At 29.7% G+C, this 288,358-nt stretch overlaps 2 protein-coding genes and 2 long non-coding RNA genes across 9 annotated transcripts; 1 reads left to right on the top strand and 3 right to left on the bottom strand.

Annotated features, from left to right (window-relative positions):
* Window positions 1–44,774: 44,774 nt before the first annotated feature.
* Window positions 44,775–96,815, bottom strand: mirr (iroquois-class homeodomain protein mirror). 5 transcript variants are annotated; one of them, XM_089175343.1, is made up of 6 exons: window positions 93,938–96,815; window positions 92,965–93,838; window positions 73,124–73,648; window positions 70,957–71,069; window positions 47,661–47,965; window positions 44,775–47,185 (listed from the first exon to the last, which is right to left on the bottom strand). In XM_089175343.1, the coding sequence occupies exons 2-6, from the start codon at window positions 93,001–93,003 to the stop codon at window positions 46,215–46,217; spliced, it is 1,953 nt and encodes a 650-aa protein (XP_089031469.1). In that variant the 5' UTR covers window positions 93,004–93,838; window positions 93,938–96,815; the 3' UTR covers window positions 44,775–46,214. The 5 variants fall into 5 exon arrangements, with proteins under 5 accessions (XP_089031469.1, XP_089031470.1, XP_089031473.1 ...); XM_089175344.1 differs by having other exon boundaries at window positions 94,873–96,815; XM_089175347.1 differs by having other exon boundaries at window positions 96,086–96,815.
* Window positions 96,816–140,665: 43,850 nt separating this feature from the next.
* Window positions 140,666–141,558, bottom strand: LOC149033550 (uncharacterized). Its single transcript, XR_016178002.1, has 3 exons — window positions 141,382–141,558; window positions 141,037–141,179; window positions 140,666–140,886 (listed from the first exon to the last, which is right to left on the bottom strand). It is a non-coding gene; the product is annotated as an uncharacterized LOC149033550 (long non-coding RNA).
* A 5,413-nt stretch (window positions 141,559–146,971) lies between these two features.
* On the top strand, window positions 146,972–253,468 carry LOC149033549 (uncharacterized). The gene is made up of 2 exons (XR_016177542.1): window positions 146,972–147,067; window positions 253,105–253,468. It is a non-coding gene; the product is annotated as an uncharacterized LOC149033549 (long non-coding RNA).
* LOC107069813 (homeobox protein araucan) lies at window positions 157,409–279,200 on the bottom strand. Of its 2 annotated transcripts, none has more exons than XM_015327421.2 (7): window positions 278,722–279,200; window positions 210,515–210,913; window positions 193,711–193,844; window positions 181,347–181,705; window positions 174,214–175,225; window positions 174,038–174,122; window positions 157,409–161,832 (listed from the first exon to the last, which is right to left on the bottom strand). In XM_015327421.2, the coding sequence occupies exons 1-6, from the start codon at window positions 278,830–278,832 to the stop codon at window positions 174,083–174,085; spliced, it is 2,055 nt and encodes a 684-aa protein (XP_015182907.1). In that variant the 5' UTR covers window positions 278,833–279,200; the 3' UTR covers window positions 157,409–161,832; window positions 174,038–174,082. The 2 variants fall into 2 exon arrangements, with proteins under 2 accessions (XP_015182907.1, XP_015182908.1); XM_015327422.2 differs by lacking the exon at window positions 278,722–279,200 and adding an exon at window positions 237,098–238,154.
* Window positions 279,201–288,358: the final 9,158 nt, after the last annotated feature.

Below are 288,358 nucleotides of genomic sequence, written 5' to 3'. Positions count from 1 at the left end.
TTTCTATTTTGTGTCTTAATAATTAAATCTGTAATTGAATTAGAAGAATTTTGTTGATAATCTTAGTACATAACCTAGCTTCACAGTGTCGGACATGTTTTTTTTTTATCGTTAGTTTCAAATTAGATATAGTATAATGATTTAATAGTAATTAATTTTAGGATTTTGGTTTAACGAATTGATCAATAAGTAATTTAGGAATTTTTATTTTGGATTTTAATAAATAAATCTGTAGTTGCATCAGAATAATTTGTAACCCTAGTACGTGACTAAGCTTCACAGTGTCGGACATGTTTCTATCGTCAGTTCTAAATTAGAAATGTTATAACGATTTAATAGTGATTACTTTTAGAATTATAGGATTGATCAATAAGTAATTTTAAGAATTTTTATTATTTTATGATATAATAAATAACACTAGTTGCATCAATAATATTTATATCAACTATTAACTGTAGTATTGTATTAAAACTACGTAGTTTCAAAATTTAAAATATTAACTTGATATTACAGTAATTATTTATAGACTGGATTGTAAATGATTGATCAATTAGTGTAGCCGAATTTTTAAATATTTATTAAGAAACTTTACTTGTAATAAATGAGATTGAACTAATTACTAAGAGTAGTTTGTGCTAATAGTTGTGTAATTAATAATAATTAGTTGTGTAACATCTTGTACTTCCTTCTTAGAAATATCCGACTAATATATAATAATGATTATTTTAGATACATTAGTCATCATTATAATAAAGTACCTATTAATAAATCAAATAATAGTTTTAACTTAATTATGTCTGTTAACAGCAAGAAAATCATTTAGTCTAAACAGAAATCTCAATATGTACCGGAAACGGTCTCGAACGTCATCAGGGCAGTCGCCATCATTTGTCAAACATCCGTTCACACATTCGAACACACCTCCCACACATTTCATCTGCACACATATATTCAACATATAATTCTTCTAAATGAGTTAAAAGTTTCCATAACCCACCATAAATGTTCAAATCGGTGATCACCTAAATACCCTAATCACGATTACCCCAATCTAATTACGATTAAAATCAATATTTATCGTGAAAATTAAGAGAAGCACTAATCCAATAGAGTCACTAAATATAAATCCGCACTATTATCCAAAGAACTGGTCGAGAATAGAAGCTCGTTTAACCGAGAAGAGAACGAACGATAATTTCGACAATTAGATCTCATGGCTATACGTTAGGCGTTATTTCCTTCTTTCTTTTTGTTTTTCTTTTTTTTTTTGTTTTTAGTAAGCGGGCAAGGGTGGGATAGCTAGGGTCCGTAGTGGAGACTAAGAAGAGGTGGGGGAGGGTGTCAGTAGCAGGGGGATGAGGAACATGGCCGCACAGCCTCGGCGTCTCCACCTTTTTATTGTGCGAGCGCCAGAGGCAGAAGGTTGCATTACTTGTGTGTACACCTATGTATATGTATGTGTGTATGTGAGTAAACGGGAGAGACGTATGTGCATCGGACGAAGAAAGGAGACTAAGAAAGAGTGAAAAAGAGAAAATGAGAAGAGAGAGAGAGAGAAAGGGAGAAAAGACTTCGTGAAGCAGGCTTCTGCCACGCCGCCAGCAGCAACAGCATTTCCTGCGGCACCACTACCAGTAACACTCCTCCTCCTTCTCCTCCTCCACCTCCTCAGTCTCCTTCTGAACCTCTTCCTCAACCTCTTCCTCCTCGTTCACCTCCTCTCTACCCTCATGGATCCTCCCGTGCACACTTATTCGCCTCGTCGTGGCGGTAGTCGAGTTTATTTATCGGCGGTTGCCGTTGAGTGGCGCTAGCGCGGCATTTTAATTGCGCTCTTATACCAGCACCGAGACCGGCGAAACCCTCCACGTAGAAAGAGAAGGAATAAGGGAAGAAAAGGGAATGGGAAGGTGAACTGAGTTTCTCTCTTTCTCTTTCTCTATTTTTCTCTTTCTTTCTTTCTTTCTGTCACCTCCATCCTTTCTCTTTTGCAGGTTTTCTTTTTCTTATTCTTCTTCTTATTCTTATTCTTATTCTTCTTCTGTTTTTCTCTCCCCTTCTCTTTCATTTCTATTCTTCTTTTTCTTCTCTTCTTTTCTTTATGTCACCCACACGCCAACCCTCTCATTCTTTGTTTTGTTTTTTTTTTGTTTTTTATTTTTCTTCTTTTAAGAGAAGAAAGGAATCAGACTTTTTGTCGAAGTTTTCTGTAATGGATGTGTGGGACCATTGCTTGAACATTTAATAGAAATTTTTCTATGATTATTATTAAGATCTTTTTGTTTTCTGGCACATTTTTAATTGCTACTTGGTATGTGATTTATGTATGTTTGATTTTTTGTTTGTTGGATTTGTAATTGTTTGTTAAATTTTGGCGCAATATTTGAAATAAAATACTTTTGATGATATTATTTGTATACTCGCTATTGTGATTATTGTTTAGGTTATGTTGGAATATTTTAAAACACTAAATACTTTTGCAATTTAATTTATGTTCTAATCATGTTTGGATCTTTAATTGTTTAGATTTTTCTCGATTATTTTTAATATAACACTTTGGTTGCAATTGTACATAATTTATGAAGTTTCATAATCGTCATTTGAAATAATATCGAGTTGTCCGGAAAGTACGTGTTGATTTTCGATAGATGGCATTAAGGAAGTTCTTTTGCTAAAAAAAACCTGAAAAGTTCTGGAAGCACGAAATTTTTAAGTTATTATATTATTATATTTGTTATGTAATAAATAAATAACAAAAAAAAACTTAAATGGGTTGCATTTCAATCTTCTGTCAAAATCGGCACGAACTTTCAGGACAACCCAATATATTCATCACAAATTAATTACTGAACCCTTATTCATACTTAAACAGCTAAGCAAATGAACTCAGTTAAAAACTTGCTTTAAAAAAACCTTATACATAACTTATAAATTATGCTACAGTACTTGTTACTGATAATGAGTTCGACTTGATTTTGATAGATACATGATTTCATTAACAGAATAAATTAGGTACATTAACAAGCATTGAAGTTAGCAATAAGATAATAACAAAGTATTTCTTATTATTTTTAAAAATTGAACTATTGTATCTAAACATTCATAAGAAAATAAATAATCTTAATAAGAATGATTAATTTAATATTATTTAACTAAACATATTTAAACAGTTTAGAAAATAAGTGCACAAAAAAAACAGAAAGATAGTATTGTTTAAAGATAAAAGGTAATTAGTTACTTTTTTAATGTTAAATAATTGTTTCAAAACCATAATAATAATAAAAACCAATCATATTACAATTATATTCCTTAATTACAATAATTTAAAACATTGCTTATATACAAATTTGTAAGAAAGAGAACATAAACAAATTAAAGTTACTTACTTGGTTAATAAAAAATAAATGAAATTTAATTTATGATAAAAAAAATACAAAATTTTATTAACAGAATAAATTATGTAAGATAATAAGCATGTATGTTAACAATAAAATAATGATAACGTATCTCTTATTATCTTAAAACGTTACGTCGTTGTTACTTAAAAACATACACACGCTACACAGGCACGTACACACATACAAATGAGAGAAAGAGAAAGAGAAAGAGAAATAGAAAGAGGTTTCCCCGAAGGTCTGTGTCCGGCGTATTTCAGGCGAGTTATCATCGCCAGATCTACAGGGACTACGCGAGAAATTATTTATTAGCACGGGACACCTCCTCCTTCGTCACCCCTCGCTTACTCAGGCGTGCGCTCGCGCGAATACGCGAATAGGGGGAGAGGCCATGGGCGAAGTTCTTCCACGGTTCTACGTCGTAAAAAAGATTAACGAGCGTCCAACCAACCCCGGGTGACGATGACTACGCGGTTGAAAGAATGCTCGGCATCTAACCGGAAGTGAATAAGACTCGAAGAAAATGAACGACCCATATACTACGCTTAATTTCCTAATTATTACTTTACCCCATTTCTTTTTGTTTAACCTCACATCGAATTTTTTTAAATAATTTTATTGGAATTTTTTTATTACTATTAATTAGTTAATACTATGACGTCCGGTGGCTCCACGTTGGTGCCATGCAAAGACTATTGGGTTAGTGCTGGTGGCTTCACATTGGTGCCATGCGAAAACTATCGGGTAAGTGTTGATGGTTCTACGTTGGTGCCATTCAGAAATTATCGTGCAATATTAAATTTAGACGATGCAAATACGTTGAATGCTATTGGGAGTCACCAGTGACCCCCTCCAATTAAAGTTAAATAGTTGCAGGTGGTTTACTTTAATTCGTCTGTTGTAAATACTATTTTTAACGTAACGTGTAAGGTATTGTTATACATGAGTTATGTCAAATTGGTATGTGTAAATATTTTTCAATATCCTAAATAAACTCTTTAGCAAATAATTTGCTAGAAAACTCTTCTTTGGTATGTAAATTTAAATGGTTTTACCCTTGCAATCTAGAAATAAGATTTTCTTCAATAATAATATGAATATACTGTAATGGTATATTTTAGTTTACACTTATCTTTGTAACATTATTTGAAAGAATTCATGTCAATGTATCACGTCAGCAAATATTACATAGAATTCTCGACTGAAAATTGACTGTATATTCTTCTATTAATAAAGAAAAATATCCTAACCAAATGGTATAAGCAAAGATTATTTGAAAAAAGTTTTGATTCGATTAAACAAAATATATATATTTTATGTATATTTATATTAAAAAAATCAATTTGGATGAAATTTACAGGGAAAAATTCGATTAATACAATTTCAATATTATAACAAGTTAACAAAATATTACAAATATTATTTCAATCCATTTGTAATAATATCCCAAATAAATAGATGGAAGAAAAAATGTTGGAAGAAAGATGGAGACGGAGAAATATTAAAAAAAAAAAAAAAAAAATAATACGAAATGTGTGAAGTTAAAAGAAATTCAAAAAAGGATCGTTTAACAATTGACAATCTAAAAAAAATATAATAGAGTATGGATCGAAAAGCAAATGATCTTTCACGTTTATGCGTATTCCGTATAATCCCGGTTGATGCGCATTATCTTTGACCCAGGCTCGTTTCTATCCCCGTCGGAAGAATTTCGCGAAGGAAAATATTTGTCGGGCGTGTCTGGCCTCGTGTATAAACAGATCGACTAGGGTGACTCGATGGAAATGCGATTGTGGATATAGGTATAAAAGGTACAGGTAGAACGAAATTTGTTCAATGTTAAAATCACTTTTTCTAAATTCTTTCAGATATTTCCAATGTGTGTTCCCTATCTTGTCATTTGAGTTTAAACTTTTTAAATTGTATATTTAAAATGTCTACCTGTCAATAGACGACACGAACAATGTACTAAACAAACTTTCGACTAAATAAATAATAATCGAGATAAAAGATAGAAGAATGTTAAATAATATGAGAGAAAAAAGTCAACTTAAATAGAATGCAGGTGCTAGTAAAAGAAAATTTACAAAATGAAAATGCATATAACATATCGTTTAAATTTTATCTAGTTATCATACACATTTTTATCTTTTTGATAAAAAAAATTTTTTTTTTTTTTTTTATAATAGTTTACGAAAGAATTAACAAAATATGGTTATACTTTTAATAAACCTGATTTAACCCCTCCCAAATTAACATTAATGTTAATCTCTATTTTCTTTCACCTGATGCTGTCGCCATAACTCTGACGAAACCCTGACGAAACCCTGACGAAACCCTGACGGTTGCTGTGTGCAAACAACAAGATTGCTCTTTATTAGCGCATTAGCGGAATTTTTATTGCGGTGGCGTTAATAGTACACAAGTACCTAATTATTTGATAAACTATTACTAGATTTAGTATTATTTAATATATAAATTATTTATATTTAATTAAACGCATATTAATTTAACTCAAAACGATTAAAATCATTAAATAAAACCACAAGACAAAAAACAACAACAACAACAACAAGATATTTAATACGAAACGATACGTGTAGTAAGTAACAAGAGACGATACGTATAATAGCAATCCTAATCTTTTAATAACGGAAACATCAGACGATATCTTTTACCCTTGAAATTAGAAATCCGATAGTGCGAATAAGTCAGCATATATATATATATATATATATATATATATATATATATACATACATACACACATATGTAATATAGTATACCATAGATAAGTGTGTCTCAACTGATTGTGAGATCCAAGATTCTTCACTATCTTTCTATCTTTATCTTTCTCTCTTACTTTTCTTCCAATAAGCGAACGGTGCACTCGGTCGCGGCTACAAATCCAGCAAAACTCTCGCGAACGACAGCCGTTGAATTATTCAGCGAAGGCGGACGTGCTCGCTTCTACGAGAGGTAGCTCTTGATTGCCTACGAAGACCGTTCGTTTCTTGGTGATAAAGCCGAAGAGGAAATAAATAGGAGATTCTGGTAGGAGGAGAAGAAGAGAAGGGAGAAGGAAGTGTTAGGAAATTCCTTTTCGATTCTTATCTTCATCTTTCTCTGTCTGTCTCTTTCTTTTTTTATCTTTTTTTCTCTTATTTTGGCTTCTTCATACTATTACACCAAATACTAGAAAATACTTAACTCTATTATAACTAAATAGAAAATTAAATATTTTATTTATTAAACCTTTGCACTCGAGCAGTGCCAAATTAAGTGGCAACTCGAATGGCGCTGATACGGCGCCCGGCTGATTTGAAGTCTTTTGTTACTCTATCTGCTCATTTATAATGTAAGATAAGATATTTTTTTAAAGATATATTTAAAGATAATACTTAAAGGGCCGAAAAAGAACTGTAAGGTTTGCTCTAATCGTAATACACCTGGAGGTAAGCTAGAAGTAACATATTATTCTTTTATTTATAATAATAAAACTGCAATCATATCAAATAAACAATATATTAATCTTATTATAATTGTACAATAACTATTATTAACACGTTCCGTGCCAAGCCTTTTTTACCTGACTTGTCATTCAGGCCATTTCATTTTGCTTTAATAAAATCAACCATTACATGTAATTATTAATTATTGTAAATATAACAATTATAAACAAACATATGTGCTTTGTTCTTTACTGCATTTTGTATAATGCATCAATAGTTTAATAGAAATATTTTGTTACAAAATTAAATTTGTTATAAGCATATATTTTCAAAACATTAAATAAGTAAGTCTAATGTTAAGTGTACCATCGGTGGTACACGTGGCCTGAAGAACAAGTTTAACGTGTACCACCGGTAGTACACGTAGCATGGAACGTGTTAATCTAATCCAATAAACATTAATTTCATATAATCAAAATGATAACTTAATTTTATCTTAATAATCAAGATATTTAACTTTATCTTCACACTTAACAATAATATCTCATATATATAATTAAACTATTATATATATATATATATATATATATTTAATTTATATCTATTCGTCATTGTTTCTAAACATATGACAGAAAGGGGATCGAGATTTCGATTAGAATGCAATGAGCACGAAAATGGTTCGTACTGTTTAACGTAGATACGATTGTCTTACCAAAGGGATTAACTCAATGTGAAGAGGGAACGGTTATAGGATAGAGAAAGAGATAGAAATAGATAGAGAAAGAGAAAGAGAGAGAGAGAGAGAGAGATATACAGCGAAATATGTAAGACCTAACAAGCGAGTAGTATCGTTCTAAGTCACCGACAGTGCAACAGTTTCAAGCTTTCGAATCCGATTTACGCGTTAACCTAACTCACAACGTTACTCGCGTTACGCTCCATCGTTTCTTGGTTAGCATTCGTTGCAATTATATCGTATAATGAGCATGCAAATGCAAGATCTATCTGTCTCTCTCTCTTTCTCTTTCTATTTCTATTTCTATCCTTGTCTTTCTAACACGTTTTACGAGAATTTCAGATAAGTTAGTATAATGAACGACAGTTGATTCCCTCATACGCACGTTTTATTATTCCACATTTTCTATGATTTTATGATAATTTATTAAGATTTACGTATTTAGAGTAATTATAAATAAATGTTTTAAATAATTTGTAAAATTTGATATTTTAAACCCCTGTATAAGCATAACGTAGTATTATAAGGCCCTAATTTGTCTGGTAATTATTTTCATTAAATATTCTTCATTTACAATGAAATAATTTCAAATTAAATCACGGAAATTATTTAAATAGAAAATTTGAAATTTTGTTTAATGAAATGTATGATTTAATCACTAAATCGTACTGTATATGAGCATAATTTGTTTGATCGTAATTTCATTGGAAATTATCCTAATGAATATTTCTCATTTAGCGAATTTCGTGTTTAACGCGAAACGTGAAACCTATTTGGAATAAATACCATTACTTAAAGCTGACCAACACCTACGCGGTAACATGTTACAAGAGTAAAAGCATCGAAATACGTTCCAGAAGGTTTCGTTGGGCACTTAAGCGCGAATCATTTACATATTTTTCATCCGGCGTTACGCACTGGACTCCTGAATCATCGAATCTGCATAAATATTCGTGATCCATGAAGTGGGTGGACCGGTAAGGATACCATGAGATTCTATTCTTTTTCAACACGCTTGTTTTCTCAAATTTAATATCCAATTAACGAACTATTCATTATTTTATTAATAATTCATCCTTCATTATAAACAACATAATAATTCAGTCAAAAAAGCTTAGTACAAAGGGGGTTATGTTCTATTTATCTATCATTAAAATATAAATTGATATTAAATTAACTGAATATTTATAAAAAAAAAAAAAAAAAAACAGATGTGTGCAGATCACACACGGTAGAAGTGAAACCTTCAAAGAAAATCAAGCTTTAAAATAATTGAATTGTAAAACAGCGACATCTATTGAAAGAACCTTACAGAACCTAGATAACCTCTAAATAAAAATCTTTAAATTATAGCGATATTATGGCGATAAAAATTGTGCTATGTGCTAAGTTGGAAAAAATCACGTGTGAAATAAAATAAACTTCATTAGGATAAGTTGAGTAGTTTTGCAATTATTAGTAGACAAACATATTGTGACACTGAATTTTTATATATAGAATTTTATTAATTAATTAATTAATATATAGAATGAAATAATATAGAAATAAATATATAGAATTAAATTATATATTGAATTTTATTAATTTATTAATTAATTATTCTTGTTTCATCAGTTTCACGTTCTTCCGTTTCACGATTTTCAAATCACCCTGATTCTAAAGAAATTTTCACTTTGAAAAAAAAAAAATAATTAACAATACTAAAACAATTAAATCAGATGAAGTAAGTTGAAAAGAAATATTCATTAAGTGATAAACAGACTTATCATGATTTTACGGTTCACCGAGGCGTCGATAGGATCCATTCTCGAATAAACGACTCGATTGTTCAAAAGAAAACAATTAATCATAATAACGGTAATAATAATAAGAAAGAAAAAAAAAAGTACGCGTTACGGCTTCTACTATATTCTTTGAAGCACAAAAAGACTTGGAACATCATTGATATTTCCGATTCACCTAGATAAGCCTTCCTCAAAGTGGAACACTGGTATCCATTATGACGTCACACTCTGATATTCCATATAATAAATGTTCACACGATTATCGCAAAATCGTTTCACTTCTTTTTTTTCTTCTTCTTCTTCTTCTTCTTTTTCTCTTCGTACAACAAGACTGACGTCCTGTCATTAAAAGAAGACATTTTTCAGTTCTCTTATCGTCCAAGTACTTCAGATTTGATGTACACATAAAAAAAGAGGTTAGGAAATAAATGTGCATTGGAAAGATTTATGTCACATTTCATAGAACATGTTTCTCTAATTTTTTTTAATATCAAACTGATGATCGAGACAGAAAACAAATGTCTGTCTTTAAGATTAACCAATAAATTCCGTATGGATTTATAGGTTAACTTAAAGGTGTGATAATCGTCCACCATTTTGTCAAGAACAAAAATAAATTTAATGAATCGTATTAAAGAAGTCCAAGATGTACTTAGTACAATCATTATCTTTCATTTTGTTTAAAAGAAATAAAAAACTCATAAGAAAAAAGTAAATCACATGAAAACCGTATCGTATAAATAAAACTCCAGGTGGTACTTACTTTTTGAGGTTATGTTTCTCCATTTTGTCAAAAATAAAAAAAAGAGACAAAAATGGAAGAAAACAAAAATGAATGGAATAAAAACAGAGTCGTGTGTAAAAAAAAAAAAAAGGATCCCAGGTGTATTGCGTGTGGTCATCGTTCACTTTCATTTGTTTTATTTTTATTTCGTAAAGAACAAAAACAGAAACAGAAAGCGAGAGAGAGCGAGAGAGAGAGAGTGTGTGTGTGTGTGAGAGAGAGAGATGTTAAATAAAAGTATAAGAATAAAGAAAAAAATAAGAAAGAAGGGGTAGGAGAAGAAGAAGAGTAAGGGGTGTGAGAGTAAAGTTCAAGGAGGACTCGCAGGGAGGGCAGATTTTACATGGCGAACGTTTCTCTACGCTCGTTTAGTTGGTTCGCGCGAACGAGGGTGATGTCACCGTGCCTGTTCGATCCGCTATCGCGAATTTTAATGATGGTGCAAATGTCTCGGACGACCGGCGCTATATTATCTCTGGAGTTTAGGCCGGATGCAGGGCCGCCCACGCTTTTACCAACGAGCCACCATTCCTCTCTTTCTTTCTTTCTTTTTCTTTTTATGGTTTTTTTTTTGTTTTTTTTTTTCTTTTACTTTTACTTATATTAAATATTTTTTTTTGAAGTGCAAACTTCTTTAGAATTAGGGTGATTTGAAAATCGTGAAACGGAAGAACGTGAAACGGAAGAAACCGTGAAACCGATGAAACAAAAATTATTAATTAATTAATTAATAAAATACAATGTATAATTTATTTCCATATATTTATTTCTATATTATTTCATTTTATATATTAATTAATTAATTAATAAAATTCGATATATAAAAATTCAGTGTCACAATATGTTTGTCTACTAATAGTTGCAAAACTACTCAACTTATGTTAATGAAATTAATTTTATTTCACACGTGATTTTTTCCAATTTAGCACATGGCACAATTTTTATCGTGATTTTTTTTTATTTTATTATCTTTTATTATTAATTTAAAGATTTTTATTTAGGGGTTATATAGGTTGTGTAAGGTTCTTTTAATAAATGGCGCTGTATTACAATTCAATTATTTTAAAGCTTGATTTTCTTTGAAGGTTTCACTTCTACCGTGTGTGTTTGTTAATATTTATTGAAATGTGAAATAATTATTATTTATTATAATTTTGTTTTTCCGATCAATTTTTGTTCATTGATTTTTATTATTCATTGATAAATTCATAGAATGAAATTCAATAGAATGATTAAAATGTAAAAATGGGATATTTGATTACTTTAAAAAATGATATTACTATCAAACAGATTTAATCAGTTTAATAATTAAATTAATTGAAACAATATAATGAAGAAAGAAATAAAGACGAAAAGAATGAGACGAAAAAATATATAGAAAGAGTATCGATCTACCTGAAACAAATTAAATTGCATTGCAGTTGAAATAATTCTTGGTTACGTAGTGCGACATTCACGTACGAGAAAGAAAGATTAGTTACAAAAGAACAAAAAAACCACAAGCAAAAAAAAACGTACAGAAAGAATATAAATAAATGAAGAACTTAAAGGTAAAAAAAAAAAAAAAAAAAAATACGAAGAGAAACCAAAATGCAAATGGCGAATAAAATTTACGTTTTCCAAGTACGTAAATTACAATTGAAAGTCATGATCTCGTACGAACAAATAATTTGTTTCCTAGCGTTGACAGTTTCCCGTCAAAATGGTTAAAATATTAGAAGATTAAAATGAGAAAAGAAAGAAAGAAAGAGAAAAGAGGGTAGAAGGGAAGGTGAAGTGAAGAAAGGAGGAGGAAGGTTGAAGAAGAAGAAGAAGAGGAAGAAGAAGAAGAAGACGGGATATACGAGTTCGTGAATGAAAAAGGGGAGAAACGAAAAGGTACCCACCAATACGAGATTCTTTCAGTTGATCTCGTAGCTTTTCAGATGAGGTGAGGCGAGAAGAAAGGGGAAAGAAAGTGGAGAATGAGAGAGGAAGGTAGACCTCTATCACGCGATTCTACCGACAACTTCGTAAATTTCAATTTATACGCGTGTCCGGCCATTTCGTTCGGCCGTTTAAGTGCCACGCGAACGACGCTACTAAGCCACATATGTGCAAACTCGAAGAACTCGCAGGTGATTTCTCCTAATTCTTCTTATTTTTTTTTTTTTATTATATTTCTTCTTCTTCTTCTTCTTCTTCTTCTTCTTCTTCTTCTTCTTCTTCTTCTTCTTCTTCTTCTTCTTCTTCTTCTTCTTCTTCTTCTTCTTCCAATCAGGATTAAGATTAATGTAAAAATTTTCTAAATGATGCATACTGAATTGGTTTAGAGTCACTAGATTACTTAAATATTACTAAATAATTTCAAAAATAAAATTAATTATTTTTACGAATTTTTTTGTAGGTTAGATTTTTTTATAGGATTGTAAAAGTATTTGTAAAGAAAAATTTATGAGACAGGAAAATGTAATTGGAAGTTATTGAAATTAGAAAAATTTGCAAATGATTTTCTTCTTCTTGTATTCAAAATGGGGTTACATATTTCTCTATCTAATTATAATCTTAAAAATCAATTAAGTTTTCTCTAAATTAAATGTTATTTTAAAACAACAAAAACAATTGCAAATTTATCGAATTATCAAAATTCATAATTCGATTCAATTCCATGGATTTGTTCAAATTACGAGTAAGTTGTTGGTTAACCTAAAAATTTGTGTATATTATTTAGTACAATTTAACATAATTTATAAATGTGCAAACTCGAAGGCACAATTATTCATCATTTTCATCCATTATGATCATTCAGTAAACAAATTAACGAATAAAACGTTCAATATATTTTTACCATAATCAAAAATAATAATAATAATAAATGTTAACGTGTCTTCAACGTTCATCGTAGCATCCCAAATATATTTTCACGAATCGAATGATGCTCTCAATTATTTTTTTTTTTTTTAAATACTATTCATTTCTTTTTAATGAATGCAATAACTGATTGTCAAAATTGAAAAATCAAAGTTTCAAAAAAAAAAAAAAAATAATAATAGGACATTTTTTATAATTCGTTTGATTGAAAAATTTTGGTTATTTTCTTTTTGATTTCCAAATAGATAAAAAAAAAAAATCAAATGTTACAATTAACGTTTTTGACTTTTTTAAAATATACTTTTAAATTTAATCTTTCCAGATTAACTTTCAGTTCACCTAAACAAGTTTGTCGTCGTCGTCGTCGTCGTCGTCATCGTCATGGTGTAGAGTGAACCGATAAAAATGGTTTGCTACTTCGACGCTTTCTTTCTTTAATCGGATCCACGTAATTAGAGTTGCACGAGAGAAACGTTCTCTCTCGACTGTCACTCAATCAGGAATTAATACCGAAGCGTATAATTAGTTAGGCGTTTTCCGTCGACGACATTAAACGACGACGAAGTTTCAATTAATTTAATATCACCAGCTTCGAAAACATTTTTCACAGTTCATTCTCTTTTTCTGTTCCTTCTATATTCGATCCCATTTTTACATTTTTATCATTCTATTGAATTTCATTCTATGATCTTATCAATGAATAATAAAAATTAGTTAACAAAAATTGATCAGAAAAACACAATTATAATAAATATTAATTATTTCACATTTAAATAAATATTAACAAACACACACGATAGAAGTGAAACCTTCAAAGAAAATTAAGCTTTAAAATAATTGAATTGTAATACAGCGCCATCTATTAAAAGAACCTTACACAACCTATATAACCCCTAAATAAAAATCTTTAAATTAATAATAAAAGATAATAAAATTAAAAAAAATCACGATAAAAATTGTGCCATGTGCTAAATTGGAAAAAATCACGTGTGAAATAAAATTAATTTCATTAACATAAGTTGAGTAGTTTTGCAATTATTAGTAGACAAACATATTGTGACACTGAATTTTTATATATAGAATTTTATTAATTAATTAATTAATATATAAAATGAAATATTATAGAAATAAATATATGGAATTAAATTATACATTGTATTTTATTAATTAATTAATTAATAATTTTCGTTTCATCGGTTTCACGGTTTCTTCCGTTTCACGTTCTTCCGTATCACGATTTTCAAATCACTCTGATTCTAAAGAAATTTTCACTTTAATAAAAATACGTGATACTTGATAAAAATTTTATTAAAAAAAAAACAAATGAAAGAATATAATGAATCGAATCATTGATAATAACGAACGTATGAATTTTATAATGAATAATTTATCAATCATTACGCATTAGTTAGAAAAAATAAATAATAATAATAAGAAGAAGAAGAAGAAAAATAGAAATGTTGGAAAATTGTGTTTCAGTGGAGAAACAGAAGCAAATGTTGTTTTCAACTGTCTCTTTCTCGCGTTCTCTTAGCTTCTCGTTTAATCAAGGCCGAATGTTTTACGCTCTATCATTAAAAGCGAAATGGCTTGTGTTATACTCGAATGCATAAACTCGAACGGTAATATCGAGGTTTTACGTCGGTTTTATTTAAATAAAGCTTCACCATTCTCTTTACTTTCCTTTCCCATTTCTTCTTCTTTTTCTTTTTCTTCATCTTCATCTTCATCTTCTTCCTTTTTGTTTGTTTGTTTTAATAGATTTATCATTTCTATTTCTTACATTTAAAATGCATTGTTTCAAAATAATTAGTTAATTTTATAATTAAATATATTTTAGATAAATTAAATAAAATTGTTGTAATTATAACAAATATTTAAAAATTATAAATATATATAATTTGATTTTTTTTTTTATAGAAAGGATTAGTTAAGGTCACTTTAGGGTAAGTTGAGTCAAAAGTTATTGAGTGATTTTTAAGATGAATTATTTTTTTAGTTTTATTAATCAAATTGTAATTGTAGATTTAATAAATATTTATTTAAATATATATGTTTAAATTTTAAATAATATTATTTATTTATTGTTTATACAAAGAATTAGTAAAGCTCACTTTAGGGTAAGTTGAGTCAAAAGTTATTGGGTGATTTTAAAAATTAATTTATTAATCAAATTGTAATTGTAGTTTTAGCAAATATTTATTTAAATATATATATTTAAATTTTTAATAATATTATTTATTTATTGTTTATACAAAGAATTAGTAAAGCTCACTTTAGGGTAAGTTGAGTCAAAAGTTATTGGGTGATCTTAAAAATTAATTTATTAATCAAATTGTAATTGTAGTTTTAGCAAATATTTATTTAAATATATAAATTTAAATTTTTACTTAATTATTAATTATATTTATTAGTATTATTACTTTAATAAAGCTTACATGTATAATTACTTTCTATAAAGCTTACATGTGTGTGTGTGTGTGTGTGTGTGAGATTATGTTACTTTATCATCGTGAATTAAAAAATACAAAAAATTGTATTATTTTCTATAATAAATAATAAATATAATTAAAGATGAAATCCTTGTAACATTTATAGCCCTATATATATATATTCTACTTACATTAGTAACATAATTGGACTATTCGACACGTCACATAAAAGTCTCAGGATTATTTACGATGGGCGTGTCCTATATGAAGTTATGTTACCTGTGGTATCATCGATGTTGTTAGTAAGATCAATCGATTCAACGATTTTACTACGAATTGACCAACCCCTTAAAAAAAAAAAAAAACCTAAATAATATTTTATTTTGCTTATTAATATGTAAAATACTATACATATAAAACTATGGTATTATTTTAATATCATTGATTATCTGAGATCAATTGATTTGACAATTTTATTACTAACTGAAAATTAGTATTTTAATGGATCAATCTTATGTAAAAAAAATTATCAACCCTTATTAATCTAAAATGATATAGGTTTTTTTTATTTTGAAGATTTTCATTGAAGAAAAATAACAAATCTTATGCTACAAGATATTTGATTAGGTTTTATTCCTTCTTGTTGTTTGTTCTTATATTTTTACAATAATTATTATTTAGATTAATATTATTTAGATGTTTTAGTATTATTTGTAATTAATATTATTTAGATGTTTCTAAACATTACAAAACCGAATTGATATTAAGATTTGATTTTTATAATAATTTTAAGATTTAAATAGTTTTAATAAATATTTTACAATATTGTCTATACATATAAAACAATAAATAACAAAACTATAAAATCTGCATTACATTCAAATGTTCAATAATTTATTAAGATATTATATGATATCATACTACTTCAAAAATACTTTTTCAAACATAATTATAAAATAATAATTAAATTACACACATGAAAACATTTTGAAAAACATTTCATTTCAGAAACCTTCTGCGACCCCCGAAGGGGGTTGGTGAGGGTAGAAATTGGTCAAAGTCAGACAGACGGATTCTCGTGCAACTCATCTTCTTTTACTTCCTAAGATTCTTTTTTCTTGCTAACGCAACTTACATTGAAAGAGAAAGAGAAAGATGATAGGGTTTGTAAAAAAAAAAAAAAAAGAAAAAGAAAAAAAAGAATGAGTGTGAGAGAGAAAGCAATATAACTCGCGTGAACCGCGTAGGTTGGCTAACGAGCTCCTTGGAGGAGTAGTCGAAGGATGTGTACGTCGTATCCTGGCATGCTCTCGTTATCCTCGAACCTGAACCACGAGTTGGAAGAACGACTAAGACGAGAATGAGGATGAGGACGACAAGGATGAAGAGGAAGAGGATGAAGAAGGTCGAGGAGAAGGACGAGGAAGAAGATGAGGACGACTGGGATACAGTCGTGTGTTCCTGTAAGATGCGCGGCCCACGAATGGGGGGTACCAGTTAAAGGGTGACTTAATCACCCTGTCGCATCTTGAGATCGCGCAAAAATCGGCTATTAAACTGTAACGTCCAATCGGAACTCTCACATTCGTTGAGATTCTTTCAACGAGTATGAGAAAGAGAAAGAGAGAGAGAGAGAGAGAGAGAGAGAGAGAAAGAGTGAATACTTCGACGATACTTCGTCTTTTGATACTCTTGGCTAATTGCGTTCACGCGGATATCTTTCTACATGTTTTTCTCACTTTTTCTGCCATGCCTCTTCTTCTTCTTCTTCTTCTTCTTATTCTTTTTCTTTTTCTCTTTATACGAAAGATTTCTGTATTTTTTTGTTTGTTTCTTTTTTTCTCTGTCTCATTTGAAACAAGTCAGATTTTTTAATATTCATTTATATGTTTATTTATATTTAATATATTGAATTTTATTTGTGTTCATTATGATAAAGTGTTACTTTAATTGTGTCTTCATTTCATGTGGGTTTTAATCTTCTTTTGTTTTTTGTTGTTGTTTTAAACTAATGCAAGTCGTAATTTTTGTTTTCAATGTCTTCATTTCTTGGATTCATTTCTTTTTCCTTTTGGTGTAAATTAAAATTAGATTTTTTGATTGTGGATGTTTTGAGTGAAACTTTCTTCTTTAAATTTTAACTTCAATTTTTGATTTGCTCTTCTTTTTTTTTTTTAAGAAGGGATGTGTATACTTTACTTTGTATACAAATTCATATGCAACTTTGATGCAATTTTGAATATTCGAATTAACATAATTCATTTATTCCACTTAATATCAAAGTTGCATAAAACAATTTACTGAAGAATCCAAACCCACGCATCAACTTAAACACCCACAAGCATAATCAAAGTAGATTTTCTTTCATTTTCTGTTACTTCAAACTAAACTTCCATGTTTTCTTATCAAACTAGTACCTTAACCTCAAATTCAATTATGTAACAAAGATAAAAAAAAATCCAATTACAACATCACATGGAAGTATCATAAAAAGCAATTAATTGAAGAACCCAAACCCACACATCAACATTCAAACCCACAAAATGCAAAGAAAAATAGATTTTCCTTAATTTTCTATTACTTCAAACTAAACTTCCATGTTTTCTTATCAAACTAGTACCTTAACCTCAAATTCAATTATCTAACAAAGATAAAAAAAAATCTTATTACTACATCACATCGAAGTATCATAAAAAGCAATTAATTGAAGAACCCAAACCCACACATCAACATTTAAACCCACAAAATGTAATGAAAAATAGATTTTCCTTAATTTTCTATTACTTCAAACGACACACACACACACACACAAACACATACTTCTATTCTTTAAACAATTCTTTAAAAGACCCTTGATAAATTGATTCGAATGGAAATAAAAAAAGATAAAAAAAAAAAGTCAAAAGAAAGGAGAAAGAGAAAGACAGTGTCTTGGGATGTCGTTCGAGCTAGCAAGTAACGATAGCGGTCGGTCATTGTCTTCGGTATTATCGAGACGGGCATCTTTCAACGCCTCTTCTCGTTTGCGGAGGCGGACGAAAGAAAAAGACACCTCTTCCTCTTCTAACACCTTTATTTTTTATCTCCTATACCTTTCTTTCTTTTCCTTCCTTCTTTCCTTCCTTCCTTCCTTCCTTCCTTCTTCATCCATACCACATTTTTTATTTTTATTTTTTTATATTTTTCTTATTTTTATTTTCTTTCCCTTCACTTCCCCTCACTTCCCATCACTCTCCCACTTTCTCTTCCATTTTCTAACGGGTCTCATCGCAGTATGGAGAAAAGCAGAAGACCAAGTGAAAAAGAAGAAAAAAAAGAAATGCTGACGAGACGATTACGATTAAATACTACGATACTCTACGTTTCCTCCACCTCCTCCTTCTCCTCCTCCTCCACCGTTGTACCTCAGAACCCAAACGGATGGATGCACCCAACGGCAAAAGAAAAAGAACTCCGAAGCTTCACCTTATCCATTCTTTCAAGCCTTAGAATTACAAGAGTAACGTGACGATAACGTTTAACCACCCCCCCTTCTCCGTCCCCGTCCCCTTCCCGCCCCCCTTTCAACCTCTCGTCACTTTACCCTCAACCACCTCTCTCTCTCTCTCTCTCCTTTCCTCCCCCTCCCTACCACCAACCCTCTCGTCTAGTACGACGAAGCGGAAAATTATAAATAATGACGAGCCTTTAGATTCGAGTTTTCTTTTCTGATTCCTGGCTTCAACTTCAACTCACACCCTAGGTTCGTTCATCTTCACCAAACCTTCCTCGGTTCCCGTTCCCTTGAAACCCCCTCCCCTCCCCCTGCGCCCCCCCCCACCTTTGCGAGACGTTCGTCACTACGACAACAACAACGACGTTTCTGATGACCAAGAAAAAGGGTCGACGTTGAGAAAAGACTCGGTTGGTGGTTCCAAATGTAAAAAAAACCTTTTTCTTTCATACCATCTCTCAGTTTATTTCTTCCTTTTTTTCTTTAACGGGATTTAGGGATATCGTTAGAAAAAAAAAGAAAGGAGAAAAAAGATAAACAAATATCGCAACACAGTGACCGATATTATTATTTTTTTTTTTTTTTTTTTTTTTTTTTATCGTATCGATAACCCCTCGTAACGACGTAGTTCGTCCCGTTTTTCTACTTTTAAACGTAGATAATCCCCTACGGGGAGAAATTTTTACTCAATCACAAGTATTTCCGTTCTCATTTTGTCAGTATTGGTTTAGATGTGAGATTGTTGACTAAGATTTTGGGGGGGGATAATGATGATGTCGTTTCATCGAATGTAATTAAAACGAAAATGGGAGTGTGTTCTATAGTTTGATATTAATTTATCGTATTGTTTATATATAAATAAGATTTTTGTTTATACATTTTAATTGTTCTTCTTTTTGTATTTCCAATGAAATGTATTTTATCGTTCGAAGTATTTATGATACTGACTGTGAATGAAATGAATACATGAAGTTGTTCAATTAATTTTATTTTTTAATTATTGTTGACGTTGTTAAGTTTATAAAAAAATATTTAAATTATTTAATAAGATTCGCGGTATATTATAAAAATTTTTGAGAGTGAATAAATTAAGTTAATAATTAATTATGTTAATTTGATAAATGAAATTTAGGTTGCTTTTCCAATGTGGCATCCTGTAACAAGGTTCTACTATAATTACTATACTATATATATATATATATATATATATATATATATATATATATATATATATATATATAATTCCACTAAGAATTACCTGTATTTTTTATATAATTTCTAAAAATTACGATAAAAAAATAACCCAATATTTAAGATCTTCGAATCGATTAGTAGCAAAATCGAAGAGATCGGAAGATCGTTGTGTTTTTTTTTTTTGAATCATCTTTTAACATGGCGCTTGTGCGCGCGTGCACACGCACACGATAAGTTGAATGGCTTAAAGGAGTTACCTCGACGGTGAGATAACGAGACTGAGAACCCACTCTTCTCTATCTTTCTATCTTTTTCTCTCATTTCTCTCATTCTCTCCCTTTCTCTCTTGTGAAGACTCAACAGACCGGATGCGACGATTATCCCTAGCGATACACAACGAGGAGCCGATCGTTAAGGTGATGTCGGTTGTGCTGGACCGTTCGTGGAAACTTCTGCAGCACATGAATCCTTCTCTACATGCTGACGCGTCTACGCTTTAACGAACATTGTTCTCCATAACCACCCCCATTCCCCATCCCCCTCATCCTGCCCTCTACTCTTGCCATTTTAACCCATCCACCGTTGGAGCCCCCTTTCGACTCTCACTTCATTTCCTTTCTTAAGAGAACTTCACTACTATTATTCTTACATTGTTCGTCTTTCGCGCGAAGATTGACGCTAATAAAGGATTATAGTTGTAGTTTACTTGCCAAGTCACGGAAATCTATCGTGAGTTCAAATTTAACTTGTTTTAAGGTTAGGATGATATTACAATACTTTACCGTAACGTTAATGACAATATTTTTTCTTATTGAAATATTATTAAAAACTAATAAGTTTTAATTAGTGCAATATTACTAGGGGTTTAGGGGTTAGCTCATAAAGTTGAAATGCATTTCTTTATTTTGGTTCGATTAACAAAATGGCGAGATAATCATAGTAAGAATTAACTCTACTTTTAGTCAACCTTATGATTAAACCAACAAATCGATATTGAGTTCTATCAAAGCCCAATTTGGTCATACTATTTTTAAACTTATGTAGCATAATCTGACCTTAAACTAAAATAAAACAATTATTATTATTTTTAAAAAATAAATCTCAATCAATTTTATTGATTCGAAAATCAATTGTTTCATATCTACTTTAAACCAAAACAGCATACTTTAACTTTAACAAATAAACTTGCTATTATTCCACAAAAATTCAACATTGAAACTAAACCAATTGAATATAAAGAATTATATCAAAATTCAATTCTTAAAGATTGTTCATAAATAACCACAACATACTCCAACTTCAACCAACAATAACCAACAATAAAAAGAACATTAACAGACCCACATTTACGAAACAAAAGAAAAAAAAAACAATAGGTCTAACAAAAAATCTACCAAAAGAATATGATAAGGTTAAAAAGAATCGAAATAAAAGATTTGGAGAAAATAGTAGGAATCCGTAAAGTGTTGAGACAGGGAAGGAAGGGAGGGGAAGGGGGTGGAGGGGTAAAGGAGAGTGTTCAAAGGAGAACGCAAGAGCGCCTCCTCCTTTTTCTGGCACTCGCGGTGATCGGACACCAGGAGTATCCATCGAGGTATTCGAGACTCTTGTAGCCTGTCCTCAGTGGATGGACCACGGGGACCACGGCGGTGGGTGAGCACCAAGGTGAAGGTGGAGAGAAGTGCGGTAGATCAAAAGGTGCCGCCACTGGGACTTCTCTGAGGCCCCGTCCAAGGTATAGGATTACCGACTCGCCACAGGCCAGGTTATTCCTCCTAATAGCCTGTATTGAGTTAGGATGCTTGTATATAGTAGTTTCGAACTTGGCCTCTACTCCTTCTTCTTCTTCTTCTTCTTCTTCTTCTTCTTCTTCCACCTCCTCCTCTTCTTCTTCCATTCCTCTTCTTCCTCTTCTTCTTCATCTTCTTCTTCTTCTTCTTCTATTTCTTCTTCTCTTAATACCCAAACGAATGGTATATACCTCCGTTTCTCTTCCATCTCATCGCGGAGGTCTCATGCAATGGTTATACTAACGCGTACACGAGAAAAGAAAATGAGATAGAGATAAAGAGAGAAGAAAGAGAGAAAGGTAAGGACTCCCCATTCGTAGTCGACGAAGCGTAAGCTGTAGACACGACGTGTCGTCAAGTTCACAATAGACCTTTAGGAAAGCATACACCTACTCGAAACACTGCGCGGATTCTCTTCTGGATAAAGTACACCTACTCAAGAATCGACTGACTCTTTTTTCAATCTGTCCTTAGATTGCTAAGACATTGAACAAGATTGCATCTTTAAGAGGGACAGGTGTTGAATCCTCCCCTATTCTTTCATTCCTTTTTTTTTTTTTTTTAGAAGCTCATACAAAGACGTAACCATAGAGGTCAAGTATCTCGGTATCTTTTGAATCTTTGATTTAATAACAGTGTCTATATTTTTATCATCCAACTTGAACAATCTTAACGTCTCGGTAATAATATGATCTATCATATATTCTCAACAGTATTTTACTTTATAATTTATATATTATACTATAATAGTATTTATTTTTTATTATACAATAAAAGTATATTGAACATTCATTTACAAAAGGAATGCACGAAAATTCCATTAGAAGATAACAAACAGTACCGCTGCAAGTTCCTCAGCTGAATGTTCTCATGTTCGAGCTATCGAGTGACTTACTACCGTGATACGATCGGACCTAATACACCTAATGAGCTTAAGCCTATTTTTGTCGATCGTGTAAGGCTACGGGCGACAAGACGCGACGCAGTCCTCGGTCAATCAATCAGAGGCTTCTGCGGTACGCCATTATATACGACCGATAAATAACACCGACCGGTCACCCGTTCACCATTCCGTGTTGTTCAAGCTTTCTTCTGACCTAATGGATTCAACGTGACCGTTCTTGCTAAGGCTATTGCAACGCCGATGCAATATCAATGTGCTATCCCATACTCCAACTAGTTACTAATTTTCAACATGTTTTAACTTTCAATCTGTTTCTTTTTTATTCGTTCAACTGTTCTCATCAGGATGGATAATTGGAATTCGGTAAAAACTATTGATTACTATCTGTTGTTAAACCTTTTATTTTTAATGATCTCCATTTTAGAAGCATGCGCGATGTTGAAGAAAAACATTGATGCTATCTTTATGTAGTAGTCATATTATTTATGCAACAAATAAAACTAAATGTGAGGTTAGGTAGAAGTGTCTGAAAACAAAAGTTGAAAGGAAAAAAACAAGTGCATACAATCGAGTGCAAATATTTTTCTTATAAGCTTAAACAAATATTAAATTATTAGGACAATTCATTGAAATTTGTATTTTTGTTTGAATAAACATAGATAAATGAATTACCAATTTGACAAATTTTAATTGAATGACAGAAATTAAGTGTAGAGAGTCTGACGGTGGTCCCTAAACTAGAAATAAACGAAAAGATTGAACCCTCTTCACGCTTATTCGGCATCAAGACGGATAAATTAGAAACGAGTCGCAGAATAGAAAAAAGATTTTGCCCAACCGATTGTGCGACTATTCGTGCAACTTTCAGTGTGTTAGAATGACGGATCCCTTTAGAGGGCCATTTAGCCGATAGATACCGATCTCGATAGGGGTAACGAATTCGTTCCTTTTTTTTTTCTCTGGAATCTCTGACAACGACTAAAACCTTAACGTTGGCCTTTCGATACGTAACCACGAGTGTCAGGTGTTTCGAGCCAGGTATTTCTTATTTTAAGAAAAAACAAAAAAAATTCAGAGACCAAATTTTAATGTATTGAATGTCATTTAAATTCTCAACTTTCCAAAACCTTACTATTTTTTTTTATTTAAATAAAATAACATTATTTTAATGTTTCAAGAATGTAAAGCTAATGTTCGGATTGTGTAAAAATTAATGGGATTCGAATTGATTTTAATATTTCTAAAAAATAAAATTAACTTTGTTAATTTTAATAATCAATTATTTTCTAAAAGAAGATTGACTAATAATAAGCTTCAATATTTTCAATAAATGATAAGTAAGATCACACAAAAAATTCGACTAACTTTTAGGTTATGTTTATAACCATTCCTGAAAAAAGAAAGATTAAGAAAAAAATTCTAACACAATATTTAAAATATCTAGTAAAATATTAGATAAAATATATAAATTAACAAACGAATGTAAAAAAATAAAAAACAAAAATCTCTCAAAATATAATAGTTATCTTTTACGACAAAAAAAGTAAAATTCAATTCAACTGAAAAGTGTGGTCAACAAAAAATGCTAACAAACAAACAAACAAACAAACAAAATTGATCTAAAAATATAGTTTAAATCTTTTATCATTACTTAACTCATAGCATGCTAAAGAAGGTAAGGAAAGTCATAGTATGGCGGCAGGGTTGCTGTACCATGTTCGCGTAGGTGCTTACACACGTTCGAAGCTAGGAGGGTAGGAAAGGATCAGAGAAAGAGAGAGTAAGAGAAACAAGGTAACCAGAAAGTGCAAGAGAAAGTGAGAAACCAAGACAAAACTAAAGACAGAGAGAGAGAGAGAGAGATTAAGGAAGAAGAAGGAAGAAGGTAAGCTTTGTTGCCTTAGGTGGAAACGTAGAGACGAGATGAGGGTTTCAGTAAAGTAGGAGTAGGAAGAATAGGTGTAAGTGGTGGTAAAGGTTTGCGAGGAGGGATAGGGTGGTGATCGTGGTGGTGGTAGTTGGGTGGTTGAGGGGGACGAGGTGGAGATATTAGCGAGACAAATAGCTGGGCTGGTTTGGCCTGAGCGTACGCTTCTATTTCCCATGTTTGCGCGAATACGTGAGAAGGGGTTGTGCGCAAAGACTACCTTAGGTATAATGCGCAAGCGTATAAATATATATACGTATGTGTATGTGTGTGTATATCTATATATGTATAAAGGTACATAGTAAGGGCTAGTAGAAACCTTCGTGTACTATAACTCGAGTAACCGATGCTTGTACGCGGCTCATGCCAGCTACTACGAGAATAAGCGGAGCTTAGTCCCACGTATTAGCATATGAGCGCTGCCTAATTAACGCTACGACCACCGCACTGTGCGCTAAGGGGCATTAAATAATGTAAACCTCCAAGCTCCGCCATTGTCTTACCAAAAGCCCTTCGTAAAACTAGAGTTAAGTCGTGGAATCGTCCGAGATTTCCCTCGTGCCAAAACCCACCACCACCCAAACCCCTTCTCTTTACTCCTTGACTATTCCTTGACGCTTTTCACTCTAAACTTCATTTTCATCTTCTTCCAACTAATATGATTCGTATCGTTTTATTCATTTTAATGAAATTATTTAAGATTATTGATTGAACGTTTTTGGCTTCTTATGGTTAATTGATGTTAGTGTTTTTTGGTTATAAAATTAAAAAAGTGAAGTTATATACTTAATTTATTACTATTACTATTTTTGAATTATTAGATACAACAATACGATTAATAGCATTGATATTTTGAAATATCATATATTATTTCAAGTAATATTAAAACTTAGCTGGCAGAAGCTAACTGTGTGGGGATAAATTTATGAATGTTGAAATTCTCATCTGGCTGCATTCCACACGAACGAACGAACGAACGAACGAACTGTTCACGACACACTGAATTGTTGCTCTCATTAGCTGACTCTCACTATTTCAATCTTATTTCTTCTTTTTTTCTCAACACAGTTTAATATACGATTGATTATGCAATTGCAATGAGTCTTTTAAATATATTTTCAGAAGTATAACAAATAGTACACAAACTTTGATAAATTTTCATCGTAAAACAAGGAAAGTTATTTCGTCAGACGATTGGTTGCTTCGTGTTCGAATACTGTGCTAAACCAAAAGGTGATTACAATTCTACGATGCAAGAGAGGCGACTTTGAGCATGTTAATTCGGATCTCGTGGTCTCACGAGGAATTAGGTGGGCGTAGTATCACGATGTTGATACTACCTATGTGATCGTAAATGTCGTACGAATTCGAAAGATACATGTTACATTACGAGAAAGATAGAAATGTAAATGAGGATCTTTTTTTATCTCTCTCTGATGAATTCATCATTATTAATGCAAATCAATTTGACATTTTTATTATACGTGTTATTTTATATTTGTATTAGAATTAGAACATTTTTATACGTAGGATTAAAACATCAGTTTCTGTTTCTATTGTTTATAATATTTTTATAGTTATACATATAACATTTGTATTAGAATTTAAAATATTAAATATTTTGTAAAATTGCTATATTTAGATATTTAAATTATAAGTAATTTCAACATTATTTATATTATAATAAATAATCTAATATTTAGATGAATTTTTAATCTACTAATCAAGTTTGTAACTTAAATTTTAAACAATAAGTTATTAACATAACAAAATTTTTCAATAAACTGTAATACAATAAATTCACATATATGTAATTTTTGTTTTCAAATAATATAATTTATTATCAATAATCTTAAATGGGTTTATCTTCATTTAAAATTGAAAATAAGTATTCCATCTGACAACTTAATACGTGAAAGTGAGTTAAGAGACGTTAGCAGAAGATAAAATAAAAAAAAAAAAAAACCTAATAAAAATCATACTCTAACAAACACTAATAAAAATTTCGAACAAGTTAATATTAACTTAAGAAAATCTCAAAAAAAAAAAAAAAAAAAAAAAAACAAGGAAAAAATATAATAAATACAATATATAAATTCACGTATACGTAATTTTTGTTTTCCAATAATATAATTTATAACCAATAATCCTAAACGGGTTTATCTTCATAAAAAATTGAAAGAAAAAAATAAAAAAATAAAATGAAAGAGTACCTACTCTATCTGACAACTTAATACGAGAAAGTGAGTAAAGAGACATTAGTGAGGTGAAAGAGGATGGGGAGTTGGAGGGGGGGGGGTGGAGGGGTACTAGAGTAAAAGAGAAAAACTTAATAGAAACCATACACATACTCATACACTTACACACACACTCAAACACATATCCGCATGATTTTGTATGCAAGAGTACTATCCAGAACGGGTAGATAAAGCGTTCGTTCGATAAGTCGCAGCTCGGTAAGCGGTTACGTATTCGACGACTCATCGAATAAATACCAAGACTCGGATACGTGTGTATATATCAACGAGCGGCTTAACAGAGCTTTAATAAATATCCCTTGAAAGTCTAACGTATATCCCGACTTGGACGATACTGCGAGAAGGCATTAAAACGATATTTCGTAGTCGAGAATGTGAAATGTTTTTCCCATGTGTATGTGTCTATCTTTGTATATTTGTAGATACGTGTTTAGAAACATATAAATCTGTGAGAAAAAAAGAAGATTTAGAGAAAGAAAGAGAGAGAGAGAGAGGATGTTGATAATCGTTGATGATGATGATGATGATGATGATGATGATGATGATGAGTGAAACGAATAGAAACGTCAGAAGGCAGGTAGATATAAACAGATATTGTCGTGTGAGACTGTTTAACACAACACTACAGTGAAATCGAAATTAAAGATTGAATAAAAGGATCTTTGCCATTTGATCGTTGTTTATTTTATAATAATAATAATTATTATTATTATTATATTAATAATAATAATAATAATAATAATGGAAATATAAAAATTATGCTTACGTGTAACAAAAGCTGAATATCTTTGAGGGTAGAAATGAAAGACAGAGAGAGAGAGAGAGAGAGAGAGAGAGAGAGAGAGAGAAAGAAAGAAGTCTTTTAAACGAAGAAATTCCTTTCATTCTTGTCTATGTATGTATATATGTATGTGTATGATTGTGTATTTGTGTGTATGTGTGACGAACGTCAAAAGGAAAGGTGATTCAAGTGGAAAGAGGACTATGACACAATGAAGACGTTTCTCTCGCTCAATCAAGATCACTATGCTCGTGTTCAAAGGGACCTGTTTCTATCTCTTTCTTTCTATCTTTTTTTTTTTTTTTTTATTTTATTTTATTTTCTTCTTCTTCTTCTTCTTCTTCTTTTTTCTTCCTGTCTTTTTCTAGATTTCATCGTCAGCATGATTATTCCTATCTAATGGATATAACACGTAACGTTAGAGTAATGTTTGTTTCTTTATTATAATAGAATCATTCACATAGCCTTCCTTAGAATTCAATGGTAATACAAAAGGCTAACACTTATGTTGGTACAATTAATAATCTTTTGTTAAAAGACACTATACTCTTCACGTTAATTCGATAATTATCTATTCTAATTGCTAATGCTCGTTTAGATTTGGTAGATGAATGAAATGGGAGAGGTTGAATTAGGTCAAATTAGATTTATCTTATTAAATGAAATAATAATGTATGTGTTGAACAATGTCATGAGAAAAAAAGAAATAAAATTATAGAAGTATTGTTCCATTTTAGGCTTTTAAATGAAATCGCAATTTTAGATTATAATTATATTATTCATTATTAATTATTATTGTTGAATAATATATGAATCCTTGATATAAGAAAACATTTATTGAAGTTTCACTTTTAAATTGTCAATTAAAGGCTACTTAATATTATGCAATTTTTTTATAAATATTCTAAAACAAATACAAAATGTAAAATTCAATAGAAATAAGACGTTTCTAAATCACATAATTAAAAAACTACATTTTATTAATTTCATTGAAGATTATATTAGTTTAAGATAACATGTAAATTGATATTTGCTATTAAGGAATGGTTACTATAAAAAAAAAATGTTATATTACATAAAATAAGAATAATATGTTTCTTAAACTATTCAAAATCATTGCCATAACGTTCCTTAGAATTCAATGTAATATAAAAGGATAAAACTCATGTAGATACAATTTATATTCTTTTGTTAGAAGACACTATACTCTTCACGTTAATTCGATAATTATCTATTCTAATTGCTAATGCTCATTTTAAATGTGAAAGCAGTATGAAAAGGTAGAGGTTGAATTAGGCCAAGTTAGATCAATCTTTGAAATGAAAGAAATTATGTTAAACAGTGTCATAATTTGTAATCTTGATTTGAAAACAAATTAACAGGATATAGTTCTATTTTAGGATTCTAAATTAAACTTCAGATAATATCTAATTATACTCTTTGTATTATTGAGAAATATTATTAAACAATTTTAACTTTAAAAATGAAGATAAGTTGAACAGTGTCATCAAAAGATGATCACTTTACTTACTGTATTATATTTTAAGTTTTTAAGCTAAAAAAAAAATTGTATCATTTATTTACATCTACTTACTATTAAATAAATAGTCCTAAATAGCAATGCAACTAAATTAAATTAAACAAAATAAAACCTTTATCTATTAAAATTGTCAAACTACATTAAATAAATTTCATTAAGGATTGATAACTTTCAACATAAGTTAAGTCAATTAACATTTATTACACACCGAACTGATTACCATAAAAAAAAATACTATATTATATAATATTACAATAATATTTGCATCTGATAATATTTAAAATAATTCCCCCATAACTTTCCTTTAAATTTACTTGAATATACCAAACTAACATTGTAACTCAACTAATCATTTTAGAATTAACACAGAACCTTTAATTAATTAAAAGAAAAAAGGTTCTAAGTTTTTCTTGAAAAAAGAAAAAACAATTTTTGTATTTGGAACCAAAATCTTAGTCCTTTAATAAATGACATTGAACAAATAAAAAAATAAATATAATCATGTCAGTATAAGTGCGTTCTCTAAGTACTTACTTACTTACTTAGTTCTTCAGAGGTGCCAGCACACACGTTAATGACGCGTGTATTAAAAACGTGGCTGTCTTAAAATAAACGAGCCTGGGTATACTTGATGATTGATGAGGGCTGCCTCTTTGGCCTTTCCCCCTTCTTCTTCTTCTTCTTCGACGTTCTACGACAGTGACACTCTTCTTCTTCTTCTTCTTCTTCTTTCTTCTCATCCTATTCCTCCCTAGCTAGAAAACAAACTGAATATTCGTGGAGTTGTATGTTTATATGAACAAATATACAGGGTGTCCAACAAATATAGGATATCAAATAAGTCAAATGATTTCTGTTAGAACAGGATTATTTAAAAAAATTATTCACCATTCATAACTACATTGAATTGAATTCTTCATTGGTTGTAGGAAGCTTGATATTTTGTAATATGTAAATAAATAAGATATGTTAATTGAGTATTAAAAAAAAAGCGAACACAATAAATAATAATAATAATAATAATAATTCTTGTATTTCGTTATACTAATCGAGTATTAATGTTCAGTGAATGTAAATCAGTGTACAAATGTTTTCCAAGTCAGAAAAAGGAAAAAAAATGATTTCGTTAGTAAGAATATTTCTAAGGCGCCACCACGTGACTTCCGGTGATGTCAGAAAGCAAAGATCCGTCAACATAACGATCTTGCCGACGCGTTGCTTCCTTCCCTTGCGAAGACGAACGAAAAGAAAATTGTAAGAGATCAGTAAGGGTGGTGGAAGAAGGATGAAGGGACCCTGCAAAAGGACCGTTTCGTTTCGGTCACGAACGATCGTTAAGTCTTGTCGTCCTGAATTATTCTGGATATTTTAACGAATCATGTCTAATTATTTATAATTAATCACCGGCTTTGTCACTGACTACTAAGTTCCTTGCTTATGTCAATCGCAAAAGGAAAAAAAAAAAAAAAATAAGAAACATAAGGAAGGAAAAAAAACAAAAGTAAAAATTTGTCACACTTTTTTCATAATTTCTTGTAAATTAATTGTTATCTAATTTTATATTTATTATATAATTTATACTTGTGTTATATGCTTAATATATATATATATATATATATCACATTTAGTTTTAAATTTTTAATACAAAGAACAAAGAGTAGCATTTTTGTTGGCATCCTAACCTATAAATTCTTAAGTTATTGGTCCACATAATATATATATATATATATATATTAAATATTTATAATATTATTTAATTATTATACTTAAAATAAAATATGTTTTTAACTACGTTTTATATTACAAAACAAAACACAAAAATAACCAAATAAATAGAAACCAATTATAATAATAAATTCCCAAATTTAAGAAAAAAACTCAATAAACAATCTAATCTAAATTTTAAATAAATAAAAGAGAAGAATAAATAAATTTATATAAGTAAAAAGAAAAAAAAACAAAAAAAAAAAACGATCAATCATTCAACAAACATCAGACCCGTCAATTTCCAGTATTTTAAAGACGATCAAAAGCAACTGACGATTTGTTTAAAACCTAACAACGAATCCCCAACCGAATGAAACGGTGATGCATCATACTGATGCTTCTGCATCAAAAAAGAGAACACAAGTAGAAAAAGAAGAAGAAGAAGAAGAAGAAGAAGAAGAAGAAGAAGAAGCAGAAGAAGTAGCGCCTCTAAACATCAAAGCAAAACGTGCCGCGTTTCTCCTAATTTTCTTTTTTATATTTTGTTTTTTCTTACTATTTTTCTTTTCTTTTTTTTTTTTTTTTTGTTATTTCTAAACAAGAAGAAACCACATCCAGCGAGAAGAGAAGTTTAAGAGAAGAGAAGAGAAGAACGGTGTGGGAAAACATCATAAATCCACTTTGACGGTTCGCGCCTCGACGGTGTTGTGACGTTCTCCCCCCTTACTTCTACCCAACCCCTTCAATTCCCCACAAACCTCTCGAAACTTGTACCACTCCAGCTAAGAGAATCTCTCCTCCCATCCCCACCCTCACCTCATCCCCTGCACAGTCATCCTTTTTTCCTCATTCTCACACTCTTTTCCATCATTTCGTTAACTCGATTTTCTCTCTCATAATAAACGTCATTTATTTATACGCTACTTCGCACGAATGAACGTAAACTTTCCATCTCTCTCTCTCTTCCTCTCTTTCTCGTACTTTCGATAGGATTCTGTTTCATACGACACACTTGGTGTGAACGACAGTAAAAGAGAGAGAGAGTGTGTGTATTTGTGTGTGTGTGTGTGTGTGTGTGTGTGTGTGTTTGGAGAAAGATCGACGGTTACATGAGAAAAGTACGATACGATCGTAAATCGCAAACCGGATGAAATATACCACGTGCGTGTACGCGTATGCTTGCATGTGAAAAACAAAGAGAGACAGTTAGTAGGACGGCCGTTAGTCAACCCTTGAAAGAAGGAGAGAGAGAGAGAGAGAGAGAGAGAAAGAAAGTAAGGGAGAAAGAAAAAAGGTAGATACACCACCATCATCCCTTATTGCTAACGACCACTATCGTTTTACTAAAAAGAATGAGACTGATTACGCTACGATTAGAATGAATTATTATGTCATTTTGTTAATGTAATTATTGAATTGGTTTGTTTGTATATTTTTAGAATGAAAAGTATTAAATGATTGTATTACGATTATTAACAGGATCATTTTTGTTTGAAGATATTTGTTGAAAGGATTATTGGGATCTCTGGCAGGGACATGAGGTAGCAATTTGACCTATCTACTCTAATTTTGAATTTAGTCACCAGATAGCGTATTCAAGTGCTAGAGATCCCAATATGATTTACGATTGAAAAAAGTTAGGTTATGTTTGTATGCAGTTGTTAGATCGGTTTATTAGTGTATAGATTTTGATAAAGTATGCTAGTTATCAGGTTTTTGGTATTGAAAAGAGGTAGGATGTGAATATTTGTTGGAATTGTTAGTAGGTTAATAAATATTAGTTATTAGGATGGGATTAGACAAAGGGTTGGTATGCAAATTATTAATTGATTGGTTGGTTGGTTAGTACATTTTAGAAATGAGTGTTTTATTATTAGAAAAAGGAATCATATTTTTAGGTAAATAATTGTTTAATTTTTCGAAAGTTATTAGTATTATTATGATATTATTTATTATTATTATTAATATGTAATTAATATATTAATATTGCTACTAGGACTACTATTACTACTACCATTTATTATTATTATTAATAATATTACTGTTTTTTTTTATTATATAACAATATAATTATATATTTTATGAAGTTTGAAAAAATATATCACAAAAATCCGTAAATCTTTTTTTTTTTTTACGAAAAGAAAAAAAGGAAAACGCGTCCTTTTTTTGTCAGAATTTTAAATTCCTGTCCCACACATAAAACCGAACATAGAAGGCCACTTTTCTCCCAAGTATTTTTCGATCAAACGACCAAACAAGAGATAACAGATCGCAAAGCTAACGATCGCGTAAACCGTACCGTTCCAATCAACGTTTCAAGTTTCACAGAATCTTTCCCAAGTTCTTCAGATTTTAGTTAAATTCGTCGACCTCTCGTTTTAACTTTAAATCGTCCAATTTTTCGATAATCTCTTATTCGATCTAACAAGGGACAACCTTTTTCAAGACACATAAACGAATCCAATCCGATCCTATTTTTTTTTCTTTTCTTTTTTCGAAACCAATAACAAACCAGACCAGTATAAAAATCTTGTCGACGAGTTATTTCTTATTTCGATGTCGCTCATCCTGAAGATAAGCAAAAAGGCAACAAAAAAAAAAAAAAAACAAAGAAAACGAATAAAATCTGAAGATTGAAAAATAAAGATAAATGAATGATCAAACAGAAAGAAAATGACATGAGGTTTACCCCTTTTCTCTGTGCTAGTAGCACGCTCCAGGAGCCATAATCGTCTTCGAAACGACGACCATTGGCGAGATTCGAACGAGAACTTTTTCACCTGGGCTCGTCCAACTGAGAAAAAAGAGAAAAAAAAGGATAGAAAGTCAAGACGAAAGAGAGAGAGAGAGAGAGAGAGAAGATGTGGAAACCCCGCAGGCGTAATTAACATTCGGCACGTTTAGCCGGCTCTTCGAGTAGCTTCTTGCCACCATCCACTGAAAGAGACAGAAATGTATACCCCCCACCCTTCCCCCACAATTCCCTCTACCCTCTCAACTCACCAGAATATCCCCCCCTCCCGATGACACCCCGCGGTCTTTATTATCTTGCTCCTTTTAGTGTTCATCTCATTCCCGTTTTCGTCCTTCGATTCCTCGACTCGTTGATTGAGACGTGATCGCAAAATGACGTTCCTTGACCAGATATCCAAGCGATCTTTTCTATTCTATCATCGTTTTGCTTGTTTTAATAAGAACTGCTTTTTGATAGGGGTCCTCATTTGGGATTGAAGTTTTGATGTTTAATTGTAAGGGAGTTATCACAATGTTTGAGTTTATGCTTTTGAATATTGTATTTGTTTCAATTATTCATGAATTTATTTGGATTATTTAATTGATAAGTTTGGGTTTTGATTCATTAAAAACAATTTTTAACGAACACTTTTTCTTTTGGTTTTAAATTCGACTTGTAACTTTTGTGTCTCTTAATAATTTTATATTTATATTTCGATCAAATTTATAGACTAATATAACAATAATATATTAAAACACATAATTTATTAATTTTATGAACCATTCTAATATTCCAAATTATAACTGTGTTTCCAAAAAAAATAATTATTAAAAATATTTAATAATAATTAAAATACGATAATTACAGATATAATAATTAAAAAAATAACATAAATTTGTTATGGGCTTAATAACCTCTTCTAATGAACCCATTGTTTCATTTTATAATTCAACGATACGAAAAAATAACTTTCCTAACCTCAAAAATTATTTACCTATCCAACACTCATACCTAATAATTTCATTCATAAAAAAATATATTAACATTCACTTATTACATTAGAATATTAAACATTTTACTGATTATATTTTAACCTACAAATATGAAATTAATAACAAAACACAAATCAGATCAACTAAGAATGTTTTATAATACGAAGGTAACAAATGTGAACGAAGCTTAAATTCCAAAAAGACCAGACATAGGCAGATTGAGGATTGATTCGTCATCCATCCATCCATCCATCCATCCATCCATCGAGTTTCCTTCCTGACTGCGGTACCGCACGAACAAGAAGGAGACATATATCGGTTCGTAGCCGATGCAGCTTTTTGTCCGCGATCCCTCGACTAGTCCACGTCGTTCTTCGTCATTCTCCTTTGCTATAGCAACAGAGAACTCTTAGCATCGATACAGAATCATTCCTCGCTCCTTTAGTCGACTTTAATTAAATACACTTTTTCATTCAGGTGGATCCAAATCCTTCCATCCTAACGTTCACCATCTCATCACGTCAACTTCACCTTCATTAGAACAATCCTAACCTAATCTTTAGGTTAACCTCATCACCCCTCATCTTTGTCACCTTTTATGTCTTCTTAAAAATCACCCTATCAACCCTTATTTACACCCCCATAATCAGTCCCAGTATCCCCTGTTTAGAGTACAGAAAGTTCAGTTTTAAACGTAGAAGTAGTAAAATACAAAGAAATCAATGAAAATGACGTACTAATCTTTTACCACGATATCCGAACAGAAAGAAAGAAAGAGAAGATGGAGGGGGGGGGATTAGGTAAAGAAAAAGAGGAGGTGGAACGCGTTGTTTCAACCAAGCACGTCGCCTTCCTGGAAGGCAAACACGAGTCGCTGATATAATTAGTAGCACGCGTGTCGACGCTGCCGAAATATGTTTTGCTTTCAGTTTTTGCGGAAATAAAGAACTAAACTTACTTACTTACTATAATACTTCTTGAAAAGTTAACCAAAATTATTTTCTGTTTAAATGAAACATCGAAAAATTATAACAAACAAATTTATCGACAAAGGAAATGAAATTCTTTCATATTTTATGTTTAATCATAAATTTTCAATGTACTTCATATTATTCTTTGTTAGTGTGTTTTGTTATTATTATTATTATTAAAAATTAAAATAACATAGAAGTGTCAATTTTGTATTATTGTTTTAAATGAGTGTTTCGAAATGTAATCTTATTTGGTGTCTGATTTTGAAAATATTTTTCATTTAATTAAAAAATGGGGATAAATTAAAAATCAAAGGACATGGTCGAAAGAAATGTAAAAAAGATCCGATTACAGGATGATCGTAATTAAAAGAAAATAAACAAGAATCTAACACGCGAGGAATAACGCTCATTTCAGAATACCACATCTTCAGAGTAATTTGTATTTCTTTTTTTTTTTCTATTCAACCAATGGAAAGAACAAAGTACTCTATTAAAAAATACAAGAGATGGAAAAGTAAGCAGAGGACACATTGTAACTCACGATATTTCATTCACCATACGATTCCGCGAAATTCTTCTGTTCAAAGACATCAAAGGAAACTAAACCGGATGTCCGCCTGAGTACAAGAAATCTTATAAGAAAGTAAAACAGAAGGACAAACTTGGAATACAAAAAAAAAAAAAAAATAAGAGAAAGTTAAAGAGAATGAAGAAAAAAAACAAGAAAAGAAAAGAAAAGAAAACAGAGAGATAGCTAAGTAGAAGTAACGAAGGACGTTTAAGTGGAAGAAAAAAGAGGATAGAAAAAAAATAAAATAAAAAATAAAACAAAAACGTAAAAAAAAAAAAAAAACAGGAGCATAAAAATTCAGCCGAGTTACTCGAATTCATCCAGGACTTGTCCGCCGGCAAGTACGACATAAGTCACCTACTAAATTAGTGGGTAAAGGGTGGTGCATAATTCAGCTCGAGTTAATTGGCGAGCGTTTTCACGCCAGCCGGCAGTCTGTCAAAGAGGCTACAGTTTACAGTCTGTGAGTCGACAAACGAAGAAGAAGAAGAATAAGAAGAGTGGAGAGTAAAGCTGAGAAATCTCATCGTTGCTGAAGTTCTATGACTATGCTGAGAGAGAAGAGTAGAAGAAGAAGAAGAAGAAGAAGAAGAAGAAGAGGAAGAAGTTCCAAAAGCACAGAACCCATGCACACTTATAAATACTGCAGAAAAGAGAGTGAGTGTATGAAAGATGGAAACAGAAATAAGAAAAAGACCCCCAAAAAAAAATGAAAGATTAGAAAAAGAGATATGGTAGAAAGAAACAAACAAAAACAAAAGAGAATCAAGATGGTGACGATTGCTAAACCGAGGACGTTAAGACGCTTCATTAGGAACCACAGAAGTATGACTTACTTTAATCGACTAAGTCGAATTTTGGCATACTATAACGAGCATGATAAAAACGTAAATATTATAATTATACAGGAAATATTATATCCTAAAGCTAATAATAGGGATAGTGTAAAATTAAACTTAATATAAATGGAAGGTGTATCCAAAAAAGGAGAATGATTCTAAACTGTATCATCAATGTTTCATATTTCGTGACTAGAAAATTACTTAACATTATTTTAAATTATTTACTAATTTGTATATATACTGTATTTCATTTATTTTACATGTTAAGTGTGGTATATAGATGAACTTTATGATACATAACCTTTTTTGTGTGTGTGGTTATTACAATTTTGTTAAATAGTATTAACATAATATTAACTGTATTTAATTTATTTTACATGTTAAGTGGAACATGACTGAAGTTTATGATACATAACCTTTTTTGGTTATTAGATTTTTGTTAAATAGTATTTGTATTTAATTTATCTGACATGTTAAGTAAAACCTGGATGAAGTTTATGATACATAACCTCTTTTGATTAAATAGTATTAAAATAATATTACTGTAATAATAATTATTGCAAACATTAAAAGCTCTTAAATCTGTTTAGAAAATGAATTATAAAATGTTAAACGTTGAATAACGTTTGAATCATTTTTCATTGTTATTTTTTATTGAAGAATTGTTGAAATTAGATGGATCATAGATCGATAAGATCAAGATGATCTAAATCGGTAGAGAACGTTAGTAGTATCCATGACGATCATAAAATATCGTCGACGTCTGCCTTTCCGATTTGTGGCTCTGGTATCGAATGTTTGATGCAGCCGCGTCTTCTTCGCCGTAGGTCCGGATGCTGCGGGCTATCTATTGTTCCTGAATAAACCATTGCATGGCCGAATACGAAGGGCAGGTTGTAACTCTTCGACTTCCCTCGCGATTACTCGAAAAAGTCGTTTATATGTTCCCTCCGTCTTCTTTAAACGATATTCTTTTGAATCCACACACAATTCGATTCAAAATAAACCTTTTTTTTTATATGAAGTAGTAGTCATAACTTACAATTAGATACTTGAACAATAGACTCCAAAGTGGGATCATCAAATCAAATTTTTTTCTATGATTAAAATCAATTAGAATCAATAGATTTAATTTTTACAGTTAAATAAATGTCAAGGAAATAGACAAGAAATTAATTAACATAACCTCACTTATCAATTAAATTAAATTACATGAAACTGGATTAATAATTGATAATACCTAATAAATAAATTAAAATAAAATATAAAGGGATTGAAACAAATAGTCTGATTCCAAAAAAAAAGAAACTGCTGAACCTACATAACCTCAATTACAAATTAAATAGAAATAAATAAAATATATAGAATAAATGTAATAAAGTAAGTGAAATTCTGAAAGGAAGAAAAAAGAAAACAGTAAAAAAGAAATACGTGTCGTAACGTTTTCTGCTTTAGTTTCTAAGCAAACGTCCTTGCTTCGAAGCAAACGATCTATCATCGGAGAGCAACGAAAAGTTTGACGCAACGTCAAAGGCCCCGGAGGAGCCCGTTAATTTTTCACGTCGTTTCACTAGTAGAAGAAGAAGAAGAAGAAGAAGAAGTAGAAGAAGAAGAAGTAGAAGGGACAACGTTCATCGTTGGTTCTCCCTTCTTTTCTTGGGGTCTTCTCTTTTCTCGTCATCGTCATCGTAGTTCGTTGTGTAGTCGTCGGTCGTCGGCTGGTATATACACGCCATCTTTCTGATCCGCGTCGTCGACGCGGCTGGTCCAGCAAGTTGTCTCGACTTTGCCATTCATTATTCACCTCCTACACGTATACGCTACCTTTCGACATACGGGATACGCGTTATCCTGACTTGGAGAAGCAACGCATGCGTTGCTGAGAGATACCGCGTGCGTTCTTTTTTTTTCTTTTTTTTTTTCTTTTTTCTTGTCTTTTTTTTTTTTCTTATATAAAACTACATTGCGGTGTGAGCAAGTAACAGTGACAAGCAATTTCTTTTCTTTCGCAGCATTTTCATTTCATCTTTGTTTCTTTTACACTTTTTTCTTTTTGTTTTTTTTTTGTTTTTTTTTTTTTTGTAATAAAAAGAAGAAAATATTTTCCTTTGAAATTTCTTTTTTTAATTGACATTCGATGTACAAAGTAGAGAATATTATTAAATTGTTCAAATAATTATGATTTAACATTATTTAATCAAATGCTATTGTATAATTCTAAAGTTTAACAGTACGTTATTGTAATAACAGTGATAAGCAGTTTCTTTTCTTTATAAATTTCTTCTTTTTTTGGTTTTGTTTTAGTAGAAGGAAGTTCAATTATTTTGCTATTTTTTTGGTTGTTATTGTATGTATGTATTTTATTAAATTTAAGATTATCGTGATTAGGCCCTGACATACTAATAAAATTGGATTTTCAATGTGTCCCAAAAATATTATTTAATTTAGCTCAACCAAAACAGTTCTGTAAGCCAAAAAACAGAACGAATTATTTATTTACATTGCTCGATATCGATTAATGGGGTTGACTTATAATAATAGACACACAATAATTATTATTATTAATGAAATAATAAATTATTAGTTTTGTATAGTATAAGAAAAGTAATATCTACCAGGTGTCATTAAATTGAGTACTATTGCTCAATCTTAAAGTTAACCTTAAAATTTATTACAAGAATATAAATCAATTATTAAATAGTACATAAAAAATAATTATAATTAATTTCTTTCCATATTTTGGCAGGCCTGACTCGCGATTAGAATTTTGTTTGAAAAAACATTGTTTTTTGTTGTGAAAAATAGCAAAAATTAATTTAATCACCTTACAATACTTCGACTCATATTTTTGATTGCAACTTTGGCTCGAATTTTTCTGAATTAAATCTTACAAAATAAAAAATTCATCTAATCCTGAAAAAATAACATATTCAAAATAATACTGTACATCAATATAAAACTATAATGTAATAATACAATCAAATAACTCTCATAACCTCAATTTATTATCTTTTTTGTGTTATTAAATTATCAATAGAAAAAAACAACTGTTAAATTATTAATATATATAATAATAATAATAATATATTAATTATATAATAAAGCAATAAATTATTATTATTTTTTTGGTAAATATATTTAAATCTATAGAATATGATTAATGATATTAAATCAAATAATACAATCCCCAAAGTTACAAAATATTCCGACAATAGGTAACTAGCTTGGTAATATCAACGAAATAATTATTAACGAGCTTTATATACGAAGCGGAAAATGAAAAAAAAAAAAAAAAAAAAAATTCTATTATCCGTTAATATCTTTGCCTACGACCCAGTTAATTACCATACGTTAATTATCATGGCATTAAAACACTGCTGGCAGCTTATATACCGGGTTACCTTTCAAAGTACTTGAAAGTAAAACAGAAAGAGAGAGAAAGAGAATGTTTCATACACAAAGTATATAAACTTATATCTATCGGTATATACATATATATACAATAAGTATATTGAATATATATCACACTAAGAAAATTACCATCCCCTAACACACACATACACCCTCTCTCTCTCTCTGTCTCTTTTCCTATACATCTTTCTCTTTCTATCCTTCGTTACTTCACCGTCCACCCCTTCGCGTATTTACGAGGCGAACTTTGCTTTAACTTCGCCGATGTTTTAACTTTATCGCGACCAAAGTATGATTTTACGAGAGGCCGCGGGCTAAATATGCCCGCGTCGTAAAATTAACGGCGTTTCCATAAAGGAATCCGGTGCTTGCGTTGAAACTCGATAAAGGCCAATAAAGCATCACCGCGCGTACCACGTTTAACCAAGTTTTATCGTCCCTCTTCCACTTCTTCCTCCTCTTCTTCTCCTTCTTCTTCTTCTTCTTCTTCGTCCTCTTCTGCTTAAAAGTCAACCAAGGTGTCCGAAGTATCGTCAGATTATTATTATTATTTTTTTTTTTTACTTCTTTTATGGTTAATAAGCTTAACGCGATATTGAAATAATGTTTCAAAGTTTAGAATGTGTGATATATGTTGTGTTTTGTGAACTTATTTTTCATCGATCGATTATATTGAAATTTGAAAATTCATTTCGAAGAAGTAAATGACTAGGATATATTATATTATTGATATTATTAAATAAATAATAATTATATTAATTAATACTCATGAATATATAGAATCATTTTAATATAATTGCAAAATAAGTTTGAAGTTTAATTAGTCAAGATCAACGACCGCGTATCTGAATCTTCCAAGAATCTTCAAACATTCCTCATTTTATTTCTGATAAGATTACCATAATTCCAAAACCACATAATTCCCTTCAGTTTAACACCCAACCAACAATATTTGAACAAAATCCCTTTCTTCCATCCTTCTTAAAAAAGAAAAAAGCATTTAACTTCTGATGCAGAAAATAAACTTCTCATTTGAAGAAGAAAAAAAAAGCTACAAACTCCTATTAAATAGTCCATGAAAGATTGTAGCAAATGACGATGTTGATTGCTACTTCTAATGGGTGCTATTTTGAATGAATTAAAATGAAAACAAAAAATGATGGTAAAATAATGTTTTTAAGATTGCGATAACGTATGCTGTGATGTTAAAATGTACCTAATGATTACCATAGACATTTTTTTGTTCTTTCTAAACGTAAATTAAGGTAGCTATGAAACTAACATTCTCCCATACCGATTGCAAGTAAGATAATCTTGTCTTCGTAAGTGCCGTTGAACATGATCGTTTTACAACTGGACTACCAACAACATCGGCCCGTTTACTGAATCGTTTATATGCTTCGCACTTCTATACAGAACACAAAGTGAAAATAAGGTATTTCTATGTACTTCTACGTTTAGGTATATATCTAAAACCTTTTCTTTTTTTTTCTTTTTTATTTCATTTCTTCCTCCCTCTCAACCATTGTGGTATCTTTACGGTCACGTAAAACGACTTTAACGTGCGATTGCAGTAGCATTTGAGTATGCTAACGACGTTCCGACGTTCAAATGGTATTTGTTATACTTCATTATTATTTGCCATAGATAGGTACTTCATTTGTGAAGTATGGAATTGTTTGTGTGTGTATGTGTGTGCAGATTTATTAATACTTTTATTAAATTATATACAATATTTTTGGAAAATTTATTTGGTTTTTTTTTTGGGTAAGTTTTTATCAATGCTAAGATTGATTTCATCAGAATGAATCATTTTTAATAATGTTCTTTGTATTTGTTGTTAAATCAAAAATATAGTTATTAATTGATAAAACATTTATTAAAAAATTTGATTTTGAAGAAAATCCAAATTTTATTATTCGCCTAACTTTTGGATAAGTTTGTGTAACTGTAAAATATTTTAGTTTTTTATCAGCAACAGAATAAAGTTACGTTTCATTTACCTTTTTCATGGTTTTATAAATTCCCATCAAATTTATTTTAGAATATTGCACCAAATAATAAGTGAAAATTTTGTAATTAAAATTCTTACACATTTGGTGACAAGCAATGATCATCAAACGTAAATTAATCAAATAACTGATACACAGTATTCCAACAAAATTGTACTAAACCAACCAACTAAATTCCTACCATTCAATCAATTCCTTCTTCCCCCTTTTTTATTTTACTTCAACAATCACAAATATTGTTCTTTTAAAAATATCCAAATAATTAGACATTTACTTGAATCCAAACTGATCATCTAAACATTAATCAAACAACATGTACACAGTATCCCAACAAAATTGTACCATACCAACCAACTAAATTCCTACCATTCAATCAATTCCTTCTTCCCCTCTTTTTTTTTTTTAACTTCAACAATCGAATACAATAATCACAAAAATTCATTGACAAAAAATATATACATTTACTCAAGTTAGAAACGAGGAAAAGGAAACATTCAAGAGATGTATCGAATAAGTTAGAAAGATCTAGGTTGGACGGATATAAAAGGGATATAATACGATGAAGTGGGGAGGAGGGGACAGAAGCAAAGCAAGTAGAAAGAAAGAGAGAGAGAGGGCGAGTTCTACAACCCTTTGAAAGTTTATGCCGATTCAGGAACGAGTTGATTCATGAAGACGGGATGGACCTCCTTGGGATCCGCGGCTCGGTGCCCCCAAGGTCTTGGCGGGTGGTCTCCAAGCTTGATTTCTTGTTTCCTCCACTGCGACCGATCGGTTCGCAACCTACGTTCCTCTGCTATCTTTCTCTCTTTCTTATTCACTTTCTATCTATCTTTATCTTTTTCTTTTATTTCTTTATTTCTCCTACGCTGCTTGGGGCTACTTCCTTCGTTCTGAATCGATGAGAATAAGAAAGATATAGAATGAGATGAAACGAGACCAAGCATTCCCTCTCCTCCACCCCACCCCCCCTCCCTCCCTCCTCCCTCACCCAGTTTTCTCTCTGTCCAATGTGTATACCTATAGAGATTGTCGATTTAAATGTTTACTAATAACCAGGCTTGTCCCGCAACCACCCAGAAGTCGGTCGCGCTTTGCATTTTTATAAGTACATCTAGAGGCCGGTTCCAAGAACGAGAGAACGTTTCATATTCATCCAGACTCTACGTTGGACGAATCTGAGAGAGAAAGAGAGAGAGAGCGAGAGAGAGAGAGAGAGAGATCATGGGGCCCCGTAAAACGTAAAACGGAGACTTCTTTCCTTTCCTATCCCTTTCCTTTTCTTTTCCTTTCTTATTTTCTCTTCCTCTTTCTCTCTTTCTCTCTTTCTATGTATTGTGTGGTTTTTTTTCTTCCTACGATACTCTGGCGCCTTGTATCTTCTCAACAGTATAATTTTATCGTAATGATATCTTTGTATTTTATTGTTATTCAAATATTATTTCATTTGTAACAAATGTTTTTTGGGTATTTTTTTTTTTTATGTGTGTTTTTAATTGAATTGTATTTTTTGTTTTTTTGTTTTTTTTTAATCATTGTGTAGTACCTTTTATTCTAGTAAGTTTCTAATATTATAAATAATATATTAATTATAATATTTATATATAAATAATATTTTATTTTTATTTGTTGATTTAATAATGTTTTTTTTTTTCATTTCTTATTAGAATTTTTTCAATTACTTAGAAATAATCTTTATTTAATATAATATTTAAAATATAATAATTAAATTATACTTACTCTTCTTAAAATTTGTATTATTTAAAAAAAAATTAACTTTTCATTATTTTTCTATATAATAATTTGTTCAATTTAGAATACAATTTTGTCAAATGTTTCAATTATTTTATCCATATTACCAATTTTTATTTTCATTTTTTTTTTTTTGTATCATCCTACTTAATTCAATATTATTTCCATTACTATTTAATTTATTTGTTAATTTAATAAAATTATTCGTATAAAATATTTCATCTCCTACAAATATTTGTCTATTTTTATATTTTCATCGAAAATTTTGTTGTAAAATTAATTAAATAATTTGTTTAAAAAATAATATTCACACAACTTACCCTCGTATCTCTTGATAGAATTTTTATTAATAAAAAGGTTATAGGGGAAAAAAAAAAAAAGAAAAAATATCGGAGGATGTGGAATTATGATGAATTGTTCATGAGTTAGAAATATTGAGTGAATAAATCTCTCTCAAAATTTGTTTTTTTTTTTTTTTTTTTTTTACTTTTTTTCGTAATGATTCATTTATTGCGAAAAGACACAGTCTGCGCTCGTTGGCTGCCAATGTGGCACCGGGTTTATGAGCCGCGTGAAATTTTGTTGACACGAATGACTAAAAGGTGATGGCAATCGTTCGCTCTCGACATGACACGATATGTTTTCTTTTTTTATTTTTTATATTTTCTTTTTTTGTGTTTTTTTCATTTTTATTATTTTTAACAACCATTAAGCCCTTTTTATTACGATCCATCGTAATTTGAATTTTTTCTTTTTATTTTCTTTGCCACTTCTTTTGTTTTTTGTTTTTTTTCTCATTTCGAAATATTAATTTTCTTTTTCTTTTTTATTTATTTGTTTTTTTTTTTTTTTTTTCATCATACACGTAATAAAAAGGGCGTAATGGTGATCTCAATGTTGAGGGGGAAAAAAAATCGCGAACGGAATCCATACCTCGTCACGATCGACCGAGCCGACGCGAATAGATGATATAAACATTGCGATAACAATAATAATTAATCATAATAATAATATTAATAATTCATAATAATAATAATAATAATAATTCATAATAATCAATGACGATGCACGATGACGATTGTGATGACGGTGAGGATGATTTTAATGATGAGGATGATCATCGGTACGAATAATATGATCTCCGCTGTGATATAATAATAATAATAATAATAATAATAATAATAATAATAATAATAATAATAATACGCAATAATATTAAAAATAATAATATTAATAATAATAATATTAATATGAAATAATAATAATAATAATAATAATAATAATAATAATTGTGTGTACCTACTCTACATACAATACATACACTGGCCGGACGCTCTCTAATAGGCCATCTCTACTATTTACAAACGCATAAATAATAATATTATCGTCATATGTTTATGTATATTTATATTTATATTTATATATATATATATATAATATTTATATATAATGTTTTACTATCAAGTCAGTACTAGGATAGTTTTACCATGATATCCGTAAATATCTTTACGGATATATCAGGACTACTATTTTTCTCGTTGATCAAACACAACCGAATTTGAACAGGTCAAGGATTTAGGATCGGGAATGAGGAATTAGGGATTAGGACTGTTCAAAGCGGGATAAAAAGGGTTGCCAAATGTGAAGAGTTATACTCCAATGTCGTTCACTGTACACTAATTACAAGATTGTAGTCTGTCATTATTGTCGGACACACCAGAGCACAGCACACGTTCGTCGCTAAAGGACAAAATTTTAGCGACTCTATTTAATAGTCTTAAACGTTTTTTTTTCTTTTGTTTTTTTTTTCTTTATGTTCTTTCATTCATTATAATATTTGTAATCGTTATTATTTCGTTCGTTAAATCAAAGAGTTGACACACCTATTTAGACGTCGAATCACACACGTCCAGGAGATTTGAGCTCTTGACTTGGTGGTAAGGGACCTGATGGATGAGGTGAATGATCCGAGCCACCCGATGATGCCGTCGATGATGACGAAGGTGAGAGACCGGATGATGCCGTTGTAAGCATAACTGTTGGTCCTGTAATAACACCGGTAGCTTCTCCATTGATGGAAAAAGGTTTGGCGTTACCAGCGCCAGTTATTGACGATGAGGATGACGTTAATATACTTGGAGCTGTTGATGGTGGCATAACACCTCCTAAACCACCAAGAGTTCTCGAGTAACTCTCCAGCAAAGACATGTCTCCAGAACCAAGATGAGATGCCCCGTAGAAGTTTCGATAGAAGTCCGGATGAGGCCTTACGAATTGAGTACCTGGATGCATCACTGGGTGCAACGGATGATGATGAGGTCGTAAACGGTTTGCCAATGGACTCACTAATTTTCCAGGTACACCCCCAGAACCACCACCACCACCACCTCCGCCACCCCCGCCACCTCCACCTCCAATGCCACCACCCGTTCCACCATAAGGTGACGTCAAACCCGTCATCGTCGTTGGATTTGGACTCTGCTGTTCACCATCCTTACTTGCCATGTCTGCCAACGACCAAATCCTTGGTTTTGTCGTAACTGGATTACCCGTCGACGGTGCACTCGTACTTGGTGGTAAATGGTGATGTGCACTAGGTGACGTACTTTCAGGTGATGGGTGACGAAGCAATCGATTATGACTTGATGCTAAATACGCTGGATGCTGAAGTTGTAAAGGATGCCTTGGTTCTCGTTGATCGTACAGACATTCCGGACTATCCGGACCACTATCCGCACGGGACTCACTCCATTCACTCTCCGTTCTACCCTGTGCACCAGCTGGACCACCACTTGTACCATGCAATAAGTCCAATCTGTGAGCTGGCCGTTCACCATCCTCGCTTGAACCCGTACCCGAATCTTTAGAATCTGTAATTTAACGAACAAGCCTTCCTTTACGACAATGTTTTCCTAGTTTGTTTTCTTTATTGTTGGGTTCATTGGAATGGAGTTAAATATACCGAAAAGTTCTGATAACTTTGCGAGTTCTTTAAGTTAACATTTTTAAATATATTTTTATACTTCATGACAGAAAATAAAATTACTTTAATATCCAAATATTAGAAATTTTTAGGTTAGGTAAGTTAAATTTACTATTTATAATATGATGAATAATTGCATTTATCAAGAAAATATTTTATTTGGTTAATAATTAGTTTATCAATGAAATAAAATTATTGAACAATTAATTAAGTTATGATATCATTGTGTGTTAAAAAGTTAATAAATTTGAAGTTTTTTATATGGAACCTGTCATGACATGTTCTTGAAAGTTATGAAAGCTCATGCAATGCAGAACTTTTTGATAGACTTTAATAAAATTCGTAACATAAGTATAACTCACCGAGACGATCCTTTTCATCGACACTCTTCCTACCGCTATCGTCATCCTCATTATTGTTATCCTCATCTTCTACTCTGTTACGTGGTTCCCACGTCATTTTATTTTCCTTTTTCAATCTCCTTCGTGCATTCGCAAACCACGTTGATACTTGCGTTAACGTCATCTTCGTGATTATAGCTAACATAATCTTCTCACCCTTAGTTGGGTAAGGATTTTTCTTATGTTCGTTAAGCCAAGCTTTCAACGTACTCGTAGTTTCTCTCGTTGCATTTTTCCGCCTTTGACCATTCAAATCAACTGCATAACTGTAACAATTAAAACAGAACACAGTGTTCCCATTAAATCTTCTGATTTCGATTTATTTTTTTATACGAGGAGGTTTATATCAATAGATTATTGTTGAGTACATTTTATTTTGATAATTTACAGTGGTACTAGGATTCATTTTTTTTATGTGTTATTGAGATATATTTTTAATATTACACGTATAAATAATATTTTCAATTAAATAATTTAATTTGGAATTGGGTGATAAATAATTTAACATATTTTCAGATCTTCTAAAATATGTTATACAGGTATGAAACATTAAAAGTTATAGCCTATGATAATTTGGGTAATGCAATTATAATTTATAAAATTAATAAAAAATTAATTATTTTTTTAGGTATGTTTCCAAGTATTCCAAATACTCAACAGATCAGATATACTTTTGTTATAACAAAATATACAGATACCAAAATACTGAGACTACCCAAATTATTATTTGCAATAACAAATGCCATTCAAATTTACAAAAGATATATTTTAAATCTAGCATTTTATATTTTAATTTCTAACACCTTAAATAATAGATAGAATTCAAATGATATCCTAAAATAATTCAATAAACTACTTAAACTACTTCAAGTAACTCAAAAATAATCATCAATCATCCTTTTAATACCAACAAAGATCTAACAATAATCTAACCACCCTATATAAACCAAATCACACCCGATCTAATAAAATCCTAAGCCCATTAGAAATTCTAACAAATAACTCAACTAATTATCCACATAAGTACTTATAAAATCAACCAAAAGTTACGAAGAGGCTAAACTAAATCAGATTGAAATTATATATATATATATATATATATATATATATATATATATATATATATATATATATATATATATATATCGTAAATAAAAAACAAAACTCCTTTCTTCCTTAAACACCCCCACCTTATCCTCCTCCACCTCCTCTTTCCTCCCTTCTCCTATAAGTTCCTTAATTGGAACGTGGTTACGATCGTACGAGTTATCCGTTTATTAAGCTATCCGATCGTTAAGAGTCTTCATCGTCAGAATGATACGCGTGACCCGGATACAACCAGTGTCTGGAATACAACCACAAGGTTGAGAAAAAAGGAGATAAAGACTCTCTTTTGCAGTTGTAGGAGAAGATGAATAAAAAAAAAAAAAAGAAAAAGAAAAATAGGAAGAGTAGTTCTGGAATCACCGCGGAAGCTTCGTGTCGGGAAAACTTATCCAATCGTGAGGCTCGTTACGCCTTCGCGAGTAGCGTTATAAAAGTCTGAGTCCTGCTGTGGTCCTTGGTTAGAAAGGGAACGGGTGAATAAGTGAAAGAAAAAGATAAAGATAGAGATAGAGATAGAGATAGAGATAGAGATAGATAGAGCTATAAGCGGGAAGGTACTACTTTCATCCAAAGAGCAGATCTCTATCTAACGGTTTAAGCTCTTTCCTTTCCATCCTAAAAAAAGGAGAAGAGGTGTCCTCTGTCCTTTTCCCTTTTTCTCTCTTCTTCTTCTTCTTCTTCTTCTTCTTTTTGTTCACTCTTTCTCTTTCTATATATCTGTCTCTTTCTATGGGGTTTTCTTTTTTTTTTTTTTGGGTCTCTTTTGCTTTAGTCGTCTGCCTCACCCAGTCCATCCGGAGAGACCGACCCTCTAGGATCCCATTACTAAAAGACTAACCCTTATCAAAGATTAAACTTTGGTATAACTGCTGAATCGACGGGATCGAAATTAAATTTTCCAGCGTCGGGGAGACCTTCCCAACCTCTTCAGATGCTTCTTCCTCGATCTTTCTTTCTTTCTTTCTTTCTTTCATTCTTTCTTTCTTTCTCTTTTTATCCTCGAGAAAACGTTTTTCTTTTTCCAACCGATAAGAGCACCACCCAAGGGAGATCAGACGCGACGACGACGACTTCCAACTTGAAAACTCTAAGTACTCTAACGGGTTTTTCAACGAAGATCTTTTACTACTCGTGTGATCTTTGTTTCTTTATCTTTCTTTCGTTTAGTTTTTTTTTCTTTTATTTTTCTATTTTTTCTTTTTTTTTTCATCGTTGTAAATCTGATGAGGTTATATATCATTGATAGCATTTTCATGTTTTTTCTGATAAATGATTTTATTTCGTTATTATTTCAAGAAGTTTATTTTTTTTTATTAATTTGGACATTTAATTTCAATCATATAAGAAAGTTATTGTATTTTAACTTATGAAATTTATTAGAGAGACTACTGTAAAAGTTTTCATTTATTTTTTAAACTTCTATTCTCTCTTTATTTAATTAGAAATAAAATTGAAGATAATTGTATCGTGGTTGATCAAATTTTGAAAAAATTGACAAGAAATTATTGATTTGTTTCAAAAAATATTCTGTAAGATTGTAAAACGAATTTTTACAAATTTCCAAATCTCCATTTTCTTTTATTTTATCTCGAAAAAAATAATATATATAATTACCATTATTTATTATTAAATAAAATAAAAGCAATTACCCATTTTTTCTTATTATTACTTAAACTCAGCCATAATTAATTTGATATGAAATAATTTAATAGAAGATTTTAACAGAAATAAAAGAAATAAACTAAAACAATAAACTTTCATCAATTATATTTATAAAAAAAGGGTATTAAAATATTTTCATATATCCAACAATAATAATAATACTTTATCGAGAACAAACAGCTATTTCTTTCTCTTTTACAATTGACCATTTTATTTATCTATATTTTTTATATTTTATTTTAGATGGTTTTGTTTGAAAGTACGAAAAGTACCGAGACGGAAAAAAAAGATAGAAAGAAAAAAACGACCGAGGATTTATTCCATTTCAGAGACATCGAAAAAGGTAGCCAACCAACCAACCAACCAACCAACCAGCAAGCCAGCCAGCTACGTCACGGCGCGTCGCCATTATTGAGCTTTATTTTCACCCTGCGGAACGACGACGTGTGGGTACAGAAAGAACCAAAAAAAAAGTAGGAAAAGTAAAAGGAAAAAAAAATAGAAAGAGAATTCGAATGTGAACGCCAAGCGTGCCCGATGTTGCACGATTCGGTGACTAAAAAGAAACGAAGAAGAGGAAAAGAAGAGTAGAAAATAAATGGAAAGGGGGAGGATATGCAAGGTCGGAGTTGGGAAACTTTGAGCAACAAAACTATGCAACACCAACCCTGGGGTAGATGAAAAATTAATCAAAACTGTCACTCATCAAACTCTTCTTTCTTACAAAAATATAAAAAAAAAGAAAACTGAATAATCCCATAAACAAATCTATCTACCAATTTCTATCTTTCACCAGGTTTTAGGTTAAGTTAGATAGAAGCAATCGTAGGCAGATAAAAAGATGGTAGAAAAGGGTAGGATTCAGAACGGATTCTAAATACGAGTTCTCTAAACATTTCAATTTGACAAACACCAGCACCAGCACCAGCACTGGAAGCACCATTGGCCATTTTTATATCCGATACACATCTCTTTCTTTTCAACCTATACTGGAAAAAAATCTACCCAAACATTGAAAACGTCACGTATACTTGAATCACCCTATTCTCAATCCAAGTGTGTTATATCTATCCGTGCAGTAACTAGGGTTACCGTAAAAAGGTAGGAAAACGCACACGCGTGTGTCGTGACTGATACGTTTCCTACATTGAGAGACTAGACAGAGACGGTGATGAAGAATGGAAAGAGAGGAATACAGTAGTTAGCTAGCCCAGCTAGCTACGAAACGAACAGCCTGGGATCGTTGAAACCAAGAGAAAAAGAAACAAAGATAGAGAGAGTGGGGAGGAAAAAAAATGAGAAAAAGAGATCAAAAAAAAAAAAAAAAGAGGAAGAAAAGAGTAAAAGAGAAAGAAGGTGGAAGGACCGAGAGGAACGAATAGGAGGTGTAGGGTGGGTGAGCAGGTTGGTAGGATTGTAGGAGGAGGGTTGGGGGAGGGATGGCTTAACCCCAGTCTGTTTGCGAGGAGCAAATGGCGTTCTGCAGTTATTTTAAAATTCAGTCGGGGTGGCACGGGGTGCGGATCGGATTAAAAAATCAGAGTGGAAGCTTGTTTCTCATGATAACAGCCAGCCAGCCGCCCCCGAGAGCGGCAACTGCTGCTTTCTCCCGATTTCTCCTCCTCCACCTCCTCCTCCTACTCTTCTTTCTCTTGCTCATCCACCTCCTCTAACTCCGACAATTCTCTATATCTCTACCTCTGCCATTCGCTTTTGCTCTCTTTCTCATTTTGTCTCTTCTTCCTTTTCCATACCCCGTTCACTTCACCTAACTCACCCTCTCTCTCTCTCTCTCTCTCTCTCTCACTCTTTCAATGCACATTGTTCCTGTCGCTTCTATATCTACCTTTCTCTGTTTCCTTCTTTCTCACCCTGAACCCTCAATCCTCAGTCCTCACAACCGCTCACTCTCAGTCGTTTTCGGCACGGTTCCCTCAATCTATCTTTCACCCAACCATTGCCATTCTCGATATCACCAACGTCACCACCAATACTAACCCACTCATCGTCATCGTACTCTGTTTTAAATACAACGAATATATATATTTGTCTTTATATGTGTGTATGTGTATATGAGGGTTTGTTGGTATATGTCAAACGACTAAAATGCAGCCACGTTGTATTGAGTTATATACAAATGGGGATTGTACACGTTTACCCACTAATGTCTTTGTACATCTCTCTATACTCTCTACAGATCACTTTAGTATATGTTTATGTATCACTATAGTTATTCTCCCTTCTCGTTCACTATCTTCCTCTTCGTTTGTGTATATGGGTGTGTATGTAGGTAGATATACATTTATATATGCGTATCTTGCGCAACCCCTTTTCTTCTCATGCGCGAAGTGATCGCATCAACTGCTTGCTTGTTTCCATGGCGATTGCTAATCGGGCCGTACTCAAAGTTCCCTCCTCCTCGTACAACTCAGTTTCCAGACTCGTCTACCCGTTTATTCCGTCCCTCCTATTCTATACTCAAACACCATTTACTGTCCCCGACGATTTTCCTTTCCTTCCTTTGCCTTTTCCTCTCGTTGAATTCCCTTACTGAAGGGAAGATTGTTTATGGAAGTAATGTAATTGTAAGTTATTGGGATGTAACGATAAATGATATATGATGGAATTGATAAATTTATTTGCATTTGGTATAGAAAATTGTTAATTGTTTATACTAAATTTTTTAGGGTAATATATCTAATTTCAAAGTAATCGTGAGTTATTGAGTTTCAATGATTGGTTGTTTATGTAGTAAATTGTATTTTAAATATAAATTAAATTAATTTAGTTTCTTATCATTGCAACATAATTTTAGATTAATTTAATACAACAATTTTGTATAGTAAATATTTATTCTAAATTATCGAGTCATAATTTTAGCTTATGTATATGAAAGAATTCAAAATACATTTAATATAAATTTGATCAATGTTTTGTATATACAAATTTCAATCGTAATTATTAGTTAACCACAAACATATACAAAACTTTCCAGTCCTTTAGCAAAATCGTCAATTTAAATGATAAAAACCACTAAAAATAATAACCGAACATTAAAACTACAATTTTAAGTGGTAATACAAATAAAAAAACAAAAGATAATAACGGTTGTCAAATTAACATAATTTAAAGTCACAATTACCTTATGTACATTTTGACCAATAAACAACATAATACTGCATTAAAAAACTACAAATTGCAGCATTATTTCTGCATATCGCAATGAGTATACGATATTTATGATAACAAACAAGTTTTGAACAACGTTTGAAGATTTAATCTCCTAAACAATGGTAGCATTAATGACATAGCATTCTAATAAATAATAAATAAATAACACCTAATTTACTTATATCTACATATACACATTGATACCAAAGAAATAACAAAACAACAACAAACAGCTCGTTTATCGCTTTAAGGTGCGATTTCATGCTGACGCTTGACGCTAGCTTTGAGCGTCAAATTTGACCACATTATATAATTTCGATTGAAGTGCCATCTAGATAAGAAGCAGCGTCAAATCCAATATCCAATTATTCGAAATGTCCGTGACAAATATGAAACTTTTAGTTCATAATGTACTTATACGTAACATTCATCACTATGTATTATAGTATAGCATGGATAAAAAATGGGGGTACGTTTAAAGAGGGGTAGAAACGGGTGTCACCTATCTGGAACAGTTAACGGGCAGGTGTGCGACACGTACGAGGACTCCGCCCCTCGTTACCAGTCGTAGCGAAGGGTGATACCTAAATGTTCCTATATCTATATCTATCTTTCTCTCACTCTCTCTCTCTCTCTCTCTCTCTCTCTCTCTCTCTCTCTCTCTCTTTCTCACTCTTTCATTCACTATCTTATTCTCTTTCTCCTACCATTTTTTTTTCAACGTATTCTCTGACCCTCCTTTACTTTTTTTTTACCTAGGGTCATGGGTTTTATCAGCACGAAAGTGTAGCCATTTCGGTTTAGGCGCCATCTTCTTTCGATATACTTGCTCGCGCGCGCGCGCGCACACATTTGTGTGTGTACAAATGGGTGTGGGTTTAGGCATAGAATAATGGGAAACCATGCTTATTTTTTCTACTTTTTTATTTTTTTTATTGTCTTTTTCATTATCTCTATCTTCTTTCTTTCCATTTACTTTTCTCATGCTTCGTTTGGAGTTTAATCAACCGCGAAGACATGCCAGGCCCTTTTTTTCTATGGTTTCTTTTTTCATCCATCGTACCGCCTTCTTTTGGTACACACCGCTCGATACGATTGTCGGTAAATCCTTTGTGGAATTTAATGCCAATTAATCGGGTTATTATAGGCCTTACTTAGTAATATTTGATTGATTGATTGATTGATTGATATATAATCAGGTGTTAAAATTATTTGTATTATTTTTTTAATCGATAATTAAGGGCCCTTATAAATTTTCCCATATTAAAAATACCAATCTCGCATTTTGTCAAACCTTTAACACTCATAAATCAGTTAGGTATTACAAGAAAGAAAAAAATGTGGAATAAATAAATAAGAAAAGAAAGTAATTGTGAACACAAATGTGAACAGGGTTGCTAAGAGTAGAAATATTGCATCGAAATAAAAATACTTGGAAAAAAAGAAATGAAAACTGAAATAAAAAAAACTAAACGTGATAATCATTAAAGCAGAAAGAAAGAAAGAAAGAAAGAAAGATAAATGGAGGAGAAGTTCCTTCGATTACCATAGCGTCGTGTTACGATCATGCGACAAAGAGTAAAGTAGAGTAGAGTAGAGAGAGTAGAAAACGCGGTTTGTGCTCTTACAGTTTACACGACGCGACGTGGATATATCCAGTGACTGTAGAGACGTTTATATATGTGAACCTATGTCGTCACACTTAGAAACCCATGGAAATGCTTTAGACGCACTTTAGTGAGAAGATTGAAAGAGACAAAGAGAGAAAGAGTAAAGAGTTAGTTTTGTCACCATGCTGAATGTTGCTTGTGTTTCACATTTGAATCATTTTATTACCAGTTGTTTGCAAACTGACTAATCGATCGATCGTAAACCTCTTCTCATATACAAAGAATTTTCTTTATGTATATATATATATTTGATGATTGATATATGTGTTCGTATATGGTTTGTGTGGTGTGTATGTAGGTTATGTTTGGTATTTGTTGGTTATGTTTGGCGTGTAATGTATATGGGCATATATACATGGTAATCTATTTGATGTATAAGTGATGTACACGTTTGTGTAATATGCTATGTGTATATGTATGTATGGGATTGTTAGTAGTATGTGGTTTGTAGGTTATATATATATGTAAATGAGTATAGATTTGTGTATGTATTGGGTGTGTGAAACATATGAGATTGATACTTTGAATCTTTCTCTATCACTCTTGAAGAAATGCATGTACATCTTTCTCTGTTTCGATTACGTGTGGTCCTGCTGTAAATGTCGACGCTCATGTATCAATAAAAAGAAAGAATGAAAGAAATAAAGAAATGTATATATAATACAAGTAATCTCTCTCTCTCTCTCTCTCTCTTTCTCTCTTGGATCAAGAGTCTCCAAACGAGTTTATATAAAACGTAACACACAGTGTGCTACTTTGTCATACGATCGTTTAAAATTCATCTTAGTTAGTATTACGCTTTAACCAACATTGCGTTCCAAGATTACAGTCAGAGTTGAGTTATCGCTAATCGAGATTAACTCGAGCCAGTGTTGTGCCTAGATTACGAAATTTACAACGCTCGTAATATAGTTCTCGTAATCTCCGAAAACGATCTTGACTATATCACCACTATTACTGTTATAACTATGATGGTAGTGTATGGGACTCGAGTGATTACGATTCACAAGAAAAGCATCATTTTCTATCAGATCTTTACAAAGAGACGTACAATAACATCGTATTAAACTTTAATACCATTTCACCTTATCGAACTTGTATACTTTCCTTTTTTTAAAGTCAATTCTAAAGCCGCCATATTGTATTTCGTTACGACCGCCATTATCGATCGAACGACAAATTTGATATTCGTTTATAACCGTGATAATAAATTGTATAATACAATGTAAAAATTATTTATTTAATTTTCATTTTTATTTGTCAATAATTTTAAGGTTAAGTATACACAAAGCAAAAGTTAAACAAAATTAGTTCAACATATGTCCAAAACTATACAGTCAATCGTAAAAACATGTTTATTCAATTAATAACTCAGAAAAACAATGTAGCAAGACATCAAATAAAATATTAATATTTTTTAAATTGATATTGTTAGAGTATGCGAAAAATAGCAAAATGTTTTCAGATAAGCATAATTTTCTAGGAATTAATATAGTTAAATGAGAAAGGTAAGAAAGGGAGAGAGAGAGAGAGAGAGGTGGGTTTTAAGGTAAAGTTCCGATAGCTGAAGAAAGATCGTCCATAAGAACGTTACTTTCACTCGTTCAGGCTGTTGGAACTGAGTAGTATAAGTTGGTATCGGTATCGAGGGGTGCGGCCAAGTCATTAAATCCTGCCGTACGACGGCGTCTACCAGGAGGACTAATCTACGTCCATTAAGGCTAATGGGAAAAGCGCGAGCGAGCCACGAGACACGTTGGGGCCTGAGAGAGGCCTGTCTGTCGTGTACTTCGACGAACCGCTGTCATCTGCATGTCCTCCATGTAAGGGAGACAGAAAAATAAAAAAAACAAACGTGAATTCAGAGGGAAGGGAAAAGAAGAGAGGTTAGAAACAGAAATCGTTGCAATGTTACCGCCTCTTTTTAGACCTAACCTAAAAAAAAAAAAAAGAAATGAAAAACGAATCTTTAACGTTGACAACGTTAGAGTAACCCTTTTGATGATTTTCTGTGGTGTTCCTGTGATCTTACTGCAGTTAGTGGTACTATCCTTTTAACGACAAAAAAAATTCAGCAACCCTCTAGGGTTTAAATCAAGTCATTAAATGGTCATACATCATCCGATTTAGACGTGAATTCTACTGGAAAATACGTTAAAGGGTAGTATAGGTTATTAAGGGATTTTTAATTAGTTATTGGGGTTTTTTTTATTAGGGTTTTATTGTTAGTTGTTTGGTTGTTGGATTGAGTGTTTTTTAATATTTGTTGAAAGAAAAATTGAATATTTTGTTGATTTATCGAAAAATGCTATTGGTGGGTTTGTGAAGACTGAATGAGTTTTTGAATTTTTGTAATTTAAAGTTGGTGGAATTGAATTATTTAAGATGATATTATATTTGTTTCTAAATTACTTATTATTTTGTTTAGGTTCATATTGCTTTGTATTTGATTTGTAAAGATTTTTCAGTTACTATATTTTGAGGTTAGAAGTATTCAGTATGATATTTATTCATATATTTACTAAAATTAATTAAACTATTGATCAATTCAAAAGAAGAATTTTATTATTGACTATAATATTAATGTAATTTATTTTTATTTAATAGAAATGAGTATGTAAGTGAATATTAAGATAATTTTATTATTTAATTTTGAAGTCTATCCAATATTGAATATTTTTCCAAGAATTAATAAATTGATTATGAATTTAAAAATAACCTGTTTTACTTTGTTATATAAATATTGATTACCAGAAAGATAATTGATAATATTATTAAGATTTCATTCAATATGATTTCATTCGAAGTTGATAAACTGAAAAGGGGTCCATGTTACTTCAAAGAATCTATAGTTGAAGTAAATATATCTTAAAAGATGTAACCGATCATTCCAATGAAAGATGATGAATTAATTGCAATATACGATGCGAAGAATCAAATAACATTTTCATTATATTTACTATGTACATTCGTATACTTAGTAGTCTTGTTACACTTGTGCAATCTTCCAAGAAGTTTGAAGTTTAACACTGAACCTATCGATTGATTACGTATACCTATTTATACTGCAACCGGTCAAACGATCATATATTTATATATAACAAGACTTACATTCTCAAAATTAAATATTAATAATCCTAAATCTGATGTAAACCCTTAAATCATAAAATTGTATAAATAAAATGAAGATAAACAAGAATATTTCATGCAAAATTTTAACACTAAACTTAAAGCTCTTAAAAAAAAATATATTTTGTACAATTAATTATTGTGAATGATAATAAACTTGATATACGTGTCACGTTGTTTGTTGGCAATGGACTCCTAAACTACTAAACCGATTTTAATAAAATTTTGCACAGTGTGTGCAGTTTAATCTAACTTGAAAAATAGGATAGTTTATATCTTAATTTATAATCGCAATATTATTTTATTGCGAATTCGGTCAGCGGTATTCGATCGGAGTGATTGTGAGCCACAGCAATTCGTGGCGGGGAACCCCTGTAAATTATAAATAAAATAATTTAAAAATAAAAAAGAAACAAAAAAAGGAGTAAAGATTTACGTGACATAAAATAATAAAAATAAAACAATATTATAAAATAATATTAGAAAAATATTTATCAATAAATTGATATAATGGAATAAAAAGAAAAGTAATGATATCGAATGGTAAATTTTAATTTAAAATTGTTAACCGATAATGTAAGCGACCATGGTGTACGTTTAGTGTTAAGTATTACGAACGAGTAGAATTTGAGTTGTTCGTTTAAAACTACGATCGAGGTCTCTCACGCAAATGGGGAATGCATTAGCCTCGGTTTTGCATTAACTCGCGAAATATATCAATGTACTTCTGATATCAGCCGCGCGAAAGCATACAGCAGGTAGAAACATTATTCTCACCGAATGTATGTATATACACTCGATTATAATACACCGTCGGCTCTTTACGATCAAGTATATACTTTTCTTGATTTACGTAACAAACCTCTGATATTCAGAAGAGTTTGCAAGAAAACTTTCATTTATCATCCATGAAAAAGGACTCTCGTAGACAATTTTTTGTTTTTTTTTCTATCAAATTAAATCTTATTTAAGAGAGTTACCATTTGAATATTATTTATTAAATATAAATTACGTGTCACGTTGTTTGTCCGCAATGGACACCTAAACTACTGAACCGATTTTAATCAAATTTTACACACTGTGTGCAGTTTTATCCAACTTGAAAGATAGGATAGTTTATATCTCAATTTATAATCGCAATATTATTTTGTTTATTAATAAAGAGTCATGATTATCTCTGTTAGTTCGATAAGATTCTAACAGATGGCAGTATAAAGTAATTCGTTGACTTAAAGACGTGTGTTTTGGACTGATTGTGAACTACTGCAACGCGTGGCGGGGCACCCCTAGTTTATTATATAATTTTCTCATTATGTCATTTCTATTTTTATTATTGAATATTCTTTAAAAAGAAATATTTAATTTGTATAATAAAACATCATTAATAATTATTTTCATCTATGTTGGAAATTTGTAAGAGATACGTATCGAATTTAATTTCATAGTAAATTCACAAATGTAAAAAAAGGTTCTAATTATGCATGTAATCAAATATTATTTATCTTACTGAAGATTGATATCTTATTACACGAACATGTATATATATTAAGATTAGTTAATGATTATAAATTCTAAAAAAATATTTTTCTTGGACCCAATAATTAAATATAATTAAATATTCGTATTATTAATCTCACCAATGATAGAAATCTCATTTGTAAAACATATTATTACACTTAATTATTAATAATAAATATTTTTACAAAAATTATCAAATTAGATAAACATTCGTACAATTTATTCACGATCTGATTAAAATTACAAATTAAATTTAATTGCTGTTAATATGAATACTAAACAAAAAAAATAAAACAATCGTATTATTTATTTTACACGTTTATATTTACTACATTTAATATCTGATAATTACCGTTCAATAAAAACATCAAAAATTCTTTAACCAATGAATTATATGAACCACATTTCATTTCATTTCCAATAACAAGAAAAATTACATAATAAAACATTCGTAAATACGAGTTAGGTTAGGTTATACCTTACGATACAGATCTCATAACAAATATTAAATATTATGATAACAAATATTTCATTAATAAGAATTAATTCCTTCTCATATGTCAAAATTAAATTCCTGATAATATAATGTTCAAAAGAAAAAAAAAAAGAAAACAAATTTAAATTCATTAACCTACAAATTATGTAATCAAATATTTCCACAACTTTAACATCCGCGTTTAAATTTGAGATAACAAAACGTTTTTGGGGGAAAATAATAATAATTAAAAAAAGGGAAGTTAAAGCGAAAAATATTTCGAAATTAACGAATTACATAACGAAACATTCGTATAGTATATATCATACCAGAGTACCGGGTATCTCGTTAGGAATACATATTGCGTATAATCGAAGAACGTTATGCGAGGTATATGCCTACTTACTTGTGCCGACGACACTCAATTTAAACACATTCCGCATGCGGCACGTAGTCGGACGTCCTTAAACGACGCCGATGACTCGTCGCTCGTGCTTTCGATTCGCGTGCCGACACATCGGTGGTGTCGTTGTACGGACACACTTTTAAATAAAATACGTGTTGTGCACGGGACTCTATGTTTTTTAAAAGTATTTTCTTTTTTTTTTTTTAAGGTACCGTAATTTTTAAACAGTACCCCACAAATGAAGATTTCTTTTCTAACCTAACTTTTTTTTCCTAACCTTTCTCATCTACCAGAACAAGAAGAGAATATCGAACAAATGTAGAATAAAATATGACGAGTTGTATTATAGTAAAAGAAGAAGAAGAAGAAATGTATGAACAAGAAACAATAGAATGATGAAGTTGAATAAAATTAGATAACGAAATAGAAGAAGAAGAAGAAGAAATGAAAAGTTGAATAAAGAAGGACGTATGTCGTAAACGAATGAAGTGGCCCGGCTGTTGGTTTCTTATTGTCTACCCTATATGTCTCCGGAAGCAGGGCCAATCCGCCGGAAAGACGAGACCGTTAACCCGTTCGATCCCAAGACCTCGCGGCCATGCATGCCAACGCTGCATTATTGGCTTTTTGTATGCTTATGTTAAGTGGCCCCAAGCACACGTTCTCGCATAATCGCCAACCTTTCTCTCTTTCCCCTCACCCTTCTATCCCCATAATATTATACCTTTTTTCTCTCTTTATCTAAAACTATATATCAATCTTTTTCTTTCTTATTCCTGACTGCTCTTTATAGTCCTCGAAAATTCATTAGACTATTAATTATTGTTAGTATTCTTTTTCTTCTTCCGTATTCTTTTTTTTAATTCAATTTGAACATTTACTTCCGTGTTTTTAGGTTAGGATTCTGATGAAAAATTGGTATTAGTTTTTGAATTGATTTTATTCATGATATTTAGTCACTCATTTGGATTTTTGTTGCATCCCCCTTTCAGCAATATCTGAATTACCAAAGATGTGTGATTAAAAGTTTCTATTGAAAACTTGCCATCATCATTGGAAATGGCACCTTTCTAAATATTGTGAACAAGCAGGAACAAATTTTACTATCCAATATTTATATAATAAGCCTTCTATAATATTACTCAACAAGGATACGGTCAGGTTGATTATAACACAGGCCTCATAGAATCAGATTTTTTTTCAACCTTTACAACATATGTAGGGAACACCATGAAAACTATTATACAAAGTTGCATCTAGGAATAAACCTAACTAGAGAGTCAATAATTTGTCGATCAAATCAATGAAAAAAATTCTTACCCCCATCGGGAATCGATCCGGTAACATCGTAGATACAAAATCGCACTGCTATCCATTACGCTATCGATTGCACTAACAAAGTATTGATTTAAAAGGAATTAAATGTATATAAGAACGTTTGCAAAACTTCAACATTTAATTTTTTATTTATTTTTTTGTTGGTTTAGTTTTATTTGAAGGTGAAATGTATAGTTTTCATTGATCGCTACAAGTATGCAAAATTGAAAAAACAAATCTAAACTATGAGCCTAATCTACCTGAGGTTATCCTTGTCAGATTAATTTAACTTTGAAATTACATTTCATACTTAATAACATAATAAATAATAATTATTATTTTTTTATTTTTAAACAATTACTTCTCGTCAATTCAAGAATAATATGAAATTATTTTCTGATTTCTTAAAATATACAAAGTTTGATATCAATTATCTAAACAATGTTTTCAACATTTCTCATGTCTTAAAAATAAGATGACATATACAATAATAATAATTATCCGATAAACGTGTTTGTCCCTTTTGCTAATAATAAAAGTTTGTTTAAAAAAAATAAACTGCGATCTATGCAAGAGTTTAATATATTTAGATTAAATTAATTGTAACAGAGTTTGATGTCAATTATCTCGAATATGTGTAAAACTTCTTACGTATAAACGAAAAAGAGAATGAAAAAGATAAGATGTATAATAGAATAAAGAAAATGAAATGAAACATTTGGTATACCTATAGCATCGTGAAACTTATATCCCATGACGAGACGTTTGCTTGAGCTAATTGCATCGCACTTGCGAGTCGTGCCGAATGTGAAGAAAGGAAAAAGGAAGAACTGGGGGCCGACGATGATGACATTACGTAATCACTTAAAACAGTCCCTATCTCGGTGAGATAAATGAACGATATAAAAAAATTTTTTCAAATTAAAAATATGAAGATAATCATTCGGGACTGTTATCCGTACGTCAAGTAAACCGAAACGGCCGTTTTTAAATTGTGCTATTTTTTTTTTTTTTTAATTTATTTTTTATTTTGTTTTTTTCATATAAAATTAAGCAGATGACCGATGATCATGTGGACAACTTAAAATTCTACCCGTCTTACTTTTTTCTTACTTTCGTACCTTTTTTTTCGTAAAATTAAGCAAAGTGTTCTTTTTTTTTTTGTTAAGAGTCTAAACATTTAAACATTTTTATTTAAATTATTTTAATAATTTAATAAATATAATATATGTAAAATAAAAATATAAAATTTGGTATTTTCTATAAGTTTGTTTACTTTGAACTAAAAATCTTTATTGATTTTAACTATTTGTGTCCATTAGAAATGTTGCGCACTCTGTCCGAAAAAATATATTTAATACCATTTACGTTATTTCAATATTGAGAAATATTAATTAAATATGAGCCATTCTCGTGTACATACACATGTACAATTTGTCAATAAGACCGTCTCTCACTGGTTTATTTTATTAGCACAACGGAATATCACGTCGGAGATAACCTCAATGTGCAAATGATTAATATTTAATTAACAATGTAATTATCATTAATATTAATATCTTCTTTCAACTATTTTAGGATGAACATTTTGTAAAAACTTATTAACAGAAATTTTTGTCGGTAAACCTAATATTTAAAATGCAAATATTGTTCTCTTGTTTTAAAAGAATTTTTCGATTTGAAAATATGAAGAAATTATAAATAGAAAAATAATTAAACAATTCTAATGATTTTATCTAATTAACAATGTAATTATTCATTAATATAAAATGAACAAAATTAGTAAGAATTAATTATTTTATCAGATTGTAATATTCTGTATATTTGAAAATTCCACTGTTAATTTAGAAGTTATCTTTCGTTTGTTTTAGTATACAGACATTTTTTTTATAGTCACGAAAAATAATTCAGAGTAATTAACTGTATACTTTAAACCTAACCAAACCCATCTTAAATATATTTTAGGTAACATTCAAGTTACCCTACATTACCCTCTTTTACCATTTTGATACCCTTAATAAAAATAGTGGAATACTAAAGATATGCATCTAAACTCCTGTTTAACATGAAAACATCGCATAAGAAACAAATTAAATCCAGTTCGTATCAAAAGAAACAAAAAATACGTGGTTTGTTTAACTAGTGAACAACAAACTTTAAATATTTAAAATAATAATTAAACTTATCTGGACACACGGAATCTAACAGTGGATTATATCAGTTAAAAGTTACAAAAATTTACAACTTAACAAAAATCAATGATAATTCATTATACTTATAAATTAAAAGTGTTTAAAATTAACTCTTTAACAAAAGAAACACAGCACACATGTGTGAAAACAAATCAAGACATGACAATCATCCTAGTAACCCTGTTAAACAGCTGTACGTAGAAGATAACCCCAGACTACTGAACAGGAAGTACTCCAACAACCTGATACCTCAACAACTTTTATTTTAACACACTACAAATGGTTCCCTAATGATGAAACTTTAAATGATAAAAACTAACATTGTTGACAAAAATCTACCTAATTATTTTTAAAACCTTAAATATAAAACCTTAGATATAAATATGAAAAAGCACATATATGTTAAAACAATCATCTTAATAACCCTGTTAAACAACTATACAGAGTAGATTACAACTAGACACTCAGATTTGCTGAGCTGTCCTTACACTGCACAGGAAACATTCTAGCAACTTGATACCTCAACAACTTGTATTTTAACATACTACAAATGATACCTAATGAGAAATATGTAGATATTAAAAAGAAATTTAACTAACTATTCTTTAAAACATTGGATACAAAAATTTGAATACAAAAATTACATACAAAAATTGATTGTTTAAATTGAATATAAAAGTTGAATACAAAGATTTGATACAAAGAATTGGATATTAAAGTTGAATACAAAAATTGAATGTAAAAATTGAATATAAAAGTTGAATATTTAAGTTGGATACAAAAATTGAATATAAAAGTTGGATACAAAAATTGAATATAGAAAAGTTGAATGTAAAAATTGGATAAAAAAATTGGACACCTATGTTGGATTAAAAAATAGGATATAAAAGTTGATTGTAAAAATTGTACGTAAAAATTAAATATAAGACATAAGAATAAAGATAACGGTTTGTTTACGTGATGAATTGATAAGGGAGAAGAGAAAGTGTGTTGAGAGGAGAAGGAGGAGGAGGAGGGGTGATAGGGTTTGAAAAAATCGTGTTCAGTGAGAAGGTGCAGGTGCAGGTCCGATCACCTTCCGGCAATTCTTATCACACTTTGGCCGAGTGCGTGTTGCGGTTCCGGTGAGGAGCGGCGGTAGGTCCCCATAAAAGAAAGGCTCGGTGTGCTAAGCGACTAGACCGAATGGATGCTAAGCAAGCTGTAGTACCCGATCGCTTCCTTGCATACGAAGCAGTTTCAGAGCACCGACCGGAAGTGCGTCACGTCGCAATATAGTATCTAGATGCCCATGAGTTGAACGCAGTTGTCAAGCCGCGTATAGCCTTGCCTTTACCGGGGGAGAATTCGACTGATAGATACGTGACTGAGAACTCATACTCGACTTACTTACTTAGTTGCCTTATCAAGTTTCAATATCGTTTGAAATCTATCCTCATATATATATATATATATATATATATTTTTTTTTTCTTTATTTTTTTTTTTCTTTATTTCTTGTACTATGTTTCATTGAAGTGATCTAATTTTGTGTTTGTAGTTTATAATATCAAACGAGATGATTTATTATTTTAATCTTGTTTCGTCGTACTCTAAGAGTTTGGTGTTTTATTTCTTTTTGTTTGTTTTGTAAACGATAATTAGTTTGAATTGTTTATTAAAATTTTTCGTTACTTTGTTACGATGTTTTAAAAAGGGTTTTTTTTTATTTTATTCGGGTGATCAAATTTCTTGTTAGTCTTTTCTATTTGAATTTGTAGTAAATATTTTATTTCTAATTTTTTTTTTTGTAATCTAATCATAATCATTGTATTTTTATATTAATTAATGGTATTAAGGTTAGGTTTTTGTTTTTATTGCAATCTTTTAAGGTTTTTTTTTTGTTTTATTAGAATAACGACAATTAATTACTCCTTTTCAATTATACCTATTGAAATTTGATTATCTAATCTTTCGTACTAAATTTACATAACTTATCTTTTCAATTTCTAATCAACTAATTACAGATTCTTATCCTGAATTCATATTTTTGTGTTTTCTAATATTTTTTTGAAATGAATTAAAATGAAGTAACTTTTTTGTGATATTTTTAATAATCTAATCTTCTAATTTTTTTTTTTTTTTTTTTTTTAATAAGATTGTTAAACAATTTTTCTGTTCTTTCATAATATTCCTTTTTGTGACATTTCAAATATTAATGATGAAACATATAAATTCTTGAAAAATGTTTTCTATTCATGATAGAAAACATTTCTCAATCTTATCTTCCAAGCCTTACATCGTTTTTGCAATAAGATTCTAATCGATCGATCGTATAAATCGATTTATCTTGGAAATCGATACTAAATTCTTACATTCTTTAGTTTATTTTTACGTCAAATTCAACCGACGAATGTTTCAAATTCGTAGTTTCGTCAGAGACTTTTATCTATCAAAGATATCCGATATTTTACGATCCAATCTTGAAATAAGATTTCAGTTACTAGATCTTACAAATACAATCTTTAAAACATTTTATACAAATCATAAATAAATATATTTAGATTATATACAATTTATATTATATATTTATATTATATTAAAGAAAAAAAAATATTTGATATATTTCAATTTTAAATATTCCAATTTAAATTAAAAACAATTCTATGAAATAAATTAATAATGTTATAATTTAATATGTTAATTTAAAAGAAAGAAAATTTCAAATTATTCATATCACATACAGTATTTCAAATTTCTATTACACTTAACATTATTATTAATTATTTTAAATTAAAAATAATAATTCAATATTCAAATTTATAATTTACATAGTACATATAATTTTTAATAATCAATTTGATCTATCACATCTATAATAAAACCTTAATTTATAAACTATAGTTTAATAATCTAATTTTCTAATACCCTTTACATATTAACTTCGTGATATTCAATTTCAAATTCTTCATCTTCTTAATATATATAAATTACGTGGTGTCACGTTGTTTGTCCGCAATGGACTCCTAAATTACTAAACCGATTTTAATCAAATTTTTCACACTGTGTGCAGTTTTATTTAACTTAAAAGATACGATAGTTTATATCTCAATTTATAATCGCAGTATTATTTTATTGCGAATTATGACTTAAAGACGTGTGTATCGGACTGATTGTGAGCCATAGAAAAATAATAATTCAATTTTTGAATTTATCAAATATTATCAATTTGATCTATCACATCAATAAAAAAAAATAAAACCTTTAATTTATAAACTCTATAGTTTAATGATTTAAATTTCTAATAACCTTCACATATATAAACTTCGTAAAATACGATTGATACCAAAATGAAATGAAGGAAATAAATAATTGTATTCATATATTCTTTCGTAACTTATTTACGTCAATAAAAATTAACAAACTACGCAATTCTATTATTACAAGTAAAATAAAAATTACAAGTGAGATAAACTATATGCAACGATTTAATAAATAATCGTGTAAACAACACAACACATTCGAAAAATTTATTCAAATCAATAGCGATCGAATGTGACTAAATGTGTTTTCAAAAATTTCATTATACTTTAAGTGAATAAATTTTAATGTGATCTAAATGAATAATGAATCTACGTAATAGAAAAATTAATGACTAGAAGAATCGTATGAATAATTTATTGGATAGACACGTGTACAAAAAAAAAAAATAAAAATAAAAAAAAAATCAAATAGAAAATATTCGTCTACGATTATTATTTATATAAATGAAATAAGAACGAAATTGAATGAATCTAATTGACCTATCTAATTATATATACATTTTTTTTTGTCTTTTTTTTTGTTTTATTATAAAAGGTTAAATAGTTTCAAATGATTTTCAAATTCGAAATCGTACATTTCATACTTAATCACCTACTGTATGCAAAATGTCTCATAATTTATTGATTAAACTACAAAAACGTATACTACAACTAAAAATATGAATAAAAAAAAAAAAAATAATGTTATTTAAAATTCGATTAGAAATATTTTATTACGAATTGATTAATAAATAAAATTGATACGAGTAATAGTATTTATATTTATTGTGAATTTATTTATAAAACCTTTGATAAGAAAATATTATTCATAAATTCAATTGGTTTGTAATAAATTATTGGAATTAATTCTGAAACAGTTAAACAAAAATGATAAACAAATCATTGATAGGGTTGGTTCGTAAATGTTTCATAGAATGTTTTACTTAAAAATATTATTAACAAAGATTAACAATTTGTTTATAAACGTTCATTGTTTTTCAAAATGAAAATATTCGCATATAAATCAAAATCAATTGAAATTATGTAATTGAAAATAAGTTGAATATTATGGACGCATATATGCGTTTGTAGATTTGATTACAAGTAATGTAATATTGGTTAAAATAAAAAAAAAAACAACTTTCTTGTGTTGTTTTATTCGGAATAATTTCAATGATAATTTATTATTAATTGTGTTTAATATAATTAATCAACATAACTAATACGAGTGCTCTACGAACTACTTCAATCAAATGTAAAATATATTCAACATTCAAAATAGTTAATAAATACAAAGTTACGTGATCGACAAGGAAAAATCTATTTTTAGTTTTCTTTTAATTTTATTTATTTAAAGCATTTGAAATGAAACATTTCACGAAACATTTCCTTCCTATTTTAACTTGTAGAATATTGTTCTCCAATTTTTACCAGTCAATCTTGAAATATTTTAATAAATTGAAACAATTCATTTATTATATTCATTTTAAACAATCAATTAAATCAATGAAACTATTTCAATTGTGTCATACAGTTATTCAATTAAATATTGTATTAAATATTGTTATTTGTTCCTATATTTTTATCAGTCAATCTTGAAACATTTTAATGAATTGAAATAATTCATTTATTATATTCATTTTAAATAATAAATTAAATCAATGAAATTATGTCAATTGTGTCATACAGTCATTCGATTAAAAATTGTATTAAATATTGTTATTTGTTCCTATATTTTTATCAGTTAATTGTAAAACATTTTAATGAATTGAAACAATTCATTTATCATATTAATTTTCAACAATAAATTAAATCAATGAAACTATAACAATTGTGTTATATATTTATTCGATTAAAATAAAATAAAAATATATTTCAGTATAAAACACGAACACAATATTCTAATCAAATATAAAATAAATCCAACGATTATCTAATTTCTCCTATTAAAAAAAAAATATATATATATATATATATATATATATAAATATGTTTATTTAATTTATTTATTTAGAAAAAAAAAAAAGAAAAAACAAGAAAAGAGAAAAAACAAGTGGAGATAAAAATGTGAATGTAAAGAAATATTTGAAATTTCTTAGAAAAAGAAAGAAAAAAAGGGGGGGGAAAGAGAGAGAGAGAGAGAAAGAGAGAGGGGAAAAAACCAAAGCATTCAAATTAAATCACGTTAATCCATAGTGCGTGAATTCGATCAGAAATTATTATCAACAAACGAAGACCTTTCACCGGTCTAAAGCGTAGTGTTGTGACACTCGACCGATTCGAGAACGAAGGCGTCGAGGAAAAGACGGTTAAAGCGACAGTCTCGGGTCAACTCGTGGCTAATTTATTAGAATGTTTATGTGTTTCACTCGAAGCAACCTTATCTTACTCATACGTTTTTATAAATTCTCTCTTTCTCTCTCTCTCTCTCTTTCTTTCTCCTTTTCAACAAGTGAAGAACTCGGAATAGAAATGAAACACGAGAGAAATGAAATAAAGAAATAAAAAAAAACATCATCAAATCGTTTTACTTTTTTAATATCACTAATATTACTTCTTCTTCTTCTTATTATTATTATTATTCTTTGTATATTTTATCACATATTTTAATTGTGAATAAAAAATACTAAAATAAATATGAAACATTTTAATTATGAATTATAAATAATAATTAATATAATACATTGTAATTGTGAATAAAATATAATAATATAAATATAACACATTCCAATTGTGACTAAAAAAAATAATAATAATAAAATATAACACCTTCCAATTGTAAATAAAAAATAATAATAAATATAACACGTTTTAATTATGAATAATAAATGATAATAAAATAAATATAACACATTCTAATTGTGAATGAAAAATAATAATAATAATAAAATATAACACGTTCTAATTGTGACTAAAAAATAATAATAATAAAATATAACACCTTCCAATTGTAAATAAAAAATAATAATAAAATACAACACCTTACAATTGTGGCTAAAAAAAATAATAATAAAATATAACACCTTCCAATTGTAAATAAAAAATAATAATAAAATATAATACCTTACAATTGTAACTAAAAAAAAATAATAATAAAATATAACACGTTCTAATTGTGAGTAAAAAAAAATAATAAAATATAACACCTTCCAATTGTGAATAATAAATAATAATAAATATATATAACACATTATAATTGTGAATAAGAAATAATAATAAATGTAACGTTTACTAGAAGATAAAATTATATTAAAAAAAAATATCATATCGATTAATTGAATAATAATAAATATAACACATTTAAATTAGATTGTTTATTGATAACTTACCCGTTGAAAGGATAACTCGCAAATGCTGCATCGTAAGGATGATACACAGAAGGATAGGGCCATGCTGCTGCTGCACTAGCACTTAGATTTTCTTTCAATTCTAATCCAGCAGCCTGAAATATAAATGAATAATAATTCAATCATTATGTTTTGTATTATTATTATTATTATTACATTTAACGAGTCTTATTATTATTCTCATGTTAACAATTATTATTTCATTGTTTTATTATTTTCGAATATTTTAATTAAATCACGAAGTTAGATATATAAGTTTTTTGTTTTTTTTTTAACTTTGCAATTAAGATAATTGATTTATTATTATTTTCTTATATAATTATAGTACGTTTTTGCGTTTTGTTCGTTTTTTTTTTTTATCTGATGTTTATAAGACGATAAGAAAATTTCAGTCGTGTAGATAATTACATTTTTTTGTTCCTTTCTTTCTTTTTCTTTTTTTTTTTTTTGCTTCTGATATTTATGAAAAATGTAATTACATGTTTTTGCAAATACTCGAGTAAAATTCGTGTAAACAATTTTTTAATTTGTAATATTACAATCAGAACAACTAAATATGCTTAAAAAAAAAAAAATAAGACATTCTTAAATCATTTATATTTATCAGATTATTCAATAATCAATTTGCAATAAATTTATCTATAAAAAAAAAATAAATACGAATCTAGAAAAATATTAAATCGACAATTAAATCTAATTTTTATTTAAACAAAAATAAAAGGCATTAGAGACTTTCTAATTATATTCATATAAGAAAATCATTCATTTACGTAGAAAATATTTGTCTCTAATTTTCCATTCCCGTATCAGGATTTATTAAATAAATAAATAAAAACACACAAAAACAAACTTTCAATAATCCAACTAGACGTTTACGTTCACCGATTGAAATACCATTAAAACTGAGAGAAACATGTTTATAGGTAAGATAAATATGTAATAAAATAGAAATCAACCGTTAAGATCTTAATAGAAAATAGATGAAAACTTTAATCGACACGATCTAGAATTAGATCTAAACTGTGAATTTTACAGCATCAATGGTGCGTATATAAAATGAATTTTTATTTCAAACAGACTTATAAATATATCGTTAGATAGTAACATGTAACTGTGGTAATATAAACGAGAGAAAAAGAGAGAGAGAGAGAGAGAGACGTTATTATCGTCAATCTAGGATCAAGTAATGACATTTAATACGAGCACAAAACGTATAACAGGTAGAACAAAAAAAAATTAAGTATAATAATAAATAGTTTTAAGTATAAATAAAGAAGAGATCGAAGTTTCGTACATGCATGCATGAATGCATGGTGCATACGACACATAAGTGTCGTAGTTTGCCGACTATGGGGTTATCAGACCACACACAGAGCCACCTCTACTTTTGTTTTCATTATTTTGTTTTATATTATATTTTATTTTACTTATGTTTGTCTTGTTTCTTTTTTTTTTTTTTTTATTCTATTTCTTTTTAGCTAGAATGAAGAGAATACTTAACAACAAGAATAACAACAACAACAACAACAAGCGTCAATTTATGAATTCGAGTTGTCCACTATAGTGGAAACACTGTGTCGTGTTTCTAACCGTCGGCTTGAGAATACTGCTCGCCTTTATCGTTCTTCTTTATGATCGAGCTTAAAGGACATTATACGATATAGTATTTTACTCACATACTATTTTATTATATCGTAACGCGTCACGCTGGATATTACTAGGAACTTGCTGAATTCAATATAACGTTTAACATGGTACCGAGATATAAAATGATTGGATTAACGATTTTTTCTTTTTTTTTTCTTTCCCTACTCCTCTTTTCTTTTCTTGTTGTCAAGGATTTATTAAATTTGTATTTTTCTTCTTCCTTTTTTTCTTTTAGCAAATTAGTTTTCTTTTTATGACGATATTCTTAGAATGGATTTTAATTGAGATTAATATTTTGTTCTATTTGCTATTCATACTTAGATTTTTCATTAATAAATAAAATTAAAATAAAACCATTTAATTCTGCCAATTAAATCTAATTAAAAAATGAATACACAACAAGTAGTTAGTTGAGATGCATATCACCCTGTTTGGTATTCATCTTTATATTTGTAATAAATAAAATAAAACACAAAGTGTATAAAAAAAAAAAGGTACTTACAGTAGGTGTATAGAAAGGTGCTTGTTCAGCACCAAGGCTCGGAAAATAAGCAGCCATGCCTTCAGAAGCGACAGCAGCTGCTGCAGCAGCATAGGGTGCGCTGTACATCGAAAGGGCTGCAGTTGGTAATCCACCGAGTCTTTGATAACCACCAAGAAGATCGTACTGACATGAACAGACAGTTTGTCCGGTGATTGGATCCGTGAAGATAGGTCTGCCGGTGTCACAGCACCTAGCGGCTGTCGGACCTGCCGTTGTTGGCGGTGGATGACCTTGAGATGGACTCACCGAGGCTGTTGGACTCCCCGGTGGTCTAACCACCGCGTTCGTCACCGCCATCCTTGCGTTTGACAAACCACCGGCCCCCCCGCCACTGGGTACAACACCCACCACACCAAGAGGATGATTCGTCGTCCCTACGCCGGACGCCGCATTCACCAAAGATGAACTTCCTGCGCTCAGGTGAACTCCTGACGACGGTGAGCCCGACGAAGACGCTAACGACGAATTTACTGTCACAGGACACTGCAACATTAACGATTCATTTGTTTAACTTGATTTATCTTTAATAACAACATTTACTTGTTACGAAATACAAGATTATTTTACATATTTGTTTTAAGTCTTTACGTTTTTTTTTTATTATTTATTAAAAACTATTGATTATTAATCGAATAATTTGTAGTCACAGGATTCTAAAACGTGTCAAATAATTGTTTTATTCTGATTTTGTTTTTAATCATAGGATTTTAGAACGTGTCACAAAATTGTTGTCTTTTTACTTTTGTTCTTTTCACAATCATATAAGACAAATGAATAATTTAGAATTGATTCAGAAATATTCCCTTTTCTATTTTTTTTCTTTTTTCTAATCTCTGTGTCGTAGTGAAGAGAGAAATAAGAGAAGAAATTTACCAGACTGTTACAAGACACTGTAATTAAATATGACTCTACTACTCTTGTTTCTTATAAACTGAAACATTTTACATTTAAAACATTCCCAACTTTGTATCAATCGTATTTATTAATATTTATTATTATTTGATTATTTAAAAATGATTGTTTTAATTATTTACGTGTAATTATATCAATGAGCGTATATATGCGCTCATAGTTCATTCTTTAAACTTTTACTGAACCCATATGTACGTTCATAGCCAATGTTTGATAATTTTTAACCGAACTTGATCTGTACACTAATTGTCCAAACTAAATAGCTTCTAGTCCAACGCATATAAGCGCTCAAAAATTTAATACAAATCTTGAATTTTTATAAACGTATTTTTCAATATTATAAATTATTATCGGTAAATTAATGATAATTATTTCTAATATCAAATGAAACAACGTTTTATGTCAAATAAGAATTAGTTAAATATTTAAACATAAATAATTTAAATAAAAATAAATAATTTTAAATTAAATTAAATGTAATAATAAATTGAATTAATAATCTTTGCTTTATACGAAAAAAAAAAAACCATAATTAACAACAATAATACAAAGAACAACGATAAAACTTATAAAACAGTTCCAATGATATATTTCCAATAAAAATTTGAATTTATTTATACTAAACAATTAATAAAAAAAAATAATTATTAATCAAATCAACGATTAAAAATTGTCAACCCCCTGTTAGATGAGATAGGCTTTGCCAAGGGCTTAATTATTCTAACGAAAAGAGCAAGAAACAGACGGGATTTAAAAGTTGAGGAAAGAAATGTTCTCTCTTGGTGACGCTTCTAAGCTTGACGTCACAACAAAGTACATAACAGAAATAAAGAAAGAAATAGCAAGAAGAACAAGAGCAAAAGAGAGAGAGAGAGAAAGAGAGAGAGAGAGAGAAGATGATACTCGTAAGCGTCAACTTATTCAAAGTTTACTCTCAAGAGAAAACTACCGTACTCCGTCGCCACGGGATTTCGCTGACAGTGTCGCATTCTGATGCGCTATTTCGCGGCACGTCTCTTTCCCCTTCTATCTCAAAAAAAAAAAAAAAATAAATAAATAATAAAAACAGAAAATAAGTGTACACCAGAATAAGAAAGATGAAAAGGAAAACAAGGAAAAGTAACGTAATAAAAAAAAAAATAATAATAATAATAACAATAGTGCAATAAAACGATAAGGAAAATGAATTGCGACACTAGGGGGATGATAAGAAGAAAGGGTAGATGAGAGGGGGGTTGTCACTTGACCGTGTATACCCAATGCAACATCTTAGCACCTCAAAATCCATCTCTCAAACAATATCCATCTTTCAAAAGCATTTGAAAATATATAATGACTCCCCAAACACAAACACCCTAAAATATCTTTCATCGAATAGGAAGAAAGAGAGTGAAGAATATAAACCCCCCCTCGACAGCTGCGTTTACACCATATCCTCTCTAATACCATTTTCACAGTTCGAGAAAGAAAAAGAAACAATGGTTAGACTAGACGATTCTCTCAAACAACACAAAACGTTAGAACGAAAAGACTATAAACCTATCTTTCCCTTTCCTTTTTTTTTTTTTTACTGAACCCCTCTCTTCCCCGTTTTGGTAACTTCTAAAGGTAAACCGAAAATCTGTTTAGGGTAGGTAATACCGCGGAAAGGGGAAGTTTGGTTTAAGGATAGTGGGGGTCTCATTAATTCCATATCAAACAGTACGGCTAAATAGATTAGCGGCTTGAGTGCCTTTCGCGCCCTGGGCCTAAACAAACTCCGCCCTATGAACGTACCTTTCTTCTCTCTCACGCACTTGGCCTAATGCAGGCGTTTTGAGCAACGTATCAGAACCCCCCCACCCCACTCTCACATATATATATATATATATATATATATATATATATAGATAGAGATAGTTAGAGTGCAGTAAGCGAGTTATAGCAACCCTCACGATCGATTCATCCATCCGTTGTGTTGTCCGTTGTTCATCCATCCGTTGCCTCGTTTTGCTATGGCCCCAAAACATATTGTCGAAACTTCGCTCGGCTATTGTATCGAAGAGCAAAGAGGGGTTCTAGGGGGGTTCTGGATGGGCTGGGGTTTCCGGGGAGGAGGCTGAGGGGCTGAGGGTTTTAAGTGGGGGCTATGAGAGAGAGAGGGAAATTGGATGGTTAGGTGAGAAAGGGGTAGAGTAGGGACTCGAAAAACGTGAGCCATCGTGCTCAACGCATTATGGCCATCGAGAGTGGTAGTATAGCGTTAATGCGTGTCGTTCATGCCACGTAGCACGATGTTTCCTCCTGCTTGCCCAACTGTCGCACGTTCCTCGATTTATGCACGTGCATGTTACGTCGTCTCTTGTATTGGCTTACCAATCCCCTCCTCACTTAACCCAAGCCCCCGTGATCGAGATAATCATACCTCGATTAGATTTGTGCTTTTTCTTTACTTTTTATACACATTCTTACAACTTTCTTATTTTAGATTGATCATTTTGCAGGATGTTGGTAAGATGTTTTATTTTTGGTTTGATTATTTTCTTTGGAAAATATGTTGTTTGATTGGGTTAAAATTTCGTGGGATTCATTTGTGTTCATTTTGTTTGATTTTATTGTGTTATGGTTTTGTTATTCGATTTTATTTATTTTTATTTTGATATTGAATCAGGATTGAGTCAGGGTTGCGTCAAGGTTTATAATATTTATATTAATTTAGTTTAACTATAATTTTTTTAGTTAAATATTGTAATTACGTTTGTGAAGTTTTTTCAAAGTAATTATATACCTGTTTCCAGAAACATATTTTATATAAAAAAAAAAAATAATAAAAACTTATAACTGTGTGAACAAACGAAGCAACTAAAACTAATGATTTTCCCAAAAAAAGAAGTAAAACAAACTACGTAAGATACATAAAATTACTAAAAAGATGTTTCAATCAATGTCATATGTTAACACATATATTAAACTCAAATATACATTCACTTACACAAACATACATACATGCATAGACCTCCTTTTACAAAGGAAATAGCCGCTTAATCTTAAGATAATCCGTATAATTATACCGGCGCGTTCCTGTAACGAATCGAGGCACGAAACCGCGCTTGTAGTTTCGTTGATCGTAAATCCCAAGGTGACTGGAACGAAGAGATAAAGCGTGAACGGACAAAACGGGAAGAAAGGAAATCCATCGATGCATACAAAAAAAAAAAAAACCCAAAAACAAAAATAAATTTGAAAACCAAAAAAAAAACAAAACAAAAAAAGATAAAACAAATGCAAATAAAATGAAAGTAAAATTTTATGTACGGTTAAGAAAAAGATACGAAAAAAAAAGATAGATAGATAAAGAGAAAGAGAAAGAGAAAGAGAGTAGGGGAGAGAGAGAGAGAGAGAGAGAGAGATGAAAGAATCAGAGAATTCCACATCTTCTGGCGGAGAAAACTCAACGATGGGAAGAATGTGCTACAGGGCTGGGACCCTGAGCTTGGGGTTAAACGACGAAGCGTGTTGGCGAGTGTCCGGTGTTCACCGACAATAATTCAGTCCTACTAGGACTCTCTTTAAAAGAAAAAGAAAAGAAAAAACAAGTGAAAGAGAGAAAAAGGAGGAAGAAGAGGGAAAAGGTGACCGGTTCCCAGTTACTCGACGCGATCGCATCGAGTGGGCAACCGTTGCAGGTCGTGCCGCAACTATATCACCGTTGCTGTTGCAGTTTCTTCTTCTTCTTCTTCTTCTTCTTCTTCTTCTTCTTCTTCTACTTCTACTTCTTCTTTTCGATGCCGCAATTGCTGACTTTGGTGTCGCCTTTAAAGTAGCACTCAAGGTAGGCTCGTGCGCGTGCATTCAAGTTTGCTACTTCTTCTTCTTCTTCTTCTTCTTCTTGTACGTTTGTTTTTTTCTCCTTCTTCTTATTCTTCTTCTTCTTCTTCTTCTTCTTTAGTTTGACTACAGTAGGCTGGAGAACAGCCGATAATTATTCTCAAGACCGTGAGTATATCGATGCATTAGCTCGACCGACTAGCTCGTTTGTTCCTCGAGCATGCTAATTGCCACTGCCAGCATCGCTACCATCTTCCACCTTATTCTCTTTCTCTCTACCTGTGTTTCATTCTCTACTTCCTCTTACTTTGAAACAACACTTTGGATACTTAGTTTTTTTTTTTTTTCGTTGTTACTATTGCCATTTTGGTTAAGGGGATTTTTATTTAATTTTGTAAAGTAATAAGAGGATATAATTTAATTTGTTTCATTCATTTACAAATAGATGTTGTGTTTTCGTTCAGTTCATATTGTAAAAGTATCAGATGTATGATAATGATTTAATTATTTTAGGTTAGGTATTGTTTGTAATTGTTATATGGATTTTATGAAATTTGAGAGATAATTATAGGTTTAATTATCCGATTTGTATTATTTGCTTATGAAGATTTATTCATATTTTTCTTCAATTTAATTATGTATGAGTTTAATTATTAAATGTATCATGTAGTGTTTTAATTATTTCAGGTTATGTATTATTTGAAATTGTTATCTGATATATTTCTATTGTATTGTTTTTCTAATTTAAAAAAAAAAAAACATTATAGGAAATCCGAAATTTTACAATTAGTTTAAATAATTTAAAAAAATATAAATTATTATTTTTCTAATTTTTTATTTTATTTAATCAAACAAACTTCATTATTCAGGATATTTATCTGAAATAAATTTGTTATTATTATTATGATATATTTTTGTAATAGCATTTATACACAATTTACTATTATTAGATATTATTATTATTATTATTATACAATTAGTATAATATATTATATAATACATTATATTAGATTGAAGAGAAAAAGTTTCTTTATATTTTCTTGACAAATGGCTTTAGAATCACGAATAACTCTGATATTATTAAAACTCTCACAAAACTTGCATACGATTGAAACTTGACATATCGTAAAATCATTAAAATAAAAGTTTGAAAAACCATTTGAAAGAAGCTTTAATGGAAAACCTTGAACAGAAAACTTGTCATCACTTTTCCATTAAAATAACAAACAAACTTTTTACTCGATCTAATATAATTTATCGAATAATCAAACAAAAGATTCTAATTACATAAAATATTATAAACAATCTTACACCCTATTTCATTATAATATTATTATAATACACTTTCTAAACGAATTGTCATGTAACTCAAGATAATGTTTTAATTACCCAAAAACGAGTTTTTCAAAGATTCCTTTTAACAAAGAAATAAAATAGAAAGAACAAAACAAAGAAGAAGAAGAAGAAGAAGAAGATAAAGATCAGTGAATCCTAGTACATCTCCTTTGCACGAGGAAAGCCGATGTCGAGTGGAATAATATGAAGAACAAAGCTCAGACGTGCTATTTATCGCTCGTTTCGAGGAGTCTAAACCGGTTGGGCGTAAAAGGTGGCGACGCCTCGTTGTCGTCGTCGTCGTCGTCGTCGTCGTTGTCATAGTCTCTTACCCAAGAAGAAGAAAAAGAAGAAAAAAAAAAGAAAAAAACAAGAAAAAAAAGAAGAAGCTACCTGCCTTCTGCTCGGATGCGAATCCGTCGAACATAAAAATGCAAGAAGTCGAGATGTGGGAAGTTGTAAGGAAGAGAGAAGGTTGAGGGCAGAGGGGGCCCAGTTTGGAATGGAACCAACAAGTTAAAGAAAGATAGAAAGATGGTTAAGGTGGTTAAGGGGTAAACGGGGAGGGTTTTACAAGGGGAAACTTAGGGTAGGACGTTAAAAATGTGTCTATAGTTTCGGATGACACCTTGTTGTTAAGTTCGATGGGCAAAAATTATCATGGATTCTGGTCACGGTATAAAAGGTCTAAAGGCATAAATGAAGATCGGAGTTAGCTGGCATACCTGAGAGAAGACTAAGAGAAGATGAAAAAGTTTTCAACCGATATCGTACGTACGAAGCTATCGTGTTTGTCGACAACGTCCTCAGTCGACGGATGGATGATCGATGGCCGTCGATCTTATAGTCTCTTTCTCTTTCTCTCTCTCTCTCTCTGGATGGAAAAAAGTGGAAGGCCTCGGTTAAAACGGTCGTAAACGATCTGGTGCAGAACCCAGACCAACTAGAAAACCAGTATATGAGCTTGTCTGCTGGGGGAGGTCGTCTCACAACCCCAACCTTCTCTTCAAAGCATATACAACAACGAATTCTACTCTACTCTTCTTCTTCTTCTTCTTCTTCGATCTGAGATGGTACATGCATTTTATGACACGATTTATATGCACAATGTAATAGTCACTGTCTCCAACCTGGGTAAACATGTCCCTGTCATTTTCTATATATCTTTTGTTTCTTTTTGTCATCTCTTATTCTGTTTCTGTTTTTTTTGTTTGTTTGTTTGTTTGTTTTTTACTTCGTCTTCTTCCCTTTTTTTCCCCCCCTTCGTTTCTTTATTTGGTCACGAATGATTTCTGTTCATTCTTATTCGTGTGTTGTTGTGGGGTTTTTCTTTTTTTTTTTTTTTTTTTGTCAACATAAGAACTGTTGTACGTTATCCTTGAGTGGAAATAGACCAGAAGATTACTAGTTCTGATCGGTGCGATATCTCGAACGTTTTTCTAAAACTTTTACTACCTGAGATGAAAACTAAGTTACTTGAGAAAAGATAGATCTGATTTCAATTGGTCTACTCGTTGCGGATATTGAATGAGATCTATTCAAGATATGTAAAATAGTTTTTATACGTGTGTATTGTTTCTTTGTTGTTTTATTCAAATTTTCATCATCACAATTTGATAAATTATATAGAAAGTTATTGAACAATTGTTAAACTCGAAAAAACTGATACCGATTTTAAACTCAAATACTAAAAATGCATGACAATAAATTGACACTAACTATATAATTTAAATATTTAAATTAAATAATTTTTTTTAAACAAATTAATAACAAATTTATAAAATAAAATAAACAAATTCATTGAACATTGTCTTATCCTGTAAACTGATTTTTAACTCTCCTAACCTATAAAAAGCATTAAAACTAAAGAAAAAGAAGAAAGGAACCTTTAATTCAAGTCAAAACACGAGTTAACATAAGTCTAACAAAAGGTAAAAGTTAAAGATCTATAATAGATAAAATAGAAAGTGATAAATATACATAGAAATAGTAAGTATAGACCACCAAAGAGTATTTGAAAGACACACCATAAGGATTTATAGGTGATTCGGCTTTGAAAGAAAAGAAGGAATCGGTTATCCTGTAGACACAGATGCGCCACTGTTTGCACACGAAGCATTTGTCACGCGTGTCCTGCCAACGAAAAGGGACCGGTCCCTCTTTATACGTGCCGAGAGATGATGCCCTCTTTGCAACGAGGCCCGACCAAGTCAATATTGACTTCAGTCCAGATTGATGGACCTTCCTTGCATGTATACTTAGGCTTCGCGGTACTCACTTATGTTTCCCACACAGCTCAGTTCTCTCTTTCTCTCTCATTCTCTCTTCCTCCATTCTTTTTCGTAACTTTTGCTAAACTATCGCAGGGAAAAATGTCTGTATATATTGTGGAATATATATTATAGATTTTACCTATTGTCGAACGAAAAATAAATACCATTTACAATCATAATCGATGAACAATACATTTTTTTTTCTTATTTTCTTGTTTTGAACAATGTTCAATTCGTTTAACATGATTTTAAAGTTAAATATGGTCAAGGTAAATCATTTTTATTCATACGTGGCAGTAAATTTGGTTTCATTATTTGTGAAGGTAATTAAGTGATGTTTGAATTTGTTTTTTAGGTTAGGTTAGAATGAGTTTGTGCTTCTAGTCAGTATGATGATGACTAGTATACAATAAACAATCTTAGTTGATTAAGAATTGAACAACGTCTAATTGATTTAACGTCATTTTACAACAAATTTTAGTCAAGGTAAATCATTTTTATTTATACATGGCAGCAAATTTGGTTTTATTGTTTGTGAAGGTAATTAAGTGATGTTTGAATTTGTTTTTTAGGTTAGGTTAGAATGAGTTTGTGCTTCTAGTCAGTATGATGATGACTAGTATACAATAAACAATCATAGTTGACTAAAAATACATTTCTTTTACTTTGAACAATGTCAAATTCGATTCAAATTGTTGTAAACAAATTTTACTGTAATTAAATTATTTTTAAATAATAATTAGAACAATATTGAGAACAAAATGAAGATCTTATGTTGTATAATAGTTCCTATAGTTATAAATTTTATTTTTGAATATCATTAAGTAAGAATAGACATTTAGAATAAGTTAATGCTACTAATCATGTATAATAAAAATCACTGTAAAATTATAACAATTAAATATATATAAAAATTATAACATTAAAATAACTTACATCGACTATAATTTGATTTGAAATCATGTATCTCACACATAACCTAAAAATCGAATAAATAAATTAAAAGTTACAATTATTTACATACTCAACAACTGTATAATGTGAAAATTTCACTATAAACGAAGCTACAAAATTTAGCGACGGTAATCGACATGATATACAAATCTACAAATGCTCAAAATAAAAACTTCTTTCTGTAAATAATTGTATAAAACTGTAAAAATTGAAAGTATGTATATTATTTAAAAAAAAAAAATAATAATAATAATTTAAAACGTAATTAAACATGTTTTTATGTTCAAATGAATTCGTCATTTGACACGTAACATTCCAGTTAAAATGATTATCGGTTTCATGCAGAAATGGTTATCGGAAATGAACACCTCGACGACAATATGTCGCTGTAGCATCCGGCGGGTCTAAAGATACAGTAGAACACAACAACGATACCTTACCTTCTTTCTTTTGATAATCATGTCTTTGTGTTATCACTTAATACGAAGATATTATTCTATATACTTACAATGAAGCTAAGGATTGTAATTTAAAACCGAATAAACTGATTAATATAACAGTGTCGAGTTTTTTTTTTATTTTTTTTTTTTTTTTTTTTCAAATATTTCGTCGCAGATATATACGTTACATTATAAAACGACGATCTATTTTTATTTTACATCCGTTTAATTAAGACAAGTGAGCTTCAAAAACTTCATGAAGTTCTTCTTATCTTAAAATTTCATTTCATTTATTTTTATTGATAATAATCAAAAGTATTCATTACTAAAACTTATTGATTAACCTTATTAAATGTAACCATTAATTTGATTCGAATGATACGCCATTTTCTAACCTCCAAATAATGTAGATTATATCGAATAATAATATACGTATAATTACTTTATAAATCAATAATGAATTCGGTGACTTGATATCGAAATTATTTCTGACTACGATTTTAAATGATTCGCCATTTTCTAACCTCCAAATAATGAAGACTATAATATTATCGAATACTATAATTTATAAAATAATTGCTACGTCAAATAATTTATTCGTAATAAAACCATTTGTTAGAAGAAAAAATACAAATACATTAACACACTTTTTTCTTCTAAATTACATTTTACGTAAAAAAAAAAAAAAAAAAAAAAACAAAAAAACAATAACGTTTAGGATGAATATCGAAAGATTCGCGTGATTTTTAAAAGGAGCGGAAACAAACAAACAAACAGACAAACAAAAAATCAAAAAGAGCAGAAAAGAGAAAGAGATAAAACGTTGAAGGGTAATGGGGGTGGGAGTGAGGGTAAGGATAGGGTGGGAGGGAGGGAGGGAGGGAGGGGGGATGAGTTAACCAGGGCCCCATGATATATGCATGAAAATAGAATATACATTCGCGGTGGCTATTGAATTCGTAATACTTCGGGGCTCACGAACTTTCGTCGTTCAAAGATTTATCGTGCTCGTCGTCCGTCGACGGACGGACTGGAATACTCACCGTGGGATGATTTATTTCGTTAGAAGTGTTGAACGTTCACCGCAAAGTCAACCGTATGTATTTATATCATTCGTACACGTACGTACGTATATCGTCGTATCGTATAGTATCGTACGAATTCGTAGATTCGTTCGTTCATTTAAGAGAGAGAGAGAGAGAGAGAGAGTAACGTGTAGGTATTTGTATCAAACTGTTAGTTAATTAATGAGATTTTCAGGAAAATTGGCCCGTCCAATTGTTAGTCGTATTTCTAACGATAAATTGAGTCCGATCGTTTAAACTTACGAGATTAACTTTAAAAGATTTTCTAAGTAATAGCATCGAATAAGAGAGAAAGAGAGAGAGAGAGAGAGAAAGAGGTATTTAAATAATCAAAAATAATGGTTAACCGAAAGAGTGACGCAAATAAAACGATTTTTTCTTTAAAATATGTCCTATCGGCTACTGTGTGTGTAAAAAAAAAATATATCAAATGTAATTAAATAAAACAAGAAGAAAATGAGAGAGGATAATATATATATATATATATATATATATATAAAAAGGCTTCTCTCTGTCGAAAAATTCCAAAGATAGAAATACCACTTTTAATTATTTCTTGTTTTTTTTTTCTTTTTTGTTTCCCCCCCCCCATCTCTAAAGTTCAAATGTGTTTCTGTATTTTTGAATACTTGGATGATGTAACGATTATATTTAAAATTAAATCGAAAAGAAAGAATAAAAGTATATGGAAAATTGGGATTGATAGATAAAGACTCATATAATTTGTTGTTAACATATTTAGGTTAATCAACGTTTTGGTCAATTATTTATTTAAAAAAAAAAAGAACCAAAATAAGAAATCTAATAGGATAGTTTTATTGATTAATCTACGAATATTATGAGAAATATTTATACTAACTTAATAATTTATTTGTTATATATTTTATATATAATTTAATTTATTATTTTGTATTTATTAAAAATATTATTATTATGATTATTATTAATTGGTATTAGGAACTCGAAAGTGCATTACTGCAAATACCAAATCAATTTATTAAAAATATATATTATATATATTTCTACACATGATAAATGAGTGGGATATATAGGGTGTACATGTAAAAATAAGTCGAGAAAAAGTAATAAAATTTTATCGTGATTGATCTTAAAGATAGCAGTAAATGTAAGTGCTTATACGGATCATTTAACAACAGGTCAACGCGTTCATAATCAAACAATAGCCTACATGCTTTTAATCTTATATTAATTAATGGATTTGATAAAAATTGCAGGATGTATCTAACTTGCGAAATCTAACATAAAAATTTATATATATATATATATATATATATTAAATTATTTCGACAGAATGTAAACGTTAAATCTTTGGTGATTTAAATATTTATTAATAAATAAAACAAAATATTTGTATTACCTTTTTGTGTCCAATTTAATGAGAACTTAAAAAACCATTGTCTTTAGTATTCAACAAATGACGTTGCATTTTTATTATGAACAACTAACATTGTTACAGTATTCCCGTAATACCGGTTGTTTTGAGCAATCGTTGTCATAGCTAGACTGATAAAACCAAACTAAACGTATGAAAAATAAGTCAGACGGTTAAAAAAAAAAACAAACAAACAAACAAAGAGAGAAAACATTATGGAGAACGATGAATACTAAAATATTAAAGATAAGTTATCGATAAGTAATTAGAAAGACACAGTTCGCTTTACGAAATTTTTCTAACATGATTTTACCGATATAAATGTGATACATTTTTATTTGTTTTATCGTTAATAATTTATCGTAAAATATTTCATACCAAGTACAATTTTATTACGAATTTTTCTTTTTTTTTTACAACAACAATTTATTGTTAAAAATTGATACAAAATATAAAAAGAATAATATTGAATGAATAAATGGAACAATTAATAAATCAATTCACGAATAAAGAAACAACTATGATCCTTATAAACTTAGAATACCACGAGGTGAAGAAGAAGGAGGAGAAGGAGGAGGAGGAGGAGGAGGGAGAGGAGGAGAGAAGGTAGAGAAAGGTAACACGAGTGCCGGAAGTCGCAACGTTCCTCGAGCAACAATGTTTCCGCCGTGGTACACAAGGGCTCAATACAACACAACACAACACAACACATCACCTCAAGGCACGTAGCTTACATTTTGCGTTGGTATGCGTTTACTGCGCCCATCATCGCGTTAAAAAGTGTTTTTTGAGCATATGACGTGTGCATGTGTACGTTTACGTATGATATACATATAAAAAAAATAATAAAGAAGAAGAAATGAGAAGAAAAATTATAAGAGGGTGGTGAGAACAAAGATAAAAAAAAATAAAAAAAAATACAAATGAAAGAAGTAGAAGGAACACAGGTATATATCGGTGAATTCGAGTTAACTTGAATGTAGGGAATGAAAGAGGAAAATTGAGATTGTGTATATGAGAAAGAGAGAGACAGATAGATAAAGAGAATGATGGTGAGAGGGTGAGGGAGGATCTGAGTCAGCTAGCTAGCTTGCTTTCTTGCTTGCTTGCTTTCTTGCTTTCTTGCTTGCTTGCTTGCTTGCTTGCTTGCTTGCTTTCTTGCTTGCTTGCTTGCTTGCTTGCTTGCTTGCTTGTTCGTTTGGATCGAGTAGCGTCGAGTCAGCGAGAGAAACAGTGCTAACTGCTGCCCTGCAAAACTACTACCCAAGAGATCCTATCTGTATCTGTAAAGCGCAATGCAACCTGCAACCGTGTAACTGTTGCCGACTTGCAATAATGTCGCCATTCATAATTTTTACACAGTGATATACTTCTCTTCGTCAATGAAGAGAGAGAGAGAGAGAGAGAGAGAGAGAGAGAGGGAGAGAGGTTATGTTACGTTACTGTTATAGTTTTCTTTTTTTCTTCTTTGATTATTTTTTTATCAACGTGTGCAAAATTTTGATCAAATCACATTTCTTGTTTTTTTTTTTTTTTTTTTTTTGTTAATCGTTGCAATTATTGTCTTTTGATCATTTTTTAATTTTATTTTCATTTAATTTGATTTAGTTTTGGTTTGAGAAAGAGAGAGAATGATATTAATTAAATTGTTTTTTGTGTTTTTTTTTATTGATGGTTTATATTTTGAGGTTGGAAAATATTTGAAATTATTATATCATTGTGTTTTATTATATACGAGTTTAAGGATGATATTTTGGTTTTGTATTTTATTTAATTTAATTAATTTTTTTGTTTGTTTGAAAGAGAGGGATATTGTTTTTGTTTTCTTTTTTTCTAATTGGTAGTTTATGTTTCGAAGTTAAAAAAATATTTGAAATTATTCTATCATTTATTATCGACTTAAATACTTTAATTACTATTATTATTTTATATCGGAAAATAAATAAACAAAATATTATGTTATATTTAATAAATAAAATTAACTTATTAGTAAAATATAATAATTACTGTATAATAAATATTATAAATAATATATCAAACACACAATTATATTACTGTTATTAATTATATCGATAAAACTAAAAAATTGTTAAATAATTTATTTATTACAAAATAAATTTATCTTCGTGAGAATAATTTATGATTACAATAATAATATTACCAACTTTGTATAATAAAATATTATTTCAAATATTTTTTATTTCTACAATAAAATAAAAAACAATACTCGAAACATGGTTTATCAATTTCGAATGGAAGATGAGTTAAGAAATTATTATTTAAGAAAAGTAAACAAAAGAAAAAATAAATAACAATGGTTAAAAAAAAAAAAAAAACTTGCGTTCATTAAATTTCGTGACCAAGCGAATTTGTATTTTTGTTCCACCATTTTGTGTATACTTTTTAATTACGTGTCATTAAGACACGAAGAGTCAAAGTATCTTGTTTAAAGATAAATGGTATAATTTAATGGTTAATGTTATGATGACCTTGGGGTAACTAACAAGAAGAAGAAAAATTAAAAAAAAACAAAAAAAAAAACAAAAAAGATACGTAAATCTAAAATTATTTATTTCAATTGAGAAACCACTGTGTTTCATTATTTTCGACACGTATATCCAAGTTGTTTTGTTTCATTTGACAATAATTACAATCTTTTGTTCCAATTAAATTATTTCATATCAATTTGTACGTGTGTTTTCATTGAATTAACAAAATTATTTCTCTAATTTTATTTTCCTCATTGTTCAATGTATGTTTTTACAATAAAAAAATAATTGTAAAAATTAATAATTATATGTAATAAAAAAATGATATCGTTGATACATCTTTTAAAATTGAAATGATTTAAGTGACACGTCAACGTTGATGTAGATCCAACTTGATAACGTTAATTAACGGTCAAATAACGTTCAGAACGTAACAAACGTTCCAACCATATTACCATATCGACGGTAGATAAATGCCCAATAACCAAAATATGAATCGATTAAGGATCAAACCTGCTAAAAACGATGTCAGCCATACATATGTATCCATGAGTAAACTTGAACGTGGCCATTCAAGCTGTCAATACGATTTTCAATACGTACATTTGGTACGATACAAAATTTAGAAGCAGATAAGTGTTAGATGTTATATTTTTAATAATTATAAGATCGTTATATATATATATATATAAAATATAATAATAATATATTATATAATTTTTAAATAGATATTATATAATAAAAAGAAATGTAAATAATATATAATATAATATTGATATATATAAATATAATAAATTAATTTTATTTTAATAATATAATTTTATTTTAAATTAAATATATTATAATAAAATTAAATAATATTTAATTATATCATTTAATTTTATTTCATATAATTAAATGTTATATTTTATATATATATTTATTATATTAATATAAATTATTTAATATAATTTAATAATATATAATATAATTTTAAATTAAATATAATAATATTTAATAATATATAATATTATTAATATATTTAGCGATACTTTCATGATAAATAAAAGATAATAAATTTAAAACAAATATTTAACTTTTCATTAAATATCAAATGTATTATAATTACGTAATATGATATTATTTTGATTAGATTAATAATTGTAAAAATTCTTTGTCACAAAGTCGTACAATTTACAAACAATGTTGATTCGAATCGCGCTTTGCTGTAATCTCAACGGGATCATAAATATAAGCGACAAGCGAGTGGCCATAACTCCACTCAAAAGAGAGAGGAGAGAAGAGAGTAAAAGAAGAAGAAGAAGAAGAAGAAGACGCTTTTCTCCAGGAACGTGTTGTTCAAAGTAATTCTCCGATACGTCAAGCTCAAACTCAACGAGGAAACCAACTTAGACATTTGGTAGATCGTAGAAACTGTATTCCAAAAATATGCATATCGTATTAAGAGAACTACGAACGTATAGTAAAAAATAAAAAGAATATTCTAACCATTATTTCAATTAAATTCACCAAACTTCATATTAATTCGATTTAAACTTTATTTATAATACATTTATAAATTTAATTAAAAAAAAATATCTTCTCCCAATTAAATCAAATTAATTCAACAAATAAAATTCATCGTATAATTTCGCTTAAAATATTATTATTATTATTATTATAATTTGTTTCATTCTAAGAAACATTAAAAGAAAAATATTTTCATATCAAAACGAAAACTGTCAGAATATTCAAGTATGTATTTGTATAAAATATCTCTCGAAAATTAATTGACACATGTATACTGAGAAATAATAATGCAATTGTAGAAAAGCTACCATCATCTTCATCATCATCATCATCATTATCATCATCATCGTCTAAACTCGATTGTAAAACGTTATCGTCAATATTATCATTCTCACAGTAAGTACAATTTGTCTCAACAAATCTCATCGTAAAAGTCGTCGGTGCGAGACTAGTGTGTTAGAGTGTTGGGTGTGTTGTTGTTACAACCGAGTGAATCGTTCACGTTCGGATAACAAATCGTTATAAATCGTACGTTATATTAACACGAGTTAGAAATCATTTCAACCATTTTCGAAACAAATCAAAAAATTGTCTACAATATATATATGATACTTGATTATTATTTACGAACAATTTATGACGATAGTATCGAATAGAAACGAATAAAGTACTTTTTTGTTTGTTTGATGTATAAAAAATTTCTTACTTTTCTATTATCGCATCATCTTATCGTACAGATATTTTATTACTAATACAACGTATGATCAATAAAAGCACTTCTTTATCTATCATTTTAGATCATTGATAAACACTATTATACAAAAATATATTCATTGGATTAAATCATTTAAATTTGAATGATAAGATTTATGAAATTATTCAATTATTGAAATATTTCATTGTTTCTATGATAACATTTAACCCTTTCGCTACTATAGACCACTATAATGGCCCTCCATAAGATGCCACTGAGATACTACGGACTACTGTAGTGGCCCTCCATAAAAAACCGCGTATTTTACATGCGACGAATATATGCAGTTATAGCACGTTAAATATCCCACATTTTACATGTAATTTTAGTGTTTTGTTTCTTTTGATTAAAAATCGTTAATATTAACAACAAAATTGGTTAAAAATAAAGTGCAATTTTGATGCTGCACGTATTAGCAGCCCGTACAGTAGAAGTAGCACCACGGAAAATACTCCCGTAGCGAAAGGGTTAAGTTTTATATATTTCAGAATTCAATTTAATATGAAAAATGTCTGAACTTATATGTAAAATTACAAATAATTTATTATTGTTCTTTTTTGAATGTAAAAAGGTACATTGATTTGTTGTTTAATTGTATTTTAGGATAATAAATAATGTTTCAATTGAACTGGAAACAATTTGAATTTTTCATTTAAATTGAAAAGAGTTAAAATGCGTAGCATTAATCTTGTAAATGCAATATTTCTGTTTTACGATCATCGTACGTCCATTTTGAAATAAGTTTGCTATTAATAATGCTCTAAGTTTAGATTTTTCTTATTGAAAGTATATTTAATACTTAGATTTGATGTTACAAGCTTGAAATGTCAAAAATAAGCAAACAAGTTAGCACAAAAAATTCGAATTTTATTGGGGTATGTAAAATACTAAAAAGTTAACATAATTTTAGGTTAATTTCATTAAAATATTATAAACTATCCTAATGGGAATCCAAAAAATACTTGTTTTCACATAACCAAAATGAATTCAAGTGCATAGCATCATTTTTTTCCCGTGCAATAAATAGTGCAACCTTGTTCGTACTGCATTCTTATTAAAACAAGTTTGTATATCATCTAAATATCTGAATTTTACATTTTAATTTATGTATGTAATATTAAATTTACACAAAATATATGAATTTGATATTAGAAACAAAAAATATCCAAAAACTTTTGCATAACAGTGAACAAACTGATTACCCCAAATAACCCAATGTTTCTGATGATGCACAAAATATCAAAAAAAAAAAACTCTGACACAACTTTAGCTGATTATTATTTTAGAGATAACAAATTATCTTAATAGAGATGAACAAAAATCCTTTATTCGTATTTTTGCATAATTGATAACAAGATGAATTCAAATACAACAGTCTCATTCTTATAAATTCATTCATTTGTATTTTCTCATAATTAATAATAAGATGAATTTAGATACAACAGTCTCATTCTTATGAATTCAATATTCCTAACTTTATCCATTCATTGAATCATCATCATAAGAACAAGTTATTAACTATCATAAATAATATCAAAAATGTTGCTGGATTCGATTAGAAAACTTGCCGTAAAACGACTAGAACTATCTTCTGTTAAATGAAATGAAATAAATATAAGTATAAGAAAAAAAAGTGAATGGTAAACTAGTAGTCATTGGTTCAAGACGAGATAATTATTCGTAGGACGAGCTAAAGCTCCTCGATCATTTCGCGAGCATTGCTTTAGGCGTGGCAACACATGTTCTCAGCTCCGGCGTTAGGTGCACGTCGAGTCGGAGTATGTGCTGAGAGTAAGTGTGAGAGAGAGTAAGAGAGAGAGTAAGAGAGAGAATGAGAGGGGTGAGTATACCTATATGCAACGTGTCAGGACACGTGGTACCCGAACCTCTCAGGCTTGCCAACGGCTATTCATTTTACACTACGAACAAGACCCTACGCTACAAATTACCCGATGCGGCTACAAAACCGAAATTAACGGCACACCTCTACCAAACTTTCTCTCTCACTCTAACGCCATTACATTTTCTCTCTTTCTCTTTAGTATCTTAGTTATGTGCACGCGTTACGACAAACGTTACAGTCCAAGCTTCCGCCAAGAAAATCATTCTAACTTCATTTCATCTCCAATGAGATTTCTTGGAACTTCTTAGAGACACAGAACTCGTTTCTACGATTATGTGTATCTTTGGATATTTCACGATAAACTTTACATCCGCCGGCATTTCACTTTGGATTTACTCTTCGTGGGAATGAGAAACTTTCAAACGATTGATCGTTTTACTTACGTTTTTTCTTATATATTTTTTTTTTTTTTTAAACGACAACAATTTTTCTTTTTTTATTACATTTTTATACTTGTTTATCATGGGTGAGTTTTTCTAGTTTCCTTTTTTCATTGGTTATACGTGTCGTTTATTTTGCACGATTAAATATAATAAGTTCTTGTCTTTTTTGTTTTTTTTATTCGTTTGTTATTAAACGATACGGTTCGGCAATCTCTTTTCTAACGCTACGAAAATGATTGATCGATTACGTCATTAAATTACCCGGCACATCGATCACGTTCGTTGAACTTTAACCCGTCGCAAATCGTACGTTACGAAGATTTACAAGTAAACGTTGACGACTAAACTGAAGTAAGCAAACCTTAGTTATTACTAATCATTAAATACGGATCTAATTTTAGATGATTATATTTATAATAGTCACGATTATGAATTTAACGTGGAAAAAGAAACAATAGTGTTGACAGAAATAAAACTAGCTGTTGTATTTTTGTAAAAACAATTGAATAAATTTTGCTGAGATAGAATATACGAAATGATATTTCTAATAACGAGGACTCACCTGTAGATTTGGCGATCCTCGGAAGGAGAACTGTGACATGATGTGTCGGCCGCTCAGGGCCGTGATAATCGGGTGCCGCTACGCGATCATCATTTTTAAACTCAGGGACACACTACTTTCATTCGGTTCTTTATTTTTCACGAGCTTTTTATTTGTCACTTTTTTGAAATCCTCAAAAACACTTTTTTATTTCTATTCTTCTTCTTTTTCTCTTTCTTGAAATATCACAAAAAACTAATGTCACTGTTTTTCGTCGAACTGTTTCTTAATTATCTTCTTTCGATGATATCAAATCGAAATAATGAATATTACGAATGATATATATATATATATATTTAGTTGATTACACACACGTTTTAGTTAGGATTATAGTGCACACGAGGATGATGACTATATACTCGGCCCTGGAGGCGCCCTCCCGGCAGATGCACTCTCACTGTCACACGCAGAGACACACCGGAGGATCCAGACCGTAGGATCGAGCGTGTTAAAGAGGGGGGAGTAAGATAGATAAAAAAGAAAAAAGAGAGAGAAAGATATTACAATATTTTTCTTCTTCTCTTTTCTTAATCTTCTTTCATCTCAGCACACCAGCAACAGCAGCAGCAGCAACAACAATCCAACAAGTCTTCTCGGTTTCAATTTCCTCCTATCTCGTCACTCAACTTCTTATTCAGTTTTTTTTTTTTACTTCTTTAATTTGATCAGCTCACCAAAGTGAAATATAAAACAAAACAAAAATCCAATGTGAACTGCCGATGACATAGACGAACACTTATCAAAACTAACGAATCCGTCGGACGTCGTACAGTACTTTTCTTCGTTCACCACTTGTACACAACAAAACTCGATTCTCTCGTTGACTTTTGAAATACTGAAGAATACAAAAACCCAATCAGATAGATCGATGAGGGATTAGTATAAGGATTGAAAAAACTTTGAACTATGATTTAAAGTTAAATCCTTCGATCACAATGTTGAAAAACGTCAATTCCAATAGAGTCCAAAAACGAAGTGACGATCGGTCGGTGTTAAACGCGCGGGGGCACGCGCGCGCGCACACACACGCACAGTAGTTTTAAACCCACGAAGGATAGTCGAAGCGCGCGAGGTTTGGTATAGAGTTGTATAGTGCGTTGCGAAGTATATTAAGATATAACAACAACAACAATAACAACAATAATAATAATAATAATAACAGATGAAACAGTAGTAGCACACGAGATGATAGCCTGGAACTTTTAGGGATTGACGATGAAGAGACAACGATAAAGTTGTCATTGACAATGATGACGACGACTATTATGACGATTACGATCAAGTTTAAGTAAGGAGAATAAAAAATAATGTTCCCGATGAAGGGGGGAAACAAGCTAGGAAGGCAAGCAAGCAAGCAAGCAAGCTATCAAGCGAGCAAGCAAGCAAGCAAGCAATTCTCGCGCGCGGGCTGGTGCTAGCAACGAGGCTGCTGCCCAGCGCACGTCGTTGATCCGATCGACGCGCCAGCTATGATCGGTCGCGACTATCCTCCGAATCGTCGTTTCTTTTCGACGGAATCCAGTCCTCCGCTTGGTGGATAGGAAGGCGGTGGGTATACGTGAGAGAGAGAAAGAAAAGAGAAAGAGAGAGAGAACACGGTGGCAGCAGTGGCAACGGCGGCGGTGGTGGAGGCGGTAGTACCGTCACCGGTACACTAGTAGTCTCCTCAGAGGAACGAAGAAAGCAAGCTTTTGAAAGAGAGAAAGAGTGAGAGAACAAGTACGGGACGGCTGGTTGCCCTCTGGGAGGAGGGGCGAGGCGCGGAGGGGGAGGAGCAAGAGCGAGAGGGACGGCTCGCGATACTTGGTAGGGAGAAAAGGTTCGAGAGAGAGGGAAAACGAATCGCGCGCGCACCAATTCTTTTACCACCTTTCCTCAAATCCTTCTTGTCCTGCGCGTCTCTACTTGTGCTTGCTCCTCTACACCTCTTCCTTCCTTCCTTCCTATCTTTCTTTTTCTTTCTCGTACTAAATATTTTTTCTTCCCCTCTTTTGTTCTTCTTCTTATTCTAACACCTTGCTAATGATAATCTTCTTTTATATAATACAAAATTTTTTTTTGTTATTACTCTATTCCCTTTTTTGTTTTTATTATTAAACTTTAGTTTCGTACTTGTTTTGTTAACGAATAGTACAGTTGAACAAATTTGTTTCGAGGAACTGTCGAATTTTAGTTAAAAAGTCGTACGTGTAAATAGAGTACGTATGACACACGACACAACACAACACGTGGGCCCTCGGCGGTGCGCGCTCGCTCGCGTACGAGCACGATGTGAGAAAGAGAGAACGTAGTAACTGGTGGTGGGTGCCGGCGCTCTGCCTGCCTGCCTGCCTGCCTGCCGGCTGTGGGATTCCTTTCCCCTTACTCTATAGCTCTCTCACTCGCTCATTCTCTCTTTCTCTCTCTTTCCCTGTTATTCTCTTTCTCTTTTCATCTTCCCTTTCCGCGTTCGTCGACACGTCTGACGACCCTGCTGCTTGTGAAAAGTTACTCCCTTTTCGTTCCTGACACGCGTACAAGGGTTGGCTAAAAGGGTGACTTCATGGTGGGGAAGCTAAATGTCACTTGGATTTCTTCGATCTTCGATTAAATCACTGTTTTAAATGATTCCAGGCTTGTCACGATGATTCCTTGATTGAGGAATTAGATGAAGTGAACCATACACTCGCACACACACGCACGCACCCACATGTACACATGCACGATTAATGACGATCAATCCTTTGGTTCGATATCTCTTCTCTTTTCCTTCCTTCTGCATTGGTTTTGAAAAAAAGAAAGGGTTAAAATTTAAGCTGGGAGTCGGCTTAACTTCGTACTCGAGTTGGGTGGGTGGGTCCAGGGCAGGGTCAGGGCATGGCAGGGCAGGACAGGGCAGGCCCTGCTAGTGCGCTATGGTGGGGGACAGGTGCCACCTCCGTTGGTGGTAGCCACGCGAATCTTTGTATCTAGTTAGACTGGAAGTCGTGCGTGTAGTTCTTCCTTCTCTCTTCTCTCCTCTTCTCCAACATACTACTACTACCACGACTACTACTATTAGTAATAATAATACTACTACTATTACTACTGCTAGTATTAATACTATTAGTAGGATTTTAGTTCTCCTTCTCTCCTTTCTTAGGGTTGATCGAACGTTCTTCCTTTTGGTCGCGTCGCGAATATGAATTACGAATTTGTTGCCGGTTAACAGGAATATCAAGGGCAATGACAACTGCAGCAGCAACACCACCACCACCACCACTACCAACAACAACAACAACAACAACAGCAGCAGCGGCAACAGCAGCAGTAGCAGCAGCAGCAGGAGCGTTGGCAAACGCGACAATAAAATATGCTGAGTCTGGCCAGCAACGTACACTCTCTCCCTGTTTCCTCTATCCCCCACTCCAACTAGGTCTGGTGCTACAGCCGAGCCTCCTTCTCGATCTCTTTCTCTCTTCTTCATCTATCTTTCTCGCGCCTCGTGACGTTTTCGCCCCACCGTATAGTCTCTCACACTTTCTTCCCCTCTTCGTTCAACTAAATGTGCCGACTCCTACTAAAAGTAGTGGGGATGCTGGTTGCTTGTCGCAAGGGGACGCGACGATAGGGGATTTACCAGGCTAGAGCCCCAGACCTGGGGAATGAGTGAGAGAAAGAGAAAGAGAAAGAGAGAGAGCTACTACTACACGACAATTTTAGTTCGATAGATCCGAAAGTTTAGCCTCGGCGGCGCTGCTTTACTTGCCGCTGACTTCTTCCCGGTAGTTTGTTCTCTACCCCCACCATTCCTTCTACGATCCATTCCCCCACCAATACTTCCATTCTTCCTCCACTATTCACTCAGTTTCCCTCCCCTCTTTCCTTCTTGCTGCACTTCACTTGCTCACACTCCTTCCAGTTCGCTCTTTCCTTTTCAAAGAGATCGTCACTACTTTGTAACCCCCACCCAAAACTTCATCGGCTCACCCACTCCCCAAACGCGCGTTCACGCACAACGCGCGACACTCGACTCTACACAATCTTTCTCTCTCACACTGCCTGTTTCAACTCTTTTGGTCTCACTCGTACTACAGCGTTCAACGAACCTTTTTTATTTTTTTTCTTCAATGGGCCCAAATCTTTTTACTTGTCTTTTCTTTTCACAGCACACTCAGTCCTTTAACATAAAATACATTTAACAGTAACTTAAATGATGTTATCATTAAAAATGTATTTCCAAAATTATGTGAATATTAAAAAGATGTTAAAAAAGCAAGTTTGTAAAATCTGTGAACTTTAGTCTCATAACCCATCGCGTTCAGAGGAGACCGACGGTTATCCTCGTGGACGTAGTGAAAGAGAACGAGGAAAGAAGAAACTTGGGTTCGCGCGCGTCGAGTAGCGAAAGTGCGTTTTGCGCAGTTCTTTCAGCTAAAAGTTGGTTGGAGGAAAAGAGGCGGGAAAAGGGGCGGCAGCCTGTAGGAGAGAACAAGGGGGAGGACGTATCGTTTGGGAGTGTACGATAGTGGGGTAGGGGAAAGAGATCGGAGTCCTCTCACTCACTTCTTTTTTATACCGCGCTTGGACTTATCCTACGTTAACGAAATACATACAGAGTTACATATAGACCCATAGACACACATATATATACATATGTACACAAGTGTGTACGGAATAAGAGTATGAGCAAATATGAAAGATAAAAAGCGTAGTTGAAAGAGATAGGAAGTTATCGAGCTAGCTCTAGCAAGCTAGTCAGAGGAGAAGAGGATGATATTTCTCGTTGACTAGCACCATGTCCAACAGTACAGCATCCCCAAAAGGAGGGGTAAAGAGAGTAAAAGCATAGTAGAACGGATAAATCGTCTCCCCTACCACACTTCTTTCGAATCCCCACTCTTCCTCATTTGGTAGGTGCGGAGCTCGGGTTTTTTCCCCTCCGTGGGCGCGGACACTCGTCGCCACGCCCCCACCTCCTTCGTTCCTATCCCCTCCACTTACTCTTGTTCTCCTCGCAGCCGACTCCGCGAACCACTCTGACTAACTATCTCTCTCTTTCTCTTTCTCTCTCCCCTTCTCCATTTCTACCTCCACCTCCTCCTCCTCCACCTTCTCTTCCTCCCACACCTCCCTCCCCCACCCTCCTCTGCCTCTTTACTCGCTACGCTCCGTTCTCTCCTCACGCGCGCTCTACACTCGTCCTTCCTTCCTTTCCCAGGGCGCGTGCTGTGCGCTACCCTCTTGTCGTCCTTCTCGTCAACGTCGGCTATACGCTACTTTGCTTCTTATTTCGTTTTCGTGCTGCTACAACCAAGAAGATCGTACTTTCCTATCATTGGATCAACCACAATCTTCCCAAGAAGAGGACTAATGTGAAACTTCAGTGAATTCCGTTTTGTCTACGATTTTATTACCTCTTCTAAATCATCTTTTAACTTCCTCTTTCTCTTTCTTTCTCTGTCTTGCTTTTAGTCTTCTTCTCACCCCTGTTTACACGCACGTCGATTGCTCTCTCTCCCTTTCTCCCCCTTTTATCCTTCACCCTTGTCTTCGAGAGGGCGCTCTACGCTCGCTTATGCGTGTGCTTTGTGTATGCGTGTGCGTGTGCGTGTGTTTAACATGGGATGCGTGCGAATTGTGTTACACTAATTGTGCCCCTTTCGTATTTCCATCATTTTTTCCATCTCTCTCTCTCCCTCTCAATTTTTCCATTTGATTTTTTTTCGGAGTTTTGCGGATTCTTCTCCGAGGATTTTAATTGTGCTGGCGCAAAAGTTCAGTGCTCGTACGAATCAATGTTATCGTATTAAATAAGATCTTCGTTGTTAGATTTTTAAATTATTGATTTAACATAATATTTGACATTCTTTTTTAAGGAAAATAATTGGAAAATGTTTTTTTTTTTTTTGGAAATAAATCGAGTGTTTTGGTGACCCTTTTGACGACGATTTGCTGTGATTTTAAAATATACAATTTGTAGAATGGTGTATATAATTTTGTAATCGAATGAAGTGTACGATTAAGATTAGAGTGTACAAATTACAACAATTTGTTAATCTAATGGTTTTTAATAACGCGACGTTAATAATGTTCGAAAACGGTGTTCGAATTTGAATTTTATTCGATATTTATATCGAATTTGTACCTTTCATAATTTCAGTGTACACGTTTGATGTAAAAGAACGTAAAACAAATTTAGAAAAAGAAAAACAAATGAATAAAGATATCGAAAGTTGGTCGGTGATAAAAGACAACGTAAAAACAAAGAAAAGAAAAAACAAAAAAAGAAGAAAAAAAAGGTCACGCGAGTTTACTCAATAGGAGAGAAACTTGTGTTCGTTACTTGCACAATGTTTGATCCCGTGTGCGATACTTGAATTATTCACAAAGAAAATCGTTAACAACGAAAACCACACCAATGTGCTTCGAAATTTTTTTCAATACTTGAAAAATATAAAAAATAATAAAATCGTCAAATATAAGCGGCTAAAGAAAAAAAAACAAAAAGGGAAGAAGATGTTCGATGCGTTCAAGAAATTGTTGACACATTATCGTTGATTAATTATTACTTAATAACACATAACAAATAGTAATCGAATTTATATTTAATGTAAATCGTTTCGTTTTACGAACAAGACGAGTTGTGTCATTCGTTAATTATAATAATATTAAGTATATAAGTATATATACTAAGCTTATAAGGTTTGAGCTTTTATGGATAATATTACAAGTTAAAAAACCGTAAGTATGTATCAATATATGTATATATGTATGTATGTATAAATTTATAAGACATAAAAAAAGAAAAAGAAATAAGTTAGATATAATCAAACTTACGTAACGAAAGTATCGGGATTTCAAGTGTGAAATAATTCTAATGAAATTTAACACAAAAATTCTTTATTACACAGGTAGTGTATACTTAAGTATTAAAACTACGAAACGAATTTTTCTATTAGCTTTTAAAGTGATATTTAACATACCACATATGTATTCTTGTCTCGCATGAATTAACACCCATGTTTAATACATCAAACGTATATACACGTAAGTATTACTTATTTATTTATTTATTTATTTCAATTACAACGATTTTCTAACGTCATAGAAGCAGATATTTATTTTAATTCATTTTCTTCATATATAGTCGGGAACAACATTACAGCACATGTGCTAAGTTTTTCATAGTCATCGTGTTAAAGATGAGACATGTATATTCATCCAACGTTACGATAATAATCAACATTGGTACACGTAAATACGTCATTGCTATGAGTGGAAGTTTTCTCATTATCTAACGACAGTATATGTTTTTTGAATAATAATAATTATTATTATTCATTGATGAGAGTAAAGTGCAAATTATAACAAATTATTTTATTATATTTTAATTTATTAGATAATTTGATTGAAATATTTCATATTTTATACATGATTGAATTTCAATGACATATTTGATATTTAGAATTAAATATTTTAATTAATTGAAATTTTTGTAAATATAAAATCAAAATATTACTTTTCCAATCAAAAAAATTAAATTTACAAAATTTTTACTAGTATCCTTAATATTCAATAAGAAATATTTAATTGAAAAATTATTTATCACATATTTCAAACATGAATGCTATATTTTCTTACTTTAATATTCGAATTTGTTTCTTTATTTACATTTTAAAGATTAATAAAAATAATAATTCATAGTCATAAAAGCACGTTCAAATTACGTCAATTTTGATTTGATAACATATCATTATAGAACAGGATTGATAATGAAACAGGTAAATTATTAATGCGAATTAGATTTAAATATTTTATTTTACTGTAAAGATTTTTGAAAAATATTATAAGTACAATTAATTCGTACTAACCTAAAAAATTATATTTAATGAACTAAAAGTATCTTTATACAACTAAAATTAAACTACAATCGAACATTTCCTCAAATATAACCTCAAATTTAAGATCCTAACAAAATCAGAAAACAAAATTACCTTACATCGATTATAAAAAAAAAATATTCCATCGAACAAGTTTGAAAATATCATTTTACAATCAAAAATCAAATTAAAATGAAACGTTTCGTTTAAATCAAAAATTTTATAACCTAACAAAACCAAAAAAAAACAAAAAGATTAGCGAATACCGATTTAAAAAAGGATTCCATTAAAACAAGTTTAGAAGTGTCACTTTGATACAGGTGGCAGCACAACTCGATAAAATGGTTACAAATATTCCCATATTCCAGTGTCCCTACCTTTTTCTCCCTCTCTAATTCGATTCTAACGAAACGTGACAGTGGGGAGAGAATCAAGCAAGAAAGTGAGGGGGGGGATAAAATCTTGGGGAAGAACCCTCCCAGAAAATAGAAGAGGACCACCCTTCTTCTCTGATCTGAGAAGAAGAGACTCGTTCAAGGGGATAGGAATCAACGGTAAGATTTCAATCGTTTTGAGTGAGACGTTTCTAACTGACTGTCCTACTCGATGCAACGAGGAAAGAATTGCAGTTGAGTTCGGACTGCATTCGACAGAGTGCGCCCTGCTTGCGCTTTTGCACTCTCCTTCACAAATATTTCCTTCTCTTTTCATTCACCATTCTCCCCACTCCTGTTTAAACCTATAGAGAGGGGAAAAGAGAGAGAGAGAGAGAGAGAGAGAGAGTGTATGTTATTTATTTCATCGTCAGGTTTGCTTCCCGTCGGCTCACCCAGCACCACAAACCATTTTCTTTTTCTTTCTTTCTTCTTATACCCATCTCACACACAATCCTGTTGTACGAATTTTGAAAAATGAATTTCTGCTAAAAAGAATCTTTTTTTTTCAAATTTTTCCCTTCTTTTTTTTCTTCAAGTAAAAAAAACAAAAACAAAAAACACACTTTGTGACCTAGTACAACAATGGCGTACAACGTTCGTTGTGATTCATTCGGAGTGTACGCGTGGAAAGAAAAATCAATGACCATAGAGGTCTGTTGGTTGTGTATGAACTCGTTTTGAGAATAAAAAGTAAATCACGTTAAACCCGTATTAAACTTAAACAACCATCTTAACTGATTTTAATAATAATACACAAAATGTGTGAAATATAAATCACTCGAGTTAGGTTGTTAATGTTAAACTTTGTCAAATGTCGACGACGAGTTGTGCTTTTATTCTCATTCTTATATTTATTTCTTTCTTTTGATTCGTGTCGATGAAAACAGTGTTATGTGTTAGCAAGAAGACGTTTCGTTTAGTTGTATAGCAACACCTTATGGAACATAAGCTTGCTAGTATTTTCTCATAAATCAAGATCGGGTTTGATGACTGGGAGACACGGGAAGCCGTAGGAGCAAGTATAGCTGCACTACTTATGGAGTAAAGTGGATATGAGTGAGTGTATTTGTACACGTATGTGTATATTTGTGTAGATGTATGTGTGTGCAAGAGAGAGAGAGAGAGAGAGAGAGAGAGAGAGGCTGGGTATAAACTTGAGTGATTAATCTCACTGGATTGATAACGTTCCCCTTTCGTCGTCCCCTTTTCCTACTCCCATAAATTACGTTATAAGGAGCCTGGGGATAATTAATACGCTGTTCACACATAAGCCCACCCGTTGTGTCGTAGTAATACTTACTTACTTACTTACCTTAAGGGTATATTACTAACTTAAGATCTACAACTACTATTTCACTTTTTTTGTTCTTCTTCTATATTTTTATTTATTTCTATCGAATTGTTAACAATGTTTTTACTTAGTCGATTTTTATTTTTCATTTGCACAGAGTTTTGTTTATTATCGGCACGAATTATTCCCGTTTATCAACAAAATTTGTACTGATTTAGAAAATATTTGTTCAATTGTATAATTCGTGATAAAATAATTGATTTCTAAATGGGTTAATTCGTCGAATTAATTTAATTCACAATTTAAATTTTTATTTGACATATATAATTGCTATAAATATTTTAAATGTTTAATTACTTTAATTATTTAATTAAAATTTATTCATATTTATTAGAAAAGAATATAATTTTTTTTTTAATGAAATGTCAAAAGCGTTAACGAAGTGATCAGCCATGTTTAAATTTGCAAACATATTTTATGGTTAGGTTTATTTTTTCAGCTTGTTTGAATATTAATATCATTTAGGATTATTTCGAAATTTTTCAAGCTTTCATTTAATCTTTTTTCTTTGTTGATAAATTTCTTTTTCAGCGTATTTTTTTTCCTGATTCTCCTTCTCTTATAATTCCACGAATCAAATCACGAGTAGCTACTCGATAAGATTAAAAACGTTTTGTACTCGTGTAGAGAGGCATGGCTACGTCACATTGATCTTAACTACACTCGATACATTATCAAAGTACGAGTTTTAATTGGACGAACGATTGGAGCATATAAAATGGAGATAGATATTCAATGATATCAAGATATGCATATACACAGTGTAACTGAAATACGTAGAATAACTTTGAAAATGAATTGGTCATAATATGTAGAGAGAACAAAAAATGTAGGTTACGTCAATATTGTTTCTAAAAATATTTCATTCTTCAATTTGAAGACTCTCAACTATAATTAGATTTAATCTTAAGTATAATCTTTAATAGTCCACTTCAATTATGTTTATTTGTTTTTTTAGAAATCAAAGCATAGTTATTAAGTAAATCTAAGTTAATAAAGAGTACTTAGGTATTAACGCTACTGCAGCAAAAATTTCACTAATACGCCAATAAATAGCAATCTTGTTGTTCGCATACAAAAACCTTGTTGTTTGCACACAGCAACCGTCAGGGTTGCGTCAGGGTTTCACCGAAATCCGATTGACTACTTTTTATAAATAAAATGTTTTGAATTTTCAAAGTGTTTTGATTTTAAATAAAATTTTTTTTATTCTATGATTTGTCGCAACAATTTTAAGGTGTAGAATGGCGCATTAGCAGAATTTTGCTGCGCTGGCGTTAATACGTAAGTACCTAATAAAGTTAATTATACTTCTATTTAATAATTATTTAATTGTACTTTTAACAAAAATTAAAGTAAAGTTGAGTAATAGGTACAAATTTAAAACATTGTATTTAAATAAATGTCAACAAAGTGACTCTTAATTTCGATAAATAAATTTATTTACAATAAATTAATCATAGAATCATAATGAAAAATTGTATAACTCAAAAAATGAAATATTTTTTAATCATCGTCGACATAACCTATATTTTTGCTTCTACAGATAAAAGAATCGTTCTACAAAATTATCGGTAACTTTATTGAATGTTAGGATTAAAAAATTTGGCTCTACTTGGAGATATAAGTAAACTTTACTTATGTTAGATTTTCTTCTTCTTCTTCTTCTTCATTTTTTTTTCTTTTTTTTTTTTTTAGCGTGAATAATACAAACGTTAAGAAGACATACATATATCGATAACCCACCTTTAGTTTGTTAAGAACAAGCCGACGTTCTTCGTGATCGGTCAGAACCATCACCGATCGTTGACGTTATCAATGACAGACGAAGTGCCTGCCCATGTTTCGAAGCAAATCAAACAACGAATCGGCTGATATGGGATATCATCAAAGGATTTTGGCCGACTCTTTGTCAACCCATCCGTGATAATGCTGAAATCTCGTGCGGACAAACATGTCGGCTCCAATATCTTACCGAACGTTATGTACTTACTTACGTACATACTTTTACACATACATTCATGTTAAGATTCTTAAAATACGTATTACTTTTCATATATATATATATACTTACATATGTATGTACTAGCAAGGTGATCAAATCAATTTTAAACTCGATATTTTATTTGGAACAATTTTTTTGTTTCACTTTTATTTTTAGATTAATTTAGACGTGAAATCGAACTATATAAACAAAGTTAATACATGTTAATAATATTTTGAAATTAAAATAATTAATAACTGTAACGAAAAAAAAATATAAATCAAAGAAAACAATTTATAAAAAATGATTGAAATAATAAAATATATAACAATAAAAATATTTTTATTTTAATAAATAATATTTATGTATCAAATTAATGTATTTAATTTATATTATCTAATATATTAATTTAATTATATTTTATATATTATTTATGTTTAATTTATTATTATTATTTATAATTATTTATTATTATTATTTAATATTACATATAATTAATATATATTAATTTAATATATACACATAGAAATAAGATTTATTTATTAAGTTTCAAGTATATAGGAATAATGATGAGGACTCTTTTATACCATTCTATAACCCATTTAGTGCCCATGATCGATGCACATCGAAGACGTAATAGGATGTTTAGCTAAAGTTCCCAACTATTTTCCCCTTTTTCTATCTCTTTCTATCTTAAGCGGCAACATGAAAGATTCTATATACTTTACGTGGCCACGTTAGAAAACGTTGTCCTTAGAATTGTGCTCGAGCGCACTTCGCGTTTCCTTTCCCCATCCTTAAGAATACCCATAAACATAGAAGAAATTCTATGTGGATATTCGAGTATGGTTGTATATATATATATAACTATGTGTGTATACGTACAACTGTGTTTGATTCGTGTGTTTGAGTTAGTTAGATGCGGCTAACCATGAGTGGATCTAAAGAAAGACAGAGATAGACAGTCTGACAGACAGACAGACAGACAGACATAAAGAAAAGAAAAAGACACTGAGTGAGTGAATCAGTGTGTGTGTATATGTGTGTGTGTATATGTGAAAGATAGAAGATGCATAGATCGAAGTCGGCTTGAGGGTTCCCAAAGAGAAGAGTGAAACAGTGCCGACGTTCATTAATTAAACGAAGCGTGAGATTTCCAACCCTCTCTCTCCCCCAACCATCTCTCCCCATCTCCCATTGGCCGTGTCCCTTTCTTCAGTGTTCGTCCAGTCTCCTCCTTTGTTCCAAACAAGTCAACCCCCATGAATGATCTAAAGAAGCCGACGTTCTTTGCTTGATGGTCTCGATTCTCTCTTCTCTCTCTCATTGGAAAGTCGATCGAGTCACCATAACTATTGCAAGATGGAAAAAGAGAGACTTGGTTTAACTTCTTTATCTTCTTCTTCTTCTTCTCTCTTTCTCTCTCTCTCTTTATTTTTCTTTTTATTTTTGTTTATTTTTATTGTCTCTCTTTTTATATTTCTTTGTGGAATTCGTCGAGATGAAAGACGATAGGTTGGAAATATTTCTTCAATCTTTTTTTTTTGGGGGGGGGGGTTTGGTTTTCTCTTTTCAGGTGTATATTTTTTTTATGGTTTATGGTTGATACATTGGGTTGTTTGATATTTAAGATATTATCGATCGATCAGGTATACTCTTGTTTGTAATTTATGATAGTTAATTTTCTAATTGTTTAAGTATATAATTGTTCAGGTTATTGTTTGTTTGTGTACTTACGTATTAACGCCATCGCAGCAAAATTCCGCTAATACGAAAATCTACACCTTAAATTGTTGCGACAAGCAAAATTGTTCAAAACACTTTGAAAATTCAAAACATTTGATTTATAGAAAGTAGTTACAATCGGATTTCGATGGAAAATGAGCCGATATAGAATTTAACATAGATTCAAAACAGTCTGTATTTTCTTTCACCTGATGCTGTCGCCATAACCCTGACTAAACCCTGACGAAACCCTGACGCAACCCTAACGTTTGCTGTGTGCAAACAACAAGGTTGTTGTGCGCGAACAACAAGATTGCTCTTTATTGGCGCATCAGCGGAATTTTTGCTGCGGTGGCGTTAATACGTAAGTACCTTTGTTTTTATTTTAGCAAATTTGATAAAATAATGATGATATTTTTGAAAAAAGCCTTTTCAATAATTATTTTTGATTGTCTTCGTATCCATTATGTTCTCATTTTGTTTTGTCTTTTACTCGTACGTTATATTTGATTGCTTGATACATATTATTGATCTATCAGAAACACATATGCTCGTTAATTGCTATTGGCAATCTATTCGAGTAATTGAAGTTATTATTGAAGTATAAAATTGTGAAGTATCGAGTCATTATTATCATACTTTTAGTTTTTTTCTCTCTCTCTCTCTCTCTCTCTCTCTCTCTATTTTAATGGAAGTCATTTCTAAAAAGATGATAGGTTTGAAATATTCCTTGTAGTTCACTTTAACGTGTTATTGATCGTTCAAGAATATTTTTGTTTGCACAATCAAGTGATGTGTGTTATTATTAAAAAGTAACATAACAATTCGTTCCAGCATTTTTTTATTTATCTTACTTTTTCATTATTTTTAATGGAATTGATGGAATTTTTAATGGGGGAAAAAAAAAAAGAAAATACATTTAAATTCTTACAATTTTTTTTTCTTAGATAAAACGTACAAAAGAATCGATTGTCAAAAAATTATCAAACTTCCTACTAAACTTGAAATAATAATTCAACTCTTACATTATTAAATCAAAGAATATAATACATCCCATAGAAAAAAAAATAAAACCATATTATAAATCAGAAATAAATGATCAATTTATAAAAGAAACTTTAGAAACTATAACAACGTTTGTAAAAATATTCTTTCGTGAAATATCAAAAACCGTAAACAAGAATTCATTCTTTTTCTTTACGAGAATTCATCTTATCAATTGACATAAATCAAAAATCATTTCACATAAATCGTATCATTTAATTTCATCCTTTCCGAAGAAACTCGAACAAGTAAATAATTAGTTTATCCTCTCGAGAATTCTCGTAATTCTTTATTTAAAAAAAAAAAATAAAAAAGAGGATCGTTTTAATAAGACAAAAACAAAAACAAAACAAAAAAACAAAAAAGAAAACAAACCAAATCGTTTAAGTTGAAATATTATTTTAAATACGATTTTCATTAAAATTCGACGAATAATCATTTAGATAAAGTTTCAAATTATCATGCGAATATACATAATACGATAACAAGCTTGAAAATGTAATTAATGATATTGATTTCGTACTTTAATGAGAAAGTTAAAAGTATATATATATATATATATATGTATATAAATTAGATGATCAGTTAACGATTATCGATTCGAATCATAACGATAAACGATTACGTATGAAGTAGATTTTTATAAGATTAAAATTAACGCTTATGGTTGTTAGTGTTTCTCGAACAGGTAGGTCTCTTCTCCATAAAGGGTATACTATAAGATTTAAAATGAACTCGAAGGGACATTATACAAGACATTTCGAAAGAGAAAGAGAAAGAGAGAGAGAGAGAGAGAGAATGAAAAAGAGAAAAAGATAATCTCATTTTACCTGGAACTACTTTTCTTATCTGAAGATAAATCGTTCAAAGTGAGAATCGTGTAACTACATCTTACATTATATTTTTATTTTATTATTATTATTTTTTTTTTTTAGTTTTTCTTACCTTTTTTTTCTTTCATGATTGTTTTGTTTCTATTATCTATTTATTTATTTATTTATTTATTTTTTAATCAGAGTAATACAGACAAAAAAGAAACTTAAATTAATACAAATAAAATTAGATATTTATTAATTGACGAAATTAATTTTACATTTGCAAATAGAATTTTTGTTTTATTTTATTTTTATTTTATTATTTATTTGACATCATATTGATAAAAATAAATAATAAATTATATAAAAGTTAATAAATAAATTAATTAATAAGCATTGTGTCTTGAAGTATATATAATTGTTTTATTTGTTTAATAATTTTTTTTCTATTAATTATTTTCTCACTAAATAATAAATATTTGGATTTACATTTAATTATAAATAATTATTAATTAATTATTTGATACTTTGTTTTAACGTAATCAAATTTTTGTATTTTTTTTAAAAACTTCATTTTTATCATTTCTTTTTTCAAATGGAATATTAAAAAAAAATATATATAAATAAATAAATAAAATGGAGTATCGATTAATGACGAGTTAGCTTTGTTTCAAAGTATCGATAAGGTTTAATCGATAACACGTTACAGAATTTACACTTATTTTTTTGTTCTCTTTGTTTTTTCCATTTTTTCTTTTTTTTTTTTTTAATACTTTATTCACCTTACTTGCTTTATATATATATATTTTATTTTTCTTTAGATGAGATCGAGAATCTCGATTTCCGATCGAGAAATTGTACGTGTCGTTCGTATCGTGATAACGTTTTGTTATTTTTATCGATTGAATTAAATATTGCATCCATGCAATAATATATTGTTGCATTGGTATCGTAATATCTAATGGTTGAGTACATTTAAATTATTATAGTAGTTGAAATAAAAAAAAAAAAAAAAGGAAAAATATTGTAAACATCGGTGACTTGTGTCTAATACATAAAATTATGTCATTTTATTTGAAACAATATCTTACAAATATTTTACCAAATTAATTCTTATTAAATGACGTTTATTACATTAGTTAGAATTTATTCATAAATTTATAAAAAAAAAATTATTAGAAATATCAGAATTTTCAATATTTGATTCGTGCATTAATTTTTTCAGTGAAAAGATTTATTTGCTAAAAAAATTAAATAGTATTTTTTTTTTTTAATAATTTTTTTCTACCAAAATTTGTACTCAAAGTATATTCTTTAAAATAGGATATAATAATTGACAAATATTTGGATTGGATATTTCCTATAAATAAAAAAATATCTTTAAAATATTATTTGATCTTAAACCAAAAATCTTCTAAATTATTTCTTACAAAATTATTATTCATAATGTATCAACAAAACTAATAAAAAAAAAAGAAATATTTTTAATGGCAATATATAATTTAAATAAAATATTTCGATTACCTACAAATTATAATAAATCAAATCATTCAAATTTAAATCCAACTATCGTTCAGTCCAATTCAACAAAACTAATCAAAATAACATTCCTAATAAACATATAACTCAATTAAAATATTCTTATCAACAAATTGTCATAAATCAAATCGTTCAAATATAAATCCAACTATCGTTTATAATAAATCCACAAATAATGATTAAAAAATTATTATTAAAAATACAATTTATCTCAACCATCATTCTCCATCATGTACAATTTTCTTAATACATAGTTAAGTTCCGTATCTAACTTCGTGTTTGCAACTAAAAAGAAACAAGAAATAAGTAATAAGAAAAAGAAGAAAAAAAAGGTAAACAAGGCTTTTCTTAAAGTACCGCAAAGCCAACCAATATCGTAGTTAGTCGTATATCGAAGTAGTTCATCTTTGTAAGAGTTCGAAAGTCCTTTGATGCCAACAGGCAAGCTCGATTCGCATAGTTGGACCATTCGCACGCGATTCCTTGTACTATCTACGTACAACATACAACGTAAGTATCTACTACATAAATACGTATGCTTAAACTCACGCGATCAGTATTCTCTCATCGTACTTTTATATACATACATATATATATTTTTATATATATATAAATAATTTTTTTTTTTTCAAACGTACCATTCTCTATCGTCTCGTAATAATCAAGCATGCGTGCACATTATCCACAAAGTATAATACTTACGAATAAATAAGTAGAAGAGTTAGTTGAAAACATGCAGAAACATTTCTATCTCATTTTTGTTACGCTACCTTATTTCTATGATTTTGATATTTTATCATTTTCTTTTTTAAAATAATAAATTTAACCATTTGACTGCTAAAGGCGTATATATACGTTCTCACAAATTCATCAATATACACGAAAGGCGTAAATATATATATATATATAGGTCTTCTGTATTTTTTTTTTTTTTTGACTATAACACTTTTATATTGCTGTTTTATTGATTAATTTAACATGGAATTTATTGTGATATGTAACATTGCAATTAAATATTGGCAATTATTTCAATGTCGTTTAATTAATTGCTTTTATATTTGACATTTGTCGTTTATTTTAATTTTATTAATTTTTATTCGTTCATTAACGTTTGATTATTATTTTTATAATTAGGATTAAAATTATTCAAATATACTGTTAAAGTTATTATACCCTGTGTTACATTATAAATTTGGTATTTTCTTTTTTCTTACATACATACAATTATATCTTTTGTTAAACATTTTTACGACAATATGTTAAAAGGATATTGAAATTGTATTCTTTACAGAATTATATTCTCATCAATATTCATTAAAATAAAACAAATATATCATAGTGATAATAATCCTATATTATATTAATCGCGTACACGTGTGTTAATAAAATTCAACGTTGTGATTGTATTAGTGTTAAATATGATTAAAAGTATTGTATCATTTAATTTTATTCCAACAATTTCCACATGCATTAACTCGTATGAATAGATTAACTATTTTAAATTTATCAAATAACCTGTCATATGAATGACTTACATGTTTTTACGGATTATATTCATCATCAATGCTTTTGTATTAAACAAAAATTCAAAATAAATTTATCGATCAATCAATAATTATTTTTTAAAGTACATCTTAAACCGATATCATTTTCAACAAACTCTTTCGAATATTTGAACAAATCTAAAACAAACAAAACAAAAAAGACCATAAAATCAACAGCATTTAATCAAAATACAAATTTCACCTTAGACTAATTCAATTTTCGATTAAAATTGATACGAACTGTCTACAAGAAAAAAAAAAAAGATAAGACTGAGATATAGATAGGTGAAAACAAAAAAGATCAAAAAAAAAAAAGAAAAGAAAAGCACAGAGTTGGCAACCCCCATGATGCTTTCACCACTCCCAGTAACGGAGGCATGGTTTCTCTCAGGTGAGTTTTTCTCACCTGGTATACCGTACGGGGTCCGTTCGTCCAACCAGGTTAGAGAGTAGCTCGGTCCTACGAACCAATCCGAGTTGATGATTCCAGCTTCAGAGGTACAGCCTCCTTAACCATACGTTCATCTCTCTCTCTCTTTCTCTCTCTCTCTCTTTCTCTCAGTCTCTCTCATTCACTCTCAACAACATCTATCAAAACTTTTCGTTTTGTCGTAATCCTCATTAGTGACTCCCTATTCCCCACTTCATCCCACTTTTACCTTAGCCACAGCCTGTTAAAGACGAAACGCCTTATATCCTGATCCTTATATCAAACGAATGCGTAGGAAAAGGACACCCCCTTTTTATTCTTATTCTTCTTCTTCTCTGTCTTAACCAGAAGAGAACGTTCCAACCAAACGTAACGCCCCTTTCCGATACCTGTGTTCATGTTTCATTATTTTCCCCCATTGGAATCATTAACCTGCCCAAGTCATCTTCTCCAACCTACCCCCCTCCCTTCTTCTTCTTCGTCTTCTTCTTGGGGAGGTGCAAACTGGACTTTTATCGGACCACCCTACTCTCTCTCTCTCTCTCTTTCTCTCTCTTTCTTACTTTCTTACTCAACCATAGACGAAATTAAACCAACACTTATTCACCTAAACCATCTACGTTCATCTCTCCACCATCACTTCTTCTTCATCTTTCCTTTTTTTTCTTCATTTCCACCTCTCCACGTTTGTCTTCAGTTCGTTCTTGTTTATACCGTTCACGAGAACGACGATGGCTCTTTTACTTGATCTCTCCCTACTCTTTTACTCTTCCTTTCCATCTAACATAACCCCTTCTTCTTCTTCTTCTTCTTCTTCTTCATCTTCTTGAATCCCACCTCTTGATTTTCTTGTTCTTTTATTAGTTCTTTCGAACCACTCATGTGTCTCTCTCTCTCTCTCTTTCTCTTTTTATTTCTTTTTTATCTTTTAGATTCTTTTTAATTCAACGCTGTGCAGTACGGTGCTGCCATCTAAAACTTGCTCGAACTAGCCGCCTTTATTTTTTTTAAATACGAATACAAGTAAACTAATTTTATAAGTGATTTTTTTTTCGTCTTGTATGATCCGTTTCCTTTATTTTTTTTTTCATTGATTAAGTTGAATTTTAAGTTTAGTGAGTGTTTTTGTTAATTTAAATATTGTTTATTTAAAATTGTGAAATGTTTAAAAATGTACGAATGAAGTGTACACGTTATTTGAAACAAATGATTATTAATTGTTTCGTTATTATTTTTTTTTTTTGAATCTATGAAGTAATTTTGATTCGTTTGGTAACATCTTTTGTGTTTTAATTGTTTATTTAAAGTGTTTAGGGTTTAAATGTGTGTGTAAAATTTATTTAAAAAAAAAAAATGTTTTCTATGTGTAGAATTTTGTTATTTTGTTTTAATTTGTTGTTTTGGTGAACAAAAATAAATTTATGATTAACTTGGTGACATTTTGTGTTTTTTTTTTGTTAAGGGATTTAAATGTTAATTAAATTTTAACAATGTTAACAGTAAAGAGTTACAATGTTTGTAACAAATAATTTTTATTCAAGATTTTTATTATTTTATTATAATTAATTTTGTTAATTTATGTTGTAGGATTTAGTTGTAGGAATTTGTTACTTGAGATTTTTTTGATGCTTTTATTGGTTATTTATTTGTGAGTGAAATGTAGAAAAGGAATTTAATTAAATAATGATATTTATGTACTTAAAATTGCAATTTTGAGCTTAATCATGCAAAAATCTAGCTACTCTCTAATTTATTAAAAATTTAATTTAAATATTTTTATTTTTTATTATTTATTATTATTTATTTATATTTGATTTTAAAGAAACAAAACTGTTGCTGCATTTTCATCGAGTAATTCACATTATTTTTTTACGATTTTGTGCAACAATAATTGAATTCAATTGCATATTTAATAGTAAAAATTATTATTATTATTATTAAAAATAAAACACTATTAGTTAGTAATTAGTATTGATAAATATATAATGTTAATGTTTCATAAATTAGTATCATTTAACAAATGAAATCCTACAAAAATCACGATTAACATTTTACGATGTTTTCTCAAAATTTCTAATCAATTAAAAACATTTCTGTTAGCTTAGTATTATCCTTTAATTATTATTAATTTATTTAACATTAAATTCTGTTATAAAATTTCTATCTAAATAACTTTCTCCGTTTTATCTCTTGATAAGCTTATTAAATTTCTACCGTCGGAAAGAAGGAAGATCGATATTCTACACTTTGTCGAACCTTTCGTAAAAAATTATCAAGAAACACGCGAGATTATATTAATTTTTTTTTTTAACCCTCCACCCCATATGTTATGTCGATTAATATAAATAAAAAATTCGAGTAAAAATAAATCAAGAAATAAAAGAAAAAAAAGAAAGAACAAATTCTCGTCTCGATAATAATACCTAAACGCACAATATAATAACATGCCATAATAAACGAAGCATCACCACAAGCGCACAATCGCGTTTTATAGTTCCGGTTTAAGGGTTCACCTTTTTTTACTAGATATTAAGCTACAAGTTTTCCTGTAGAATTAAATCATAAATCAAGAGAAAAATAAAAAGAGAGAGAGAGAGAGAGAGAGACAAAGAAAGAGAAATTACGCATGCATACGTGTAAGTAAATTTATGTTTAAAATCTAAGTATATGTACACTATTGTCTAAAAGTTTGTAATCCTGCACTGATTTTTTTCATAAAAATCAAATATATCGATTCATTTTAAATCGATTTAGAATTATTATACTACCTAAAACCTTCTTATGTCCTAAATATTCATTATAGCAATGTTTCGTAACAAACTTTGGCAAGAAAAAACTCAATTAGAGTTTATTCGAACAATTAATTGCTAATTTGTCCGGAAGATGTCAGGATGTTTTAGAAAAAAAAAATAATGGCTACCTTATTTTATTATTTTCAACGGAAAGATAATACAAAACAACAATTACTCGTTCCGTAATAACAAAAAATTATTATAAAATATAAAAAATTAGTTAACAAATAAATCTAACTAATTTATATTCTAATTATAATTCATTCATTTTATCAGACAAATATTGTACACTTTTGTAGGTTATTTTAGGTAAAAATAGTAAACTTTTGGTCGATAGTGTAGGCTGTTGTTTACGTATATTGTGTATTAATACACTTAAATACATATGTATAAATATGTATATATATATGTGTGTGTTATAAATGTGGGGGTGGGGAAATGTTCTCGCTTTGCCATTTGAAGCGCTAGTAAATGCCAAAGCGGCCATTATGCTTTTAGCGGTACACAGCCACCTGTCTCGATGTCGCCTTATCGTCGATAAATTACAACTGAGCACACGTACAGATTATTCGTTAGAGATTTAAACGATATTATGTAGATATATAGCGTTAATGAGTACCAAAACGTCATTCCTTTGTATACAATTTTTTGTTTGTTTGTTTGTTTGTTTATTTTCTTTTAACATTTCTTCATGATTTTTTTCTTCACACGAAAAACTTTAACCGTGTATTTAAATTACGTATTATACAGAATAACAAATTGTAAATGAACTCAGAGATATTGTAATTCCGTGAATGCATGCAAGAATCTGATACGTTACAAGAATACTTTTACTTATTCGATTGCTATCTTTTAAATGATTTGTTAGTAAGTATTCTGTTAAATTAATGGTTTCGGGATACAAATGTTTTCTTTCGTGTTAATTATTTGTCAGTTATTTGTTTTCTTTTTTTTTTTTTTCTATCTGTAGAATGTGTTTTTGTATTTTAATTAGAACATTGAGATTAAGTATTATTAGTTTTGTGTTTTTTTTTCTTGATTATTGTTAATTGTCTTTCTTACAAATATTTTTACTATGACAAATCTTGTATAGAAATATATATTTATTGTTTATTATAAAATTATATTATATATTTATATATATTAAAATAGATATGCAATTTATATACATAGGGGAGTAATAGATACTTTTTATATTTTAATTTATATATTTTTAATTTGTATGTTTACTAATATCTTTATATGTAAAAATTCAGTGTCATAATATGTTTGTTCACTAATAATTCCGAAATTATTTAATTAATTTTAATGGAATTTTGTTTATTTTGGATTATTTGTTTCAACTTAGAATATAGGATAGTTTTATAACCGATTATTTGTTATTATTTATCGTTAATTTAAGGATTTATTATTTAGAAGTTACCTTGGTATTAAAGTACTGTAAGTTTTCAATAGGTGGCGTTGTATTACAATTCAATTATTTCCACATATATTCACGTTATGCATTTTTGTAATAAATTAATTTATTAGTAATTTATTATAGTTTATTAATTAAAGGTATTTTATACCTTATTCAAAAGTAATTTTGCATCAGAACTGTAAAAAGTCGCCCGCTACACGTGTTAGTGCGCAAAATGTGTTAAGAAAAAAAAAAAAAAGAAGAAGAAGAAAAAAAGTGCAAAACTCACGGGAATGTTGTTTAATTTTTGTTGTCCTCATCGGAATACATTTCTGTTAAAAAAAAAAGAAAAAAAAAAGTGAATAGTAAAGAAATGAGTAGAGGGTGGAGCAGGAGTAGAGTACCCCAACCTCATGGTTGGAGTTAGGAATGGGGGAGTGGGGGGAGAAAAGAAATAAAGAAAGAAAGAAAGAAAGAAAGAAAAAGAACGAAGAGCGAAAATTAATATCGAGAGTTATCGCAGTCGCTCAATATTCTATGTATTTTGATTCCACTCGAGAACGCTCGGCCAATTCCAATAACGATAATGAACAAATGGCACGTTTACGTTATAGACATACCTACAAATGGTCCGAATAATATAATGGTCAATCGATTCGTCGTATAGGGGATATAACAAAAATAGGGTGCAAAGCGTCATTATGTTATTAACGCTTGACGTTACGACCTACCTAATCTCTGAGCAATGAGACACAGATGTTAACCATTCGAGTACCACGGAACTCGCGTACATCCGACGCAATCTTATCATCGCTTTATTATCATCGTTTCTCCTACGAATTAAACTTTTTCCTCCCTTTATTCGATCTTTCTTTTATTTATTTATTTCCTTTTTTTCTTCTTCTTCTTTTTCTAAATTCTATCGAAATCAAATTCAATGATATACGTTAACGTTAATCCTTTGAGTTGTTTCATCATGGGGTTTCTCTTTTCTTATTTTTTATATCATTTTCAATATTGCATTTTGTAATGTAATTTGTGTGTTTTGTAAATGAAAATATTATTAATTAACTCGACAATTAGAATTGGTTTAAGTAATAAATTATTGTGCAAATTTTAATGACGAGTTTGACTCGACATAGGGTTTTTATTTAAGGGTTAAAGATAGTAATATAAATGTAAGATTAACAATAAACAAATTAATGATGCTTTACAAATACCTATTTCTATGACAATGCATATCAAATAATACTTCTTCTTCATAAAATTATATATATTATACAATTTATTTGTAATATAAAATATATCATTTATTCAAATAAAAGTTCATTGTTCATAAAATAACATTGTAATTTTTATCAAAAATTCTGTCAAAAATTTGACAACCATTCATTTAACAAATCAATGATACTTTTAATACTAATATTATTAATATTTGTACAATAATATTAATTTTAATTAGAATTATATAACAAATTTCAAATGAACATTTCTGTACTCCAATTATTAATTCACATATAAACTTTATTTTGTACTAAAACACATGTATATATCTTGTTGAAATATATAATTATTAATAATCTAATTATATACTGAAATTATTTATCTACTATATAATTTATAGGGTGTACACGAAATAGGTTGAGAAAAAGTAGTCAAAGTTTATCATGATTGATCTTAAAGATAGCTTTAAATGTAAGTGCTTATTCATATCATTTAGCAATAAATCAACGTTCGTAATCAAACAATGGCCTACATGGTTTTCATCTTTTGTTAATTAATGGATTTGATAAAAATTACAGTATGTTTCTAGGGATGAATCTAATCTCAAATCTAGGATAGTAGATCTAATGTAGAAATATATAAGATATATATATACTTATGTATTATACTCATAAAACTAAAAAAATAAATAAATATGTACTCTATGTAATCTGCTGTAAACAAAAAATGAAGACATCACATTATAGTCACACACAAAAAAAAAAAAAAAAGGAAACCAATGAAAATCCAAGCAAAAGAAAAAAAGAAATCTAACAAAAATAAATGTTCATTACCTTTTAACTCTCATTTAGTTGCATGTTTGTAGAAATCAATAGATGCATCTAAAACTGTTATAAAAGATATATAGAAAAGAGAAAGGGTGTTAACTAACATTAGAAACAACTTCGTACTTAAACGATAAGTACTTATACGAATTTAGCATAATCGTAGATCACAATCTAACAGAACAGAGAAACAAAACCAACAAAAAAAAAAAAAAACAAGAAAAAGAAACAAATAGTAAAAAAAGAGTACAAGAGTAAAAAAAAAAAAGAGATAGAAATAGGAGAAGAAGGAAGGTTGCTGTCGCGTGTTGCTTTCACTCGTTGGTTGGTGTTCATGTTTAAAAATAAAAAAAAAAAAGAAAAGAGAATAATAATAAGAAAAATAAAAAGGAAGAAGGATCTCATAGTGGGTTCTCTTCGCAAGCCAATAATTATTCCGATGTAGATAGGAGAACGCGTAACTCGAGCGTTAATGTTCGATCCTCGATGCAACAACGTCAGACGTTCAACTTGCAACCCGTGAGTTGAGTGCAACTTTGAATGTGCAACTTGAACGAGTATCACCCGATGATCTCCAGTTTACATATACATATACATATATCTATCTATCTATCTATCTCTCTCTTTCTTTCATTCTTTCATTCATTCGTTCCTTTTCTTATTTTAATTCTTCCCTTTTTTCTTTTTTTTCTCTTTTTACTTTTTTGTCTTTTTATTTGGGTTTTGTTTTTTTTTTTTGGTCTTTCTTCTATTTAACTTAGCTGGTTATAAGTTGCCTGTCCAACTTATATTCATGCTGGTCAATGGTAATAACGATAAATTGTCAAGTCTTAATGTTCGTAATGTTTTCTATTCGCGTACGTTGCTTTTAACACAACTGATAGAGAGAAACTTTAACTTCAATGTTTTGTTTTGTTTTATTTAATTCTATTTAATTCTCGTTGCTTATATATTACTCGTGTATCGATCGTTACGACGAAGATCGATCGATCGTGAGTGAGTCAGTGAGTGAGTGAGTACTTTGAAAAAAATTCGATTATCCTATTGGTGTTAGTAATTCTATGTGTGTGTGTTTTTTTTTTGGTTCTATTTTTTATTCGTGGTATTTAAAAATGTTTAGGTGTCAGTAATTAGATTGGCGAATTAAATTAAGGATATTTTTTATTTACCATGTGTTTGAATCCTTTTCTTTTATTTTATATGATTTATTTGATAATATAAATATTAAAAAATATTTACAAAGATCAAAGTATGTGTGCGATTAAACTTGAAAAAACTTTATTCTGTACTTGTGAATACTTTTTACGTCACTTTTGTATGATCTTCAGTAAGGATGTTGTTCAGTTTCCGTTACTACTCTTCTTCTACTACTACTACTAGTAATACTACAACTGTTATACTATTACGATCATACGTATATATTCTTGCCTCGACACCCGGTATAAGCGCTATTTTTCCCTCAGGAAAGTTTCAACAAGTTTTACGCGTTTTGTACCGAAACGTTTCCCTATGTTTGGACAACTATTTCAAGTTTTATACAAAACAACTATACACTTCTTTATTTGTTCAATATCAAATTTTCTAACGTAACATCGATCAAATATTTTTTTTCAGATATCTACAAATTTTATACAACAATTGTATTGTATATATATAAAAAAAAAAAAAGAATTTGTCTGAATTAGTTTGAATTAAAATTAGATTGTTGATAGTACATTTGTTACAATTAAATAAAATTCTATAATACATTTATACAAATTGTTTACAATGAATAAAAATTCATAAAATAAATTGAATTCAAAATTGTAAGTAAAAGATAATAATTGACTAGTTATTTTAATTGATAACTCAAATTTTGTTTGATAAATAGCAATTGCATTAAAAATAAGATTTTAAAATAAACAAAAATCTACTTTAAAAATATTATGTATAATATAGTTATTAATATTAATATAAAATATATATATTTATATAAATATAAATAAATATAAAAATATATATTAAAATTATAATTAAATTATTATAATATAATTTTAATAATAAAAATTAATTATTTTAATATAATTATCATAATAAATTTAATATAATATTATTATAATTAAATATAATATTATTTATATTATTATAATATTTAAAATATTTTAAAATATTTTATTAAAATAAAATATCAAATTAAATTATATATATATTATATATATATATATATATATATTTTTTTTTTTTAAATTAATATGTATATTTAATATACATTAATATAAATTATTATACTAGTGTTACATTTTAAATAACAAAAATTCAATGTAATTATATTAAAATCATAAAAAAAATATTTATTACATATTGCACACACATACTAGCAAAAATTTGGTTCTAAAATTTATTTTAACCGGTATACATATACACATACACACATATATATATATATATACATATACATGAATAAATTATATCGTTAATGATAATTTATTGAAATAGTTGTTAAAAATGTTCTATAATAAATCGAGTTGAAGTAGAAAGAGAGAGAGAGAGAGACTAACGTTGCTTACACCGACATGCTTTTCGAGTTATCCCTCGCGTCGCGTTGTTTTAATATGCACAAAGTGCAGAAGTTTCATCGTAAAAGCGAACCAACGAAGAAGTTCGAGTAACGAACGAACGAATGAACGAACGAACGAACGAACGAACTCGTTCGAGCCTTGAGAGGAGGAAGCTCCTCGACTTTCCAAACACCTTTAAAAGCCGTCGTATTATTTAATGGACATTTAAGACCTAACTTTCGATATTAGTATGGATGGCCTTGATATTAGTATAAGAATACTACTCGATGAAAACTTTAGTTTCATCTTTTACAACTTTTATATTATTTTTTTTTTTTTTTATTACTACTAAGAAGAAAAAAATAATTATTCAACATTTTTGGGTTATTTTAATCTAATTACATTAAACTTGATACAACTTTTGTTCTTCTAATAATTTATAATGGGTGTTTTTTTTTTTTGTTATCATTTATAAAATAACTTGTGAAAAATTCGAATGTCATTGGATTTTCAATGATTACTGAGAATCAGGAATAATAAAAAATTGTAACTGAATTGATTCAACTACTGTATTAAAGTTCTCCATGTTGTCGGGATAACTGTTCCTACTTTCTTCATACTTGAGTTTTATAGGCTACTTATATTCAGGTTAACTTCCATCATGTTCAATACTTTTTTCTATATAACATTACTTGAACGAAGTGCATTCTCTGATGGAAGCAGGACTTTCAAAACTGCTTTGTTTTTTGACTCAGGAAAAGGTAGCCTACAGCATTCCATGCTTGCTCTTCTTTCTACAGTTCACTCTGTGTACTGTGTTATTCCTATTAAAGTTGAAATCTCAACGTTTTGTAGTGTTTCCATCAAGTATTTTTCTTCTATAGTTGAATTCATTTGAATGTAAATCGTATATAGATAAAAATTATAATATATTGTATAAGAAACAAATTTTTTATACAAATTTTATTGATATTTAATGTTGAAACTGATTATAGATCAATAAATTTTTATATCAATGAAATATTTATTGATAAGAAAGAATGTAATAATTATTATTGTATTACAGTATGTTGCAATATAAATGTATATTTATTAAATAATTTGTATTTTATCTGGTTATTTAAATTTTTAACAAATAAATTTAATTAGAATAATTTTGTTCTTTTATCACGTTGATGTTAATTTATCTCTCAACAAATTAAAATATTTTAAAATTCTATGAATATATTAATATATGAACAACTAGTTTTGAATTGTCTTTTAATTAAAAACCTAAAATATATAATATTATTTTGAAAAATAAATTTCAATATTACTCGTTTGTTTTATTTTAATTATATTATTGTAAAATCTTTCATAACTTTATAGTAAATAACACAAAACACTAATAATACTTATGAGTTCAATTAAACATAAGTTAGTCTTTACATAGTTTTATATGAATTGTAAGATCTCAAAAGAATTAGAATAAAAGTTACAAAAAATTTAATTTAGATAAGTTAATTAATTTAATTAATTACTAATATTCATATTAATTGATTATTAAGTTATGATTAATACATAACAAATATAAGAGTCAAATTTAAATATCAAGTTAGTGATCCGACGGTAACAATTAAGATCTTGACTATAATACATTCTTTAATAATTATTAATTATTAACAAAAAATATTTCATTTAAACTAATTAAATAAAAATGATAAAGTAAATACTAAAAATTCAAAAAACTAATTAATAATAATATACAAATCTATCCAACCCTTATAAACAATACAATATTGGAAGCATACATAATTTTATACTTTTAAAACTGCATATGTGTAATTGCATTAAATTTGCAAGTACTGGTATACACATGATTAGTTACTATTATCCAATACAATAAAAAATATTATTCATGTTAAAGGTATAAACATGATTAATAAACATTGTCTAATATGCTCTGTAACACTACATTGAAAAGAGACAAAATTCTGCACTTAAGTAATTACATAAGTGCTCATATACAAACATTAATATATTCATAGTGAATCAGCAATATATTCAAAGTAATTTCATCAAAAATATATAAATAATCAATTTCTACTATCATAGTAGAATCAATTTCTACTATCCAATACAAGCACAATCTAATATAATAAAAACAAAATTCTACAAACATCTAAATACTTCAATACATATGTAAACAATATTATAAACATATAGAGAGTGTGTGAATCAGTAATATATAAATGATTTCTAGAAACATTGATGTACATATGATAAAATACAAACACTATCCAATATAGTTCAAACAAAATTCTATACAATAACAAATCTCTAAATACTCAAATACAAACACTAATAAACACATAATTTCCATTGCCTCAAAAAACAATATTATCTCATACACATTAATTAAAATGGTATATAAAATGTGTTGTTGGATACAGCACTTAATCTGATCTGAAAAGCATCTACAAAATTCTGTACATTGACAAATCCCTAAATACTCAAATACAACCACTAATAAACACTTCATTAAATGATCATTCCCTCTACAAATAAAACAATTGTCTTATAAACATTAATTAGGAAGCTACATAAATGTGCTTTTGTATCCAGCTTTTAATCCAATTAGAAAAATGTAGATAAAATTCTATACATTAAACAAACCCTTAAATACTCAAATACAACCCACTAATAAACACACAATTAAATAACCATTCTCTCCAAAACAAAAACAAAAATTTGAAACAATTGTTTTATACACCATTAGCACAACTAAAAGTAAAATTGTAAGTATTAGAATTGTTTTGAAAAAAAGAATCTTAATACGGTGTTGTTAGGGCCTATGAATTTGCTCGAAGTCGTATACTTAAAGGTTCCCTTGTATCTGAGGGCATATAAAATGCGCTTTTTGGGTCCGGCTTTTAATGCGGTCAGAAAAGTATAGCGTTAGCAGCGAGTCGGACTGGCGGCGGCGGCGGCGGCGTGTTCTGCATCTCGCGAGCATGTTTCGGCCGGCTTATGAATTTATTGGGGGCCATTCATTAGACATTAGGGACAACCCCATGAGCGCGTAGGAGTATGGAAAAAGAATGCCAAGCTTCCCTGTGGGGAGCAACGTGCCTTGCGGCTAAAGCGTGTACGTCTTCCGCACTAACTCTGCGGAATCGCACGTCTTTCTTTTTCATTTTTTGTTTTCTATTTTTTTTTTAACTTTTATCATATGTGTACTTAATACGTGCCGTAAATCATGTCAATTTTTTTATTGACGTATATAAATTTATCTATAACTTATGATTTCGGTCGAATAGTTTATCGATCTTTTTTCTTTCGATTTGTTTCGTATTGTTGATTAATTTTCTATACGATGATGAAATATTTTTTTTTCGAATGATGAATGATAACGATGGTTAACCCGTTTCAATGAGAAACTCGTCTAACGATTGCAATAATTTAGTTTGCTTAATGTTTAATTATTTTAATCAATTAAAGGAAGAAAAAGGTAAAGAATTTACGAGCTTAGGTGTCCTTGTTTCACACAGATTGCTTTCGTTGGACGCATATATGCGCCTACAGAACTCAGAGGGTTAATATATGAATAGTTTTGGTTGAAGTCTTGATTACTCAATTACTTTATTGGCAATTTTTTAGATTTTTTTAACTTGTCATGAATTTATAATGTAAGTTATGTAATATTGTAGAGTTTGTGCTTAGACGTGCTGTAAATTATGTTAATTTTTATACTGACATATATATATGTTAGTTTTTCTATAACTCTTGTTTAGACGTTGAATATCTTTTGATTTATGAGTTAATTAATTTACTTTTAATAATGAAATACTTTGTTTCGTATGATTGATGATAATGATGGTTAATATTTGAACAGTTTGTGGTATTGATTTCTATTTGATTACTTCATCATTTCGTTTGAAATATTTTATTATTATTTACACACTGTTTAAGCTTTCATAAATTATACTGAATTTATAACATAAGTCATACAATATTATAACATTTGATTTTAATACAATAATTGTTTATAACTCAACACTAATATATGTCTTATTAAAACATTCCTACATAATTCATTGTTCAATGCATGAAAAAAAAAAATTAAAAAAAAAAAAAGAAGATGTGTGTGTAGACATTAACCAACAAGTTAATCCAATTACACAACAGAGCGTAATTCTTTTTCCCGCAATATGATTTTATCGTAGATAATGTGGTAGAAAGTAAAAAGAGGGGAAAAGTGATAACGATGTAATAAAAAAAAGGGGGGGGAATAAAAAAAGAAATAAAGATCACGGGCTTGTGTATATGTGTGTGTGTGTGTGTGTGGGTACGTAAAAGAGAGATAGAAAAGTATATTCAGAAGGGGGGGTAAAGAAAGAAAGAAAGAAAGAAAGAAATAAATAAAGAAAGAACGAAGAAGAATAAGAGAATGGAAGAGAAGGTAAAGAGAGAAAAGAGGGGGGTGGGAGGAGGAAGGAGAGGAGAGGAGGGGGATGGAAAGAGAACGTACGGTCGGTACATTAAATTAAGTCAGCTTTACGAGGCTGGCATGGAAATGAATACGCCATGCCATGAGCGTAGCCCCATGCCTACTTCTGTACGCGATACCATAAAGCTTGGCGTATCACCGTAACGTTCATATACACGTACGACCACCGACCACGAACGTATGGCTTCTCGCACACTCAGCACCCACGATACGCCACTGACAATGAAATGAAAAAGTAAAAAAAAAAAAGAGAATAAAAAAAAGAAGAAACTGAGGAATAAGAGAATGAGAGACAGATAGGGGTGGTGAGCTTTTTATTTCTATGACTGTACTTGTATTATTATTATTATCAAGTTTTTCGGTAGTTTCTATAATATTGTATTTTATATATATATATATATATATATATATATATATATATATATATATATATATATATATATATATATATTTATAAATAATGTTAACAATATTTTTACTTAGTTTTACTTAGTTTACTTAGTTTTATTTCATTTGTTCAAAATTCTATTGGAAAAGTGAAATCATATTTGGTTTTTAAATTAATTTCTATAATTGTTTTTTTTTTACATATTTGTGATTTAATATGCGAATTTGACAATATTTAATATATTTAATTTTGACATATCTTTTATAAAGCTTTTTGTTAATAATAATTTAATTAATACAAAAAATTATTATATATAATTAACAAATTTTTAACTTTGCAATCAATGAGTGAAAGAATGAAAAAGATAACGAGGAATAAAACTTTAATTTATATACATATATAAATTATATATATTATTATTATTATATATATATATATATATATATATATAAAATTGTTATTGCTGTTATAAATAATTATAAATTGTTATATATAATTTTCTAATTACATGGTTTTATAAAATAATAAAAATACTTTACGATGATATATTTGTATTTGCATTTTGCACCCTTTATATATTACATAATCAAAACATTATGTTTGGCCGGATAATTTTGTATGCAACTGTATATAATAATATCTTACTATAACTATAAGTATATCTAATAAATATGTGTGAATGTAACGTGTTAATTAGATAGATTAAAATCTTAATATAAAAAATATTAAACATATATTTCAATCTCACACATCCTCATACGTAACGTTCTAATAGGTAACGAGCACGATTAATAAAGAAAGATATTTCTGAGATTGTGCTGTCAGATTATGTAGATATTATGAAGATATTAATTATTTTTGATGGTACGATTAGATATTATTATGATTATGATGATGATGATGATGATGATGTTGATTGAATGATCTTTATTAGATTCTGATGTTAGATGTTAATTTTGTTTATTTTGAGATAATTATGAGCATTATAATTCATGCATTTTAATTATTTAACTTAAAGTATTTTACTATTTTCTATTAGCTGTTCGTTCAAAATTACAAGTATGTAATTAGATTTTGATTAGTATTGAACTCATTTGAAAACAATTGTGAATTTATTCAATAATATCCATGCTCAACATTGGTACACTGTAAAATTTGATGATGCAACGATTGCAAGATTGAATACAAAGAAAGAAATAGAAAGTTTGAAATAAAACTGAGAGATCAATGCTTTAGATCATCAACGATCTCTCATAAAGAACAATACCAAGATACGTGATGTAACAGTTATTTCAACTATGTAATTATCATACTATAATATTTTTATATCGTATAATAATCATGTAAGTATAATGTGTCTAAAAAATATGAAATATTTTCAATTGAATATGCTAAATATTCAAATGACTGTAAAATATTAAAGAGTAAGATCAATGACCTTTCTCATTGGTCAGAATAATACGAGTCACGTGATGTAGCGGCCATTTTATTAACTAACATAAGTAAGAACTACTTTTTGATAATCTAATTAAATTATCAATTAAATATTTATAATATTAGCAACGAAATATTTTCTACAATTAGAAGAACATTAAATTACTAAACATATATATTAATTGTAAGTATTAAAATATATAATATACTTAGAAATACGAAACATAACCTAATTCATTTCTCATAAATTACTAATATTCCAATAAAAAAAAAAAAAAAATCATTTCTAAGAGGAAAGAAATAAAATGATACATATGATACGGAAAACAGTTAGCAAGTGATCCATCGATCGTATCAGGATTCCAAGAGAAAGATCTGTTCGAAGAAAATAATAAAAAAAAAAAAAAAAAAAAACAAATAATAAAAATAAACAGAGAAAGATATAGAAAGTCTGAAATAAAACTGAGAGGTCGAGGCTCTAGATCATCGTCGATCTCCCGTAATGAGAACAATGCGAGGCACGTGATGCTGCGGCCATTCTTATTCTCTCCCTCTCTCCCACCCCCTCGCTCTCTCTCCTTCTCTCTCTTTTTCTCTCTGTGTGTTCATTCCACTTGGTCTCCACTCTCTCTCTCTCTCTCTCTCTCTCTCTCTCTCTCTCTTTGTCGTCGTCTTTGTCGTCGTCTTTGTCGTCCTCGTCGTCGTCGTCGTCTTCTTCTTCGTACGCGTGGTACGGGTTATAGCGGGCAGGATGCGAAGTAAATAATATATTAATATAAGATACGAGTGGCGGTGCGGTGGTTGGCAGGGCACCAGGAGGTAATGGATGCTCGAGCTCGGTGGAAGTGACGGGTCTCTGCTGGTTGCGTGGCCATTCGTGCTTAAATTCCTCGTTCTCCTCTACGTCGAGGCCCCCCGCGGTCTACGGGCCCCGCTGTCACCACCCCCGCCAAGGTACCCCCACAACCATAGGACCTTACCCATGTGGACCCCCTCGAACCCACTACTTCTACTACAACAACTATACTCACGTTCCATCATCGTTGAGATTCTTTCCTCAACTTTTTACTTCTCTTACTATTACTGTATATTCTTTCTCTGCTCTTCATCTTGTTATTTGCTAAATTATCTTTTATATATGTATTTGTTATTTTAATAATTTTTCATTCGTTATAATAAGGTTATCTTTGTACAATGAATCAAACAATTGATCAAATGTTCTCACAGTGTTTCAATTTTTTGAATCTTGTTATGTTTAACCTCTTAGCCACGGTTGAATTTTGCGCTGTGCTGTTTCTGTGTACGACAGGGTTCAATAAGAATTGCGTGCAAACGGTACAACTGCAATTTGTGATGAACAATGTTATTTTTTACGCGAGAACATTGGAATAAAGATTTTGATGATCAAATTATAATTTCTTGTAAAAACGTGTAACATATACTTTAACCTTGACAATTTACTTTAATAATTAATAATATGGTTGCTACACAAATGGTGAACGAGTGAGCCACTATAGTGACGCGTTGTGTCTAAGAGGTTAATGTCTCGAAAGTGTTGTAATTGAATGTTAGGTTTTTAAAATGATATAATTCCGAATGTTAAATGCATTTTGTCTCATGACAAATAATTATAATAACATTTGAGATAATAATGTATAGGTTAATTCAAAAGTTTTGTTCCCTTGCAATTTAATATATTTATTTTATATTTTAAAGAATGAAATGTTTGTTTCTAACGAATCTAACCTCAATACGGTCTCGTGATTCTCTCGAATAATAATAATAATATTAATAAAATAACTAACAAATAAAAATGGAAAGGTAGAAAGGGAAGAGGGGAAGGAATTTATCTTTTTATTTCGATTACTCGTTTTTGCAAGCTCGTCTATCTGCCATCGTCGCGTCCAGCAAAACAGCATGGCGGAAGGTCCGATAATCAAATTAGACGGTGCTCGAGTTCATGGCGGGTGGAAACGAAGAGTATATTATAGGTGTGTGTGTGTGTATGTGTGCGTAGGGGATAGGGGGTGGGGGAGGGTCCGGCCAGGTGAAAGGATGTCGTACGTATCGGATCTGTCGACGACACGAATCCCATCTAACCGATGGACGCAAAGGTCTATCAACGTGCAACGCCAAGTTACGAATGTGATAATTAAAAAATGCATGCATTTTTTTCGGTATCCAGCCATATTTCGTTAGCGTTAAATTGAAGATAGGAATGTCATAGTAGTTAGAGTTAAAATAACGTTGAGAAAATACAAACTTGACGAAAACTGAGTTTGTTACCCCCTACGATAGGACAGCTAATCCTTATTATTATATTAATCAAAGTTGAAGAGACATTTTGTTTTTTTTTTACTTTATCGAATGAATATATCCAACTATGTGTTGGTTATAATACCGAGAATAACTACGATGCGTTTTCATTAAATCACGTTAGGATTTGATTTGATATTTTTTACGAGTTTTTCAACATTGTTCTATATGCTGTTTTATTATTTTCTAACGATAGGAAACCGTTTTTTTTTCTTTTTAATAATGAATTATTAATAAGATAACACGTTTGTTTAGTCTGGTAAACGTGATTAGGTAATTAGAATATTACTACTATTATTTTATAATGGCAAGTAACAAATTAATTGAACATATATTTAAATAACAATGTATATTTTAACTTTAAAACTTTAAGAATGTTTCAAATTATTTATTATTAAATTATATTCACATAATTATCATCCCTTAAAATGATTTTTTTTTAAAGAAATTTGTACATTAATCTTTGGAAAAAAAAAAGGAGAACAACAAAGCAATGTTACCTGAGATGATCAAAAACGAATGTCCTAGCGAGTTACGATCGTCCTTCTTAAAAAAAAAAAAATAAAAAAAAAAAAGATAAAAAATAGAAAAAAAGAAATACAAGAGAAAAAGAAGAAGAAAAAAACGATAAAAGAGAAGATGTCCTGGGAAGGACGAGATGAGGAGCAAGCATTAAAAAAGGCAAGGTCATAAACAGAGTCGAAAAATCGTTTGTGGTTGTTCACCGAGGTGACTGTGATGACAAATATAATTTTTAAAAAAGATACAAAAAAAAAAAGAAATAAATAAAAATAAAAAAAGAAGAAAAACAAGCCAATAGGAAAAGAATAAAAGATAAAAATAAATGAAGAACTATTTTAGTTAGATACTAACTGGACTTAGACCGCAATATAACAGCAGCAGCAGCAGCAGCAACAACAACAAAATCTCATGGGATCTCCATCTTGAAAATAATTAGGGGAACCAAGATCGATGTCTGAGTTTCGAAAACCACTCTCAGATAGGATCAGAACTGGCTTGAATGGAGCCCATTGATGCGTCCGTAACCGTCCACTCTCGTTTCTGCTATCAGGATCCAGGACGGTCCGGAGACTAAACCTCGTTCTGTGAAGGTACGACGAGGTAAAAGTAAACCTAAAGGTGGAAGTAGAAAGAAGAAGAATAAGAAGAGAGGAAGGAAGGTACAGAAAGTGTGTAGAAAGAGAAAGAGGACCTTCGTCTTCCAAGAAATCGAGCATCCTTTCCGGGACGAATTCTCGAGATAAAAAGGGTCTGAATGAATCAAGGGCAGCCGCGTGAGTTTATACTCAGCGCACAGTTTCTTATTTTCTTTCATTCTTTTTTCTTTTTTTTTTGTCTTTACTACTTCTCCTTCTTCTCCTTCTTCTTCTTCTTCTTCTTCTTCTTCTTCTTCCTTCTACACAACCTTTTTTTTTATTATTTTCTCTCATATAGGTTCTTTCTCTCATTCTTTTCTTAAACCACAGTTGTATTCGTTTTATTTGATTTTTCTTTTTTTTTTTGTTTTGTTCTTTTGTTTCTTTTTTTTGTTAACTCTCAGTCCACACTTCGTCGTCGTGTCCTAACCTTTTCTTACCGGGTGCCTGCCAGAGGGGTTTTTCGAATCTCTTTGGGTAGATACCAACCGAGTCTGTCGCCATCTTTGGAAGATGAGATCAACTGATAAGAGAAAACAGAATGAGAAAGAAAGAGATAGAGAAAAAGATGGTTGTCTCTTTCAAGAGATAAAATTTCAAAGGCGGAAGTTAGGCTTTTTTTCACGCTGCTTTCGTCGTATGTGTTCCTACGTAGCAATACAACTCTCCTTGTTGTTGTTATTGTTAGAAAAAGAAAAAAAGAAAGAGAGAGAGAGAGAGAGAGAGAGAGAGGAATAGTTCCGGCGAGACGATCGTTATCGTTCGGCAAAAATGTCCGATGAAAAAGTATCGTCTCCCTGGAAGAAATGTTTTATTCCTACTGGATGTTAGGCTCGTCGTTCCTTACCTCGGAAAACCCGCCGACAGGATTCTCGATTACGAATTCGTCGAAATAACGAAAGCACCTGCTTTTATGTCAACTTTTTATGTGTGTGTGTGTGTCTTTTTTTGACTTTCTGTGTTCTTCTTTCTTTTTTTTTTTTTTTTTTTTTTAGAACATAAGTCAGAAGTCCTGGCGCCTCTAATGAATGATTCTTGAACGTCAATGATCTTTCCCTTTAGGTTTCCTTTTTAACCTATTTTTTTGTCATTACTTTTAATACTTGGTAATGAACTCTTCAAGTAGTAGAGCTTTGTAATATATTCCTGATTCTAAGAAACTTTAACTACTGTAAAATGCAACAACCCCCTCTGTGTGTCATTTCAAAGATCGTGAATCAGATAAATCGGTTTGAATTGATACAATTTTAATAGATTTTTTTGTTGTATTTATCTATAACTGGTTTGTTTGCAATTAAATACAATTTTCCTAGTTGTTTCGATGTAATTATTGAAAGAATTTATTGATGATTATGTGGATTATTGAATATCTTGGTGTCTTAAAGTAAGAAAGATTTTTATACTAATCATTAATGTTTTACACAAATTATATTTGATGGATTGAGATTTATTTGATTGGCTAATAAAACGTATTGGAATTTTTATTATTACATGTGTAAATGTGAAACGAGTTAAACGAGTATTTTTTTATTCTTTCTGAATATTAGGCTAGCTATTCAATACTATATGCTTTTTCAAAAATAATTTCTATTTTAGTATTACGTAGGTCTGGATTTCATTTAATTAATTACGTTAAAAATTGTTTATTATTTTATGAAAAAAAATATTAATAATTGTATTTGAAAATTAGATGCAACCCGCAATAAAATACAATACTTATTTTATTTAATAAGACACTATAAATAAATTAACCAAATTCTTGAATATATTTTAGAAAAATATTTAACATTATTAAAATAAAAAAATTATTTATCGATTAACCCAATAATAAATTAAATAAAAATAATATTAATCAATCATTCAATTCCTAAATTTATTTACAATTAAACAAAATTATAATTGTTCACAATAAAAATCATTAAAAAAAATGTACTTGAGTTATACGAATTAAAAAAAAAAAAGAAATAAAGCCCATTTCTTAGAGTAAAATTTTCCTATAAATCGTCAATGATTCATTTCTATCTAATTATTATGTATGACATAATAAGTCGGTACTATAATAGAAATAAAATGACAACAACAAAGACCAGTGAGTCGGTAGAAGACCTAACGATTTACCCAGAATCTGATACTGTATCTAATGACAATGGATGAAACGTTGAAAGAAAGAAAAGTCTGAAAGAGTTAAAAGAAAAAAAGGGAAAAAAACAACTGATTATGATGTACCCTTTTCTACGTGACAGGATGAAGGGCCACGTGCCCAAGCTGTGCATCAACAGAACGTATCTCATTGGCGTAACTTTCTATTCTTCCTAACCTAACTATCTTTTAATTATCATCAATAATTAATTATAATTAAAACAATACACACCAAAGAGAAACGATCACATATTAAAAACAAATCATCGTAGAATATTGTCATGTCATTAATTATAATTCAATTTGTTGTTTGACAAATAAACAGTTTGATATAATAATTAAAATAAATTTGAGGTTATATCGTATTACTAATGAATTTAATAATGAAGTTTACGCTAATGATCCACGCGTACGATTCAATGGATTATTACGAATTCATCCAACGACTTATTAACAACAACAACAACCTCAGCCTATTCCAGATAGGCGCTGTGTTCTAAGAGATAAGTTTGTACAAGGTGTGATTCATTCAGAATACCCAATGGAATACCGATTTCTTGATCAAGCTTAACACGATGATCGTGTCTTATTAATGTAAGAAAAGAATACGTACGTGTTAACGTGACCAAAAATTCATTAGGTTTCATTTATGTTTGATGTTTCATACATCGTTAGGTATTTTTAACTATTCCAAGAAGACTATTAAATGTTCTTGTAAAAGAATAAACGCGGAAAGATGTTGTTTCCTTTTGATGAGAATCCTCTCAACAATCGAACTTTCCTCTATTGACGATGTATACAAAATGAAATGAAAAAAAAAAAGAAAATAAAAAGAATCTTTTGTGAGCGTGTTGTTGTGTTCCATCTAAACGATACTCAACGGCAGCTTAATACAAAGAAGAAATGAGGATAATAAAGCGTCTGAAAGAAATTCTAGGATGTATTTACTTATAATGCTCGTCTCGAGGCACTATCAAAACGTGTAGCTTTAGAATTTGCTCGTTCGGGTATAAAACGCCACATAAACGTGCTCCCAACCCAGTAAGGGACCAATAAAATCAGCTTGGATTTAATTACACTTCCTTTATCTTACCGAGGATCTAGTCCTTTTATCTTTGAACACTACCTGACTGTATATATACTCAGATCATCGTCACTGAATTTAACGTTGGTTTATTAAATTTGTAACCTTTCTCGTACGTTTCATCAAAATTCGGACGGAAACGTTAATCACGTTAATTTTACGACTTTCAAACATTTTCCTAATATTAGGAGGTTATGTTCGACGTTAATTATGAAAAACCAAATATCTAAAATAAAAATGTTGTATATAATTGTTAAATAGCATTTAATAAATAAATCCTTCTTTTTTTTTTGTATTCTTTTTTCTGTATTTAGAGAAAAACAAAATAAAAGCAGAAATATATATTTGTAGGTTAATTCTATTTTTGGTCAATACTAATCTAAAGAGGGAGTTGAATAAATAATTCGAACGAAGTTTTTAATTGATTCCACTAATTATATCCGATGGAAGGGAAGAAAGTCTCGGAGACATTTCTTCGATCAGTTTCTAAAAGGACACGATGAAAATGGAGAATTCGGAGGGCCGGCGGATGTGTTCGAACTTGACTTTTTACTTTTCGGCATCCTAGGACCCTCGTAAAGCGCTAAATAATCATCCGGACGAAAACTGGCAATAAAATGTGTCGCCAGAGTCGGTAACGAGCTTGAATGGACCGACAACGGAGGTGGCGGACCACCCAAAGGGTTCCAGAACAGGTCACTCGGCTACTCATTATGAATCTTTGATCTCTCCTCGCACCTCCGTTAATCTCACGCTAAAAGCGTTAATTTAATTAAACGTTTTCCTTTTTTTTTTTTCTTCTACCATTTTATTTGTTTATTTTCATTGATCGATTTAACACAAGACGAATATGCTTTGTTTTTGTATTTTTTATTGTTTTTTTTTTTATTAAAGGTAATTTGATTTAAATTATAAAATTGGAATAGTGATGTGATATAATGATTGCAACAATTTTTTGAAATAATCTATATTTTTCATTCAACAAATGTTGTAGAGAATATAATTACGAATCCAACAACTACAAACACTATACCTTTTAAATCAATATTTCATCAGGTTAATGGTTATTTCAAGTTCAATAATACAAACTGCAACAATTGCAATTCAATGCAATAATTCTATAATCATGGAAATGAAAAATTAAATTATTACAATTTAAAAAACGTATAAATTACAACAAGTAAATAAATAATTAAAGTATACAAAAAATTGATTGAGAAAACTATTAATTATTAAATCTTATTGGTGGTTATCTTTTACAAAAACCAAACTACTTTTGATTATTATTAAAATCCTGTAGAAACAATAATTTTCATACAAAAACAATTGTTAAACCATATTAAACAATACAAATGAATTCAAAACACAATAAAAAATATAAGACCATGTAATTAAAATGAAGACACCCAGTATAGGTATTAAAAAGTATCCTTATATATTACAACTAGAATCAATAACAGCATTGAAAGAGAAGAGAAACTAGCTTAATGCATTTTCATCGTTCACCATCAAGTTTCTTCAGTAACTTGGATTTCCACGAACGAACGAATCGATTCTATTAACTTAACTTTTCAGGATTTATCGCTTAATTCCAAGACAAGTGAAAGGAGTGGGGGAAGGGTAACAAACTCATGCTACTCATGCCTAGAGTTTTTCTTACGATTTCATCAATGAATGATCTCTCATAGTTATTACGTGTCCACCAGTAGTGAAAGTAAGAGTAAAAGTACTGTACCAAGTGAGATCAAACATGAAAGAATGAAAGAAAGAAAGGAAAGTTAAAGAAAAAAAAAAAAAAGGAGAAAAAAAACAAAACAAAACAACATTAGCCCTAAAGTATTACACCAAGAGAAGTTAAGAGAAACACAGAGAAGTGGGGGTATCTCTATCAGAATGTGTTTTACATTAATACTTTAGTGTTTTAGTGGCGATTGCCAGCCGTTAATGCCACTCCAGGTTGAGTGGTCTGGCTCCCGGCTTTACAAATTTATACACTCTCTTCGAAGCGGGTCTCCTCTCCGATATGATATCTACGTTCGAAGCCTTTCCAAGTCGTTTGACCTTATTCGCGGCTTGTCCAACACTTACAACGGGCTGCTGTGCTGTACGACGACGACTACGACCTTCATTGGACCATACGAACTAGTTTTTTCTCAATAACTATCTTCACATTTGATATCGAATCGTGTAGGATCATCTGATTACATGTCAACAGTAAGATTAAACTTATGTGTAATCAAATTGTTTTATCGGATTTCAGTACAAAAACAAATTTATAGGTTAAAGTTATTGACTTAATATAACATAACTTTAAAGTTATATTATATAGATTATTATTGGTAAAATTATGTTGACAAAAAATTCGTGATAATACTAGAATATTATTCCAAAGAATGGTTAACTTTTTATCTGAGATATGTTACAAATGGATAGATTAAGTTATAATTACATCGTTAGAATTAAATATTCTTTAATGTATAACATAACCTCAAAGTTATATCAGCTTATAATTGATAAAACGATATATTGACCAAAAATTTGTGTTAAAATACTCAAATATAATTTCAAATAATGATTGACTTTTCATTTGGAATATGTTATAATTACTTCTTTGAAATCAAATATTCTCAAAAGTATAACATAACCTCAAATTTGTATCATCGATAAAACAAACTTGATAACAAATTCTTACTAATACTAAAATATAATATAAGACGAAAGTGTATCTATGAAGACGAAACGACAATATGGAATCAAAAAAAAAAAAAAAAAGAATTAAAACAAAAAAAAACAACAGATAAAATGAAAATAAAAATAAAGAAGAAAAGAGAAAGAGTATAGGCCTTATATCGGGGTACCTTCGAACTAAACAGGAAACGCAGCGTGTTCTAGCGCGGTAAAAGAGAAGTTGTAGTGGTGACGAGGATACGAGAAGGACGATAGAGTCCGGGGTCTGGTGGTGGTAAGTATGGTACCCCTGGAGCGGGTGTCATCATTTATCTCGCACCGGAGATCGGGCCCGCCGATACAGCGGGACGTTTTAATGGCCGAACCATGTTGGAATTAACCAAAACAAAGACGAAGCATCAATTAGGCGACTTTTTCTTCCACTTCTTCTCCTTTCTCTTTCTCTCTCTCTCTCTCTCTTTCTCTTTTTCTTCTACTCTGGCCTTCATCGTTATAGTCCTTCTCGCTCGAGTACATCAATGAGAGAAACTGAGAGAGAAAATCTTTGAAAGAAGAAGAAAGAGGATTAAAGAAGAGAAGGAGAGGAAGAAGAAGGAGGAGGTGGTGGTGGTGGTGGTGGTGGTGGAGAAGGTGGAGCACGTTGCATAGTCTCATGCGTGGCCCACCTATGTGCTTGCCACCTCCTCTCCAACTGCATCATCTACCCCTTCAACGTTGTTGTCCATCCTCTTCTATCTCCCCAAGTGCGTGCATCCTCCTCCACCTCCTCCTCCTCCTCCTCCTCCTCCTCCTCCTCCTTCACCATCCACCTCCACCTTCACTTCCATCTCCACCTCCTTCACCTCCTCGTTTTTATTTTCTTTTGTTTTTTATTCTCAACCTCCTCTTCTTCCTACTCCTTAAAACTTGAACCGTTCACCGGCGTCGCACGCTTTAAACTCAGCGCGTCCTTTGGCGCCCAGGTAGCCGCATTGTCTCAGATAATGGCTAATAAATCGCTCCACGAAATCTCGCGGAGAGTCCCAGGACCACCGCGGCCATTTGCTCCTGCCACCACGAATTTCACGATGTCCATTCGTATTACTAACAACTGCAAAAGTTTATTTTATAAGCTTTTGCTCGTGTAACTTGTCCGATGGGTCTTGGGGTTTTTTTTTTTTGTTCAGGTATTAGGATTTTTTTTTCTTCAAATTTGTAATAGAAGGGTTTGTTCAGTTAAATTTGTTGAATTTGTTGATATCCAATTCTAATGTGTAACTTTTGTTTCACAGTATGTCATTTATATTGTTGCATTACAAATTTGGAGAAATCTTAAACTTTGTTTTTCTAACTAAATTTTTTGTTGGAGAAAATATTGGGATTATTGACGATTATTTAAGTTCAAAACTACTGATAACAATTTGAAAAGATTATAATTGATATCTGATTATTTTTAAAATGTCCATTTGAATTAATTAATTTCACAAATTGTATTAACATCGTTTTAAGTTTATGCTATTGGCATTTCTAAACTAATTTATCTTCTTTTAGATAAAAAAACAAAACTTTTTCAAAAGTAATTTTTTTAGATGGATGGGGTGTCTTTAAAAATTCCTAAAGTCGAGTATTTTGTTTTCGTAAATTTCAAGATATTCTTAAATTTCATGCTATTAACACCTACCGAGTTGTCCTTGCCTTTACTGAAGAAACTTTTAGTCCATAAAAGTTTTTCAAGTTAAAAGCTATGGGGGTCTCAAGGATTTCTCAACTCTAGTATTCTTTCTTCTTATAAATGTTAGGTAAGAGGAAGCAAGGAATTAAAGTCTGCTATTTATACCATTTCCAATTTTTACAGTAAACGTGTTTTCTGTAGAGTTTTTTTTTTAGTCCATTCTTTGATAAGAATATTAAAAGAATTGACAAATTTACAACCCCATATTGTCAACAATTTTTAATAGAATGTCGTAATTTTGAACAAACTTCAGGGGGTGTCCTATTGTCCAGTATACATATGGTGTATTTTTGTAAAATGTTTTTTTACTATTATTGATATTCGTAAAATAATATGGTGTGTCGAATTGATTGAAAAAAAGAAAAAGTCAAAACGTGTTAGATTACGTTTCAAAAGATACACAATTTTGTACAAACGAACAATACATTGAAAATTTATTACATAGTTTCAAGGATAAGAATGGAAACTATTAAAGAATTTTTAAACCATTGTTACGAATAAGGTGTGTTAAAAAAATAAATTTATTAACTCGAATAATGCCTAAAATATATTCCTAATTATCCCTCATTTCAATTCAACAAAAATTTGCATATAATAAAATTCCTTATAACAAAAATTTGTCATAAAACAAACCCACCGCAGTAATAAACCCCAATACCCTAAAAACAAAACACAACTGATATCCACAATCCTATCTCCCTTCGTCAAGAAAAAAAAAAAAAAAGAAGGAACAAACAAAGATAAGAGCCAACAATGTATTCTGATCTATCCAAGATATATACCACTTAACAGGATCATCATTCCTCTAAACGCCATAGCGTTTGTTATTTCACCATTAGATACTTTGGACCGTTGAAAAAGGCCTACACACTTTACCAACATTATCTTTGCTCCTGAAGCGGAAGTCGAGGAGTAACGATCCAATGTCGTCTGATAGGTCCACCAGATGATGGATAGTTCAAATCGAGCTGCACCCATACGTGAAGTCACGCACGATGGAAGGAAGGAAGGGTCATCGTGATATAAATGAGAGAGAGGGTTCTGCTGATCGCACAGGTGACGCAGTTTCCTACACCCCCATACCACCCCCTATACTACACTAACCATCATCTCCTCATCCTCTTTCACCTATACATTTGCATCAATCCCATCCCTCCTCCTCCTCGTCCTCTTCCTCCTCTAGGTCCACCAGTACCACCTACACTTCTACAAACCCCTAACTCCTACTGCTCCTTCACTAATCACCATCGGTTTTAGATTATTCTAAAATAATGACGCTCTTCTAACAACGCGTCCGGATGAATCGAGCAGCTCCGACTAGACGGTGATAAATCGTTCCCGTCGGCTGCTACTCGTGACTTCTCTCTCTCTCTCTCTCTCTCTCTCTCTTTCTCTCTCTCACTTCTTTTTTTATCTTTTTTTTCTCTCTCATTCTTCTCAAACCTCTACTTTTGATTCTTTCGAACAGTCCCGAAACAAAAGAACAACCATCTATCCAGGTGTTGCGATCTGTCCTTCGAAAACTCTCTTTCTTTCTAATATTCGACATTCTTAGCGGTCCAACTGTCGTTTCAACTTTTACTGTGTTTAGTTTTTGTTATTTGGTGTATTATGTTTTTATTATTTTTATAGAAAAGAATTTTTTGTAGTTTTGTTAATACGATTGTAAATTGAAATGAATTATTAACATTGTTGATTATTCAATTAGTTGTATTATTTGATTTTGTTAATTCTTATTAGGTTTTATGGTTTTATAATAGAATTTATTACTATTATATAATATATATATATATTATATATATTATTATATGTAATATTAACCCTTAGAGTGCTATAAACGCATATATTCGTTTGGTAAAAATTACCACAGTGATTTATCGACGAATATACGTGTTTATTAATATTAATGTAAAATAATGTAATGTTTATATTAATTAATTAAATTATATTAAAAATAAATATATTAATAATAAATTATTTCGTTTCTACAAAACATTGTAGTTAAAAGTATTCAGCACTTAAATGGTTAATTATGTATAAGTATTAATAGAATTGCATATGGTAATAAATTATTAGCATTTTTGGAATTATACATTGTTATGGTATATTTCTAATTGCAAAAATTTATAAACAAAATTTTAAATATTCTATGTATTTGTATATTCATAACTGATATTATTAATAAGTCTTGTGTATATTTGTAGTAATACATAGAAGGTGTAAGCAACACGTGGATACTAAAACATTTTTTGATAAATCCTAGTAAATATGAAACGAGTTTTAACATGTTAATATTCAATAAAAAACATCCCGATAAATAAATTTATCAGTAAGAAATATGAGTATGTTGGTAATAAACATGCACGATAACTTCAGACAAATTTTTGGAAATACCAACAACGATTTCCGATAAGTAATCAACTGTAACAAAAATATCTAATCTTCTTTTCAATTTAAATACTTACGTAGATTAGTTTTTCCAGATGTTAAGTTTACACGAAGTTTAAAAAACGTTTCATATTTACTGATTAACATACTACAAAATTTATTATTATTATCGTTGTTTAGATACACCACATGTATAAATATTCGCTTTGAAGTACACAAGGATGATAAAAATTTCCTAATAATTGCATACTAAATAAATAAAATTCAATCTGTATTTTATCTGTTGCTACTTTTTCCATTAAAAAATATTAGTAAAATTTCGTATAGGTTTAATACACCCTTCCCCTATTGTCACTCATTAGTACACAGCACACATGTTTGTATGCATTAAATGGCAAGATGATAATAAGTGAATCGTGACACATTTTTAAGACTAAAAGTAGATCGCATATAAAATAAAGTTTGATCACACCTGGTACATTTAATTAGAATATAACGTATGTACTTACTTTTGTATGATTAGTATGAAAATTCCATAAAATTGTTTACCGAGTTGTCAAAGAATCACGACGACTGTTGTCTTGATCATCGTTCTGAACGTCACTGTTAAAAACACACATGTTTGAATGCATTAAATAGCAAGATGATAATAAGTGAATCGTGACACATTTTTAAGACTAAAAGTAGATCGCATATAAAATAAAGTTTGACCACACCTGGTACATTTAATTAGAATATAACGTATGTACTTACTTTTGTATGATTAGTATGAAAATTCCATTAAATTGTTTAGCCAGTTGTCAAAGAATCACGACGACTGTTGTCTTGATCATCGTTCTGAACGTCACTGTTAAAAATGCTTTCTTCTATTTCAGCATATGAAGAACAATTACGTCCTACAATTACATATTATTATGAATTATATATACATTTAAATCTTCATCTTTTTTCGTTCACCGTTACTTATACGAATTCGAACGTTATCAAATAAAAACGTCAACGTAGTAATATAATAACCGAATGAGAAATGACGTATGTTGAAACAGAACATTCAACGATCTATAAAGCGTTTGTTCTAATAGTCTAATCACTACTCACCCTTCTTTATTCTATCGTCGTTCTTCTCAGTTTCTAGTGGTACACACACTCGCGCACTTATGCATTTCACTTGCATCGTAATGAAACACGCACACGAATTCATTTCACTTGCACCGTAACAAGACGCGCACGCATATTTGCGAAATAAATCGAATACTTTTCTAATAACGTTCATATAACCTCAAGTGTTCGAATAAGACTGAGTATAATAACCACGTAAATACTCGAAAAATACCGAATACTCTTACCGAACGAACACGAAGGTTAATGTGTTTACGAGTTCAACGACGATATTCTTAATAGAATAAAAATGAATTGAATATATAAACCATCTGTGACGTCACGTACGTATATAAACAAAACATTGAATTACCGAGAAACTGTTTTTACAATTAGTTTAACCTCTCCTCACACTTCTCTTTTCTGTCGTCAATCTTCTCAATTTATCACCGGACGTGTTTAAACGTGTTCCTATTATATTATTCTACCTTATTTATCTTTTTATTAATTTATATATAATGTTTTAAAAATCATACTATTTAACGATACTCAAAGGAATATTATTTTAATAATTATTCCTGTGTCAGATGTGTACTTTTTAGAACAAACTGTTGATTTCATATAAATAGAATAAAGTTGACCACCTCTGACCTAAGGCGTATCTGCAATCCTCGTGTCAGAATATTTATCTTGAAAATCGATCTACCTGCTAAGAGGAAAAACAAAGAATCGTATTTCCGAGATCTTAGGTTAGAGATGGTCATCTTGAAAATCCATCCTGAAAGAATATTATCGACAGAGAGAGAGAGAGAGAGAGAGTGAAAGTCTGTGATAGAATGAGAAGAAGAAAAGAAAACAGCTTCCGTCAAGGATTACTCAGGATTAATCAGAGTTAAGGATCCTTGTTCCACTCGATCTTTCTCGTTACTAAAGGTCCCTCATTAGCGAAACTTACGACCAACTTCGAATCTTCCCGATGACGAGACTTCGACCTTCTTATGGGAAGGTGGAAGGGTGTGTGCTTGTTAAAAGAAATTATCGAAGTAAAAGATAATTGGAAAGAAAAATTTATCTAGAGTAGAATTTTTGTTCTTTTTTTATTATTATTTTTGTTTATTATTTTTCAACATATTATTTCAAATTTTGTAAATTCTCTACCAATTATCTATCCCTTACCCATTTACTCTAGTTAAAGTTGATCAATTTTACTCTACTTTACATACTTTAACATAATTTGCAATAAATTATATGAAAAGTTTAGTAAAAGTTAGATTATTAAAGAAAAATATTGTATATAATCTTAGATCACGTAATACTTTAGTATTGATCATTTTTTTCCCTGTAAATATTATTATAGATAAAAATATTAATTTAATAATAAAAAATAATTTTTATATATATTTTTTATTTCTTATATTATGTTTAATTTATTCTTATATTTAATTAATATCTCATATTATCTTTAAATTTATGATAAATGTAATTATTTAATAACATGTAACTTCGTAATCCAATTGATACAAAAATAAGAAAATGTGATAGAAAAAAAAATGATTATTTTAAAAACAACAGCAAATTTGTGTTCATAGTGTCGATTTTTCTTTTTTTTTTTTTTTATGAAATTTATTTTCTTGCTTTCATTTGTGTTTGTGTATTTGTGTTGATAGGTACTAAATTATATTTTATAAGATACATCTATAAATCATTCCCTTATATGAAGTGTATTAATGAGGTGTATTTACTTAACTGTATAGAAAACTATAACTCAAGTAATAAATCGTATGTTATCTGGAATTTCTTGTTAAACACCAACGTCTGAAAACGTAAACGCAACAACTCAAATCATTTTTATTCAATCTACAAGATAATTATCTGACGAAACGCCACTTTCATTAAACTAAAGAAAAAATTCTAATATTAACTGCAATAATTTTAGAATTTCTTGTAAAACATCAAAATCGCTTACTACAAATTTAGAATTAAATAATTTCATTCATTTTCTATTTCAGTTTACAAGAAAATAATCAGAAATCAGATAATAATTTCATTAAAAAAATTCTATTTTTCTAATATTTATAGTAAAACAACTTAGTCATAAATTAAATACAGATAAAACATTATTTAAAAATATCCGTACAATGATTAAAATAATTTTTGTTTATCTTTAAAAAAAAAAAAAAAAAATAAATAAATAATCAAAAATTAAACGTCAATTAAATTAAAATTTAACAATTTACAAATTTTTGTTGCTGAAATATTTAATTAATATAATTAATTATTTTTAATAATAATATAATAATTATTATATAAAATAAATACTATAAATTTATAATAATAATATATTTATATAAAAATTATTAATTAGTTTATTTTTCTTATCAAGATGATAACATAATAATAAAATATGATATATAACTTTTATCAAACATTAACAACACTGACTCAACTTTATCATAAATATAACCACCATGAATTAAAAATAAAAAAATAACTAATTAATTTATAATTTATTTATTTATTTATTTATTTATTTATTTATTTATTTATTATTTCATATTTCTTAGATACGCGAATAAAATGACGATATAAACAATAAATAACTTTCATCAAATAATTAACAAATCTTCTTATTTCAACCTTTAATAAATTTTGCAATATGATTTTAAAAAGTAATCACTTTGAAAATAAAAGTTATTCAATAGTTAATAAAAGATTAAAAAAAAAAAAAAAAAAAAAAAAAAGTTCTCAAGACATAGATCTGAGGTACCGTGAGAACGGTATTTCTCTCGGATCCTAAAGTGTGTTTCATATATACTCAACACAACCGATTACATTATAGTGTTGGTATCTCCTGGTTTGGTTCATTCACATGTTCCTTCCCATTGATACTTTCAGCTACGATTTCAGAATGTGAGATTGGGAAGAAAGAAGAAGAAAACTATGCGGCTTTGGGGATGGCGTAACGACGGAGGCTCGCGCATAAATACTTAAACTTTTCAAGTTAACCAACACAACACACCAAAAACGTCTGATCCTTGATCCTCCGACTTAGGGTGGACAAAAGGTGTTTGGTATTTTAGAAAAAGGACGACTAGTCTTTCCTCCTCCTCCCCCCCCCCCCCGCCGCTCCCCCCACCCCGCTCCCAGAAAAAGACCAATCAATGAAACAAAAATGAAAATGAAAAAAAGGATAAAAAAAATTACAAAAGAAAAAAATCAAAAAAAAAAGAATAAAAAAAGGAAAAAAGGATTCGAGACTCTAAGGAACTCAGGAACGTTCCAAGGATTTCACGATCACACCTGAACTCGTAATATACGTCAAGCATTCACCAAACGTGAACAGACGATGAGAGAACAGGACATGAATTTATTTCTTTCGACCCTTTCCATCTGCGGAAATGTTATCGAGGGTTGAGTTACAACTTCTGAGAATCGAAGATCAAAGGATATCTAAATTCTTGATTATAATCTTATTTTATTGAATTTTATTTACACAAAATTTTTCATTATTTATATATATAATTGTTTTCTAATACTTTATAATAGAGATAGGTTATGTTAAGTTAAGTTCATTTATTGTAATTAATATTTATCTATGAACTATAATCAAAAATATTTAAAAAATAACTAATTTATTAAAAAGCAATCATCAATCATTTAAAATTATTTTACAGTAATACTAATCATGCATATAGTAATACTAATTTGTTAGTATTAAATTAATATATATAATAATTATATTATAATATAAATATTATATTAATAGTTTTCATTTCAAAAAATTATATATATATTAATTTATTTAATAATATATATATTAGAATATATACAAAATACTACAAAAGTATTAAAATACTAACCAATAATAATCTAATTTCTCTATTATTCAACGATAGTAATCATTATATATAGGTATATAGTAATACTACTTACTTATGCTTTTGGTAGAAAAATATAGCATGAAATATTCACTATTATATTGCAATAGTTCGTGGGAAAGTAAAGACGATAATGCTAGAAGAGGAAAAAAATATAAGTGAATAATAATAATTAAAAAAAAAAATATATAAAATGAAATCTTATAAATAACATTTTCTATCGTTAGGCGTGCACGTCTAACAGGCAAAAGGGATTCGCTTGGTAGGTACTCGATCGCACCGCGCTTATGCGTCGTTACCAAGTGCCTCGAGAGTAAAATTAAGTGCATGTCCGCATAATCGCTGAATGTATAATAAAGCGAACCGCGTGCGCTGCACCGAGGGAGAAGACAAGCGCTGAACGTAACTTACGAAGAGGTACGGCTTTGCTTTCGAACTACGTGCGGCTCCATTCATCGACAAAACGTAACGGTACCTATCTTTGCATTTCTTTTCTTTTTTTATTGTCTTTTCTTTTTAAAGTATTATTTTAAAAATTACCACCTACTAGTATCTTACTTATAGAAATATTTAAAATAAATTAAGAAATAGGTTTATAGAGATCAACAATTTGTTCAAAAAAGACACATCTGACACAGGAATAATTATTAAAATAATATTCATTTGAGTATCGTTAAAAAATAGGATTTTTTTAAAACATTATATATAATATTAATAAAAAGATAAATAAAGTAGAATAATATAATAGGAACACGTTTAAACACGTCCGGTGATAAATTAAGAAGATTGACGACAGAAAAGAGAAGTGTGAGGAGAGGTTAAACTAATCGTAAAAACAGTTTCTCGGTAATTCAATGTTTTGTTTATATACGTACGTGACGTCACAGATGGTTTATATATTCAATTCATTTTTATTCTATTAAGAATATCGTCGTTGAACTCGTAAACACATTAACCTTCGTGTTCGTTCGGTAAGTGTATTCGGTATTTTTCGAGTATTTACGTGGTTATTATACTCAGTCTTATTCGAACACTCGAGGTTATATGAACGTTATTAGAAAAGTATTCGATTTATTTCGCAAATATGCGTGCGCGTCTTGTTACGGTGCAAGTGAAATGAATTCGTGTGCGTGTTTCATTACGGAGCAAGTGAAATGCATAAGTGCACGAGTGTGTGTACCACTAGAAACTGAGAAGAACGACGATAGAATAAAGAAGGGTGAGTAGTGATTAGACTATTAGAACAAACGCTTTATAGATCGTTGAATGTTCTGTTTCAACATACGTCATTTCTCATTCGGTTATTATATTACTACGTTGACGTTTTTATTTGATAACGTTCGAATTCGTATAAGTAACGGTGAACGAAAAAAGATGAACATATAAATGTATATATAATTCATAATAATATGTAATTGTAGGACGTAATTGTTCTTCGTATGCTGAAATAGAAGAAAGCATTTTTAACAGTGACGTTCAGAACGATGATCAAGACAACAGTCGTCGTGATTCTTTGACAACTGGCTAAACAATTTAATGGAATTTTCATACTAATCATACAAAAGTAAGTACATACGTTATATTCTAATTAAATGTACCAGGTGTGATCAAACTTTATTTTATATGCGATCTACTTTTAGTCTTAAAAATGTGTCACGATTCACTTATTATCATCTTGCTATTTAATGCATTCAAACATGTGTGTTTTTAACAATGACGTTCAGAACGATGATCAAGACAACAGTCGTCGTGATTCTTTGACAACTCGGTAAACAATTTTATGGAATTTTCATACCAATCATACAAAAGTATGTACATACGTTATATTCTAATTAAATGTACCAGGTGTGATCAGACTTTATTTTATATGCGATCTACTTTTAGTCTTAAAAATGTGTCACGATTCACTTATTATCATCTTGCCATTTAACGCATTCAAACGTGTGTCTTGTGTACTAATGAGTGACAATAGGGGAAGGGTGTATTAAACCTATACGAAATTTTACTAATATTTTTTAATGAAAAAGTAGCAACAGATAAAATACAGATTGAATTTTATTTATTTAGTATGCAATTATTAGGAAATTTTTATCATCCTCGTGTACTTCAAAGCAAATATTTATACATGTGGTGTATCCAAACAACGATAATAATAATAAATTTTGTAGTATGTAAATCAGTAAATATGAAATGTTTTTTAATCTTCGTGTAAACTTTACATCTGTAAAACTGATTTACATAAGTATATAGACCTAACAAAAGATTAGATTTCTTAAGTAATTTGAAAAATCTCATTGAAGTTCTCCAGCTGGTAAGATTAAATAATTTACTGAAGCTATGATTTTGTTTTTTTTTTGACGTGGTTTTTCTTATTCAATATCTAACGTGTCAGAAATGTTTTTGTATGAGTTATGATAGTCTAAACAAAAAATTCATCTTTTCTTTTGATCGATTTAATGGCCTTCACCTTTGACACAAACGATAAGAATTCGATGTTCCTTTTTTTTGGACACTAAATTACAACATTTTTTGTTTATGTTAATTAAGAATGTAAAAAAATAAATTCTTGTCAGTTTACGTATATTTGTGTGAATGAATAAGAAACAGAAAAAAAGTGAGAGAAAGAGAAAGAAAAAAAAAAGAAAAAGGGAGATGGATAAAAGTTGTCACACGACTATAAGGACCCAAGGATACATCTGAGATTTTATTTTTCTACTCGACGTTTGCGATAAGATAGGATAGGACTGTTTAAGAAAAAGAAAAGAAAAGAAAAAAAATGAGGCAGGAAGTATTTTTCGATGGGATATTTTCAAAAAGATTTGACAGTTTTGTATCTACACGTTTAACGACAGATAACTAACAAAGGACATAAAATCGAAATTCTTGACTTTTGTCTCTTCTATTTCTTTTCTTCTTTCTCTTCTATCATGCTGTTTTTCTTTTAACAACGTGGGATTAATTAATCGATAATGTTCAATAATTTTTATGGTATAGGTACTACAATGTGAAAGTATAATAAAAAAACATAATATGTGTATAGAAGAAAAAAAATAACAAAATAATAATAATTATAATAATACTATTAATACAATGTAATTGAAACTAAATAAACTTTAGGGAAATATAATAATAGTAGTAATAAAAAAAAATTATGGTACTTACGTATTAACGCCACTGCAGCAAAAATTCCGCTAATGCGCCAATAAAGAGCAATTTTGTTGTTCGCTCACAACAACCTTGTTGTTTGCACACAGTAACCGTCAGGGTTGCGTCAGGGTTTCACTGAAATCCGATTGACTACTTTTTATAAATAAAATGTTTTGAATTTTCAAAGTGTCTCGATTTTAAATAAAGTTTTTTATTCTATGATTAGTCGCAACAATTTAAGGTGTAGATTGGCGCATTAATGGAATTTTGCTTGGGTTGTGTTAATAATTAAGTACCAATTTAATATTTAATAATAATCGTATATAAATAGCATTGTATTACTTTTACCTTTAAACGTTTATTTTAAAAACTGAATTATCTTCAATTGAAAATTTTAAAATAAGACAAAGATGAAACATAATGACGTGTAATCGATAAATCGTAGAATAACGAAATTTATTTAAAATGGACAAGGGTAAAATCACGAAATATGTGTCGTTGAAATCAGGAAGAGATTAAATGAAATCGTGTGGTTAACTAGAAACGAAAGAGAGAATGAGAAAAACGTGAGAATGAGTTGGGGAAAAGAGAAATAGAATGAGAAAGAGAGTAGAAAAGAGACAGTTAGATGGATAGAAAGAGAAATGGTGTTGGGGAAAAAGGTGGGTGGGTGAGGCGGGGGGTGGGGGGAGAGGGGGAGAGGGGGAGATGCGGTTACCGTTGAAACAAGCGACAGCTCCAATCAGGAACGAAAGCCAATTATCGAGTTTCGGCTGGGTAAGTGCTTGTTAATTGATTCGATAAAATCTATAACGTGACTGACATTGATTGGTTCATGCTTTTGATAATAAAATTCTAATGGAAGATTAGTATTGTTGGATAAGGGAAAAGGATAAGGACAATTACTTTGTTGAAATTGTATCACCAATTTTAACTTCTGATAATTGCTTGAAATACAAAAAAGAAAAATAAATTGGAAATAATAAATGTTAGAAAGGGGAATTAGAAATAGTAGAATATATATGGGATGATTAGAATCATTTTTAGAAATGATTATATTAGGGACATTAAATTTTGTTACTAGTATTGTATAATTGCAATTTAGAATTAATATAAGAAGAAATGATTTTTTTTTTGTATATTAACACTATGACGTTCGGTGGTTTCACATTGGTGCCATGCGAAAAAATTATATTGTATAATATTATATATTTATTATAATATACCTAATTATTTAGAATATTTATTAATATTTATTATACTATATTAGGTGGACTGGAAAGTAATGTCGTTTCTGTAAATGTCAAATTTTGTATATTTTTATCAAAAAACCGATTGATTTTTATTAAATTGATATTAAAAATTAGCATACTAGATTAAGAAAGGTTGTTGATAACAAGGTTGATTATTATGTGATTGATTAAAAATATTAATTTGTTAGAAATTTATTCGTTTCAATTTGATGTTAGACAGCGACATTATTTTCCACCTAATGGTGGAAACAGTAAGAATTAGAAAAAAAAGAATTAACTAAAAACGATGATTAGAACAAACGTTCAAAAACATTCTACCGATCGAAACTTTATCTTGTAAACGAACATGTAAAAAAAAAGAACCGAAAATTAGAATGAATGTTAGAAATATCATATACAAAGTGTCTTTTAAAATCTTATCGTAAAATACTATGGCAGTTAAGATATCGCTATCCGTGACATTGTCACCCTTTGAAACCACCATAGAAAAGAAACCTCGCTTTTCCCCATACCATCTCATTCTATCAACTATCCTTTCCTTAAAAATCCATATCTTGCATTGAATGTTTATCAAACGATTCTTTCAATGTATAACACACATATACATACACAAACATATCACACATATCAGGCGTGAAAAAATATAAATTTCCTTTTCGTTCGTTCCTAACCCACTCTCCTAGAAAAAAGAAAAAGAACGAGAGAGAGAGAGAGAGAGAGAGAGAGAGAAAAAGAAGAAGAAGAAAGAGGAAGAATAAACTATGAAGATAGTGTGACGAGTGGTGCTGGTGTTGGTGGAAAAGGGGTTGGGGGAAAGTAGCCGGTCACTAATGAATAGAATCACAAATTCGACGTAATCTTTCTTTTTAAATAAGAGGATTTTAAGAGAAATAAAAAAAAACACACACAAACACACACATACACCCACATAACAGGCTCTTTCGGTCTTTCGGTTGGTGGATAAAAATATACGTTTCTTGGTGAGACGAGGTAAGCATTGTAACTCCCCACTCCAACCCCCTTTCACGCACTCCTTTGTCAGTTTTTTCTTTTTTTTCATGGTTAGTCTCTAAACGGGAATTAAGAGAAACAAACAAAAAAAAAAACAAAAAATAAATAAAATGAAGGAAGAAAAAGAAAAAAGATAGGGTGGGCTTGGGTGGAGGAAAAAGAAGGAGAAGAAGAAGAAGAAGAAGAAAAAAAACGGGGAAAGTGTAGAAATGTTTTCGGCGTGAGGTCCAGGGCATAACTTTTGGTAGAATTGGTGCGTTGGACGATTGCTCGTGTAATTTAATTTAAGTTACGAGCCACGATAGCGGCCAAGCCACAAATCAATTAGAGTGCTCCGTTCTTTCAAAGGGTGATAGTGATAGCGGCGGTGCAGAGCCCGCTGTAAACATCTTTACTGCCAGATAAGTGTATGTGTGAGAGAGAAAGAGAGAGGAGTTAGCGTTAGGAGAGAATTTCAAAAGAAAGAGAGAGAGAGAGAGAGAGAGAAACAGGAAAGAAGTAGAGATGGAAAGACCAGTAAAAGAGAAAGAAAGAGAAAGAAAGTTGGTTGGTTGGTTGGGTTGGGTTGGGTTGGTTGATGGTGTGGTATGGTTGTGAACTGAGCAACGTGCGTTCCGCTTTCCTTATAGTTACAAGACCCTATCGTCTTTCTCTGTCCTTCTATGTATATCCCTTTTATTCTCTGTCTCTTTCTTTGGTTCTTTTGTTTGTTTGTTTGTTTGTTGGTTTTTTCTTTTTTTCTCATTTTCGTTCATTCTCTTCCATTCCATTTTTTGCTTTTGTCTTTTTTTTTTTTTTTCTTTTCTTTTCTTTTCTCTTATCGCATCACCATTTTGTGCTCTCGATTATTTCGCTTATTGGCTCGCTATCTTACTTCTTGAAACGTTAGACTTCTGTTCGGTGGATAATTCTCAAGACTGGTTGTTTTGAATGCTTCCTAAAAGATATTATTGTGTAAGCTGGGATATTGTGGATTTTGTTATTTGTTTGTTTTATTTTTTTGTGGGTTTAATGTTTATTGATTTGTATGGAAATTCTAATGTCTCGCTGGGTTTGTTGGTTTTGTAAAGTAATTCAAATTATTGTAGTTGAGTTTTAATTAGTTTCAAATATTTCTTAATTATAAGTATAAGTAACACAAAATAATCATAAATAATAAAATGATAAAACATTTAACTAATCAGGTATAAATTATATTTCAATAATTAATCATTAAAAAAAACTTAATACAGTAGGAAACTTTACTTTTGTCAACACTAATATACACCTAATAAACCTTTAGAAAAAAAGAAAGTTCATTTCAATAATATTATTGAGAAGGAATAACAAAGCATAATACTGTTACGTATGTCGTTTGAGTATTACGAGGTATAATGGTGTCGCTTAACAGGAATTTTGACCGAAATGGACCTCAGCATTCCTGAACAGCAGGAGGTGGTGAACGTTTGGTAATCCTGTTTTAACTCGTGGCAACTGTTAGGCACGTTTCTCATCTTCTGTAGACGCAAGAAAAACTCATTGACAACATCTTCACTGTTGGGGGGGGGGGGGAGTGGTGTCCTAAAGTCCAAGTTGATTTTCTTTCACATGAATGACTCTATTCGAATTTACATGATTTTCGTTGACCACCTTTTAAAACATTTTTAAATGTCAAATTAGAGATTCAAATTTTTGGTGAAATAATCTTCATAAATATTATACGACAAATTTGTTTAGGAAATATTGTTCTTTTTAGTTTTCCTGACTTACTTAACCCCTTAAGCAGCAATAATTTTCGGAAATACCCTACACACTTTTTGGAAAAAACCTCAAAATTTTTAAATGAATTTGTAAATCAGAATCCAATAAATAACAAAAATAAAAACCTTTATTAAATTATTATTTTTTTTTTTTTTTTGTTACATTTGGATCAAAAGAGACGTTACATTTGTGTAAGTAATATGAATTATTTGTGTATTTATATTGTAATAAATTTTGAATATTATTTAAGAATAATATTTCATAGGTATTGCAAATAGAGGAAATAAAAATTACTAAGTATGATGAGTAAGTTATTTTAATATCGTTTTATTTAATCTTGATTATTAATTGTAATTATGAAGGTCACTATTATCAACTTGTATTCCCATAGAAAAAATGGTATCAAATTTACATTGATCATTACTGTTATTTAAAGAGAATAATAAATCTTGAACATGAGAACCGATGTTATGAAAAAAATGAGTTCAAATTTAGCATTCAAAAATATTACAAAATTCATTGAAACGACGATACGAATAAATATTATGCCATTATTAGAATCAAATATTTAATCAAGTAGTACAACGAATAATTAGTAGAAATAAAATGTTATTTTTTTACGTTAACACACTCATATAATAGTAAAGTGTAACGTTCGATAAAATGTGAAATTCTTGTCGATAAATCTATAGAAATAATTAATAGAATATATTGATAAAAAGAAGGAAATATTGGGTATCGTTTAGTAAATGGAATGATATGAATAATTCAAAAGCTTATTCACATCTATTAACGCTAATCGTGCCATTTGCGAAAATGTAAATTATGAACAGCGTGTTAAATTATTGACAGTTCGCTACTGTGTTCGTTGGCGAAGCGTGAAGTTACGCGTGTCATGCCAATTATATATTATAAGGTATATTCTTTTAAAAAAAAAAAAAAAAAAGAGAGGAAAAAAATAACACACATCTCGCTTTTACCTATTTTTGATTTTTTTAAACGATAACTATAATACTGAGCAATATGATCCCAATCGATCTTGAAACAATGCTTCTTGCGTGACACCAACCAACCAGAAGTTTGCACAAATTTATCAGATATGACAGATGTGATCTATCCCGTTGATAAAAAAAGAAAAAAGGTAAAAAAAAAAATTATCTTCCTACAGCCTCGTTTCTCAGATGAAAATCAAATGTGAATTATTCTACGAGTGAAAAAAAAAGAAAAAGAAAAAGAAAAAGAAAAAGACGGAGAAAAATAAAGAAAAAAAGAAAGAGAAAGTAGATTTTTAAATCAGCTAGAACACTCATGAGAAATTCATACTACAAAGAAATTCACTTTGGCTAACATAATTTATTTAATGTTCAAATAAGAATATTCTCTATGGTAATATCGATTCTAATAAAATTAAATTAAATCATACTAACGATTATTGTAATACTTTATGTCAAATATTAACAATGTAATACTGTATATATTATTTTTATTAGATTTTAATGTATAATTGTAATATGTTTATAAAAAAGATAATAATTTTACAATATTATTTTCATTCTGAAAGGAATATTTTAACAAATGAAAACGTAATTATTCTAATAAGGTAGGTGTGATTTTTAATGTAGTTAAAATTTAATAAAAAATTATTAACATTTGCTGGAAAGAAAATTTGATTAGTTTACTCGATACTTAAAATAATAAAAAATAAAAAATATAAATGATTTAAAAAATAATATATAATAATTTTAGAATACTATTTTCATCCTCATAGTAATATTCAAAGCAAAAAAAAATGTAATTAATCTAATAGGTTATGTGTGCTTATTATAGTAATTAAATTTAAATAACGAAATAATTAATTTTTGCATGAAACAAAATTTTGAAAATTAACTCCACACTCAAAAAAAATAAAAATAAAAAAAAAACATTCAAATAATTAAAAAAACCTGTAATTTTTAGTCAACGCGAATCTCTTTCCTTGGACCCCGCAAATATGCGCCTTCAAAGTATTCAAAAGGTTGAACGATTAAATCATATAAAAAAATATCGTGTGTGTAGATTACACGTGTTAGAAGTAAAACCTGTCTCATTCTCTCGCAGACTCAATTCTATATGTTTGTCTCTTTTTCTCTTCTTACTAAATATCGTGTTCGTTACATAGCCGCCCGCCGCTCCGTTACATCGCCGCCGCGTTTCACTTTTCTTCAAATCACTTCCTATTCTAAAGAAGTTTTCACTTCAAAAAAAGGAAAGAAAAAACAATTAATGACTCTACCAAAGTTGAGTTAAAGAAAAAATATGCACAAGAGAGAAGAAGAAGAAGAAGTAGAAGAAGAAGAAGTCAGTGTTAGTGCGTGTGAGTGCACAAACATTCAGAGAAAATATGTGGTGCATCGCAAACTATGCATCACGGGCTGCACCCCACGCGGTGCACCTTGGTATATTAGTCACTGGGTACGGGCACCAACTGCCGGGACCAAATTGAGTCTTTGCCATAAACTAAGCCGTAAAAGGGGTTGCAGTCTCTGGGAAATGCTCGTTTCGTAAAAGAGTACCTGATAAATAATAATAATAATAAAAATAAAAATAAAATGAAATAAAATTGTAAAAAAAGAATCCAGAGAGAATTTTTTCTATCTCTTTTTATTTCTCTCTGTTTTTTTTTCTTTTCTTTTTCTATCTTGTGCGTGGTTGGAAGAAGAAGAAGAAGATGATGATGATGATGATGAAGAAGAAGAGATGGAAGATTATAAGAGAAAGTGAAATTGAGAGATGAGACATTCTAATTTATGATAATGTTCGAACGTTTTCTAAAAAAAAAAGATTATCTATGTGTCCTCATTCTATATTCGCGCATAGATAAATTTTGTATCTTTTATTAAAACTTGTTGATGATTTTTTTTTTGTAATTTTAGATTTGTTTCTTTGCATTTTATTTTCTATTATTTTTTTTTATTTTATGTTTAATTTCCTTCTTCCCCATTCCTTCGCAATTTTTTTTTTTTTTTACACATTTTATCATTAATATTAATATGATTATTTTATTACACAATTATCTACAATGTTGTACGAATTTATTTTTAATTAATTTTTTTTTTTTGTAACTTTGTGTTTTGTTTTGTTTTATTTTATTTTTTCTTCATTTATTATTTAACAAATTTATTAATTTAATAAAACTTTGAAGTTCTTTTTTTCTATTTTCTATTCTCGATTGATTTTATTTACTTTTACAATTATTCTCAAAGACAAAGTATAAATGAATTATTGAAGTTTTGTTGGAATTCTTTTTTTTTTTTTTTAAATTCTATCCTGTTTTTGATTGTTTACTTGCAAGGATTAAAAAAAAAAATGAAATCAATTAATTATGACATTTGAATATATTTTTTTTTTTAAATCATAAATTCCATCGCTAGTCTCACAAGGATTATTTATTATTAAAATATGAAGTAATGTTGGATTAGATTTAAGGATTATATTTTATTTTAATTTTTTTTTTTGTTATTTTTCAAGGATAAAAAATAAATAAATCATTGAACTTTTCGACTTCTGTCTTTTTTTTTCTTTCTTTCTGAAATTAGTTATAAATTTCTTCTATTCACTTTTAATGATGAGAGATAAATTAATTGCGATAATATTTAAATTTCAGTTTTAAAATTAACAAGCAGTCTTCGTTTCTTTTTTTTGTCGAATATAAAAAAATAAAAAATAAAAAAATTAACCAAGGAAGTATAGGATTCTTTTTTTTTCTTTTTTTTTTTTGCCAACATTACATAATTTATTAAATGTAATGTTAAGAAGAGAATGTAATTTAATCATTATAGTATCTAAAAATATCTGATCATTTATTTTTGTATTAACAACGTAATATTGTTAAATACTACTTTTTAAACTATGCAAAACACAATGTAGAAAAAATTAAATAAAAAATTAATTAATTATGTTGAATATTTTTTTTGCATTTCCAAAATCATAAGACGTCTTTTAAAAATTGTAAAATGTTTGTAACTAAAAAAAAACATATGGAAACATAATTCTTTTTCGATTTTACATCATAAATATGAACAAAATATTCAATAATTATGAAAAAAAAACTTTTTACGTACTTTTCTTTTTTCTAATTTGAGATTAGAATTTCGATTTTATCACAGATGTTCATAATTTTTTCTTTTTTTTTAATGATAAAAATAAAACTTGCCTGAATTCTTTCAAGAAATCTGATACAATCATTAAACTTCATTGGCTTAAACGTTTCTTCTCCTAGCATTGAAATCTCTGATTCCGTAATTCCATTTATAAAATACAAGTTTAAAAAACATCTAATTGTCAATATTTCTGTATAGAAAATTTATTTCTTTTATAAACCCATTTTTCCTTGCAATAATTAAATGTAAATTTAACTCGCTACGAAATTGAAAAATAATTCTAAACTAAAAAATAAAAAGAGAAGAAAAAATAATCGAAATTCGATAATTATTAATAATTATTCAATAATTCAGTTTGATGGTAAAAGAAAGGGATTTGTAAAAAAAAAAAGTACATTAAAAATAAAAATTGACACATACAACATAATAGTCTCCTTTTTAATATAATATGAATCTATAATGTAGTAGACAATAATAATAATAATAATAATTAATAATTATAATTATAATTATAATAATAAAATAATAATATAATAATGATAATAATAATAGTAATAATAATAATAGTAATAATAATAATAATAATAATAATAATAGCAATAATAATAATAATAATAATAATAACAACATAATGCGATATTGGTGACGATGATGAGATAATAATAATAATATTAATAATAGATACATCTGTCTATATTCACATTTAGAGCTATGTACAATTTTTTCATTAATTAATTTACAATCGAATTCGTACGATCAACCGAATGAAACTTATTCATCTAATAATGTGTACACGTTTACCTAAATACCTGTACTGTATGTATGTATAATATTTATATATATAATATATATATATATATACTTATATATTTATTTATTTATTTATTTATATATAATAATTTTTTATATAATATATTCACAACAAATAGGTTCAATGACGTAGGTGCAACAGTGTTTAATTACAATTTTATTTATATTTTATCATTTAATATTATTTTTCATTTCATTTATATTTCAATGTTAACAACAACCTTGCACCTAAAAGATCGATAAACAATGATCGATCTAAACGTCATAAATCGAACCTCTCCGTTCATCAAGTTCTATACTCTGCTTATGTACAAAAAGAACATTGTTCGTCAATAATTATAACTAATATGATATATTACGCGTGTGTGTAAGTGAATTTTCACGAGCACCGTAAAACGTTCTCGTCAGATTATTACCCCGCACATATGTAATTTATGCGTGTAAAAAGTGTGTTTATATGCGACAATTCGTATGTAATGTGTGTTTGTGTCTGTCTGTCTGCTGTCTGCTTGTGTGTGTGTGTGTGTATGTATATGTGTATACGTACAACCTATTTTTATTTATAATATATATCGCAACACTTTGTGATCTTTCTATTCATTTTATTTATTTATTTATTTATTTATTTATTTATTTATTCATATTTTAATTTTATTTAATTAGTTCTTATTTCATTTTTCATTTCTTTTACTTTTATCCCCTTTTTCTCTTTTTATCACAGATATAAATAAATGTATTCTTTACAAAACAATGTACAATTTTTTTTTTATTTTATTCTTCTTCTTCTTCTTTTTACGCTACACCATCACCATTTACAACACACTTACGAAGATTCATTCTATCATTTTCTTTCTTTCTTTCTTTCTTTTACATTTGTTGTTCTCTTTCTCACTCATTCTAGCATTCATTCGATCTTTCATTCATTCATTCATTCATTCATTCTATCTTTTACTAGCTCGCAATTTTTTTATATCGTATATGCCAAAGTACAAAATGATAGTCGATTTTCTGTTTAGTATTTTTCTTTTTTTGTTTTTACCTTTTTTTTTCTTTTCTTTTTTATTCATTTATTTTATACTTTATTTTAATATTTTTTTGTTTGTTCGTTTAAACAAATCTTACGACGCGCAACGATGCTTGATAAATAATCCCCACGAGGATTTGTATTTTTATTTTATTTTATTTCTTGTTTTTAATAATTTTTTGTTTATCTTTTTTTTTTCTGAAAACGTCACGATGACGAAATCACTGCTAATCGAAATTCTTTTTTTTTTCTTTTTGTTTTTCTTCTCAAATTTTATTTTTTTCTTTTCATTTTGTTGAAAATAAAAAATAATAAAAATAAAAAAAAAAGTAGAAAGAACCTTATACCGTTATAAAAAAATATCAACAATTTTGTAAACCGTGCACAAAATATTTCAATCATCGTTGCGAATTGAACGATCTATGATCGTTTATCTTTATTTACCTCTTCCTCCCCACCCTTTATTCTTACTCCAGCTCCCCACTTCTTCATCTTTCTCCCCACTCCTTCATCTTTCTCCCCACTCCTCAACCTTCTCACTTTCATCATCTGCGCCAATGATTTATCTTCTTATTTTCTTATTTTCATTTTTATCTACACGAGTACGTTCTGCGATTGCGGAATTCACGAAAATGTTATTCTTTTTTAATATTGTGTATATGTGTATTTGTGTGCGTGTGTGTGTATTTGTTCATAAGGAGCTTTAATCTCGATGATAATTCGCGACATTCAGCGAGAGTAAGTATGTTTTGTTGTGTGTGTGTGTGTGTGTAGGTACAGCCTTATCTATAAATATATTCTACGGTATAGTAAATCGACGCTTGTGTGTGTCGCGTTCGTATACTTCACCCCATTCTTATAATCCACTTTTGTTTATATTTATATATATATATATTATGTGTGTAGTATACATTGTTTCGTGTGTGTTCACATGTGTAATACGCGTTTCAATGTGATGATTTTGTTATTTTAATATTTATATTTACATATATTATTGTAATCGTTCTCTAAAATGAAACATGCTTGTTAAATCATTTTTTTTTAAATAAATTCCATTGTTAATCATTTATTTAAAATAAATTCGATTCTTCATCATTTTGTGTTAAAGTAAATAATAAAATTGATTAATTATTGTAGGTTATAATCAAATTTTTCGTTTAAAATTACAATATTTTTCAACGACTGTAAAAATATTGTTGTATATTTTTTGAATATTTAAAATGTCAATTGACAAATATTTAAAATTAATTTCACTGGTTTTGAAACTAATTTTGTTACCTTTTTGGTTTTATGTTTCACATTTTGTACGTAAATCACATTCGAAATATCGAATATTTTTTTATGATCCAAATAGAAACAAATTATTTAAAAAATTGTAATAAAACTGTTAATTAAATGAAAAAAAAAATCTATTTAATCGCGAATAAGATTGTTTGCTTAAAAAAAATAAAATATTTGTCTTGATTAACCTATAATTGTAATTCCAAAGTTGAAAAAAAAATGAAACGACTCAAAATGGCGAATGAATCACTGAAACTAACCTAAATTTGGAAGAATTTAAGTTAATTTTGTAGACTGACAAACCCTGAATGTGTTACAGTGTTTCATATTCAGAGACAATTACTTTATATAATTCATTAAATATAATTATATATACAGTAATCCCTCAATTTACGCGTTTAATTAGTTCCAAAAAAAAAAAAAATGAAGGAAACAGTGAGTAGATTGAATCATAAAAAATCGTTTAAAATAAGAAACCAGTTCCACATTTTTCAAATTTATATTTATATTCCAACTAATTAACAAATTTATGAATAAAATTAAACTATCATAAGAAAATCCCCAAAATTAGTGTTTTCACGTAATCCAAGGTGAACACATCATGGATTGTGAATCCGTGTAAATGAAAGGATTACTGTGTACACGCATACATACATACATATATATATAATTAATTCGAATCGTGTTTGAAAAAGAGTCGATGTGATAGTCAAATGAGATATAATTACACTTTATTAGAAAAGTTCATTATTTCGTGCTTTAAAGTCCAGTAACAGGTATCTAGGCATGTAAGTAGTTGGTAGGTAGGTAGGTAATAGTAGTAGTAGTAGTGTAATAGTGTAGTAGTAGTAGTAATAGTAATAGTAGTAGTAGTAGCAGTAGTAGTAGTAGTATTTTTTTAGTTAGCAGTTGAAGTAGTAGTATTTGTTGTAGCCAGTAGTCCAGGTATCTCCGTTCTTCGAAAGCTGATGGCCCACGAGAGGCTTGGTCGACCAAAACCATCGATAAAATAATAATAATCGTAACAATGATTGACGAAACACAAGAAAATTTGTTTTTTTTGTTTTTGTTTTGTCTAACTTTTACCTCGTATTATTCGATTATTAAACAAAATAATCAAAACAAACAAACAAACAACACCATGTACAATTCCCCATCATAATAACGCGTAATACGATTATTAGTATTATACTCTCATCCAGGATATTGAATTGTTCCTTTTTTTTAATTAACTATCTCTTTTTCACTTATGGTAATACAGACACACACACACTCGTTGAGTATCAACGAAGAAGATCTTTGGCCCGTTCGGACTTACATAGGCGCATTTCGAATAATAATTAATAATATCCGGAAGTTGTTATTTCTATATACTTTGCACGTTGCCCGTTGTAGATATTTCATTTAAAAAGTATACCTTTTGCTATGGCCGATTTAAGGGTTTAAGATTTGCACGACTAATTGATCGAATTCTCTTAAAAGAAAAACCCCTCTCAACCTAATCCACCCCCTCTCTCATTCTTTGCTCTTATTTTCCCGGTTTCAATTGCTTTTTTTTCTGTTTCCTTTTCTTGTTTTTTTTTTTTTTTATCTATATTTACAACTATTATGTCGACAAGAGTATAGGTGAAGTTAATCAATCGTTCGATATGCGACGAACAAGAACGGTTATCACTGACCTTGATATTTTCTTCAATACCATATTCATAATTTTCAATCCCGAATGAATAGTCTTTTTATTTGATCAGTTTTATTTTTCTCTTCTTTGACCTAACTTTCATTGTTCTTTCTCGCTTACTCGTGCACGTGCAGGCACTTCAACGTAATTCCTCTAATTCCTAAATCTTCTCTAAGCCATTACCACCCCCCTATTCTTAGTAACCCATTTCTCACTCTACTTTACCCCTCCTAGTCCCCAATAGTCCAATCCTTACACCTTGCGGAGATCAAGGGTTAGATTTATGGATACCGAAAATCGAGCTTTCTGATTCCTTTTTACTACGTTTTCTGTCCTCTTTCCACTTTCATTCGTGCCAAGATAACGACAATAAATTTCAGGATATCGTAGGAGGATTGCAAGTACTTGCAATCCCAAGATTGTTGACTTCTTTTAACTTGTTTCCCGTCCTTGTCACGTTCATGTTCCATCACGGTACTGTTTTTTAAACCTGAAATAAAAGAAAACATAAAAATCGTTTTAATCTGTTCGATGTTATTTTCAATTCATTCGTAGTTTCAAGTAAATAATTATTGATAACCTTAATTAGGTTATACTATTCATGAAAAAGGGGTGGAGAAAGTAGAAGGTGGGGTTAGTTGTTTGTGCAAGTGGGTGAGTTTGAAGGAACTTTCGGAATACGAGTTGTACGCATGCGTACAACTTTACAAATATTTCTATGGAGGTTACAAGTCATTCTAACCTTTAACGTAGTAAGCTCGTATATTTTTATTCTTTTATGGGTTATTTGTTATAGTGAGCGCAATAATATAATAGAAATACGAAATGATAACAAACTGGTGTTTAGTTTGATCAAAATCTATCTGACTAAACAACAATAATATATTCTAACCTCAGTTTTTACATGAAAAAAAAATAACTGCACAATTTCTTTCGAAACTTTTAAGACAAATTGGTTTTAAATATTTCATTATTATTCCGTCAACATTTATGAATCCAGTAAGATGATTGTCCAGTATTATCAGTTGTAATACCAGTTGTAATATATATTATTTCTCGCTCCAATTACGAATCAGTAAAGGAAGCCGGAACGTAGGATACAAGTTTGCAATCCTATGAGTCGAATTTCCATCCATTACAGGCCTATTATTATCTACTTCTCTTTCTAAACACATATATACATACACACGTAGAAACATTATAATACCATATAGATATATGTATATGTAAATAATCACGTGACTATCTCGATGGGGGTAAAATTGAAGTAAGTTTTAACGAGCATTGGCAAAGTAAAAGTTCAAAGGTCGAATTATCGATAGAATAGTACGATTAGAATTTGAGATCCGCATTTAAAATCATTCTCTAGTCTTAACCGATTAGGTAGGTTAGATAAACAATTCTGTGCACGCGCGTTCATGCTATTTATATTTTTATCTTTTTTCTTTTTTTTTCTATCATTTTATCTAACGTTATAGAGTATAAGAACACAATCGTGTGACTCGCAATTACAAGAAGGCGGATCAGTAGTGATACTGTTGATACTGTTAGGAACCTAACCGGTTTAGAGAGGTGCTACTCTAAACGCACATAAGTTGGAGTGGGGGTAAAACAAAAAGGTCGAACAGTAAAACACCGTCTAACTTCTTAACAGAGTATTACTATGTTTTTTTTTTTTGCATATATATATATATATATATATATATATACTTATGTAGGTTTGTGTTGGTATAATGTGTGTTTGCCACTGTATGGTGTGGATCTAAAACCTCTTGCACGCATACCTTTATATCGATACCACGATTACTGTGTCTCACCGGGTGGACATGTCCGGCATACATTCCAATACGATCGACACACCCGATACATAAGTACAACCTTTCTTAAAGTTTTTTCTTTTTTCTTTTTATTTATTTATTTATTTATTTATTTAATTTTTTATTTGTTCTTTGCATTGTTTTTTTTTTATTTTATGAAAGAGAACAATAGTCGAAGAGAGAATGATAGGAGAGAGGTTAACTGTATTTTTGGATTTTTAAAATTGATATTAGAATAGGTTGTTGTTTTATGAATTATTTTTTAAATTAATTATTATTGTTTTAAATTAAAATTATATACGTATTATTGTTGCAAGTAATATTTCCCCTACTTCAGAATTTTCTGTACCCCCTAAACTCGTTTTTACAGTTATATTACAGAATCAACATAGATGATTATTTTTTCTGTAAATTACTTTTGTATCTACTTAATTTTGTATTATATATAATACGAAATGATATTTATATAATTTATTTAAATATTATTTTATATTACATTATTAATATAATAGAACTTTATATATATATTAATATTTAATTACTAATATTATATTATTATATATTATATAAATATAATTTTGTTATAAATAATATTTTCAAGTTAAATTCATGAAATATATAATAATAATTTAATAATATTTGTTCTAAATATTATTAATATCAGTCACGTTTAGTGTTAAACAAAAAGTGAGAATTTATGGGAATATTGCATGGAATGTGAATAATTCAAACGAAAAATATATATACAGTGAATATTTTTGAAACATATGAAAAGCTATTCATCCTTCGCTTGTTTTCTATTTTATTTTGATTTTTTTTTTTTTCTATCCACGTCGTTATTTTGACCACTATCTCTCTCTCTCTCTCTCTCTCTATTTCTCTGTCACATCTACTCTCTCTTTAGGTCAGGTTATTCGTCCTCGAGTGAGCTCGTCAAGTTCTCTAAGCGAAATGACACGAGTCGTATGACAAATGGCACGCGATTATGCGACAAGTCGGTTCGAGTATCCTACCGCGTGTAGTGCGGATACACCGTAGTTGTCATTTTCATGAACAACGAATTTAATAAGCATCCGTTATTCTTCACCACTAGGTATACTTTTCAATGTCCCTTTTTTTCTTTCTCTTTCTTTCTCTATCTCTCTGTTGTTTTTTTTTCTTTCTTTTTTATCTTCGTAATTTTTATGTCCATTCTACTTTGACTTTAACATATATCAAACGATTCATTTTAATACTTAACACAATGTCTACCAATAAATTGTATATTCGAATTTGAAAATAATAATAAAATAAGAAAAAAAAAATAAAAGAAAATATCAAATCAAAACGATAGGTTTTAGAAATGTGAATTATACGTAGATAAGTTAAGCCCTTTTTACAAAATGAGTTTCTATAACACACAGTTGGAGTCCCACATACTTACTTCTCTACCAATCTACCAATCGAAGTCAAAATAACCTTTAGAATATTCATGAACGAGGTTCCCTGTCTCTCCCAAGTGACAACCGGGACGATCGTCTCGATCGAGAATGAGAGAAAAAGATACAATGTATCTCTCTCTCTCTATATATATATATATGTGTATGTGTATGTGTGTTTGTGTCGTAGAGAAACTGCAGAGAGACCCTTTTCGTCTCCATCTCACGAAAGGATAAATCTTGAACTCGTGGAGAGAACGGAATACAAGTATTACGACACACGCTGAGCAAGAATCCTTTTGCGCGACTCGCTTTTTTACCAAAATGACTCGATGAGATATTAACTTCGATCAAGTTAATGGACGTTAGAGAGGCGAGAAAGTTGAGTTGCTTTTAATGGATACTTTCAAATGATATGGATTAACGAAAATGAATAATCATTTGTCATTAATGAAAGGATCTATCTTGTTAGTTTTTGGTAATCATATTTTTTTCATTATTTTATTGATCAATGATTATTTATTTATTTTTTTTTTTCAAATAAAATTGACATTTGTAATCAATCATGTTTCTAAAGTTTTCTAAGATTTGTATTTATTTTGTAATAATTCGTTGGTGTCATTTATATTGATATTAATTTGTTATTATTTTAATGATTTATATTTAGTTTGTAATCATTTTTTATTACTTTTAGATTTTAAACAAATGATAAATACTTATTGTCAATTTGTGTTAATTTGTTTGTAATATATAAAAAAAAAAATAAAAAAATTAGAAAAATAAGAAGAAGAAGAAGAGAATTACTAGAAACTAAAAGTTAGCTCATCGATTCTAAGAAATTTAATAGGGACACGCGACACACAGATGGAAAAAAAAAAACCAAAAAAATAGAAAGAAAAAAAAAACGAAAATAAAAGAACCTGTTTTATAAATCCATTCGTTATTATCTCTAACGGATGTTTCCCCAAAAATTATTGAAACGTTGCGAGACTCGATACCATACTAAAACGTTAATCATTTCTATCTCTATCTCTTTCTGTTACCAACACTATCTTTTTAAACCAACCAATCATTTTAAAAGTAGACATTTGTTAATACCACATCGTTTAAATTTCATGTTGCACCGATAAGACTACCAGTTAAAAACATTTTTACATACTCACATTAGAAATCCCCCCTCCCTCCCCCGAATCTCGTTTTGAAAGATACACCGTGTCAAATGAGTTGAAAACTTTTGGTATTTACACGTAACATAAATGTACGTATCACTTTCCTACCTTTTTATAGAAGATCCTAGTTAAAAAAAAAGAAAAAAAAAACTATGCGAACTATACACTAGTAATATTAACACCTTAAACACATTTTATGGTAAAAGATAAAGATAAATAAAAGTTTGAGATTAGTTCGTAAGACAGTGGGTTTGCAGTGACAATAAAATGAATTTCACCTGGACTTTAACATACTTTAATATACATCATGTTTTCTATGTATATTTATATCTCTATCTATATATGTATATGTGTGTATAAAAGCATATGCTCTTTCTAACGTAAACGTATATCACGGATGAGAATCGTACGTGAAATTACGAGCAAGTCAAATGATCGTTATCTTAATAAAAGCTTCTAAATCGTCTGTATGGTTAATAACAATTATTCTCGACAAGGTACACCATGTGTTATTCTAACATCCATGTGATAATGATATCCGTTGAAAGATACGATAAATAAAAAATAAATTAAAAAAAAAAAAAAAAGAAAACATAGAATAGAGAAATAAAATGAGAATTAAGTATAATAGAAGTGAATGAGAATGAGATGAACAGGTATTAGAAATTATTTCTGGTATTCGAACACATACACATACATATTCGTATGATTATTTTAAGAGTGTATTACTATTTATATTGATCACGTGAAACGTTGACACACGAATATCTTCTATCCATCTTTTTATTTTATTTTCTTCTTTTTTTGTTCTATCTTTCTTTCTTTCACACTTTAATGCGAATAATTTATTAATAAAAACAGGAAACGTGACGTGTGTGTCTGAAGAGTGGGGAAGGGTGTGGTGGGGAGGAGGGATGGAAAGGGGCTTATCTTGTTATCGGAAATTTATTATTATTGTTATTATTGAACGTGAAAATTGTCACGTTTGGTGGAATTATTAAAAGTTTGTATATCAACTTGTAAGATCGATGAATTAACGTCTGATAACACACGTTTGGACAATACTTTTGCGTTTCGTTTTAACGTGTGTTCGTCTATTTTTTTTTATTTTTTTTTTTTTTTTTTTAATGAATTCTAGATTTCTAGCTGGAATTTCTTGATTATTTATCTATCGAAAAAAGAAATAGAGAGAGATAACCATTGGATATTATTTTATTAATAGTTTTGAATTATTGAAGAATTGAAGAATTATGCTGCATAGTTTTGTAAGAGATATGATTTATTTGATTAGCGTGATCTAATATGTGTAAGTTGTAAATTTATTTTTTTTTTTTTTTTGGGAAAGGATTAAGTTCCTGTGAATGTTAATAATCGATGGAGATCTATATGAAATTATACATGATTTATGGGTTTGTGTGTGTGTGTTTTTTTTTTAATTTAAAATCTCGAATGAATTCGAATGAAATTCGACAAGTTAGTTCATTCATATTTTTAAAGATTACGTGTGTAATTCAAAGAAGATCTTTGTAACCAAATTTTAAATTGTTTATCAACAATTGCATTATTTATCAATAAAAATTATCAATAAATTGAATCCTAACAAATGTTAAACTAAAAGTTCAAAAGTATTAAATATAAAAATTAATTCGGTAACGTGATGTTTCAATTAATTGCATTATTTTCTTTTTTATGTACATCGTTATTGCAAATATTTTAATTCAATTCTACGACAAATTGGATTTTAAAATATTTAAAATTTATTAACAAAAATACAAATAATGTGGAAAATAAATCAATCGGAAAATGACAAAATACGACAAACCACTCAAAAACGTTCTACCATTCCAAAGAAGTACTCCAACCCCGAATAAAACAAAATTTATTCATCATTTCCTTTTTTGAAGAGAAAAAAAAGAAGAAATCCAAAAAAGAAAAGAACATAAAAGAAAAAACAAAACAAAAAATAATAAGTAATCGTTTGGACAGGCAGAGCCGGATGCAAAACGGTGGTCCCCGAGCATTGAAAGTTCTCCGGTTACGCAGGTAGCCAGAAAAGTCGTCTGCTAGCGATGCTTTTGCGAAACGAATGAGAACAGAAAGGAAAGGAAAGGAAAGGAAAGGAATGGAAAGGAAAGAAACGAAATGAAAAGAGAACGACTCAGAAGAAGGAAACGAAATGCAAGGTAAATCCCCTTTAGGCTACCGTTTTGGGATAAACAAATCTCACGATCTTCTGTTAGGACGTGTAATAAACCAGAAGAAACGAGGTCTAAACAACGACACACGTTCAAACATAGTTCTCTTCTTTTCGAGGTTAAACAAAAATGGGCTTAGAGTTGTGTCAAGGGAGTGAGGGGTCTAGGACAAAGAAGGACACTGTAAATTGTTGGTCCTTAGTATTCGTTAAAACATCGAGAATTTCAAAAACGCGAACTTGTCAGATCCTTTCTTGAAAAAAGTATTTTTGAATTAGCTAAAAAAAACAACACAAACAGAAATAAATGAAGATTGAAAGAAAAGGAAAGTGAGGTAAGGGGTTAGGGGAAGCTGGGAAAAGGATGAGAGTTTTAGGGTTTGGGGTGGGAGGAGGTGTTTGAGGGTAGGAATCGCGAGAACGGTTGGTAGGATTTATTAAGGAGACACCTGAATCCTCCTGGAATCTTAAAGCCGTTAAAAAGATCGCCTATCCTCTTTCTCTCTTTCTCTCTGCTTGGTTCGAAGTATTCGGGACGAGTTTCGTTCACGAATGTTGCTTCCCAACTGGTGGTCGCGAATTTTATGCAGATAAAGTTAGATCGTGTAAATATGGTAAGAGGTAAAGTGTTGAGTTGTTGTGCTTTGGGTCAAAAGTAAGGTAAGGTATGGTAAGGTAAGGTAAGGTAAGGTAACTGAGGTTGAGGTTCTCCAAACCAGCCCACCATCTACCCTAATGGCAATTAAATATCCTCACGCTAATTGCCAATTACAGGGCTGGACGTCTTAGGCAGGACGTTTCTTCCTCTTTTCACCTTTTATTTGTTGTTCTTGTGTTTTTATTTCTTTTTTATTTTTGTTTTGTTCTTTCTTTTCGATCGAAAGGAAGAAGAGACGAAAAATAAAAGAAAAAAATAAGAAGATGAGCAAAGGAAAGAAGATAGTCTCTACTTGGTAGGTGCTGCCAAAGGTACTCTGTTGCAAACTTGGTCCTTATGCTCTCGTATACCTGTCCGTTTGTATAGTAGGAAAACGAAGGGGCAACACAGGGAAGAGGATGAAAGATCAAGATGCTTGAAAGTGGAAAAGAGAAAGAAAGAAAGTGTGTGTGTATGTGTGTTTGTTTGTTTGAGAAGGATGAGGAGAGTAGCATTATAAGCGACCAAGGTAGGCACGAGGAACCAACAACGGTCTCTCCGCGTTGGGATACTGAAAGGTGAGGGGTTTGGGGGATGAGAGAAGAGGCAAGGTGACGACAGCGAAAACTAGTTTATTTGGGACGCGGCTATAAATTAGGATCAGATCGCCACGAGATAAGGGAGTACCGGCTAACACCCGGCTCCCTCCGAAAAGGATGCTTCTTTCTTTCTTTCTTTCTTTCTTTCCTTCTTGTTTGCTTTTTATCTTTTTCTCTTTCTTTCGTTCTTTCTTTCTTTCTTTCTTTCTTTCTTTCTTTCTTTCTTTCTTGACTTTTGCCATCCTACGAAAGCAACAACGTCCACCCCAATCCACGACGAGTTTTGCGTTGCAGAAGCCGACTCTTAGGAAAAGATTCAAGCGAATCTTCGTCGTCACCTCGTTTCGCTCGAGATCTCTAATGTGAAAGGTGAGACAAGGCCGATCTTTGTCCACTTTCATCCTGTTAACGTCTACCAACTGATCTATGTTATTGTTGGAATCATTTTTTTCATTCTGGTAGAACTGAATGTGGTATACTTAGGTTATGTTGATTTGTTTTTCTTTGAGATTTGTTTTGACATTTTCTTTTTTGGGAGCCAGATATATTTTTTGTTCGTTAAGTATACTTGGAATGTTTATTTATTTTTTTATTTTATGTGTTGGTAATTTTTATTTGATGATATTGAAATGTTCTTATGGTTTATAATATGAGGTTTATTAGTGTATGTTTTTTTTGGGGGGGGGGGTTAATTTTGGGAATCTTTTATTAAATTTATTTGATATTAATTTGGTTGAAATTTATTTCGATTATTTAAGATTAAATTGATACCCAATTGAAAGGTTTTGAGGTTATATTAAATACAGAAAATAATTTAACTAATGTTTATTAAATAGAATCCAAATATTTTCATTGGTTTTATATTACGGAGTTTATTTAATGTTATCGATATTTGATTTTATCAATTTCTGTAAAATATAATTAATTAATAAATATGTTCAAATGTACAACTATTTATCTTTGCATGTTTGTATTACTAATGGGAGCATTTGGAGGTTATATTATACATATTACAAAAAATGTTTATTTAAAATTCAATAAATACAATTTAATTAAATTATTTTTAATTGATTCGATGAAAAATCAAAGTAATTTTCTCTGCTAACCAATCTTTCGATCAAATAAATCAACTTATTTTGATTTCTTCTCTAATTTCATTTCATTTCGAAAGACTTCGTTTAAATTTCTAAAAGTATCTCGTAGATTTCTTATTCTGGATTTTGGAATGCATCAAAAAGTAATTTATTTTCTAACTCATAGTCAATTGGAATTGAACTGAATCAGATAACCCCTTTCGAAACGATGTAGAAGACTTGACTTTATGGGAACTTCTCGAGAGGTTTGGGAAAAGACGAACGGCTAGAGTAAACCCTGGAGATGAGAATATCGTCCTATCGTTTGTAAGGAAACGAGGGAACAATTCTTACGATTCTCTCTTTTCCACTTCGCAATTTTTCTTTGAATTTACTTAGATTCCTCTTGATTTACATCCCATGCATTTATATTTCCTTTAGTTTTTTCTTTTTTTTTTGTTAGTACATTTTAAATAGCAGATGGATTATTCATTTGTTATAAATATATATTGATTTTGATACATTCATTAATTGGATTTTTTCTACAAATATTCTTTGAATTTTTAAACAACTAAAATTTTCATACAATATTGGTTGTTTAAACATAAAATACTGCAATTTGTGATTTCAGTAATTGGACAATGTAAACATTTTATTCTTTATAGTACGGAAAAAATAAAATAAAACTCTTTTTTTATTATTTTTTTATTGAAAATAAAGTTTTTATTTCATTTTACTTTTTATTGGTATAAAAATATATGTATTGTAATTTATAGAAAATCAAAGTTTTGAATAGTTGTAAAACAATTTTATCAAACTTTTTGAATATAGCAGTCAGATGCTGAAAAATCAAAACAGTTTAGTACATCGTTAATGAATTAATCAACTATTTAAAAACAAAGTTTCAAAGAAAAAACATTTAAATGTAACGTGAATTATTTATCATTCAATTGTTCATTCAATAGAAAAAAAAAGTAAATTAAAATAATCCTATACAATTTATGTTCTTTAACGGCTAACTTCATACTAACGAAATCTCATTAACAACTAACTTCATGCTAAAGAACTCTAACGGCAAACTTCATGCTTCTGTTGCAATATGCGCGCGCAACTAAAATCACATTCTCTCTCTCTCTTTCAATGCGCGTTAAGAAGTTTAAACTTCAAAAAATATTGGAATAACGGAACGTCGAATGACAGGAACCAGAAAAAGATAGAAATAAAGAAGAAAAGAAAGAGAAAGAAAAGAAAGCACAGTACGTTTTCAAATCCGATCGTCTTTCGACGCTTCGAAAGGTATCTGCTTCGTGAGAGGATAGAAGAGTTGAAGAAGAAGAAGAAGAAGAAGAAGAAGAAGAGTGGAAAGGTGAGGTGAAGAGAGTGTTGGTCCAGCCAGCCGCTGAAGTCGTTCGTTCGGTTACTAACGCGACAGGTTGAGGTGTGTCCGAGTATAGTGTTCCCAAGCGTTACACGCACGCAAGGACCTACGCGTGTATCATGCGTGTGTAAGAGAAGGACGAAGCTAGTTCAGGACGGTGATTCCATTCACTGATTGAAATCTCCGTTCATTTGTCACTGTCAAGAAGGTGGCGAGAGACTCTTTCTCTCTCTTTCTCTTTCTTTATTTCTTTTTACCTTTTTTTTTTTCTTTCTTTCTTTCTTTCTTTCTTTCTTTCTTTCTTCTTCTATTTCTTTTTATTTTTTTCTCGCCCTCGATCGACTGCCCACGCGCTACTCAATACCCAACACACAAAACTGGCTATTATTATTTCAACGGGAGAATCTCAGGCTAACGACCAATCGACGGCTCACACACAGGGATATTAATTCTTTATCGATCGTAGTCGCGTCCACTGTTGTTGTTGTTGTTGTTGTTGTTGTTGTGTTATGTGTCCTTAGTATGATTTTTTTTTGAGGTCCTACGAGAGGTAAAATTGACATGACCAAATGATAATATGAATCGGGTTTGTTGTCAGAGTTTCTAAGTAAACAGAATCCAAGTTCTCGTTTTGAGGTCTCTTTCTTTTTTTGGGATTAACCTTTTAGGTACGGCTGTTTCTCTGTACGACAGGGTTTAATGAGAATTAACGATAAGACTACGATTTGTGATGAACAAAAGCTCTGTTCTCTACTCGAGTACATTTTAATCAAGTTTTTCATGATTAAATTATAATTTTTTTCAAAGAAATGATACACACATACTTTACTTCAACAATTTACTTTGATAATTAACAGGTTGAATGCCACAAGGGTTACCGGTGACCGGCACTTAACTTAGCTGTGACGCCATGGGAGCCACCGGTGATCAGAGTGCTTAGATTAATAGAAATATATTTCACATCGTGGCGTCACTGACAATCGCCACTGCCAAATGAATTGGAAATCTTTCGCTAAGTAAAAAATAATAAAAATAATAATTGTTGGTCAATGGTGCTAATAATAAACGATTATTTATTCGTTATCGATGGTCCTCCTCAGTTGTGCTCAAGTATGATTTTAATGTTACGAAAGTAGAAGGAAAAATCTTTAAAACGACAAAACGAATGAGTTTCATATGACGGGTTTTAAAATAAACAGAATCCAATTGTTCGTGTTTAATATCTAACGATGTTCACATCCCTTTTTTTCTGAACCTTGTGTAATCCAATTATATTTTGAAGTGAAGAAATTTTTGTCCAAAGATAATTTTATTCAAAAATTTATACCAGACAAACGTCAATTATTTATTATCTTATTCTTTAGATAGAATAAAAGTTTGTCTGAAAATATAACGTTGAAACTTTACATCGATTGATAAGAAAAAAATAAATCTTGGTCAATGGTGCTAACAATAAATAAATGTTTATTCTTTATTGATTGTGAATAGTTACAATTGTTTTATTTTATTTTTTTTTTTATTTTTTGTTGCTCTCTCATTTTATGTTAAATTTTTAACGAAACAAAGTAGATCTTGAAATGATCATAAGACTTATTACTAAATTAAACAAATAATAAGTGTCATATTATACATATATATATATATATATATATATATATATATATATATATATATATATATATATATATATATATAATTCAAATTCTTATTATTTGAAGAATTTTTGTTGAAGTGAAAACTTCTTTAGAATTAGGATGATTTAAAATGGATGAAACAATGAAACAAAAAAGTGATGAAATACTACGACACTAAAAAGAGAAAAAGAGACAAACATATCATTTATAAAAGTAAGCAAATCCTACAATTAGCCTACTTTTGATACTGTACATTCGTCTCATTCTCTCGAAGCTTAGTTTTTTGAAGGTTTCACTTCTAACACGTGTGACTTGCACACATGATATTTTTGTTTTTCTAAAATCTCATAATGTCTACAATAACAAAATGTGCAATATGATATTTCGAGCTTTGGGATTACATATTACAATATATACAATTTTATTAAACTACATTAATTATTATTTAGACTTAACAAAAATATTAAAAACTTCACGCATGAATTATCGATTAATCTTATATTAACAAATTAAAATAAGATTAAAGCTCTCTCTAATATACATGTATTTCAAGTTTTCAACTTTGAAATAACATGATATTATGGAGTGTTAACATTGCACAGCTAATTTCACTAGCAAGGATTAATCGCTCGTGATTAAAATGATTACACGGAATGTAGGATAAAACGTAATCGAGTATGGTCAATAAAGCGTTAATAAATTGTCCCAATGAGATTGCTGGTCGTTCAAATATAACCTACGACCCTATCGATTGTACGTTTCCGTTGAAAACTCACCTTGAGAGAAAGCGTCGATTTTCCTGTATCATTTTAGGATGTTTTTTAAACCGGCGAAACGAACCCACTACCCATAGATTGTGATCTGAAACACCATGAAAATAAATTTAATCTTACTTGAAATAACAATCCAAGTAGGGAAAATAATTAGGGACAAAAATATAAGACATACATACCCTTTGTAGAAGGGTTTGAACGCTGTGGTAGCTTCTGTTGGTGGTAAACTGGCAGTGGTTTGGTGTTGATGAAGAATGGAATTTTGTCCCGCCGGTGAGAAGTCCTTGTGCGGTGAGCTTTGCAATCTCGATGCAAAGGATGATGCACCACCAGCGGATCCAGACGTAGCAGATAAATAACCTCCAGCACCAGGATGAGTGGTTGCGTAATGATTAGGATTCCCATTACTCGTCTGATTGGTATTCCCAGTAGGGCAATAGCCTGCTGGTGGTGGTTGGATCACCCCATTCGGAGTAGCCACCTTCATATTGGGTGGTGTCTGAGGTGGGGTATCCGTACCAACTTCTGGAAACCCCGCCGCAGCGGAAGAGGATGCAGATGATGTGTTACCAGACGAGGAATTAGGATTGTAATGAAGTTGGCCACCGGATGATGTTGAAAGGAAACCACCGTATCGTGCAGCCGCAGTGGAATAAGGTGCCGTCGCTGCTGCCGAGGGACTCATGGAAGCTGAAGAAGGTAATGCAAAAGAGGAACCCAAACTTCCACTTCCAGCACCCCCACCGCCACCGCCGCCACCTCCTCCTCCACCACCACCACCTCCACCTGGTCCTAACCAAGGTTGTTGCGAGTGATGGTGGTGTACTTGATTTCCAAGGTGATGTTGTTGTTGAGCATAATGCTGTTGATGATGTAGATGATGGTATTGTTGATGATGTGGATGAGAAGGTGGTGGAGGTGTTTTACAAGCGGCCGTGTCCGCCAGCGACCAAATTTTCGGTTTAGTCGCTGGAATTGGTACACCACCTCCACTGCAGTCCGTTTTAATACCCTCTTCCTTCATATGCTCCTCCGTACCATAACCCTGATGATGATGATGATGATGATGTTGCATCGTATGATGAAAAGGAAGTTCTCGTCCTCGCGGATCCTCCTCCAAATCGAGATCATCCTCATCGTCAAGGTCTTTTTCGTGTTGCATGTGTTCCGCTTTGACGTGTCTCATTGGTTCTGTCAAATAAATCAATTAACTTCATTTCAATAAATAAATTAACACCAACAAATACATCAGAATCATCTCCTAACCTACTTATCTTAAGTAATATTCTCGTTAAATATGATGAAACAGTTAATGGGATTTAGACACGCGTATAATGCACCGAGTATCATCGTTAATGGTTTATAATCCCTGGTGTGAAAGTGAGACATAAGAGAAGTAAGAGGACGAGTCATCCTGCGGGGCTCGCGTGTTTCGGAAAGGGTCTTTCTCCTAACGCACCCTTATATAGTAAAGCTGTAAGGGATGCTGTGAAAAAAAAAGTAGTAGGGAGTGAAGCCTTCAACCACTTTGGGCGCGAGAGATTTCTACTTTCCCTTGAGGCACCGAACCCGACCCAGAAAAAGACAGAATGTTAGAGAAAGAGTGTGCGTGTGTTTGTATGTGTATTAGAAAGAGAAAGGGAATGAACGAGTGAGACAAGGCATCTCTCTTTTCTCTTTCTTCGATCCCTCTCTGAACTCTCTCGGGGCACTCTAGGATCGTCTCTGCTGTCTGTGCCAGCTAACCATCCAGCCATCGAGCCAAGCCAGTCAGTCAGGGGTGAGAATTTCATTAAGAGGTTCGAATGAGTCGGCAGAGGGTTTACTTGATGGGTCGTCAAGCGATAATTCCCAAGCTGGAAAGGGGCTGCCGTTGCTACTGCTGCTGCCACTACGAAATGAGAGACAACGAGAGCAAGAGAGAGAGAGAAACGCAAAAGAGAAAGTGAGATGAAGCTTAGGGTGCAAGCACCCCCTTATAAAGAGAACCTTATGGGGCAACTAAATAGATACTAACGTCGAGTCCACAAGTGGCTCTTTAACTTTTGACCCTCTTTTATCAGCCGTTAATCTCATAATCTTCGCGCCAGGCCGACTGATATCTCGATCGGGAGAATTTTCATTCAACTAACTCGAATCGTTTGTATCGTAAACCAAACTATTATTATGCATACACGTGATACCACCGGGGGTTTGTAGATGTATACAATTTTAACGTAAGAGAGATTTATTTTCTACGTTGGATTCCTTTTTTCTTCTGGGGAAGGTTAGATCGTTAAATGTTTTACTGGCGAATAAAAAGATTTAATTCGTACTTATACCAAGTTTATTTAGATTCTTTTAGATGTTCATCATTGATTTAATCCGAGTATAAAGGAAGTTAATCTAGTTAATAAAATACTTTCTCTTGAATGTTCAGATAGAGTATTTTTTTTGTGTGTGTGTGCTTTACTCTGTTGAAGAAAAACGTAACGGTTGACTAAATTTAACGATACATAACGTTGGTTTTATGCCAGCATGGGTAAGCTTTAAAAGAGAGAGTACCCCAGCCCTCCCCCTCCCTTCCTATTTCCCCTTCGTCAAATATATCCTAGTATAACTCGCGAAACTTTTCAACCCTCTGGTAGCTACTACTACTACTACTACCACTACTAAAGGCACGTGCTTAAAGTGACCACTACTACTTTACGGGGTCCGGTGGTAGTATCACAGGGCGTAGAAATTCATGAGCACCAAGGATAGTCTTCTTCTCTCCCCCTTTTGAATTTCCTACTACTCAAAAGCCACTATAAGCATGAGCGTGTAGGACAACGATCTCGAGTAGTCTGCAAATATTTGCTCGCACGTTTACCGGCTAAGGTTTCTCATTAATTATCGCCATAGCCAGACTATCTTACTTCTCGGAATTACCTACTCATTATACTCATCGTTTATTCTCATTTCTCCTTCTTCTTCTTCTTATTTTTCTTTTTTTTTGCTTAATTAATAATCCCCCATTAAGTTCATTTATTTTACTTTGGAATATTCTTATCTTTGGGGTAAGTAAATGTGACGGTGAATGGGGGAGAATCAAATATTTTTTCATTTTTTCTGATAATCAGATTAAATGAGAACATGTGTATTTGTATTAATCTCAGTTTTTATTAAACTTGATTATTTGTGATAAGATACGTGTCAATGTGTAAGTGAATTACATTAAATGATCTAATGAAAATTTAAAGTATGTCTTAGTATAAATGTATAATCCAGCAAGTATTTAAAAAAAAAAAACTGTTTAAATTAATTGCATAGCAATACTTGAAAAGTACATGTCAATTAATAATTATAAATCTGATTTATATTTTCAATGTATTAGATTATCTAGAAAGTTCATGTTGATTAATATTATTAATGTAAAATACACTACGCTCAAAACTGTCTTTAATTAACAAAAATATTAAATTAAATATCAATATCAATCATTCAAATAACTGCAATTTTTCTTCGCATAATCAAATACACTTTATTGGATAACATTAAATTAAATAAAAATGTATAAATCCTCAAGTACAATTCCCAACAATCCTCCCCAGAAATAAACAAATCTAAAAATTGGTAAGACACAGCGTGTCCCATAAAACCCTGAGAATTGGGTTTGATCAAAAAGTTCGTGCCCATGATATGATTAAAAAAAAGACTAAATACATTGAAAATATAAATTATTCCCCACTTTCTAGAACCAATCCCAAAACTGATTAATATTTGAAAAAAAAAAAAAAGAAAAAATAAATAACATATTAGATACAAGTTGATCATATTATTCCTGTATCGGTAAATCAAAGCACATGAATGAAGAGATTTTTCCCAAAATCACGTAACTCCTATGGAAGTGTCGTGTTATAGGGTAGAGAGGGACTCGTGAAGCAGCCGGACGATACCTAGATGATCGGAACAGTATGGGAGAAAGAGAGAGAGAGAAATAGATAGAGATAGATAGATAGAGAGTTAGAGAGAAGGACAGCAGGAGAGCCGATATTGGCCAATGTGCGGTGGGGTAATGGTGGCCATAGGAGGGTCCGTACCATTCGTCTCGCCGCGGGCGCCGATACATCACCGTACCTCGAACCACTGCTGTCGTCCCATGTATATACCCCACACTTATAAACACACGCACATACTATATATATTCCTAAGTACATAGAAGTTTATACATATATACTATATAGTATATATAGACATATAACATATAGATACTGAGAGCTTGTGGCACGTAGCATACATGCTCCTATGGATGGCTACTCAGCCTGGCCGCACCCTCACCAACACAACAAAACTTCACGGATAGAGAGACCCGACTAGTAGATACGTGAGTGAGTGAATGCGTGCGAGTTAGTGCGCGCGCGCAAAGTCCTGCTCGTAGCTACGACGACACCCGGAGTAACGTTACCGTACGGCCCGTTCGCTTCCACTATGGTATATAGGGGAATGAGGAGTGTAATGGTGGAAATGGTAGGTAGGGGAATACAGAGTAAGAGGGGTCTTGGGGGTGGGGGAAGGAAGGGGGGTTGAGGATGGAGGACCAAACCGAAGGCCATTAATCTCTTTGCGCGGCAACCCGCAACCCGTCACTGTGTTTACCCACATGTGAACTATTATGTCCGCCCCCACGATATAGTGTGCCTCTCGTGTCCTGTTCACTCTTACATTGGACTCCCGCGAATCGTCTAACCCAAAATGCTTCTCTCGCGCGGGCACGCACGAGAATGAGAAAGAGTTTTCTTTCTAACAGGACTAGGGGAAGGGGGATGAGATTTATTGCGAAAGAGATAAAATAGAAAGAGAATAAGGAGAGTGGTGGTGGTGGTGGAAGAGGGTTGAAGGGTTCTTAGGAATAGGTCGTACGTGTTAGAAATTAGAGATAGAATAAGAAGGAACACTAAAGGTGGCACGGAATTTGTTACATTTCGTGACTCGCATTAGTCCAATTAATGGGATTGAACAATTTATTCCTACATATGGTATTTTGTTTGTTTGTTCCATTCTTATGTAATTATTTAGACATTGTAATTAGCGGGACGATTAGGATCGCGAGTTTTTAACGTGTAATAGTTGAAACTTAGTTAACGTAGCAACTCCATTTCAGTTCTTATTAACATTCCGTTTTAAGTTCAATTGATGGGAGAGGGGGGTTATAGAAACGTTTGATTTTGTTGAGAATAGGTGAACACTATTGAATACAAGACGTTCCAAACATACTATTGGACATATACTATGGGATTTAAGATAGTTTTACCATCTATGGATGAATCCCGTTTACTCTGGTTTGAACCTATTGCTCTAAGCTACTTCTTCTTCAATCTCGTACTCGATCTACTTGAAAGAAAACCGTTTCTCGATTCAGTCAGTCTTTAACCATATAGGGTGAGGTCGTACGAGAAATTCGTTCATTGTAGGAACGGAATGGATGCTTGCGCAATATCTGAAACGGAGACCGATGGGTACTCGATATCAGGGAAACTAGTCACGCGAGGTAAACACGCTACCCGACATTCCGACTCGAAGGAGATCGCGAATTCTCTTCTCTTTCTGTCTCTGTTTCTGTTTCTGTTGCTTTCTTGTGTGTTCAACAAATGCTAATTCAAAATGATATAACGGGTCGTGGTTTCGAGTAGCACGCGAAACGTCGGATCGAATGATAGTTACTCTTCGAAGGATACGTACGTTCTGTGTTACGAGTTTGTTATAATTTACTTTCCTAGGATTATTTCCATTGACTTTTATCATGGTATTTGATTTACTAAAGACTGGTCAAATTTTGAAATTTAAGACGTATAATACTAATTGATCGTAACATAGTAAAGAACAGTAGTACTGTTGTTTGATTTATTCAGTGGTCAGATATATGTTTTCATGTTAATACTTTACTTATATTGAGTGATTATTTGATTTCAAATGGGATTAGTTTATGTTTGAAATATAAAGATGTATGGAAACAAATGTATTATTCAATGGACATGTATAATTTACTGATTGATTCTTTGATTTACATTAGAGAGGTTATGTTTGAATTTAAAGAGAACTTGGAAACAAATTGGGTTTAATTTGTGCAAAACAAGATATTGTCGGATATTTATCCGTGTAAATAATAGCTATTTTGATTTAAATGAATAATTTAAAATGGGGGACCTGATAATTATTATCATTAATAAAATTTTTCCTTGTTAAGTAACAACAATAAAAATTCTACAAATTCTGGACACTTTTGCGTTAAGAACCTGGAATCTTTAATCTTGTGTAAACAATTACTCTTCAATTTTCATAATTAATTAATTATAGTCATTATTAAATATGATCCTGTAAAATTGATATTTCTTGATATCTTTTTATGTCAACATGGAATACTATTGTAACTTCTAAATCCCTGGTCAATCCTGCTGATATCATCAGTCTTTCTTTTTAAACGATTCATTTGATCAATCCGATTCACTATGTAAATTGACCCAACTTCAATAACGATTAATGGATTCATCCAATTAAGCTTGACTCGTTACACAGATTAAATCCAATTTCAATATTCCAAATATAACTGAAAATTGTTCAATCATCGATATATCAATTTAGGGTTAACAAGCTTGATTTACTGTGAATATGGGAATATTTCAACTCATCAAATTATTGGGATACGAAAAGAGTAGATTTCAAAATCTAAAATCCCAAATGTTTACTCTTAAATTTATTAAGTTTAATGAGAAATCTGTTTTTACTTTCTGCACAATCATAATTTTAACATCTTAGGTCTTCTTTAAACAATTAATTTAATTATTTTAAATTCATCAACGACCAGTAGATTTATCAAATTAAATTTGACACATTAAATTAATTAAATCTAACTTTAATATAAGGTTAAAGGATTTTCAAAAGGTTTCCAAGTAATTTTAAACAATTATTACTCATTTATTTATACATAAAACAAAATGATTTGTAAACGTTCCAATAATTATTGGTCCCCCACAATTTTAATTTTATCTCCAATACCTTAACAACTAGTTGAACAAACATTTTAGGCTACTGTCCAATCTTATATGATTCCAAATAATCCAATAATTAATGTTTCAATTCACAATTAACATTTTTAATTAACAATCACAAATAATTATAATACTTGCACGTTATACATTTAAGAAAAAAACCGATTAACGTTCTAAGATTTGACCCTAATTTTTAAATTCCAATTTCCACTTACATAACCTCAAAAACTATTACTTTTTATATCACTATAGCATAATATTGTATTATCATCATTTGAACTAAATAAAATATGTATAAATCTTACCGTTATCATCAAGGCCTCTCCTCGCATCATCGCCAACTCTGTCCCCTCGATTATCATTGGCAAGTTCGTCTTTGTCCTTGTTATCCTCCGAATCCGTGAGGACAGCATCATCATCGTCATCCGTTTTATTTTTCGGTTCCCAAGTCATTTTATTTTCTTTCTTCAAACGTCTTCGTGCGTTAGCGAACCACGTTGATACTTGGGTCAACGTCATCTTCGTTATTATCGCCAACATAATTTTTTCACCTTTCGTTGGGTAAGGATTTTTCTTGTGCTCGTTCAACCAAGCTTTTAAGGTCGCCGTTGATTCCCTCGTCGCATTTTTTCGTCTCGCTGCTAAATCGTAACCTGCACCGTATCTGTAAACATATGGTTCCCTTTTATCATCAAAAATAAAAGGAACGAAAATTATAATTGTAGATTAATATTTGAAACATTTTAGTGAGAAGTGCGTTCAACAATTGCAATTGCTGAGGATGAAATGATTTTATTGTTAATGTGAACTATTTTGATGAAACGCATATATTCGCCCATAGTGTTCAAAAGGATTAATAACATGTATTTATAGGTGTGGATGAGTATGTAATACTTTTTTGGGTGTTTGTGTATTTGTTTAAGACTTGATGAAGTTGATTAGTAAATCTGCTGTTCGTTTGTTTATAGAACAAATTAAAACAAAAACAAAATTAAAACGAAAAACAGATTGCACAAGTTAACTAAAAAATTAACAAAATATCAATGTAACTAAAAACATTACCCAGAGTGATTGTTTAAATAAAAAACCATAACTTATTCAAACATTAATGTCCAAATAATTTAGATAGTCACTGTATAAAAGCTTATTCTCTATAAATAAGGAAAAAAAAATATCCTTGACGTATATATATATATATACATCTATACATACACAAACTATATATCAAACAGAAGGAAGAGAGAAGGTTTGCGGAAAAGTGGCGTAACTTTTGGAGGGGTGAGAATTCCCCGCAGATTTTGACGGTGAAATTCCGTAGGCTTTTCCTAGACGCGTTAGGCTCACCCTTCGAGGTAGGTAGGAAGCGTCGCAGGAGTCTTCCACGCACCCTCTTCCAAAGAGAAACGGTGAAAAAGAGAGAGAACGACATATTCTATCGGTGAACGAAGTAAGGTATAGGGTGGGAGAGTTAGGGGTGAGCCTGGAGGAGGTCGAAACTGATACTCTGGTAAATATATACGGAGAATAAACCCCCGAACGGTGGCGTGATTCCATCGAGCACCCTCGGTGCTCACGCGCTCAGTTCGCTCGCTCGCCATAATGGCGATTCGATCGATCTCCTCCTCCTCTTCCTCAACCTCCCTTCAACCCTCCTCTACCTTTCTCTTCCTCTTACTCTCACCCACTCTCATTCTCTCTCTCTCTCTCTCTCTTTCATACACATTCTCTGGAGTAAACCATCCCAACCCCCATGAGGAAACGACGCGAATGTGTTACAGAGTGCTTGCTGTATAATACATATACAGATATAGTATCAAACCATTATATACTAAGGGCTAAAATACCTATCGACGATCTATCCTGCTAGTGAAACGAACCGGTCGTTGCATGTGTTATAGTAGTAGTAGTAGTAGGGGGGTACTATAGTAGTGAGAAACACATCTACGCAAAACCCCGAGAACGATATTTCGCCAGGGACCGTAACGAACCTTGGATCGTTCGATGGACGTCACAAAAAAAAGACCCACGAAATTACGACTCATCGATTACAAAAAATATATATATATATATGTATATTGGTATACAGGTACCACTGATCTGATATTTTTACCAGTAAAGCTAACTTTTAGGTTTTATTTTTGGTTTTTTGATGTTATATCTTTTGTAATTTAACTCTTTGAATGGTATGGGCACAAAATAAGTAATATGCGTTGACTGAGGGCGCATGTATGAACTTAGCAAATTTTGTCGACCTTTCTTGACTTGAAATTATAGAAAAATCATTCAGTCTCCTGGTGATTGCAATTGTTAGGTGAGCTTCGTATTCAAAAGGGTTCATTTTAATACACTTAAACTTTCAGATTTTGAATTCTTTTAGAAAGAAAACAAAATTGCAATAGGTCTTCGTTCGTCACACAATTGAATAAACTCGATGATACACAAATACACTGTTTTATTAAACTTTATACTAATTTTTATGCAACTCAGTATGAATTAATCGTATTATAACACAGTTCAGGTTAACATTGTTTAAACAAATGTATGATTGAAATTTGTATTGTTTTGAAGAGTATAGATTTTAATGCGAATTCCCATCTTGTGTTTCTTTAGATTTTGTTTTGAAGTTTCCTTCTTGTTCTTGTGGTTTATCAACATTCGAAATCTTTCTCCTCCAAAAATAGTTATGCTTTCCAGGAAGACACACTCACAAACTGTTTTAGCAAAAGAAGAAGAGGACTCTTTTATAAGAGGCACGCTTTGCTTTCTTATATTCAAATGGAGATGTTCCTCTTCCTCTTTATACTACGAACACTACCACTTCTCTCCTCCCTTCTCTTTATGATCCTTCCCTATCGGATCCGATCCAACTGGGTCGACTGTAACAAATGTCCCGATGAGATCTCTCTCCTTTTGTACCGTTCTCCTGTCTTCAAACCCAACACACTTTTACTATGCTTGATCATTGTATCATTCCCTGGTCTTTTGATATTTAACTGGTTTAAAGGTTCCGCAAATTTGTTATCAGTTAAACTAAAGAAATTGATTTATTGTTTGAGGTTTTAGTGGATTTGTTAGTTTTAGGATTTCTTGTTTATGAATCATGACCACAATTCAAACCTAATGTTTGATTATTGTATCATTGTTCAGGTATTCTTTTTGTCTACATTAAATTAGCCAAGTTGTTAATTATTGTATTGATTCACTTGTTAATTTTATTAGGAAGCTAAATGTACAGATTTATGTAATTTGTGATTAATTTTGTTATCAGTTATGTGATTCACAATACAATAAAATAATTGAGCTAGTTAAGTTCAATTTTTGTATTTGCTTTTTATGATTTTTGTGCAAATTAATTCTAAAGAAGGTAATATTTAATGTTTTTAACATTTATGTTATCAAATTGATCATACACTTTAAGCAAATAATTGGATTAATTCAGTAAAAGGATATTATTTGATCTTTAGGTTATCTTTTCAATTAATTCTAAAGAAAACAAAATTAAGATTAATTAGAGTAGGTGTTGTTGTCAAACGAATGAAAGAATTTGGTCAATTTGTGATCATTCATTTAATAAATGACTTGATCATATTACTTTAACAAAAGAAGTGAGGTTTAATCCAACGAACTCACTGAAATGTTCATTTTCTTTTTGGAATTTCTTTCCAGTAGTTGATCCAAGAATGACGATTTGATTTCGATGGAAGATTGATAGGAATGAAGGTGGAAACTGTGTAGAAGAAATTGTTCGTAAGATTCGAAAGCTTGAGTGTGCGTTTCACCCTCTATTAAACTCCCCAGGACAAGGGAAAGGCGGCCACCGAGAGAGTAGCGCGTTCTCCTACCAAAGCCAATAAAATCGGCCTCTTTTTTCTCCCGATTCGTTCAAAGTATTTCCTCCTTTTACTCTTCCTGATCTCGCTAGGAAACACTGGAAGAAATGGAATCCTAGTAATCGTTTTTTTCTCAATCGATTTTTCTAGTCATTCCGTCTAGGAATACGGAAATGGAACTAACGGAAAAAGGGAACCAATGGAATCACTCGTTTTCACATTTTCTTCTACTTTTTTTTCGAAGTAGAAGAGAAGTCAGAGTTTTGTTCTCCTTTCTTTTTTTCTTTTCTCTTTTTTTTTTTTTTTTTTATTCTTAGAAATCGCGTCCACTGTTTGCACGAGGGGTGACAGAGATCTTGGAATAACAGAGGGTGGATAAGATAAAGATACAAACGTTGGCTGCTAAGGATACGAAAACCTTTCGCGTAGAATAATAACCCTCATACTTTTGCCTCGATCCTTGTGTTGTTTGAACGACGAAGTACGGGTTTGACATTTTCGAAATTTAACAGACTCGCAATTTTTCCATTTTCTTCTTCCTTAGGTCATCTATGTGATCGGGTATTTGATTTTGAAGATATTATTTGAAAATATTTATGAACTTTGTTGCTACGAGATTTTTGCGTTTAGGTGGATTCTGAATTTTTTATACAATTAACATCAATTTTAATAAATTAAGCATTATGAAGGTCACCTACAAATTGTAGTAATAAGTTTTACAATTTAATTTAGTATTGAAATCAATACACAAAATTTTTTACCTAACCTATATATCAAATTGTGCACAAATTAATTCAGCACAAAATGTAGAAATATAAATATAATATATAATATAAAATAAATTAGAATTAACAGTTAACATAATTAACTATACAAAAATATGATAATTGTACATTGCATTTCCTTCAGGTCACTTGTTTCAACATTTTCTAATATTTAATGTAATTTTTCTATGTTAAATATAGGAACATACATTCCACTTTTGTAAATGCATAAATATTGTTCTTATTGTTATTGCCAAAAATAGATAACAATGACATTTAACTGAACTTTATTATTCGGTCCCCATCTATTTGTCTATTGTCACGTCAATTAATTCGATTGTATTAGTCATGTATCATCAAATGTTTCAATTGTCTTTCGTAGAAAGTATGATCCAACAATTATTTTCATTGTTAGTTACATCGATTCATTAGACGGATAATTTTTTTTACTTATCTCTGTTCTCGATTTAAGAATAGAATCGAGTAATGTTAGTATGTCGTGTTAAAAAGTAATAAAGAATTTATTTGCTGTAAAAAAGAATATTATAAGAGAGAGAGAGAGAGAAAGAGAGAATTTTAATGATACTTCGACAAATGGTATTTACCTTTTTATAAGTATCACCCTTTATACGATGAATTTAATTTCAAGTTTAATTAGACTTATGTTAAGTAAAAAAAAAGAAAAAAATTGTTAAAGTTTGTTTTATTTTTTAAAGTAACATATTTTAAAATATTTATACTTTACGTTTGGTTAATAAGTCCATAATTTGCAACAGGATTGTATCAGATAAATGCATAATAAATACTGTCAATTAAAAAAAGACAAAAAAGAAAAAACAAAAACAAATATTCAATAAATAAGGAAAAAGAAAAAAAATACATAATAGTATTTGCAAATGTTCTACTCGATATTCGAATTACTCGTTCTATTTCTCTCTGTTTCGCTCTCATTGGAAATAAGCGGCCATTTCAGGGTTCCCAAAAAAAAATACGACATTGTTCGCCGTTCGTAGATGCAATCTACGAAGGAGAGAGAAAGAGAGAGAGAGAGAGAGAGAGAGAAAGCCTTCATTGCTATGCGCAATTTCGACTGGCTGCCTCCCACGTGGCCCCTGGCGTCGTCGTCGTATTCGTCGTAGTCGTCGTATTCGTCGTGGTGCAATTATCCACACACAGAACGACGCCCAACGTCATTTACATACTAAGTGTTACCGTTGCGTGCGGAAAGAGAAAGAGAGAGAGAGAAGAGAAGAGAAGAGAAGAGAATTGCTCGAATATATCGACGCGATTGCCTCGCATATGCGAGAATGAGCCAACCAACGAACGGAAACGGAAAACAGAGAGTGAAACACAGAGAGAGAGAGAGAGAGAGAGAGTGAAACAGATAGAGGACCATTCGATCCAATGCAGATGCGTGAACGAACATTCAATTGGAAACCGTTATTGACGATATAAAACTCAACAAACACGTTATTGCACGCGCAATCCCACTTATACACTTCATTTGAAATATAATAAATAGAAAAGAAAATATATCTGTAACATCTATGAGTTATCTGGTAACATTTCTCATAGAGGAGTTGTCGCGCTGCCCCCTCTCATAAACTAAGAGATTATTCTTCCAAACATAAATCTTAGACCTTCGACCTTACACACCATAGTCTCTCTTCTCTTGGTTATATAAGAACCTTTTAGTTACTGGGGGGTTGGTAGGAAATCCTAAAAGCCAAAAGGAAGAGTCTTTCTACTCCTAGGTCATTCCATGTAGTATTTGTCGCGGAATTTAATTAAATCCCTAAGGCATGGAGATTCTAGTACTCTCGAGAGTATCGAGAAAGAGAAAGAGAGATAGAGCGAGATAGAGCGAGATAGAAAATGTGTGAGTGAATTTCGAAGCACGCTCGGTGTTCGCGAGAACGTAAAGGACGACGATACGAGAAGGTCCTGTAATACGACTTGTATAGAAGATAGAAAGGGGTAGGGTAGGAAATAGGGTAGAAGGAGAGTTAGAAGGGTGGTGAGGTGGAGGAAAGGGAGAACGAGGATCGTCGAATACGTACGGTAGTAGGTAATAACGATGTGAAGCAAGGGTAGGGAGGAGGGGGATGGGGATAGTAGGGGGGTTGCAAGGAGGAACGCATAATACTAGACACCGGGGCCACTCGAGCGACTCATTAGGGGCTTTGCATATCGCGGCGTCAACCTCGAAAGGTTAACCAATATTGGCAGAACGCGCGTAATTACGTCCTCCGAGCTCATAGAGGCCATGTGTATAGCTCCAATAGTTACGCCCGGGCCCGGATGTGCAAACGTTTCCTACCTACCAATCTACCGACCAACCGACTACCCCGACCAACCATACTCTACAGCCTCCCATGTTACCACCAACCAATCCTACTACTACTCCTATTTCTCCTCCTCCTCCTACTACTGCTACTACTGCTACTACTAATACTACTTGTACTGATACTAATACTTCTACTTGCTTGTTATATTTGTTTTTCTTTTTGTTTCAAATCATTAGTATATGATATAGTTTTGTTTGATTGGTTACTGTTGATTGAATTATTTTTATTATTTTCTATCATTGTTTGAGTATAATTATTCTATTTCTTTTACTACTACTACTTCTACTTATCTTTATATTTAAAATATAATAGTAAGAATTAAATATATTTATTATGGTTGATTCAATACATATGTCAAAGTGATTGATTTTTTGAAAATAAAATATAATTGTCTATTCTATTTGTTAATCAACATTAATTTAAGTAATGAGAAGTTCTACTTAAATGTACATCAAAATATCTATATCATTATCCAATAAATTAAATTGATCAATAAGTTTAATCTGTTTTTCTATTTACTCAAAAGAAAACCCGTATGAACTTATTAGCCAATATAATTATTGGGCCATTAAAGAGGACAAGTTGACTTAATTCAATCATTTTATTAATTAGTTTAATTATTTAAAAAAATAAAACAGGTATTAGTATGAATGTATTATAAAATATATAAAAATTATTTCAAGTATTGTGCTAATGTACAATTAAATTATAAATGGATCTTTATCACATTTCTCTTTTAGTATAATTACAAGTAATAATGTGATACATTAAAGTATTAAAATGAATCCTACTACATTGATTTCAATATAAATGTCATATTTACTTGATCCCGTTATTATGTCTAACAATTTGATAATAACGAGAACTGTCTTTATTTCCTTATCTCAAAATTATATCAAGTATTATTAAACAATGAAAATATTGATGATAAGAAAGCTTTTTGAGAATGAAAAGATGATATATTAGTCTTTAATATTTCCTGAAGAAAAAGTTTTGAAATTGATATCAAATGAAAGATAACATCAACCAATCATCTACTTCTTTCTTATTATCTTTGTTTCGTATAAATATAAGTATTACGAAGAAGTATGTATTTATCTAGAATTATTAATGAATAATTCATATTTTAATTATTATTATATTAATATATGTGTATAATATTAATATTATATTTAATGATATGTAACTAACCTAAAAACATTTGACCTGCTAATTTTGGAAAAAAATTTCTCACACGAAATTCTATTAGATTAAACTTAGTTATCATTTAATAAAAAATTCTTATTCTTATCACGAATAAAAATAATTTATTAATCTCTGATATATTGTTAAGAATATTTTAAAATTATTCAATGATATTCAACTAACCTAAAAACATTTTACCCTGGCAATTTTGAAAAAAAAAACTTTCTCACACGAAATTCTATTACATTAAACTAAACTTGGTTATCATTTAATAAAGATTCTCATTCTTATCACGAAGGAAAATAATTTGTTAGTCTCTGATATATTCGAAGAATGTCTATCGTCTTTAAATCGATATGAAACGATAGGAGGACTCTGTGGTGATTTTTTATTCAAAGCTCCGCACGTTCCATGAACGGTCGGTCGTTCGGAGGAGTCCAAGGAGGGTGCAAAAGAATGACGAGGCGAGGGTGAAAAAAGTAAAAAAAAATAAGAGAGAGAGAGAGAAAAAAAGGGGGTCCATCCTACGCTAACGGCTAAATCGAAAAGAGAAAAAGCGTCGAAAGAAAGACCATACTGAGGGATCCCTTATGAAGAATGGCGTTTTTATTAAATAGGCGTGTCGGATGGCAGATAGTTTCCTTATTTTTTAAGGAATTTTATTTTCATCTCACTCAGAAAATTGTCTTTTTTTTTTCTTTTGTATAAATTAAATATATTTAATTTCTTATTTTTAATCTTTCAAATTCAATATCACATTTTGTTTATTTATTTTAAATATATATAAAAAACAATCATGATTGTATTTCATGAATCAACTGAGTTGATACAATTCTTAATTTGTTAAAACAATCCAAGAAAAACTGAGAAACAATTGTAAAAATAATTCATAATTTAAGTTTAAGTCCTGGGTTCACGGTCAACTTGACGATTTTCATAGAAATCCGTAAAGTTTTGAATAACGACAGTAAAACAATAGACCACATCTCGACGAGAACGTTTTAAAGTGACGAGTCAGTCAGTCAGTCAGTCCGTAGACCGTATCGAGGGAGTGTAGTAACTGAGGAAATGGTATGAGGATGAGGATGAAGAGGAGTAGTATGAGGAGAAAAGGGTCGTCGTATTATTACGCAAGTAAATTAATAGAGGCTCCGGACCTCTCCAAGTAAAGAGAAAGAGAGAAAGAGAGAGAGAGAGAGAGAGAGAGGAGGGGTGGATTGTACGATAAACAATGCCTACTCCAGAAGTTCCTTTTCCCTCTAACTTTCTCTCCCTTTAACCAATGGTATATTCTAGAGGAGAGTCGTCTACCCTGTTAGACCCATAGCAGGAGACGTTATAGATACCTGGTGAACGTGAAATAGTAGTAGTAGTGGTAGTAGTGGTGATGGTTGTGTCTCGAGTGTAGGAAAGCCGGTAGTATGCATTTATAGATGTGTGGGTTCGTTCGTGTGGACACGAGGGTTGCTAAGCAAAGCAAGTAAAGCACCTGTGGGAGCTGGTGCTGCTGCTGCTGCTGCTTGGTAGTAACAGTAGAGGGTATAAAGGTGGGTGAGTAGAGAGACAGTAAGGAGGAAGAGGTGGTGGAAGAGAAGGAAGAGGAGATGGAGGTGGTAGAAGGTGGTGGAAGATGGGTGGGAGTAGTAGAAAGGGAGTATAGAACGAGAGAGAGTTACTGAGTGAGTGTGAAAGAGAAAGAGATAGATAGATAGAGAGAGTATGAGTGAGTGAGTGAGTGAGTGAGTGAGTGAGTGAGTGAGTGAGAGAGTCTGGTGAACGGGCGAGCCAACCCTGGGAGGAAGCCAATCAATAAACTCACTCGCTTGCTCTCCTACGGAGAGAGACCTACTGCTCTCCCTATGCTCGCGATCTGCCCGTATACTATATACCCAACCTGGAAGCCTCCATTATGTACGCCCACTCGGCTGCCTACAGCCATTTTGTAGCCGTTTCGTCGTGCACGTTTTCTCTCCTCTCCTCTCCATTCTTTTCTTTTCTTGTCTTTTCTTTTTCTTTATTTGTTGCTTACTTGCTTTATCATGTTCCTTATTCTATCCTTCTTTTCGTGAAACGTCCACATTATATTCCATTTCTCTTCCCAGATTTTGAAAGTTTCGAGGGATAAGAAGAATGGTTGTTTAAAAAAAAAAAAAAAAAAAAAAAAAAAACATGTACAAAGAGTTTTACCTTGAAAATGTGAATTCTTTCTTCTGTGACATTGTGAAATACAATTAACTTTTCATGGAATGATTATAGAATTTCCCTTGTTTTTTGTTTTCCGTATTATGGGGATAATAAATAATATTTTTGTCTTTTATTTATGGTGTTTCTTATTCTTCTTCTTTTTCTATTTCTTGTTCGTGTCTTTCGAAGGTCGTAAGAACTACTACTATTCCTTGTGGAATTTGAAAGTACGGAAGTGTGGAAACGAGGGCAGATCGTTTACACGCCAAGTGTTTCCAATTAAGATCCCTCTGGATGATCTTTTAGACCACGTCATTTTGTCAACGGCGTTAGGCACATGCGCTTCCAAAATAGTTGTCTCTCTTTCTTTATTTCTTTCTTTCTTTCTTTCTCTTTTTCTCTTTTTTTCTCTTTTTATTTTTCTACGCTTTACACTCATTCACACTGTCACCATACTTTATTTCATTTGGTATGGGATCTTGTTTAGATTTTTATAGCGGAGTAGATATCTTGTTACGAAAATCTCCTTTCGGGTTTCTCCTTATACGTCAACAAATTTTTACTACTTTTATTATACAAATTCTTTTTGGTTTTATTCATTTGTTTTAAAGTTTAGGAAGTGATTTGAGGTTATGATTGTGTATGATTTTTGGATTCGTTCATTTTTATATCTCATTTCAGTAAAATATCAAATTGTTCAGTGTAGTATTTTAATTTACGAAATTATTTATGTAAATATATATTTAGTATTAAACAATTGTTTTATAAAAATTTGTGTATTATTTTTTAAGATTTATCAAATTTTATTCGAGATTGATTATAATATTTTCAAAGTGATACTGAATAATTTTAATGAAATTTTCGAAGGAAAATGTCATTTTGTATTGTCAAATTTGATAAATTTAAATAAAAAGAAAACTATTTTGGAAAAATGATAATACGTAAAAGATGAGAAACCTTGTTAATATTCTAAAAGTGATATGGGTTAGGATATTATGGAAGTTGGGTTTGACATATTATTGAAGTATTTTGAAGGATTATGACGTGTGAAATTGGAACGATCCTCTGGTAAACATCGAAATTAGTTAATCGTAGGAATCATTTGTCGAAGAAAAAGAAGAAGAAGAAGAAGAAGAAGAAGATGATGAGGAAAATAAGGCAAGGTAGAAAAAAACAAAAGAGAAGAAGTAGAAAAAAAGAAGAAGAAGAAGAAGAAGAAGCTTTCAGGAGCTTTGGGTATCGCACTAACAAGCGACGCCCTCTTCTCGCCATCGATAATCCCACTTTCTTGCAAGATGAAGTGCGAGGGTTCTAGAATTGACAGCACCCTCGTAACTCTCCTCCGTGAGAAGAAGGAACAGGCTTTCTTCAGCGCATCACATTTTTCTCCACGGATTAACTCTACGGAATCTCGACGACGTGTCTCACGTGTGTGGTGCAGAGAATATCTTTGACTCTTCTCAAAAATCCTATCTTTCTTTTACAACACGGACCTTAAACTACACGGAATTAACTACTTTTTTTTATCTCATTCGAATAATTATATATTTTCAAGTGAAAACTTCTTTAAAGTCAGGATGATTTGAAAATCGTGAAACGGAATAACGTGAAATCAATGAAACAAAAATAATTAATTAATTAATAAAATTCAATATATAATTTAATTCTATTATATAATTAATTAATTAATTTTCGCTTTGAAGTTAAATCTAAGCCTTTCGAGTAAACATAAACAATTGAATTTGATAAATTTAACCTCTCATTGATCTCACGTGTTGTTATTTGTCAGTTTGCATTATCTAATGCTTTTATTGTGTCAGGAAAAAATGAAATTACTTTTTAAATAACCCAATACAATTCTTATACTAATTCCCTAATACTAATTCAACAAATTTCAAAAAGACATATAACAATTTCATTGATTGTACAAAAATGTTAAATAATATTACGAATAAATACAAATAGCCAAAAAAAAAGTAGACATATCGTAAAAAAGAAAAAAAAATAATCATGGAAACAAATTTATACAAATGTTAAGGAAATAAAAACCCCCTCTCAATGGGAATTAATTTGAAGAATAATAATACCATGGAAAAAGGTATATATTGTTCAAAAGGAATATTACGGATTCACGATAACGATAAGCGTTCACAAGACCAAAGTAGGTACAGTATGAGAGATCGTGACTCTTGTTTTAATGGCGGCAAGCGAATGGTATCGAAAGGGGAATGAAAAGAGAAAGAGAGAGAAAGAGAGAATGAGAGAGAGAGGGAGAGAGAAAACAAGAGGAGAGTAGATTCGAAGTGGTGGTTTAATCTAATGGAGCCGAGAGACCATGAAACTTGGTGATAAACTTACCCGTAGGCAGCCAGGGTCGGATCGTAAGGGTAGTAACCCGTGGCAGCAGGTTGAAGAGCAGCCGTACCCCATGCAGCACCCATATCCGCCGTCATCCCCATTCCCGTAGCGTCCTTCAAAGTGTATGGATTTCCCTGGAAGAAAAAAATGAGATAAACGAAATGATCAAAATGAAAGATAAAAAGGAAGAAGAAATAAGAGAATCGTTTTCCATTGATTTTTTTTTTTACTCTCTTTCAACTCGGTTTATTTTATTTCTTTTTTTCTTTCTATTTTTTTCCCTTTGTCGTCACGTCCTTTTTTATACTCAGGGTGAAGAGTAGAGGGGATTTGAATTTTTCAGACACTTATCTTGATTATTTTATAAGAAAAAAATTGAGAAAATGTGAACGAAAAATTGACCGAGAATAAAAAAGAATATTCTGTTATTTTTGACAACGTATCCTTGGACGTTTATATTTTTACATCGTCGTACGTTGTTTAATAATTTCTATGATTAACTTGAAATAATCTCGTTCATTTGTTCGGTCCTATAATATTCTATCGCATTTGGTAACATTGTTCCATATTTGTTTAAGCTTTAAAAAAAATATATTTAACCTTTCGCGAAGATCTTTATTTCTATCATAAAATTTGAGGTTATAGGTTATACTGGGTGTATTAGAATTATTATTGCTGTTTTATATTACTTTTGTTATATTATTTGCAAGTAGACTAAAAATTGTTGAAAATAATTGTTCAATATTTTTCTTTTATCAAGAAATATTACAAATATTAAATACTGATGCATGAGAAGTAGCTGTAAAATTGCAAAAATTTGCATATTTCTGTAAAAACTCGCATTGTTTTCTCATACAATGATAGAATATTTCAGTAAAATATCGTTTTCAATTGAACAAGAAATGAATTAAGTTATGTAGGGGTGGGGGTGGGCGGGGGGGGAGGGGGTTCCAAAGGTTATATATTTCAGACACCCAGTATATTATATTTGATAGTAAATGCATAAGTGAAAGAGAATACGTGGAACAGATTCATACGAAGCATTCGAATGAAATATTACTTACGAATCCACGAAGGATATGACGTTCTCGGAATTGAAGAATGATCGATGTATCGTCTTAAATGTCGAGTTCACGCGAGCCATGATATTACGGAGTCGGTTAAATGCAGATCGGTCGATCGATCAATCGGTTCGAGCCATCAATCAATGGGATATGAATGTACGCGTGCTACCCGTACGGAAGTAACGCCTGTGGAATTTGAATTCGCGTATGATATGGGAGAAAAAAATGAAAAAAAAAAAATGAAAAAAATTTTTTATACACACATATGTATGTATATATATATATGAAAGAAATGAAAAAATGATGGAACCAAAAAAATAAAAAAATAAAAAACTAACACGGGAGTTCAGAGGAACAAAAGTGGCTTTTGCCATTGTGTGCGAACGTGAACAATATAGGGGTGAAAAAAAGAAAAAAATGAAGAAGAATCGTCTGATGCTCTTTCTCGTGGCATTTCCCATTTTTTTTTTTTTTTTATTCCTCTTTTTTTGCTTCATTTTTCAAATTTTTGTATAACCAGTTAAAGACACCTCGTTGGAAAATAATCGAGAAAACGATTACAAGGTGATAAGACGGAAACTGAATATGTGGTGAAGATGAAACTAAAGTTTGGAACGCATGATCGTTTTCAAAAGTTTTAATTTAATGTTTTGTCATCAATTTTGTAGATTTTGAGGATAATTATTTTTAATATTTGTTAATAAATTGTTAGATTTGGTTATTTCTAGTTTAAATTATATGTCGTTGTTTTTAGAAATATGATTTTATATTTTATAGGTTAGAATATCATTTACGATTTTTATAGTACTTTTTATAATATTGTTTCAGTATTTTAAGTTGTATTTATTATGAAATATAGTAAATTAGTATAGCTTAGTAACTAGTTAATAAATATATATAGTTACTGTATCATTTTAACATTATAATTGTTTATTAAATATATTAATTTAGTATACTAAATATAATATAATAGTATAAACTAATTTGTTATATCAATAAATTTAGTATATACTTATTCAGTATATATATATATATTATACTAATTAATTAATACATACAACTTGATTGTAATTTAACATAATATAATTAACTACAGTCTACATATATTAACTTTAAAAGAAAACAATTATAAATTTCAGATATGAAATGAATTCTATATTAAAATTAGTTTTAACTAAAAAAATCAGTAAAATAAATTTCAATGTTTCTTTTTTATAAATATTTTTACATACATTTATTACTGATTTAAGATTTAATAAGAGGATTAACATAAAAAAAAAACCGTGAGATATCCTGTCCTCCTTTTATAATGTGTTTAGTAACATGCTTGGGTGTTAGGTAGCTAATGGTAGCACAATAGGATATTATTAGAACGGTGGCTTAGAGAGTTCTGGCGCCAGGGGGTTTCGTGTTACACCATCTCACTCAAATTCTTAATTCCTTTACTAGACCTACAACACCTACATCCTTCTTCGACCTATTTCAATTTTTGAACGATCACAAAATATCTTTCATTCTGTTCTTGCAACTTTAACAACAATGCACGAATTAAATTGCATTAACTTCTCAAATTAGTTATACTAATTATATTAATTAATTTATGTTGATAAAAAAATATTCGTAATGTTATTTAATTGTTTCTAATATAATATAGTTTAATAAACAAAAGTTTATTTTATTTTCAATAAATTTAGAATTAAGTTACAATAAATATTTATAATGCAAATTATTATTCATTCATTTTCGAATTGTATAATCCCAAAACAAAACATCAGAGTCTAGTGATATATAATGTCGACATTTTTAAGGTTATGTTGCTTAGATTAATGCGATTAAATGACATTAAAAATGTTTATAAAGAAAAAATCGTAGATGATTAAGATGATAATGAGATCATTGATATTTAAACAATGTTAAAACGCGTTTAAACAAAAACCTTATGAAACCTTAAACGGAATAAGCCAAATTCCAAATATTTCCAAGTTTCTTTGAAACTCGTGATCCCTTTTCCCGTTGGATGCGGCATTAAACCAGTGGTACCACTTTAAACATCATGGAATGTGCAGCAGCACCTCAACGATCTTGGTGTTCTTCTGTTTTTACAATCGATCGATCCACCATCCAATATTCGTCCACCTTTGCTTTTTCTTTCAACTTTCGTAAAAGAGAGAAGAAACCCTAACCTTCTTCACCAATTGAATTTTGTATTTATTTTTCTCTCTTTCTCTCTCTCTCTCTCTCTCTCATTTTCAAAGGTCCTCAACAAATGTTCCCAGTTTTAGTGTACGATACGATATATAACTTCTGTAAATGGTTATTGCATTGGAAATATCACTAAATCCTTCTACTCATCCACAATCCTTTTATACTTCTTTTATCATCAAAGGTTTTTTTTTATACCTTCCCTCTTTTTTTTTTTCTCTTTTTATCGAAGACGAATCCAATCAATTTCAAAGTGGCATAAAACCACCCAAACTTACTTTCAAACTCGTTGAAACAATACCGAGTGAAGTGCGGAAATTGTTCCTTTTTTCCTACACATCGATTCTCAAATGCGATCGTTACGACCCTTTTGTTGCTACGTTAATACGCACACATACACATGTAGGTATACGTGTACGTATATACATGTAGGGTGACGAACGATCGTCTTGAAATAACGAAGGGAGAATACACTGGGACGTCATTACCCTCAACGATAACGAGAATCGATGTTTTTCTCTTATTTCTGTCATTTTTCTATTTTTTCATTTGAACTTCGTTATGAAAAGTGGAACAATTGTTCGTTCGACGTATTTTTCTGTGTAATATCGATGAACATTACATTTTTATTGATTATTTTGCTAATCAGATAAATAAATTCACTTTGAGAATGTAACAATAAATGAAATGAAATGAAATTAATGAAAAATGTTACAATTTCAGTTTTTTTCTTTCATATTTTGTAATTTTGTATTTTTATAATTGTTTTGTTATTAATAATTATTATTATTTTTTTTTTAGATATCATAATTGATAATATTTCGATTTTGTTCAATTTTTTTCATGATTTATGTATATTGACATCAAAATTTATACTGTAGATTAGAATTAATTGATCATATTTGACAAGCAATGGTATTTGTAATATTAGGTAGCTTTTTAGTAATATTTATAGTAGTGAATAGCATTTATTTTAGTAATGTTTATACTATTAAATATTAATAATAATATTCATACTATAAAATAGTAATTTTTAATAGTACAATAATGGTATTTATATTATTAATATGGTAAGGTTATTTATATTATTAATTAGCTTTTTAGTAATATCTATAATAGTGAATAGCATTTATTGTAGTAATGTTTATACTATAAAATAGCAATTTAATAGTATTTATTACAGAAAAATTTGTAATAATTAATATCAATACAGTATTATATTATTCTAATAATTTTATAATAATAATAATAATAGATAGTGTCATACAATAGTATAAAATTATAAATATCAAAGATAGAAGAAAAAAAATCGAATAAAATTTGATTTAACTAATCAAAGAAAAAACAAAAACAATTATCCCAAAAATGAATATTAATAAATCAAATATAAAATTTGTTCAACTTAAACAAAATGATTTTTAAAAAGTATTAATTTATCATGATTTAATATAAAATTACCATTTTTGTTATAAATCAATCAATCAATCAATCAATCAATTCGTTTGATAACATAAAAAAGGATTATTAAATGGAAAGATAAATAAATAAGAAAATCTCTTGAAGAAAGTGATGAACGTCATAGGAGAGACCTTTTAGTTTAGGCTTCTGTGAACCACCGTTCCAATAGATAATCAAATTAACGACGACAAAGAGTACGGGAAGAAGTATCGACGAAACGAAGCCATAGGGAGAGCGCACGGGGTATTTTCAAAGCAAGCTAGGGACTGATAGATAAACAGAGTGGGCAATTCTATCGCAAAAGAAATACACAGGGTCGACCAAAACTTTCTAAGTGGACCACAATACCCTTTTTATTTCTTGTTTTTACCTAATTCTCCAACAATTGCAATTATTCTACCCCCCCCCTCCCCCAAAACATTTTTTGCTTACAATTAAACGTGCCAATTATTAACAATCAAAAAATGCATGATTTTTACGATTGAAAATATGTTTAAAATATTTTTCATTTTTTTTTTTGTTTTTTTTTTTTTAAATGACCTTAATAATTTTGACAAACCTAATTTGATTTATTCAAAAAAAGAAAATTAATAGAAGTGTTGATGATAAATTTTGTTTAAAAGTACTTTCTGTCACAGTGTAAATAAGATCAAATAATTTTTGTCAGGAGATTAACAAAGTATTTTATTATTGCAAAATAAAATAATTTGTAATATTTTGTTGTTGTTTGAAATGAAGGCTTGATAAATAAGAACATTTAATCTTTCCATCCTTTCTATTCTCCTTATATACATTTCTTTGACTTTTGATATAAGGTTTGTTTAAACAAGGACCACCATGAACGTATTCGTAAAGGGTCTGGGGTTTCCTGGCGAGACTTTCACCGTCGCCACTCTCGCGTGCCATTCCTTTCATTCAATGCTAATCCGAATCTTATTATATTATAATGCCCTTTCAAACGAATCGTCGGAAGTAGTAGTTTCCTGCTTAACGATTTTCAGACGAGGGCCAAAAGTGGGGGAGAGAGAGAATTGTAATGTTGAAATTGAAGGGGGGATTTAAATGTGAGAGAAAGAAATTAAATTAAATTAAAATAAAAACCAAACATAAAAACAAAAACCAAAAAAATGAAATGACAACATTCAAATTCAAAGTGACGATTCATCATACGATATGACGAGTATTTTTTTTGTTTTTTTTTGGTTTACTTCGAATTGGATCTGATAAGAAATATTTCATTAAGACCGGAATTGAGTAAGTTAAAACGATAAACGTGTATTAAACGTATCTTTCCATGTAATCGGATATTTACAAGATATTTATATATAACAAAAGTTATTTATACATTGGATTAATATTTCCAAACATTTTTATCTAATATTTTCAAGAAATGTATGGCGTAATTTAAAAAAAAAAATATACAATTAATGCTAATACGTTGAATTATTATTTTTTTTTTTTTTTAAATATTCCAACCTTTTTTTTCTGAATTTTTTTTCTCATGAATTTCACACACTAAAATAAGGTTCAAGTACGTAAAGTCTATTAGAATCGATCAGCTTTAACCACCATATGTTAAAGTCACTTGTTCATAGTGAAAAAGAACGAAAATAAATAAAATGTGAGATAAAGAAGAAAATAAGAAATAAAGAGAACTGAAAATACTCAAAATTCCCAAGATGGACGCTTATGACATTCCGAAGAAACTCGTTGATCAACCCCCCTTACCCTCTTCACCTTTGGCGACAATCCCTGAACCTCCCCAACCCTCCTCCCACTCTTACTCTGAACCCATTTGGATGACGAAGCCACGGGGTAAATCGTCGCGTGCACGAAATTGCACGACCAAGTTGAAATTCCACGAAATGGAATTGACCGAGGAGAGACCGGTTGGGTTAGTTGTGTAAATGAAATGGAATCGTCACGATAAATGTGACAAAAACAATGAAATTCGTGGTTTATCTTATGATATTAACGAAATTCTTAACATTTTTCTAACAGGGAATGGTTAAAAGAAATAATTAAGGGTTGTGTTAGATGTTTTTAATTGAACCACGAAAAAATGGTTACTCAGGAAGGTGTTTGAGTGAGAGTTATATTGTTTCGCGTGTTACGTTGTTACTTCATTTTTATTTCTTTTCTTACGATTGTTTCTTTTTCGGGATTTCCTTTTCTTACTTTTCGACAAGATGTTAGCACGATAACCACGTGCGGTATGATAACACGATTTTGATTATTAAACCTACAACGATTCCTTTTTAACTGATTATCTTGGATTTATTTGATTGAAATTTTATAATATTTTTCAATTATTAATTTTTCTTTTTTCTTTCTGATATTAACAAAGAGATATTTGAATTGATATTTAAATTAGGAATTGATTTATAGGTTAGATTAGGAATCAATGATATTAGAAACCAATCAGAGTTGTTTCTTTCATAAAAAAGAGCTTGCAAACTTTAACATAACCTATTGGGATCTCTGACAGGGGTATGGCGTAGCAATTTGACCTATCTACTCTAATTTTGAATTTAGCTACCAGATAGCGTATTCAATTGCTAGAGATCCCAATAAATTTATCATTGAAAGAGTTCGTCATTTATTGATCATATTTTAGACTTTCTTTTTGTTCCTATAATAAGAATTACTTACTACAAGAGGATCACTTTGTCGTGAATCACAACAAATTCAAGCCCTTAACTTAGCTGTGAGTATATCTAAAGAAATTGTTGACGTTAACACGTAACATTTACGATATAATAACAAATAATATATTAATAATAAAATATTAATTAATAAATTGTAAAAAACCAAAACAAAAAAAGAACAAGTTTAAGATTAAAATAATAAAATACGTAACTTCTAAATGTTGTATTTTGTTTAAACATTGAATTAAAATATAAATATATTTTATAGTGTTAAAGTTTGATAGTTCATTAATCGTGAATAAAATCTCATAGATTCACACGAGAAGAATTACTACTTGCTACAAGAGGATCGCTTTGTAGTGAAGCACGATAAATTCAAACTTAATCTTGTCCTATGTATGTAGATATATACACTTCACGAGAAGTTTCAACAATTCACAAGAACGTTACTCCTAGAAAGCTTCAGTATAGGTTATCGTGTGAGAGAAAAAGAGAGAGAGAGAGAGAGAGTAAGAGACTTCCATTTCCATTCTGGCACTTTCATTCCATGAATTCGTATCTGACTTGTCCGTAACGAGACTTCTGTCTGCCATGAAACAGAACATCGATCGTTCCGTTCTACTTCAACTTCGAATTTAATTACTAACAAATCCCTCACAAACCCCCACCCGTTCACCCCGTCCTTCCCTCACTACTCTTCACTCAAATGAACTTGTATACTTAATTTTATTAATTATAAAGTTTAACACACGTGTTCTTGTTATTTTGTATAAAAATATCACATTTAATAAAATACTTGCAGGTTGAATTATATATCAGATTTGTTCTAAAAAATATATTATATATATATATTGTTAATAAAAGTATAATTAATTTAAGGTAAACTGATATCTCTTAATTTTGTAATTGTAATATCAAGTTCATTGATATTCCTTCATATGAGATTGAATTTATACATTAACAATAATAAAAATAATTAAATAAATATTAATTAAGTAAATTGAATAAATGTGTAAAGAATATTCTTTGAAAAATTCTTTATCATAATTTTCAAACAAATTCAATCCATCAATAATATATAAATGATATTTAATGTTTCTAAATTTGTATGTATAATTTAATTTTATTATAAATGAATTATTATTTTGTTAAATTTGAAGTATTTTTTATTGGTTTATTCAGTGGTATTAAAATGATATGCTTGCATTTGCTTAAGCGTATACAGTAAAAGGGTTTACCCTATTACTAGATTCCAAGACTACAGTGAAACGTTTCTGAGCAGGCGCGTCACACACCAAATTGCACATTCCTGATCCTGTTCCTCCTCCAATTCTCCCTCCTCTACTCTTCACTCCTCCCTTATTTATATTGAACATGCGCTGTTCGTACTATCGCATTTAGTACCAATTATATTAACTTAATGGTTCTACATTTAATACAGTTTTAATCATTTTTTATTTTTTTGGTTCACATGCTCAACATCCAATCACTGAAATTAAACCAATTTTAAAATACAATTAAAATCAAAATTGATCTATTAGTATTATCTACTAGTATTATTGTTTAGTGCATCATTGCTTAATAAATAAAATATAAATTTAATTTAAATTTAATTACTAACAAATCTCTCACAAACCCCCCACCCGTTCACCCCATCCTTCCCCCACTACTCATCACTCAAATGAACTTGTATATATATATATATATACTTAATTTTATTAATTATAAAGTTTAAACTTTGTTTTCTGTAAATTATTATTAACATTTGATGTGGATATAATTTTGAAGCTGCAATGAAATTAAATTTAACTAATAACAAAAATATTATTGATACTTAAATAATAAATCAGAATATAAAATTCATTTACACGGTGTGTCCGCATTCCCCATAGTCAACAACCGGTTTTCAGATCATTAATTGTTCTCATACTAGCGAATAGATTAATTTGTTGAAGGGGAAAAGGAGAGAGAGAGAGAGAGAGGGTTGTAGGCGTGTATAGTGATCGATAATACGAAGCTGAGTTTGAAAAGTTTTGGCAGAGTTGATCACAAAATGTGATACCAGCACCCCGTCGGATTAAAACGTTTAATGAATCATTCTTCTTGAAGCTTAGCAGATTGAAAAAAAAAAAAAAAAGGTTATCCGTTTAAGCACGTTTTACGAATGATTGACTTAATCTAACATAACTGATATCTCAATATCTTTTTTTATTTTTTATTTTTGTATACTTGAATTTTCTTTCAAATTGCATATTTGTACAATTAATTTGTACGAAATAATAATAATAGTAATTGAATTTTGTTGAATGAGAAAATGGTACTTATGTATTACCGCCATTGCAGCAAAAATTCCGCTAATGCGCCAATAAACAACAAGCTTGTTGTGTGCTTGTTGTTCGCACACAACAAGCTTGTTGTTTGCACACAGCAACCGTCAGGTTTGCGTCAGGGTTGCGTCAGGGTTTCACCAAAATTCGATTGACTACTTTTTATAAATCAAATGATTTGAATTTTCAAAGTGTTTTGATTTTAAATCAAGTTTTTTATTGTATGATTTGACGCAACAATTTAAGGTGTAGATTGGCGCATTAGCGGAATTTGGCGTTTATACCTAAGTACCGTAAAAATATTAAAAAATATTCGTTGAAATTGTAAATATTTAATACCTAACCTAAAAATGATCTACCTATATTAATTTTTTACTTTAATCGGTTATTAACAAATTTTATATTGTTCACAATGTATCCTTAATTTAATAATTCGATAATAAACCATTTTGAAATAATAATAAAATATTGAATTATATTGTAAAATTAAATAAAGGTTAATAGTGAAATTGGATGAAAAAATGTCTATTTAAAATTAGAAATGGGTCATTTGATTAGTCTTGAAAGGTTTAAGTATTAAAATAAATGAAAGATAATAATCTATCTTAATTTTGTAAATGAGTGAGAATGAAGGGAACATTGCACACGCCCATGAAGATAAAGCTTTTGCCTATATCAGTTCGTTATCAGTGAGAAACTAACATAGATTGTGCGGTAACATCAAAAAGCTGTCAAGTTTTTTGTTGGCAAAGCAAACAAACAATACTAACGATGAAAATACGAAACGTGTAGTAGTTTCCATTATGTCCTGGAAACTTTCCTACTTGAGATATCATATTGGATTATTTTTATAAAAATCTCTTATCAATATTATTTATCAATCTAAGAATAAAATTATTCCTTAAATTGTTCAAAAATAAATATAACTTGTTGTTTATTTTTTCATTTATGTGTGTATCGCCATTACTGATATTTAACCTCACTTTTAATTTCAAAATCTTTGAACTCTTATCAGTTGATAAAAATATTAAGTACAAGTTTTTTATAAAAATTAACTATTTTTAGTAAGATATTATTTTTAAACAAAAAACTAAATAATTATTTCCTTAAATTGTTCACAAATAAATATAACTTTTCTATTTGGTTTTTTTTAAATTTGATTTGTCGCCATTACTGATAACTAACCTCACTTTTAATTTCAAAATCTTGTAACTTATCAATTTATAAAAATATTAAATAAAAGTTTGGTATAAAAATTACCTATTTTTACTAAGATATTATATTTCAACAACAAACTAAATAATAATGAATAATTTTGTAAATTTCAATTACATTTTGATCAATCCTAAAAGTGATTTTAAATAGTCTCAAAGTTTTTAGATGATTTTTCAAAATTTCTAACACCGTTTGAAACGATTTTATGATAATTTTGTATTAAAATTGTAAAATTATGTAAAACTATTTGAATCTTTTGTGTTATTCATCAGATAACTTTAGTGTGGACTATTTTGTATTAATATCGAAAGCTCGAAAAGTATGATAATATTGCAACGAATGAGAAAGATGCTCGCGTGCATTATTCTACGTTGATGGGAATTCGTAATGCCTTTCCGGGACGAAAGGAAGCCGTGCCAATTAAATTTGAATTTATCGAGCGTGATTATACTAATTGGTTGCTTTTAGGCGCCGTTGTCGATTAATTTATCTCGATCACGAGCACCCATTCGAGAAACGCTACCTAACAAAATCGAAAATAGGGGAAAGAAAATTGTCTTGCGAAAATGATTGGTGGAAAGTTATGAAAATGAATAGAAATTTGAAAATGGAGGGGAGCAATTAGAAATTAAAATATATCAACGAATTAATCACAACTATCAACAGGACGATATACACATGAAATATTATAATTTAAATAATTTATTAATATATATTTAAAAATATAAAATTATTTATATTCAATAATTTAATAAATTTCTTAAAATAATAATAATTTTAAATTGTGTATTTTAAATTTATAAAATTTATTAATAATATAAGATAATATAAAATAATATAAAATTTATTATAAAAATAATTTATTATTAATAAAATTAATTAAATTATTAAATATAAATTAATAAATAAATTTATTAGAAAATAATTAATTTCACTAAAAATAAAATATAATAAAAATAAAAATAATCAAATAATACTTTGTAATCAATGTGAATAAAAATATTTAAAATATTTTAAATAATGCAATTAATTGATTTAAAAAATTTTAATTAAAAATTTAAAAATTATATTACATTTCAATTTAATTAAAAATATATATATTTAACGTTAATAATAATAATTGATAATTAGAAAAATCATTAATATTTAAATAATAATACTTATAAAATCTAATCCAATTGTACGTATTCAATAAACAAGATAAAATAAATGTGAATATTAAGTGATTATAAATGTATTAGAAAATGTATTCGTATAAATATTATCAGTAGTAATTTACGTTTCTTAAAATACCTCATAATCCGTAAATAGACGTAAATAGTAAGAACAGCCTCTTTATTAACTGACCATGTAAACCGGCGCTATCTCGCGAAGCAAACGTGCGTGTAAAATCATCAAAGGAACGATAAACTTGGCCGTTTCTATGTCAACTATGCTTGTCGTTATATCGTCGACATATTCGCGATTAGATATTTGAAACTAGCATGGCGGAACTCTTCGATCTCACCTTCTTAGTAAAACCAGCTTCTTCAACCACGTGTTCAACTTTTTTTCATTCATTTCTTTTCCTGATTTCGCATTATATTTTTTTTTTAATAATTATTAACAATAATCGCGATATATTTATTTATCATTTATATGAAATTATTTATATTGAAATATATAAATATTTATTAATATATTGAAATATAAATAATTTTATATAAATGATAAAATTGATAATTTCAATTTGATTTGTTCAAAGTTCAAAATTATCAAAAGGGTTGTTCAAAGATTATGTTTATGATAATGATTTTCCCTTTTATAATTTATATTTGATAAATTTAATGTATAATAATATAATATTAATAAATGTATAATTTAGATTGAAACAAAATTAGAAATAAAGTTGATATTTATCATATAACATACTCGAGACAGTTTGATTAACGTTGTTTAAAAGAAATTAACCAATAGGAAGTAAGTAAGAGTCCAAGTAGTATTTCCCTAGTAAAATTCATCCAAACCGCCTAGTAATTTCTTCCGATGAGTGCACGCGATCGTTCGATATATTGTAATAGCAATGTCCGCACTAACTTAATTACTAGCGTTGGTTTGCAAGCACCAACAGCTATAAGGATGGGTGCTACACATTTTCGTTTGGGTTCTTGCACGCAATGTAAATCTCTAAGGAATGCTTCTCGTATCTTCGTCGATGTGAACCGACTTTAACTCTAATTAACGAATAACGATATGCAATCAAGCACGAACGTGTAGAAATTACAAAAAAAACATATATATATATATATATATATATATTTTTTTTTCTAAATGTATAATATAGTATATATACAATTGTATTATATTTAATTAAATAAATGTATTTAATTTATACATATCAAGGATAATATTAATTTATTATATATATTTATTTCAAAAAATATAATATAATATAAAATATTAAAATAGATTTTAATTATATAAAAGTATATTATATATATATAATTATAAATAAATTTATTTAATTTATATATCAGGGATAATATCAATTATATAAAATATATTTTTAATTACAAAAATATTATATATATATATATATATATATATATATATATATATATATATATATATATATATTATAAATTTTTAAATATATATTTTCCATTAAGTATATTATTATTTCCAAAAATATAATATAAAATATTAAAATAGAAATTTAAATTATATAAAAGTTTATTATATTTAATTACAAATAAATGTATTAAATAAATATATCAAAAATAAGATCAATTAATAATATATTAATATATATTTTTAATTGATATTTTTAACAATATATATATATATATATATTAATTATTTATTTTAGTGCTTTATACTTTATGGTACTTGGCATATTATAAATAAAATGAAGAAAAATAAGTATAAAATATTACATAGATTTGAATAAACAACGTATTACGAATCAAACTATTATTTTTTTTCTTTTATTATTTTATTAAACAACGAACTATCAACGTATATATAACACTTGTCCTCTTAACTTACGAGATCGTTAGTATAAATAAACCACGGATTTAGTAAGAACAACTTATTATCGCAATAAAATAAGTATAGTCAAATAAAACTGCCAAAACATTATTCGAACGGGATCAAAAATATACAAACGATTTATATTAGGAAATTTATGTTATACGAAACGTACGTGAGTTACTTTAAAATCGTGAAAAAAGTTTCAAGAGATAAATTTAAAAAAAAAAATAAAGACAAAGTCCCCTTTTTCCCCGTTCCCACCCTTAAAAAATAGAAAGAAGAAAATTATTTGTTGGAAAAAGCAAAAGCAAAAGCAAAAGCAAAAGTAAAAACAAAAAAAAAATACAGAAGAAGAAAAAACATATTGGTCAAAGAGCAAATTATCGTACCACCGACCCCCCCACCCCCCACCTTCCCCTCTGCCACTCCCTCCCTCCCTCTCTCCACCCCTACTTAAAATCGTGCTCGAGAAAAGACACAAGGGGGAGTGAAAAAAGAAATGTCCGTTCGTTTGACTCTAAAACTTTCTCGCCCACGCTGTACAGTTTATTTCAAGAAATTATTATTAGACTTGTATATTAAGAAGAGACAGAAAAAGAGAAAGAGAGAGAGAGAAAAGAGAAAGAAAAGAGAAATGTAAAAAAGAGAAACTGAAAATGTGAGAAAAAGAGAGAGAGAAAAAAAAAGAGAAAAGTGAAGTAATAATGTTCTCTCTTTTTATCTCTTTTATTTTATCATTTTAATTATTAAAAGAAATATAATTAATTGTTCACAAATAATATAAATATTTATAATATTAATTTATTTTTAATTACATATATATGTATATATATAATTAAAATATAATATATTATATTTTAATTATATAATTATTAATTTATAATTAATATAATATAAATTATATAATATTAAATAAATAATAATAAAATTATAATATATTATTAATATTGTAAATATTTATTATATTTACTATTAATTATATAATTTTACATGTATATATTATTATTAATATTATTATATTTTTATATTTATATAATTATTATAATTAATATATTTATTCATTATTTATATATATATATATAATCTTTATCACTTATATACTTCATTATTATTATCTCATATTCTTGTTAGTCCCACCCTATCTCTCTTTCTCTCTCTCTCTCTCTCTCTTTTTCTTTTTCTTCATTTCATTTTTTTTCTCCACTTTCTGTTTCTCCCTTTCTGACTACATCGTACATTTCTGTCTTTCACAATCTACATTTCTTTTTTTTTTTATTCTGTCTCTACTTTATACTTTGTCTCTCCTAATTTTCTTCTTCTTTTCTTTCTTTCTTTCTTATTATTTTTTTTTTTTTTTTTTTTTTTGGGTGTCTCATAACGAAGAAGGAGGAATAAGCAAAGACACACCCCTTTAAAATATGTTCGTGAATTCGTCATGAGCAAAAGGTAGGGAGAGCAAAGAGGTGTAAGGGGGTAGAAGGGCGGGGGGGGATGAGAGGGGGGAGAGGTGTTGTAAGAGGGTGCTCGTTAAACTTACCAACTGACGCATCTTCCGCGAAAGGAGGACTCAAACGAGATTATCGCTTTCGTTCTCTTCGACGGAGTTTTAGTACTATAACTATGCTTGAATAATCTTTACCAGCCGGTGCAACACCCTGAAACGCGAGCACGCGCACATAACTCAGAAAGAGACGTATGATTTATCCAACAAGAGAAAGAGAGAGAGAGAGAGAGAGAATTTTCCATGGTCGAAAGGGAAGATCAAGGACCGTCCGCGTCCGATCTGCCGTGAACATTTCCATCACTGGGATTCCGAGCTAATTCGTGCCGAGACCACGTGCTAATCCGTCTTAAGTTAAGGTTAGAGTGAGGAGTATAATAATCGAGTGGTACACCTACCTCGACCAAACTATCCATTTAAACTTCATGCACAACCAAATTCAATGAAACTTATATACATATATATTTATATGTACAAGTATTTGTGCACGTATTTAACATATTATCGAGAAAGATGTTAAATCGTTATCAAAATGAATTTAGAAGAATTTAATTTATTGAGAAATTAATGTTTATTTTCATCATATTAAATTCATTTTCTTTCTAAATTCGTGTAAATCAATATTGTGAATGTATGCAAAATTTTGTCTACGCATTATGAACATTTGTGCTGTATTTAATATTTTATTGAGAAATATGATAAATCTTATCAAAATAATTAACGTTAATTTAAAAATTGATTTATATATTTTTTTTTATATGTAAATAAATTTTCTTTCAAATTCACGTAACCCCATAATATGAACAAAATTAATGTATGCAAATTTTGTTACGCATTATGAACATTTGTGCTGTATTTAAAATTCTTATTGAGAAAGATGATAAATCGTAAATTGTTTATCTTAATTTACAAATTTATTTATATAAAATATTATCATCTTAGATACACTTTATTTTAAATTTCTATAATTAAATAATATGTACAAAATTTGTATATATTAAATTACACACTACGAGTATTTGTGTAAATGTGCTTATCTAAATTGTTCACGTTAATTTAGACATTTATTTATGTTTTATCATAGATACGTAATCTTCTAAACTCGCTTCATCCAATGAACCAAATTTGCATATATCAAATTAAAAGCACTCCGAATTATATTTTGATTTACCAACAATTACAAATATTTTATTTGTAATTTACTTGAATTAAAATTTCAGACAATTTAATCAATTTGATAAGAATAAAATTGTCCTGAACAATCAAACAAACCTTTATCAAGTAAACCCTTAACATATATACTTAAAATTAACATTAACTCTAATGAAAACTATCATAAATGAAATGAGAAAGAAACAAACAAATAATTCAACTTACCAAAGGTGAATAGAAGGCAGAACTGTCCATACCGATACTAGGATAAGGTGCCTGATCGGTAGTAGTAGGTGTTGTAGGGTAAGAGGAATATGAGGTAGCAGTTGGTGCCAATCTTGGATATGCACCTAATGCCAATCTCGCAGCACTATCGTATTGACAACTGCAAACTGTTTGGCCGGTAACTGGGTCCGTCATCATGGGCCTACCATTTTCACAACATCCAGGTCCCGTAGTGGCAGCTACGGGAGTAGTGGCACCACCAGATGCTCCATTTCCACCTCCACCTCCTGGTGTTGTTGTTGCCGTTGACGAAGGTGAAAGGGCACCAGGGCTTAGGGCTCCTCCTGACGACATTGCAGGCGAGGTTGCTGTTGTCGGCTGCCCGCCACTCACCAGCAGCTGTAAACCCATTTATTTTATTAATTAGTTTTGATTTTATTTCATTCATTGAATTATTTATTTTATATATAATAAATAATATATTTTAAAATATGGCATCTGCGAAAGCCACTATAGTGGTGCGTAGTGCCTAAAAGTTTAAAATTAATAGTCATAGAGTATGAATTGTCCTATCACGAACTGAAAATAATCTGACGTTTTATATTTAATAAATAGATAATAACAAAATAATATTTATTCGTCAATAGAATTGAAAAAATATTTGATTAATCTAGGATTATCAAAAAATGACTAAATCAAGGACTATCCGTTGCTACCAGTTAACTTCCTCGAACAACTTAATAGAAATATTTGTAACATATTATAGGATTAATAAAATACTTAGAAAAAATATATAATGACAAGATAAATTAACGAATATATATATATATATATATATATATATATATATATATATATATATATATATATAAGTCTGATTATTTATAGTCCCAGCAAAACTCGATCATAACGATCTTATTCCTGATGACTTAACGATCTATTAAAATAAAACCTTTAAACCGTTTCTCAATCGTTCATGATATCAATACTTGATCTCTCGATGATGTAATAACCATAAATTTGTATGACATTAGCAACAGATTAAACGATAATTATATTATCTATTAGATATCTTCTATAATCAAACAACCAATAAACTACAAATATAAATGCAATATAATGTTTATACTTTCAGATCAAAAGCTCATCTTGCCGACATCTTTTGCATATTTTACTTGTAAATTCAACTGCACAATTCACCAATACACACACACAAATACACACAAAGAGATTAGCAATTTGAACAATGCAAAATAATAAATTGTATTCACTATACTTAGATAAACAATGGGTTGTTCATTTTGTACAAAGTATAGTATTAAAACGTGCTGAACACGTTGAGCTTCTTAACCGGTATTAGTCGCGATCTCACGAATCAGGTGAACTTTCTTGACCCTTTGGAAGCTCGATACGGAATATTCTAGCATCTAGATAGTTAAAGATCGGCATACCTTTTAACGGATACGATCTTAGGATAGATTACAAAATAAGGCGGTACTATTCGAAGGCGTGGCGTTAGTTCCATTGAAAACAATGGTTTGAATTTCTTTTTTTTTTTTTCAAATAGTACAAATAAAACTCGTTCAACAATAACAATTTCTACGTCAATTCATCCTCAATCAAAGATAAGATTATAAAAAGATATTAAATTAAATTACATGAATTTCATATACTCTTGTAACAGGATTCAAATATTACAAAAATAAATCTAAATTAGTTGAAATAAATCTTGTCTAGCAAGTAATAGATATACACTTGTATATTTTATGACAAGTATGACACAAGTTGTCAAGTCATTAAATAATTTTATTGTTATTAGATATGTATAATCATTATTTAGTATAGAATAATGTTTATTTCATATGTTAGGTTGCAACGTTTTTATTATATTCGATTGAGAACATAAAGTTTTTGTTTTACATAATGTTACTAAATAGTTAACTGTAATTGACTAGTATTACACCTCATCGAGAAATTTGCAATTTTTTTTTTTATGATACAAAACTTAAGTAGAATACTTTTCAAATGGATCACATAAATTAACCGATTAAATATTTAATAATAATTACAAATATTAATTAAAAGTTCTTTTAATATTTGTATGAAAATATTTTTAAAACAAGTATTATTAGATCTAATATTTTGTTTTACATCAAATGAAATATGTATATATGTATATATGTTTGTATATGTTTAAGTATGTGTGTTGATTACCTAGTCACGATTCATGATAAAAAAAAAAAAAAAAGGTGTTTAGTTGCATGAGTTTCATTGAAAGTGATCTTTAAACTAAATCAAACATTTTTGTATTCTTTTTATCTAATACAATACAAATCAATGATTGGTCAGTTCGATAAATTTCATTAGAATTGATGTTTGATATACCAAATGGAAGGAATTGTAGTGCGTTGTTTCATTAATATCATGGCACACCTGTTGGTTTTACCACGATACTGTATATCTCTTTCAGTCTAACTAATAAAAAAGGTAATTAGTATTACCATAAGCGTTAACTGTCGATAAATGGTAGGTTAAGAAAATGGAACAGTTTGTATTATATAATGACGTGATAAAGTATACCATGACCGATAAAAGTAAACACGTGTAACAATTAAAAATTAAAAATAAAACAAAAAGAGAGGAGAAAAAAATAAAGAAAGAAAAAACAAAATGTAAAAAGGAAATAATAAATTACTTGATAATTATCATTAGTTTATTGTTTGACTTTTAAAAGGTGTAATTATGTTATTGTTATTTAACTTTTAAAAATAATATTTATGACCATCTTTTAACAAGTTCAAACTTAAAATATAAATTTGCACACGCACACACACACACACACACACACATACAAAATTATCATAAAATTTTATGAGCTTATTTTAATACTAATTGTAAAACGTACAATGAGGACACATATTTGTTATTTTGTACGAATATACATTTTGTAATTTAATTGATAATTAAAAATATTGAAATTATTTTTGTATCGTAATAAAATCACACAAATTATTCATACGTGAAAAACATGAGTTTAACTAATATAATAATTATAGGTAAAAACAAGGAGATACAATTTGTAACTAATTCCTAATTTACTTATTTCAAGTTCTATTAAGAATAGCATTTATCAGATGTAAAAGAAAAAACAAAAGAATTAACTTAATTTATTTTAAATATAAATATATATGTTATAGAATATATGATAAATATCAAAATTAAATTATAAATTAATTGCATTTATAATTAATATACTAATATATTTTTGTTTTATTTAATATAATAATATAATAAATAAATATTTTATTAAATATTATTTTTATTATATTACATTTTTTAATTATTTATATTATATTATATTTATTACTATATATATTCAATTTAATATAATAATATTTTTATTTATTTTTTTTTTTAATAATATAAATAAATTCAAATAAGAACTTGATTTCACATATTTATTTATTTAGAATTGAATGGAAGTATGCAATTATATAAAATAAAAAAAAATAAAAATAAAAATTACAAAAATACGTGTATATGTACAAACACGTTAAAAAGATATATAGAATAAAAATGTTCAAGATGAATTAAAATCATAGTTAAAATCATAGATTCGTATGGTATCCCATAGTAATGAAAATACGTTAGGTATATTCCACGGTAAATTAGCTCGTTGTAAATGAGGACGGAACGAATCCCAGTAATTAATACGGCAAGGGCGTGGAGTTATTTCGAGAGAAGAGGTAGCTCCCTATCTCCTACTTCTCATTCTCTCTCTTTCTCTCTCTCTCTCATTCTTTCTTTCTCACTCCAGTAGGATGCTAGAACTCGTATCCACCTTGATAAACCCTTTCCACTAACTTCCCGCATTCCGTCGGCAAACGGTTCGAGTGAGAGACGAGAGAAGTGAGAACGAAGCTTGAAACTGCAAACATATGAACGGATTTGTGTTCTATCTTTCTCTCTTTCTCTCTCTCATACATATATACATATATACATATACACTTTCAGTTTCTCCGTTTAATGTAAACCTTTCTATCAAGGAAATTGTAGAGAGTTGGACAAGCGTAATATCGCGTGAATGTGTGAATTCATGACTCGGTATAGGTAAAACTCAAATATAACAACATACAAGGTACTTGAAAATTTGATGGGAAACATATCGGACACATATAACGTCCTATTGGTATATCATGTAGGATAAATTGTATATGAATGTTCGCGTGATATTTCGAGATGAAAAAAGAACATGAGAGAAAGAGAGAGAGAGAGAGAGAGAGAGTACCTTTCTATTCGTAGGCCATGTTGAAATCACCAGAGAGTTCGAGTAAGAAAAAAGAAAGATAACGCCTACGAGTTTAAATGATAAATAGGATCGACGAAAATTTGATTTCTTAGTTGCTTCCGTCTGACATTAATCCGTTTTGAATTATTAAAGGTGTGGATTTAATCCAGTTTATGTTTTATTAGACACGCATATACGTATAAGGTGTCCCAAAGGTAACTGTACGATAATTCAGGATCTAATTGTGGTATGGATTTTTTTTTTTTTTTTTTTCAATATCATTTTTTTAAGATATTTATTTAAGTGTTAATGTATACCTCGTAAGTTATTAAATAAAAATGTATTTAGGTATTTTTTGTTTAAAAATCATTAGTTTATTAGTTATTTTGAATGATGTCAAATGCAATAAGCAATTTTTTGACGTGTTGTATATTCCGTTTAGGTTAAGTTCAGAAAAATTATTTTAGTAAAATAGAAAAATGTTTAATTAAAAATACATTTACGATTTGTTTTGATATTGTAGTTAAATAAATATTGCAATTATTAATTAAATTAGGAATGACAAGATTATAAATGCTAATTTTCGATGTGTTGTATATTTAGTTTTGGTTAAATTTTGAAATTTAATTAAAGGAGAAAAATGATGAACGATTTACAATTTGTTTTGATCTAGTTGTTAATTAAATATTGCAATTATTAATGAAATTAGGATTGACGAAGTTTAAATGATTATTAGATTGTTCACTGTGTATATATTTGAAGTATTATAATAAAGTTGAAGGCAGACGTACTCGAACGTTTACCTTTTTTGGTAGGTCATTTAGTTTTCGAGGCTTGCGATGGAATCGTTTCTCGTGATCGTTCAACCCAACAGAGCCATTTATTCTCGCGAGTCGTGAAATCGTGCCACCGTCGTCGTGGTGGAACGTTTCGCCTGGGCAAACGGAGATCGCCAATAAATCGCGTCGCGTGCTGTGCCATTGCCGTGCGACGATTAATAATCGTGAAGTCCCGAGAGCTATTCGATTAAAACGCGCAAAATACCGCACGGGGTATCGAACGATTTTCTCTTTCTCTCTGGTTATCAGAGATATTACCTATCCTGTTTCACCAATGTTAAACTGAGAGAAACCTACTTTACTAATAAATTATGCGTGGTAAACGTTAACACGTTCAAACGTTACGATTGGCTATAACGATTTACAGAATAATATTTTGGTCAATTATAATTTCAATTCTCAAATTTTCACATTTGTGTTTTCCCTAATCAATTGTATTCTATTGTAATTGAATCATAAATGCATATTTGTTGTGTGTTTTTTTTTAAGTTAGTTTAAAAATTTCTAACAAATTATATGGAAATTGTTTTTTTTTCAAATTATAGACTGTAAATATGTCGGTTTAATTACAGTTTTTATTTTTCAGATTTTCATTGAGGTTTTCTCTAATTATTTGTATTGTACTATTGAATCTTGTTTAATTTTTATTTGTATACGTTTGTTGCGTTTTTTAGGTTACTTTGAAAATTTCTAACAGGTGAAATAGAATTGTGTGTTTTTCAATTAAATATAGAACATTTTTACTCTTTTTACTTTTTATTAAAAATAAAACAAAGAATTTATACATTTGCACAAACTTTCCCATACAATTAAATACTTTCAATTTCAAATAAAAATCAACTCGAATAGTAATACTTAACTTTTCGTTTCATGTAATCGAATATTTTGACCCACTAATAACCAACATACTTCAATCTCTTTTTACTTATTATATTTAACAATCCACCTATCTCTTTTTCTCATTTTCTTCTTAACTTTCTCTGAATCAACCAGAACTCGTCTTCGGACGAGTCAAAAAAACGAAAAGAAAAAATAGAAGAAAACGAAAAATTGATGACAAGGGAATAATAATAATAATAATAATAATAATAATAATAATGAGGTATACAAGAATGAGAATGAAGAGTAGAAAAAGAAGAAGAAGAACTATAAGAATAAGAAGACATAAGAAAAAAAAAAAAAAAGAAAAAAGGTAGAGTAGCCTGGTCTCTCTCGTTGAGAGAAAACGGGAACGAGGTAAACCGAACTTTCGTGAACAAAAACCGAAGGTGCCAAGGTACCTTCAGGCCCTCCTCCTTCTCCCTCACCCTCCTCATCCACCATTTACTCCTTTTCCCAACTACCAACACGTACACACACACACACACAAATATAAAAATATATGAACGTGTCCTTTGAGTGTAAATGTGTAAAAGCACCAAACGTCTCTCCTTATCCCTCTCATTCGTTTTCTCTCTCTCTCTCTCTCTCTCTCTCTTTTCACACTCTTTTTCTCGCGTCCTTCGGATCTTCCTCCCCTTCCTCCACCACCACCATCACCCCCCCCTATCCCTACCCCATTCTTCTTTCCTCTCTTTTCTGGCGAAACGCAGCGCGGCACCTCCAGCACGTCTGGAGCCATTCACGCCCTGCTGAGTTTCCCATCGGAACCTTTTAAGAGGCCGCTTTCACCCCCTCACCCCCATACACCCTTCGCTTCTACCCGCCGTCGACGCCGCGAAAACCCTTCGAATCGAACCTCAACCCTATTTCCTCCTCTTCCTCATTCTCATCGTATTCCTTTTTTCTTTTTTCATCCTTTTTTTTCTTTTTCTTTATACGATTCTTTTGCCTCGTTGGAATAAAAAGAGGACGTTTCATGTTTCTTTTCACGAAGAAAATGTTGAAAGAAAGTTTTTTTCACGATTTGTTATAATATGTCTCTTACACCGATCCGATTCGTTGCTATTTCTATTTGACGTTTACATTTGCGAAAGTAGTTCATTTTTTTTGGTTTTGGTTTTGGTTTTTTCTTTTTGTCGTTGGCACTTTGTTTTTAAGAAAATATTCTAGAGTGATCAAGGATAAAGGCTGGTTAACAACGATACCCACGGTTGCATAAAATCATGTTATACGATATTGTCAAGTGTGAGCAATTTTTGTTCGTGTAATATGAATATTATAACTAACTTATATGAACTGATTAGTATCATGCTCAATGTTAGTTTTTTTTTTTTTTTCTATGGTTTAATTACTAAGGTGGTAAAGTGTTCTTGTGAACAGCATTTATGTACAGTCAGTTGAAACTGGATCAAGGTTATTCCGTTAAGGTTGAATCGGGGTTTGCGTCAGTTACCTGAAAAGTTGGAGAGAGGGGATGTCTCTAGAAAATCTTTTTTCCTATCAGGGTTGCGTTAGGGTTTATTTAAATCAAAAATGATTTCAATTTTTTTTGTTTAATGTGTTAGGATTTATTTGGGTTAGAAATTCATTGAATTATTTTTACGAAGTGAAGTGATTTTGAGGAGATGAGGATTTGCAAATGAAACAAACCACAACAGGTTCGTATTGTCATAAAATCATCAATTTTCTTACTCTACACAAACACGTACACAAATTTTCTCAATTGTAAGACTAAAATGGTATAAAACAATAATATTAGTTATAGTTTGCGTGTTTGTGCACTGGAACGAAGAAAAATATCATAACCCCATGTATCACCTCATACATTTGTTAATATATTAACCATAACTTATATGATAGGAAAATGATGATTATTTCTTTTTTGTTCTCTCTCATAATTCACATCAAATTTATAATTGTTTAAAAGTATACAATTAAGATTTGTAATAATTCATCGTTATTACACCTTAATCAATTAAAAAATGAATATATTTGTATTATAATCGAAAGAAAAAAATAACACATTAACTGTATTTAATATTATTTATTGCCTGATGTTCATTTATAAGTTCTTTCTTTTTTGTCTGTAAAAAACAAATTGTTGAAAGAAATAGAGACTCGATATTTATATCATGTAATTATATAATAATAATAAATATGTTTTATCGTAAGAAAAACTTGATTTGATGTTGCACGCAAATATGACGAGTTTAAATATATATATATATATATATAAATAATATAATCCATAAGTAGTCATCACTTCTTCGTATAAATTTACGTAAGTATTATAAGTATCATTTGAATTTGTTTATTTTTGCCTTGAGATGATTTTTTTTTCTTTTTTTATTATTATTATTATTATTATTATTTTCATTTACTTATTAATTATCTCCTATTATTCTGACGCAAATAAAAATGCAATCTTAAGAATGATCAGAAGATTAGATCTTTTTGTTGACACACGTTTATAATTAAATTGTCATTGAATAATAATTTTATTTTCTGTTAGAAAATAATGATGTTCGAATCCTTGTTAAACTTCTCACATATATTATTATGCTAATTTAAATGTTATTGAAATAATTTCAATATTTATTATTCCGTCTTATTAAGTTTTTTTTATTTAAAACCTGCATTTTTTTTTCAATATCTAATAATTAAAAAATAATTTCAATGAAAATTGTCATTGTTTATTAATCAGGTACATGATAAAAGATAATTTTATATATAAATCAATTTTATTATATTAAAAATTTGTGATAATGTTATTGTTAAAAAAAAAAAAAAAAAAACAATATTCAAACATTTGATTACGTTCATTTAAAACACAAATTCTTGTTACATTTCTCATGGGTCACCGGTGACCGACAATAAGATTAATAAATTGCACATGATTGTACACATGAATTTATCTTGTTCTAAATAATTTCTACACAATGTTGAATGTGTTAGTTGAAATATATCGTCATTATTTATTTCATACTATTATAATTATCTTTGAAAAAAAAAAAAAATTCTACACTCGAGCGTATAATTAAATATAATAAATTCGCTATACATTCTGTATAAAAGACATTTTTGTTTTGTTTTGGTTGTATTTTACATTTATTTCAATTTAATTCGAACAAAAAGAAAATCGAGATATCTTAATTACAAATACGACCTCGTAAATATGATTTCTTTTTCGTTTTTTGTGTGTGTAAAACTAAATTTATTAATCCGTGTCACAGCAATGATAAAAAATTCTGAACACATAAGTTTGGAAAATTACAATTTTAAATATTACCAGTTTGTAATAATATTTCTTGTAAAATCATTTCTATAATAAATGCATAATATAAAAAAATGAATGATATATCCTGTTATTTATACGTGCAAATTTTTCTTGCACCACGTTCGTTTCAATTTTCAATGGTAACCAATCGAATAACCTTCACAAAAGTTCAAACGTAATATCCGAATAGGTTTTAAGTACCTGTTTACGTTCTCTTATCTCTGACATTTTCTAACTCTGATACTCTTTCTCTTTCTCTTTTTCACTCTCGTTTAATCTTTTAACAAATTTTAAGTACATGTATATATATATAGGAAGTTTCAAAATACATGAGCATATTTTGTCAAAAATATTATACATATGCTAAACTAATACTAAAATTATTATAATTTGAAAAGGTTTGTATCGAGCATACTATTACATATTGGGATTTCTGGCAGGACCGTGGCTTGACAATTCGATCTATCTACTCTAATTTTGAATTTAGCCACAAGATAGCGTATTCATGTGCTAGAGATCCCACATGGCATAACAATTCGACCTATCTACTGTAATTTTGAATTTAGCCACAAGATAGCGTATTCATGTGCTAGAGATCCCACATGGCATAACAATTCGACCTATCTACTGTGATTTTGAATTTAGCCACCAGATAGCGTATTCATGTGCTAGAAATCCCAATATAATTGGTTTTACTTTTATTTTAACGTGGTTTGACTGGCTTTGAGGTTATGTTAACATATTTTGAAACATTGTGTATGTATTAACTATGTTACAGGTTTTGCAAGACTAGTTTAAATCATAAAACTAACGATATTAATATTTAAGATTGTATCATTTAAACGTTTTATTGGAAGTTCCGGTGATATAAAGTAAACACGTGTCTTTCATTTTCTTTTTCTTTCTATTCCAGTATATCAAGTATTGCAAATTATCATACATACAATGTTGCAAGCGTTATCTGACAAGTTTTTACAGTTCAAGTCAAACCCACTGATCTGAATAATGAATATACTTAGGAAAACGTATATTTGTACGTGTTTACATTGGTAAAATGATAATGAGAATTAAAATAAAATGTTTTTGGGTTTTTTTTTTTTTTTTTACCAAAGTACCAAAGTATAATTAAAAATAATAGAATTAAATTATAAACGACAATGTTGAAGGTACGTGAATTATTTTTTCATTCATTGTTTTACTCATTTTATCAAACTTATTGTAAGATACAAATTTTGTTTACAAAAATCGGAAAAAAACAAGATTTTTATTTTACAAAAGGACGAGCGTAAAATAAATTAAAATCAATTAAATGAAATTAAATTAAGAAATTAAGATGATCAAAGTAATGAATGATCTTTCCTCCCACACAATGTTTCATTTTGTTGTATAATTTATTTTATTTTATTTTTTATTTATTTATTTTTTCAAGACTCTTAACGTTGATTAAATGGCAGATAATAAAAACGATCATTCCCCTCTTAGCGAGCCGATCAAACGATAACGTACTATCTCTCTCTCTCTCTCTCTCTCTCTCTTTTTCTCTCTTTTTCTTTCTTTCTTTTTCCTAAAGTATTTTTTATTCTTTTACTCTTTTCTTTAAGTATATTTTTATTCGATCGATATCTCAACGACCTAAGCGAAAACGTCAGCGCGATTTATGCTTGATACTCATTCCGCCGTGAGCCTTCTTCTCATCGGTAAAGATAACAGGACTTACTTATCCGATATCGATCGATAAATCGAACAAAACATTGGCCACGTTAAGTTAACCAATAGTAAAACGTTCCTACATGCTTATAATTTCGAGGTCGTAGTAAATTCGAGATCGTTCGTTATGAGATGATGATCGAAAAGAATTTCTGATAAAATGTTTCGATATTGTTTACAATTATTAATATTTTTGTTGAAATTTTTGATTATGATTCATTCATATATATATATCAATCTCATGATTAATAATAAAAATAATAATAATAATAATATATGTAATGACGATAAAATATAAAAAACATATGATAACAATAAGAAGAACACAAAAAGAATAAAAGCAAGAAGAAGAAGAGGAGGAGGAGGAGGAGGAGGAGGAAGAGGAAGAGAAGAAAGGAGAAGAAAATAAAAAAAAAAAAAAATAAGAAACGGATACATGTATGCGGTTGAAAGAGGATAGTATGATATTATCTTAGAAAATCCACGTTCGTTATCCTTAATCGTTTAACACGATCGGCAAATGGGTTCTAATATCGGAGAAAACCGGTGATGGAGAGAGGCATAAGACAGGAGGTGGTGGTGGTGGTGATGGTGGTGGTGGTTGAGAGGGGTTAAGATAGTGAGGTGGCTGAAGAAGAAGAAGAAGAAGTTGACGGAGGAGGGGGGTTGAAGAGGATGAGGTTGAAGAGGAGGAAGAAGAGGGTATGCGCACGCAACACGCGGGCGCAATTCTCAGTGAAAAGATGGCGGCCGTGGTAAGATCGAGTGGACAGTCTTTTTCTCTTCTTCTTCTTCTTCTTCTTCTTAGTTTGCCTTCTGTTCTCTCTTTTTCTTTCTTTCTTTCTTTCTTCTTCTTTCTCTTCTCATTCTTTTCATTCTGTTTCTTCTTCTCATCCTCAAAAAGTTTCTTCTCGATGTCTCGCGGGCTTCACTTTCGTCTGTTTTACTCCACACTGTACAACTACCATGCATTTTTCTGTTTTTCTTTTTTCCTTTTTTTAAATGAAATCCCAAGCAACTTAAGAGAAAGTGTATGAAAGAAAGAGAGAGAGAGAGATAATGTATCTGTCATTTTCTTTCTAACTAAGTTTTTCGTATGTTTTACTACTTCTTTTGATTTAACCTAATTTCTTCCTTCCTTTCTTCCCTTTTTTTTCCATTTGGACGAATTCATGTATTGTTTTATTGTTGTTGTTTGTTTAAAAACATATTTTGGTATCTACGTATTAATGCCACCGTAGCAAAAATTTCGCTAATGCGCCAATAAAGTGCAATCTTGTTGTTCGCACACAACAAGCTTGTTGTTTGCACACAGCAACCGTCAGGGTTGCGTCAGGGTTTCACCGAAATCCGATTGTGACTACTTTTTATAAATAAAATGTTTTGAATTTTCAAAGTATTTTGATTTTAAATCAAGTTTTTTATTCTATGATTTGTCGCAACTATTTATGGTGTAGATTGGTACATTAGCGGAATTTTGTTACGGTGGCGTTAATACGTAAATACCAAAATATGTTTTTATATATAAAATCTTTTTTACTTAAATTTAAATAGATAAAATATAAGATATAATTTGTTATAACAAAATATTAATGTAATCGCAATATTTATATATTTTATTTAATATAAATAAGTATATATATATATAAATATTGGTACGTTTAGTTTTAAAACCATGAAGAATTTCCTATAAGAATTATATTCTGAGCTACTAATAGTAAAATCCAAAAGTAGTAGAATAATACGACAAGCCAGACACATCGTATTATAATTTAAGTGCATCAAGAAGTTCATATAAGGGTGGTTACCATGATGATGGGAGGGGGGTAAGAATTTTTAACGCAATATCAATAAAAGGAAAATGTTTTAGAAATATAGTCTAACACAATGTGGGTTGAAAAGTTTTAAGCTTAATATGATGTGGGAAAACCATAAAGTGTAATATATATATATATATATATATCATAGTTGCATTAAAATACGAAGAAACTTTTTCCCCATTGACTAATTATAAACATTTTATACATTACAAATTATTTAAATGTTATAAACAATCAACAAATAATTTAATTTATATTATGTTATTTCTCCTCCCCTTTTATTAATAATAAAATAAACCAATTTTGTGTAATTTAAGAAAATAAATCAAAATTTGTATCCAGCCTGGGTCTTTTTATTTTTATCAAATTTCAAACCACGAAAAATTAAACATTAACACAACCAAAACCAAATAACACGTTTTTATAGAAACTAACCTAAAATTTTTCATAGTAACATTAAAATCGTCTTATAATACTTTTCCCTTTTGACAAACGTTTTTCAACTGTTAAACGAAACGAGAAAAGGAGCATAAAAAAACCTTTTTTTCTTTTTTTTTCTTTTTTACGTTTCGCTTCTAAAAGTCTCGCGACTTTTTAACGTCGAGGAGTTACTGCCACTTTAACGGAGTCTTTAACGCTTCAAATAGATCTTCGAGACCCTTTTTTGAATCAGCCCTCTCTGGGTAACACCCCCTCCTCTAACGTTATTCCCTAACCTCTTTTTCCGCGGGCCGTTTTTAAACGATACTTTTATTTCCTTTTTCCTTTTTTTCATTCTTCTTTTTCTTCTTCTTTTGTTTTTTTCATTTCACCAATAGTACCAACTCTAACAACACTCTTCTTCCCTTCGTCACGTTTCTTCACTTTGATGGTAATTAATGTCACCGTATCTTATTCGTAGTTGTCATTGTCATTTACCATCCCGCATTTGCGTTATCTTTAAGATAACATCGATCTTCCTACAACGATGTTGATATCGTAACACCTGACATTGTAACATGTTAGAGGAAGTTACTAAGTTTGTGTATATATACATATATATGTATGTATGTATAAATGATTAAGGCATAGTAATGCATTTACGTGTGTAAAGATGTATGCAACTAAACAAGTTGGTTTTTAAGTAAGAACATATGCATAGGTATATGTATGTATAAAAATATATTTGTATGTGTGTATGTATACATGTAAGCAAGTTTGTTTTAATGTAAATATAAATATATGTTCGTATATGTTAATACGTATTTATAAATGTATGGATATGTGTGTGTGTGTGTGTGTGTGTTGAAATTCTTACTGAAGATAATATATTGCGATATATGTAAACTTTTACAGGATGTCAGGATGTACACACAAGCATATACAGCTTGTTATTTTTTTGTTCTTTTCTATCTATCTTATACGCTTTCGCGATCTCACTTTGATATTTATTAACGATTACTACGTGAAACGTGGTTTTAAGTATTTTTCTTATGTTTTTTTTTTTTTTTTAAGCAATGTTGAAGAGGAAGGATGAGAAGGGTAAGGGATTAGTGTAAGGATGGTTTTTAAAGAAAGAGTGAGAGAGAGATAGGAAGATTTTGATCATTGGTATTGAACGTAACGTGGTGTTACTTTTAACTGCTATTGGGATCTCTAGCATTTGAATACGCTATCTGGTGGTCGAATTGCTAAGTCACGTGGGATCTCTAGTACTTGAATGAATACGCTATCTAGTGGCTAAATTCAAAATTAGAGTAGATAGGTCGAATTGCTACGCCACGTCCCTGCCAGAGATCCCAATTACTTCGTCTCGATCATCAGAAAGCAATCATTGTTAAATAAATGAACAAATAATGAATATTGTTTTTTAATTACTCAATGTCATATTAACTTTCAAACACAATGAAATATGATCAAATGTGATTAATATTATTTGAATTATACGATTAGAAAATGATCAATCTAGAAAATACGAGGAAACATTTACCCAATAATTTTATAGGTTAAGTAAGGTTAAGTAAGGTTTAAGTATTGCTGAATGATTCGCATTAGTAAACTTTTATACTGAAATACTACGTTGAGTAATTGAACACATATAAAATAAATCAGAATTTCTTAGATGTTATTTAATTAAATTCTAAAAGGTTAACCCCTTCATCTATTAGCTGGATAATTAATTTAAATCTGAATAAAATCTTTAAATATTAATTTCCAATATTTGAAAACAAAAAAAAAAGAATAGAAGAATCTAATAACCCTATTTTAAGCTTCCATAAAAAGATATGGTAGAAAAAAAAAAAGAAACGATAGAAAAAAAAAAGAAAAAAAACAAGAACAAGTAATTTAATTAAATTTCATTGTTTGACATAAGACGACAGGTGAGGCCGTCGGCGAGTCATCGTACGGTGATATGTTAAAATTTTTATTGAAGATATAGTCTTGTAGAAGAAATAAGACTGATCGTTTTTCGTACTCGTCTTATAAAAGTCATCGTGACGGCTAATTTGTCCAAACGATGGACGGAAACAGAATCAGGAACAGATACAGGTACAACAAAAATCAAACAAAAATGAGACAAACAAAATGAAAAAGAGAAAGAAGGAAAGTCAGTGAAAGAGTATGATGAAACTGATATGTAAGAATGAAATGGAAAAATAATTAAAGAGAAGGATAAAGAGAGAGAGAGAGAGAGAGAGAGAAAGAGAAAGATTGAAAATAATTGTATGACTGAAACACAAACAGAATGAGATTGAAACTAATATTGATTGTTAAACTAAAATTGTTGAGACAGAAATAGAATGAAATAAAAATCGATTTAAAAAAAGAGAAAAAAAGAGTAAAGAGAGTTTGGATTGTAAGGTCGAATTCGCGCGTAAATCGGCGCCTAAGTTTGTGTCGAGAAACTGCAGTAGTCACGTGCACCGTCAAACACTAACCGGTTTTCCGCGTGCGTGTTAAACCGCTTCGATATCGCGTCCGCAACTAAACTAAAATCGTACCAAGTTCGACATGTATTTATATATATATATATGAATAACTATATTTACTTTCACATAATTTACCGATTGTGTCAATCATTGCAGAAATTTTCACAGTAAATTGGCTAATAAGGTTTGATTTAAGTATGGTTAATGAATAACGATACGAACCTATTACTTTGATATTTATTTGGTATTAATTAATAACATTCGTACATCCGAGAAAGTAATTTATTTTTATATATTTGATTGAAGATAAATTATTTCTGAATGTTTTCTTTTCTATTCAAAATTATTGCAGTTGTTTATTTAGATTTATTACAGTGTAAACTTTAATACGAAATATTCTGCACAATTTTCATCGAGTAAATGAAATATTTATTAATTAATAATATTGAATAGCATTTTATAATAATTTATGTTAATTGAATTTAATATAGTAAAATTGAAACTCTTCAAACAAATATGATGAAATAGAATCGTACTTTACTTTCTAATTAAATTTTATTCAATTATCTAAACAATAACCCTACAAATTTCAATTACAAATAATCCAAAAATTAATCCAAATTAAAAATACATCCAAAGTTTCGATTAACTCTCCCAATTCTTAAAAAAAAAATTACCAAAAGCAACGAACATAACCTCTAAAACTTAAACCAACCTCTAAAACAAAACTCACCCTGTTCTTGACAGACATTTCCTAGTTATAAATTAAACATTGAAATGATTTAAATAATAATTAAAAATTACATTTACAAATAATATCAAAATTCATCAAAATCATGCATACATTCGACGGTTCGTTTAACTCCCGGTTAAGAATTATAAAAAAATTAAAAAATTAAAAAATAAAAGAAATAAATCTACATAAAAAGATGAATAAAAAGAAGAAGAAAAAATATATATACAGAGACAGAAGTAAATTAGTATAATAATGGTGGTTCGTAATTAGCAAGGTTCGTCGCTTTTTCAACGTTTGTTCAGACTGATCAGTATACGATAACTATACCCGTGAACGTCGCGAAAAAAGGGGAGAAAAAAAAACATCGAAAAAGTGGTAACGTACACATATACTCATAAAGAAGTTGAAAAGTGGAAAGGGGTTTGGGGAGGGGTTTGGGGAAAGGGTTTCAAAGGGGTGCGTAAAGAGATAGAAAGAGTGAAAAAGATAGAGAATGTAAGGCACGATCCCGAAAAGTGATATATACGAAGATATACCGAGGTGCTTCCGTGTCCAGGGCCGTAATTATGTGGCGCAGCACGACATATCCGTTGCACGATTCGCGTTATATCGGTATTACTAGCAGAGTGCTCGTGAACAGATGCTTCAATCATGATATCTCAAAGAGTAGGCTTGATGAAGAACGATGAAGGAATCATTTAATCGATGATACAACGTTTCTGGTCATTTTATTTGTTCGTGGCTCACAATCACTCCGAAACACACATCAATAAAATAATATTGCGATTATAAATTGAGATATAAACCGTCCTATCTTTCAAGTTGGATAAAACTGCACACATTGTGCAAAATTTGATTAAAATCGATTTGGTAGTTTAGGAGTCCATTGCGGACAAACAACGTGACACCACGTAATTTATATATATTAGATATTGGTAATTTTATATATTAATTTGTATACATGTATATTTGTATTTGTGTATTTGGATGTTCATATATTTGCGAATTTTTTTTCATTTTTTTTTCTTTTTTGGAATTGCATGTGTATTTATGTATAATATATTTGTAATAAAAACAAACAAATATGTTTTATAAATAGGACGTTAACAGAACTAGCAAAGAGGAAGAGTCAAAGTAATTAGTATTAATTTGTTACTTATCCCTTATCTTTCTTACGAATCGAATAAACGAGCAACGACTTAAAAGACGATTCTTTCCTTTTAAATGACACGACTACTTGTTATCCTTATCTTTCCCCTATTCGCAATATAAATAGCTTCGCATAAAAACATTATATTTTTAACTCCCGTTATTTTTATTCTCTCATTTTCTATTTTAATTTTTATTTTGTTAGTTTGTATTTAACGATTAGTTTAACGTTCGACGAACATCAATGCAAATTGTACGTAAATAAGAAATTTACGAACTAACTGTGCCTAGGATCGTGTACATTGGTCAATTATTTTACGATTATATACCAAGTTAAGTATTTACTAATGTGAAATAAATAATCATGTAAATTTACAGTAAGTATATTGTATACTTTCATTATAATTATTCTGATTTATCAAAGATATTATTAAAAAAGGGAAAATTATTCTTTTTTTTTTTGTATAATTTGTTTTTTGAACGTTCAATAAATTTGTTATTTAACCTTATGATGTTTATCAAACGTATAATATAATAAATATTCACACACAGTTACTGATGAATAATTTATATTAAAAATTAATAATTGTTTTAAATATTTTAATAAAAAAAAATATTTGAGAAAAGTATTAATTAATATTAACAAATTATTTACAACAATTTGGCAAACATTTTGTGGAATTATCAAACAAACACGTTGTTAATTTTCGATCATTTCTTATCTAAAATATGTTCTTTCTTTTAAATGATTGACTCTTTGTTTAAAAAAATTATTTAACATTATTCACATATATCATATATATTCATATTAGGTTTAAATAAGTGTGATATTTAAATTATATCATTAAAAGTTACTTTAAGTATACTTAAACTGTCAGTTTGACATATTTTGTTCTGTTATTTGTAGTTAATTATACTTATTATTTCGTGTTAGATATTTTTATCTATTATTTGTTACTAATGACACAAATCATTATCAGTATGTCTTAATAAAAATGTTTCTTACAATAATAACTAGTTTTTGTCTATTAAGTTAATGATAAGTTTTTTCTTTTTAAAGAATGATTAAAAATATCCTCATTCCTATAATTATTATTAATTATTGTAAAGAAAAAAAGAAAATAACAAATAATGACTCTATTAAACAAATATAAATAATTGTAATATTAATCGAATGATTAATAAATAATTATCATCTTTTAAAAAATATATATATATATATTTGTATGAATACAACACGAAACTAAATGAAAAGATTTAAATAGTTATTGTTAATTGATTAACAAATAAACAAATATTAATAGCAATAGGACGAGAATTATGATAATAAATATTCATTATTTTCATAATAATTATTTCATGTATAAAAATATTGTTGACACGTGTATAATAAATGTATTAATCGTATTACTGTATACATATATATACATATTTAGATATTAATCAGGATTAAGTATTACGATTAAATGAACATGACGTTTTTACGAGCAAAACATGTCATAAAAAATCATAATGCAGCATCAGTGCTCTAAAATAGAATATACCTGTAACGTAACCTTGTTAATTTACTTATGCGAATAATCTAGACAAGTAAGTAAGTAAATAACTATACGAGAACAGTAAATATATCAATTAATGAAATGATTAATGAATTCAATATGATAACAGTGATAAATATTTACATCAAGTTATTTCTATTTTAATTTCAAATTATCATTTTATATATATGCTCGACATTATGTAATTGAATATTATCATTTCAATTCAATACTATCAAATCAAATTAATTGAATAAAGACGCTTATATGCGTTTGATTTATTACAAATTTTTTAATTTAAAATTTATAAAAATAATGCAGATAAAGGTTTGTGTGCTTATAAAAAAGAAAGTAAAATAGTTTTGTGTAGAAAAAGTGTAGAAAAAAAATATAAATTATTAACAATATTATTAACTAATGTTACATTATAATATTATTTTTATTATATTATATTTTTATTATATATAATTAATTTATAATATAAAATAATACAATATATAATATAATAATTAAATCAATATTAAATTATATAATTAATATTATAAATAATTTAATAATTATAATTATAATAAAGACTGTATTTAATTTTGTTATAGGGGGAAAAAAAAAGAAATTGTAAAACTTCGACGCCATATTTGTTTTATCCGTAAACTTCAAAAATTTTGTCTTTAGTAGTAATAAATATTTGATCGTATGATTATTATGTAGCAAAATATTGCGAGTAATTGTAAATTTGTTGTTCCGTTCGCAACGGATCTTTCTCGTGGAAAGATGCGGGCAGAACTACCCGTATTATTGCTCGTTTTAACCTGCAGTTGCACCTGCGCGACCCCTGGGAACAGTTCTGCGCGCGTCGGCCTTTATCGGACATTATTTATTTGCACGTCCTGTATTCTTTCTTTTTTCTTTTATTTTTTATTTTTTTTTATTATTTTCTTCCTCGTTTCTTTTCTTCTTATCTTTTTTTTCTTTTTGTGTTTCTTTATTTTCTATTTTCTTTTTTATTTTTTTTTTATTTTTTTTCGGGATTTCTTCAGTGGACGCATGCGCGTTATGTTATTTCAATTTTATTACTTCTTTTCACTTCTATTATTTGTTCCGTTTTTTTTTTTTTTTTTTTTTTATTTATTTTCTTTTCCTTTTGCTTTTTGATTTCTTCTTCTTTTTTGTCTGTTATTTTTTTATTTTTTTTTTTTTTTTTTTTTTTTTTTATTTTTTAATCTTGGAAAGAATTTACAGTCACAAAGGTGAATAAAATGGTACGTCAAGATGGGGAATTTTTTTATTTTTTTTTTTATTTGTCAACGCGTCTACGCCCAACGTAATCTTTTGGTAAATAAAGATAACGTTGAAACGAAACGAAATGATATTTTATATAAGAAAATTTTCTATGCATTTATTTAGTAAGAAATGTTCATCGATATTAGTGTGAATTAAATTTAATAAAATTAATATAACCTATGAAATATATTCTTTTAACACTGAACACAAGTGAACGTATAAATTCATTAATATTTAATATTAATGAATTTAGATAAAAATAATATTAAAATAAAAAAAATTAAAGAATATTTTAATGAAATTTACAAAAAAGAAAAAACCTTGTCCTTTTTCCTAATAAATTTGTTCCTTTTTTGAAGATAAAGTTTCATTTACATTGTTCAATTATATTTAATATTATACAGATAATTGAATACAAATAACATCGAAATAGAAAATTTTGAATAGTTTTGAAAAAACAAATTCAAATTACAAAATAATTCTGAACGATTGTTCCTATTAATATTCTTTCAAAAACTTTCTCAATGACGAGATTAAAATAATTTAAATATAATTAAGATAGGAAAAATATTTTAAAGATTAGATAGATAACATATTACTATTAGATAAAATTTATTTCTGAAAAATTTGGAGAAATTTTTCCTAAAGAAAATTTCTCTTTAATGTTTTTCTAATAATATTTCTAATTAGTCTATTTGTTTCAATCAAATTATTTAGTAAAACAAAATATTCTTTTTATAAAAAGATAACAAAATTATTATTGTTCTTCTAATAATCTAAATTTCTGAAAAATTTCTTCAAATTTTTCCTAAAGAAAATTTCCATTTTATGTTTTTCTAATAATATTTCTAATTAGTCTATTTGTTTCAATCAAATTATTTAGTAAAACAAAATATTCTTTTATAAGAAGATAACAAAATTATTATTTGTTCTTCTAATAATCTAAATTTCTGAACAATTTCTTCAAATTTTTCCTAAAGAAAATTTCCATTTTATGTTTTTCTAATAATATTTCTAATTAGTCTATTTGTTTCAATCAAATTATTTAGTAAAACAGAATATTCTTTTATAAAAAGATAACAAAACTATTATTAGAAGAACACTAATAGTCATCAATATTTCTAATTATTTTCAAATAATTTTTTTTCTCCAAATATTTCCAGTTTTTTAAATTCATTCAATATTATTATCAATTAAATAAATTATCATATTAAACATAACCTACAAATGACGTAGGATATACTCTCTTATGTTAGTTAGAAAGATAATCGTCGACAAAAAGTGAATTATTCAAAGCGTGTTATTTCAAGTTACAACTCTTGTTGTGACAATTTTTAAATAACATTAAAATAAATCATAAAAACATTGATCAAATTAAATAATAAATATTTAAAAGTCAATAATTAATGTAATATAAATTTGGTTATATTTGACAAGTTACGATCTTGAAATACGATGCAAAATTATCAGAGCGTAAGGAATTATGTTAAACTATGCAACAGGTATACTCATTACTTGACGTTCACTCAATTTGTCAATAATTTCAACAAATCGACAAATAAGTAGATAGAAAACTATCTTGTTTTTCTAGTTTACCTTGTGTAATTTAAACCAATTTAATATATGTGAAACAATTTTATAATACGTATGCATACATTTTATAATACATTTAGCATATCCACTTATGCATAAATAAAAAAATAGATTATGAATATTATAGTTAGATATAATATTTAATAAATGTTCAATAATCTTAAGTAAAAAAGATAAAATGTCGGATAATGTAACGAAACTTAAATTCTATCAATTTACCAATCGTTTATTTGTGATTCGAATATTTTATAAATGTGATTTTATTATTATATTAATTACAATAAATATAAATATATATTTATATTTATTTATTTATTTCAAATCAGAACTTTTCAAAATGTAACTCGTGACTATTTCAAAAAGAGGGTGTGAGTTGGATAAAATTTGAACAAAAAATAAAATAACTCAAAATGGACACGCGACTATCGAACATTAATTCCAAATCAGTTCGATATAGATTATGGGTACGTATGTGAGATTATGATAGGTAAAAAAGAGAAGATAACAGAATTTATAGCCAGGATCGTGAAAATATTTTCTTCAATAAGAAAAACGATCATCAAAATGAAAACCAGTTTGAGAATTTAAGATTAATTTCATTGAAATATAATATAAAAACAAGATGATATTTACTTCTATAAATATATTATTAATATTTATTTATATTATTATTTATTATATTTATTATATTCTATATATATATATATTAATTTTATATAAATTATATTAGACCATAAATTAATAATTTTTAATTTATTATTATATTATTATAATTATTAATATATTAATTTATTTTTATATAATTTATATACATTATATAGATTAATAATTTTTTAATTTATTATTTTTGCAAATTTATTATTTATATATTAATTTATTATTATATAATATATAATTTAACATATATATATATATATATATATATATATATATTAATTTTATATAAATTCTATTAAAACAAATTAACAATTTTTAAATTTATTATTTGTATATTTATTATTTTTATCTTAAACATTAAATTATATTATATTAAATATTATTAAAAAAAAGAAATATTAATAATATATTTATACAAGTAAATATCATCTTGTTTTTATATTATATTTCAATCAAATAAATATTATATTCTCAAACATATAATATATTTTATACACACAAAATAATATTTATTTATTATATACATATATAAATATATTTATATTCAATACTTTTCTCAATTTATTATCACATTTATTAGACTAATAAGTGTATCGTTTGGTATAATAAACATCGAGAAGCAAGTAGGACTGCGTTATAATTTAATAAAGCTCAGATAAATTTAGATTATAGCGAGTGAAACGACATATATGAAAGAAAGAAAGAAATAAAAAAAGAAAGAGAGAGAGAAAGAGAGAAAGAAAGAGAGAGAGAGAGAGAGAGAGAGAGAGAGAGAACGTAGATACGTCAACATACTTAAATTAGTTCGAGATTACTCTTCGACTCGGGGGGAGTAAAATTAGCACGATAAATCTATCCTATTCTCAACGAGCTCTGCACGTCTTTGCCCGACTTCAACGTCAACCGATTCGTCCTTCCCCTCTACCCCCTTTATCCTCGGACTAATCAATTAAACGTTATTTTTCGTATGATTAACAAAGCTTCTTCTGATTGTACATTATATTTGTTTAGTTTTGTTTTATCTCATCAAACAACGTAAGCACGATTATTGAAATCCTCCTACCAATCTGCTCGTAAATTTTAAAATGATTCATTTCGGTGAATTTTATTTGCAACTTTTTTTTGGGGAGGGGGATATTCTAATTTTTTCAAATTAGGATTTAATTGAAATTTCTAATTTTTCTTTTAATTTTTCTTTTTTTTTTTGAATTAAGATTAATAGTTGTTTGTTAGTGACGTTAATTGTATAAGCAATGTTTTGTAAATTGAAGTTGTTCATTTTATTCTAGTTGATGATTTATGCATTGATTAATTTATAAATTAATTATTAAATAATAAATAAAATTTTGTTTATATTTAATTCATAATTAGAAATTCATGTTAACTAATAATTGACAAGAAATTTGAAATATTTCAATGAATAAATAATAATTTTGTATATTTTTCACGTATATCGTTTAACACACTTAATCAATTTAACATACTTGAACGATTCATACGTTCAATTATAAATTAATAAATATATATTTATTAATACTACAATAAAGATTTTTAATGGTATTCAACAAAAATAATTATAAACATTAATTAACAAATTTTAGAATGATATTAAACAAATTTTCTAAATTTATAAACACGCGATCGAAGTTTATAATATTGATGAAGTATAATATATAAATAATAATCGAAGTTTCATATTTTGATATTAATATAGAAAACAATATAATGAATAAAAAAATAAAATAAATATCAAATCAATAGAAATATGATAGAAAAATTCTAACATAACTAATACAATTAACCTTAATACAAATCTCCCTTCAACTTCTCGTTTGAGAAAAAAAATAAAAACATAAAAAATACAATCTTCACTTAGAAATATTATATCGAATAATGAGAGTTAATATTAAATAACAATTATACACCAATGTGGTATTAAAAATATTCATCTCAATTACTCAATTACTTCAACTTCATCTCAATTACTCAATTACTTCATCTTCATCTCATACTCAATTACTTACATATATATATATATATATCAAATCTCACATTAATCGATTACTATGTTAAAACGATAATTCAAATTATATTAAAAAAAAAAAATAATAATAATAATAAAATAAAAAATTATGTAAAGTTATACACGTATGACGTCAAACTCTATGAAGAACATAACGAAAATGATACTTCAATGTAATTGATATTACGAACTATGAATTAAATTAATATTGTTATTATTATTATTATTATTATTAATACGTTAGGGTATTATAAGTCATGGTCGTAAAGTTTCTCGAGATCCGAAGACAACGTTCAGTATGCGACGGCCGTCGGTTAGGTTTACGAAGTTAAGGCAGGTGCAACTAATCGATTCAACGATCGATTTCACATTATTCGATCAATTCGATCATAAATCTTAAATCTTTCTTTATTATATTATTTATTTTTTTTTTTGATCATTTTTTTTTTATATTTTTTTCTTATCCACTTTTCGTGTCAGGTTCGATTTATTATTTTTTTTTTCGTTTTTTTTTTATTATTATGGAAATGGTTTTTTTTTTGCTGTTATTTAAACGACATCAATGGATATCATATTTTTTATTATTTGAAATACAAATTATTTTATTACTTTTTTTAAAATTTTTTTTCTATTTGATAATCCATCGTAATCGTTTGATTTGAAATATTTTTTACCGACGAACCTTTTTTCTTTCGTTGTTTTTTTTTTTTTTTTTTTTTTATTACATGCGGTTTATGCTTTGATTATTTTTTTTTTCTTTTTTTTTTATTGTTATTATTATTGTTATTATTATATGATTTTTTGTGGCATCGCAGGTTACATTTTTTTTTTTTTTTACCGCATTACACACTTCGTTTTCCGATCTTTTTTATTTAATGTACATTACATCGATTTAATAATAATTTCATTGTAATTTAATTGTTCATACCCTTTTAAGCAATATGTTTTAGATCATTTAGATCTAATACAATTATCAATCGTAACGAATTCTAATTTTTGTTCTAAATTCGATCAAATTTGTTTCAGAATTATGCACATCTTAATTATTATAAAAACAATTCATTTTAATTACATCGAAAACCTAATATATATATATATATTTTTTTTTTGTAATAAATATTGTAAATCATTTACATTGTTTTCGATCTATGTGATGAAATATCGACAAATTTTCTTACGAATTATATCAAATTTATTTTAAACAATAAATGAATTATCTATCATTAATTATCAATAAAATTTTATTGATATAAAAGATCAAATTTTTTTTTCACGAACGATTTATAGATCATTTTTACATTACTCCATCATATGTAAATCAAAATCCTATTTCTGAATCTTATTCACTTTTTTTTCAACTCACTATACTTAACAATTACTATTAATAAAATTGCTATGTGGATGTGAATAATTGCCTCAAATTTAAATAATTGCATATTATCAATATTAACAATTGCACACGATAAATTCGAATAACTAATCAGAATCATATTTCCTTTCATTTTCAAATTCCTCGATCAGTATAATCATAAATCCAAATTACCCCTCACACATTACCAACCAATTATAATAAATAATAGAATCAAATTAATGTAATTATTTTCTATCATCATAAACTATGGATCAATCTTAGATTATTCAATCACTATGATCAAAAATCCTAATTTATCTACGAAATATCAATCTGTATTTTTCACACTGTTCATAAAAAATGAATACCATCGATACGATTCCCATAAAATAAATCCAAAATAAATAATCTTCTTTTAACAAAAACCACCTCGAACGAAATATCAAATAACTCTCGTTTTGTTTATTAAACAATAAAAAAAAATAAAAAATAAAAACCAAAAACAATATCAATAAAGAATGAAACAAACATACCTGGGAAGCCGACGGATAGGAATATCCGAATTGAGCGTAGGCCGACATATCTTGATCGAGTGTATCAACAAACTCGTTCCTTCTTCGTAGATCTGTTCTAACGGATTGATAAACTAGGGGGGTCCGGGTGGTGGGGGAGGAGGGGATTATTAAAAAAAAAAATTCCCAACACAATAGCACACAAATTAGTGCCGATCACACTCGCGCAAAGTACACTAAAACACTCGATCACTAAAGTTCTCTATGCTCGTTTTCTTCTTTTTCGTCGTTTTGGTTGTAGTCTTCTTGATTGTTGTTGTTGTTATCGTTGTCCTCGTGACGTGACGAATGAGTAACATGGATAATGATGATCGTCTAGCCATCAGGGCGTCTTGCCGTTAGGATCCAATGGGTCCAACGAAGAAAGCATACCTCTGTCTCTATTTAGTTTAACTTTTATTTGATTGCACTTACGATATTTATTTATTTATTTAGTTTTGTTCTTTTATATCCTTAGGTTCGATATAAGTATTTTTGGACATACAAAACTTAATTGTATATCAATTTTTTTGTATTTTAAATAACAATCGAATGAAAACGAACATTAATTCGATCAAACGATATCTTCGTAGGTAACGATGATAATAATAGTAATGACGATGACGATGACGATGACGATGACGCTCTTGGTGGCAATAACGATGATAATATTATTACAACGTATAATAATAAAAGTAATAAAATGAACTGGTTGCACGAACTACGTAGAGTTTCACGTGATATTAATGTAGAATATAATAAATGTCGCGTCGCGTAGCAGCAGCAAAAGCAACAGCAACAGCAGAAGGAAGACCGAAAACGCGTGTCCGATACGTGCGATACGATAATAATAAGAATAACGAGTGAAAGTACGTACGACGGGACGGACATTCGGACAGACTTAGAATGCTTTGGGCTTTGAGAGAGAACACGAGCGAGCGATTGGTTATGCCAGTTGGGTGTCGGTGGTCCGTCCCCTGCTCTCACAGGGCACTCCAGTCTGCGACTGACTCCCGAGCACTCACACCACTTCAGCGACCTTCTTCCGTGCCGCTCCGCACCGTCCCGGTTGCCCCTCTGGCGAGGAAAACCGAAAGCACCTTACCCCCACCACTAGCTAGGTTAACACCCACCAAACGAGCTACGACCAATCACGATCGTTGATACTACGCTGACGTATCTGCTGGGCGTGTCGCATTAACTAGAGTGGGAATTTTCATTGGTCGAGGGGCAGTTCATGAGAAACGCCCATTTACAATGTAAACGCCCATTTTCTTTTCTGCCCCACCTAGAAACACCTATGAAACCTACCGTTAAACGAGCTACCACCGCTAAACCTAACTACCACCACCACCACGAGTATTTCCACCACCATCAGTATTACCACCACTGCTTTTGCTTTGCTCCGACTCTGCTGGTCTGCTTTGGTTTTCTACTGCTGCTGCTGCTGCTGCTGCTGCTGATACTACTACCGTTCCTGCTTGCCGTTGTTGCTGCTATTGTTGTGTCCTCTTCTTTTACTTTCTCTACTCTTTCTATTCTCTCTTCCTCTCTCTTGACCCCTTCTATTGGTAGTACTTATACTTCTCCTCAGCAACCCTCGAGTACTTATTCGAACGTACGCGGGGACAAACAGCCACGGTTGAACAAGGAGAAACGAGTGTGTTTACGCGAGTCCTACTCTTGTCAAGCCGACGGGCCAAAAGGGACTTAAATAAATCTCCTATCCCTCCCCACCATTTACCTTCTACCCCCCACCCTTCTCCCTCTATCTTTTTGCTCTATAACAATGCAACCTTCTTCCGGGTTATATCCTACTACTATTGTTCAACTATGAACCTGTCACTTTCTCTATGTTTTCTTTTTTTTCCTTCTACTACTATTTTCTTGCTTCGTCTATCGTGAAATTTTTAACGAGGAACAATCGATTAACGTCAGATTCATTCATTCTCTATTCGCCTAATTTAACTCAACAATTGCTTTTAAGCTATTGAATTAGAATGTTTGTTTCATTCATTTGAATCAATCTCTTGTCGGGGTTTCACATTCCGCAATATTTCTTGAAATTTATTATATTACTTAAAATTATGAAAATTATTAAATATTTGAGAAAATGAATTATTAATTAGAATTGTAAAAGAGTGTTTCATAATTTAAGGTTCATCATTTTTGTCGAATTGTTTTATACAATTTCATCATGGTCATCTCTTATCTCTTTTATATTTAACGAACCAAACGATTTTCACGAATCACATCAATCTTATCTTATTTTAAATTTGTATCTCGTTTTATTGTTCAACAAAAAAAAAAACACAGTCGTTTCTATTTTAACGTTCATTTCTTATTTCTTCGTTCCGTTTACGATGAAATTTTTAAGCAATAAAATCTAAACTATTTCTCTACCTGCTCTTTCTGAATCTTTTTCCTCATCTTTATCTCCTTTACTTTGATCGAACGAACAAAAAGTCTAAACTGAGGAAAGAATTTTTCTTCAAAGTTTAACTTAACGATCAACATTATAAATGATTTTTTCTTTTTCTTAGTTCCATTGCAAATTAATTCTTTGCAAAGACATTCTCATATTCCAGTTGGAATTATATTAACTTAGAAATGATCACTGTGAAACTACGGTATAATCGGTTAGTTCAGACGAATGAACATCCTAACTCGACGACTCAACCATACTTACTTCATATTAGCTAAAAGGTAATTCTTCTAGCTCGCTGATTCTTCTCGTTTCAAAAGATTAGCTAACTCTATCTATCCATCTATCTATCTATCTATCTTTTCTTAACCACTTGGAATAATTTCACGGATCATTAACTCTTTACCCGAACCTTTTTCTTCCTCCCTCCCTCCCTTCCTTCCTTATTTCTCTTATTTCCCTTACTCCTATATTTTTTACACATTTCAAAACAAAAATTGTTGAAATCTTAGAAAGGATTATGATCTATCAGATTAGTATATAAAAGATTGATAATCTTAAATTCATTTTGGTCAAATGACTGACAGAAAACATTGTAAATTGATTTGTTCTCAAATGACATGGTACATTATTCAAATTATTCATGGATGTTTTTCGCATTATTGCATGATATGTTGTAAAATATTCAAAAAAAAAAAATTAGAATTTTCTTTGAAATAAAATTCGAAAGGACATAAATATTGTCTATCGAATAACATGCTTGATTTATGTTAGATAAGTTCCTAGCTGAGATCTCTTTGTTATGGGGATGTACGTGAAAAATCTTGTTCTTTTTGTTTGGGGGGGATAATAAAGATCCTCCTGAGATTTTGACTTCCTTCTTTCGTTACTTTCATCAATCTGTTGGATTTATTCAAACGTGAAGGTTCGCTATTACTTTCCTATTTATTCAGAACTTTCTTCTTTTTTTTTCTTTTCTTTTTATTTTCTTTCTTTATTACGAATGATTTATAATCATAAGAAGAGGATACAAGGATGATCGTAAAATGGGACTGCATACCGTGCATAGTTTTCCTCCTTTTGCTTCAATTCTTGTTAAAACATCATAATGGCAAGATCCTTTTCTCGTAATATTCAACTTAATCCTGATCCTCCTCAATACAATGACAACATCTTATTTTAACTTCTACTCACTTTCAGACTGTTTCTATTCGCATTTTTCTTTATTCTTCGATATTTTTCTTTTCGTTTTCTTCACCTTTTTTCTTTTATATTATAACAACGAAAATGGAAAACGAATGCATCGTGCTTCAAAACCGCACAATAACCATTAATGTTTAACCATTTATTTTTTTTTTCTTTTCTATTCGAAACTTGTTTATTTGTGGTATTCTCCTGAGACATTTTTAGCCTTTCAATACTTTCATTCAAAATTCAAATTTTGAAAGAGTTCTATTATTAAAACAGCAAATATGTAAAGACATTTTTATGATTTTTGCCTGAATCTGATGAAATAACATCCTATCCCCCTGTATCCTTTCAATACTACAAGGGATTATGATCATTTTACATGAGATTTTGTATGTTTGAGTTATATGAGATTATTTCATGTCAATCATCCTACTTAAGATGTATATTTTAATATTTTTTTAGGAAAAGATTACAACAACAAGTTTCAATGAGCAATTTTTTTTTCAGTTTCTAATTTTAATTTATTATTTTATTCGAAATTTTTATCAAATAACTTATATACAGTCAAACCTGTTTTTGTGCGGTCTTTTTTTATGCGCTTTTTTTTTGTGCGATTCTTTTTTTGTGCGGTATATGAATATCGACAGATTGAACTGAAAAAAAAAAAATTTCTCCTTGTTTAAAATTAGAAATTAAAATTTTTTTTAAATGTTTCAATGTGTAATTTAATTATTTATTTCGTTTGGAAAGCACTTTCTTGCTATTTCGTGAAGCTTTGACATATTTTCTAAGTGAGACTTTTTTTATGCGGTCCCTATCTACCGCACAAAAACAGGTTTGACTGTAAATTAGAAATAATTTCATATTTAATTTCAAATGTGTGGTGTGTGGATGTTCATTTTCAATAAATTATTATTTACAAAATATCATGTCTATTGAAGAAATTCATATTATAATCAACCTTATTAATTTTTTTTTTTTTTTTTTTTTTAAAGTAAATGTTATTTTTTTATAAAGATTTATAAGAAAAAAAAATAAAAAAATGTAGAAATATTTAAATATATATACAAAACAAAATGGTAAGAATCAACTTACATTGAGAAACCTGTTGTCCTTTCTAAAATCGTATCTGATCTTAACGGACAGTTTCATTTTAGAAATTCTTGAACCCCATGGGAATAAAAACGTGATGACCATTAGATTTGGTGTATAAAAACATCTTTTGTTATTTTACTTCTAACATTTTTTCCCCATGTATCTCAATATACTGTAAAATTGTTAGTGGTCAGACGATATTTGAAAATGTGTTGAATGAATGAATGAATGAATGTTGGTCAGTATTGTTAATAACAACACCACAACTATGAAATTCATTGATTTATTTAAATTCTTTCAAATTTTCAAGAATATTATTAATTACAGTGTGGTAAGTTAATCAAAAGCATTTGATAATGAAAAAAATGGAATGTAAAATATAGAAAATAAATTGCATATGTGTTTTATATGTGTATTGTCAAGAACGTAGGTTGATATTGGTATTAATTACAACCCAACTATGAAACTAATTCTCTCTCTCTCTCTCTCTCTCTCAGTTTTATTATTATGTGGAATGAATTACGTGTGCCGCGTTTAAAAACCTTTTATTGCACCACTATGATGGTATCATTTAAACGTTATTCCCGAGATTAAATTAAAGACTTCCCCCCTACCTTTTTAAAGAATTTCTTCGTAATTCTTTTTTCTTTTTGTATTATACACCAAGCCGCCGACATATTTTATTGGTTGATTTAAATTATTGTAAAAAAAAAAAAAAAAAAAATGTCAATGTATTTAAATAATAATTAATATAATATATTATCGTAGATCAAAGAATTTTATTTTTTTTTTTTTTTTAAACTCGTATCTATCTAATTTTCACACGACCTTGATCGTTTCTCGTAAGATATGAAAGAAAATGTGGTAGAAAAAAAAAGAAAAAGAAAAAAAAATAGCGGAATGATTTTAATCACATTTATAGTAAGGCGTAGGTATATTCCAAGACCGTGAGATCAAGTATTATGAATCGTCTTTTGTATGCGCATATATTCTTATGGCAATTATCTTTGCGTGCTGGATAATCGATCGTCGAAGACTCAGAAATAGTAGTTCTCTATATATATATATATGTTTTATATGTATTTATATATGTGTTTGTACGACAACAACAAAATATTTACATACAAAGAGTCTTCATTGGAAAAATATTGTTTTTATTTTCTCTCAGATGTTATGAGTAACAAATTATTAAAATATTGTCTTAAATTTTGATTATAATAGAAAAAAAAATATATATATATATATTTATATATATTTCTTATAATTAACAAGTTCGCATGGCTCAGTGAGGCAAATCATCATCCAGTATTAATGTCCATCCTCCAGTAATCGTATGTTCCCCGAGTTCAAATCCCGGAGGGAAAAAGAAAAATTTTTCGGTCATATTTATTATAATTATATATTTTTATTATAATTATATATATTTTATTATAATTATAGTATAATATATTTATAATTACTAATAAAATATCAAATAAATAAAATAATATATTAAATAATATATCAAATATATAAAATAAAATATTATAAAATATAAAAAAAAAAAAATAAGATATCAAATATATAAAATAAAATTTCGTAAAATATTATAAGATATCAAATAAATAAAATAAAATATTATAAAATATAAAATAAAATATTACAAAAATAAAAACCTTCATGTGTGAATTTAATATAAATCTGATAAATGGATGTTCACATTGGATAATTTAATTCTATGATGAAATTTTCATAAACACGTTTCTTCTATTTGTTATAATTTCCAGAATTATAAATTTTAAATAAATAATGATAATAATAATATGTAATATTTGTATTATATTACTTAATGAAATTATGATATTATAATAATTAGACTGATTATCGTGAAATATTTATTACAATTGTGTTATTATCATAATTAAATTAATTTTCATTGAATATTAACAATAGAAATTGTAAATTGATCGGATTTATTATTCATTGAATTTAACATCATGAAATATAATATATGGATATGCGTTTGAATGAAAAAATTACAAATTATTGTGCAACACGAATGAAGAATTATTATCGCATTAAATCGTTATATAATTAATGTTAAACTTCCTGCACACATAAATCATTAATTTTTATCTCAAACAGAATAGAATTATATTAATTAATATTAAATAAGTGCACATATTTTATTCCAAATTTATCCAAATCACGTAACATTTCTTACAAAAATAAAAACCAGAAATTTTCAACGAACAAATATCTTTCAAACAATATTACAAATAACGATAATAATAATAATAATAATAATTTGCAATAAGTTTAGAATAATTATTATATGATTTAATTATTATTAGAATATTTCAGATAAATATTGTTTAATAATTTATTTAGTTAAACCGTTTTCCAATATTAATTTCAAATATAATATATATAAATATATAAAATTGTGATTATTGTATACAATACCAACCTAAAGAAGTAAACATTTGTTGAACTTTTTAAAATATTTTGATTAATAATCGCATAATTATCTGCAATAGTAATACTTTCATGTTAACACAAGTAAAAACAAATGTTTCTTTTAACTAAATGTAAGAATGAAATCTTTTTAGGTAAAAGTTGACTTCATGGAAGAAAAAAGTCACCATTCAAAACTAAATCCTATCTTTATCTTTAGTATGTTCGTTACTTGTTTGCTGGTCGAGTAAAAGTTAAACGGCCGTGTCCGAGACACAAGGGTCTTTCGTTTTTTTTTTCGTCTTTCTTTCTTCCTTCTTCCTTATCCCATTTCTTTTATCTTTTTTTCTTTTTCTTGAAAGCGATAAGAGTGGTTAATAAGGCAGGAAAAAACGGTCCAGTTCGGTTAGCACTCTAGTTTTGACGAAAGTCCCTTCTTTTCTTGGAGCATTCTTTCCTCGTTTCCACCTTCGACCTAGATAAAGGACACAATTCGATCCCTTTTTCCTTTATTTCTCTTTTATTTTCTTTCTTTTCTTTCTACCCTAGGTAGTATGGTCATAATTCTTTTCAGAAGAGAAGGACCACAAAAAAAAAACATAAAATAAAATAAAATAAAACCGAACTTCCAAGGAAAACAAGATTTTTCTTACTGGTATTTAATTTTAAATATGAGTGTATCAGATTAGGAACTTATGATAAATAATAATATTCAAATTATTATTTTTTTTTTCTATTATTTTTATTTTTTATATATTATTTTTTATATTATTATTTTTATTTATTATAAATATTATATATTTTATTATATATATTTATATTTATATTTATTATATTATTAGATTTTATATTACTTTTATTTATTATATTGTATATATTGTATATAATATATATATAATATAAATTAATAATTTTTTGTATTGTATAATATTTTATAATATATTAATATTGTAATAATTATATATATATATATATATATATATATATATATATATATATATATATATATATATATATATATAAACTTTATATATATTATAATATTTATTTTTTATAATATTATTATTATATATTTTTGACAATGCCTACCTTTATTTCGAACAAAAATATACAAAAAAATAATATGGTAAACTGATAAAAAGAATAAAAATATTCATCAATTATTTTAATTTGTTAATTGTAATTTTTTTGTTTTTTTTTTAACTTTGTGTTCAGATCACTGAAAGTTAATATTTACAAAAATATTATAATAAATTTTGTTCTACAATTAATTTTACGTTTTGCTCCCCCTGTTTTATTTTTTATTTTTTTTTTTTTATTTTGATTGGATCAAATTTGTAATTTTTATTTTACCGTAAGTTTTATTGAAAGGACTCAATTAGAAAGCAATTTAATTCAATATTTATTCTTACATAATCTCAAACACGAATCACACGATTACATAAAACATGGTTGTAACACATTTTATTCGTGTTTGTTTGTTTGTTTGTTCAGTCTTGAACACAATTCAACAAAATAAAATCTATTCTACAACTTTATTACAATACTTTTTTTTTTTACAACATTTTCTTCCTATTGTATAATTCTTCCTTTTGTACATTTTATTTTTTTCTCTCCACTTCAGGTTAGCTAATAATTCTTTCGACAAAAAGATGTAACTTAAATGACGACAAGGTTCTTCAATAGATGCCGTATACCTGCTGCTAAATCTCAAACATGTCTCATAGAAGGAAGACCTTGACAAACAAAATTAGCTTCCTATTACGAAGTTTTTATTTCTTTCTAAACGTTGAAAAAAATGTCAAATAAATCCTTACTGTAAATATACTTTGTTGCTTGATGCTGTATTAACTTGTCTTCTTCTTCTTTTTGTATTTTTTAGGAATATCTCGTCGTTTTTTATGGGTTTTTTTTTGGTATTTTTTTTTAAAGAATCTGGCATTGAAAAGAACAATGGGTGTTAGATATCTAATCCTAAACTGTTGACAGCAACTATAAAAGACCAGAACGTGTCTTCTTTTATATACTTTGTATTATATGAAAACATTTACCTTTAATATCAGTTTTATTTGAACTAATATTATTTGTATTTGTATAGTTCTTTTTTTTTACATTTTTTTTTAGCAATTAATTCATAATTTGATTAATAATTTTATATATATATAATAATTAATTAATAAATTTTGTTTTTAATTTAAAAAAATTCTAACCTCTTATTTTGGATTATTTTAAATTAATTTTTTTAATATAATAAAACATTTTTTTTTTATACAATTCATACGACAGAAATATTAAAACCTAATCTAAAATAATTAGAAAAATATTTTAAATAAATTTAATTTCAAAATGCAAAACCTAAAAGTAAAAGACAATGATAAAACTTTCAACAATTTTTCAAAACATTTCACAAATTCATCACTTAAATTTAATCATTTATCAATAATTTATCATTTATTACAATTTTTTTTTTTTTATTAACTCTTGCCTAATAAGTATCAAACTCAAATCTAAATCTATAAGAATTGATATTAAATACGTGTAACCTAACCTAAAAAAAAATACGATCAAAAAACAATGATACAAAATAACTCTCAATATAATTTTCAATTTTCATCATTCTCACAACCACATACATGACTGACTATATATATATATATATACATCACAAAAATAATTTCATTAACAGCCATCGCTCAAAATTCACTCGACCTTTTATAACAATTTTTACAACCCTCTCTACCTTATCCCTAGTGTTGACTTTTTACGACCTATCACCCATCCCCCGAATTACTTCCTCTTTTATTTCCCAACCTAAAAAAAAAAAAGAAAAAAAAAAATCTTACCCAAAGTCGAATTATAAAAAAGAAAAAACCTATATTCCTCCTCAGATCCACGAGTAGAAACGAAAAGTTGAGGGGTAGGGTAGGAAACGAGGCAAGAAAATAGAAAGAGGAGAGAAAGGTGGGGGGAGGGGGTGAGTGTCATAAAAAAGGTGCTACGAAATATTCACACCCTTTTTACGAATAAAACAAAAGAAGATTCTCAACTTATAAGGAGAACTCGAATAATAAAAGAGAGTAACAAAGAAAACTAACGAAAAAAGAAAAAAGAAAGAAAAGAGAAAGGGAAAGAGAAAGAGAGAAAGAAATAAAAAGAAAGAAAAAAAGAAAAGAAAAAGGGGCAGGGGGGGGGGAAAGCTAATAAGGGAGGTCCAGACTGCCCTGGCGCCTTTCGGCCACCTTCGTGGGTCCACTGCACAGTTTTATTGGTCGGCGTTGTCCTTGTTTCTCTCTTCTTTCACTTCCCCTCGCCTAACCATCCCTTGTACCCCCTTAGCCCTTCTTCTTCTTCTTCTTCTTCTTCTTCTTCTTCATCTTCTTCTTCTTCAATTTTCTGTCTCTCTCTTTTTCTTTCGGTATGGCCGACCGAGTATGTTGCCGTAAAAAAGCCGGTCTCCCTTCTACGGAACCCCCCTCCTCTTCCCGTACTACTCTCCCTTCTTCTTCTTCTTCTTCTTCTGGCACTAACCTCATCCCCTTTTATATACCATGAAACGACGAACGAACGAACGAACGAACGAACGAACGAACGAACGACCAACCAACGAAATGTCAACCGTAAACCTCGCGAGGCAACACTAATTAACTCGACCGAAATAAACTGCGGTGCTGAGCGGTACTCTCTCTCTCTCTCTCTCTCTCTCTCTCTCTTTCTCTTTCTCTTATGCACGTTTGTCTCTTCCTTTTCTTCGTCTTTCTCACTCCCATTTACTGTCCATCTATCTTTCTCTTGTTTTTTTCTTTTTATCTTCTGGACTTTCTTTTGGATTTGGTCTTTTTTTTTTAATTTATTTATTTTTTTTTATTTTTTTTTGGTAAAGTTGGTACTTGTTCCCTTATTTTCTGTCTCATTCTATCTTTTTCTTCAATGAATTTGAAGAAGAAACGAACACGAATGTACTATGCTGCGCTATGCTATGTTGTTTGTGTATCAATTTAAGGGAAACGACGGAAGATCGATAAATTTGAATCGTCAGAGAATTTTGGTCGATTCCATGAAGTTAGTTTCGATTCTGTTTTGGAGTATGGGCAAGAATGGTTAGGAGAGGTGGGAGGGAGGGTAACCGTGAAGATGAACGGATCGGTTTTCTTTGAAAAGGAAACGCCGACTTTGGTCTGGAATACGAATTTCTTTAACTTTTATGGGGTTGAGGATTGGTATGCACTTTGATGGTTTATTTTTCTTTTTTTTGTAGGAATAAAGGGATAGGGATGTTTAGTTTGAAGGAATAACGACTGCACTTCATTGAAAATCATGGTTTTAGTTGGAATTGATGATGGTTGTAATTAAAATCTTTCATTTTGGCTGATTTATTTTTTAAATTGATAGATTTTTTGATAATGCTTTGTTTATTGTTTTAATTTATTATTATGTATATGTATAAATGATGTTATATCGTAGATTGGTAATTTATGTTTATTAAAAAATTGCAATTTTTTTTTTGTAATTCCAACTATGATTTATATTTAAATTTCAACTATGGTATAACGCGTTCATATAATTTATTAATTTCATACATTAATTTAAATAATATATGACATTGTAATAATTATGGAATAATATATTTATTTTATTTTGTAATTCAAAAATAATATATTATATTATAATAAATATAAAATAATATATTATATTGTAATAATTATTAAAAAAAAAATACATTAATTTCATTCTATAATTAAAAAAATATATTACATTATAATTCATATAAAATAATATATTTATTTTAATCTATAATTCAAATAATATGTGATATTGTAATAATTATAAAATAATATATTAATTTCATTCATTATATTCAAATAATAATATATAAAAATATATTTATGATAAAACGACAAAATGTAACTCAATAATATAACAATAACAGAATAAAATTATCCAATAAAACCTAAAATCACAATTCAAATAACCCCAACCCCCGTCGAGTCAACAATTTCATACTTGAGTCATCCAAAAATAAATGAACCGTTATATAAAAAGAGAAACGAAGTATCTAATAATTCCAACGAAAACAGTAAACAATTTCACACCCCAACAACTGAAAATCAACCACCCTTAAGGACTTATCACTTACACAGGATGGAAAATCTGTCTTGAAACGGAAATCAAAGCTCTTTCTTTCTCACCCCTTCTAACTACCACTCTACCATCATCACCACCACCCCTCAATGTTTCATTCTACCCTACCGAGTTGCGGTAATAAAAAAACAACGTTTCGTCGAGTGTAGAAGGTAAATGGAGTCCTCTCGTTTTTTTTTTCTTTTTTCTTTTTTTTTTCTTACTTCTTTTCAGTGGCAAGGGCGGAAAAAAGAGCTTTCAACGAAAAGCGTTGGTCCAAAAGCAGAGGGTTGAGTACGAAAGGAAGGAAGGAAGGAAGGAAGGGCCAAATACGAATGGCTCCCTCGATGTATCTTTCTCTCTCCCTCTCTCTCTCTCACTCTCTCACTCTCTCTTTCTCTTTTTCTTTCTCATTCATTCTTCCTCTCAATGCTATCACGTTCCTCAACGAAACGGTTTCGCAAACCACGGGGTTTCCCCTTCTTATACCACCCGCTGCCACACATTTCCATTTTACCCCGTGCAAACACTACGCAACACAGATAACGTCGCCATACTTTATACACTTGTGAAAATCATTTTTTTTTTCTTTTTTTTTAATATTTTGTTCATATGTAAAACAAAAAACAATAATAAAAATGAAAACGCGGTAGGTAGTTGCAAAGTAATTATTTCGAATTGAGGAATTTGAGGGGAAATTTGGTAAATTTCAAGGGAATAAGTACGTTCGTATTTATTTTTTGTTCTTTTTTATTTTATATGGGAATCAATTTCGTTCAGATTTGTTATCCAATTATCTTTTCGAATGATTTCAAACGGTTTCATGATCGGTGTTTAATTAATTATCGATATTATGATCGATTATATACCGGTTTTGCTACATTTCATTTATAGCATATATATCTATTTCAAGATAAGAAGATAAATCAATAAACTATACTAAATATAAAAAAAAAAAAAAGACTAGACAACTGTTACATATTACTCAATTTAATTCAATTTAAAGAAATGAATTTGAAACATTTAAAAAAAAAAAAAACAACAACAACAAATAACAAAACTATCCAAAAGTGTCTCACAAACTGAACAATTGTCAAAAACAATTAATTTCATCGAATGAAACACAATGAATATTTATGAAGGTTTGAATCGTTGATAGTGAACAAATAGACGATTGAAAATCAGCCATAATTAAAATCAAACAAAATCCTAGTTCTTAATAGTCAAGGATATCGCATTACATTGAAATAAAACGAATAAATCGAATCGTGGCAAATCTTAGCTTAAGCTTTAGATTTATTCCTGATAATTCTTCTTACCTTTGACGACGTTTCTTTGGATTCGTGAACGTTTAACAAGACGTCACAGCTGCGAACGAGTTACCTCGACGATTAACTTAGCACGTATTAATATCCTTTACTCGTTTGCGAATCGTACATCGAGAGACAGAAATTGATCGTACTCAAGAGGTTTGCTTTTGTACCCAAAACTACTAAATTCAATCCTATTTCTTAAGAAAATACTCTTTTCATATATTTTATAATCAATTTTTGTCAAAATTATTTTTAATTTTTTTCATTAATAATAAACAAATTGAATAAGAAAATATATCGAATTAATTTTCAAGTTGAACATTTCAAAGAACAAATAATTTATTATTATATTTAAAATTATGAAAATAAATATGTTTGATCATTAATTAAATATTAATAATTACATTTGTTCATACTATCAACTTATAAATAAATAAATTTAACCTATTTATATTTAATTTAAATTACGTAATGCAGAATTATTATTAAACATTTAATAATAAATAATACTTGTCAAATTTGTCTACTATCATCTTATAAATAAATAAATTCAACCTATCTATATTAAATAAATATATAATTTATATAAAAAAAAAATGATCCTAAGATCCCGACTGATAAGATTTGATAAGTAAACCTTTGACGTAACCCTAATAAATAAAATTGAAATAATTGAGAGGACAATCACAAGTAAAAGATTAACCAATTAAATTTTATATTGGAATATATTTATAACAATAATAGGGAAGAAAAATAATTCATAATTATAAATAAATTCTAAATGTAATATCACAAGTTACGGTTATAAGGAAATCGTTCAGATTCTATGGTAAGAAAATATTTTACTCCATATACTTGAGCACAACTTAATTGTAATGACTATAATTAGCAAGCACTTATTTGAACGATAAAGAAGTTAAACATCGAGGAAACTTGGAGACGAGGCTTAAATCATGCCTGCGATTATCGTCAGGCAATGGCCGTTCCTTTTCTTAAAATCACGGAAAGAAAAATCACCTTGATGACTCGATGAACTTAACTCGTAATTCTTACTTATGCGAGTAAAAAAAGGAAAGCCCATTTCTAAATCCCATTTCATTTAACATTTTTTCGTTTCGTTTAAACGCACACCGTGTATATTAGATAATAACCAGGAAATGTTTAATTAAATCGTTATTTATTTTATTATTGACAATAAACTTTTTTTTCGGTCATTTCATACTGACATTTGATACTCCTTACCTCTACCATCCATATCTATAACCTAAAAAAATTCTAACCTAAAATAAATTTTGTGAGGATACTTTCTATAAAAAAAAAAAAAATTACTTTCTATTAGACGAGAATTAAAAAACAAAATATATAAAAATCATATTAATCAATTAAAATGTTATTCAATTATTGATCATTATAATGATAATACTGTATAGTATAACGATAAAACAAAAAACTTGTTTAAATTCAATTGAAAACTAATGTTGAAATAAATTCTCACCTTTCTTCTATACAAAATTTACGAAGAAATATGAGTATAATAATGCGTTGCTTACATAAATTAGGTGTGTTAAGTTTGTAGGCGTATATATATATATAAAGAAGAAAAAAAGGTGTACTAACAGAGGTGTATTAATCAGAGCAATTTATCGAGAAATGTATTTTTCCTTAGGTCAAGTAGAATGGGTGGTATATACAGGAAAGTGTGTGTATATGCATATGCATATGCCTCGTTAATCTTAATCTTGCTTAACAAGAAGATAACCGATATATACCTAACCGTCTTGCAAACAAATATTAACACCTGGTTCTCCCTTATAGTCAAGTTAAACGAGCCAAGGGATCTATTTTTATGAATTTATAAATGTTCATTAAGAATTAGTGCCAAAAGTAACAAACGAAAACTTCTAGTTAGTATCATCATCATCATCATCATCATCATCATCATCATCATCATCATCATCATCATCATTTAAATATATTTACGTGAGATTGGTACGTGTACGATTTTAACCGTCAATAAATATTGAAACTATGCCAAGAGTCCGACTAACCTATCTATAAATATATTTTAAACGATCATGTAGGTAACTATTAATCTTATCTAATTTTCGTGTTAGGTATTTAGAGGTATTCAAGTAATGTAACGTAGGTAGGTAGATGATATTTAAATGTGTTCTTAAAATTCAATTGGGCGAATAATTCGTAACTTCATCTATCCAACATGGATGACATAATTTGCATATTATTCACACTTTTCATGATCTGTAATTCGATTCAATTCTAAGATCTAATATTTCTTAACCCATTTCATTTCTCATCGTTTTAAGACGAATACATTTGTATTTTATGTTTCTGTTCCTATGTGTATAAGAATAAGTGGATGTGAATGATTGTATTTGTATGTATGTGTACAGGGGTCAAAGTGCAACGATTTTCCATAAAGGAGATTAAACCAATGGGACGTTTGCGTGGCCAAGGTTCATGCGATACACGCGAGAGAGCCATCCTGCAATTGTATGCAACAAAGTTGTGGCTTTGGTTGGTGGACCTGCAGGCCACTCGACTCTCAACGAGGATAATGATCGACGGAAGTGTTCGTGTTAAAATATGCAGATCCGAGGAAAATTACCTGGAGGAGTAGCACCTAGTCGAAACCGGCCCACCGGCCGACACAACCAAACCGATATAACCGAACCGAACCGAACCAAACTGAACCCAACACCTAACTGAACCGAACGATCCTACTGACCACAATAAAATAATATATTTAAAGTTAAATGTAATATGTTCTTGATGCAACCCTCTTTACTTCAGATAATTTCTTTTTGCATGCAACTTTGTTACTTTTAGTTTTATTTCTTTTTGGGTTATTCAAGGTTGCGTCAATTTTAATTCCTTTTTTATTTTATTTTTTTTTACTGTTAACTTTAACAGTAATTAAAAATCGAAATTCATTTAAAAAAAAAACACCAATAATTAAAATATAATATTCTCAGTTCTTGGTTACAAATTATAACAATTTAATCAACGAAAAAATAATAAGAAAAAGAAAGAAAGAAATCAGTGTGAATTATCAGTCACAGGATGAAGATTATTTTCCTGTAAACGCCTTGAACAATTTAAGTCAAAAGAAAAAAAAAAAAAAAAAAACAAGACATAATGAAAACCTTTTGAAACCATTCCACCTTTAAAATAATCCTAATATTCTTGGATCCATGGATCTTAGGAAGCGGTAGAAGTTAATCATATCGAGGATAATAAAATGGTGTTTTGGATCGAAGGGAAGGAAGCAGGTGAATCGTTTACCCTGTGCCCTCTAATTACGTTCTCTATCCTCTAACTACGAAATGCGCTTTGATGCAACGATGACCGAGGGTGAGGATAGCCCAAGAAGAAGAGTGGAATAGGGGTAAGGGGTTGAGGTGGGTTGATAAGTGATGAGCTAGGTGTGGTGAGTTGTGGTAAAATGTGGTAAGTTGAACTGAGTTAAGTTAAGTTGAGTTGAGTTGAGTTGAGGTAAAGTGAAGTGAAGTGAGGAGTCCATCTCTGAGCATAAACGACGCCGACGCAGGATGATCGTTGGTTATGTGTTGTCTGTACCTAGGTTACGTACCTACCAAGGGTACCCCACCAGCTATATATACCTGTACCTAGGTACACACGTATGTACGCGAGATGGCTTGTCGCAGGAACCAATTAACTTCTTTACAAGGAACGGCCATTACCTGAGAATGCGTTAAAATGAGCGGTAAGTGGGAGGAAATCGGGATGTCAACGGTACAAGCGGTTCCACCACTTTAACAACCGAGTCTAAAGTAATCTAAGTAGTGTGTGTGTATGTGTATATGTGTGTGTATTAGCTACTATTGCTAAGCATAGTTAGTACCTTTCCAAATGGTTTCTAATGAGGCCGTTCTATCAAAGTTACCTAGCCCGGAAGACTATTGGTTGCTTAAAAATATGAGATTCAATGGAACGTCATAATCCTTAAAACTTTATGGTTAAGTTTGTGGTCTGTAGTATTGAAGAGATTTAAACTACATAATTTCTGTTTCTTTCTGACTTACTCGCATCAATTGATTTTACAGTTTCTTTATTTGTTTATGTTCAAGTTGAGTCGTTTCTTGATCCTCCATTTTCTTGCCTCGAGGCAACTGCGATAAATTATTTCATTGCTATCTGTTATAGAAAACCTGTAATTATTAACGTTAGTGAGCATTAATAATAACCATCTGGACGATAATTTAACTTAAGTAGCAAGATATAATGGCGCATACTAGAAACGATCCTATATGTTAGTACATCCGCCAATATCTTAGTACCCAACGACATAATTCAAACGTTCATCGCATTCCTTTGAGTAATAAAATATTAGAATCCCTATCTTTTCACTGATACAACAACTTTTTCAATAGACATGTACATACAAACGTATACATACACGTGTGCATAAGTATACTTTTACACAGATACATTTATTACACTTATGGGTTATGTTGTTTTTTTTCTTTTTTGATATCGTTTTATTTATCATTTACAAATTAAATTGAATAAATAAATTGTTGACTGATTATGTATAACAAAAAAATTGTTCAGATAACATTGAGAAATTATTCTTAAATATTATCTTTATATATTTTAGTTGTTAACATGCGTTATCGTTTTGGCGGGACTATTAACATTGCAAATGAATAGTGAAACAGCTCGTAAAGTCGTGTTAATGGGAACGTTGACGATAGGAAAATTTATCGACAAGGTATTCTCACTCTTCCTATTGCCAGATTATCGCCAATTCTTCTGTTAATGAAAATGGACGTGCCATTAGAGTATGCATTTGGCACGATTTATGCTTCGATATTGGTACAATGTTACCAATCTTTCTTTCTTTTCTATTTTTTTTTTGTTTTCTGTTATTTTTTATGGGAATTTTCTTCATTATACGGTATTTAGTTTCGTTGTAATTCGACGATGGTTATTGTTGAAATTTATGAACATGATTTTTGTTTTATGTAGAACAAACTTTTCTGCTCATTTTTGTTTTATTTTTTTTTTTTTTTTTTTTATTTAAATTTGTTTAAGGAAATTATTCATGTTTTTTTTGTTTGTTTGAAAATGGTTTAGGTTTATTTATTTGTTTTGTCATAATTATATTGACTGTTTATTCTGTATATGTTTTATTAATTGTACGAACAAAAAGAAAATGCATTTTTGTGAAATTTTGTTCGAAAATTGTTGTTTAAATGTTAGGAAAATTGTATTATCAAATGAACTGAAAATTTGTTTCTAAAAATTGCAAAATTTAATGAAATTTTAGTTAAATGATAATTCATTAAAATTTCTTATTGATAAAAATATTAATAAATAAATTTATAAAATATAAGAATATATTAAACAATTTTATTAAATGATTATAAAAAATGAATAAAACTTTGTACTGCGATAAATAAAAATAACAAATTCAACGATTCTCAAAGTTTCAGCAATTGAAATTTATAAAAAAAGAAATAAAAGGAAAGGGTTGTTTACCCTTAAGTATTTCCGATTAAATGATCTCATCAACTGAAAAAATTAATAAAATAGTAAAAAAAAAAGATCCAGATTCAAGTAAGTACTTTACTAAATAATAAAAATAGTATACTTTTCAAAAATACATATACACATTATAAAAATACATATATATATATAAACAAATGAAATTGAAAAATCTGAATAAAAATGAATCACAATAAATGAAAACAACACAACAACTTCAACGATACTCAAAGTTTTAGCAAATGAAATGAATAATAAAAAAAATAGAATGGTAATAAAAGAAAAGGGGTTGTTTACCCCTTAAATATTTCCGATTAAATGGTCTCATCGATATCGGCATTGCGAATGTAAACGTGTACCGCTTCGAGTCGAACATAATGCGCGCTCGTGGTACGCCGCCGCGATAAATTATCGTAAACGTGTGTTAACTGCCCGCCTTGGATATTTGTTAACAGGTTGGAGTAGGCGTAGTGGTTCTCTCTCACCCGCCCCCTCTTGTTACATATATACATATATACATATGTATTTATATATATTGTATGTTTATATATGAAACGATTCGGCCCTCTTTCTCTTCTGACCTCTTATTTCCTTCTCCTCCTTCTCATCTTCCTCTTGTTCCTCCTCCACCTTTACCACCACCACCACCACCATCACCACCACAACCACCACCTTTTGCTTGTCGTATCGCGTGTGATCGATATGCTCTCTTTAAATGCATAAGTGCCTGTATATTTGTATTATTTATGTCAGTAATTCGTGCTTTTAAGCATGCAATAAATCCTTAGACTTTCTTCATCGTCCAAAGCTTTGGCTCTCGTTGCTCTTACATTTATTAAACCTTGCTACTGAGAATGAGTTTTAATCAAATTTGATTACTTTGTGAAAAATATTATTGCATTTTTTCTTTTTTTTTTATTATTATTCATTTTGAAAAAGATTAAAAAGTAAATATTTTGTTAATTGTAAGAATCATATTTTTTGTAATCATCTGTGTGAGATGTTTGTTTATACAATCACAATTTATGTAACATTAAATCAATTTATTATAAATACGAATTAATAATGAATTTTGTGTAGAAAAAGATATTTCAACTTTTTAATAAAATATCGATATATTGATACATCATTTGAAAATTATAAAAACATTCAACAAACGTATGAACAAGACAAATTTGTTCTGATTTTTTTACCTGTCTAAGTTCCCTATGATACATAGTTTTTACATATTTTATTTCGTGAACGTGAAAAATAATTATTTGAAAATTATGTTGGCCTTTAAATGGTTAAATAAATACATTAATTGAACAATATTTTAGTTCTTTGCAATAAAAAATATTATAATTGTTAATGTTAATTTAAATAAAATTGAGTCACAGTACGTAAAAGAAAAACGATGATATTCTTTATGGAAATCATCAGATAAATTAAAACAGTTTGCTTTTAATGAATATACCAATCATTTATTTATTTCAATTATATCAAATAAAAAATAATCATCCAAAATATTGAGCTACTATCAATTTTCTTACACTTAACAAAAAATAATAATTCTCTCGTTTAAAACATTGAAATATTTGATGTTTTTTTGTTGATCATAAGAATATTTTTCACCTTTTTTTTAAATAAAGAAAATGAAAAAGTACATATTTTGCATCTAGAAAAGAAATAAAGTATTTCCCGAGAGTATGAATATGGAAATGCAATAAATAGATATTTACATTTCTGCTGAACGAATACTTAAATAACTCACTTTATGTGTCATTTATGGCAGTGATTTATGATCTTGAGTATGTGATAAATACTTAGATTTTCTTAATAGTTTTGAAAATGTTTGTTCATTGTTCTTCTATTCATTAAACGTTCTGCTATTTAAGCGTCTGATTAATGTATAATTACGACAACGGTGCGAAGTTAAGCATTTAAAAGAAAATCATTGTTTGTGAGATTTTTAATAGCAAACTTTACGAATTCATTACAAATGTTACATACACATTTAAGTATTATGTAAAACTTAGAAAAACAAAAAAGCCAATATTAAAAGATACAAATTTATATTAAGTACTCACTTTGTGAGTTCGAATGTTAAAGAAAAATACAAGATTCTTTGAAATAAAATCAAAACCAAATTCTACTATTAAGTTAATTACATTTCAAACAAATGAACACCAAATAACATATTTTTAAAACACATTCATAAAACCTAATACACAAGTGTCACAATTTCGTCCATTTAAACTTAACCTAAAAAAGTAACGATTCAAATCACTTCAGATAATACTGTACAAAATAATTCAACAAAAGTAACTCGAATATATATTCCGAAACAAACAAAAAACAAAAAACAATACATACAACAATCAAAACAAAACTTCAAAAAGAGAAACATATATATACAAACACAAGTACAAACATATTCTTAAAGTCTTTACGAATCTCTCGAAGGATCGTTGTAGAGTCTTACCAAGATCGCAATTCGTTTTGAAGGAACATTCAGGAAGGGACTACATTTCGTTCGATCGTTATCGCGTTACGAACTTGCTCGCAGCGTTACCAACGGTGTTGTTAGTAATTTATCGTCAAGAATAATTACTTCAAACATCTCCCCTTAACTCACAACTCTAAAGCCCCCCTTTTTCCCTCCCACCCGCTTCACCACCAGCACAACCAACACCCCAACCCAACCCAACCCACTGTTTCTCTCTTATTCTACATAATATCTCTTTCTCTTTCTCACAGTGTTCAACCTTAAAGTAGCGAGACAGTCATTTTGGGTAGGAGCGCCCATATCCTTCGAGAAATATAAATTACCTGCGAGAGAGACCGGGTGTCGTCGTGAATTTGTCGATGCTATCCCTCTTTTTTATCTCTCATTCCCTTTCTCTCTCCCTTTCTCTCTATCCTTTATACTTTAACTCTTTTCTTCTTTTCTCAGAGCCGGTCGATCTTGAACGAACCGAACCACCATGATGGATCACTGCAGTCACTTTTATCAATCGTTTAAGCACGATCGTGCCTTGATCGTTGAAGAACTAACACATACACATACACACACAGAGAAAGAACAGACACACCTAAATGCACAAACACAGCTGATACACACATACATAGATAAAACAGACGTACGAATACACAGAGAAAATACGAATACACATATGCATTATTGGACAAAGAAGATACACACATACACATACAGATGCAGACAGAGCAAATACATACAGATACACACAAACAGTAAGACACAAACTCATGCACACATATATGAACATGGAAAGTGTTTTCGCAATATGTGTCGTCCATGGATATTGTTTGTCAATGGAGACTTAAGTCTCGAAAAGGAGAACGAAGAGAAGAGATTTCATGTTTCATTTTGTTCTTTTTTTTTCTTCGTAGTATTTTATCCTTTTTCTTCTGAAAAGAGCAACTTTGCCAGAAGGATCATCGATCACCCAGACCTCGGACTCTCTCGTCTCGTGCGTGATCGAAATCGCTACGACGCGCTTATAAGCGGCCAAGGACTCGCGAGCATAAACGAGTATACTCTTTCGAGAACCGGACGATCAACCGTAAGAAAGAAAGAGAGAGAAACGTCAGGTGAGGGAGGAGGAGTCAGAGGGGATGAGAGAGAGAGAGAGACAGACAGACAGACAGAGAGAGATTTGATGTTTTTCTTTCTTTTTCTTTCGCACCTTTATTTTATCGTTGGATCTTACGTCACGACTATATGGAAAAAACTTGTCAATTATTTGGGAGGTGTCCTTATTTGGGGGTGGGGTTTAGCATGGTTATTTGTATGCTTGTATAAGTGTTGAAGTTTATTATTTGTAGTGGTATTCAGATGATGGTTATTAATGCAATATATATTTATATTTATAGTAGGAGTGCCCCGCCACGTGTTGCTGTGGCTCACAATCAGTCCGATACACACGTCTTTAAGTCAACGAATTACCTTATACTGCAATCTATTATAAATTAAGATATAAACTATCCTATCTCTCAAGTTGAATAAAACTGTACACAGTCTGCAAAATTTGAATAAAATTGGTTCAGTAGTTTAGAAGTCCATTGCGGACAAACAACGTGACACGTAATTTATATATATATTAAAATATTATTTATGTACGTGTGTGTATATGTGGGTGGAATATTATACAAATATTTTCTTTATGATAAATTATTGGATAAATTTTAATTGACATGATAATATTATAAATATTTAAAGATTTTAATGCATTGATTTGATATTCTATAAAAAATTATTAATATTTGTTTTTCGTTTTTCTAAGATTTTCAAATGATTTCAGTCGAGTATGCTGTAGTGATTAGAAAATTAATAGTAGGTTGCACCTAATAGTCTTCGAGGAATAGATTCATTGCAGTGTATGCTATAATTAGGCTCACATACAAACAGTATATATACTAATTTAGTATCATATCTACTCAAGAAAAAATTCTTTCATTTTTTTTTTACAAATATATAAAAAGCTTAATAGAAATTCTCTGCAATAAATGAATTATCGTTGTAAAAACTTTTCGTATAAATATTCTTTACAGTTTTCGTTAATATCTTATCATCTTATTTGTATAATTTTTTAATAAAATAACAAATATTTTAATTTCTTTTACTAAATCTTGATAATTATATTAAATAATATATTGCATACGACCAATAATATTCAATTTATTATTGTTAATTATATTAAAAAAAAAAAACTTGAATAAAATAATTGAATGATACAAAATTAATTTAATAAGAATTTAAACCAATACTATGGTTATAGTATAGTAGTATGGAAATAGTTATGGTTCCCTATTCATTTGGATATTTTAGGTTACAATGTATTGAGTTACAATTATACAGTTTAAATTTCTTAACGTGACCTATTATGGTTATTTCTAAATAAACAAAAATTACAACAAATTTAAATAGTATAGTAAAATAATTATAAAAAAAAAAAAAAAAAAAAAAACAAAACAAAACAAAACAAACGTTCTTCATCGAAATAGTTATGGTTGCCTATTCATTTGGATACTTTAGGTTCCTAGTGTATTAAGTTACAACTATAGTATTATACTGTATACGTTTCTTAGCGTGACGTAATATGGCGGTTTGACTTTAACAGCTAAAGCATCGGTCCCACTCGGTCAGTCGCATATTAATATCTTAGGAACCGTGTAGCCAAGAGCAACCAGCTGCCGGCTCGTTTGCAGCACGCGATACTCACGCTCTCACCTGTAACGTATATCTTTCCTCCCCCTTCTACCTTTTTCTTCCTTTGCCCCGTTTTCCCTTCACCCGACACAACCAACCACCATCACCATTCCTATCCCCGCGTTTACTTTCTTTATTTCTTTTCTCCCTCTCTCTCTCTCTCTCTCTCTTTCTCACACTCTTTCGTATTTTCTTTCTTTTCTTTTTTTTGGGAGTTTTTATTTTTTCCTTTTTTCTTTCTTACCGCTTGTTGGTATCCATCTCGAAATTATTATTCTTGGGTTCAGGATCCTGTATGTTAGTCATTTTTTATAATCGCGATATGTGTCTCAGTATTTTAATGTGATTTTCTGATACGATCAATAAGGGTACTTATAAAAGTGGCCGGGTATTAAAGGTATTGATAATGAAGTTGAAAAAATATTTCTCCCCTTGTAGATATTTATTGATTAGAAGATTTTTTTTTTTTTAATGATTATTTATTTACAATTTTATGTGGGTTCTATTACGAGGGATTAGTTATTATTTTTTTTTTTATGATTGTTATACAATATAAATCATTGATTAGAAGTAAAACAATTTTAAATAATTCAATTGAATGTGTACGAATTTGATGTATTTTTATATGCGTTGGAAGATGTTTAATTAATTAATCATATCAATACGATTTGTTAAATTTATAATAAATTCATATATATATTTTGTTTTTTATATTAAAAAATAGTCAAAAGTTTCTAAGTGGTTTTAGAAATTACAAATAAATAATATAATTTGATGAAAATTGTAATTAATATATCATCTTGTTAATAAATCGTTCCTTAAACGAATTGAACTTTCTTTTAATTAAGCACGTATGTATATGTACGTGTATATGTGTGTGTATGTGTAAATTACAATACTTTCGTATTAAAACATTTAACAGCATCTACAATTTGAAAATCATAGTAGTAACCGAATGAAGAACGATCCAATCGAAGAATTTCATAACTCGTTGGAAAAAAGAGAAAATAAAAAAAAAAAAAACAGAAAAAACGAAAATAAAAAAACCCAACAAAACAAAACAAAAAAAAAATACAGGAAAAATATAACACCATTTACGGATAATAAGAAGTAGCGTATTGGTAGATGCCGTTATTAAGTAATTATCCGTAAGTAACCCGCTTCTCGTACTCGCGGTACCATAAACGTTAACTAACGCAACCATCGTGAAAGAAAAAGAAAGAAAAAGAAATAAAGGGGTGGGGGAATGAAAAAAAAGCAAAAAAAAAAAAAAAGAAGAAAAAAAAAGCGTTTACTGAGCAAGCTAGCACGAAAATACCGGAAAAGTAGCGGGTAAGTCGAATTAAATGAACTACTTGTAACTGTAACCCCTCTTACCCCAACCCCTTTCCTCCCCAACACCAATTCTTTTACTCTTTTTTTTCATTCTTCTCATAACTCTTATTCTTTCTTACTCGAAAATTCTTATTCTTTACATTGTAATACTTTATTTATGGTTTTTTCTAAACCAAATGGTTTAGTTGCATTGTAATTTTGTTATTTTTCCAAATGGAAATTGTTCGAACGTAAAGGAACAAATCTAAAAATATTTTAAAATAATATTCATTAAAAAAGAAAATATTTCAGTCAGACTAATGATAAAATATCAATCAAATGATCTAGTAAAGGAATATTATACTTTGAAAATATATCAAAAAGATCGAACTGAAAACACCCATAAGATTTTCTTACAACATAACCTAAAACAATTCTTACTATAATAATCTATACTAAAAATGTTATCTAATGAGATAATTACATCCATTTCTAAACGAATCTGCCGAATGTTCATTTTGGACAAATAACAGAAGACAAAATAATTGATTTCTGATCTTTATTTCTTTAATTAGAATTCCTACTATCTTTAATCTTTTCAACTTTGTCGAATAGACTAAAAAAAAAAAAAAAAAAGAATCGATCATATTAGAAAAAGATAAAAATGTTGAAAATCCTTAGCAATCTGTTTTCAACACGGGATAACTCGATCACCCTTCTTCCCATTTTCCTGACTCTAGTCTCAACGAATCTCCCTTTCTTCCCTTTTCCTGACTCCAGTCTCGTCGAATTCCCCTTTTCATACTCTCCTTCATTCTCCCTCATTCCCTCTCTCTCTCTCTATCTCTCTTATTTTCTCTTTCTTCATAGCATACTGCTTTCGTTCTTCCCGCTTCCCGTAACACCTCCGCCCCTTTCGGTTAGCCCAACCGCTGGAGTACGGCTCGGTAACTCCCACCGACGCTATCGTAGCTGCTACCGGGCGTAAAAAGCACATCCGAATTGAATCATTGCTGAATAAGCGGGAAAGTGCTTGCCTCGAGGAAGGAAACCGAGCAAACCATCTACCATCTACTTCTACTACTACATTTCTTTTTCTTTCTTTCTTTTCTTTTCTTTTCTTTTCTCCAGAATTTCTCACTACTCTTTCTTTCTTTCTCTCTTTTTTTTTATTTTTCTTTTCTTTTTTTTTTACCGTTACGTTCGCGTGCTTTGCTCCGAGCGAGGTATTCTTCTCGTTTGACGTTCGACGTCAACGAACTCCTATGTACCACCTACTTGCACACCAAGTTTCATATTGGTATGTAAATATTTTTTTTTTTGTTACCTTTACTTTGAACAATTTGCAAAAGAAGAAAAAGAAAAACCAAATTTAATAATGTTTATTATATTTTTGTTGAAAATAGATTCAAATTGATGATCGATTTTTTGATCTCATTTGTTTTGTTTCAAAGATTCCAATGGAAGATCAATTTTCTGACTTATTTTGTTTTATTTCAAAGATTCGAACTGATTGTCAATTTTTCAATTTTTTTTTTTTTCGTAAATTTATTCATCAATATTTGTTTGTTCAGTTTATAATGCAACAACAATCACAGGATCTATCAATTTAATCGGTTTATTTCAGAAACATAATTTAGATACCCTTTTACACACCCTTTTAACAAATGTTACAGGTGACTGTTTAAATATACCTATACTATCAGTTGTTTTTATTAATATGTTAATTTTATTCGACAGGAAATGGTAAGAAAATGGAATTAGAAATAAAATGAAAGAGAGAGAGAGAGGAATAAGAGAAATCGTTATATCCTTACCATCGTTAAATTCTTAATGTCTATGTTACGTCAAGTTTTGAGACGCACGCTGCGAACATGCGTCTTCGCCTTAGCAAAATAATTTATATCTTGACGGGCACAAGATCTCACGCTACTCGTCGCTTTATCGAACCTCGTAGGTCGCACCGCCCACGCCTGATGGTTACCTCGATCCTTAGAACGCGATGGCTACGAAAAGACCGCCATGAAAATTAGCGGACGACTCTCTACCATGACTCTGTCTTTCAAACAGATACAAAGATTATACTAAGATAAAATACACGACATTTCTAATTCTTTTTTTTTTGTTGTTTTTGTTTTTGTTTTTGTTTATGTGTGTACATTTTTATCTTTCACTTAAATTCAATTCAATTCATTTTAATTTCATTCGACAAAAACCTAAACTCTTTAACGGTACCATGGAGGTCATGTTTTGAGTAACTATTTTTGAATTAATGTTATAAATAACAAAATAAATTATTAAATTAATGTTACAGTTTTTTTTTTGTATCTTTAACGTAAGTAGAATTAAATTCATTTTTTTAGAAATAAATAAGTTGTTCATTTTTATTTAATTCGGCAAACCTAACCTCTCTATCGGTACCTTGGAAGTTATGTCACTAATAATTTTTAGATAATATCCATTTCCGTGATATTAATAAAATTCATCATACCGACGGAGAAGTACAAATCAAACAAATTCTGATTTTCTAATATTTTTATACTAAATTATATAAATTATATAAATATTATAAACATTGAACCATCGATATTTCAATAAATTTGAATAAAAACATCAAAACTTTCACACGTGTATAATACATTTACATATTAAATATCTTATATCAAAAATAATCTATACAATTTTGATATTTGAAATATATTTTCAAAATAAATATTTATACACTTGAAAATACACATAATTAATAAATTTTTACTCAAGTATCAAATTAATCTTTCGAATCAATTATGCAAACACATACATATGTATTAAAAAAAAAAAAAAACTAACACATCTTTCCCACACTTTAACAAAACAATAATCCGTACAACCATATCAGTAAAGAAAAATAATAAAAAGAAAAAAAAACAACTAAAGAAAAGAAAAGAAAAGAAAAGAGAAAAGTAATTCCAGTTTCACATTTGAAAATCATAGGATACCCACCAATCGATTCCCATTTAAGTTATCGAGCACACGATTACAGTTGTCAGCGTACCGTTACGAAGCGGAAGTGATTGAACGTTATTCTTCGATAGCTTTAGAAAAAACAAGTCCCGATCGAGTTCTTTCGACAAATCCCATTTTCCTCTTAGCTAACGTTCATCTCTTCATAGCAACAAGTGGTTTGTACTCCTCCTCCTCCTCCTCCTCCTCCTGTGTTTATCTTTATACCGTACATTGACCGAATCCCATTAATTTCTTCATCTCTCTTTCAACCCCCCACCCCAATTGCAATTCGTTTATTGTACAATAAAAATCCTAACTGTCGAAAAGTAGAAACGTGCAGATTATTATTATTATTATTATTGAAGAATGACTTCCCCATAAGAAAAAAAAAAACAAAAAAGAGTAAGAGAAAGGAAGAAGAAAAAGAAAAAGAGTCACATGATGAAGGAATAGTTTTCAGTGCACGTGTGCATGAATAAAGTGACACGACATGCACGTGTCCTCTCTAACGTTTGCATCGAGGGTGAGAAAAAGAGACTTGCGTGAGAGAAAGAAAGAAATAGAGTTAGGTGGTTTTAGTGAGTGTGTTGAAAGTAAGGGATCGTTGCAGGGACGTTTGAGTCCTAAAAGGGACAAGTGCGTAACGCGACAAGTGCGTATTCTAGTCCTAACGACGAAAGTGCAGGACATGATGCTCCCTCTTCAATCGTGTGAACCTTGCAATCCGTCTCTCTCCTCTCTCTCTCTCTCTCCTCACATACACACATACACACACATGTAAACTTTCTCACACTATCTTTCTCTTTCTAACTTTCATCTCTTTTGAAAAAGACGATATCATCGAACACTTGAAAGAAAAGGACAGTTTGTGTGTGTGTGTCCCTGTTTTCGTACTATTTCTTTCTTTCTCTCTCTTTCTCTTTCTCTTTCTCTTTTACATTATGGGAGCCTACTCTGCGTGGGATGTTAGATTGTGGGAAGATAGTATCAAACGATAGGAAATTTTAACGTCGAGAAGAAACGATACGTACTATCGTTGAATACGTCCCAAATGATCTACGATAATTTTGAATGATTCTGAACTAGGGGTAGGGGAGACAAATGATTGTTTTTAATTTTGATTGATTATTATTTATTATCCTACTCTTTGGAATTATTTAGAATATTGATTGGTAAGTTTAGAGTGAGTCAGAAAATCATTCGTAATGTGATTGTAAATTTTAAACAATTAATGTTTACCAAAATTTGTATATTTCAATAAATACATTAACGAAATATTAATTTTGCAAATTGATATGAATTTTATTGCTAAAAATTGTTAAATTGTTTTGTAGCATTCAAAACATTGATTTGTAGATTTATTGGGATCTCTGACAGGGACGTGGGCGTAGCAATTCGACCTATCTACTCTAATTTTGAATTTAGCCACCAGATAGAGTATTCAAGTGCTAAAAATTCTAATAGTGAATCAAAAAAGTATTCTTAACCCCTTGACCTATTACCATGAGTCAGGCTCGTGGTAAAAAAATTTGTGCCATAAACGAACACAACGAGTCTGACTCGTGGTAAAGAATTTGTGCCATAAGCGAGTACCACAAGTCCAAAACTGTAAAAAAAAAATGTTCAAACAAACTTGAATATTTACATTTTAAAATAGTTATTGTTTTTATCTTCAAAAACAAATGTATTTAGTTAAAAAAAAAAAATACACGTGTGCCTAACATTGCAATAATTTACAACAGTTAGAAACATCGTAAATATTTATGCACGTAACATGCAAATCGTAGAAAAACGAAATACAGTAAAAAAAAAGTATTAAAAAAAAAAAAAGAGAAACTTGCAAATCAGCAAATTAGTTAAAACCAAATGAGGCTTAAATGTTAAAACATTTTTTATTTTCACCTTTTTTTTTATTCAAAAGTTGTTTATTATTTCAATCAATGATGATCAAACTTTTGAATCATATATCATTTGTCATACTTAAATCATAATCGTTTTTCTCTCGTTCAATCAATTCTTAAAATCCTCATTCTTTATCCTTTCATCGATAAATTTCATAACAATTACAACAGAAGAATTTCTATTGGGTGTCGTCGAACGATTACATACATTCACATTAATTCTGTATTTATGTATTTAATTAACCTAAAAATGGTAATCTCTCCTGATCGAACGCATACCTTTTCAGTTATTGCACACGATAAGTTTGCTAAAGAATTATTAACAACTTACAAATTGGTTATTAATATTTATACGTGTACAGGATGTTCCAAAAATACAGTTATACAGTTATACAGTTTTTTTAAAACAAAAACAGATAAAATTAATATTTTGTTAATTAGTAGAATGACAATTATTATTTGCATTTTGTAATATTTATCCTCAGTTACGGTGTTGTCAAAAAAATTATACAGTATTGAGAACGGAGAAAAAGTTTCATTGTATTTTGAAGCTAATGTGAAGATAATTTTTTTCGTATATTTTTTTTTTACTATACCTTCATCAATTAGTTTCAAATTGTTTTCTAATCGATATTTAGTTTTATATCGATATTATAACTGCTTATGCAAAAACCTTGCTTAAATTTTGTAAAAATTATGCAATTCTTGAAATTAAGAAATTTATTCACCAATACAATTTTGTATTTTTTGATTCAAATAAATAACTTTTGGGATACCCTATATACTAAATTTTCTTAAAATACTTATACTAATTTAGAAATTTCAAGATTCGATCAATATTTTGTATGTATTCCCTAGATTTTTTTAAAAAATCGATAACCTAACCTATAATTGTATAGTTTCTCGAAAAGTTTTTTGTCGATTAAGATAACAATTGTATGTTTTAACTTTTCAATCAACTCATTATGTATTTTTTGTTATTAATAATAAGCAACGTTAAATTTTCTTACACTTATAAGATTGATGAAATTGTAAAATTGTACCAAACAAGGGCTTCAATTTATATATCATGTATAAAAACACCCAGGATGGAATTGAGACATAAAATTCTGTCATTACGAAGATTGCCATCGCTTATTAAAGTTCTCTTTCCAACCGTTAGCAAAAGAAACGTGGAAAAGATCAAGAAGTGTGGTACGTGTATACCACATGAGCATCTGCCTAGCAATCGTAAACTGTATTTTTCATCTATCGTCCACTTATCGAGTTTAACAGGCCGCACCACCATTCAAAAAGATATTATAATTTAATGAATCGAACTTAACTCAATCTTACGAACAACATTTTAATATTTTTTAAACGTTTTGTAATAAAGGAGATAGATTTTACTTCAGATTGATTTCCGTTTTGCTTCATTGAGTTTTTATCAATTTCTATTAAAAATGAAATTGCTAAATTTTGTGTATGGTTGTAAAAATTATAATTAAGTTAAATTCTAAAAAAAATATTTAAGAATTATGATCAGAGATTAAATTCTTGAATTATTGAGTTCGTGTAAGTAATGAAAAGTAATTTCATTATTTCTTGCTACAATAAAGGTATTAGTTGATGCAAACTGGCAAATAACAACACGAAAGATTGATGAGAGGTTAAATTTATCAAATTCAATTGTCTATACCTATTTGAAAGGCCTAGGTTTAATCTCGAAGCAAAAATTGTCTTCATTTTCACACACACAAAAAAAGAAATTACTTTCCGAACAATCCAATAAATTTTAGGTTAGGTAGAAAGTTTTAATTTGTAAAAAAAATAAAAGTAGCATTGAAAATAACAAAATTATTTTATTTTAAAAATAATTATTGTTAGGATTATAAAATCGGAATTATTTGTTTTTTGATAAATGAAAATTTTTTTAAAGGTTCTTTAGGATCGAAAAAGGTTAGCACAAATTTAAGAAAATATTTTAAAACTGTTGACAGTAATTTTATAAATATTTGCAATTGAATTAATATAAGAGTACAATTTCTTTGTAATAAATAATATTGAAAAGTATGTAAAATCTCAAGTTTATATTAATGCATTTATACCTAAAAACAAATTTATTTTACAGTCATTGTTTTGACTGACTGCTGAAATAAATTGGTAATATGAAACTTGAGCGAGTACATCGGTAAATGTTTCTTAATGAACCGTACCATAAATGGCACGACAGATTTAAATGTGTTAACGTAAAAAAGTATTTGCACCTGGGTACGATTTAATAATATATTAAGGTGAAAGGCTGAAATTTAAGGATAATTTATTTTTATTCATTTCGGGCTTAACTAAAAACTCATCAGAAACGATATTCGTAATAATTATAAAAACTTATTATAATTAATTGCTTATAAAAACTTCTTATTTCGAATAAATGAAAAATCTTTTATGATTTCTCAAAACCCAATGAAAATAATGAATAAATCGTGAAACATTTTTGGAATTTTTTGCTACAGTTTTATTGATACTATAAAATGAACTGTAAAATTTTTAAATATATTTTTTTTTATTTTTGCAATAAATAATATCTAAAAATATCTATAAAAATAAATAATATATTTAAATATGCAAAAAATAAACAAATATTTTCAGTTATTATCTAGATTATTTAGAAAATAATAACAAGTAATCTCTTTTCAAAAGAATTTCGTTCCTTTTGAATAAATGAATGAAAAACCCTTGAAATCTTCGTAACAAGAAAAAGAAACGAAAGAAAAAAAAAGGAAGGAGAAAATTTAGGTAAATCGAAAAAACATTTTGGGGGATCGGTGGCAGCAGCCTTTTTGGCCAATTAATACGGCGTGATGAGATCACGCGGCACCAAGCGATAAAGGAATTATAAACCGACGATGCCTGCAGCTGGTAGATCGAAAACTTCAAAGAGAAAGAGAGAAAGAGATAAAGAGAAAAAGAGAGAGAGAGAGAGAGAGATAGAATGAAAAAGGTGCGACGCTACTCATGGGACACTTTGGAACGTCGAGATTAGTATCCGGATAAGGAGGTGCTGCTTCTTCGAATGAGCTCAGGATTCCAAGAGTGGTCTTAGAGCAACCGATACCAAAGAACAGAAACGTTTCCAGAGGGTTTGTAACAGAAACATAGAAAAAGAAAAACAAAATATATATAAGAGTGAGAGAGAGAGAGGGAGAGAGAGAGGGAGAGAGAAAGTTAGAGACCGGAAGTGGAAGATACGAGCGAGAAAACTTGTAGAGGGACGAACCGAAATGAGGCTTCAAGACAAGTCGAGGAGCGAACGGGCACAGGTGTACCGCCCTTTAATTATCGCTGCCTAATAAATTCCTCGAGAAAGCTCGTTTAACGGACAAGAGACTCTCGAATCTGAACTCGAATCGAGACCCGGTTGTATATCATATGGTATATTCGATTTAACCAATGAATGAATAAAAGTAACCAAGTATGAAGACTATTATATTTATGTAGAATTAGGTTTATGAGTGGAGAATCATTGTTTTGCAATTTTGATAATGTTCTAGGTGAAATTGTTGCAGTAATACTAAGTCAGTTTGTTCAAGATACTTTGAACGTTGTTTTATGATCATTGTTTCATAATTGTCTCGAAACTGAACTTTGAAAACTGAATTGAAAACTGGATGGATAATATATTTTCAAAAGAATTATTGTTTTGCAATTTTGATAATGTTTTAGGTGAAATTGTTGCAGTAATACTAAGTCAGCTTGTTCAAGATACTTTGAACGTTGTTTTATGATCATTGTTTCATAATTGTCTCGAAACTGAACTTTGAAAACTGAATTGAAAACTGGATGGATAATATATTTTCTAAAGAATTATTGTTTTGCAATTTTGATAATGTTTTAGGTGAAATTGTTGCAGTAATACTAAGTCAGCTTGTTCAAGATACTTTGAACGTTGTTTTATGATCATTGTTTTCTAAATGTCTTGAAACTGAACTTTGAAAACTGAATAGAAAACTAAATGGATAATATATTTTCTAAAGAATCATTGTTTTGCAATTTTGATAATGTTTTAGGTGAAATTGTTGCAGTAATACTAAGTCAGTTTGTTCAAGATACTTTGAACGTTGTTTTATGATCATTGTTTCATAATTGTCTCGAAACTGAACTTTGAAAACTGAATTGAAAACTGGATGGATAATATATTTTCTAAAGAATTATTGTTTTGCAATTTTGATAATGTTTTAGGTGAAATTGTTGCAGTAATACTAAGTCAGCTTGTTCAAGATACTTTGAACGTTGTTTTATGATCATTGTTTCATAATTGTCTCGAAACTGAACTTTGAAAACTGAATTGAAAACTGGATGGATAATATATTTTCTAAAGAATTATTGTTTTGCAATTTTGATAATGTTTTAGGTGAAATTGTTGCAGTAATACTAAGTCAGTTTGTTCAAGATACTTTGAACGTTCTTTTATGATCATTGTTTTATAAATGTTTCAAAACTGAACTCGAATCAAAAACTGGATTCATAATATACGTTCTACAGAATTATTCATTCTACTAAATTAATACATAATTCTAAATTTCTAAATTAATACATAATTTGCTAATATTTCAAATGGAATAGTTATAAGAATATCAACTGTGTTTTTCGAGACATATTGAAAGTTCCTTTATTAGATAGGTTTCATCATTACCTTATAAATATTGATGATAAATAATAAAAAATCCATAATCCTACGGCTTTGCAAAATCTAAACAAAATCAGCATTACAATTATCACAATTTCATCAAATTCAATCTATAGGTCCCAATTTCATAATTTTTAAAATCTAAAGTAAAAACTAACATTTTAATAATCTCCATTTTTAATAAATTCCAACACATAAAATTATCATATAATTATAATCCTACATAATAAAAAACCACCATCAATGAACCAATACAAATACCAATTGTTTCATAATTTACAAACAAAGGACTTGATAAATAATAGAAAAAGAAAATCAGTAGTCACGATGTATTTCGCAAATTCAATTCAAGTAACTATGACGCGTCGAGCGTTCTCGATTAGAATCCAATAGAAAACAAAAAAAAAAAAAAAAAGGAAAAGAAAAGAAAAAATATCAATAAGATAAGCAATTCGGAAGCAGAGCGTATGCCGTCGTTATCCTGCAAATCGGTCGAGTTCTCTCACGGTTCTTCTACGTGCCTGGAGCAACGTTTAAAACCACACTGCAACAGTAACAACAACAACAACAACAACTACAACGAACATACTAACATACGAAAGAACGTACGACAAACCCTCTCCTCTCTCTCTCTCTCACACACACCATATTTTCTCTCTTTTTTTTTCTACTTTTTCTCCTTGCATTCGTCCTTTTCGGTCCTGCGAACTGGGGCCTCACCGTGCACGAAGGAATGTCGCGCGTGCACGATTCACAACGAATGGGAAAGGGGGAGGGGGAATTCGTAGAGGGGAGAGTTGTGAGGCCCTCCTACGAGGAAGCTGTGACCCAATGAATATAAGAAAAGAAAAGAAAAGAAAAAAAAGAAACAAAATGAAAAAGTAAAACAAGGGAATCTGCCATACGAGATAGGAATACAAAAATCTAAGAAAATTTCAACTTCGATCGGCCATCGAACGTGTTACCTATGCATCCGAGTAATAAGCACGATATTCCCACACAACACGAACTTGCCCGAGACTGGCCCGCCGTGGGAAACTTATACGTGAGTAGACCTAACTCATACTATCTTCTTCTCTTTTTATCTTACTCTTTTATCCTTCTCTTTTACTTTCTTTTTCATTCATTTTCTCTTTCTATCTTTCCCACTCATTTTCTTTCCCTCTTTTTTTTTTTGTTATTGTTTAAAAAAAAAAAAAACTTTAATAGAAATGTTATTGTACCTGTTTATTTTAATACTAGATTTTAGGGATGTTTTGTTCATTATTTTTTATAAATTTACATACATTGTTTGAATGAAGAAATGGGTAGAGTATATATTAATTATAAATTTATTATATTATTTAATTTATTATATATAATATTATATATATACTAATTAATTTTACTAATATAATATATTATAGTATATTATAGTATATTATATTAGTAAAATTAATTAGTATATTATTATTATTAATTAAATTTTTATTTATTAATATTATATATATTTTATTATTATATATAATATTTTATACAATATAATATTTGCTACATATGTTTTTACAATTAATATATTTATATTTTAAAATTTGCTTAAATATATATATATGTAGCAAATTCAAATTCAAACAAATTTGTTCAGTTCTAAATCTAGTATTAATATTGTATAATCATCTAAACAATTAAAATTTGACACCACTTATCACTCATAATCGAATAAAACAGTTTAATTTTCATTTTGATTTTGATTTTATTTTTCAATTTTGATTTGGATTTTTTCTAGGAAAAAAATTATGTGAGATTAATGTTGTTTTTTTTTTGGTTTCAATTCAAAAAGAAAGAAACAAGAACGTATTATACGTATCTTCTTGTTATTCTTCTTTTTCGTCATTTTCTTTTTCTTTATTTTTATCTTCTTCTTCTTCTTCTTATTATTATTATTCTTTTTCTTCTCGCTATTGGTAATTCGTTCCTCGTACAGTTGACAGATTTATAAGTCGACTACCGAGTTACGAGACGTTGACACTTCGAAGGGATAACTCTGAGAAAGAAATTCCTTTTCTTTTTCTTTCAAGAGTAAACTGAATCGTTTTGCGTTATACATAATCAATGGTGTTCTGTTTGTTACTCAAGTGAGAATTACATGATATTTTATTTTTATTTATTTCATTATGGATTTTTAAATTTGTTTATTTTATTCAAATTGTTTCAATTAATTCAGTCGTTTTTTAGGAATACAATTTAAGCAATGGAATAAATAAACCTTATAAATAATTACAATTTTTTTATATATACAATTTAGCAACTAAAACTCTTAAAGTTACTTTGTGACAACTCCTAAAACAATATTTCATTTATTTACAATACTTTAATTGATCATTTTAATGTATGCAACTTGTTTTTAGCATAAAATTACCCAATCCTTAACTTCTCAGCATACAATCAAATCAAAAATTCATACAAGAAATATATTTTCGATCAACCAATCAATATAAGAAAAACTTCATTCAAATATTACTCTAAAATTCAAATAATATTACTGAAACAATTAAAAAATTGGTACTCGCCATTGCAGCAAAATTCTGCTAATGCGCCAATCTACACCTTCAATTGTTGCGACAAATTATAGAATAAAAAACTTTATTTAAAATCAAAACACTTTGAAAATTCAAAACATTTTATTTATAAAAAGTAGTTAATCGGATTTCGGTGAAATCCTGACGCAATCCTGATGGTTGCTGTGTGCAAACAACAAGGTTGTTGTGAGCACACAACAACAAGGTTGCTCTTTATTGGCGCATTAGCGGAATTTTTGCTGCGGTGGCTTTAATACGTTAATAAGTACCAAAAAATTGTATTCATCCTTCAAATCTATCTACAAACAAACACTTTCGAATTAGTTTTAACAAAATATTTTTACATACAATCCATATCACAATTAGATAAGTTTTAATATGAAAGAAATAAGAAATAAAAAAATGATTGGGGTGTCTATAAACGCAGCTGATCGCGAAACGGGCAACACGTTGTTGCTGCCATTATCGTCGTACGAACGAATTAACGTCCCCATGATATTGGGGTGTCTCGAAATAAGATACATATACCCATATACCTATAGAAAAAAAATAATAATAAATAAAAAAAAAACACGAAATAAAAGATAAAGAGAAATTTTGGCGAGAGTGGTTTTAAAATATCGAGAACGAATCTGAGCTAAAGCAGGTGCACCAAGCTCAGGTATATAAACTCATACATATAATACATCTCACACATTTATAACCATACCCAGAAGTATTGGTGACCCTAAGAAATCATGATCGAGAGTTGTGGTGGGGGTAAAGGAAAAAAAAAGGAAAAAAAGGGTTTTCAAAGGCTGCACGCGCCTGATGCCATCGATATCTTCTTCCTTAAACTTTCTTATCCCATTCATTCATGCCCAGCTAAATACCTATAATTTCTGATGTGATTACAGGGCACCGTAACTATATATATAACGCCCTACCTTTTTCGATACCTTCCATACACTTCAGCTAGCTATCTATCTGTCTTTTTCTTTCTTATTTTCTATCAGTCAGTTCTAACTCGTTATATGGGAGACCAATCAAATTGAAATGGAACTAACCCCAGTTCTACGTTATTATTTTTGTTTATATCTTTCTGTTTACTTTTTTTTTTTATATTATAATCATCCGTTTGTCCTTTTGCTTTTATCTATACATCTATTTATCTTATTCTTATATCAACAAAAGAAAACAACAGGTATATAACGACATCTAAATCTTACACCCCCATTTGCCATGATTAGGTCAATGATAGTGTTTAAATTGGATAAGATTATTACCAGAGGGTTCAGGAGCTTGAACAAACAATGAAATCGAATCTGAGATCTTCCTTCAGCTGCTTGTTTAGTTCAAATTTCAAATGTTTGGGTTGAGAAAGATCTGGTGTATTCACAAACTATATACATGTGTATCGTTTTTATAGTTGGTACTTATTTGGGATTGGTTTTAAGGAGATTATTGAGAAGTGAAATTTTCTGTTTTTTTTTTTTTTGCAAAAAGTATCGAATATCATCTGATATTTATCTATATAATTATGGTATTGAATTCTGATGGAAGTATCTCGGATAAGATTGGTATCTTTAGATACTTATCAATGGTATCACATCGATAATGATTATTTTAAGTATGTGTTTATGAAATATACAAAATGAGGTTATATTTGAATGATAATTTATTGGGTTGTGTTATGCAGAAATTGCGGGAAATTTGAAGATGATAGGAGTTTAATTAAATACAATCCAAGTTTTGTATTTTGTGATTTTTTTTTGTTAATAAAATTAGGATGGTTAATATTGTAAAATTATTTAAATTATCCCGTTTTAGTTTAAGTTACATGAAAATACTAGAAAATTTTAAACAATATTAATTACATTATTTATTTTAAACGGAAGTTTGTGTAAAACAAATAAGATTTTTAGTTTAAAAAATTCGGATTTTTAAATTAAATTAAATAAATTCTAGAAACCATAGGATTAATTTAACTTTTAACCAAATTTATAGGATTATTTTTATAATTTATTAAAACAATGTTTGAATAAAGTCAAAGATTTTAACGTTTAAACTGTATTAACCTAACCTCAAATTACCAAAGATTATCAAAAATGAACTAAACTTGAATTAATTTGACTTTCATTTAGCGGAATTAAAATAGAAATATTTTAAATTTGTTAAAATACATTTAAACTAAAACAAAACAAAAAAATGAAGTTAATTTTAAATTATTGAGAACTACAATAAACTCAGTTTAATAGAAATATTTTCTTATATATTGTAAAATTAAGATAAAAATGTAACAAATTCGTTTCGTAAAACGATTTTACAAGAAAATAACAAATTCGTTGAACAATAATAGTACATCGAGATATAGCCACGCGTAGCAAATTCCAATACGTTTCTGAGTATATAAGAAATCTTAAGTATTATGCTAATTAGAGATGAGTCCTCGAAACGATAAGTATGATCTTCCGCGTTCGAACGTAAGTGTTTTCTCGAGTACCTACCTATCACGCAAAGGAAAAATCATAGTCGGCAAATTTCTTTGAACGATAATTATTATACTCGTAGGTGGAAATCTTTGAAGAGTCAAGAACACACATACACATATATACACACATATATATACAGAAATGCAATTTGCGTTGTTTCTAAGTAGCAGACGTTCGTGTAAACAACGTAAGTGCACTTACAACAAAAGATTTTCTATCGTGAAAATGTTTCTTCTTCTTCTTCTTCTTCTTCTTAAAGTATAAGCCATGAAAAATGTTTTCTTTGTATTTAATTGAAACATATAGATATAAAAAAATCATTAAATATCATTAAGGATAGATTACTTCCTATTACGTAACCATATTTTTGATAAGGAATAGAAGAAATATTTACCAAATACGATTGACACGCGTCATAATTAAATGTCGCAAAGATGTTTCAACGTCACTGGATTACCTGTCTTGATTTCTTTAACGGGACAAAATAACCTCTATCGTACCATTTTATTATGATAATTTGATAGATCAAAGATCGGTTTTAGATTTTTACCTAATTAGGGATACTTTCTTTTTATTTTCATCTAACCTATTTAGACAACGAACTTTATCAATTTATTCAAGTAATAGTTATGGTATTAAAATATTAGAAATGTTTATAAATATTTAAATTAAATTTTTTTTAAATTTGCTTAACACTTTCATGAAGTGTATTGCATTATTTAAGAATTATTTAACTAAAATACCGGAATGATAAAGAAAATAATTGTAAAAATTTCTAAATGTGATTTCAGTTTTGACAAATATTGTTAACACTTTTATTAATAATAAATTGATGTGTTATTTTATTAAAAAAAAAAAATGTAATATTCAGTATTGGTATTGCAATTTTGCGTCATTTGGAAATTTTGAACGTTTCAGTAATAATTTATGCATTTTTTTAAATAACAGTAACAAATAATTCATTTTTTTGGTAATGGAACTTTTAAACAATAAATTATTATTAATGTGATTTAATATAGTAAAATATTTTTGTTCATATTCACACGCATACAAAGAAATTTTGATAATAGTTATACAAATGATTATATTAATCGAATTAATTCCTATCATCATACACACACACACATACACAGTCACCCAAATAAAATATTAAATCCGATCAACTAAATGTTCACATAGTAAACTAAAAACTTTAGAAAACAGTAAATAGTATTTAATGAAGTATTTCACTTTAGAAACCGGCGGTCACAAAAGTGTTGAACTAAACTGAAGCACTTGGACCTAAATCGAGATCCCATTCCAATTCCCGTTCGACAAAAAGGGTCTTGAAACACAATGGGACTAGAACAGAGAGAGAGAAAAAAAAAAGGAAAGAAAGAAAGATGGACTTACCTCCTGTTGCTGAATGAGGAAGTCAGGTTGAAGTGGTGGTGGTGCTGACTCTGAGGGGGAGACTTCCTGAAGGAGACCCACGTGCTCCCAGCAATCTTCTGACATGTCCATGATGAGAAGTATCACTTCTTCTTCTTCTTCTTCTTCTTCTTCTTCTTCTTTTTTCCTCTCTTCAGAGGAATATGATATAAACAAAACAAAAATTTAGAAAACAAAAAACCAGATATATGAAAAACAAAAGTGTTACAAACGGGTGTTGTACCCCTTTGTTAATTAAAACATTCAAAGGTTCACCCTTCAAAATCTCTTCACAAGTCACTGGATAACTTTAAAAATCACGTTAAACACACACGGGATAGTAATACAAAAATATTTAATATGAATACAAAATAGAAATAATAAATGTTTCCGGAAAAAGTCTGTATAAACAATCGGTATGAACCAAACAATTAACTAATCAACCAATAAGATTACGACGAAACAAAGTTCCGAGCTTAATGTGCCCGCTTTTCGTTTAATAACATTCAAACACCGTAACTTCGTGATTAGGATAAAAATTCGCGATAAAACCCGTACGAATGATCTAACGAGACTGACAGAAAGAGAAAGAGAAAGAGAAAGAGAAACAGAGTGGGAAAGAGAGAGAAAGAGAGAGAGGAAAAAGGAAAAAAAAAATTCAAACGTACAAACAAATTCAACAGTAACAACGGACAGGTACGAATACAATAACAACAACTACAACAATGTCAACGACGACGACAACAACAACAACAACGACGACGACGGCGACGACGACGACGACGACGGCGACGACGACGACGACGGCGTCGAGGACGGCGACGACGGCCGTCGGTGGTGGTCAGTCGGCGTGGAATGAAGTTGGCCCGCGGGTTAGGTTGGGTAAGCCGAGCCGGAGTTGCAGCATCAGAGAGAAAGAGAGAGAGAGAGAGAGACAGAGAGAGAATGAGTTAGCGTGAGGGAGAGTTGAGGGAACGTTTGGGGAGAGAGGGAGGGAGGGAGAGACCAAAAGAGAGGGATTCAGAGAGGGCCGAGGTGCCACGGTGAAGAGTGGGAAATTGAAAGAGAGAGAAAGAGAGAGAATGACAGAGAGAGAGAGAGAGAGAGAGAGAGGGATGATCGTCCATGTGCAAAGCAAGTGTGTGGATGAGTGCACGAATGTTCGTGTCTTCTACTGTGCCAGAGTGTGTTATAGAGGAAATGGTGGGGAAGGAGGGAGTGGGAGAGGAGGGGGTGGGTTAGTTAGTGGAGGAAGGGATCCGGGAGGGGAGGATAAAAGAGAGAGAGAGAGAGAGAGTTTATATGTGTGAGAGAAAGAGAGAGAGAGAGGCGTAAGGCGTAAGTCTGCCCTAGTCGGTCGCTTAACCGTGCAGGAGGTGGCGCCAATATAACCCCGTTCCCTCCCCCCACCCCTGTAACTCTCGACAAAGAGCTTGCGTATAATACCTGTATGGGGATCTCTCTTGCTAACCTGTATAACACACACACACACATACGGCAAGCCTATCATCGGACTACCGTCGTATTGCGGAATATCTGTACCGGTTGAAAGAACAGATAGATCCTAGAGTTCGATCTCTTTTTTTTTTATCTTTTCTATCTTGATTATTCTATTATTATCTTGTTTTGTTTTTTTAATTTTTTTTTGCCTTTTTTTAAAATCTTTTTCTTATTTATTGGATTGTTCGGAAAGTAATTTTGTTTTTTCTTGACAGAATAAAGGCATTAGTTGATGTAAATCGGCAAATAACAACACGTAAGATTCAGTGAGAAGTTAAATTTATAAAATTCAACTATTTATATAGTACCAACTTGAAAAGTCTAGGTTTAATCTCGAAGCGAAAATTGTCTTCATTTTCAGATTTTTTTTAGTAGAACAACTTTATGCCACTTACCGAAAATCGGCACGAACTTTCCGAACAACCCAATAATACTAATAAGGTTATCTAAAAAATTCATGAAAATTTATAAATATTATACTCGATTCAAAAATAAACAAAAACATTTAAAGTAACCTAAAATATAACAATTAAAAAAGAAAACTATATATTACTCTTTGACAAGTATTTGATTACAATTATTCAAACGAACGTGTTGCAAATAAATCATGTGAATTCACATCATGAAATTAATGACATTAGCTAATTAATGTAAAATACGATTAGAAAAGATGATATTATCTAAAATAAGATAATTTACAAACCTCTTACTACATATACTCATACATAATGTATATTTACATGTCTGTTCAAATGATAATATATATATATGTTCATACGTATCTATTTCTTACGTGTATAATCCTCCATTCATGTGTGTTAGTATGGGAGAGAGGGTGGGAACAGTAAATTAGAACTAAAAGGAGAAATGGATAAGCCAATGAAAAGTTTGAGCAACGTGGGCGGCCCTGTTACATCCTCTTTCTTTTAAAAAATCTTACACATATACATACAAACAAACACACACACATACACACATAAAAGTAATCGAACTCTATCGATGCTGACGTAGTTTTCATCGGGGAGAAGGGGAAGATATTGAGTGATGGGGGTGGGGGTATTGACGAGAAAAGGTGGATTCAATGCAACGCCCTTTCGAAGAACGACGAACCAACCCGATAACCCGGTAACAACTTTCTTTTCCTCTTTTCGCATAGTATCGTGTGACCATACTCGTTTACTATCTTTTTCCTATTGCACAAACAAATTTCTCTTTGTATGTTTTCTTTTCATTTTATCTTACGAACCAAAATGTTGCATCTCGTCGCAATTATTTTTATCTTACGAGTGAAATTTCAATTGGTGTTTATTGTATTCTTTCTTTATTCTTTTTGTTTATAATTTATGAACAGATCCCTCTCTCTCTCTTTTTGTATCTTTCCTTTTCTTACGAATGAAATGTTTCTTAGTATCCTTTTCTATTGTTAAAATATAATTTCACTTGTTGTGTTTCTTTATTTTTAATTTTGGGTTATATTTTAAAGTGTTTTTTTTTCTTTTTTGTATCTAAACGATGTTTCATTTTAATTTTAAAATTAAAAGTTATTTTATCTATCATTCTTTTGTCTTACAAATTGAAATTTCGTTTACAATCTTTAGAAATCTATTTTATGATAAAAATGTTCCTTTTGTTGTATTTAACATAAATAAATAATTTTTTTAAAAATTCATCAGTTATTTTCCATTCAGTTTTATCCTTGTAATTATTAGTTTAAAATATTTGAAGTAAATAATAATTTATTATATGAAAAATGTTTAACTTTACGTATATTAGATATGAAAAAAAATAAATAAATAAATAAATAAAATATATAACAGATATTTAGTATATTTTAACTGATGCAAGTATAATCAGATTCTAAAGGTATATAATTTGTAATTCTAATCTCGTTACATGCAAATTTTTAATTATATGTATAATATAATATGGGTTCTCATAATTAGTGTACATTAAATATAATATATAATACTTAAATGTAAGTCTACTTAATAAACATTGTTAATATTTAGACTTTATACAAAGTCAGATCCTAAGGGTAGATAAATAGTGATGTTAATCTATACTTATATACAAATTAGTAATTATTTATATATATATATATCTGTATATGTTAACCTGTATTCATGAATTTATCTATAATACGAAATACTAAAATTACCTAGTTAAATCATAAAATAATATACAATGAAATATTTCAAACAGATATCGTATAAATATGACATTCCCAAGATTAAAACCAGATACAAACGTTCTAATGTCTAATATTCAAGATAGAAAATTAATAGAAATGTTTATCACAATCCTAAACGAACATACGTGAACAATTTTCGTTCGCATAAGTTTCCGTCGTTCGTTCGTTCGTTCGTATCGATGCACGACACGTGCATCTACACATACCAAACCTATCTCTACACTTACACACATACATAAATATATATATATAGATGAGTATTGGCTGGCGCGTGTTAAGAGCACGAATCGGAAGGGTAGCCTCGGAATGCGATATGAATGCGCTAATGCGTCGTTACTGACAGCAACACGATACGTTGATAGCAAAATACTTTCGTTTCTCGCTTTTGCACGCGACAATTTTCAACATTTTACATGTACTCCTTTCCAATACCCTCCTCTCCTCCAACCCCTGTCACCCCTACCCCCAAACCAACTTCTTCTTCCTTGTTTGTTTATTTGTATTTTCTTGTTTTTTTTCATCAATAAAACAGAAATCCCTATGATGTAGTGGATATCTCAAACTCTTCCTAGTTGTTCTATATCGATGTTTGATTCGTTATTTATTTATTGATTTATTTTGTACGTTTTTTTTGTTTGTTGATTTTTGCTTTTCCGATCAGCACAGCCAATCCCCGTTCATTCGCATTTTATTTCTATCCAAATGACGATAGGATTGGATCGACATTGTCACTCTAACTCTCGTGTATCTGGCTCAAAGTGCCGTTGATACTCGCCGCCAATCCGCAGTCGCTATTATCGCACTCTGGCACACTCTGAAATAGCACGGACGGATCCGTGCCGACGGCAACGACGATTGATCGAGTCACGTAACTCCTACCTCCATCCAAATTGCCGATCCAAAACGATCTCTCTTTAATGAGAAATTATCTAACTTATCTATGTGTATCGTTAGATCTATGCGTATCAATACTAATATTGTTGGATCATCGATAAATGTATTTATTATATGTACATGATGTATCAGGATGAATGGTGGTACGATTGAGTTGGTACCATAAATGTTAAAATAAGTTGAAATACAGTAACACTATTATTAACACTAATCACCTGACAATCTTGATTTGTTGTTAAAGATAGCAAAAATTCAGTCAATTATCAATAAGTGTATTGTGTCTAACGAATTGGCATACGTGTGTTTTTGGTATGAACATTGAAAAGTATTATAAAAACTTTAATTATTGACACTTTTATAGATTTTAATTGTAAATTTTTTGAAATGAATTTAAAACGGTAATCCTAAGATTAAAAATGAATAATTCTCGCAAAATAAGTGTGTTTTATTGAAGTTAGGTCAAATAAGAAGGCGCCTGTTATGCCTTTCGTTTTGGTTGAAAAGATATGACCTGAAACCAAGAACGGAAAAGGACAAAGGCTCAACTCGACGCCCCGTGGTCCTGTAGGTGCATCCATGATATCATCTACCCATGTTTCTCTGCGTTATGCTTATGCTTCTCGTGCATACTTAAAAGATGCTCCCCGACCGAGTCCACTGACTGTTCCTCTCTTTCTCTCTTTCTTTTTCTCTTATTGTTAGTCGCAAAGTTAAAGGTAAACTCTAACGCCTGTGATCTACCGCTCTTAAGATCTGTCCTCGCTAAATTCCAACGCGAAATTCACCTTTCTTTCATCTTTTTCATATCTTCAGATTCTAACCTTTAACCTTTCTTTACAAAATGATACATATGTTACATAGCATAATATTTTCGTCAAATTTTTTAAGATATGAATTTGTTTATTTTGGGATCGTGAAAATAATTGTGTTACGTTTAATCAACAAATATAAATTTTTAATTCTTCATTTGTTAATTTAATTATTCTTAAAGTTTCAAATTTCTACTATTTTTGGCCCTTTATATCTACATTTCACAAGTTTGCTTTGTAAAAACTATTTTGTTTATTATAAAATACGATTTATTTGTAAAAATTTGAAATTGAAAATAAAAATTACGAACATTTTGCGAGAAATGGCGCATACTTTCGAAACCCTTGGGTTAACCTAAAAATAAAATATAATATAAATATACAATAGGTAATTTTTATAAAATTATGATGTTATAATTCATACAAAATTCATACATTCTGCCAATATTTTATACAATGGCTCCAAAAAATATTTGGACACTTCAGTATGACAAACTATTTAGCCTTATATTTCGATTGTTTATGAAACAATCACCTCGGCGTTTATAAAATTTTAATTACATGTTATATGAGTTAACAATGCATCTAAAGTATCAATCTAATTTATCAATCGTAACCTTAAATCTCATTACTAAACATTTTATTATTACCTTAATTAATTTTATTGTATACATCAATTGTAAATCAAAATTTGTTTCTATAAAGTATAAATTCTGAATAATAAAAAGCTTTGTTCGTTTCTTAACAAATTCCACAATAATAAATTTTATAATAAAGTACTTTAACACACGAGTTAGAAAGTAATCAGTTCTGTATAAAGAGATAGAGACCCTTTTGCTAAACATTGACATTGTTGATTGTATAGGAAAATACACTGTCAGTAAATATATATATATATGTATGTATGTATCTATATATATTCGTCCATAATTGGAGCGATTGTACGCACGACGATCGACGATCGTGATATAAAATACGCCGTATAAAGACGGCACTTTGGTGGGCTTCTTTAGCCGCTTTTTAGTCCGGGTACCTCTGGTGGTCTCGTTAGAACGACACTGGGAGGTCCGGAAGAGAAACGGCAATAACGTCGGTTTTACTTCTTACCGATCGTACCTGAAAAACTCGTGTGCTTCTTCGAGAACGCGATTCCACGTATATAATACTTTTCTCTTATTGTTAGATTACCGACGTTGCTAACATTTTGCCAACGTCCATCATCGAATCGAAATGCTCAGCTTTGTACTTTAAGTATTGTATAAGTATAAATTTTATCTCTTTAGGTTCATCTCTGACACATTTCTTGCTATTTCGTTTTATTTCATTTATTTTATTTTGAGGAAAATTTTTCAAAGTTAACAATTTATGTTATGCTGTTTAGTTTGAAGAGTTTATACTGATTTATTAAATGTAAGGGTGTTTTCTTATTGTATTTTCTTTGATACACAGTCAACATTTCTTTTTAGCATTGTATGTTGTATTAAAGTTGAATATATTGGATTATGGAGTTTTCTTTCATCTAATTTAATATTTGGATTCAATATTTCAATAAAGGATTATGTTGTGTTTGGAAAAACACCCAAATTTTAATATTTGTTCGAAATAAAAATCTACTTAGCAATTTACTAGAAAAAGAAAAGATGTAGAAAAGAGAGATGGTCTCTTGACTTGGAACGTTTCGTTCGAGCAAAGTTATGGTCCTTTATGAGTTAAGAGATAAAGGGGGTTGGGGAAGGGAACTAAAAGCGCGAGTAGAACGCTCGAACCTTCCATGGTGAAAGAAACGAAGGAATAAGAGAGAAGCCCTATCGGTTCGTTTAATCTATCCATGGACTACCGTTTACCACGGCGCCCTTTAATGTCAAAGCCACAGGTGCTCTGTCCAACCCGTATAAGCTCATTTCTTTATACAGTTCTGAGAAACCAAGAGAAAAAATATATAAGTAATAGAAATAAAAATATTAAATAAGGAAATTTGCAATAGAAATAATAAAAGGTATTAAGTACTTACTTATTACTTAATGTGTTTGGCTTTCTCACAGCTTCAAAAGTAATCTTCGGTTAATACCTAGACTTAAAAGAGACTTCAAAAGGATTCAAAAAGATTATCGAGAAAAGACCTAAGAAATAAAATAAAAATCAAAGGAAAGTAGAAAGGAAGGGAAGGAAGGAAGAATGGATGGATGGAAGGAAGGACATAAAGGGATGTACAGGCATTACATATTATCATGCTCAGTGGTAAAAGGACTCCAGGAGTACGCGTGTCTCATGTCCAGGATCGTCACAAAGCGGCTCGTCCTAGTGCACACAAAGTCGAGGACTCGATCAACACTTCATGCCAAAGCGTTTATCTATCGTCGGTACTTCGAGATCGATGATGAAAGATAGAAAGTAGTGTATGGGTATATACATATATATATATATATATATATATATAATACGTGTGTGTGTATATATGTCTGAGAGAGAGAAGATAACTGCGAACAACGTTTGCCTTATCGGAGGGAAAAAATTTGCTAATATTTTTCAAAGTGATATTTTTCCCCTAGGATAAAATTTACAAAAGAATTCAGATAAAGTACAGTAACATTTAAAAATATTTAAAATGATACAAATTTATAGCAAAAAAAAAATAATTCAAATAATTTACTATTGGGATCTCTGGCAGGGACGTGGCGTAGCAAATCGACCTATCTATTCTAATTTTGAATTTAGCCACCAGACAGCGTATTCAAGTGCTAGAGATTCCAATACGTTAAATCATTTGTAGCCTATTCTTTTTTTTTCTAAATAATAAAACAACGTGTATGTAAAATTGGCTCACACAGGTTGAATAATAATGTTTTCATTTTAATTAAGTCCGTAAAAAGTAATTAAACTCACTAAAGCGAAATAAGATATTTCAGGATGTTCGAAAAGGGAAAATTAGAAGCGCAGGTATTATCATGCAGGAATACAGGAATAGTTGCAATGATCGGTTCACCGATGCCAGTCGGTAGTCGATCATTACTCGTCGTTTCATTAGAATATCGACGATAAAGTGGCTTTAATTACAAAGGTATCGTGTTGTTTCCTGTCGACGAACGCGCACACATGTATAGATCAATGTGCGTGCTGCACGCATCCACGTTCCTTCTTCTACAACCCTAACGCCTTATTTTACATGTATTTCTACACATCTGCGGTGATTAGTAAGGTCGTTTTCTTAATTACGAGCCTATTGTAATAAAAATTTCAAATTATGTTTGTGTGAAAAGCCAACGTGATCTTTCATACAAAACAGAATTTTTATAAATATAGAACAATGTTTTTGTAGAAAAACATTAATTTTACTGTATAAAAATATACAGTAAAATTCTTCTAATTGTAGAAAAATGATACGATAAATAATTGTATCTCGCAATTTTCTACGTTCAATTAAATTTCAAATGTAAAATTATATTTATTTGAACTATTAATATGAATAATAAACCCCCTTTGAGATTATAAATTTAAACATAACGATCCTAAGGAAATCAAATTATCGATCGTAAATAAATAATAACGTAAATTTAGCGTAAAGGTTTTCCTTTGAATAAGATTAGTGATTTCCTTGTTGTATTTCTTGTTTCGTTCTCTCAAAGGCTCGTGTCGTGCTTCGATTCTCGATCGTAAAGCCGTCGTGAAAAGTGAACGTTAAACGGATTTTGGGGGCGTCGCGTCGTGTTTTCGAGGTTCTCGTTTTAATGCGCATACCATCGTATAAAACGTCACGTTTAATCCGTTATGCCGACGAAACGCGGTTATTCGCATTAGCGCCACAGGCTAATTCGTCTATAGTTGATCAAAATTTGTCGGATATTATTACACTGTAAAAGGTTCGAATATTAAAATATTAAAAAAATTAATCTATCATGCAGAATATTTCTACAATTCTAAATATTATTTATTTATTTATTGTCAATCTTATTTTTTCGTTGTCGTTCTATAAAAGTTCCTTACAAAAACTAGTCTTATTTTTTAATTTTATTTTTATTTTTTTAATGTTAATAAAATAACGATAAATATTATACATTAAAGTTTAATCTGTAAATTTATTTTATTATTTCTTTTTTCTTGCAATGAATTGTTAGTTAACTATCATATGCATATATTTATTTAATGTTTTACGTAATATATTTAATATGAAATTATTTAAAATATTAAATTTCCTTTTTTTCATTCTCATTAGAATACAAAAATATCT

The sequence above is a fragment of the Polistes dominula genome, unplaced genomic scaffold (assembly GCF_049000335.1).
Source record: "Polistes dominula isolate Pdom_NZ unplaced genomic scaffold, Pdom_raw_medaka contig_32, whole genome shotgun sequence".
Classification (NCBI taxonomy): Eukaryota; Metazoa; Arthropoda; class Insecta; order Hymenoptera; family Vespidae; genus Polistes; species Polistes dominula.
Note: the sequence above shows the minus strand (reverse complement) of the source record. Positions and strands in the feature narration are given on the sequence as shown.

Bases quoted from the DNA above. Each gene is read 5' to 3' on its own strand.
- mirr (XM_015321622.2), bottom strand. From the start codon at position 93,003: ATGTCACAGTTCTCCTTCCGAGGATCGCCAAATCTACAG. The intron at 47,966-70,956 runs GTAAGTTATCAA...TAATTGTTACAG, and splicing joins GCGAGTTATCCTTTCAACGG to TTATGCAGTTGATTTGAATG. The intron at 47,186-47,660 runs GTGAGTTATACT...GTTAAATTACAG, and splicing joins CGATGAAAAGGATCGTCTCG to ATTCTAAAGATTCGGGTACG.
- LOC107069813 (XM_015327421.2), bottom strand. From the start codon at position 278,832: ATGGACATGTCAGAAGATTGCTGGGAGCACGTGGGTCTCCTTCAGGAA. The intron at 210,914-278,721 runs GTAAGTCCATCT...ATGGGTTTACAG, and splicing joins TCCTCATTCAGCAACAGGAG to CTGCTGGTGAGTGGCGGGCA. The intron at 174,123-174,213 runs GTATGTATGTCT...ATGGTGTTTCAG, and splicing joins TTCAAACCCTTCTACAAAGG to ATCACAATCTATGGGTAGTG.